The sequence below is a fragment of the Salmo salar genome, chromosome ssa16 (genome assembly GCF_905237065.1).
Source record: "Salmo salar chromosome ssa16, Ssal_v3.1, whole genome shotgun sequence".
In the NCBI taxonomy this organism is placed as follows: Eukaryota; Metazoa; Chordata; class Actinopteri; order Salmoniformes; family Salmonidae; genus Salmo; species Salmo salar.
Genome location: NC_059457.1, coordinates 66,908,597 through 67,177,337, shown reverse-complemented (window position 1 = coordinate 67,177,337; position 268,741 = coordinate 66,908,597). Strand labels below are relative to the sequence as shown.

The following is a 268,741-nucleotide window of genomic DNA, read 5'->3' as shown; positions in this document are numbered from 1 at the left end:
TGGTGGTGTCAAGTGGAACTGGAACTGCGTTGGAGCCGTCAAATTGGTGAGCAGCTGTTCTGGTGTGCTATTATGCTTGCCCGGGTGGAACTGTGCAAATCAAAATATACACTGCTCAAAAAAATAAAGGGAACACTTAAACAACATCCTAGATCTGAATGAAAGAAATAATCTTATTAAATACTTTTTTCTTTACATAGTTGAATGTGCTGACAACAAAATCACACAAAAATAAATCAATGGAAATCCAATTTATCAACCCATGGAGGTCTGGATTTGGAGTCACACTCAGAATTAAAGTGGAAAACCACACTACAGGCTGATCCAACTTTGATGTAATGTCCTTAAAACAAGTCAAAATGAGGCTCAGTAGTGTGTGTGTGTGGCCTCCACGTGCCTGTATGACCTCCCTACAACGCCTGGGCATGCTCCTGATGAGGTGGCGGATGGTCCCCTGAGGGATCTCCTCCCAGGCCTGGACTAAAGCATCCGCCAACTCATGGACAGTCTGTGGCGCAACGTGGCGTTGGTGGATGGAGCGAGACATGATGTCCCAGATGTGCTCAATTGGATTCAGGTCTGGGGAACGGGCAGGCCAGTCCATAGCATCAATGCCTTCCTCTTGCAGGAACTGCTGACACACTCCAGCCACATGAGGTCTAGCATTGTCTTGCATTAGGAGGAACTCAGGGTCAACCGCACCAGCATATGGTCTCACAAGGGGTCTGAGGATCTCATCTCGGTACCTAATGGCAGTCAGGCTACCTCTGGCGAGCACATGGAGGGCTGTGCGCCCCCCAAAGAAATGCCACCCCACACCATGACTGACCCACCGCCGAACCGGTCATGCTGGAGGATGTTGCAGGCAGCAGAACGTTCTCCACGGCGTCTCCAGACTCTGTCACGTGCTCAGTGTGAACCTGCTTTCATCTGTGAAGAGCACAGGGCGCCAGTGGTGAATTTGCCAATCTTGGTGTTCTCTGGCAAATGCCAAACGTCCTGCACGGTGTTGGGCTGTAAGCACAACACCCACCTGTGGACGTCGGGCCCTCATACCACCCTCATGGAGTCTGTTTCTGACCGTTTGAGCAGACACATGCACATTTGTGGCCTGCTGGAGGTCATTTTGCAGGGCTCTGGCAGTGCTCCTCCTGCTCCTCCTTGCACAAAGGCAGAGGTAGCGGTCCTGCTGCTGGGTTGTTGCCCTCCTACGGCCTCCTCCACATCTCCTGATGTACTGGCCTGTCTCCTGGTAGCGCCTCCATGCTCTGGACACTACGCTGACAGACACAGCAAACCTTCTTGCCACAGCTCGCATTGATGTGCCATCCAGGATGAGCTGCACTATGATGATGTGCACAGGATGAGCTGCATTCAAAAGTGACCAAAACATCAGCCAGGAAGCATAGGAACTGAGAAGTGGTCTGTGGTCCCCACCTGCAGAACCACTCCTTTATTGGGGGTGTCTTGCTAATTGCCTATCATTTCCACCTGTTGTCTATTCCATTTGCACAACAGCATGTGAAATTTATTGTCAATCAGTGTTGCTTCCTAAGTGGACAGTTTGATTTCACAGAAGTGTGATTGACTTGGAGTTACATTGTGTTGTTTAAGTGTTCCCTTTTATTTTTTTGAGCAGTATATTTTAGATTCTTCAATGTAGCCACCCTTTGCTTTGATGAAAGCTTTGCACACTTGGCTTTCTCTCAACCAGCTTGACTTGGAATGCTTTTCCAACAGTCTTTGAAGGAGTTCCCACATATGCTGAGCACTCGTTGGCTGTTTTTCTTTCACTGCGCTCCTGGTCAGTCCTTAAATGGGAGACCAGATGCTGCTGGAATTGGTGTTGGAGGGCCAGTAGGAGGCACTCTTTCCTCTGGTCAAAATAAAAAATATCCCAATGCCCCAGGGGACAGTGATTGGGGACATTGCCGTGTGTCGGGTCCTGTCTTTTGGATGGGACATTAAGCGGGTGTCCTGACTCTCTGGGCACTAAAGATCCCATGGCACCTATCGTAGGAGTATTAACTCCGGTGTCCTGGCTAAATTCCAAATCTGGCCCTCATACCACCACGGTCACCTAATCATCCCCAGCTTACAATTGGCCCATTCATCCCCCTCCTCTCCTCTGTAACTATTCCCCAGGCCGTTGCTGTAAATGAGAATGTGTTCTCAGTCCACTTACCTGGTAAAATAAGGGTTAAATGAAAAAAACTCATCCCAAACCACCTCAATTGGGTTGAGGTCAGGTGATTGTGGAGGCCAGGTCATCTGATGCAGCACTCCATCACTCTCCTTGGTCAAATACCCCTTACACAGCCTGGAGCTGTGTTGGGTCATTGTCCTGTTGAAAAACAAATGATAGTCCCACTAAGCACAAACCAGATGTGATAGCGTATCGCTGCAGAATGCTGTGGTAGCCATGCTGGTTAAGTGTGCCTTGAATTCTAAATCAATTGCTGACAGTGTCACGAGCATAGCACCCAAACACCATCACACTACCTCCTCCATGCTTCATGGTGGGAACCACACATGCGGAGATCATCCGTTCACCTGCTCTGCGTCTCACAAAACACGGCGGTTGGAACCAATAATCTCGAATTTGGGCTCATCAGACAAAGGACAGATTTCCACCGGTCTAATGTCCATTGCTTGTGTTTCTTGGCCCAAGCAAGTCTCTTCCTCTCATTGGTGTCCTTTAGTGGTGGTTCTTTGCAGCAATTTGACCATGAATGCCTGATTGACACAGTCTCCTCTGAACAGTTGATGTTGAGATGTGTCTGTTACTTGAACTCTGAAGCATTTATTTGGACTGCAATTTCTGAGGCTGGTAACTCTAATGAACTCTAATCCTCTGTAGCAGAGGTAACTCTGGGTCTTCCTTCCCTGTGGCGGTCCTCATGAGAGCCGGTTTCATCATAGCGCTTGATGGTTTTTCCGACTGTGCTTGTAGAAACTTTGAAAGTTATTGACATTTTCTGCATTGACGTACCTTCATGTCTTTAAGTAGTAATGTACTGTTGTTTCTCTTTGCTTATTTGAGCAGTTCTTCCCATGATAAGGACTTGGTATTGTACCAAATAGGGCTATCTTGTGTATACCAACCCTACCTTGTCACAACACAACTGATTGGCTCAAACACATTAAGAAGGAAAGAAATTCCACAAATTAACTTTTAACAAGGCACACCTGTTAATTGAAATGCATTCCAGGTGACTACCAAATGAAGCTGGTTGAGAGAATGCCATGAATGTGCAAAGCTGTCATCAAGGCAAAGCGTGGCTACTTTGAAGAATCTCAAATTTAAAATATATTTTGATTTGTTTAATAATTTGTTGCAAACTGCATGATTACAAATGTGTTATTTCATAGTTTTGATGTCTTCACTATTATTCTACAATGTAGAAAATAGTAAAAATAAAGAAAAACCCTGGAATGAGTTGGTGTGTCCAAACTTTTGACTGGTACTGTATGTATATTATTTCAAATTTTTAAAGGGTTTTATATGGTGTCAAAGTTCAGGGACAGCATTACCACCGTAATTCGGGAATGATCTACTAACTATTAGGGAATGGAACCAGAGAGGAAGCTTGTGTAACCTTTCTCACACCACTACAGTATTCATTTCAACAGACCCTGTTGAAATGCCCAGTTGATTATGCTAATAGTCTTGTAGAACTGGTATTGACGGTCAATTTGAGGTTGACTCATTGATATGCATGCTCAGAGTGAAAGAGCTGTGAACTCACCTGTGGTGGCTCATGTCTACCACAGCCTTTCCTAGTGTGTTAGTAAGCACCACAGCATTTAAGGCAGCCATTGTTCAAAATGTGTTCATACGTACAGTACAAAGGGAGGGGGTGTAACATGCACAGAAGTGGACCAGGAGGTTGATCTCAGATTCTATTAATGACTGGGATCCTTCCACACAGAGTCCAAACCTAAAGTCACTTTGTCCTGATTGTGACAGTGGAGTGCAGTTTGCACCGTAGGATCCAGAGATGGCATCAGTGAAGCTGGAAGAACGCTGTCAAACACTGGAGCTGAATGTCAACATTCAAGATGAAGAAGAGGAGGGAGAGATTGGGAAATCTGTTTATCATGGTAAGAGCAGGTTCTATCTATCTATACGTTATCTTCACAAGTTAGACCTCCATAAGTTATGACCCAGTCTATTGCTAGGTTGAAATCTGCAGTTCTGACATTGCATATCGTTGATAAACTCCAGACTGCACAGCAAAGCTTGTTGTTCATTGCAACTTCTCACTGTGCATGAAAAGTTGCTCTAATACTTTTCAACTAGGAACATTTGGAATTTGGTAAAAAAAATATTTTACTGGAATTTAAATGGAATTGGCCACAATCCTGGTATGGTATGGGCTCATAGTTGTTTATGCTTATTTTTCCTTACTCACTTTTTATAATAGTTTTATTCCACTGTTGTATTGTACAACCTACTAATATGAAGTATATGTGTATATGTATATCACACAAACTTACTTTTTCATCTGTTTTTCACACAGGAGACAGTGTTGAAACTCAACATCCAGAGAGCAACAGCAGGAAAATCACAGAGCAAAGAGGTCTCACCACTGCCCCCATTTCTATCAAAGCTATATAAATAAAATACACCTAAAAATACACACAGAAGAGAATATGTATTCCTGCACTGACTGTGGGAAGAGCTTCACACCATCACAATCTCTGACAGTTCATCAGAGGGTGCACACTGAAGAGAAAGCATACCCCTGCTCTGACTATGGGCAGAGTTTCTCTAAACTTTTCAACTTTAAAACATACCAGCGTATACACACAGGAAAGAGGACGTACTCCTGCACTGACTGTGGGAAGAGCTTCACACCATCACAATCTCTGACAGTCCATCAGAGGGTGCACACTGAAGAGAAAGCATACCCCTGCTCTGACTATTTCTCTAAACTTTTCAACTTTAAAACATACCAGCGTATACACACAGGAAAGAGGACGTACTCCTGCACTGACTGTGGGAAGAGCTTCAAAACATCAAAAGCTCTGACAGTTCATCAGAAAGTGCACACAGGCGAAAAGCCATACTCTTACTCTGACTGTGGGAAGAGTTTCTCTCAACAGAGCAGCCTTAAAACACACCAGTGTATACACACAGGATTGAAGCCTTACTTCTGCTCTGACTGTGGAAAATGCTTCACAACATCAGCTGAGCTAAAAGTTCATCAGAGAACACACACAGAAGAGAAGCCTTACCAATGCTCTGACAGTGGAAAGAGTTTCTCTCGAGCCACTTAAAAGCACATCAACTATACACACAGGAGAAAAGCCTCACTACTGCTCTGACAGTGGGAAGAGTTTATTTCAACAGAGCAGCTTAAAAACACACCAACAGATACACACAGGAGAGAAGCCTCACTACTGCTCTGACATGCTAAGATTAAAGTCACTCCATCACTTTATTCTCATCTCATGAAAGTGGTAACAGTGAATTGGAGTAAATGAAGAAAGAGTGGCTGGCATCATAAGTGCCAGCCACTTAAAACATAATCCATGACTCATCCTTTTGGGGGGAGGGGTACTCAGGAATAATTTCCAACTCTATATCTGACATTGTACAGGTGTGTTCTTTTTTTAAGCCCATAACCATATATTTTTGTTTCAAAGTAGATTTGTTTAAGACTACCAATAGTCACTCTGTGGCCCTGATTTAGGCCACTGCAGTAAGGGAAGTTGTTTTGGGGGGTATCTTTACCTTGTTTATATTTTTGACAATTTTAACTTTTTACTACATTCTGTACTACATTCCTAAAGAAAATAATGTACTTTTTACTCCATACAATTTCCATGACACCGAAAGTACTCGTTATGTTTTGAAATTTTAGCAGGACAGGAAAATGGTCCAATTCATGCAATTATCAAGATGCATCTCTCCTGCCTCGGATCTGGCGGACTAAACAGATGTGCTTAATTTGTAAATGATGTCTGCGTTGGAGTTATCCGCTGGCTATCAGTAAATAAATAAATAAACTAGAAAGGGGTGCTGTCTGGTGCTTAATATAAGGATTTTGATATGATTTATACATTTTTACATTTACATTTTAGTCATTTAGCAGACGCTCTTATCCAGAGCGACTTACAGTAGTGAATGCATACATTTCATAAATGTTTTTCTCCGGAGGGACTGGTGAAGTGCACCAGTCCCACCTGCAGCGAAGCACCCCCACAACATGATGTTGCCACCCCTGTGCTTCACGGTTGGGATGGTGTTCTTCGGCTTGCAAGCATCCCCCTTTTTCCTCCAAACATAACGATGGTCATTATGGCAATTTTGTTTCATCAGACCAGAGGACATTTCTCCAAAAAGTACAATCTTTGTCCCCATGTGCAGTTGCAAACCGTAGTCTGGCTTTTTTATGGCGGTTTTGGAGCAGTGGCTTCTTCCATTCTGAGCGACCTTTTAGGTTATGTTGATATAGACTCGTTTTACTGTGGATATAAATACTTTTGTACCTCTTTCCGCCAGCATCTTCACAAGGTCCTTTGCTGTTGTTCTGGGATTGATTTGCACTTTTTGCACCAAAGTACGTTCATCTCTAGGAGACAGAATGCGTCTCCTTCCTGAGCGGTATGACGGCTGCGTGGTCCCATGGTGTTTATACTTGCATACTATTGTTTGTACAGATGAACGTGGTACCTTCAGGCGTTTGGAAATGGCTCCCAAGGATGAACTAGACTTGTGGAGGTATACAGTTTTTTTTCTGAGGTCTTGGCTGATTTCTTTTGATTTTCCCATGATGTCAATCAAAGAGTCACTGAGTTTGAAGGTAGGCCTTGAAATACATCCACAGGTAGAACTCCAATTGACTCAAATGATGTCAATTAGCCCATCAGAAGCTTCTAAAGCCATGACATCATTTTTTGAAAATTTCCAAGCTGTTTAAAGGCACAGTCAACTTAGTGTATGTAAACTTCTGACCCACTGGAAATGTGATACAGTGAATTGGAAATAAAATTATCTGTCTGTAAACAATTGGAAAAATTACTTGTGTCATGCACAAAGTAGATGTCCTAGCCGACTTGCCAAAACTATAGTTTGTTAACAAGAAATGTGTGGAGTGGTTGAAAAACGAGTTTTAATGACTCCAACCTAAGTGTATGTAAACTACCGACTTCAACTGTATATTCTATTGGTAAATTTGTCCTTCTGTGCAAGAAATTAATATTGCAAACATACTCTGGGACAGTTGTGGGATGCAATAGATCCCACATTAGTGGGGATTACACGCATAAAAACCACTCGCATAAAAAAAAAGCAATGAGGCTGATGGAATAGATCAGAATGTTTAGTTTAAAATGTTGATAAACGATTAGGCTATTTCTTCACATTATAAGAGCAGCAATGCACACACGGCAGTAGGCTATAAGCGCAAATGTTCCAAATGCAACCAATTAGCAAATGCGATTATGCATGTAATGCTTTTATTATGAAGGTGCATTTTTAAGGTGAGAATCATCTTCCCCAAATTTGAAAGTCGCGCGGTCTATGTATGCCAGTTAGGCTCTACACCGGTGGCAAAGCGGATTAATGTGCTTCATTTTAAGAAGTTATTTGGCCACTTTAGTTGTGATAAAAAACGTATCAAAACATATAGGCCTATGGGCTAGGCTACTTGAGGTGTGTGACTAGGATTTGAAAAAGTCGCAAAAAAAAGTCGTGCGCTGTTTCTTGCCTCGCTGCACACACTGGGAATCATTCACATTGATAGGCTAATAGTCACCCATCAGACTATTCTTGATTTAATGATGTCTTTACATGTACTAAATAATATATGTGTGAAATGAATTTTGATTTAGAATGGACCAATATCATGAACAAGTCTCGGAACATGGGCATGGGGAAAAAATACATGTCATCTATGCACTTAAATAGCGAATGGAGGACACTTTTCCCCGTGGTTCATTTTCATGCTGGCCAGGAATGCTATTCTCCTCTTGTGAAGTGAAGCAATGTGCTTAATATAATGGCCATCAGCAGCATCAGAGCTTGGAGAAGCCTAGTTATGGTGACTAAATGGTAAGGTGGAATTTGACTGCGATCATGATTCGTGACCACCATAGCAGGCCTATCCATGGGCTTATCAACACTAAAGATAATTACATTTTACAAAAACAATGGCATAAATAGCTATTCTCTTGTGGAATCTGAAAGGCCCTAAAATTCCTATCAAACGTTCCAGCTGTCTTGATATTCTAGCAAGAACCCATTTTTATATACACTGAACAAAAATAGAAACACAACATGTAAAGTGTTGGTCCCATGTTTCATGAGCTGAAATAAAAGATCCCAGAAATGTTCCATATGCACTAAAAGCATATTTCTCTCAAATGTTGTGCACAAATTTGTTTACATCCCTGTTAGTGAGCATTTCTCCTTTGCCAAGATAACCCATCCACCTGACAGGTGTGGCATGTCAAGAAGCTGATTAAACAGCATGATCATTACACAGGTGCACCTTGTACTGGAGACAATAAAAGGCCACTCTAAAATGTGCAGTTTTGTCACACAACACAATCCAACAGATATGTTGTGTGACAAGGTGTAAGGTGACGCGGTGGTCCTTCGTGGGCAAATTTTGTCATCAAAGTCTGGCATTCTCTGGATTTCTGGTGCTTTCAAGACAACTGGGAACTCTGAAAAAACAATGTTGAATCATGTGATCTTCAGGTCGGAGCTCTAGAATGAGGCCCGATTTACCGACTTGGAATTCGGAGTTGGATGACCATTCAAAATGTATTTTCCCAGTCAGAGCAACATTTTTTTCAGAGTTCCCAGTTGTCTTGAACTCACTAAAGTCTGAGATTTCCCAGTTTTGAGTTTCCAGTTGTTTTGAAAGTGGCAGAAGTCATGCTGGATTGACAGCATGGCCAATGTTGAATGTTTATCCTAAAAAGAGACCCTTAAACCCAGACTTGGACCACACTTCCACTTCACTGAATAGCTTGCTAGTGATTGCTTTGCAATGCTTGCAGTTAGCCACTTATTCTTTCCAAACCGCTCATTGTTTAATTAGCGATTTCCAACTTGTTGTGTAATGTTTATGTCCAATGGCCGATGAGCACTAATACGTTTTATCTATAATTTCTCTTCATATGACAAGGATTAAAAAGGGTTTGCCAGTAGATTGTCGACTTGATTCATGATGATGGCTGCTAGCTAAGATTTTGAAAGTATGATGTTGACATCTGTCCAATCAAAGCTACTGTAGATATAACAATGACCTTGAGCCTTCTTGGATGGGCACTTCTAATTTAACTCCATGGCAGCATCCAAGGGCCTTGAATTTTCGAGCTCTTCCCGTAGATTTTGCGGTGACGTAGTGTCCCCATGAGTGACAGAACACTGAGCCAATCCAAACTTTTGACTGGTACTGTGTATCTATCTATCTATCTATCTATCTATCTATCTATCTATCTATCTATCTATCTATCTATCTATCTATCTATCTATCTATCTATCTATCTATCTATCTATCTATCTATCTATCTATCTATCTATCTATCTATCTATCTATCTATCTATCTATCTATCTATATAGTGTGTTATACTGTAGCAATGTATTGTATGTATGTATTAATGTTGATTGTTTTCTGTCCAGGGACTACAGATGAAAATTAGCTATCTAGCTAAATCTGGTGCAATGGTATGTTGTACATGATCCCTTACAAATAAACGTAATAATAATAATGCTTTGGTTTTAACAGTCACATTAGAGTCACAAAGATGTTTCGTAAATATCTCTAGTGCTGCTGATAATCCTCTAGCTTTGACCTATTTCTATACCTAAAAAACTACACAGAGCGAGGGCAAATTAATGACAATACAAAAATAAGAATTTTAAAGCCAAAGCTTTTAACAGTGCAGCAAGATAATCTTGGTTAAAGTTCATCTCTAAAATCAATTCTGGATTGTCCTCAACATGAAATCATATTTTTTCCCTGACAGATGACTTCATAAATCACCATCGGCCACCAGTTTCTGATCAAATAAGTCAAATAAGTCCACAGCAAGGAGACAAGTGTGCGACAGACTTCCATGATCATTAGTATGGTTGGAGAAGCAGAAGTAGTTGTAGGGTACTACAGTATATAATGGCATCATCATGTTCTGTCCCCATCTCCTCCAGCTGTTGGGAGCTCAGTACAATGTGGGATATCCCCTCTTTTCCCTCTATTCAACATAGAGTAGCTATGTGGCCATGGTTAAGTCCCAAATGCATCCTATTTCCTATATAGGGCACAACTTTTGACCAGAGCGCTCCAGGGCCCATAGGGTTCTGGTCAAAAGTAATGCACTGTATAGGGAAAAGGGTGCCATTTAGGAAACAACTTTTATCGGGCAACGGTCTGGCGGTCTTTAAAAGCAGAAAGAGTTGAAGCTTTGGGAGCAGAGCTGTAGGATAGCCTTGGACAGGCCAGCAGCACGTTGGACACGCTTCTGTCAATTCCGGAGAGAGAGAGAGAGAGACAAGGGCTCACTTGCCCAGGATTAACTAGGATAGAGAGAGGATTACAGTCTTCTCTCCTTTCTTTCCGTCTCGCTACGTTGTAAAAGCACAGACCTGTTACCAGCGGATCCCATGGGGATTCTCACTCTGCGGCAAAAATTGGTGAACTGTATTATACAGATGACAAATCCTCCTCTGGAGCTAAATATTAAGAGTTGAGGAAGAGGGTCAAAGGGACTGGAAGAAAAGAGACCCCAGAGGTAAGTAGTGAGCACTCAGGAATGTATGTTAAATCTGTTATAGTTGGCACTGAGCCCAGATACAGTAGACTCTCACTCTGACAGTTTTCAGGATTTTTATTGTTTTCCCACCAAGGGGATCCACTGTTTTTAATCTAAGTATTACCACGTATTAGAGTCAATTGACACACCCATCCGTCAATCTAAGTAACATGATGAAAAATCCCCATACTTCGGTTTAAGATGTAACACTACATCACCAGTATTGTTTTTTCTTTCTGTTGAATAGGTGGTGTTGACCGACACAGGGACATGGTAGCACGTAGAATACGGAATTAGAAGAGACTGTGTTTAAGTGTGCCATTGACCTTTGAACCCTGAGCTTATTTCACACTCAGAGTTAAATTACCCTTAGGGCTTTTAACATGTGACAGTGGAGGCTGTTTTTACCTGGGAAGTTAATAACACCAAATTGACATCCATCATAGCAGAACTGATGACTCTGTACTTACTATATATGAAGGTTAGAATCTTATTAATCTGGATTAATGTTATGTTATTGTTATCTAAAATGTGTAAGAAGATTAGATGTTATCATTCAGCTTTTAGATGAACTACTAAGCAAGATTCTTTTTCTTTAGTACATTTTTCTTTGTTCATTTCTCTCTTTCCAAGGTCGGGGTTGGGGTGAATTTCCAGCAGTCAGTGCTGGGTGATCACCATGAGGCAGGCTGTGGAAGCCGAGATGGTTATGTCGTCCCCTAGACCGAGTGACCATGGTCAGTAATAGGAAACAGCCTCTCTCTCAACCTCTAGCTGATGGCAATGTACTTCTCTCCTGTATGTTGTGATAATCCTATGGCTGTTTATCTTTACGATTACGATTTTGTTGGTGTTGTCCTCCAGGCCTAAGGCAGATCCTGTCTGACGTGGTAGAGGAGGCGAAACATTCCATCAATAAGGAAATCAGCGGGGCAGAGCTCCTAAACAGCCTCCTCAACACCCCATGGCTTAAGTCTCTGCTCAAAGTTAGTCTGGGAGTCTAGTTTGTGATATACTCTCATCTGGGGTTTAGAAAAGCTGTATTTCACTTTATCTCTACTTTCTCTCAGTCTCTGCTCCACCCAGTGAGTGGAGGGTGTCTTTGACTTGTGTTTGTCCATACTCTTGTCTTGTTCTGGGTGTAGGTTTAACCTTTTCTCTGTCTTTGCACCACCCAGGTGTATGAGCGTCTGCGGCAGCATCAGAGAGAGCCTCCTGCTCCCTTCCTACCATACACAACCCAGCTCATCCAACAGGTAGGACCTTTCCCTCTACTGCTTTGCCTTCTTCCCTCATTGGCTTGTCAGAAGTGTCAGTGGCGTCAGTCCTGTCCTGTGTCCACTCTGCTGCTGTCTGTGTTCCAACCAGTCTTTCTGCCTCTCTTCTAGATTCTGGCTGACATGAGAACAGTTCGGAACACTTCTGCTGAGGCCAGGGAGCTTTACAGTCTCCTCAGGGGACCACACTTCCAGGTGAGAGATCCTGAGGCAACAAGGGCTCCTATGATCCTAACCTTTGTATCTGTTGTTGCAGTAACTAAGGTCTTCTGGGTTGTGTGAGTTATTTATGTGTGTTGAGTCCGCCTGAATGAATGAATGAATGAATGTACTTAATAGTTGTGCTCTGTCCTAGGCTCTGACGTCAGCCCATGATACGGTGGCCCAGAAGGACTTTGACCCTGTGCTGCCTCCTATCCCTGACAACCTCGCTGACGATGAGGAGGCCATGAGGTTAGTCTGTCTGGTGAAGAACAAGCAGCAGCTGGTGAGTCGTGGATTGGAGACAACTGAACGTTTTTAATGCAAGGTTACAGAAATGTTGTATTTTATGCACACCGAATGCAAAGCATCAACTCCTGAGGACCTGACAGAAGCTGTAAGAAAGGGCAGATGATGCTTTCATAACATGTCATTTGTTTCATTGTTAAATTGTGTGACAGATGATTTCAATCAGAGTAATAGTAGTAGAGATGGTTTTAATACTTCAAAATTCCAGGATGGCTTATGATTAGTCACGATGGGTCAGTTTTGGATACCAAAATATACAATTTCCAGTCACTCAATTTGAACACAAAATGTTTTCCTATAGTTATTAAGCTGTATATACTCGAAGCTCCTACCCATCCACATCTGAAATTGCGACCTCTTTTGGAACCCATTTGGAACAAATCTAAATCCAATCTTGGTGCAGACAGTTTTAGCAGAACCCTGTGTACCCAGATCCCTATTTCAGGGCTATAGAGGTATCTGTGGTCTCAGACAGAGGTAATCTTGTCTAGCCCTGTCTCTCCCCCTGAAAGAGGAGCTCAGGAGGGGGGATCTGCAGTCGCTGGGATACCCTGAGGAAGATGACCTGCCAAAGGCTGATCCACGGTGGGGCCAGAGCGGTGGAGGGCCCCTGGCACGATGTGGGGGCTCTGGGGGACGTAGTGCCCGGGGAGCGACCAGTCATGCCCAGCACAAGGAGAGTCAGCTACCCACCAGCTGAATTGCTATCTTCTGCGGGTCCACCACCCCTGGGCAAGCACCGCGCTCCGCCACATTTTAAGCCAATGAGTAACTGCAGAACGTACCAGACTGATGCACTCTGGAAAGAAGAAGGTCTTAATCGCTCTGCCCCCTCGGTCTGTAGCTCTGTCCTCATTGGTAAGAACTACAGTTGAAAAGACGCTGAAAACAATATGATGCAATACTGTATCTATTGCTGTACACTGCAATACATATCAGTTTAGTACATTATAATACAACACAATGGAACTTCTACTCTAATTCAGGCTAATAGATTACCTTTTTCCAACCTCTCTCTCCTCCCTGCTTCTGGAGATAATGTGATCGAGGAGCTAGACAGCGACGAAGACAGAGGGTCAGCCAACACCCTGTCCCCTCTCCCACACCACGCTCCACCCCTCCAGTCCTGGACTCTCACCCCTCCCTGCATGGCTGCATACCACCTGTCCATGGGTGACCACCATCCCCCTGGAACTCCTCCGCGGTTCCGGAGCTACAGCGTCAGTCCCCGGGTGCGCACGGCTCCCCCCAGCCCCATGCAGCATCGGCGGGTAGATGAGACGCCTCTCAACCCCCCTGTGGAGCTGACTAAGCAGTTGAGCCTGGATGAGTTGAGGTCCACGGTGCAGCAGGCTGCCAGCTCTATGGAGCGCAGCACCAATGATGTCCGGCTGCTGGGGCAGAAGATGGCCGCCGCCACAGAGCGCATGTCTGAGAGTGTCCAGGAGAATGCCCAGGCCCTGACGCTGCTGGCCCAGGTGGTGAGCAGACTGCAGACACTCATCGCTGCCAGCAGGGCGGTAGCAGATACACCGGAACCACACAGAGGAACCAGCAGCAGTAGCCTGCCAGTCAACATATCAGCCAGCGAACAAGAACAAACAGCCAGCAGCTTGAAGACTCAGACATCCCTTTCACACCAGTCCAGAGTATGCTCCCTGTCCTCCTCTTCCTCCTCCTTTTCCACCTCCTCCAGCTCCTTCACTGGCTCTATGGATGGCATATTCACATCCCAGGGGAAGATCTCTCAGCCTCGGTCCCCAGCCTGTAATGGGTCACCCAAGGCCGGGTTGAAGACCAGGGTTCCGCCTATGTCTCCCAAAAAGCATGTTGGTGCTTCCCCCACATCTCAAAAGAAGCATGTGGAACCCCAGCCCCAGCAACCCCACGTCTACAACAGCCTCTCAACACCTCCACCACCTGCCCCGCCCACCCCCAACCACAACAAGACTGGCTGCTGCTCCAGCTCCAGCCAGGGGAAGAAGAAGAAGAAGAGGAAGAAGAGGAAGTGAACCAGCCAGGAGGACAGTGGTGCTCTGGTATCTTCAGGAGATCTTCTATTCCTCTGCTTCAGGGAATGGTCCTCTCCTCAAGATTCCCTCAGAGATCTCGGCTTCAAAAGGCATTTATCCTTTCTTCTGTTATCTTCATCACCTGCATGTCGCCCACCATTCATCCCGCAATTGTTATTTGTTGGCTATGCTCATTGTTGCGTTTCCATCCTCAAGCCGTCCGTCTGTGTTTCATGCAACTCTGTGTTTCCCGAATGTCATCTGTTATTTTCACATGATTTCATTTTGTAATTGTAAATAAAGCATGTCCATTATTCCTTTTTGACTCATGATGTTTTCATCTCATATCACATGACACCCTCCATAACCTGTAATAGGCCAAATGTGTCATTGTTGCTGTTCCACCCCAGTGATAATTCTCTGTTTGCAGTGAGCTCCAAAAGTTTTTGGACAGTGACACACTTTTTGTTGTTTTGACTTCGTACTCCAGCACTTTGGATTTGAAATGATACAATACAAGAGTGCACCTTTAATTTGAGGGTATTTTCATCCATATCGGGTGAATCGTTTAGAAATTACAGCAGTTTTTGCACATTCACTTTTGTGTATTAAAGTAGTAAAGAGTTAAGTATTTGGTCCCATATTCATAGCATGCAATGACTACATCAAGCTTGTGAGTCTACACATTTGTTGGATGCATTTCCTGTTTGTTTTGTTTGTGTTTCATATTATTTTGTGCCCAATAGAAGAATGGTAAATAATGTATTGTGTCATTTGGAGTCACTATCATTGTAAATAAGAATATCATGTTTTTAAACACCTCTACATTAATGTGGATGCTACCATGATTAACGATAATCCTGAATGAATCGTGAATAATGATGAGTGAGAAAGTTAGATGCACAAATGAAAGCTGACAGTCTGCACTTTAACCTCATAATCATTGCATCATTTAAAATCCAAAGTGCTGGAGTACAGAGCCAAAGCAACTAAACATTTGTCAAAGTTCCAACACTTTTGGAGCTCACTGTATGTGTGAGAGCTACAAGGAAATGTTTTAACCCTGGACTCATGTCCCCTCTCTGTATCTCTCTTAGGGAGCCACGATAAAGCGAAATGGGATAACAGGGGAGATCTTTGTGGCACGGGTGATCCATGGTGGACTGGCGGACCGCAGCGGTGAGACCACCTCTCTCTCTCTCTCTCTCTCTCTCTCTCTCTCTCTCTCACACACTCACTCACTCTCTCTCTCGCTCTGCCTTTAATCTGTTTCTTCTTTCTCATTTGTGCCCCACCCCCTCCTCCCCCCTCTCTCTCTCTAGGTCTGCTGCATGCAGGGGACAGGATCACAGAGGTGAATGACTTCTTTGTAGATGGCCTGGAGCCTGAGCAGGTCATTGAGATACTGGTGAGTAGCAGAACACTGCTTGGCTGCCCAAACATGCACCCATTTCACACAGTCAACACAGATGGTGTCTGTAGTATGTCTTCATCCACCTGTGATGTACATGGGTGTTTATCTGTCTTTGGACCCACAGGCCCGGTCTCAAGGCACCCTCATGTTCAACGTGGTTCAACAACCAGATGATAGTGAGTAATGGCATGTTTGCTGACCTACCCTTCCCTGGTAACAGTATCAGACAAGTCATGTAAGCTGATTGAACCATAATGGCACCAAAACCAAAGTCTTTCTCTTGACAATAGGAGGTTACTATTACCAAGAAAACCTATGGCTCAGTTCCTGTCTTCAGTGTTGTAGTAGAGATCTTTTCATTGCATTGTCCTTGTGTCTTGTTGTCTCTTGTATTGTGTCTCCTGGTGTCCCAGCTGTATGTGCGTGCCATGGCAGACTACAGTCTCCAGCAGGGCCCGGCCATCCCCTGCGCCGAGGCAGGTATGGACTTCAGGAAGGGAGACGTGCTGGAGATCGTGGACCAGTCAGACACCCTCTGGTGGCAGGCCAAGAAACTACCCAGCACCTCGGCCTGCGTTGGACTTATCCCCTCCACAAACCTGCTCAGGAGGAAACAGAAAGAGTTCTGGTGATCTCAGCCCCACCAGCCGCACACCTACATCAAACCCTGTGAGTAGAGTTCCCTACTCATCTTTACATCTGGCTTTTCAGCTCTTTTATACCAAATTATAAGCAGCTGGTAACAATTGTTACTGTATATCCAAAACAGTAATACATGCCAATGATCTTATACCTCTTGCTTACCTGAATTGAGCACTGTGAATGAAGATAAGAACTATGATCCTTTTTTATGGTGCCAGTTCTCAATGTGAGGCAGTTATTGTTACACTACATGACCAAAAGTATGTGGACACCTGCTTGTCGAACATCTCATTCCAAAATCATGGGCATTATATGGAGTTGGTCTCCCCTTTGGCGTTCCAATTCATCCCAAAGGTGTTCAATGGGGTTGAGGTCAGGTCTTTGTGCAGGCCAGTCAAGTTCTTCCACACCGATCTTGAACAACAATTTCTGTATGGACCTGGCTTTCTGCAAGGGGGTATTGTCATGGTGAAACAGGAAAGAGCATTCTCCAAACTGTTGTCACAAAGTTGGAAGCACAGAACCATCTAGAATGTCATTGTATACTAGCGTTAAGATTTCCCTTCACTGGAACTAAGGGGCCTAGACCGAATAATGAAAAACAGCCCCAGACCAATATTCCTTCTCCACCAAACTTTACAGTTTTTTACATTTTAGTCATTTAGCAGACACTCTTATCCAGAGTGACTTACAGTAGTGAATGCATACATTTCATGCATTTTTTTTGTACTGGCCCCCCGTGGGAATCGAACCCACAACCCTGGCATTGCACACACCATGCTGGCGTTGCAACCACCATGCTCTACCAACTGAGCCACAGGGGACCTATGCAATGGAGCAGGTAGTGTTCTCCTAGCATTCGCCAAACCCAGATTTGTCCGTCAGAGAACGTGTTTCCACTGCTCCGGAGTTCAATAGCGGGGAGCTTTACAGCCGATGCTTTGCATTGCGCATGGTGACCTTAGGCTTGTGTGCGGCTGCTCAGCCTTGGAAACTAATTTCATGAAGCTCCCGACGAACAATTCTTGTGCTGACATTTCTTCCAGAGACAGTTTGGAACTTGGTAGTGAGTGTTGCAACAGAGGACAGGCGATTTTTACGAGCTACACGCTTCAGCACTAGGGGGTCCCGTTCTGTGAGCTTGTGTGGCCTACCACTTCGCGACTGAGCCGTTGTTTCTCCTAGACGTTTCCACTTCACAATAACAGCACTTACAGTTGACTGGGGCAGCTCTAGCAGGGCAGAAATTTGATGAACTGACTTGTTGGAAAGGTGGCATCCTATGACGGTGCCACGTTGAATGTAACGGAGCTCTTCAGTAAGGCCATTCTACTGCTAATGTTTGTCTATGGAGATTGCATGGCTGTGTGCTCCATTTTATACACCTGTCAGCAACGGGTGTGGCTGAAATAGCCGAATCCACTCATTTGAAGGGGTGTCCACGTACTGTTGTATATATAGTGTATTTCATTTTCGACTTTTCGCTGACCTGTCATACTTGGCTCTTTCAGAGGAAGACCTGATGGCCGTTGATGAAAAGTGTGTTGAAGCTGGTAGGATTTCCCTAATTTCCTCTACAATAAATCATATTGTTTCACTCATTTGTTTACTTCAAGATGACTTTGGTGGATTATTTTGAGTGTCTTTTTTTCTATTTTCTAACAGATGAGGAAGATTTTGAACCTGGTAGGTAAGTCTTTGTTGCAATTAATTAATCATGTAGCCTGTGCTATACAAAATACAGTATTACTCAACTATAACACTGTTTACTTTATCTCAATCATTTCTGAATTCCAATTTGGAATGTGAGAGGAGCTACAATGAGGGGAAAAAGTATTTGATCCCCTGCTTATTTTGTACGTTTGCCCACTGACAAAGAAATTATCAGTCTATCATTTTAATGGTAGGTTTATTTGAACAGTGAGAGACAGAATAACAACAAAAAAATCCAGAAAAACGCATGTCATAAATGTTATAAATTGATTTGCATTTTAATTAGGTAAATAAGTATTTGACCCCCTCTCAATCAGAAAGATTTCTAGCTCCCAGGTGTCTTTTATACAGGTAACGAGCTGAGATTAGGAGCACACTCTTAAAGGGAGTGCTCCTAATCTCAGTTTGTTACCTGTATAAAAGACACCTGTCCACAGAAGCAATCAATCAATCAGATTCCAAACTCTCCACCATGGCCAAGACCAAAGAGCTCTCCAAGGATGTCAGGGACAAGATTGCAGACCTACACAATGCTAGAATGGGCTACAAGACCATCGCCAAGCAGCTTGGTGAGAAGGTGACAACAGTTGGTGCGATTATTAGCAAATGGAAGAAACACAAAACAACTGTCAATCTCCCTCAGCCTGGGGCTCCATGCAAGATCTCACCTCGTGGAGTTGCAATGATCATGAGAACGGTGAGGAATCAGCCCAGAACTACACGGGAGGATTTTGTCAATGATCTCAAGGCAGCTGGGACCATAGTCACCAAGAAAACAATTGGTAACACACTACGCCGTGAAGGACTGAAATCCTGCAGCGCCCGCAAGGTCCCCCTGCTCAAGAAAGCACATATACATGCCTGTCTAAAGTTTGCCAATGAACATCTGAATGATTCAGAGGACAACTGGGTGAAAGTGTTGTGGTCAGATGAGACCAAAATGGAGCTCTTTTGGCATCAACACAACTCGCCGTGTTTGGAGGAGGAGGAATGCTGCCTATGACCCCAAGAACACCATCCCCACCGTCAAACATGGAGGTGGAAACATTATGCTTTGGGGGTGTTTTTCTGCTAAGGGGACAGGACAACTTCACCGCATCAAAGGGACGATGGACGGGGCAATGTACTGTCAAATCTTGGGTGAGAACCTCCTTCCCTCAGCCAGGGCATTGAAAATGGGTCGTGGATGGGTATTCCAGCATGACAATTACCCAAAACACACGGCCAAGGCAACAAAGGAGTGGCTCAAGAAGAAGCACATTAAGGTCCTGGAGTGGCCTAGCCAGTCTCCAGACCTTAATCCCATAGAAAATCTGTGGAGGGAGCTGAAGGTTCGAGTTAACAAACGTCAGCCTCGAAACCTTAATGACTTGGAGAAGATCTGCAAAGAGGAGTGGGACAAAATCCCTCCTGAGATGTGTGCAAACCTGGTGGCCAACTACAAGAAACATCTGACCTCTGTGATTGCCAACAAGGGTTTTGCCACCAAGTACTAAGTCATGTTTTGCAGAGGGGTCAAATACTTATTTCCCTCATTAAAATGCAAATCATTTTATAACATTTTTGACATGCGTTTTTCTGGATTTTTTTGTTCTTATTCTGTCTCTCACTGTTCAAATAAACCTACCATTAAAATTATAGACTGATCATTTCTTTGTCAGTGGGCAAACGTACAAAATCAGCAGGGGATCAAATACTTTTTTCCCTCACTGTAAGAGAAGGCGAACATAACTTGCTCTACTGAGCTCTCCTTTGAGCTCAATTAGAATCAACTCCAACACCATGTCTAGTGAGATACACATTCATCCCATTATCATGCTCTCCCCCTCCCTGTTCTCCCGCTCCTAGAGGAGGATGAGTTCAGCACTAACATCGAGGGGATCTATCTAACTGGGTTCAGACGTAGGCTGCGTCTGTGTCAGCGCCAGTCCCTAAGCACAGGCTCCAGTCAGCATTCCTGCCACACCCGCTGCTCTGGCAGCTGCTACAGTGCCCTCAACAACCCATACAAAGAGGTGGTACGATACCAGTGCAACCCGCAGGACAAGCACCGCCTGGTCGCCCTGGTGGGTAAGACACCAGTCTGGCACTAACCAGCTACACAAATAGATTGGCACAAGATTCAAATATGTATTGACTGTCATGAGTACGTACTAACGTGTAAATGGTTCTGTGGCCAATAATGCAGAGACAGTATGACTCATGTTGTGTCACTGTTTTTGTACATGGGCAGTGTGTCTCTACTTGTATTGACGCAGAACATGTGTGATGACATTACAGAGACCTCACAAGTGTGTTCTTCTCTCTTAGGTCCCTCTGGCATTGGAGTGAACGAACTTCGCAGACAGTTAATCGAAATCAACCCAGTGACCTTTCAAGGGGCAGTGCCTCGTAAGTAAACCACCAAACCTCTGTGAACCTGCCAGTCTATTTGACGTTCTTCCATTGTTGACATGGATACAATCGATGTCTTATTTGATGTCGTCCTATGATGTCTTATATGACGTCTTGTCTTCCTATGATGTCATCTGAAATATTTGTCCTTCTTCCTCCAGACACGACACGAGCCGCTAAGAGCCATGAGGAGTCTGGTAAAGAGTATCACTTCATCAACAGAGAACTGTTTGAGAACATGGTTTACAACAACAAGTAGGTACTCACTGATTAACAGCTTATCACTTTCCTCTCACAAACACATGTTGTTAAATCAACTGTCACAACATGAATGTGACTCGTGGCCTTATGTCCTAACGGGGACAAAGAGGATTAAGTAAGTTAATAACATTGATGTGGACCACCTGATTACAAGCCAGGGTTTTGTGTTGCATTTGTTTTAAACCAGGTTTCTGGAAAACGGGGAGTACAAAGGTCATTTCTATGGCACTAGTCTTGATGCTGTGAAGGATGTTTTGAACAGTGGAAAGATCTGTGTCATCGAAGTCGAGCCTCATGTGAGTCCTGCTGGGGTTCTTCCCCAGTGGGGCTCCATCACTGACTTGGCCCTATTGTGGAGTTAGCTCTGTGTTGACCTCAGTTGCATCTTGGCCAGGTCTTCATTGAAAATGAGAATTAGTTCTCAATTGACCCATGTATGATGACTGTCCCGTTTTAGGCCATCCAGTCAGTGAGGACACATGAGCTCAAGCCTACATCATCTATGTGAAGCCGCCCACCGCAGAACGCATGAAGAAGACCAGAAAGGACGCTCAGATCACTACAAATTACTACGTCAACATCCCTTTCAAAGTAAGCACTCTTATGGTTTTATTATCATTTCTCCGTTTTTTTCATTGACCAGGAAGTCTCTCACGGTTTGAACCTCTTTTTCCAAAGATACCTGGTAATAATATGCCATCCCTATAGTGATCAAATGGTTGAAATACTGACCATCATGCCATAGTTAAGATAGTGACCAACTGTCATGTTATTCTGTTCCCAACAGGAGGAAGACTTCCAGGAGATTGAGGAGGCAGCCAGAAAGATGGAGTCTCACTACTGCCAGTTCTTTGACTATGTGATGGTGAATGACAGGCTGCAAGACTCCTGTGTTCAGCTACTGAGGGCTGTGAGGAGGGCTCAGGACGAGCCACAGTGGGTTCCTGTCAACTGGATACGACCCACAGAGGTGTTTTGATGAGAAATTAGGAGAGGACATAAAAGGATAACAAACAGGGCATCGTAAAAGAGGGAATGGAGAACAACATGGATGAGGAGTGGCTGTCACCTTTGGCTGCTACTTCTGAAGATACCCTCTGCTCTCCAGTGGAATTTGTTTTGGATTGGATTTATTGTTTTTGTTTTGTTTAGTGTGAGTTTGAGAGACTCATACAGATACTGTCCTTGTGTCTGCTTGAAATCTGTTGTTGACTATTTTGCCTATTCAAGGCTATGATGGCGCTGGATTAAACCAAAAATCATGTGTCTGTTTTTCTCTGAAATTGTGTGCATAGTTGGAGATAATGTATTGATGTGCTACATAGGCATGCTATGAGAGGTTGTAGGTTAACCTCTCATCTTTCGTTTACAATTAGAGCAAATAATTGTCCATGCTGAATTTCTGTATTTTCTTAATGTTTTATTTGATTTAATAAAATGAATGTTAATGCCAAAGAACGTATATTCAAGTGCTCTAGATTGGTACAATGTTTCAGTAGGAAGGTGAGCAAGTAAGTGGAGTTGTGTGCTCACCATAGAACACGTTTTCATAATACTGATTGATACCTTCAGTACAGGCTGTAATCCCAGGCTATTATTATACAGAATATTTTTTGTGTAACATAATGGGATATGGAATAATACTAAAATATGTGATGTATATTGTTACCAATTTTAAAAATACAATTTTGTGTGTGAACGCGTTTTTTGAATATGTGTTTGTGTGGCTTTTTGTGTCAACATGTGTAGAAGACAGAAGGCTTTTATTTTGAAAACCGGAAGTTCCTTTTTGTGTTCTCAGCTAAAAATCACTGTAATGGCAAGGCAACGAGTGTAAACAAAGTGGTCGGGTAAACAGCGTGGCAACCAACATGCAGACATTACCAGCCCAAAACGTTTTAACAGCTAGGTAGCTAACTAGCTATCTCTTATCGGGGTTGTTTTAATAGGGTATCCCGCAGAAATGGACACAGGAGGATTCCAGGTATGTACCTAGCTAGTTATTTCAGTTAGCTAATCGTGTAACGGTCGGAATACAAGGTTGCTCTAGCTAGCTAATTTAGCTGACCAGCTAGTTATAATTTTGCTATATCTTAGTTAGCTATAACTATTTATCCATAAATTCGTTATAACTAGTGATTTTTGTCCTATTCCAGTTGCCCGGTGTGTGCAGTTAGTTTTTTAATCAAAATATTTATTTAGGCACAAAGCACGCGACGGAGGGACCTCCCGCCTCTTCCACAGGTACCACTATCATTACCGAGCATGCGCCACTACAACTTACACGACCATCCATATCATAAATCTTAAGAGTATTTTGACTTGTAACTAGCTAGTATGCAGCACATTGGTAGCCTAAAGTCAAAAGACTGCTCTCAGACAGCGGGTTCCCATAGGTCTCTGGTTTCTGCACTCGGCACCCTGCAGAGGGCCCAACAACAACAAATCAGAGAGGCTGTAACAGGGACCTTGCTGCAGAACCATACAGCATTAGGGGCAAAGGTCAACAACACCATGAAGAGGAGTAACTTATGTCACTTCAAAACTGTGGCCTAATATGAGAGGGAAATTAAATATGTTCCTAATAATCATCAACATTGTTCTTACACCAAATTATTACATCAATAAAGGTGTTGTAGTTTGGTCTAGGCTATTTTTGTTGAGGGTCTTCTTCACTTTCACCTCAAGTGGTCAAATCTCTCAAGTCTGAATAGTCTGATCTGATCTATGCCTTGATTGGTTGGTATTCCAGTACCTTGGCAGATGCATACTGCAGATTTGGCCCAGGATTAGGCAGTGCCACCAAGGCTGTGGCACAGGAATATCCTCAGAGCCCTTCCTGATTCTTGGATGGAATGGTGAGAAAACAAATCATGGTAAGTTCTCTCTCTCATACACAGTCCTGGGCCAAGTTTTGGGAAACCGGGCCCTGGTGCTGCTGGATCTTTTCTCTGTATGAGAAGGACTCTCTTTTCTGAGTCCAGGTTGTTGGGTTTTGAAGGATTTTATTGTTGAGATCAATTGGAGAAATGTACTGTTTGTGACTGGGAGTGTTATCTACTTTGAAAGCAAGTTTTGGAGAGAGCTTTGTACAACCACTTGCTTGGTTCCGTTGTTCCTTGGTTCCCCTCTGATCCTATCTCTTGGCATGTATGGATTGAGGGCCTCCCAAGAGTGCAGCGGTCTAAGGCACTGCATTGCAGTGTTAGAGGCGTCACTACGGACCCTGGTTCGTTCTCAGGCTGTGTCACAACTGGCCGTGATTGGGAGTCCCATAGGGCAGCGCACAATTTGCCCAGCGCTGTCTGGGTTAGGGGAGTGTTCAGCCGGGGGGGGAGGCCGTCATTGTAAATAAGAATTTGTTCTTAACTGACTTGCCTAGTTAAATAAAGGTTAAATAAGTGAATATAATGAAGAATATTAAGTAATCATTAAATGTGTTATGTAAGATGTTGGGCAAGCCTCATTCTCTTCTTCCTGGTCCTTTTTAGCGTGGACAGCGTGCCCTGCCCCCCATGTCAAGGTGAGTCTAGCCTCCTTATGCTGTTGTGATACTGTTTCAACTCATTTATCCCAGCAGAACATCTCTCTCACGCTCTCTCTTTCCATTTTTTATGTATGGCATTTGAACAACTGCATGAAGTCAAGATACAGGTGGTGAGTTGCCTTCAGATGAGTGTTGTAATAGATCATTTAACTATTGAATTTAGGTTGGTGCTGCTGGCTTGTATATAGTTTTCTTAACCTGTTTTGTCTCCTATGTAGACGGGATGCCGGTCCCTAAAAGCAAGAGGAAGAGTCAGGTGGATGGTGTTGAAAGCCCAGAGGGTGGGTGGAAAAGGAATAGTTCCAAGGAATAGTTCTCGGGAGCTCCTTCTGTTGAACTGCTGGTGAACAGCGTTGTTCCAGATTTTGGAGGCACTTTGCCTTTAAGTTTCAGGCTATGGGTTAATTATAAAGCTTGCATTCCACTGTCAAATAATCATGTATATACAGTTAAAGTACTAGTAATGACTTGAACCACATAGTAAGTACACCTCAAGTATATAATAAGAGAGTTGTGTTGTTTGTATGTGCAGCAGACTCAGGGATGGAGATGGCCCAGGTGGGGGGTCTGAGCAGTCACAGGTCATCTGAGGTCATCCAGGCCTTGACCCCCGATTCGCAGGAAGCTGTACCACAGAGAAGGAAGAAGAAGAAAAAGGCAGCGACCGTAGGTAAACAACATATCTGACTATAGCTAAACAGCATGCCTGACTATAGCTAAACAGCATGCCTGACTATAGCTAAACAACATATCTGACTATAGCTAAACAACATGCCTGACTATAGCTAAACAGCATGCCTGACTATAGCTAAACAACATATCTGACTATAGCTAAACAACATGCCTGACTATAGGTAAACAACATGCCTGACTATAGCTAAACAACATATCTGACTATAGCTAAACAACATGCCTGACTATAGGTAAACAACATATCTGACTATAGGTAAACAACATATATGACTATAGCTAAACAACATATCTGACTATAGCTAAACAACATATCTGACTATAGGTAAACAACATATCTGACTATAGCTAAACAACATATCTGACTATAGCTAAACAGCATGCCTGACTATAGCTAAACAGCATGCCTGACTATAGCTAAACAACATATCTGACTATAGCTAAACAACATGCCTGACTATAGCTAAACAGCATGCCTGACTATAGCTAAACAACATATCTGACTATAGCTAAACAACATGCCTGACTATAGGTAAACAACATATCTGACTATAGGTAAACAACATATATGACTATAGGTAAACAACATATCTGACTATAGGTAAACAACATATCTGACTATAGCTAAACAACATATCTGACTATAGCTAAACAACATATCTGACTATAGCTAAACAACATATCTGACTATAGCTAAACAACATATCTGACTATAGCTAAACAACATATCTGACTATAGCTAAACAACATATCTGACTATAGCTAAACAACATATCTGACTATAGCTAAACAACATATCTGACTATAGCTAAACAACATGCCTGACTATAGGTAAACAACATGCCTGACTATAGGTAAACAACATGCCTGACTATAGGTAAACAACATATCTGACTATAGCTAAACAACATGCCTGACTATAGGTAAACAACATATATGACTATAGGTAAACAACATATCTGACTATAGCTAAACAACATATCTGACTATAGCTAAACAACATATATGACTATAGGTAAACAGCATGCCTGACTATAGCTAAACAACATATCTGACTATAGCTAAACAACATGCCTGACTATAGGTAAACAACATGCCTGACTATAGCTAAACAACATGCCTGACTATAGGTAAACAACATATCTGACTATAGCTAAACAACATGCCTGACTATAGGTAAACAACATATATGACTATAGGTAAACAACATATCTGACTATAGGTAAACAACATGCCTGACTATAGGTAAACAACATGCCTGACTATAGGTAAACAACATATATGACTATAGGTAAACAACATATATGACTATAGGTAAACAACATATATGACTATAGGTAAACAACATATATGACTATAGGTAAACGACATATCTGACTATAGGTAAACAACATGCCTGACTATAGGTAAACAACATATATGACTATAGGTAAACAACATATATGACTATAGGTAAACAACATATCTGACTATAGGTAAACAACATATCTGACTATAGGTAAACAACATGCCTGACTATAGCTAAACAACATGCCTGACTATAGGTAAACAACATATATGACTATAGGTAAACAACATATATGACTATAGGTAAACAACATGCCTGACTATAGGTAAACAACATATATGACTATAGGTAAACAACATATATGACTATAGGTAAACAACATGCCTGACTATAGCTAAACAACATATCTGACTATAGCTAAACAACATATCTGACTATAGCTAAACAACATATCTGACTATAGCTAAACAGCATGCCTGACTATAGCTAAACAACATGCCTGACTATAGGTAAACAACATATCTGACTATAGGTAAACAACATATCTGACTATAGGTAAACAACATATATGACTATAGGTAAACAACATATATGACTATAGGTAAACAACATATCTGACTATAGGTAAACAACATATCTGACTATAGGTAAACAACATATATGACTATAGGTAAACAACATGCCTGACTATAGGTAAACAACATATCTGACTATAGGTAAACAACATATCTGACTATAGCTAAACAACATGCCTGACTATAGGTAAACAACATATCTGACTATAGGTAAACAACATATATGACTATAGGTAAACAACATGCCTGACTATAGGTAAACAACATATCTGACTATAGGTAAACAACATATCTGACTATAGCTAAACAACATATCTGACTATAGGTAAACAACATATCTGACTATAGGTAAACAACATATATGACTATAGGTAAACAACATATCTGACTATAGGTAAACAACATATCTGACTATAGGTAAACAACATATCTGACTATAGGTAAACAACATATATGACTATAGGTAAACAACATGCCTGACTATAGGTAAACAACATATCTGACTATAGGTAAACAACATATCTGACTATAGCTAAACAACATGCCTGACTATAGGTAAACAACATATATGACTATAGGTAAACAACATATATGACTATAGGTAAACAGCATGCCTGACTATAGGTAAACAGCATGCCTGACTATAGGTAAACAGCATGCCTGACTATAGGTAAACAGCATGCCTGACTATAGGTAAACAGCATGCCTGACTATAGGTAAACAGCATGCCTAACTGTAGGTAAACAACATGCCTGACTATAGGTAAACAACATATCTGACTATAGGTAAACAACATATCTGACTATAGCTAAACAACATATCTGACTATAGGTAAACAACATGCCTGACTATAGGTAAACGACATATATGACTATAGGTAAACAACATGCCTGACTATAGCTAAACAACATATATGACTATAGGTAAACAGCATGCCTGACTATAGGTAAACAACATATCTGACTATAGCTAAACAACATGCCTGACTATAGGTAAACAACATATCTGACTATAGCTAAACAACATATCTGACTATAGCTAAACAGCATGCCTGACTATAGCTAAACAGCATGCCTGACTATAGGTAAACAACATGCCTAACTGTAGGTAAACAACATGCCTAACTATAGGTAAACAACATGCCTGACTATACAGTTGAAGTCGGAAGTTTACATACACCTTAGCCAAATACATTTAAACTCAGCTTTTCACAATTCCTGACATTTAATCCAAGTAAAAATTCCCTGTCTTGGGTGTTAGGATCACCACTTTATTTTAGTGTGAAATGTCAGAATAATAGTAGAGAGAATTATTTATTTCAGCTTTTATTTCTTTCATCACATTCCCAGTGGGTCAGAAGTTTACATACACTCAATTAGTATTTGATAGCATTGCCTTCAAATTGTTTAACTTGGGTCAAACGTTTCGGATAGCCTTCCACAAGCTTCCCACAATAAATAGGGTGAATTATGGCCCATTCCTCCTGACAGAGCTGGTGTAACTGAGTCAGGTTTGTAGGCCTCCTTGCTCGCACACGCATTTTCAGTTCTGCCCACAAATTTTCTATGGGATTGAGGTCAGGGCTTTGTGATGGCCACTCCAATACCTTGACTTTGTTGTCCTTAAGCCATTTTGCCAAAACTTGGAAGTATGCTTGGGGTCATCGTCCATTTGGAAGACCCATTTGCGACCAAGTTTTAACTTCCTGACTGATGTCTTGAGATGTTGCTTCAATATATCCACTTAATTTTCCTCGTCATGATGGCATCTATTTTGTGAAGTGCACCAGTCCCTCCTGCGGCAAAGCACCCCCACAACATGATGCTGCCACCCCCGTGCTTCACAGTTGGGGTGGTGTTCTTCGGCTTGCAAGCATCCCCCTTTTTCCTCCAAACATAACGATGGTCATTATGGCCAAACGGTTCTATTTTTGTTTCATCAGACCAGAGGACATTTCTCCAAAAAGTACAATCTTTGTCCCCATGTGCAGTTGCAACCTGTAGTCTGGCTTTTTTATGGCGGTATTGGAGCAGTGGCTTCTTCCTTGCTGAGTGGCCTTTCAGGTTATGTCGATATAGGACTCGTTTTACTGTGGATATTGATACTTTTGTACCTGTTTCCTCCAGCATCTTCACAAGGTCCTTTGCTGTTGTTCTGGGATTGATTTGCACTTTTCGCACCAAAGTACGTTCATCTCTAGGAGACAGAACGCGTCTCCTTCCTGAGCGGTATGACGGCTGCGTGGTCCCATGGTGTTTATACTTGCATACTATTGTTTGTACAGATGAACGTGGTACCTTCAGGCGTTTGGAAATTGCTCCCAAGGATGAACCAGACTTGTGGAGGTCTACAATTTCTTTTCTAAGGTCTTGGCTGATTTCTTTTGATTTTCCCATGATGTCAAGCAAAGAGTCACTGAGTTTGAAGGTAGGCCTTGAAATACATCCACAGGTACACCTCCAATTGACTCAAATTATGTAAATTAGCCTATCAGAAGCTTCTAAAGCCATGACATAATTTCTGAAAATTTCCACGCTGTTTAAAGGCACAGTCAACTTAGTGTATGTAAACTTCTGACCCACTGGAATTGTGATACAGTGAATTATAAGTGAAATAATCTGTCTGTAAACAATTGTTGGAAAAATGACTTGTCGTGCACAAAGTAGATGTCCTAACCGACTTGCCAAAACTATAGTTTGTTATCAAGACATCTGTGGAGTGGTTGAAAAATGAGTTTTAATGACTCCAACCTAAGTGTATGTAAACTTCTGGCTTCAACTGTAGGTAAACAACACGCTTGACTATAGGTAAACAACAGGCCTGACTATAGGTAAACAACATGCCTCAGGGGAACCATATACCTACTCTTCCTACTTTTAACTCAAACATTATCTTGTTTGCGTATTATTTATTCTATCACTTCTGCATGGTTAAGATTATATTCCACTTATATTCAATATATTCCATTCTGTTTTACCATAACCATTTATAGGCTATATGTCATAGTTGTACTTACTGTATTTGTGAAATGTATTAAGTTACATGTGGAGCGTTGTTCATTCGCTTGTTTGTGTCTCAGACCTGGAGGATGACCAGGCTGACCTGGTGAACGGGGATGGACTGGTCCAGAACACAGCAGAGGCAGGGGAAGAAGTGACCAAAAAACCCAAGAGGAAGAAGTAAGAGACACTATAATATGGCCTATCTATTCTACGGTATCTTAGTCACTTAATGTTTACATATCTGGCATTACTCATCTCATATGTATATACTGTTTTCCATACTATTCTATGGTATCTCATTCACTTAATGTTTACATATCTGGCATTACTCATCTCATATGTATATACTGTTTTCTATACTCTTCTACTGTATCTTAGTCCGTTCCGCTCTGACATCGCTCGTCCATATTAATTCATTCCAACTTAGATTTGTGTGTATTGGGTATATGTTGTGTAATTTGTTAGATATTACTGCACTGTCGGAGCTAGAAGCACAAGCATTTCGCTACACCCGCAATAACATCTGCTAATCACGTATGTGACAAATGAAATGTTATTGATTTATGGTGTAGAGTAAAATGTGTGTGGTATGTTTTGACTTATATGGTTCTATTGTGATATGCTTTATTAATGAGCTCAGTTTCCCTTTCTTTTGTTCTTTCTATTATTTATTTCGCGGTCACTCCCTAGGAAGTCGCAGGTGTCAGAGACGCAGTATGTCAACGAGCTTCATGTAGAGGACGATTACATCATCACAGATGCTCAGCCACCCATCCCCCGGCATTCCCTGTTCTCTGCTCCCCTGGGACAGAGCCAGCCTGTGGGGAAGGTGTTTGTAGAGGGGAGCAGTGAGTGTCCCCCTTCCTTCTGTTATTTTATGTTAGCTGTACATGGTAGAGTTTAAGAGTATAGGTTGGTTTCCAGGACACAGATTAATTAACCTAGTCCTGGACTATGAAGCAATTTCAATGGAAAACCTCCATTGGAAGCTTTACTTGGTCGAGGACTAGTCTTGTTTCTGTGTCTGGAAAAATTGGCCTTATATGAATTCTTTGGACGTCCTTGTGTGTCCTATCTTCTATGTTGGATAATGATGTGTTGTTTTACTTTCAGAGAGGTTTCAAGCGGCCGATCGGTCAGACAGACCGAAGTCCAGCGATCAGGTGGACAACTTCATGGACATCCAGCAGATGTGGACCACCAAAGATGTGTCTGTTAGGGTACATGGTGGTTTCAGGTGTGCATGTGTGTGCAGGTGTCTGTTTGAACGACTGTGTGTGTGTGTGTGTGTGTGTGTGTGTGTGTGTGTGTGTGTGTGTGTGTGTGTGTGTGTGTGTGTATGCTCCCTCTATCTCACGTCTCTGTATTAGAGGTCGGCCAATTATGATTTTTCAAGGCCGATACCGATTATTGGAGGCCCGAAAAAGCCGATACCGATTAATCGTCCGATTTACTATTATGCTTTTTTTAATATATACACACACACACACACAGCTCTGAAGTGACAACGATACTGAAGAGTCTGCTTAGGAGACAAATACTCTCAACTGTTTGAATAATAAAAATAGAGTTTAAGTTACCTGTGATGATTGCTGAAAACAAAAACTGTAATTTCTATATGCAGGAAATCCTATTTTAATAATGGGCATGGTAAGAATTGACTACCAAAGTGCGAGTCATAATTCCCATGCCCCCATCAAAATCTGAAAAGCGGTTCCTTCATTTATTCCATAGGATATTTTTAGATTAACTTAAAATAAGGTCTGTGTTTGGTTTAGGCTTACACCACCTTGCCAATTTTATAACTGTAGATATCCATAGGATATAACTCTGATCAATATAAGCGAAGATCATTTTTTTGTAGAGTTGATTTATGAAAATATGTTGACAAACGTTACCTAGTGAGATTTACACGGGTATCAAAACACCGAGGCGGTTTAAGCACAAAACACAGACCTTATTTGAAGTAGATCAAGACATTCTCTATGGAAGACATGAACGGTAAAATAACGAAGGAACCCCTTTCAAGTTCAGCCGCAAGTTATTACAGGAATTATGACGCGTCGACTATTTCTCTCTAAACCATATACCTTTGACTATTACGAGCCTGCTGCTGCCTACCACCGCTCAGTCAGACTGCTCTATCAAATATCAAATCATAGACTTAACTATAATATAATAAACCTTAGGTCATTAATATGGTCAAATCCGGAAACTATCATCTCGAAAACATTATTCTTTCAGTGACATACGGAACCGTTCCGTATTTTATCTAATGGGTGGCATCCATAAGTCTAAATATTCCTGTTACATCGCACAACCTACAATGTTATTTCATAGTTCCGTAAAATTCTGGCAAATTAGTTCGCAACGAGCCAGATTCTGTATACCCTGATTCTGCGTGCAACGAACGCAAGAGAACTGACACAATTTCACCTGGTTAATATTGCCTGACAACCTGGATTTCTTTTAGCTAAATATGCAGGTTTAAAAATATATACTTCTGTGTATTGATTTTAAGAAAGGCATTGATGTTTATGGTTAGGTACAGTCGTGCAACCATTGTGCTTTTTTTCGCAAATGCGCTTTTGTTAAATCATCCCCCGTTTGGCGAAGTCGGCTGTCTTTGTTAGGAAGAAATAGTCTTCACAGTTCGTAACAAGTCAGGCGGCCCAAACTGCTGCATATACCCTGACTCTGTTTGCAAGAGAAGTGACACATTTTCCCTAGTTAAAAGAAATTCATGTTAGCAGGCAATATTAACTAAATATGCAGGTTTCAAAATATATACTTGTGTATTGATTTTAAGAAAGACATTGATGTTTATGGTTAGGTACACGGAGCAACGTGCGATTATATGCAACGCAGGACAGGCTAGATAAACTAGTAATATCATCAACCATGTGTAGTTAACTAGTGATTATGATTGATTGATTGTTTTTTTTATAAGATAAGTTTAATGCTAGCTAGCAACTTACCATGGCAACGTAAAGCAGGTGGTTAGAGCATTGGGCTAGTTAACGTAAGGTTGTATCCCCAAGCTGACAAGGTAAAAATCTGTTGTTCTGCCCCTGAACAATGCAGTTAACCCACCGTTCCTAGGCCGTCATTGAAAATAAGAATGTGTTCTTTAACTGACTTGCCTAGTTAAATAAAGGTTTAAAAATACAAATCGGTGGCCAAAAATACCGATTGTTATGAAAACTTGAAATCGGCCCTAATTAATCGGCCATTCCGATTAATCGGTCGACCTCTACTCTATCTCTCTAATGTACAGGGGGATTGGGCTGTTCTGCCACGGCTTCCTAGCGGGCTTTGCAGTGTGGAACATCATAGTGATCTATGCCCTGGCAGGGAAACATCTCACTACTCTGCCTAACCTACTGCAGCAGTTCCACAGCTTGGCCTACCCTGCACAGTCTCTCTTCTACCTGCTACTGGCTATAAGCACCGTGTCAGCCTTTGACAGGTAAGGAAGGGAGAGAGAGTGGGGGTCTGTGTGTGGCACACTGGGGTCAGGCCCAAAATAAATGTGGCCATTGTTGTGAAAATATGGGAGGCCTGTGGCTAGAGCTAGGAGGTGTTTGTTTGTGTGTATGTATACAACGCACTGTCGTTCTGTTCCATCAATGGACCCCCTCACAAATATATCTCCTTTCTCTAGCTACAGGCTTGCACATTTTACAACAAACCCCAGTGTGCCCCGTCCCTCCCCAGTGTGTGTGTGTGGAGAGAGACTCATTCTCTTTCCATTTCAGGGTGAATCTGGCTAAAGGCGCCATGGCTATGAGAGAGTTTGTCACCCTGGACCCAGTTGCTCTAGCCTCTTTCTGTGAGTGAAAACATCTTTACAGAATGTTACTCTATTCATTCATTCAGGACAGACAGAGCCAACCTGTATATGATGCCAGCCAGCCCACCAAGCACTTTGTCTCTCTGGCCTTGGCAAATGGTCATTTCACTGAAGTAACTTTTCCTCTCCTCCTGCAGTGTACTTCTCAGCTCTGGTCCTCTCTCTCAGCCAGCAAATGACCAGTGACCGCATCAACCTGTACCCCAGTGCTAACGAGACCTTATGGTGTGCTAACTAACTGTTCTTATTGTCTTGCTATTAACGTGTTAGTTAGTTCTTGTATATTGATTATCCTACCACACAGTGTCACTGTTGGGAGTCGGAGAGAAGAGAACCCCCTTTTTCTTCTGTTCCTCTGACTCCAGCCAAACAAACAAAAAAGCATTGTGACTTTTACAACCCCCTCCCCTCTCCAGGCCTCCTGGGTCAGAGCACCAGATCCTGAACCCGTGGATCATAGTGAATCTGGTAGTGGCTGTGCTGGTAGGAATGGCCTGGATCTTCATCTCCACCAGGCCTGAGATGGACTACACCGAAGGTGAGGCTGAAGTAGTTTTTTTAATTCTGTTTTTGTAGATTTCATTGAACAAACAGCAACTTAATATTCACAATAAACAGAGATGAAAGAAAAAAGACTACTAAAAACAACACCACCTACTCAGGCGTACATAAATTGCGACAGACATTTTTGACATGCTCAGTCCTATATGTTACCACGGTCTCAATACTTATCTATATATATTGTTTAATATGTTTTGTATACACCATACTGAAATTGTATACACCATAGAAATAGAATTACTAGAAGGGACAAAGCACCTCAGACAGACCACAGCAATTTGACTGGATTGTACACGCACTCAGCAACCTTACCGAATGACGCACATGTTAAAGTCCCTTCAGAGATGTGTTTTCATTTTTCATGTGTATAAAAGCTTTGCATGTCAGTTGCCTTTAGAAGTGACATGGGCTGCCAATCTCTCTCTCTCCACTTACCTCCAAACTAGGGTTCCTAATGGCTATGGAGATCGAGTCCTTGAGACCAGAGAAGAAATCAGAAATGTCTACTTGAGGAATAGCTTTTCCATTTTTTTCTTGCACATCTTTTTTTGTACTGTATTTTATCAGCCAACAAAAAATGTACACCTTGTTTGTGGTAATAAGCAGTTTATTTTTGTATGACCCGAATGTGTGCTTGTTTTGTCAAATGTATTGATTACCATTGGAAATAATAAAAATCTTATCCCACTGAGATGCTTCTATATGTCATTTTGGGGACTTTAAACCAAACATACCATTTGCAGTGTATTGACCTGAAACAGCATGGCTGTGTCTTGTTATATAGCACACCATTAAATACAGTACCTTCAGAAAGTGTTCATGAGTCAAACCTGTAACTCGGCCACTCAGGAACATTCACAGTCTTCTTGGTAAGAAACTCCAGTGTAGATTTGGCCTTGTGTTTTTAGGTTATTATCTTGCTGAAAGGTGAATTAATCTCCCAGTGTGGTGGAAAGCAGACTGAAATCAGGTTTTTCTCTAGAATTTTGCCTGTACCCATTCCGTTTATTTTTTTACCTGGAAAAACTCCCCAGTCTTTAATGATTACATGCATACCCATAACATGATGCAGCCACCACTAGGCTTGATAATATGGAGAATGGTACTCAGTAATATGTTATTGGATTTGTCCCAAACATAACACTTTGTATTCAGGACAAAAAGTTAATTGCTTTGCCACATTTTTTGCAGTATTACTTTAGTGCTTTGTTGCAAACAGGATGCATGTTTTGAAATATTTGTATTCTCTAAGGTTTCCTTCTTTTCACTGTCAATTAGGTTAGTATTGTGGAGTGACTACAATGTTGTTGATCCATTCTCAGTTTTCTGTCACGGCCATTAAACTCTGTGACTGTTTTAAAGTCATTATTGGCCTCATGGTGAAATCCCTGAGAGGTTTCCTTCCTCTGGCAACTGAGTTAGTAAGGTCGCCTGTATCTTTGTAGAGACTGGGTGTATTGATACACCATCCAAAGTATAATTAAACACTTATTGCACACTGAGTCCATGCAACTTATGTGACTTAAGCACATTTTTACTCCTGAACTTATTTAGGCTTGCCATAACAAAGGGGTTGAATACTTATTGACTCAAGACATTTCAGCTTTTCATTTTTTATTAATTAGTAAACATTTCAAGAAACACAATTCCACTTTGACATTATAGGCTATTGTGTGTAGGCCAGGGACACAAAAACATCTACATTTAATCAATTTAAATTCAGGCTGTAACACAATTTATTTGGGAAAAAGTCAAGGGGTGTGAATACATTCTGAAGGCTCTGTATACCACACCATGAAACCAGAACATTACCACACCACTAAATCAAATCCTGTAAAATTTGTTGTGCTGGAACTAGGGCTGGAACAATAATCGTATAGTCGTGTAACCGACAATGATGGACAATAACTGATATTTGAAAAAAATATTGTCATAATCGTCTTAACATTCATTGTAGGATGGGGGATTCAACTTTATTCACTTTTATTTGTTTTATTTCACCTTTATTTAACCAGGTAGGCCAGTTGAGAACAAGTTCTCATTTACAACTGCGACCTGGCCAAGATAAAGCAAAGCAGTGCGACAAAAACAATGACACAGAGTTACACATGGGATAAACAAATGTACAGTCAATAACACAATAGAAAAAAATCTGTATATAGTGTGTGCAAATGAAGGAAGGAGGTAGGGCAATAAATAGGCCAATAGTGGCTTAGTAATTACAATTTAGCAATTTACACTGGAGTGATATACATTGGGGGAAAAAAGTATTTAGTCAGCCACCAATTGTGCAAGTTCTCCCACTTAAAAAGATGAGAGAGGCCTGTAATTTTCATCATAGGTACACGTCAACAATGACAGACAAAATGAGAAAAAAAATCCAGAAAATCACATTGTAGGATTTTTTATGAATTTATTTGCAAATTATGGTGGAAAATAAGTATTTGGTCAATAACAAAGTTTATCTCAATACTTTGTTATATACCTTTTGTTGGCAATGACACAGGTCAAACGTTTTCTGTAAGTCTTCACAAGGTTTTCACACACTGTTGCTGGTATTTTAAATACTTTTTTCCCCCACTGTATGTGCAGATGAGGATGTGCAAGTAGAAATACTGGTGTGCAAAAGAGCAGAAAAACAAATATGGTGTTGAGGTAGGTAGTTGGTTGGATGGGCTATTTACAGATGGGCTGTGTACAGCTGCAGCGATCGGTAAACTGCTGACAGTAGATAGTTTACCCAATAGCAGTTCTTCATTATTAAATGAGGGTAAAGTTAGTAATCATTTTATGAACAGAACAGCATGGTAGAAAGAAACCTCCTTTACAAAAGTTCCAAGCAATCAAAACCATTCATTTCTGTGATGCGTTGTATGTGTGAGGTATGTCATACAGTGGTGATTTTAGCAAAATCACTAAGCAACACAACACTAAACAATACATGAGTTGCACTATAACGGTGACAAACGGTGCCCACAAACTGTTAGGGCCTACATAAAGCTGTCCCAACAGCAGAGTCCCAACACCTGCTACACCTGGCTATCAGCGGAGCCTTGTCCAGTGTTGCCAACTCCTCAGTAAGGAAAGTAGCTATTGGCTGTCCTAAAAGTCGCTAAATGACGTCATCGCCTAATTTGCATAATTGGCCATGTGCATGTAATTGTGATGGACGCTGTAGGAGAGAGGAATAACGACATGGGAGAGACAAAAAGTGAGTAAAAAACACCCTGAATATGTTTAGAACTACAAATGAACTTTCTTCTGTCGATTCTTGTTTTTTTTTTATGTCACAATTCCAACCCTCTTCCTTTATCCGGGCTTGGGACCGGCAAAAGTGACCCAAAAGAGACACTCTGGCGGAGTTACTTTGTTTTTTTATTTCATTTTTTTTAAATTATGTTTTTTAGTTTCGTTTTCTTAATTTGGTTTGGTTTTCACCCTTATGGTCCACTTAGGAGCTTACAACAAGTCAGAGTAAAACATGAACATTTTTAACCATTACATTTTTTTGTATACAATCTACATTAACAATCTAAATGGACCTAAAAGAGACAATAGAAAAAACTGGCAATGGCAATGTGAGAAAATTATGGTAACTAGTCTGGCCCTAATTCAGGTTAATTGTTTTTTTAAATGTAAGCCAGGGCGGGATCAGCCAGCGGCGGCTTCCCGCATGCGCGTTGCATTTGCAGTCTGGACGCGGAGGGGTGAACATCTCCTGCTCTAACTGCAGCTGGGAGGGAGTGCTGCGCGAGGACTGGGCCGCCTGTGAGTGCTTTGGGACTGGGGTGGGGCCCACGGCAGCACCCGCTGCTCGTTGAGAAGAGTAAGAATGATACGTGCTTTCATGTCAGAGTTTCCAAAAGTCTCTAATAACACCAGAAAAAGTCGCTAGATTTGTCGCTAGTCGCTTTTTTGAAAATGTGTCGCTAGAGGGGTCTGAATACTCGCTAAATATAGCGACAAAGTCGCTAAGTTGGCAACACTGTGTCTGGCAGCGAAACAGTTAATTCAGCCTCATTTACTGCCTTTTAAAAAAACATAGCTGATAGAGCTGACTTGCTTTAAACAAATGTGGTTTCTACTGACAATTGAGATGTACAAATTATGGCATAAGGGACAACAAGCAGATAAGAGGCAATCCGTAATTTTGATTAATACATTAATGAGTGAGCCAGGACTGATTTAGACAATATAACTATTTGTTAAGCACTTTTGAAATGTACAGCATGGGCCGTTCTTACAGTGTTTTCCCTGTACACCAAGTCAGAACCGTAGGATAAATAAAGGGGGCATATTAGCAGACAATGAAAGCTCTTGCAATATTCGATTATTACATTTCTCAAAACAGGTTATAGGCTACATGTGCACCACCGAGTCAGAACAGTAATGTTAGGCGAAATTAAGAGGTGAAAATAGACCAAATTATTAGGGTGAGGCACATGGGCTACTAAAAGCTTACTTCACAACATACACTTAGTATTACTTGCTTAGCTACAGTATACATATCTTCCTGGCATATTACATCATTTATGCAGCAGCATATAAGACATTTTTGGACTCACCTTGTTGTTGATGTGCTCACTTGAACAGGGAGGTGGCGCGACGGTCCTTCGTGGGCAATTTTGTTATCAAAGGAAGACAAAGAGGCCGGATTTACAATTCCGAGTTGGATTTGGATGACCATTCAAAACGTATTTTCCCAGTCTGAGCTTGTTTATTCCCGACTTCCCAGTTGCAATGCTTGCAGTTAGCCACTGTCACAGATTCCTTGCAAACAAACCACTTATTGTTTAATTTGCGATACGATACGTTTTATCTATAATTTCTCTTCATTACTTCTCTTCATATGACAAGGATTAAAAAGGATTTGCCAGTAGATTGTCAACTTCATTCATCATGATTACTGCTAGCTAAGATTTTGAAAGTAAGATGTTGACATGATCAGTCCAATCAAAGCTACTGTACATATAACGTGATTTGACGTCATTTTATCTGTGGCCAATGACCTTCTTGGAAGGGCACTACTAATGTAATTATATGGCAGGAGCCAAAGGGCTTGAATTCTATGTCTACCGACGGCAGGTAGCCTAATGTTTGGAGTGTTGGGTTAAATGCGGAAGACATGTTTCAGTTGAAGGCATTCAGTTGTACAACTGACTAGGTATTCCCCTTTCCCCTTACTACTTGGTCGTGATGTAGTGTCCCCATGAGTGACAGAACACTGAGCCAATCACGGTGCAATGCTCCTATTTTCTGCTGCCTTGCCCCACCACCACAGAAAGCACTGAGCTAGGTTGAAACACCTGCATTTTGGAGCTGCCTTACTCAAGAAAACAAGAAAGAGACCATGTTTGTATGCGGCTTTATTAAATATGTATATTCTTTTACATTGTGACTCGCACTAATGGCCAAAATAACATGCAAAACAGGCAAGCCCCCCCCCCCAAAAAAATTATGTATTTATTTTTTGTTCATTTCTTTGCTTAAAATGTGGGGCTCAAAACAGGTGGGGCTCTGCAGTTAACTGAATAGAGCGCTCCGCAGGTGACAAAGTAGGTGTTATGGACATGGTTTTCCATGGCCCCAACAATATCACTGCATAATCCACCATAAAGGGCAGCAGCTGCATGAAGAACATGAACAAATAGAAGGAAATGGTGTAACGAGAGCGACAGTTGTCAGAGTTGAAGGGTTCCATGACTCTGCGGGCCACCTGATACATGTGTCCGTAGGAGATGGTCATGATGCAGACAAGGAGCACAGTGATGAAAGTGACGTGGTCAAACCACTTTGTTGGTAGTCCTCTCATGGTTACGGTCGCACATAGCAGGTTTGGAATGGGTCTGCCAAAAGGGGTCTGTCGAGAGTGTAGAATAACCACTCTCACAGTGGCTATATACGTGTGTGGCAGGGTCTACAGGAAATCACAGATTACAAAAAGAAAACCAACCACATCACAGACACCGACATCTCGCTTCCAGACAAACTAAACACCTTCTTTGAGGATAATACAGTTCCACCGTCGCGGCACGCTAACAATGACTGCGGGCTCCCCCCCTCCTTCTCCGTGGCCAACATGAGTAAGACATTTAAACGTGTTAACCCTCGCAAGGCTGCTGGCCCAGACAGCATCCCTAGCCGCATCCTCAGAGCATGCGTGGACCAGCTGGCTGGTGTGGTTACGGATATATTAAATCGCTCTCTATCCCAGTCTGCTGTCCCCACATGCTTCAAGATGGCCACCATTGTTCCTGTACCCAAGAAGGCAAATAAAACTGAACTAAATGACTACCTCTCTGTAGCACTCACTTCTGTCATCATGAAGTGCTTTGAGAGACTAGTCAAGAATCATATCACCTCCACCTTACCTACCACCCTAGACCCACTTCAGTTTGCATACCGCCCCAAAAGGTCCACAGACGATGCAATCACACTGCACAATCCCATCTGAACAAAAGGAATACTTATGTAAGAATGCTGTTCATTAACTACAGCTCAGCATTTAACACCATAGTACCCTCCAAAGCTCATCATTAAGCTGGAGGCCCTGGGCCTCAACCCTGCCCTGCGCAATTGGGTCCAGGACTTTCTGAAGGCCGCCTACAGGTGGTGAAGGTAGGAAACAACATCTCCACTTCGTTGACCCTCAACACTGGGACCCCACAAGGGTGTGTGCTCAGCCCCCTCCTGTACTCCCTGTTCACCCATGACTGCGTGGCCATGCATGCCTCCAACTCAATCATCAAGTTTGCAGACGACACAACAGTAGTGGGCTTGATTACCAACAACAACGAGACAACCTCTCACTCAACGTCAACAAAACAAAGGAGATGATCGTCGACTTCAGGAAAGAGGGAGCACCCCCCTATCCACATCGAACACAGACGGTGTGGTGAAAAAGGCGCAACAGCGCCTCTTCAACCTCAGGAGGCTGAAGAAATTTGGCTTGTCACCTAAAACCCTGACAAACTTTTACAGATGCACAATCGAGAGCATCCTGTCGGGCTGTATCACCACCTGGTACGGCAACTGCACCACCCTCAACGGCAAGGCTCTCTAGAGGGTGGTGCGGTCTGCACAACGCATCAACAGGGGCAAACTACCTGCCCTCCAAGACACATACAGCACCCGATATCACAGGAAGGCCAAAAATATCAAGGACAACAACCACCTGAGCCACTGCCTGTTCACCCCGCTACTATCCAGAAGGCGAGGTCAGCACAGGTGCATCAAAGCTGGGACCGAGAGACTGAAAAACAGCTGTCAAGGCCATCAGACTGTTAAACAGCAATCACTAACTCGGAGAGGCTGCTGCCTACATAGAGACTCATATCACTGGCCACTTAAATAAATGGATCACTAGTCACTTTAAACAATGCCACTTTAATAATGTTAACATATCTTACATTACTCATCTCATATGTATATACTGTACCTTATACCATCTATTGCACCTTGCCTATTCCACTCGGCCATCGCTCATCCATATATTTATATGTACATATTCTTATTCCATCCCTTTAGATTTGTGTGTATTAGGTAGTTGTTGGGGAATTGTTAGATTACTTGTTAGATATTACTGTACTGTTGGAACTAGAAGCACAAGCATTTCGCTACACTGGCATTAACATCTGCTAACCATGTGTATGTGACCAATACAATTTGATTTGATTTACAGTTCCAGAAACCACCCAGATTAGTGCTATGGCCAGACGCAGGCGCCTGGAAGTCATGATGACCAGGTAGCAGAGGCCGTGGCATATGAATATGAAAATCTCCATAGCCATGAGGGCCAGAGTGAACCGAAAGCTCAGGACACCCATATTACTGACTCTGAACTGGACCAAGTGCCAGCCACCAAACACCAGGGTGTGCCTGATCAGCAGGCAGCGCAGCACAGTGGATGACAGAGCGATAGACACCAACAGGTCACTAACAATCAGATTCTTCAGCAGAGTACAGCGAGGCAGCCAGGAGAGGATATCCGAGCTCTTCAGTCCTAACAGCAGGTAACTGTTCAACTTCACAGAGGGGAAGAGCTATGAACAACAAGACCAGGAGGACCAGTGATGTGTCAGTCTGTACGATCTGCCCAAAGAGACACGTCATGGCGAGATGGAGTTGCCTTGGTGAAATTGATGTGCTCAGGTTGTGAGGAGAGAGGACCATGTGAGAGCAGTTGGTAGTATTAAGGTTTACAACTGAGCTGTTGAACTGACAGACTAATTTGGACAGAATCAGTCACTTTGACCAGACCCTCTCATAGATAAAGGAGAGTTTACGGGAGGAGTTGAAAGATTAATAACGTAAGTGTAACGTAGACACAGGAAGCAGGCGCAGTTAGTGAGTTTAATAACAACGCCCGCTACAAACCAAGAGGAGTATCTGACATAGAAACAGAAACAATACTACCTGATGAATGATAAGAGTCTTATATAAAGGCTAAGTAATCAAGGGAGTAAGGAAGTCCATGTGTGACTGATGATGAGACGCAGGTGTGCAGTAATGATGGTTGCCAGGTGTGCATAAAGATGGGTTGCCCTTGCCAGGACCAGTGATGTTGAGCACCAAATTGGGGGAGCAGGAGTGGACGTGACAGTAGGCACGTGGCCTTGAGCCACAGGATTTGGGAACTTCTTAAAACAAATGAATTTGCACCCTGTAGCAGTGTAGTTTAACATTCATAATTACAACCTACCCTGTCAGTTCAATAACTTATTTGAAACGCCTGCTCAAATTCAAAAGGGATTATGTGGCTCAAAATTCAGGGAATTAAAGGTGGCACATGCAAAACCAACACATCAAGATAGTGATCAGTAATCAGATAGTGGCTGTGCTCTGGATATCCAGACTGTTTTGAAAAGTTAAAGTGGATGGCAATATCTTCAGCACCGGATCCTTTATTTGTAGTGAACAACTCCTAACTCTTCATTCTTAATTCCCTAACTACAGCGCGATAGACAGCAACAGGTCATTAACGAGCAGGTTCTTCAGCAGTGTATAGTGAGGCTGCCAGGAGAGGCTATCCAGCTTCACTGAGGAGAAGAGCTGTGGTGAAATTGTTGTGCTCTGGTTGAGAGGAGAAAATAACTTTAAGTCGCTCTGGGTAAGAGCGTCTGCTAAATCGGTGTTTCCCAACTCTGGTCCTCAAGTACCCCCAACAGTACACATTTTTATTGTAGCCCTGGATGAAAAACACCTCATTCAACTCATTGAGGGCTTGATGATTCGTTGACAAGTTGAATCTGGTGTGCTTGTCCAGGGAAAATGTTAACTTTTGGGGATCAGGGTTGGGAAACACGGTGCTAAATGACTAAAATGTCATGTATCACTTTTGCAACACGGTAAATAGCCTATTAACAAATGATCTGTTGGATTCACGTCTCCATCTCAACAAAAATAAAAGTTAAAGAATAGGATTAACCCAGTGGCTCAGATGGAACTATCCAAGTAGTAGATGCAACTCCTTTAAATGTTAATATTTGGTTGTGTTTTCTACCAAACAATTCAATAACTTTTTTTAAAGACATTAAATAGCCTATCTTACAAACTAATGTAAGAGTATTTATTCAACCTTAAAATGAGTCACAGGGCGATGGCCGCATTGAGGTTACTGTAACATCAAATGTCTTATGTAATCATATAAAGCGTGCATGTTCAGGGTCACAGGACTGTGTAAATCTTCACAATTGCTATAATCTGCACAGAATATCAAACGCCATTGATCACTTGCACCATGTACTTTAATGTAATCTCATCAAAAATGCAGGTCATTTTTTGGTTGTGGTATTGGATGAAGCACAGTAACACACTAAGGGCTCTATTCAATCAGATAGGCTTTAGCTGACATTTGTATAGCGGTTGTTTTGGCAGTGTCAGAGGTGGAACTGTGTTTGTGCTGTCAAATCCACAAGCGGCTTCTGGCATTGTTGTCACGACTTCCGCCGAAGTTGGTCCCTCTCCTTGTTCGGGCAGCGGTCGGCGGTCGACGTCACCGACCTTCTAGCCATCGCCGATCCACTTTTTATTTTCCATTGGTTTTGTCTTGTCTTCCATCACACCTGTTTCCAATTTCATCAATTACATGTTGTGTATTTAACCCTCTGTTCCCCCCCCCCCCATGTCTTTGTCTGTAATTGTTTGTTGTAGTGCTTGTGCACGGTATGCTGGTATTTTACCGGTTTATTGTTTGACCCATTTATTGTATTGTTCGGTTGACGATGGGTAATGGTTATTAAATACAACCGTTGTAAATCAGTTTCCGATCTCCCCTGCGCTGGACTTCGCTGCCGCCAGTAGCATCGCATTACAATTATACCTAAAGCAGACATTGCCATTGGCTGCACAGAGTCTCATTAAGAGAAATCCCATGCAACTTTGTTCACAAGTTCCAACACTTGAATGGGAGGAAGCAATGGTGCATTTCAAAAGAATCGGAACAACACCATTTTTTGGGGGCAATGACAAAAGTGAAAATCAAAAACTTGTAGTGTATTTAGGGTTTAAAAAGGCTTCTGAGGTTTGTCATTTCCACTTTGACATTTCAGACATGATTTACCCTTATGAAAAATGTGTCAACCCCTACAAAAATATCCATTATAATCCACATAATTCACATTTCCTGTTGCTGCATGATTATTTTCCTTCTGTAACAAACTGTAAAAAGGGGTTTCCATGGCTGAGCAGCCGCACAAAAGCCTAAGATCACCATGTGCAATGCCAAACGTCGGCTGGAGTGGTGAAAAGCTTGCCACCATTGGACTCTAGAGTAGTGGAAACGCATTCTCTGGTGTGATGAATCACGTTTCACCATTTGGCAGGCTGACGACGGACGAATCTGGGTTTGGCGAAATCCAGGAGAACGCCACCTGCCCCAATGCATAGTGCCAACTGTAAAGTTTGGTGGAGGAGGGATAATGGTCTGGGGCTGTTTTCATGGTTTGTGCTAGGCCCCTTTCTTCCAGTGAAGGGAAATATTCAGACTGTTTTCACACTTACTTTGATCACCTGACAACAGAAAGAGAAAGAAAACAGTTATAAGCTGAACATAACAGTATGCCAGTGGAAGGAAGGACAGTAGCAGGTGCCCCAACTATGGTTTGCGACTTCTATGATTTCCCATTATGTCCAATCCAATTGCAGTAATTCTGTTACTGATTTTTTGTGTAATTCTGTTAACGATTTACAGCCCAGGATTCTTTCATTATTTGAGTGAACAACTCCTAACTGCTCCTACATATGTAGGATTAATTTGAGCCAGTTTGCTACAGCAGGAAAATAATCCTGCAGCAACAGGAAATGTGAATTATTATGTGGATCAGTGGCAACCCGTTATTCAAAATGGGCTTGCCTGTTTTGTATGTTATTTTTGCACATATCAGTTTGCAAACAATGTAAAAAAAAATTCGATCATTGAGTTAATAAAGCCGCATACAAATATGGTCTACTTTTGGTTTTCTTGAGTAAGGCAGTTCCAAAATGCAGGTGTTTCAGCCTAGCACAGTGCTTTCTGTGGTGATGGGGCAAGCCAACAGTAAATATGCAGCTCTGTGCCGTGATTGGCTCAGTGTTCTGTCACTCATAGGGATACTACGTCACCGCCAAGTCTAAGGCTAGAGCTCGAAAATTCAAGCCCCTTGGGTGCTGCCATAGAGTTACATTAGAAGTGCCCATCAAAGTAGGCTCAAGGTCATTGGCCACAGATTAAATGACATAAAATCACGTTATATCTACAGTAGCTTTGATTGGACTGATCATGTCAACATCATACTTTCTAAATCTTAGCTAGCAGTCATCATCATGAATGAAGTTGACAATCTACTGGCAAATCCTTTTTAATCCTTGTCATATGAAGATAGAAAATAAAGAGAAATTATAGATAAACATATCGGTGCTCACCGGCCATTGGACATAAACATTACACAACAAGTTGGAAACCGCAAATTCAACAATGAGTGGCTTAGAAGGAATGAGTGGCTAACTGCAAGCGTTGCAAAGCAATCATTAGCCTGCTATTCAGTGGAGTGGCTGTGTGGTCCCAAGTCTAAGATTAAGAGTCTATTTTCCTAGTTTAAAATTGTTAACATTAAACATTGCTGTCAATGAAACATGATTTGTGCCAAGCTCAAAACTACTTAACTCTGAACTGCAAAATCTGACTTTAGTGAGTTCAAGACAACTGGGAACTCGGGAAAAACAAGCTACGACTGGGAAAATACGTTTTGAACTTTCATCCAACTCGGAATTGTAAATCGGGAACTCTGGTCTCTTTCTAGAGCTACGACCTGAAGATCACTGACGGTATCATGATTCAACCTTTTTTTTCAGTTCCCAGTTGTCTTGAAAGCACCATAAATCCAGAGAATGCTTTGATGACAAAGGTTCATGACAAAATTTGCCCACGAAGGACCACCGCGCCACCTTCCTGTTCAAGTGAGCACAGCACAACAAGGCGAGTTCAAAAATGAATTGTATGCTGCTGCATAAATGATGTAATATGCCAGGGAGATATGTATACTTCAGCTAAAAAAGTAATACTAAGTGTATGTTGTGTAGTAAGCTGTTAGTAGCCTACCCTAATTTTTGGTCTATTTTCACCTCTTAATTTCACCTACTGTTCTGACTTGGTGGTGCACATGTAGCTTATAACCTGTTTTTGAGAAATGTATTGTCTGCTTATATGCCTCCTTTATTTATCCTGCGGTTCTGACTTGGTGTACAGGGAGAACACTGTAAGAACGGCCCATGTTTTGAACTCTGTCGCTGTACATTTCCAAAAGTGCTGAACAAATAGTTATGACTAAAACATTTTTTGCCCCACTGAGATTTACATGCTAAAATCGTTAATGGGCATTTTTGTAAGGGAAAATCAAGTCGGAAATTTAAAAGTGGAAAAAGTACAAACTTCAGAAGACTTTTCAAACCTAGAATACACTACAAGTGTTCTCTTGCAACAGGGTGATGACATTAAGATACTAAAACTGTATCTGCTCTCCTCTATCTGCTCTAGTACTTATGATCTACCGACACTTTTGTCATTGCCCAGAATATAAGTGTGCTGTTATAATTTTTGGGAAATGGATCATTGCTTCCTCCCTTGCCTAGGTCTAAGTAGGCCTGGCTGGGACCAATCACTAAGTTATCTGGATAGGTGAAAATGCAGCTTTCCACTGAATTGATTTTACCAATTGTGCTATGCCAGATCAAGTAGCTTGTAACATTTTGTAGTTAGATTGTATCTGCTTCTGTACGTTCTGATTTATCCATGCGCTCTGAGATGCATTGCTCTGGCCTCACTGACTGTGTGCAGGCTTTGCAGTAGAACACGGAGTTATGATGCTACCGTAGACGTGGTAACTATACCGTATGTATAGTATCGCTTTAGCTACCTGTCTAAACGTTTTTTTTTAGTAACACCAGCAAACATGCTGGACTTTGCGATATTTGCAGTGACTTTCGTCATCTTTCTGGTCGGCGCCGTCCTCTATTTGTATCCAGTAAGTCAATGCCTGTGCTTATATTAGCAACATCGTATATCCACCCATGTCATTACTAGCTAACGTTACTTGTAAAGCTGCTAACTTTGTGCAGTTTTACAGTGACATGACGGTTTAAAAAAAAATCCCTGGACATTTTATGCATCTACATTTAGCACCCAAATGTTTCAGCAGTTTAAGTGAATTGTAGAGAGTACAAATATTTTTTTCAAAGCTCAAGTTTTTAGAGGTTACTGCCATGGACTTAGAATATGTAAACCCCACATAATTGCTTGTCATGTTTAATTTATGTTATGTCTCTCTTGAAACTGAAAGTAACATGCTTGATTCATTTTTTTTTAATTATCAAGTCATCAAGAAGTGCTTCTGGTATTCCAGGTCTCAACCCTACCGAAGAGAAGTGAGTAGACTATGACCAGATATGTTTTACAACTTTCTAAGTACTGTCTCTCTTTAGCACTCAGGTAAGGTCACCACACTTGACCTGAGCCCATATTTATAAAGCCTCTCTGCAGGAGTACTGATCCAGAATCAGATCCCCCTGTCTATTCATCTCCATATAAAAGGCTAAACTGATCCTAGGTCAGCACTCATACACTGAGAAGCTTTCTGAATACGGGCCCTGGTCTGACCTAGATTCATATTGGTTTATTTGTCTCATTCTCTTAATCTAGGGATGGAAATCTGCAAGACATAGTGAACCGAGGCAGTCTGCATGAGTTCCTGGCTAGTCTACATGGACAGTTTGGTCCTGTGGCATCCTTCTGGTTTGGAGGACGCCCTGTGGTCAGCTTGGGTTCAGTGGACCAGCTACGGCAGCACATCAACCCCAACAGGACTAGTGAGTACTGGGGAGGGAGGGAAACTATTGGGAGGAAAGGTAAACAGGTGCTCTGTCCCTACTAACATCAAATCAAAGTGTATTTGTCACGTGCGCCGAATACAACAGGTGTTACAGTGAAATGCTTACTTACAGGCTCTAACCAATAGTGCAAAAAAGGTATTAGGTGAACAATGGGTAAGTAAAGAAATAAAAATGACAGTAAAATATAGTAGCGAGGCTATATACAGTAGCGAGGCTATAAAAGTAGCGAGGCTACATACAGACACCGGTTAGTCAGGCCACTTAAAATTCATGCTTAAAAGATTGCACCATTCTAAGTGGAATGCAGGTATAGATAGACATTGTAACATATTCAGGTGATTTCCGTTATACATGTACAGTGTTGTTTTGAAATAAAGAAACAGTAACATGTTTTCCACTGTGACATCTTCTATCCTTACTTGTAGCGGACTCATTTGAGACAATGCTGAAGTCGTTGCTAGGGTACCAGTCAGGAACGGGTGGAGGGGCCACAGAGGCTGTAATGAGGAAGAAGTTGTATGAGAGTGCTGTCAACAACACCCTGGAGAAAAACTTTCCAATGCTGCTGAAGGTTTGCCTCTTACCCAATGGCTCATTTGGCAGTTTTTAATATTTGGCTGTAGAATACTTTCTTCTGTTTTTGTAAATCCATTAGTATTTGTTTACTCCAAAAACGTTTTGTGCTTACTTCCCTGGAATGTTATAGTTTGGTAGCCTAGTGGTTAGAGCGTTGGGCTGGATCAAATCCCTGAGCTGACAAGGTAAAAATCTGTCGTTCTGCCCCAGAGCAAGGCACTTAACCCACTGTTCCCCGGGCTCCGAAGACGTGGATGTTGATTAAGGCAGCCACCTGCAACTCTCTGATTCAGAGGGGTTGGGTTAAATGCGGAAGATACATTCAGTTGGACAACTGACTAGGTATACCCCTTTCCCATTGACACACACTCTCTCTCTGTCTCCTTCCCTCCCCTTTTGTCCTGTTCTAGCTGGTGGAGGAGTTAGTGGGGAAGTGGCAGTCTTTCCCTAAGGACCAGCACACACCACTCTGTGCCCATCTGCAAGGATTGGCCATGAAGGCTGTCACTCAACTCGCTCTGGGTGACCGTTTCCGGAATGATGCTGAAGTCATCGGCTTCCGAAAGAACCATGAGGCAGTGAGTGAGCAGTCACATTTAAAGTCACCGTTCCTGGTGAAAAGATGCTCATTACGACCGGTGTTGTTTGCAGATTTTCACAGATAATTCCCTTTACTTGTCAGATCTGGTCGGAGATCGGAAAAGGCTATTTGGACGGCTCCATGGAGAAGAGCTCCATCAGAAAGGAGCACTATGAGAGCGGTGAGTGAGAACTAGTTCACTGCTATGGATCATATGTGTTACCTGTACAACTCAGCATACACTTCCTTACTGAATGTATCTGAAATAGAAAAGAGATGTGTATACATTTTCTGTCCTCATGCTAAGTACATTATGTTTGTTTACAGCGCTGGCAGAAATGGAAACAGTGCTGATGTCTGTGGCTAAAGACAGGAAAGGACAAAGGAGCCAGACAGCGTTTGTAGACACTCTTCTCCAGTCCAACCTCACAGAGAGACAGGTGATGCACAGATTCTTTGATTATAAGGAGAACAGACTCATTGAGGCAGAGCATAGAGCCTCCTGTTGCTGTTATTCACATGTAGAGGAGAATAAAACTTCCTTCCTACTTTTGTTTTAATGAACGCTTGTTTTCATTGTTTCTCTTTTGTAGGTGATGGAGGACAGCATGGTATTCACACTGGCAGGTTGTGTCATCACAGCTAATTGTGAGTACTAGTAATAAATAGATTATGCCTATCTACGTCAGAACTTGCGGCTTTTATGGTGTATCCAATCGTCAATTTTTTTCTGAGAGAATAAAATCATACATTTGGTTAGTATTCTGTCAGAAATCTCTCTCACAAAGTGTTGATGTTTCTCTTTGTGGTTGTAATATTTTCCAAGTGTGCATCTGGGCAGTACACTTCCTGTCCACATCAGAGGATGTTCAGGAGAAGCTGCATCAGGAGCTGGAGGATGTTCTGGGCTCTGAGCCTGTTTCTCTGGATAAGATCCCACAGCTCAGGTGACCTTTGACAGCCAAATAACATAAACGATGTGATGCAGTGTAACAGAGGTGTTTCAGATTCACTCTTGCAGGACGTGTACCTTATATGAGACCTGAAGACTGGTGTGAGCTTCCTGAGCTAATGCTTAAGCTAACAGGGGCTAATAGCCTTGTGGCCCACATGACACCTGGGGTCGAACCCTGTTTGGTCACAGCAGAAGGGGCAGGTATCCTCATGGTAGCATGTCTTCAAGGTATGTTTATAGATACATTTTATCAAGCTTATCAAATGCATCTTCTATACTATAGGTACTTCCAGCAGGTTTTGAACGAGACTGTGCGGACAGCCAAACTGACGCCCATCGCAGCCCGGCTCCAGGAAAATGAAGGGAAAGTCGATCAGCACATTATTCCTAAAGAGGTATCTTATTCTCCTCTTCCCGACTTAGTCAATTTATTATACACATCACTGTCACAGTCAGCAGGTGCTTGTTGATTTAAAATGAACCATTTTGGGGGGGTTTTAAGTGAATAATTAAAACACTTTATTCCTATGTTGTTGTTTTTTAGACACTGGTGATTTATGCCCTTGGGGTAGTCCTACAGGATGCAGACACCTGGAGCTGTCCCTACAAGTTTGTTCATATGTATTTTCCTTTTAACCTTTTGCCACTTAAAGAGGCAATTTTTGCTGGATTTTTTTTGGTACCAAGTTTGAATTCCTGCACTTTGTACATCCAGGTTTGACCCAGACCGATTCACAGAAGATTCAGCCAGGAAAAGCTTCTCTCTGCTTGGATTCTCGGGGAACCAGGCCTGTCCTGAGCTGAGGTAACAAGGATGGGAAGGATAGTGGAGAGTGCACTTGAAATTAACCAAGGGGCTAGGGTTTTTCTAGTTGTAATTGCAACTTATTATACAGTTTTACCATGTTTCTTCTACAATATCAAATGAAAGGAGAGGGAGTGTCACTACCAGGCAAAGAAGAATGTGGGCTTGTTACTAACTTTTTATACCACCATTTCTCCACATTTCAGGTTTGCGTACACAGTGGCCACTGTCGTCCTCAGCACTGTAGTGCGCCAACTGAAGCTGTATCAGGTGAAGGGACAGGTGGTAGAGGCCAGATCTGAGCTTGTGTCCACACCTAAAGATGACACATGGATCACTGTGAGCAGAAGAAGCTAACTAACAGTGGACATTTGTCTCAAACTCCATCTGTGGAAGAGGAACTGTGTTAATTGGGAAGGTAATTGTCAGTTAGCTTAGATTCTAGACCGAGTGGAACTGTTAAAAAAAGCTGTAAACATGATGGCGAGCTTTGTAGGGCTACTTGTCAGTCAGCTCTTGAACATGGTTTTGATTAGCTAAAGTCATTGCCAATGGCGACTCGGTCATTTGAGCTACCATCTGAAGTAGCTTTTTGTCCCCCCTATTTCAATATGAGGATCGGTACCTACCTTTTCAAGCTACATGATCATTTATGTATTGTCTTAAACCTTGCCTTAAACCAAATGCTGCACAAGTGATTTTATCTCCACTCTTGGGACTTCTGCACAACATTCCAGCTGAACTGCCTTCCAAAACACGTGGTCCCCACTCCCCCAGATACATGGCATTTTAGACAGTTCATTTTTTAATAAAGTTTACACTACTCGTGTGTTAGGATAGGAATATAATATTTTGACATTTGTTGCAGCCCCCCTGTTGTGAGCATATCCTGCCACTCTCAAGACGTCTAGGCCATTATTGTCAACAAGTGCTCACACTGTATCTGCAGTGTCTCTGGTTCAATCCCCAGCCCTGTTTCCCCTGTATCGCTACATTAGCTTTTATTGTTTAAAATAAAAAGAATATCCATAACTTCTGGATTTATTAACAGCCTTTTTCCAGGTGGTATTGTTTCCTTTCAAAACAGACTCTTTAGGTTTTTAATAATTTACACCAGTCACAATGTAAATTGGCAAGGGATTGAAAGAGCAAAGATCAAGGTATCATATCCACTTAAATTTGTCACAGATTGTCATACACTCTGTCATAGTTGGGATGCCCAACGCACTTCTGCATGAGCGTTGGAGAGGCTGGTATCTGGCATGCATTGATTGCTAAAGATGTGAAAATGGCGGAGTTGCAAATGCTTTTGGAAGAGGAGATTCCAGCTGGACGTAGTGCTTTATTAGATAGTTTTACCAATTTAGAAAGAGTTGCCGAGTATTGCGAAAGCAACTATGTTCAGGTAATGATACTTTTATAACATTATCAATTATATATTCTACGAGTATCATCTTTGACGGTGGGCGAAGTGATGGCTACGAGCTATGCCGATGAGGTGCAGCGACTCAACTGAAAGGCTGCTCCTGTTAGCGCGACCAAGCCAGGCTATAGATAGCTAGCTAACCTTAGTTAGCTACTTCATGCGGAACGTAGCTATGTTTTTCCTAATATGAAAACATTGGTTGCTGTTCTCCAACCGTCATACATGTATCGTCATTTATCAAACGTTTATTTAGTTAGTATTTTTACTAACTTGACTTCGTTAGCTATTTACCTCCAACCAAATAATGCTTGCTAGTTAGCTAGCTGAGCTAGCACGAATTATCTGGGCACAGCTGGTTTCATGATTGACTGTGTCGTGATGGGGTACACAACAAGGTATTCAAGGTAAGGAATTGGATTTAAAATGTTGGGACACGTTCGGATACCAGAAGAGAACTAAATGAACCATAAGTAAACGAATTATGACTATAGCAAACGAGCTAACTAATTCCAACTAGCCACGGTTTCTAGTTAGCTGCGCTGCTATTGCTGTCAAATTCTCCAGTGGTAGGGGTTTGAAATTCCCAATTCGTGTCAACATTAGCTGGCTGTCAACATTGGTCGTGAAGAAAATATATATAATGTGTGACACTTGTAGGCGTTCTTCTCCTGCCAATACTTAGCGTTAGCTAGCTAATGTTATAGCCTTATTTTGTGTGCCAAAACAAGTCACTGCAAATTGGATCGGACATCCTGTATCATCAATGCCGAACTTCTTGTACTACAGACTGTAGAGTGGGAAAATAGGTGTTTCATAGACTACTGGTGGTTCTGGCAGTGGCAGAACAAGCTAAATTGTCCATAACGTTAGTCATGCCATGAAGTACGTTTTTCTAATATAAAGTGAGGTTCTGACACCGAGTGTGAAACATTTGTCAATAGTGCCACTGCCCTGGAACTAGAGGTCTAAACGGGTCCAAAAAGTTGGGCCTGTTCCGAAATGGATCTGGGACTTTCCCACCCTGACTCGATATGCATAAATTCATTTTTAAATATAGAAACCCGTTCTGAACGGACCCGAGTACAACTACACCCATTCCATATAGACCGGTCGAATCCAGGGCCGATCTGATCCGAGTGATGGAAGCGGCAGAAAATCATGTTTTTAAGCGACTTAATTAATTAACTGGTGCTGATAAAGCCAAGAGGGGGGAGAGAGGTGCTGCTATAGCAGGCGGGGGAGGGGCCATACTTTGAGCAAGTGACATGGGGAGGAGGGAGGGAGAGATGAGGCAGCAACATCCAAGCCGACTCGCCCTATAGTAGACTAATAGCTGCCATAGCTAGGTTGTTTATCGTCATATGATTGTAGTACCTGTCTAGGACGGCATCAAACCGGGAGAAGCTAGCTAACGTTAGCTAGCTAGGCTAACTGAGGCTTCAAATCAAATGTTATTTGCCACATGCGCCTAATACAACAGGTATAGTAGAACTTACAGTGAAATGCTTAGTTACAAGCCCTTAACAAACAATGCAGCTTTAAGAAAATACAAAAAAGAGTAAGAGATAAGAATGGCTAACAATTAAAGAGCAGCAGTAAATAACAATAACGGGGCTATGTACAGGGATTACCGGTACAGAGTCAATGTGCGGGGGCACCAGTGTCGAGATAATTGAGGTAATATGTACATGTAGGTAGAGTTATTAAAGTGACTATGCATAGATGGTAAGTTGTCATTTGATTAGCTGTTCAGGAGTCTTATAGCTTGGGGGTGGATGCTGTTTAGAAGCCTCTTGGACTTAGACTTGGCGCTCTGGTACTGCTTGCCGTGCGGTAGCAGAGAGAACAGTCTGACTAGGGTGGCTGGAGTCTTTGACAATTTGTAGGGCCTTCCTCTGACAACGCCTGGTATAGAGGTCCTGGATGACAGGAAGCTTGGCCCCAGTGATGTACTGGGCCGTACACACTACCCTCTGTAGAGCCTAGCAGTCGGAGGCCGAGCAGTTGCCATACCAGGCAGTGATGCAACCTGTCAGGATGCTCTCGATGGTGCGGCTCTAAAACCTTTTGAGGATCTCAGGACCCATGCCAAATATTTTACGTCTCCTGAGGGGGAATAGGTTTTCTCGTGCCCTCTTCACAACTGTCTTGGTGTGCTTGAACCATGTTAGTTTGTTGGTGATGTGGAGGCCAAGGAACTTGAAGCTCTCAACCTGCTCCACTACGGCCCTGTCAATGAGAAGGGGGGCGTGCTCGGTCCTCCTTTTCCTGTAGTCCACAATCATCTCCTTTGTCTTGATCACGTTGAGGAAGAGGTTGTTGTCCTTGCACCTCATGGTCAGGTCTCTTACCTCCTCCCTATAGGCTGTCTCATCGTTGTTGGTAATCAGGCCTACCCCTGTGGTCATCAGCAAACTTAATGATGGTGTTGGAGTCATGCCTGGCCGTGTAGTCATGAGTGAACAGGGAGTACAGGAGGGAACTGAGCACGCACCCCTGAGGGGCCCCCGTGTTGAGGATCAGCGTGGCAGATGTGTTGTTACCTACCCTTTACCACCTGTGGGAGGCCCATCAGGAAGTCCAGGATCCAGTTGCAGAGGGAGGTGTTTAGTCCCAGGGTCCTTAGCTTAGTGATGAGCTTTGAGGGCGCTATTGTGTTGAACACTGATCTGTAGTCATTGAATAGCATTTTCACATAGGTGTTCCTTTTGTCCAGGTGTGAAAGGGCAATGTGGAGTGCAATAGAGATTGCATAATCTGTGGATCTGTTGGTGGGGTATGCAAATTGGAGTGGGTCTAGGGGTTTCTGGGATAATGGTGTTGATGTGAGCCATGACCAGCCTTTCAAAAGAGTGCTACGGGTCGGAGTGCTACGGGTCGGTAGTCATTTATGCAGGTTACCTTAGTGTTCTTGGGCACAGGGACTATGGTGTTCTGCTTGAAACATGTTGGTATTACAGACTCAGACAGGGAGAGGTTGAAAATGTCAGTGAAGACACTTGCCAGTTGGTCAGCACATGCTTGGAGTACACGTCCTGGTAATCTGTCTGGCCCAGCGGCCTTGTGAGTGTTGTCCTGTTTAAAGGTCTTACATCAGCTGCGGAGAGTGTGATGTCCGATGCTGTTCCGGACGACTGTGTGATTATGCTCTCCGCAGCCGATGCAGTGCATGCACTTTCTCATCCTACAGTTACAAATAACTCCATTCAGAATATTAAGTAGCAGCCTGCCTGTTGGCTCTTTGTCGTTGTAACCTTTCCTTCTCCTTTAACTTTTAATTCTGTCAAATCTAATTTTATTGGTCGCGTACACATACACTCTGTTGCCAGTTTATTAGGTACTCCCACCTAGTACTGGGTTGGACCCCCTTTGCATCCAGAACAGCTTGAGTGATTCGGGGAAATGTAAATGTTGCTCAGTTGCTATCAAGGGACCTAACATGTACCAGGAAAACATTCCCTACACCACTGCCACCAGCCTGTACCATTGACACCAGGCAGGATTGGCCGATGGGCTCATGCTGCTTATGCCAAATCCTGACTGCCATCAGCATGACGCAACAGGAACCGGGATTCGTCAGACAAGGCAATGTTTTTCCACTCCTCAATTGTTCAGTGTTGGTGATCGTGTGCCCGCTGGAACTGCTTCTTCTTGTTTTTAGCTGATAGGAGTGGAACCCAGTTTGGTCGTCTGCTGCAATAAACCATCCGTGACAAGGACCGATGAGTTGTGCACTCCAAGACGCCTTTCTGCACCCCACTGTTGTACTGCACCGTTATTTGCTTGATAGTGGACCGCCTGTTAGCTTGCACGATTGTTGCCTCTCGAACTCTCATCAACCAGCTGTTTTTGCCCACAGGACTGCCGCTGACTGTTTGTCGTACCCTTCTCGGGTAAACCCTAGACACTGACGTGCATGAAAAGCCTAGAAGGACAGATGTTTCTGAGATTCTGGAACCGGCCCGCCTGGCACCGACAATCATACCACGCTCAGTTGCTTAGGTCACTTGTTTTGCCCATTCTAAAGTTCAATCGAACAGTAACCGGATGCCTGTGCCTGCATTATATAGCAAGCCATGGCCACGTGACTCACTGTCTGTAGGAGCGAACCATTTTCGTGAACGAGGTGGTTTACCTATTAAACTGGCCACTGTGTATTTTGCAGATGTTATCGCAGGGCAGCGAAATGCTTCTAGCTCCAACAGTGCAGTATACCTAACACAAAATGGTACACATAAATCCCCAAAATGTTCATTAAGAAATATCAGAACGAGTGATTTCAGAGTTTGGTGTATATGTATATAAATAATGTGTAATGGTGTGTATGGACAGTATATGAATAGGAAAGGTGTGTACAGCAGTAGTTAATTAGGGATGCACGATATATCAGTGAATCGGCCGATATTAGCAAAAAATGTCAACATTGGTATCGGCCCGATGTCTAGTTTAATGCGATGTGAAAAACCAATGTCAAAGCTGACGTGCATACCTATATAACGTAGGTAGGTACATGGCGTAATGAAGCCACATAAGATTTTGCGCTGCACGTGTAACACAGCATTCCTAACCTAGCCCTCAATGTCTGCTGTGTGGATCAAGCAGTCATTTGAAAGAGTAAGAACATTTCAGCGAGACAACTTAAAGGTGAAATCCATTAACGGCAAGATAATGGAATTCATTGCCCTTGACAATCAACCGTTCTCTGTTGTGGGTGATGTTGGCTTTCGCGACTGGTTGAGCACCGGTACACACTAACGTTATCAAGTGCGTTATTGTAAAGATGTTGCCCTACTGGAGTTACACAGTAATAGCGTCACTGCTATTAGCTTCACGACATAATATGGAACGCCGTTTGGGTCTTCGCTTGTCAAAAAAGATACACGTCAAATAACACTGTTTAATTCGCTTTTTAATTTGACAAGTCAAATAACACAGTTCTATTATAGAATGTTGCGTGTTCTGAATTTTTACTTGCAAGCCAAGCGTCACCACTACTGTCAGTAGGACTGTCAAAGCTATACAAAAAAGTCTGCAAACAAGCAAAAACTGGTCACGAACAATGTGTTTACAATACCGCGTTGGTAATAAAGCATTTTGTTCGATCGCAATTTCTGGGGTGGGTCGATAGCTAGCTTTAGCTTGGTACCTAGCTAGCACCAATACAACCAGCCTGAAAACAATGACCAGTAGAAACTGCAGTCATGTTCATTATTCATAGCAATGATTTAGGAATCCTTGTAAGTATTAGCTAGGTAGCCACTTGTTGTTTTCCTCTTGAAATTGAACTTCAGTTCATGAAAATAAATAGCTAGCCAGCTACTTAACCCTGTTCCCCAAAGCAAACGTTATAAGCAGCCAGCTAGCTTTATCTGGCTAGTGAGGCTCGACCTGACCGGGTTATGTGTTGTGAAGCTAGCCACAATAAGGATTAGGCACAGTACTGGAATTTGCGGTTTGAAAAGTTAAGTACCTATTTGAAAGTTATGCAGAAGGTTACAATTAGAGTCATGCCATATTTAGACTAGATAATGTTAAACAATGTTGGAATGTGAAGCAATGCAATGTGGTATCAGTCTAGTCGGTGAGACCCACAGAACACAACTGTGAAGAGTTTATGCAAATAACTTAACGCCCCCAGGGGCGGGTAGCCTAGTAGTTAGAGCGTTGGACCGAAAGGTTGCAAGTTCGAATCCCCCAGCTGACAAGGTACAAATCTGTCGTTCTGTCCCTGAACAAGGCAGTTAACCCACTGTTCCTCGGCCGTCATTGTAAATAAGAATTTGTTCTTAACTGACTTGCCTAGTTAAATAAAGGTAAAATAACAAATATTAGCGCTGTAGCTCTTATTGCGGGACTGTGACTGAAATCACCTCCCCAGTCATCCTATTGTTAGTATTGACATTCATTTTGCACTGTACAGCGTTATCTAAGGATTGGGGACTAATGAAGTGGGGTAACAGTCTACTCAATACCCAATATATTTTTTTCCCCAACATCCTCAGAGTTATCAGACTCCAAAACATCCAAGCAGTATTGTTTTTCCTCAGGAATAGTGTTCAATACACATAGTTTGACAATAAATGTGGCTCAATTCAGTTGTTTCAGAGTCCCGCAATAACAGCTACGATGCTAATGTTCTCTGGGTGTCACTGAGTAGACTGATACTCCATGTCATTGAGCCACAATCCATAGGCAACGCTGTACAGTGAAATAAGTATGCCCCCAATGCAATTCTAAAGTATAATACATCCAGTGTGATTGCAACAGATTCTTGTTAAATTAACAAATTGTCATTTGTTGATTACATTTTTTTTTTATTATTATATAACATTCCAACCTCGTTTTTAGCTTGATCTATTCAATGATGGCATAGTTCTACTATTTGTATGCATTTGCATCACTGTCAATGACATACTTTTTATTTTGAAGGAAAACCGCAAAGTCCACTATTGTGGCTAGCTTCACATGGATGGGTCCGACCACCATTAATCAAATAAGAACTGTCTTATAAATTAGGTTTATTTTAGATGATGACGCCTAGCTATATAGTTAGTTAGCTAACCATCGCTACTGAAACAGATTATGTCGTTTTGCTATGTTTTTGGGGAAGAACATTGTTTTGCATCCATGAGCAAGCTAGCTTTTTTTATGAACAGCAGTGTAGGTGTGCGAGACAACTTTACCAGCATCATAGCATACGTATCGATGAATCGTTGTGACATATGAAATACGAGTGATAGTGTAATCCATGTGTAATAACTACGTAAAAAAATAATATTTACGCGTTAAATTATGTGACGTGCAGTCATATTCAGGTGCTGGTTGGTCAAGTTATTTGACACGTAAACAACTTCTCTGATAGAAAACGGCCTACGTGGCATCTATTAGTCAGACATTTATTCTAGTGTCAAAATTGACTAAAAAGTGTAAATAGGATCATTTTGTTCATAAAGTCGGTCTCGTCCACAATGAGTTTTGTAAGTAAGTTTCGACAATGCTCACTTGCCCTCTAACACAGGATACACAGCAGCGGTGATTGCGCTCTATCTAATCCCACCCAGACAGTGAGACAGACTTTCCCGTCAGTGCAGCGGATCTGATTTTGTTTACGTAAGACCACACGTCGCGAATTTTTGTTTTTACTTGAGAAATACCGCACCGAACACCTTAACTAGATGTTAAACTGCGTGACTAAAATGTCAATTAATTACATATTTCTTGAGTTCTTAGAATCATTGACTATTTTGAAGAAGTAATGCTGGCTTTGTGCCTATGGTGTCTCATGGGGGCAAACATCAGTAACTGCCACATCGAACCACACCCCCAAGACTGAAATCTCATTTTTTCCTAATGAGCAGCAGAGAAACACATGCCAGAAGCCATGCATTCAGTCTGTCTTTAACACACCATCCATGGAAGTCAGGGCAGATGGGGGAGGGTAGAGGGTTGTCCTTTGAGAAAAGTAATGTCATTCAGTACATGCTGTCAACAGAAGCCATGCTTTCAGAAAAGCAAGGAAAGGTTCATCTCCAGGAAACTCTGTTTCCCTCTGAAAACATATGGCCTTGGCTTGCCTAGTCATCCTTCAGCCCCTGCAAGATCCTATTTATATGATATTGATGCTCTCCTTTTTTATGCTGCCTGGCTTTGTTGTTTTGTTATTGCCTCTCTACTCTCGTTTCTCTGTTACTGATGTCTATCTGTTTATACTCTCTCGCACTCTCCCTCCTCAGTCACCAGATAAGCACAGAGCATTGGAGGAGACTAAGAACTACACCACCCAGTCCCTGGCCAGCGTAGCCTACCTGATCAATACCTTGGCCAACAATGTCCTGCAGATGCTTGACATTCAGGCCTCCCAGCTCCGCCGTATGGAGTCCTCCATCAACCACATCTCACAGGTACGGCTGCCGGGCAGTGGAACACACTGTATATATACACACACACACACACACATCCATATAGCCTAAGAATACCTGATTCGAAACGATAAGCCTAGTTCAAAAAGCTGTTTTGTTCAAGTCTGTCAAGAAATAGACTTAACTGTATTTCTCCTCCTTGTGTGGCCCCAGACAGTGGACATCCACAAAGAGAAAGTGGCAAGGCGGGAGATTGGCATCCTGACCACCAATAAGAACACCTCTCGCACGCACAAGATCATTGCTCCGGCCAATCCAGAGAGGCCGGTGCGCTACATCCGCAAGCCAATTGACTACAGCCTGCTGGATGACATGGGCCATGGAGTCAAGGTAGGGAGCAGTGGGGCATTGATGGTTACCGACTGGATTCCTGATGATAGTAGTACGTCTTGTTTTTGTACTGGAGTGAGTTATCATCAACCTTTTTGTAGCACTAAGATCATGGACAAACACTGATCTTAGCGCGACAAACGTTTTGGGGGAAACTCCCCCCCTGTTTGGTACAAAGACAGTAGTAGGCCCTTGGGATAAGCACGAGGGCGTGGTGGTAATGGTGTGAGTCACTTTGTCTAGGACAGTGTGTGACTTGTTTGCTGCTTCCCTAACAACATCTGTGGACTGTAGGCCTATAACATTGCTACATGTGTTTCTGTGCATTTTCTCACTATTAGTCACTAATCCTCCTTTCTCTTTCTCTCTCTTTGCATCACTTATTTGCCTTTTTAAAATGAACCTAGTGGTTGCTAAGGTTTAAGGTAAGGATTTCTAACGAAATATAAAACTCTAAAAACACAGTTGGTGTGCGTGTAAGACCAGAGTGTGTTTTGTCTGATCCCAGGTTATGTTGTGTTGCTCTGTTGACTAGTACTTCCCTGTTGTTGTTTTTGTAACCTCTCTCACCGTGTCCTACAGGCCAGTGCTCAGAACATGAAGGCTGGAGCCGCAGGTCTCCCTCGCACCAACCCACCCACACAGAAGCCGCCCAGCCCACCCATGTCAGGGAAGGGAACCATTGGGTATGTAGACGTAGCAGGTACCACAACCCCTGTCCATGCTGCTCATGTCCTCGAGAAAAACATGTTTTCAGTCTCAGCCAACCACGATCAGACATCTAAAACATGTTCATCAATGGACAAGATCTGATCATCCAGGCACCAGGTGTCCCTTTGTACTACAGATTGCTGTAGTGTCCCTCTGCTCCTCCTAAGCCCCGTATGGTGGGCCAGGGACCAGGCTACCCCCTCACCACCCAGCAGCAACCTTCAGTGACATTTAGTTAAGGTCCGGAGCAGACCTCTCTGTGAAAAGGTCAAAGCTAGCCTGTGGCACATTATATGCTGTTTGGTGATCTAATTAATGTGCATACCTAATTTCTTCAATTGTGTGAGGTCATTCCAGTGAATGGGTATCCTCAAATCTGTTTATTGACATGGGCTACTGTTATTGTTGCTCTGTCCTGTTATGTGTCCCTGTCCAGTTTGTATCCCCCTCTACAGACCTGTCCATAACAGTAATGTATGTAATGGTTTATAACATAGTGTTTTATGTCTCTTCTAAAGTTTAAGTGCTGTGTGTGACCTTCAAACATGTCCCCCCCTAAAACGAGACGCATGTCGGTCGTCCATGTCACACTGCCCTAGTCCAGTCTCTGGTGTAGAGGAGGCATCTTTGTCTGTGGTGTTTTGGTTGCTTTTGTCCCCCGCCCCCGTATGTGTGATGTCATGTGACTCCTCCCCCCTCAACTCTAATTCAGGCTGTTCATGCTCTCCATGGCAACAGCGCTCAACGTTCCATCCCTTAAACAAGCACAGGGGGAGAAAAGACTTGGCTGCTCATCCATAGTTTTGAGGCTTTTTATTCCACTGAAGCACATCAATAGACATCACTGTCCTCGGTTGATGTTGTGCTGTGTAAGAACTGAAGCAGCAGCAGCTGTGGATACGACTGATGCATTTAATGCCTTTTCCCACCTACACCCCATTTTGAGTTTGCACTGGTTCTCTTTTATTTATTTTGGTTCCCATGTTTGTCCTCCTTTTCTTGTCCTCCTCCACCCCTCACTTGTGGATGTTAAACTCCTCTCATACCCCTCCCCTCGCAGGCGCCACTCCCCCTATAGGACACTCGAGCCGGTGCGTCCTCCCGTTGTCCCTAACGACTACGTCTCGAGCCCGACGCGCCATGGCAACATGGCGCCCCCACAGCAGAGCCCTGCACGCACTGCGTCTGTTAATCAGAGGAACCGCACGTACAGGTACCCCGCCCCGCATGCTCCCAGCACACCGCTAGCTAAAAACACGTCTAGAACACACTTCGAGCGGCCCTGGACTCACTGAACAGACACGCTTAGATTCAACTGCCCTGTAGTGAAGATCTGCTGCAATAGATGAGACACTGTAGCTACATGCTACTAAATAACTTTTTTCCCCCCAACCCTACCCACATGACTTGTAAAATAATATCACTAGAAAAACTGGTCTGAAACACTTTGAATAGGCACTACACCAAGCACACAGAACGAACATACAGCTCAGATAGGAATGTATTTCTTTATCACCTGCGTAACAGCAGAGGAAATTCAGATCAGATAAGCACAAGCAGCTCTGGGTGTCACTGAGGCTCCTACCAGGCAGTGAGAACAAGATCTTTAGGACTACATGACAGAGTATGTGCCACCAGAGAATACAGCTGATCCCTTTTCTCCGTCAGTCCCTTCTCTATTTCCTTCTGAGCACATTACTACGTTTGAAACTGACGTTAAAACTAATAGTAGCAATGGTTGACCTTGGCTTAAATTAAACAAGACATAGTTCTTTCAGCTCAACCTGTCTATGCGTTGGTCCTTTCTTCCATCCATCCAGTTTCTCACTCATTCCCTGTCTCCAGTCTCCTCCTCTTTTATTCTCGCCTTGATTTTCTTCAGATGCCTCCAGCTTTGTGGCGCCTCTGTCTTTATCACGTCATGTCTCACTAATGGACCACCGCTAAATGTCATGTTGTAATTTGTGACGTTTTATTCATTTCTTTATTGCTGTACATGTCATCTCAAAGCAGAGCTGTTCATTTAAATCCATTCAGTGCTAGGTAGGTGGGGGGCAGGATTTTGGACCAGGAGAGACCCTGGTTTGGTAGGTTGTGCTTGCAGGTCCTCTGATACCAATAGGGCTCTAAGGGCCGGTTTCCTGCACCACAGATTGAACCTAGCGCTGGACAAAAAAAATCACACTACTTTTTAGTCCAGTAGTAGGCTTAATCTGTATCTGGGAAACCGGCCCTACAAAGTGTATATATAACCTCTAATCTAGACGGTAAATGACTTAATGCAAGCGGGTGTTGATTGGGATATGTGATGGGCTGTGTGACATCATTAGCAGTGGCAGCAGTGGAGGCAGCCACCCCAGCAGCAGCAGCCGCAGCAGCAGCAGAGAGAATAGCGGCAGTGGCTCCGTGGGCTTGCCTATCGCCGTGCCCACGCCTGCCCCTCCCCCCTCAGCATTCCCAGGTAAGGTCTGGCCCCATGCCCTGCCCACTGACTAAGCTCCGCCTACTAGCTCTCTAAAGAGCAATACGGTCTGTCAGACTGCTTTAAACTCTCCTTCCTTCCCCCTTGATAGTGTCTGAGCACCTGTCTTTATCTCCCTCTCCTGTCTTTCCTTCTCCTTTCCTCTTTTTTCCACTGCCTTCCTCCCTTTCCCACCTGCTGATGGTACAGGTACCGCCCCTGCCCTTCCCAACCCTGCTAAGCCACCTCCCACTACCACCACTACTCCCGTCCCACCTGATGGCCTCCCTGTACTCTCTCTAGCTCCTAACCCCTCCCCCACCCCCCCACCTGAGGGTCCACCCGTGCCCCCTCCCCCACCCCAGTTCCCCACTGCCGTCACTAGCACCGGCCCTGCTGCTTTCAGCACCCCCGCACAAGGTGAGTGTCCCACCACCACCCCTGCATCACGTCCATCTCTCCCATCATCCCAGGACCTGTATCTGTCTGTGTACCAGCAGGCATGTTGTCACGTGGGCCGGTCGTTCTCCACCCCTGCATCATCAGAATTCCTCCATCACCCTCCCTCCCCACTGTCTGATCTGTCACTCTGTCTTTGCCTTTTTCCTCTGGGTGTCTCTATCTCATTCCCTCCTTAGGGCAACTCTCTCCCATCGCTCCCAGTCACCACCTGCATGCCATCATCACACCTTGTGCATGAGTTAAATTATTCTTGTGTTCTTACAGTAAGTGATGTTGAAAAGGGTCTTTGACTTGAAATCTGCCATGAGGATAAGATGTGTGAATAACAAAAACAGCAAAGTGCTTAAATTGATCCCATGAATTAAGTGCATCATTTGACGGGAACCAGAAGTGATAAGTTCAGCGACATAGCTACACCGTACCAAAATCTCTCTCTGGTTCCCCATGCTGTCTGTACCCCAGGTGCCCCCCAGTTCTTCAGCATGAACCGACCGGTGCAACCACAGAACCCTCCTGCGGTGGGGGGGTCTCTGCCGTACCGACGGCCCGCGTCATTGACGGGCCAGCCCAACTCCAACATGCCCCTGAACCAGCCCCAGCCCAACGGAGGACCCCACTTCAACCAGATCCCAGGTAACAGCCCTGACCAGCAACACGATCACTCCTACCAGAACGCAAATTGTCTTTTGTGTTTAGAGATTGAGTCTGCATTTTAGAGCTTTCTTTCATATATTACTCTCTGGTTTGGATCCTGCAGCGTTTGGGCTCCTGGTCCACCCTGTAACTCATTTGTAGAAACAAAATGTATACCGACCCAAATTATTTCTGTTACTTGGCTGAGAGTTTGGTTAAAAAACATGAAATACTAGCTGACAAAAGTTTTCAGTTCTTGTTGAAGCAAACTGTCATTTTGTGAGTTCCCAGAACCTCACTAGAGTATTGAATTCATACACGAAAACGCCATTTGATTTCAGCAGACAGGCGAACCTATGGGAAGGCACAAAGCGCCTTGGTCTCGGCAGCTTGCTGTCTTTTATTTTTTTTGTGTGAAAGGATTCCTGCTCTTGATTTAACCCTTTTTAATGCCTAGTCTGCCTACTGATCTAACTGGCTTCTATCATGTTCTAAATTCTAATTCCACCACATCTCTCTTTCTGCCTTCCTTCCTCTCCTTTTTTTCCTAATTACAATCTGCTCCTCTTTTTCTTCCCTCTTTCTCCTCTCTCGCTCTTCCTGCTTCTCCTGTGGTGTGGTGTGTCTGTAGCAGGTCCTCTTGTTGCCCCCCCTCCCCCCTCCATGCAGATCACTCCCCAGCTCCCTCTGATGGGCTTTGTGGCTCGGGTACAGGAGACCAGTAAGTGGCTTTTAGCTCCTCTGCCTTGTTGCCTCGTCTTGGCAGTGGCTCCGTCGTGCATGTGTTTATTTTACTCACGACGTGAGTCTATTTTTGTCGATACTTCAAAGCTGAACTATCCATCAACTTCGATTTACCTGTCTGAAATAAACTTCTCGTCTGTGCACGTTGAAATTGTTCTCCTTTCCCCCAGTTTTTCTTTATACACTTTCAGCATGGATACCCAAACAACCACTGCAGCCCTATGCCACATGCATGGGAATGCCAGTGTCAGTTAACATGTAACTAACCAACCAGTGGAATGTAGGCATGGTGATTCTTGACTGTTGTGTGTGTGTGTGTGTGTGTGTGTCCCCAAGTCTCAGACGTGCCCCCTCCCCCACCCCCCGTAGAAGAAGCTGTGTTTGAGGAACCCACCCCGCCCCCTCCACCTCCAGAGGACTATGAGGATGATGAGGAGGAGGAGGAGGAAGAGTCGGCCGTGGTGGAGTACAATGATCCCTACGCAGAGGAGGACCCCCCGTGGGCCCCACGCACCTACATGGAGAAAGGTAGCGAGTGATTCTCTCTTCCACCCTGATCTAACCCCTGCCCTGTCCACTTCTCCTGTTCTTCCCTCTCTTTCTCCCTCATCTCCCTCCCTTGTGCTCTACCCATCTCCCCTGACCTCTTCGTTCCTCCTCTCTCATTGGTGCACAGTGGTGGCGATCTACGACTACGCGGCGGACAAGGAGGACGAGCTGTCCTTCAACGAGGGCGCCATCATCTACGTCATCAAGAAGAACGACGACGGCTGGTACGAAGGAACAATGAGTGGCACCACCGGCCTCTTCCCCGGGAACTACGTTGAGTCTATCATGCACTACGCCGACTGAGGAAGAGGAGAGGTATAGGAAGGTCAAAGACTTTGTTAGGCAGAGCATGATCACATTGTGGAAGTCGACGAGGAGGAGACGAGCGTTCATGAAGAGTATACAATTATCCTCAACCGGTCTACCAGATGAAGTACATTGTACAACGGCCACTTGTAGATATTCCCTGTGTTTTTGAATGATATGAAGACTGTATGGTGGTGGTTTTTGTATGTACTATTAGGGCTTCATTTTGTCTTTACTATTATAAGGAAGGCCACAAGGATTATTGTGATTTAAAAAAATATATTTTTCTCATTTCCTTTTGCCCGTTTGCGCTTATTTTAAAGTTTTTTTTAATTTATTTGGACCATGTATTATATAGGGAGGGATGGTACAGTGGGCAGGGCTGCTGATTTAAGGATAAATATGTGTCAGATGATCCCAATGACGTTCTCTACTCTCAGCCCAAGAGAAGACACTAGAAGAGATGAGAATGCTTTTTCCAATATTTTCTCCTGACATTCCCAGAGCCTTTCTAGACTCATATTTTATTTACAACCAGGAGCTCCTATTGGTTAGTGGGATGAGATGGACTGTTGTGCTTGAACTTTATACGATGTCAAGTTTGGTGACATAACAAAGCTGACAGTCCCTGACAAGACAAGCACATACTTGGTCTACATTTGACAAAACATAGACATTACAGTGGCGGGTAAGACTGGGGGGGGGGGAACGATGAAACTGATGTTTTTAGCTCACCTGAACACCCATTTTGAAACTCTCTTCAGTTTGGATTCAGTAGTTAATGAATTGGTTCTGGCCCCAGGCTAGCTAGGGCAGCTTAGAACACTAGGGCTTAGAGCATGCTCAGTCACTACTGCACTTGCCTCACTTCACAGGCCAGTTCTAGTATCAGGATAGATAGGGAGAGCAGTGTTTCTCAACCTTTGGTCCCTGAGATGGCTAGCTGACACTGATTTGGTCAGCTCTAATTGAAGTGGTCTAAGGGAAGACGTTGGCTTCAACGGCACAAAACAAGTTTGAGAAACACTGAGATAGCCGTCTGGCCCAAAGTAGAAAGAGGAAGGATAACTCAAATTGCAAAATTAGTGAGTCTTAAGTCACTGCCTCACCTTGTAATCAAGAGAGAGAAGAGATTGACTTTGCCTTTTTTGGTAGACAAATACTCTGGCCACTCATTTGCATCAACGATTTCAATATTTTGATTCTTATTGTAGTGGGTCCTCAAAGGGTGGCAGACTGCATGTTTTTGGGGGAAAAGTATTCATTAGTCTCCTTTTCTGCTATATTATTATTCCTGTCTTAATATTTTAGGTATGGTGTGGTTATTGGTTTGGTTTTAAATATTCACCCATATTACCATCGTTGACAGGTGGGGTTTCATGACGCATTTATAGGTGATAAAGGAAGCTTGTGCCATATTGAAGTGTGTGTGCGCGTAGGTGTTTAAGATATCACTTCCATTTGCAATAAAAATAGCCAGTGGGATGGGTTTGAAAATGTAGATCTTTGAGTTGTTTGGAATTGAAAGCACATACATTTGTAGTAAGATAATTAATTGTTACTGAAATAAAATGAAAATATGCTGTATTACTGCCTCAGATGAGGACTAATTAAAATGAGCAGCCATTGATTGCAGAAATTAACCAACAAACTGTAACCGGCACCAAAACCTTTCAATGGTTTCATCATGCATTGAGTGTTTATATGAGGTACAAGTATTATTTCCAATGTGCTTGGCCATGTCTGAGAGCTCTGTGCTCATGTCAGTCAAATCCTTTATTTTTTATTAAAAGTGGGTCTGTTCTTGCATGCCATTTTTCTTAATACTGTAGTGGTGTCTGAAACCCAGTTGGCCCTTCACAAGGCAGCCCTAGAACTGGGGCATGGTCAGCGGAGCACAACTTTTTTGAATATTCAGATGTTATGTAGAATAAACATGCCTCTGACATGTAGCATAAGGACTCATGTCAGCTCTATTCAGGACATTTCTATCTGCAATGTTCCACAACGCTGTGCAACGTTAAATGCACCCCAGATACTACTAAACCAGCCTCATCCAAAGACTAAAGTGTAAGCTAAATCCATGTCAACTTTTATCCCAACGTCTGAAGATCAATGAAGTTATGGGATTTGACTACTCCAGAAGGAGCCATTCATTTAATGTGTAAATGGAGAATATAAGTGTAAGAACAAGTGTTCTATTCCCTCAGCCCAAGATCTCTCTGGATGTCAAGTAAAACAGTCCATAATGCCATTGTGTTGCACAGTAAAAAAGTAACTTTAGAAATAAATATCATATTTGTAAAACCATGAGAACAAAAACCAATAAAACGATTAAGATTTATTGTGGTATTAATCTTCCTTTTTACAGACTACAAACAAGTTACCACGTGCTCCGTTTTCAGACGGACCTGTGGGGTATGAGATTCCTCGTTTCATCGCACTGTACTGGTGACAGCAGATACAAAAATCATTCATTTTCTATGCTAAAGTAAGCATTCTCATTGAGTTTATTTCATCAATCTAGTTATACCTTAACAGTGTAATTAACTGACTCAAGTGTCCGTTTAAACAGTTTCTTTAACAATAATAAACCCCAGAGTAAAGATAGAAAACAATTCCCACAAAATATAGAAAAGCTGAACACATCTTTTTCTTTGAAGAGAAGAGTTGCCCCCAAATGAAAATGGTACTTACTTTACGTAAAGTGAAAAATTCATTAGTTTTATACAACAGTATTGACTTGGAATCATCTTGACAACTCCCACAACTACCAACAGTACAGAAGAGTAAAGGATCTATGAGGGGTGATACCGGAGAGAGAGAAGGGTTAAAAATCTCACTGCAGACAGTGAGTGAAACTATACATGGGTTGTCTGAAGCAGCCAGTCCCCTTTCACTTTAAGGCTCACAGATGAGTGTCTCGACCACAAACTTGTTCTCAAAGTGACGGATCGTCCTGCAGTTCAGGGCTTCACGCTTCTCCCTGCCTGCAAGGTACAGATGAAGGAATATGTATTCAAAATGGGTGTGTAGGCCTATATAAAACATCTGCTATAGCACCTGTTCATTGGCCAGAGTATAATGCTGTGTGTTCTCAGGTCCACCAAGGGCCCGAAGGAATTTCACAAAATGGTCAATACATGACTATTCGGGGTACATCTTAAAAAGTGTGTGTGCAAGTACTGACCCAGTATGGTGTGTGTGTGTGTGTGTCAGCAGTACTAACCTAGTATGGTCTCTCTGCGTTCCAGCTTGTAGGTGTCTCTGCCCTTGCAGAGGCTGTAGATGAAGTATCCCAGCTGGTCAACGTTCTCCAGACGCTCAGTCACCATCATCTGCTCATGGACCAGGTAGGACTGGGGAAGGTAGGTACCAGCCTGGAGGTGGGGGGCAAATCACACACTTAATTAACATTATTTCCTCCAACATTTGCTAGATTTTTTTATTTTTATAATTGAAATACATATAAACATCTCCAGTCGTATGTGTGTGTCTATGTGTTACAGGTACCTTGATGTTGATGAGCAGCTCCAGCAAGTCCTTGGGAGGCATGACGATGGAGGTGTTGAGGGGGATGACGTAGCACTTGTTCAGGCTCAGGTCCAGGTAGGCCGTCAGCCTCTGAGGAGGAGGAAAGGTATTAGATCCAACGCTACAAAAACACCCGGAGGTACTTTACATTCAAACCTCAGACCTCAACACACATGATTACGTTCAACAACTTCAATTCAGCACGTGTTTTATTAACTCAGTATTGAACACTTACCGGTTTCTATAAATAGGTGTTTGACGGCTAATACACTGGTGGAAGGACTTTCCTCTTTGAGCCGTAAATGCATGGAAGCAGCTAGATAGACCGAGCTCTGTGATGTCACATATGCAGTATCTCTCAACAACAATTCAGACCACTGCGTGTGTGTAGGTTTCCATCCAATTAACAGATTCATGTGAATTTTCTAAAATCCACATAAAAACAGGCACATTCCCCCACCAGAGATGCATTTCATCAAATTGACTTGCTGCGGATAAAAGGCTGTGCTTGATGACTTAACACCTTTTGCAGTTAAATTCCCATGTACCAAATAAAAACACACAAGTTAAATGGGTTTCCATCAGATGTTCAGTGTGCCCACTCTGGTATTGCCACATGCGCTCAAGCCAACAGCTCACAGATATATATGGGAGTATAAACCTACATGACGAGATTATGGACAAAAGAGCAAGATTATTTTTGATTTGTCAAAACGGCAGCCAAGCATTGCTGACCATGTCACCAGAATAAGACTCTGGATATTTATGGGAAAGGCGCACCGTGCTCATTACCTTGCACATTCACCACTCTGAAGTTCTTCAAAACGGATTTAATCTGTAGCCTAATAAACTGCATGGTTCCGATGTGATGGTTATTATATCAATATTTGCACATAAAAGCGTTTCCACCGGCATTTCTCACAATTAATTTTACCAACACAAAAGAGCTCACCTTGTCTAGTGTACTTAGGGTTGTCGACATTTGGAAAGTTTACCGACAAATGTTCTGTTTCGGCCTGTCGTGACTTTTTATCCGACATGCACATCAGTCACATAAAAAGGTTGGATGGAAATCTGGTTTGTGTGTGTGTGTGTGTGTGTGTGTGTGTGTGTGTAGCAGTGTTCTCTTCTCACGTTTTTGAAGTCATGGACGATGTCGGCCGGGTCGCTGTCTGAGAACTCGGGCACGGGCACGTTGATTAGCGCCACCTCCTCCAGCACACGGATGCTCTCCTGGACGTGTCTCAGTGCAGAGGGCAAGGCCACCTCGTCCTCGTCCTGAACCATGTAGTCCTGCTCAAGGTAATCCACCCCGCACCAATACACCCTGCGCTCCTGAGGAAGTCAAGGTAACACGACGACAGTGAGGACTTGTCTCTCACACTGACTTGCTCTACCTTACCAACACTGTAAATAGTTAGCTAGCACACTGGGTTGGTTTCCCAGAAATATCTCCTGATTAGGGGTTCATTCAAAAGTCCAAGACTAGGCTTAATCTGTTTCTGGGAAACCAGCCCACAGCGTATGCAAATATGTCCTCTAACCAAGGAAAGGAAGCTTTAACTATACCGAACAAAAATATAAAACACAACATGTAAAGTGTTGGTCCCATGTTTAATGAGCTGAAATAAAAGATCCCAGAAATGTTCCATATACACAAAATCTCCTCTCAAATTGTGTGCACAAATTTGTTTACATCCCTGTTAGCATTAATCCTTTGCCAAGATAATCCATCCACCTGAAAGGCGTGGCATATTCAGAAGCTGATTAAACAGCATTATCATTTCGCAGGTGTTGGGGACAATAAAAGTCCACTCTAAAATGTACAGTTTTGTCACAACACAGTGCCACAGATGTCACAAGTTGAGGGAGAGTACAATTGGCATGTTGACTGCAAGAATGTCCACCACAGCTATTGCCAGAGAATTGAATGTTCATTTCTATACCACAAGCTGCCTCCAACGTTGTTTAAGATAATTTGGCAGTACGTCTAATTGGTATGACAACCGCAGATCACGCGTAACCACGCCAGCCCAGGACCTCCACATCCAGCTTCTTCACCTACGGGATCGTCTGAGACCAGCCACCCGGACAGCTGATGAAACTGAGTAATTCTTCCTGTAGTAAAGCCCTTTTGTGGGGGAAAACTCATTCTGATTGACTGGCCCACCCATGGCTGTGCCCCTGCCCAGTCATGTGAAATCCATAGATTTGGGCCTAATGAATATTTCAATTGACTGATTTCCTGATATGAACTGTAACTCAGTAAAATCATTGAAATGGTTGCGTTTATATTCTTGTTCAGTATATAGTTGAGCCTATGGCATTATAGGGGTCTAACCAACAGTCCCTCACCAGTATGTAGGTCTTGTAAAGGTAAGCCCCTCCCACCACCACACCTGACAGCATGAGAGCCAGTCCCAGGCACCTGTACCAGCACCACACCTTGGACTGCCGACGCACCCGCATGCCATCCTCCAGGTCCTGAGTGTAAGAAGACAAATATAGTGCATGCACATTTGATTTGATCACTTACAATACATTACACCAGGCAACAGATACAGTACATAGGACTATATTAAAATCGCAGAGGATACATAAACAAAAACAATCCTCTATAACATACAGAGTAGAGCCTATAGACAGCCTCTCGCAATACCAGCATGTCTGCCTGTTTGTTCCATTACATAATATTGGTTCATCAACCTTTCTCAATTAACAGTAGGCTGTCAGCCCAGATGAATCATAGCTAGCATTAAGAAAACTGAACTCTATAAATCCTCTTTATTGTTCAAATAAAAATCACTCCAACACAACATAGCCAAACGGTGTTTGATTCAAATAGTGTGACTAAAGCAGCACAATACAGCTGTGGTGTGTTCTGTTGATATCAGTTGGAGTATGGTAGTCGTGATAGAGAGATGCTTATGCAACATACCATTCAAACACACAGCTAAACCTACCTCCCTTTCTCTTGCTCACCAACCCTCCCTCGCTTCTCTGTGACCTTACACCTCCTTTCCATCATCTACTTCTTCAAGACATTCTAACCATTATTCATTTACCGCCTTATCTTTTAGCCCTCTCCATCATCTCTGTTGTTTTGCTCCCTCACTTTAATATTATGGAGCCCAGAGGCACATGTTGTAATTTGGTGGCAGGCCCTTTTCCTGAACTTGCTGAAGTTGTTTATGCAGAGTTGGGGTGGGGTTCGTATTGAAACAAAAGAGTGGATGTCAACAGCTCTAGCTCTCCCTGGAGATCAGATGAGGAAAACAAAACAGATCCCCATGCTCGTACTTTAGTGGAAGAACATATTGTTTTTCCTCCCCATTAGTCTACTGTCGATACAGAGACGTGCTTGAGGTAAACCAAGGTGCATATTTTCATGAATCCAAAATTAGCAACAGATACAGGGGCTATTGAATGACGGCCATGCTTGTCTCACTCTCAAGTCATTTCAGGTTGGCTTATGGCTACAGGTCAGGAATAAGGAGGTGGCTCATGGATGGTCTCTGTGGACTATGCTGTCTGGTCATGTCACAAACCTTCACTACTCTGACACCTTATCCAGGATATTAGCATTTAATCTCACCCGTCTGCTGCATTCCGCTGCAATTATTGCCCAACTCACTCAGATTCTCTACAGTGAATAAATTCTCTATAGACTTGTAATCTCATCTGCATTCTATTTCCAATGGAACCATGTATCCACCCAGACACATTGCATTTGGAAAGTATTCAGACCACTTCCCTTTTTCCACATTTTGTTACGTTACAGCTGTATTCTAAAATAGATTAAATAGTTGTTTTCCCTCATCAATCTACACACAATATCCCACAATGACAAAGCAGTGATTACAGCCTCGAGTCTTCTTGGGTATGACGCTACAAGCTTGGCACACGTATTTGGGAAGTTTCTCCCATTCTTCTCTGCAGATCCTCTCAAGCTCTGTCAGGTTGGAAGGGGAATGTCGCTGCACAGCTATTTTTAGGTCTCTAGAGATGTTCGATTGGTTCCAAGCCCGGGTTTCGGCTGGGCCACTCAAGGACATTCAGAGACTTGTTTTCCGAAGCCACTCCTGCATCGTCTTGGCTGTGTGATTAGGGTCATTGTCCTGTTGGAAGGTCAACCTTCAAATCAAAAGTATTTGTCACATGCGCCAAATACAACCTTACAACCTCAGCAGTAAATAACAATAGCTGGGCTATATACAGGGGGTACCGGTACAGAGTCAATGTGTTAATGTGCGAGGGGGGGGGCACCGGTGTCGAGGTAATTATGTACATATAGGTAGAGTTAAAGTGGCTATGCATTGATAGAGCGTAGCCATTTAATTAGCTGTTCCAGAGTCTTATGGCTTGGGGGTAGAAGCTGTTTAGAAGCTTCTTTGACCTAGACTTGGTGTTCCGGTACCGCTTGCTGTGTGGTAGCAGAGAGAACAGTCTATGACTAGGGTGGCTGGAGTCTGACAATTTTTAGGGCCTTCCTCCGGCACCACCTGGTATAGAGGTCCTGGATGGCAGGAAGCTTGGCCCCAGTGATGTACTGGGCCGTACACACTACCCTCTGTAGTGCCTTGCGGTCAGAGGCCGAGCAGTTGCCATACCAGGCAGTGATACAACCCGTCAGGATGCTCTGTAAAACCTTTTGAGGATCTGGGGACCCATGCCAAACCTTTTCAGTCTCCTGAATAGGTTTTGTCGTGCCCTCTTCAACTGTCTTTGTGTGCTTGGACCACGTTACTACTTTGTTGGTGATGTGGACGTCAAGGAACTCGAAGCTCTCAACCTGCTCCACTACGCCCCTGTCAATGAGAAGGGGGGCGTGCTCGGTCCTCCTTTTCCTGTAGTCCACAATCATCTCCTTTGTCTTGATCACGTTGAGGGAGAAGTTGTTGTCCTTGCACCACAGTGTCAGGTCTCATCGTTGTCGGTGATCAGGCCTACCACAGTTGTGTCATTGGCAAATTTAATGATGGTGTTGGAGTCATGCCTGGCTGTGCAGTCATGAGTGAACAGGGAGTACAGGAGGGGACTGAGCACACACCCGAGGGGCCCCCCCGTGTTGCGAGTTGAGGATCAGCGTGGCGGATGTGTTATTACCGCTGAACCTTTTCCCCAGTCTGAGGTCCTGAGCGCTCTGGAGCAGGTTTTCAACAAGGATCTCTGTACTTTGCTCCGTTCATCTTTCCCCTAAATCCTGACTAGTCTCCCAGTCCCTGCCGCTGAATAACATCCCCACAGCATGATGCTGCTACCACCATGCTTCACCGTAGGGATGGCATTGGCCAGGTGATGAGCGGTGCCTGGTTTCCTACAGATGTGACACTTGGCATTCAGGCCAAAGAGTTCAATCTTGTTTCTCATGGTCAGAGTCCTTTAGGTGCCTTTTGGCCAACTCCAAGCGGGCTGTCATGTGCCTTTTACTGACGAGTGGCTTCCGTCTGGCCACTCTACCATAAAGGCCTAATTGGTGGAGGGCTGCAGAGATGGGAGAACCTTCCAGAAGGACAACCATCTCCACAGAGGAACTCTGGAGCTCTGTCAAACTGCCATTGGCTTCTTGGTCACCCCCTGATCAAGGCCCTTCTCCCCCGATTGCGCAGTTTGGCCAGGTAGCCAGCTCTAGGAAGAGTCTTGGTGGTTCAAAACTTCTTCCATTTAAGAACGATGGAGGATACTGTGGGGACCTTCAATGCTGCAGAAATGTTTTGGAACCCTTCCCCCGACCTGTGCTTCGACACAATCCTGTCTCGGAGCACTACAGAATTCATTTGACCTCATGGCTTGGTTTTTGCTTTGACATGCACTGTCAACTGTGGGACCTTATATAGACAGATGTGCCTTTCCAAATCATGTCCAATCAATTTAATTTACCACAAGTGGACTCAAATCAAGTTGTAGAAACATCTCAAAGACGATCAATGTAAGCAGGAAGCACCCGAGCTCAATGTCAAGTATCATAGCAAAGAGTCTGAATACTTATGTAAATAAGGTATTTATTTTTTGTTGTATTTTACCCCCTTTTTCTCCCTAATTTCATGATATCCAATTGCGATCTTGTCTCATCGCTTCAACTCCCCAACGGGCTCGGGAAAGGAGAAGGTCGAGTCATGTGTCCTCTGAAACATGACCCGCCAAACAGTGCTTCGTAACACCCGCCCTCTTAACCCGAAGGCAGCTGCACCAATGTGTCGGAGTTAACACCATTCACCTGACAACCGAGGTCAGCCTGCAGGTGCCCGGGCCGCTACAAGGAGTCGCTAGAGCGCAATGAGTCAAGTAAAGCCCCCCCGGCCAAACCCTCCCTAACCCGGACGACGCTGGGCCAATTGTGCACCATCCTATGGGACTCCAGGTCACGGCTGGTTGTGACAGCCTGGAATCGAACCTGGGTCTGTAGTGACACCTCAAGCACAGCTATACAGTGGCTTAGAACACTGCGCCACTCAGGAGGCATCAATTTTTATGAACTTTCTAAAAAAAAAAGTTTTGTTTTGTCATTATGGGGTATTGTGTGTTTCGTTTGATGTGTATTTAAAAAAAAAAAAAAATTTTGAATAAGGCTGTAATGTAACAAAATGTAGAAAAGTGAAGGGGTTTAAATACTTTTCGAATGCACTGTACCTTTATTATGGGCAATACCCTGCGCCAACCTTAAACTTATAGGCATGAATCCAGGCGCTTGGGGTGAGTTTGGACTCACAGGCTTCTTATTGCGGATACAGCATCTAATAACAGTTGATAGGTTAACAAAAACGTCTGTACACAGCATGCATTTTGTCAGGAGGAAAGACAACACACCGACCGTACGACATTAATTGTCTTGATATGAATGGACCAAATCAAGTGTATCTATGGCGTCTACATAAACGCATTTAACTTTTATTCTTCATAACCAAGACAGGAAGAACTGTTCGAATGAATAGTAAAGACGACCTGAATGTTCTTCGGGTATTTCATGCCTCCAGGCCTATACTAAATCAACACCGAATCGAAAAGCTAACACGGTCCTGCGAACAACACTCAGTCTGCCGAAAATGATTTGTGTAGCAGCCATTTTTCCGACATCGCCCGTGTCACTGGTTGAATTATCAAGAGCCTAGACATGTTTCTAATCGACGTTACTTTGTTTCAGTTATGGTTCTACGTTGTTTGAACGGTTACAGTTTTGTCATCCACGTTTGTTGCAACAAATATTAACCACATTGGTTTAGCTCAACTCACCCTCTCCTCCGGAATAAGCGCTTCGGCATTGCATGCTTTCTTCAAATCCCTTTGTCCAAAGGACGAGTTAAATGTTACTTTCACCATTTTTTAAATCTAAATGTTATACCAAGCGACGAAATCACCTTCTGCAGGAATGTCTTCGTGCGGCCTCTGATTACAATGACGTCGCAAAAAAACAAAAAAACACAAAACATCCCGAACGGGTCACATGAGTGATTGCAGCCATTTGGCTGCATTCAAGAACCTATACGGTTTTACAAACTTTCTTGAACGTTTTTTTCTCCCCACTGGGGGGCAGTACAATCTCAAAAATATATTTATTGGCAGATAGGCATTTATAGTATGGAATAAAATGTGTTAATTGCACGTGAGGGAAACTCAAAAGAAATCGAAATCATTAATAATATTAGTGTGACGATCGAGCACGCGCGGCTAGACCAGAGCGCGCCTCTGCTCGCCAGTTTGTGGTCCTATAACCCGGAAATTAGTTTCCTCTGCTTCGTTCAGCCATCCCTATGGGAAAAATGTATGGCGAAATAATACAGTTTTGGAATAAACGCAAAAAATAAGGTCTGAAGTTAACACAAATTTAGGCGAGTTTATACATTTTGTTCTATGATATAGTATCAGTCAGTTAACATTACTTTAGCGAATTATGAAGCATTTGTGTTTTTTTAATTTATTTTTTACATAAATTCGTCAAAACTCACATAAAGTGACATTAGCTGATGAAGATGATCTCATGGAATAACATGTTCGAAGCCCGTATTTACCACACTTTATTTTCGGAGTTAATCCAAAAACACCATTCATTTTCTCCATAGGCTTTGTCGAACGAACCATGGCGGATTATAGTCCATACAAAAATACGCCATTACGATTTCTGTCTGTGCAGGTGTCTCATCGCAGGTGCCTGTCCCGTGCAGACCTTCAACACTGGGTTTTCACCGGACTCCGTCTTCTTTTCTTGTTCTCCTCAAGTAGGCTTGCCTAAATTATTTGATTTAATATTTTTTTTGCTTTCTAAAACATTAACCATGTTTTTTTCAGACGTGTCAAAACTTTGGGTTGTTTGCTTAATAGAGAAGCCAGCTGGTTGAAAACGATGCGTGAGGCATCAAATTATGCCTGTTGAATAGACACAATTGGAGAGGAGGGTAAGGTCTATGTTTTTTCATCACCGTTGGTTACTATGAGTGACGGGGAAAATATGTCTGTGATGGAAAACATAAGGAAAGAAAGAGGACAGTTTATATCGATTCGCTGTCTTAACCAGGAAAAACTACAACTGTACAAGCTGAGCGTTGTTGTTATTCATCAGCTAAACGCATTGTCGTGTATGGAGTATGGCAGGTGTTCACATATGACAGCAAATTATAGTGACTAAGTTAGTTGATCTTTCTATTGTGAAATAAAACGGGGGCTAGTCGGGAACTTCTGATTGTCAGAATTCCCATCCCTCTTCAACACCATGGACGTCGTCGACTACAGAAGCGAGTTAAGGATGTCAGCTAGAGAAGTCAAAGCCTTCCTAGACGCGGACATATTCACGGCTGTCGGGGACAGGAATAAGGATGATGTTGAATATAGATTTGTGGATGTCATGCTGTTTGGTGGGGCCCCTTGGGGGTTCACTCTGAGAGGGGGTCTGGAGCACCGAGAACCACTGCTCATAACCAAGGTATGTCTATCTATCTATCTATCTATCTATCTATCTATCTATCTATCTATCTATCTATCTATCTATCTATGATGATGATTAGGATGAAGAAAGACAAATACAGAGAACCATATTGACTTAACTTTAGCCACACTAGTTAACAACAAATGATGTGCACATTAACAACAATAACAAGTACCATAGATCAATCATGCAAATAAAAACAATTTACATTTATTTATTTCTCCACTGTCATGGATGGGTTTCACCTTTCCTGTTTCCCCTGATATGAAAATAAGGCTGTGTGGAGATTAAACACTGGAACATCACTGTAGTTTCCTGATTGGTTAACTGTGTGTGTTTCATCCAACACACATGTTTTCTCAGTCCAGAAATAGTTGGGGCTGTCCCCACACCTTTTATGCCTTTGGTATGTTGCACATTTCCACCTTTAAACTTCTGCCCTGGCCAATGTCTTGAGCACATCTCCACTAGTCACCACTAGTTTTGTTCAGCTGCGGCTGTCTTCCATACTCATCACAGCAGTGCCAGGAACCAGTGAGGAATGTAGAAGTGAAGATAAGGTGTGTTTGGCAGACCAGGATTGGCTCAGTCAGTGCTGCTCTCCAACAGAATGAGGAAACAGTTTGGAAACAGTTTGTTTATCAGTTTCCATTCTCCTCCTCTCTCCTGTACTCCTGTATGTGTAGAGAATAAGTGATGGAATGTGCAACAAGTCTGCTCCAACCGTTCTCAAGTTGCTTATGGTTAAATTTTTTATCAGCTCTCAGGTTGCCACAGTATAATTCTTCCAGTGCAGGCTGGACACAATGGACTCATGGATCCATGGTCACTGGCCACCATCTCTTATAGGGATTGGGTTTACGCCTTATTGCTTGTGTTCTCCAGCTGTTCATCACTTTCAGAAGCTACACATAATAACAATCCATCTTGTTCATTTTAGATTTATATAATGTACAAAATCATACATCTCACAGTACTTTGTGACTTGCTCCATTTGCTTGTCAGTAGTAGGCTAGTCCCCCTCTGAATGTTGAGACGGGGCTGGACAGAGGGGATTTGGAAGGGTGGATATGATGGAACCATTTTTAATGAAGTTGACTCAATGCCAGCATGGCAGGGTTGAAGAGCAGGTCCTGTCAACACAGTCTGTGGATGGAATGTGATATTCTTCTAAACCGAATGAACTATGGAAAGTGAACTGTTATTAAAATATACTTCACTAATGAGAAATTAAGTCTGTAACATGTTATTTTATCCACGTCACTATCAGACAGCATCCCTTGACTAGCCCCTTTTCCCCTGCCAACACTATCTGTGTGCAATTGTTTTCTTATACTCTTCACTTCAGAAATGTTACCAGTGACAAAATCAAAAAATTTGCCCCAGTATGTTATAACTGTTCTGTTAATGATGAATAAACGATAAATACCTTTAATTAAACATTCCTGTTGTGTGATTCAGGTGGAGGAGGGCAGCAAGGCGGCGACGGTCAGCCTGCAGGTGGGAGATGAGATCGTCAACATCAACACAGTTCCCATCAGTGGATCCAGGCAGGAGGCCGTCTGCCTGGTCAAGAGCTCCCACAAGACCCTCGCCCTGGTCGTCAGAAGGTAGGCTATGAGCTGCAACTAAATTGCCCTTACACCCATTTCTATTAAATTGAATATGACAGACATTGAATAAGAGTACAATACAGGATGTCTCAATGGGCACTATTTGCTGGGTACCATCTCTCCCATTGTGCTGAGAAGAAGTGCCCTGTGGTAAAAACGGTATATACATCCCACTTACAGATGTGCATTAATATACTGCTCAAAAAAATAAAGGGAACACTTAAACAACAGATCCTAGATCTGAATGAAATAAATCATCTTATTAAATACTTTTTTCTTTACATAGTTGAATGTGCTGACAACAAAATCACACAAAAATAATCAATGGAAATCCAATTTATCAACCCATGGAGGTCTGGATTTGGAGTCACTCAATATTAAAGTGGAAAACCACACTACAGGCTGATCCAACTTTGATGTAATGTCCTTAAAACAAGTCAAAATGAGGCTCAGTAGTGTGTGTGGCCTCCACGTGCCTGTATGACCTCCCTACAACGCCTGGGCATGCTCCTGATGAGGTGGCGGATGGTCTCCTGAGGGATCTCCTCCCAGACCTGGACTAAAGCATCCGCCAACTCCTGGACAGTCTGTGGTGCAACGTGGCGTTGGTGGATGGAGCGAGACATGATGTCCCAGATGTGCTCAATTGGATTCAGGTCTGGGGAACGGGCGGGCCAGTCCATAGCATCAATGCCTTCATCTTGCAGGAACTGCTGACACACTCCAGCCACATGAGGTCTAGCATTGTCTTGCATTAGGAGGAACCCAGGGCCAACCGCACCAGCATATGGTCTCACAAGGGGTCTGAGGATCTCATCTCGGTACCTAATGGCAGTCAGGCTACCTCTGGCGAGCACATGGAGGGCTGTGCGGCCCCCCAAAGAAATGCCACCCCACACCATGACTGACCCACCACCAAACCGGTCATGCTGGAGGATGTTGCAGGCAGCAGAACGTTCTCCACGTTGTCTCCAGACTCTGTCACGTCTGTCACGTGCTCAGTGTGAACCTGCTTTCATCTGTGAAGAGCACAGGGCGCCAGTGGCAAATTCGCCAATCTTGGTGTTCTCTGGCAAATGCCAAACGTCCTGCACGGTGTTGGGCTGTAAGCACAACCCCCACCTGTGGACGTCGGGCCCTCATACCACCCTCATGGAGTCTGTTTCTGACCGTTTGAGCAGACACATGCACATTTGTGGCCTTCTGGAGGTCATTTTGCAGGGCTCTGGCAGTGCTTCTCCTGCTCCTCCTTGCACAAAGGCAGAGGTAGCTGTCCTGCTGCTGGGTTGTTGCCCTCCTACAGCCTCCTCCACATCTCCTGATGTACTGGCCTGTCTCCTGCTAGCGCCTCCATGCTCTGGACACTACGCTGACAGACACAGCAAACCTTCTTGCCACAGCTCGCATTGATGTGCCATCCTGGATGAGCTGCACTACCTGAGCCACTTGTGTGGGTTGTAGACTCCGTCTCATGCTACCACTAGAGTGAAAGCACCGCCAGCATTCAAAAGTGACCAAAACATCAGCCAGGAAGCATAGGAACTGAGAAGTGGTCTGTGGTCCCCACCTGCAGAACCACTCCTTTATTGGGGGTGTCTTGCTAATTGCCTATAATTTCCACCTGTTGTCTATTCCATTTGCACAACAGCATGTGAAATGTATTATCAATCAGTGCTGCTTCCTAAGTGGACAGTTTGATTTCACAGAAGTGTGATTGACTTGGAGTTACATTGTGTTGTTTAAGTGTTCCCTTTATTTTTTTGAGCAGTGTATATTGTTTTATCTGAAATTGACACACAATACCAAATGCAGCACACAAGAGTTGGGCATATCAGGAAGAATGTTTTTTGTACAAATGACTTTCACTCTGGACTCATGTGTCTGCAAAAAGACACTGTCTTGGAAACGAGGAGTCCTGTGTACTGTAGTCAGTCCATTCAGAAATGGAATTTCAGAACCAGCTGGGGGGTATCATTTCAACCCACTTTGACCTGCTGGGATGATACATAAAGCAACGAAGCTGCAGTTGTAATTGGTGTTGCGGGCAAGCTGCAGTCACACATTGACCTTTGTTGGGGTTTTTTAACAAGTGGGAATATTTTATGTACAGTACCAGTCAAAAGTTTAGACACACCTACTCATTCCAGGGTTTTCCTTTATTTTTGCTATTTTCTACATTGTAGAATAATAGTAAAGACATCAACACTATGACATAACACACATGGAATAATGTAGTAACCAAAAAAGTGTTAAACAAATCTAAGTATATTTGAGATTCTTCAAAGTAGCCAACCTTTGCCTTGATGACAGCTTGGCACACTCTCAACCAGGTTCACGGGGAATGCTTTTCTAACAGTCTTCAAGGAGTTCCTTGTTGGCTGCTTTTCCTTCACTCTGCGATCCAACTCATCCTAAACCATCTCAATTGGGTTGAGGTTTGGGTGATTGTGGAGGCCAGGTCATCTGATGCAGCACTCCATCACTCTCCTTCGTGGTCAAATAGCCCTTACACAGCTTAAAGGTGTGTTTTTTGGTCATTGTCCTGTTGAAAAACAAATGATAGTCCCTCTAAGTGCAAATTAACTATTGATTGGTACTGTATTTGTGAAGATAATGTGTTTGGTCTCAGGGACTATATATTGGTGCAACTCTAACCACAGACATGCATATACAGGACTGTTATTATACTAGACACATGTCATTTATAGAATATTGCTTGGTCATAAAGTACAGTATACCTTAGTTTGAACTGGAAGAGTGGAATGCTAACCGATCATTACTAAACCACGAAGGGCAAGGCCACAGCTTGTTATGGTTACACTAGGACTAGGTACGAACTTCACTTTTTTTACACTCTTTCATCCGTGATATCTACTATGCTTAGTAAAGCAGTGTGAAGTTACTTTTTTTTTTTTTTACAGATATCTACCCAACAGGGACGGGATGCAGTACATGGCTTATATTATGTGAGCAAACTAACCCCTTCACACAACAATGAGAGAAAGCCAGTGTAGAGAACATTGAAGACTGCCCTATAGGGGAAGGAATGCTCTGAACTTTGTGGCGTGTTCATAAAACACATTCTCTGGTAGGTGTGAAAGTGTTAATGCCAGCAAATATCTCCTAGTCAGATCGGATCAGATGATACTCGTGATCGGCAAAAACGGAAGTGTTTTAATATGCCTAAATAGATGTCAAAATACCTATCTCCCTGCACGTTTATAGACCAAACAAGTGTGTCTGTTTCCTCAACTTGCAACAGGAAGAAAAGTTTGCTGTCACTCAGAGAATGAGCATCGGCGGTTCATCTTCTCTACCCTTGGTCCGCTTGATAGCTTTCTAGCTAGCAAACGTCCTCACCATTTGATTTATCATAGTAGCAGGCGAACAGGAGGCAGCAGCAATCTAAATGATCAGACCGAAACATGCGAGGAGAAGTGATCGTATGAAATTATGAAGTGAAGTGAGTGAATGGAGAAGTACAGATTCACTCTATCCAATCAGAGCAGCAGGATCAACATACAGCCCACCCTTCTCTTCACAGACAGGCAAACTATCCAGTTGAGATATTTAGACCACATGGCACCTTGCACTTGATTGAAAGATGTGTGCTGACACCCAAATATCATTTTTTTTTTAGATCACGGATAATTACAAAAAATACTGGGATCATAATCGTATCAGGAAAATTTCCCATATCTGTTACGATACTCATTTTTTCCCGACTACTCGGCACAACCCTACTCTACTATTACAATACTCTACACCAAAACAATTCCAAAACAATACCACATAAAAAATAAGGCATTTTAGCCGAAGTCACAGAATGGCACTTGATGTATGTCAACATTTTTCAGATGGCCATGTATGCATTAATTAATAAATAATACAATCAATTTGACTTTGTCTGACTACATAACTTATTTGAATGGTAAATCTCTTGATAAACTGGGTAAATTAAGATTGAGCTTGTTATGGCTGATTTCATCGGGCTACAGATGACACTCTGTTTCCCTTCCATTTATTGTACTGATCAACAACATTTGCATAGAAGTTATTTTATTAAAGTGCTGTTTAAAAGTCTCTAACCAGTAATGACATCATTCATTAGCAAGAGTGGGGCGCAGTGATGCCAATTTAGCAATTTTGTTGCTAGATTTAGCAACTTTCAGACTACCCTGGCAACTTTTTTTTGTCAAACAGCACCTAGCAACAAATTTAGCTACTTTAAAAAAATGTATTTTGAACTTTTAGTAACTTTTGAAAAGTGACTCAAATGCTAAAATGTACGCATTTTCACCTCTAAATGACACAAACGATTTTCTCTGTCACACACTCAGTCACAACACACGTGCCTGGCTGCAAAAGTGCATTGTGAGTGACGTCAGCAGCAGGCGCTCAGCTCGTGCACAGGCAGCAGCAATTTCAGCAAATTGCAACTCATTGTTGGCTGACTGCAGCAGTAGTACGGGTTCTACGAGCCAAAACCAATGAATATCATTGGTCACGAATGTTTGATCTTGAACAGAACTTACAACATCAATCAACATATCTCAATCAAAATTGTACAGCCAGAAGTACAGAAAAGAGTGGGAGTCTGTACCAGAACAAATGTCAAATCATATTTTTCGCCAAGATGGGCAGTCAATTTGAGTAACGTTATTATGTATTTTACGTAATGACGCAGTTTTACGTTATCACGCAATGATTTCACAACGTCATTTAGCAATTTATAGCAACAAATCAACCTGCCTCTAGTAATTTACCCTGAAAATTAGTTGGCAACACTGGTGGGGCGGCAATCAGAGCCCTATTCTCTCACACACAGTCAATAAACTGAGGCAGAACATATCGTCTTTGGGAGATACATTGATTTAAGCGAATGAATTAAGTGTTGATGGCAATCTGCTTTGAAATCAGCATATTTTATCATTATGGTTTCTCAAACAAAGTACCAGAGAGTAGTGAATTGACGTTAGCTTCAGCTGTAAACTAGAAAGGGAAGCTAGCCTACAAAGCTGGAAGCTACTGGTATCTTCTTGCATTGTAAAGTGTTGTAGCCTGTATGGAGATTGTTTTGTGAACAGTTTCACATTATTCAAGTGTGTTAGCTCCCCACTCATGCTGCATAGAAGTTAACAGCCCAGAACTCAATGTGCAGGTTGTGGAGCAGACACGGTGTGCTCGCGCTATAAAGGCGTCCGCATGCTTCACAGCCGAAACATTCGGTAGAGTTCGTGCTTATATTATGACGACGTTTTGGACTTAAGCGAGTATTTTTTTATTTTTTTAGGCTGTTCAGGCACACAACATTCTTTCTGGAGGCAAGCCGAAGTTCGGAGATGAAGTCTACGCCCCTTCGTTGGCGATTGGTCAACTGTTGGGAATCTTCAATAGTCTTTGTTGTTTTCATGCACATTTTTTTACAGAAAAATACTTAGTTAATGTAAAATTGCGCAACTAAGCTCTCTTTGGGGGAAAGAAAATACATCAAATTAAAGACAGATTCCTTGAGTTAGATTAACTGAATGTATTACTAGCTACGCCGTCTCAAAATGGACAAACAGTACTTAAGGGAGTATGCGAGCACACTCTCGTTCGGTTTGGCTGCGCGGGTAGACAGACTTGATCCGTGAGACACATTTGACTGAAGTACAGAAAATAAACAATTCTAGTACCAAACCGTTTTTCATGCTATAATGTCGAGAAAGTACAGAACTTTTGGTATACCGTGCAACACTAATATCTAGTGCCTTGGAGTGTATATTTACACTAGAAAAGCCAGACTTGTGGTTTTTCTCATGCTCCTCTGGCTGGCTGTCTGGGTTAGTGTCCCAAATGGCAACCTATTCTATAGTGAAATACTTTTCATGAGGGCCTATGGGGCTCTGTTCAAAAGTAGTGCACTGTATAGGGAATAGGGTGCCATTTGGGATGCAACTAGGTTGTATACAGCAGAAATATACTGCCCATCTCATGACTTAGGCAGGGGGGCTGCATGTCCTGTAGAGACTGACTGGGCCTCTCTTCTCATTGGCTGAGGAAGACAATGGACCCATTGTCCAGACTTCTCTCTCTGTCACGGCTGTTATTTCAGGTTAGATAATGACTCTTAAATGGCACAGAGGAGTATCTGGGGAGTAGGGGGCGAGGGTAGGGGCAGAGAGAGCGACATATGCCAAGTTTCGAAACATGGGGGACCTTTAGCCCACTTTACCTCGGCTCTCTGTCATCATCAGACATCACTCTGTCCAGAGACACCCATCGGTTCTGTTTCCCTTATGCTTCTTACACTTTTAAATCCCATTGACAGACCCTTGATCATTCTGACTTTCAGCTCAGACTGCCCCACTACAGGTCAAACACTTCCTCATTATGACTCATTCATTACTCAGGAATGTTACCCTTTCAATGCCAAATGACAAGGTTTTCTGAGGTGACTTGGCAATTGAAGGTAAACATCAATTTAAGCACATCAATTATGTTACTTGCGCACATCTCAAGCACTATAGCGCCATTTGAGGCTGTCCTCTAGTTTATCAGTCGGCCACAAACGTGTGGTACACTAGCTAGCCCATCACACCATTAGAGAAGGGACCACGGAACAAAAGGGGAACCATTTTCCATGTGAGTGCACCCTGTCAATCACACAAAGAGGGCCAGTTAGGGCCATTGTTGGGGAGCCAGGGCCAACCAGCGCTCTGTCCCAGGGGCTTTGTCTGAATTCCAGGGTCCTGGCTGGCTGGTCTAGCTGCCTGGCTGTGTCGTTGGCTGTCCCTGACGTAGATAGACCCAGAGACAGCTGGTGGTGGTGGTAGGGGACCATCACCACTCAACCGGCAGGGCCCCTGTGTGTGTGAAAAGAACTGTGTGTGTGTGTGTGTGTGAATAGACCATGGCCAAACTGCCAACCCGCTGCGTTTTGGCACCACCAGTAACTAGCTAATGACCATATGCTGGTCTAGAAGGCATGCAGAGTATTCTTAGGTGAATTCTTTCTGAACCCCCCTGTGGATTTTAGACTTTAACTCTCTCTCACACACACAGTGAATTGAATGGGGGCCAATGATGGATCAACCCTGATTTGATTTAGGCATCCAATATTGAATTTCCTCAATCAGACATTCACACCTCTGTGTTGTATTCTGCAGTTAATGTAATTTCATCTCTCCGGACTCTGGTCTTCCACACTCCCTGCTGCTAACCAGAACAAACAACTGCAGAAAAGATGGGATAAGTAGAAGAGGCACAACAACATGCCATCTAGTGGACGAAGTTGCTTTTTTTATATGTCATAGAAATATGTATTTATATGCTTTTTTATGTCTTATATGTAATATAAGCCTAGTGAATTCATGTCACTCAAAGTGCTCTATGAAAATCTGTTTTTATATGTAGTCGAATTTCTCTTTGTGGTTTTTGTGTTTTTATAAACATGTTTTTTTTTCTGTTCAAGTGTATTATAGTAGGCCACACTTGAGGCACATACTTGCATTAAAAAAAAAAAAAATTGAACGTGAATCCAATGAAATATGTTAGAGTAGTTTAAACTCATGACATCGTACAAGGTCCCTGCTGACTGGCTCCAGCGTCTTAATGCCTGAATCCTATTACAACCTGTAAAGCCACAGGCATGAACTCACTCAGTTTAGAGAGAGGGCAAAGTAGTAAACACTGTTAAAAAAGGTGGGAATTGACTGATTGTACCAGGTAAAATCTTATGCAAATCCTATATGAACCAGTGTAAAATAATATGCTTTATTTCTGGTGTAGACGCCATAGTTTGTGGAGTATCTGGATAGATCGTCTTTTACTGTATTAAATCTTTTAATGTGTTGTAGATTTAGCCTCCCCCCGCTTGGTGTGGAAAGTGGAACGTTCCATGTTGCCTAGGTGAGTTGACATTGCTAGTTGGGATAGGTTGTCTCACTAGAGCTCATTGTTTTCATCAGTTCTGCTTTGGGAAGGCAGTGTAGTCAAATGAGGACAGCCAGGCTCTGGGGGTGGTTGCTGTTGTATCTCCCTTAATATGCCTGGATTGAGAGGGTAGGAATGGGACTTCACTGAAGACATCATTTCAGGTATGCTTTTCTATGTTATTTACTTTAATGGTAAGAGTTATCTAGAAGTGAGACTCACAGGACAATGAGGACACTGAAACTATCTGCTGTAAAGCTTATCTTTTAGGAGTCTTAGTGTTTCAAAAATAGTCATTTTTGCACAATGACAATTGTCTATATTGCTTTATTATAGCTATGTCACACTAGTTTTGTCCTCCTTCCATGATCAGATTTGAAAACGGGGTTGGTGACAGCCAAAATAAAACAAGCACGTCTTTCCAACTTTTTCCTCAACTTTTTAATTGAATTGGGCTATGTGGTTAAATGATCCTTTAGGACTTATTGTATGGTCAACCTAAACATGTGAGGAGGGAGAAGAAGATCCTATGGTGTCTACTCTGTCAGGCAGGGAGTCTCCCATCCTCAGGCAAAGCCCTGGATTAACACTGAACCATGAACATGATGACAGCGAGGGCCTCTTCTCCCCTCTACCTCCACTCCCACACAAAGACAAACTGTTCTACTCCAGAGTAAGCATTTGCTCTGAGACAGACACTTTACATTTTTGGGGGTGACTTTATCAGATCTGTGTTAGGACTTATTAGGCCATCAGTTTATTGTTCCAGATGTCTTTGTAGAATGAGGGTAAAGAGGACTGACCGTCGTTCCTATGCCACATACTATACCCACTAATTTACAGGCTGGTATCTGAACCCTGTAGGAACAGAATGGCATGTAACGTGGGTGTGGGGCCTGATGCTGAGGTATCCTCTCTGTAACCAGCCGATAAGCCCAGCTGTGATTACGCTGGCACTTTCTATTGTGTTGCTTGTTTCATTCAGCCCCCATTTAAAAACCAGGCAGCGGGGCTCAGTGGGCCGAGCCATAGCAGGGCACACTGCCTGATTCTGTACGGGTTGGTTCTTCTGTCCAGCAAGGTGGTGATTCAACAGTTCTACGTCCTTATTAGAGTCACTGGTTTTTCGCTGGTTTTTCGCTGGTTATCTGAACCAGTCGAAAAATAGCTCTTCTCTTAGAAATGTTTACTGTTATTTTAAACTGGGATTGATTGTGTCTAGGGACTTACAGTGTTTGGTTTACATACATCAACCGCCAACCCCTCGCCATTCTGGAATGTAATGGTGGAGTATCTGTCGATGACACTTGTTCTTCGACTGCAGGACTAAATTATCTCTACTGGGCCTTTTTCTTTTCCCCCTGTATCGAGTTGCTGTGTTTTCCACCGTGACTGATATCATTCAGATAGAGAAGTCAAGTAGTTAGTTATCTTGGCCTTGTCTTTCTGCCGTCAAGGTCATTGCGTTGTTCACTAACGAGAGAGAGAGAGCGTACTATCAGTTGTTTTTCTGTATTCTTCTCTCCATTGTCAGCTGACCTGTGACTCCGTTAATTAAGTGGAGGTCTCGGTCTCGTCACTACGATACAGCACACATCCCACCGCCAACTGTGTGGTGCGCATTGGTTGGTTGCCAATTGCCTGTTTTGTAATGCTGTCGTCAAATCAGCTTTACAGATTCCTCTGGAATTGGAACTGTTTCAAACGGATCTACATGTCCAAGCTAACTGCAATTGGGTGAAACCCTGTTGATTTGTCTCATGCCAGGATTCTGTGTGTGTGTGTGTGTGTGCGCATTGTCAGTCAGCACACACACACAAAATTTTACTTTTTCAACTCCACGTGAGTGGTTAATGGGCCGTGAGCCAATGAGAAAGCCCCATAGACTGATCTACAGCAAGGACACTGGGCATGACAATAACCCTGGCCCCACCCCTCCTGAGGTAAATCCCCACAATCCCCTAGGAAATCTCCTATTATATACAACACTAGGAGCAAACACACTTGTTGGAGCCACACCAAGATGGAGTGTCAGTCAGTTTGTGTGTGTAAAGAGTATGGCAGAAGAGCTCTCTGTCTGTGTTTGAGATCTCTGTGATTGGACTGATGCAGCAGAAGTTATGGATGTGGAGGATTCCTTTGCACAGATAGCTCCTTTGCCAAAGAAGCTCTAAAATCTGACCAGGGTCTGTAGAAGTGCCTTGTCAATCATTGAAGTGTCTCAAAGGAATGCACTGCGTAGAAAGGCTCTGAGGAGAGGAGCAGTCATTTTCAGCCTGCTTTCTCAGTGCTCTCTGAGACGCTGTTATTTGCTGAAAGAGAACTTGACAACAAAAGAGTGCATCTGAAATGCCACAGCGAGATTGATAATTCTTTGGTAAGTTTTCTTTGATTTCTTCTTATTAAGCTCATTGGACTTCCCTCTCTCTCATCCGTCTCCCTAACTAATGCTGTGTCAACTCCACGCCGAGCCACTTAAAATGTAGTTTCAATAAAATCTCTTTCAGTTTGAAATGCTAATTGCCTCCATGTGTATTTACAAAGCTTTCCTCTTGATTTATTTTGTTTTTATCTAAGCCTACAGTCTAGGCTACGCGTTTCACACGTGCTGCCCGCATTGCCTAGATATTCACACCCAATTGGGTCAGTTTCGCTACTGTTTGTTTTCGAATGTCGTTTTCACTGAAACCGGAGGAGGATTTTGTGAAACTAGCCCCGACGTCTCCTCCTCCTCCCCTCTGGGTAGCTGTGGCAGTTCAGCTGTAACCCTGACAATAAGGACTCCTGACTAGAATAGCCATTTGCATTTCTATTGTGAGCTCTGTTGGGGTTCTGTTAGGGCAGCATACCACTCTCAGGACCACTGACTGACTGGAGGAAGGGAGGGAGGGAGTGCGTGCGTGTCGGTGTGCGTGCGTGCCTACATGGTCTGTCTTTGACGCTCTCTTTCTTTATGCTTCTTATTGAGGAGGAGAGCTTCTCAGGTTGCCCTCATCCTCCCTCCCATAAATTAGCTTGACTCCATGAGCCAAGTGCGTGAACTTTTGGAAGATTGCCAACGTTGATGTCCCACTTCAGACTGAGCTCCTTTGGGGCTGACTGCAAAGCAAAATACATCTTCACATTCCTTTGGCCCCATGATGGAATGTAGGAGTCTTGTATCGTAGATCAGAGAGGTTAAGGATTTGAGTGGGTGGCTCTTAGCCTTATGCTTATACAGTATCTGTAGTCCACAATATGTTGCTCTTGTCTTGTCTGGTCCATTCTGGTTGTGCCAACCGGGTGTGGGTCACAGGGTGAAAAAAAAGAAAAACTGGACTGAAAATGCCTTGTTGGACCATACATGGGTTCAAATACTATTTGATATCATTTCACATTCTTTATCTGGGCTTGACTGAGCTCTCCTGGTGCAATGGAACCAATATAATAGTTATAAAAGTGCAAATGCCACCCATCTGGCACTCCAGGCAGGCTAAAGCAAAAATGAAATATTTCAAATAGTATTTGAACCCATGTTTGTGTTGAACAGACGCCAGCTTGCACATAGTGTGAAACCACTGATCTCATCTTTCTAATTGATTCAAAGGCTAAGCCTCCGCCTACACCATGCTGTTTACACTCAAGGGATCTCTCTCTGTCTGTCGCCATACAGCCATATGGCGGTTGGATGACCACCAGACAGACCATGTTAAAGGTCATTTCTATTTTGTCTCAGTGTTGTTCTTCTAAATAACAGATATTTCTCATAGATTACTACTGCAATGGTGGTTTCCTCTTGCGTTTTGAGGACTGATTCATCAAACATACTAGAGTTGACCAAATTAACTACTAATTATTAAGGTCTGTCACCCATGTTACATACCATTCAATGTACAATGAATATAAAGCATAAATCTCTTATTGGCCAGAAGGGGGTGCACTGTTCTCATTGGTCAGTCACTGACAGTATACTGAGGATCTTCAGTACTTTGTAGCTCAGTTGGTAGACCAGTATGAAAAAGTATGTGCTCACTATTGTAAGTCGCTCTGGATAAGAGCGTCTGCTAAATGACAAATGTTAAATGATAGTGACCAGGGATCTGTCTTTTGGATTTTGACAATATTGTATGTGTTCCTCCTCTGCTGCATGCCCAGGAAAATGAAAATGGTGGATATTGACTCACAGACCACCATGCCATCAGAATCAGAAACTGACAAACATGTGGCCAGGAACTTTCTCACCAAGATATTACGAAGTTCTATGAGGTATTGTGGAATAGCAACCTCCTCCAGTACACTAGCTATCCCAAACTGATCCTTCAGTGGTCCCTTGTGACTTTCAATGTTTGAACCCAATCTCACTCTGTTGTTGATGTCACCCATTGCATCCCAGCTTCCAACATTACGTGGCGTATAGTGCTGTAGTTGTCTGTGGTGCTTGTCTATGTGCCAGGTTTGTTCGGCGAAAGCTTCACATTCTATCTCATCTGTCTAGGTCTATATTTCATTGTTTTGGTTCATATCTTCTACACAATGAATGTAAACAACTTTTCCACATCCGATTTATTTATTTTTTTGTAGTAGTTTCTTACTTTTTTTTTTTACTGAATTACATATTTTTGTTACCTCTCTCCGACATGCATTTCAGGAAGAACCGCTTCAAGGGGTGAGACTGAAATGAGAGAGAATTGTTTGTCTGTTACCTTCTGTTTTCAATTAGTTGCATTTCAATAACATGCTTTCCTTAACCTTCTCTCTGTAGGAGGAATGAACCAGTCTCCCGGCCCCATTCATGGCACTCCTCCAAGTTCACAGAAGATCACCCCGAACCCACAGAGAGTCACAACGAGCCTCCACCTGCACCCCCACCTCCACCTGTGTGGCAGGTTAAACATGAAGTCAGGTGAGCTGCTGGAAGAATCTATGACCTCCTTCTCCTAGTGTCAATGTTACTCAGACACTGGCCGTTAGGGTCATCACAGTTACACTCAGAGTTTATGGTTACTCCATCTCCTCAGAGGTAGGGGCAGCTGTTATTCCTACGGGGTTCTCATCTCCTGTCATTGTATACAAACATCTAAAAGTAGGTCCGTTATCAAAGAACAAGAAAACACAGAATAAATGGCTTATAATGCCTAATATAAATCTAATTTAGCTACTGCTAACCAGATTATTAACACAATGTCTTGTTTTATTTCTAGTGCATCCACAAAAGACCTTTCCAGCTGCGGGGACCACGACTCGAATCTACACCAGTTATCCAGCCAGTTCAGCTCCGTGGGGAATATGGAGAGAGTAGAGCGCCCCTCACACCCCTTCCCACCAGGATGCCTCTCCCCCAGCAGGTACCACTGCAGTGCTGAGCCTCTCTCTGGCGGTGGAGGGTCTGGTGGGAAGAGAGAATCGGCCTTCAGTTGCCTCTCCTCTACCAGCCCTCCCCCGGAGCCTGCTCTGGCCCTCGCCGACACTGCCGTGACTGAGGGCAGCATGTTCTATAAGGGGGTCCAGACTCAGACCAGTGAGGATGGAAGGCCGGGTGAGCAACGCCACAGCCGGTACCTCCAGCTGTCCCAGGGGGACGGAGGCTCAGAAAGCCCCAGGACAGTCCCAGAGGAACAGCCTGGCTCCCGCTACTCCAGCTCAGGCTCTGGCAGATCGCACATAGGCCCTGTGTGGCATGTCCCAGAGAGGAGGAGGGTAGCAGCGCCCCCCTCTCCTCCTCCTCCTCCCCTGCGCAGTGACAGCTTTGCTGTCACCAAGGTGTACCCTGCCTACACAGAGGGGCCTGGAGCTCCACCACACGGGCAGATGAAGACCCAGGAACGAGGGGTGGACAGGTTGGCTGAGGCCCCAGAGAACAGCAGCTACAGAGGCCGGGGCAACCATATCTCTCACGATGAGAACGGGGTAGACCCCAGGTGCAGTTACAACCCTCCACCTCGCAAGAAGGACTTCCTCCACCCAAACATAGCAGCAGGAGCACCGGACTACAACCACAACCAGCTCAGCAACCCAAACAAACTGTTCTCGGTGTCTAGCCAGGACGTGAGACGGAGTCAGTCTCCCTTCGCTTGCCTGCCCAACCACCAGCGGCAGTACAGCGACGAAAGCACTTTCTACCTGCAGACCAGATCCGCCCCACATCCACCGAAGCCGCAGAGCGTCGGTAGCTACTACCACAGCCTTCAGGAGCTCCCTACCAACTGCAGTAACAGCAGGAACCACGTGAGGTCCTCCACCACGTCCCTGTCCACCTCGACCATCGACCAGAGCTATGACGGCGGAGGACACATCCGGTACTACTGCATCACAACCAAGCAGCCAGCCCAGCCAGAGACTCGTGTTAGACAGAGCAAATCTGAGGTCTGGAGGGCTGACATGGAGCTAGCTAAGGGCTGCAGCGACAGGGGCTCCACAAGTTCCTCCCACAAGACCAACAAGGTCAAGTATCCTCCTTATCCTCAGCAGTCTTACACCAACAGCAAGGAGCGGAACGGAAATATCCAAACGGCCAATGTTCTGCTTTACGGGCACACAACCTCTAATTCCTTATCCTCATCTGGTAAACCTACCACTGAGGAGAAGGAGAGGAGGAGTGAGGGCCAGAGACCTTCTACAGAGGCCCAGCTTAGAAGTTCTTACACTCCCAGTCCGCCCAAGGACCACAAGGCGGCACCACTGAGAGAAGACCCTTGGGTCTCTCAGGAGAACCACAAGATCTCTTCGCAAAAGACACCCATGCTCCACAGTCTGGCTCAGGAGAGTAGAAGCCTAGTTCAGGAGAGTAGGAGCCCCATGCTTCATTCTCTAGCCCAGGAGAGTAAGAGCCTGGTGGAGAACAATCACCCTGTTACGGCACCACAACCACCACCATCCAACGGCGCGGGAGAAGCCAACCACGCCATACAGGAGGCTTTAACGGACAACACGGCAACGGGCAAACTGGCGAGACGCAGCGACCGATACGCCACCACCCTCCGCAACGAGATCCAGCTAAAGAGGGCCCAGTTGCAGAAAAGCCGGAGTGCTGCCACCCTGACCTGCCCCAGCGAGACGGAGGAGCCAGAGGAAGAGGAGACAGACCCGGGGGGGTGGAAGTCCACCTCCTCCACCTCCTCCGATGGCTCCTTTTCCTCCTCCTACAAGGACCACCTCAAAGAGGCGCAGGCTAGGGTCCTCCAGGCCACGTCCTTTAGGAGGAGAGACCTAGAACCTCCCGGGTCAGGGTCGGAGGCTCCGTTAACCAAACCCAACTCGCACATAGTCTCCCGCATTGGCGGCCGCAAGCGTTTCCCTCTGAACAAGAGGGTCCACTCGTTCTCCGAGCCAGACAAGATCAACAAGCTCGGTGTGGAGGGTGAGGGAGAACATCCCGTTGGAACAGCACGGTCATTTGTAGACCGGCGGAAGTTCTTTGAAATGGCTGCTAAACCTTCCTTCTGCAGACCCAACTCAACCATCCACAAGTCAGGCCAGCAGAGCTCCAGCACCACCTCCAGCACTTTGGAGCACGGAGAGGGCAAAGCCAGAGGGAGAGCCCACTCAGGGGAAACTGAGGAGTGCTGGAGGCCGGGCCTGGCCAGTGAGACCTCCAGTGACCACCACTCAGACCCCCTCAGCCCCGCAGGCAGACAGGCCCTACTGGAGCAGCAGAGGCTGGGGACATTCGCTGAGTACCAGGTCACCTGGGACATGCAGAGGAAGGCTTCAGACACAAAGCCCCAGGGGAGGTACCACTCTGCTGACAACATCCTGGACCAGGGAACAGAGGAGACGTCTGTCTGTGTCCACGAGAGGTCCAGATCGTCTCCCTCACAAGACTTCTACTCACAGGTGAGCGTTTCCATCGAATGGTTCTTAGTGTAGCGGTAGTGAAGTGATCTGCGTGACTTCCTTTGACATTAGCACAGACATGCATGAGTATTTTTTTTTTCTAGATGTCAAAGTCCACGTTGTATTGTCTAAACATTAAACCAGCAGGCCAGAGTGCTGTTTTAACAGGAGGTTATATTGGGCCAGCTATATTAAGGCATTAAACCAGCAGGCCAGAGTGCTGTTTTAACAGGAGGTTATATTGGGCCAGCTATATTAAGGCATTAAACCAGCAGGCCAGAGTGCTGTTTTAACAGGAGGTTATATTGGGCCAGCTATATTAAGGCATTAAACCAGCAGGCCAGAGTGCTGTTTTAACAGGAGGTTATATTGGGCCAGCTATATTAAGGCATTAAACCAGCAGGCCAGAGTGCTGTTTTAACAGGAGGTTATATTGGGCCAGCTATATTAAGGCATTAAACCAGCAGGCCAGAGTGCTGTTTTAACAGGAGGTTATATTGGGCCAGCTATATTAAGGCATTAAACCAGCAGGCCAGAGTGCTGTTTTAACAGGAGGTTATATTGGGCCAGCTATATTAAGGCATTAAACCAGCTGGCCAGAGTGCTGTTTTAACAGGAGGTTATATTGGGCCAGCTATATTAAGGCATTAAACCAGCAGGCCAGAGTGCTGTTTTAACAGGAGGTTATATTGGGCCAGCTATATTAAGGCATTAAACCAGCAGGCCAGAGTGCTGTTTTAACAGGAGGTTATATTGGGCCAGCTATATTAAGGCATTAAACCAGCTGGCCAGAGTGCTGTTTTAACAGGAGGTTATATTGGGCCAGCTATATTAAGGCATTAAACCAGCTGGCCAGAGTGCTGTTTTAACAGGAGGTTATATTGGGCCAGCTATATTAAGGCAATTCCGTGTGTTCTTCATTTTCTTTCAGAAGATCCCTGTGCCATGGAGAGACTCTGTTGAAAACCCGTATCTGGATCACAGACAGGACCAGCAAGGAGGCAGTTACACCACCAGGTGAGCGTTCCACCTTCTTCTTCTTCTCGACTCTGGTTTCTGTTCTCAGATCGGTTATAACCTATCCCCCTGTCGTTGGAACATATTTCAAGGTGATAGTTACCTGTTGGCGGTGCGGTAACCCACATGTACATGCGTGTACTACAGTATATTAGCAATAGCAGTTTGAGTTAGGGCAGGTGGGGAGCATGCCAGTTCAGCCCAGGTGTAGTTATTAGGGGTTGGGAGGTCAAGCTACAGCTAAAAGTGTTAACCAATCCTGTTTCAGGCTATCACCGTCAACTCAGGTCTCAGGTTGTAAACCCACTCGCTGCACCCCGGGTGTTATTACAGAGATTAGTTGATGTTTTTAGTTATTTTTTAGAATTTTTTATGCACAGTATGTGATGAATTTGTGAAAATAAAAATGAATAAATAAATACAGAAAGGGCTCCTCATTTCAGTTGAATATGTACTTAGAGTGAGTGTTTGGTTGTCTTATAGTTTCCTGTTCTGTTTGACAGAGGGCAGAGCGAGAGCAGAGAGCAGCCAGCCCAGCTCGACCACTTCCCACAGCCTCCACAACCGTCTATTCCAAGACTGACCGACACGGAGCCACACAGCAGCAGAGACGTGGCCGCCCCCCTCCCTCACCCCTCCGACCACAGATACAAACGGGACTCTGCGGACCCTGCCCACAACCTCCCCGCTCTCCCCCCGTACCCCTCCAACCACACCCACAGCTCTGTGTCTGAGCAACCACTACCACCTCCAACGCTGGCTCCCAAGCCCCAGAATACAGGCCTTATCATCATGCCACACTGGCCTCTCCTAGGCCTGGAAACCCCCTCAACCACATCCTCCTCCTACGGACCGTCTTCCCAGGAATTCCTGCCTGGCCCTTGCACCCATCAGGCTGAACCATCATCCAGCAGCAGCTGCTCCCCCCATGGCACAGAGCTGGATCCTGCCCCGAACCAAGCCTGCTCCTTGGGCTCCACCCAGCTCCCCTCTCCCTCCCCTGGGAGAACCGCTGGACTGGACACGGAGGAGGGAGCAGCTGATTCAACACTAGAGCCGCCACCCTCCCCCTCTTCCCACTCTCCTTTTTTCTCCTACCAGCCTGCCAGTCTGACGGTTCCCTCAGGTGGGACTAGTTCTCCCTCTCCTCAGTTCGCTCCACAGAGGCTGACGGACCAGCCCCCTGTCTCTCTGTCTATGCAGGATGAAGCCCAGAGCAGGTAAGCGCTAAGCAGATTAACTGGCATTCTTATGCCCGTCTCCTCAGCTCCCCCTCTAACTACTGTACAGCCTTACGTAACTAACTGGGGGATTGTTGTCTTGTGTTGCTTTACTTACAGTACGTAAGCCTTGTCCGAGCCAGAACGGTCCCTAGTTGCAGGAGCCTATCTCCTGATTCTGTAGCGTGATGCAGCTCAATTTCAAGTCTCATTTCTTTATCGTAGTAGCAGCACATTGATAGAGGAGGCTATGGAAGATTATTTGGAATTACATGGTGTGATGTGCCACAGACCAGAATGCAATGGTTTAGTTTTCCTATGATCCATTTCCCAATGATTTGGTTTCAGCTGCTCAGCATTGGGGCACGTGCAGTATTTTTGCCACAGTAGCCAGGACATTAACATTAAGCCTGGAGACAGAAGGCTGTAATTTTATTTGGTCATATGATTGACTGACTGCATGACCTTTCAGTCGACAGCGCCGTTCCATCCCTGTAATTATCATTGACTCAACCTGTCCACTGTCAGACAGTAACATGGACTGTAAGCTTGTATATGGTAGATGTGGTTAATGTGACTCACTCCTGATATAAAATCCTATTTCAGTTTCAGTAAACTGAGCTGTAAAGTAGACTAACGGTTAAAGAATCTGTTCATAACGTTATTTGTGTCATTTTAAGTGACAACATTTCACACATTGTTCTCATAATACATTGGATAACTAAGTTAAGACTAGCTACCGTTGTCTCTCTACAGGCCAGAGAACAGGACGAACGCTGTGATGGAGATGAGCAGTGTAGGGAAGAAGGTCCCTGTGAAGATCGTCCATGTTGAGAGCACCACAGAGAGGGAGAGCCGCCAGTACCTGCTGCACAGCGAGAAAAATAGGGCCCTTGGAGTTTCAGAGGGGCCCGACCTTCCCTCGCCCCTACCGACCAGCCTGCCCTCCCCTGAGCCGCAGCCCTACTCCCTGTTCCGTGCCTACACCCCCTACACACGCCATGGGCCCCAGAGTCCCCCCAGGGACCCAAACCTCACTGTAGCCCCAGAAGAAGGCCTGTCCCCTGGGCAGTCTGAGACCAACGGACCCTCCGGTACCTCCACCATGGGTCCCCAGCAGCCTCAGAAGAGTAACTCGGAGGAGGATGTGAAGAGAGAGGAGCTGGCCAGAGACATCATGGACAAGGATAAGTCCCTGGTGGACATCTTGGACCAGAGTAAGATGAAGACCACCATGGATCTGATGGAGGGAATCTTCCCCCAGGGGGAGCAGATCTTGGATGGGGGGCACCAGAGGAGGAAAGTCTCCCCCAAACAGGGATTGCCGCCCAGGGGCATGGATGACCGGTGAGCTGACTGGGAATGGGATCTGCCAGTCCAGAAATATAACATTTATGAACAAATTAACTGGGCATTTACTGGTAGTCATAACATAATCTAGATAATCACACATCGTTCTGTGTATTTTTGTGTTTTTTACGTTTTTATCAGACTGACTTCCTCTCCCACTTCAGAGGTATTTGTTCAGATGAGTTAAAAAACACATTATGGGGTGTTAATATTTCTTCCCATTGAGAGGATGAGTAGAGGGAAATGTATACATGACAAAAACACACTAGTCCAATTCTAAACAACGATCAACCCATAGACTGTGGCTGTCGTAACACAGATGCCCCCTGTTGGCAATATATTGAATCACAGACTACAACTGAATACAATGGAGGGGCATAAACCTTCCGTTTTACCTGCAATTTTAAACGACCTCTCTGAGATCTTAGAAGTGTAGGAGTTGCTCTGGCCCATCGATATTGAGCGATCACCTCCTGCATTTCACGTGACGTCCTATTGCCTGCTTTCTTCTCAATAGTATTGCACTACATAGGGAATATACAGTACTAATAACCAGAATTAAAAACCGGGTAGTTTGGGTCCTGGATGCTGATTGGCTAAAACAGCATTCCAGATGTGTGTGTGTGTATATCAGATAATAATGACGCATAACGACTTTTATATTTATGTTTGTAACCGGTTTATAATAGCAATAAGGCACCTCTGAAGTATATGGCCAATATACCACGGCTAAGGGCTGTATCCAGGGACTCCGCTTCGTGCTGTGCTTAAGAACAGCCCTTGGTATATTGGCCATATACCACACATCCTTGGGCCTTATTGGTTAAATAACCCTCTGCTTTCTGTCTCTATCCCTTCCAGGAGAGAGGAGGAGGGCATGTCTGCTGCCACAGGGTCCCTGGTGACCAGCTCCTCTTACTACAGTACATCTGCCCCCAAGGCTGAGCTGCTCAACAAGATGAAGGACATGCAGGAGGACGAGCTGGAGGAGCTGGAGCAAGACTCAGAGGACGAACTGGACATCGACCTGGCCAGCAAGAAGGTACAGAGACACAGCGTAGTATACTGACCCTGTAAAACCAGTTTCTCCAACCCTGTTCCTGGAGAACTACCCTCCTGTAGGTTTTTGCTCCAACCCCAGTTGTAACTAACCTGATTCAGCTCATCAACAAGCTAATTATGGAATCGGGTCTGCTAGATTAGGGTTGGCGTGAGAACCTACAGGACGGTGTCTCTCCAGGAACAAGGTTGAAGAGCCCTACTCGAAAACAACACATTTCACTGCACCCATCTGGTGTATGTGACAATGAAACATTATTATTATTTATTATTACTGACTGTTTCATGCCATATCAATCACTGATCGTCAATCCTGCTCCCGGAGAGTCACAGGACTGCAGCTTTTCCCCAAGTTTAGCGTCGTCATTCCCGATTCAACTGATCTTCAACACTTTGATTCGCTGAATGTGGTTCACTGCTGAGGCAAGACGACAACCTGCCGTTCTGCAGCGCTCCAGGATTAAGGAATAGTTCCTCAAGTACTATTCCGTTTGTGAAATGGCTCTCTCCAATGTCATCTCCTTGTCTGTCCCTGTCTTTCTCCCCACAGCAAGAGCTGATTGACAGCCTGGGTAAGAAGCTGCAGGTGCTGCGCGAGGCCAGGGAGAGCCTTCAGGAGGACGTCCACGATAACAACTCTCTGGGGGACGAGGTGGAGGCCATGGTGCAGAAGGTCTGCAAGCCCAACGAGCTGGACAAGTTCAGGATGTTCGTGGGAGATCTGGACAAGGTGGTCAGTTTGCTGCTGTCCCTGTCCGGCCGACTGGCCAGGGTGGAGAACGCTCTCAACAGTCTGGAGGAAGACACCACACCAGAAGAGAAGGTAGGGGCTAGGGTGGAGGTTAAGGCAGGACATAGCTCTCCCCACTCTACTCGTGAGGCAGGATTAGATGGTTAACACTCATCCTCATTAGCTCAGAGCTATAGTGATATTACAAACTAGACTAAAGGGATGTTTGCATTTACCAACTTACAATATTCATGTTCAACATTAATTGATGTGTGTACTGTGCGTTAATCAGGAAGTTGTTCGACTGATTCCATCATAACTGCTTCCCTGCATTTGTTAGTATCCCTCTTACTGATCTGCACCCTCTGTTTGCCCTCCCTCTCTCAGCGCACCCTGTCGGAGAAGAGGAAGTTGTTGATCAGACAGCATGAAGACGCCAAAGAGCTCAAGGAGAACCTTGACCGGCGGGAGCGCCTGGTTTACAGCATCATGGCTGCTCACCTCAGCCACGAGAGCCTGGCAGACTACCAGCACTTTGTCAAGATGAAGTCAGCCCTCATCATCGAGCAGCGCAAGCTGGAAGACAAGATCAAACTGGGAGAGGAGCAGCTGAAATGTCTGCTGGATAGTTTATTGTTGGAGCAAAGGCTGCTGTTCTGACGATGTTTAGTGCAATCCGAATTGCTTGGGACGTCCCTAACCTTAACCCTTACCTAACCGTAACCTTTACCTTTCAACTTCAATAGGGCGACGTCAGAGTTGGGACATTCCAAGGATCTCTTTAGACTTTTCCTTCTGACAATGGCCACACAGAGGTGATGTGGTGTACTGACACAGACTGGCCACTAGAGAGCCTCAGAGGCGCTGTTGGACTTGGAAATGCTGGATTTTCTGTGCGCTTTTTGTTGTAGTTGACTGACTTCTTGAAGCCTGTTACATTTCAGTTCCACAGTACAGACAGGAGCTGTTTTTCTGGGCTGAAGAAACACCCTGTTTCTGGATTTAAACTAGCTCCTTAGAAGAAATTCATTAAGATCGATGAAACTTGCTTTGCTAAATGTGTTTGATTCAGGGATGTTGGTGAGGCCTCTTGGTGAGGGCTACGCTCTCAAATGATTCTCAAGGCGAGGCGGAGCGTCTCTGTTTAATATAATGCGTGATGGAAGATGTTTTTTTAGTAATTTATTGTAGCCTTTTAAATATTTTACAGATGACTTGACATTTCAGGTAAACTCACCTATAAACCTACGTTGTAGTTAATTACAATACAAATGATATATATTCTTATTGTGAAGTATAGGTTTTATAATTAGATCATGAACAGGGTTTTTCCTCAATGGGACAGTGCTGGTTTGGTTCAGAAGTCTAAAAGTTATTTTCAGATTTTTCCAAACAGTACATATCATACTACACACACCACTAAGCTACAACACAGATGTGTATGTTTTCAACCAATCTCGTTCTCAGGCCCCACTCCCCATACATTAGTATGGTATTTCTTGACAATGTTTATTTTTTACTCATGTGTTGGGTCTTTTTAAAAAAAAATTTTTATTCCAAAAGTAGAAAAAGGTAATTAAACATTTTGAAATCCATTGTGAGCAGCAGGTACAGAGGCGAGCCAGGAACCAGAGTGACAGACACCTGCACCTCTACAAAACATGTATGTGTATTTTGAATGGCAGTTTTTTTCTTTTGGAAGAGTTGGGTTAAAAGCGGAAGATGCGATTTGACCAATGAAGGGATCTTAAAATCAAAGATTTGAATTAGCACTTTATCGTCCCAGAATTCCCCTGTTTAGGGACCTATCTCAACCTGACGTTGTGCCTGGGCGTCTGCCACTGTGAACACTAAAGGATTTGTATGTCCATACTTTGTATAACCATACATGCATGCATTGTACTCTCACATCAATTTGAAGACAATAAACAGTATGACTCTGACGCTCTTGGTGTCTGACCTTTATTACCCAACTGGCCAGTGGCCGTAACGACAATGACTAAGCTAAGAAATGGCAGGGGTTTTAAAGTGTGGCCTGATGTAGGATTGGTTAATTAGCACCGCCTTCCCTTTCCTCTTTCTGGTGAATAGCAATAGAAGTCAATCATTCACAGAGATGTTATGACTGTGACTTTATGTAGTACAAGTTGAGGAAGCGTCGGTCTTGTCTTGTTTATAGCGGCACGAATACAGGACGATTGAGGGCCGGTCCGGCACACTGACTGCTGATCTGTAGCTCTCGTCACTACTAACCCGTCAGAACTAAGAGGTAATGTGTTGTTTTGTCAGATATCAGTTTGTATTTCGATTTTCATCACCACATCCTGTGTATTTGATTATCGATCCTGCGTGCTCTGTCAGGCTTTTACGTCATACAGTTAATTTATAAAGGCAATTTTCAGATAAGGCAAACAAATTGCTAGATTTCCATAGTGATACTTAGCTGCTCGAGGTAGCCATGGGGATTGTTGTTTTAATGACATTTGTCAAGGTTCTCTAAAAGTATGCTTTAACCCACTGTCTTGTATTCAATCAATGTGTTCACATGCTATTCTTGGTTACTGCATGTGTCTTTGAACTAATGTTTTCATTTTAACATCAACCTCAGTTATGACATTTTTTAAGTTAACTTTTTATTCTCCCACGTTCAGCATACTCTTACACATGTTGATTGTGTTGTGGCATGCAATAAACCAGACCACAGCCTTTTGAGGTAGTTCAAATGGGGACATAGAGCCTATTGACAACATCTAGTTCATGTGTCCCTGTCCACTGCATTTAATCCCCATTGTAATTTCCCTGTTTGTAGACTTTGTCATGGCACCAGTTGCCATAGCCATTCAGTCATTGTTCTCTCCGTTTTGTCTTTCCTCCTCAAACATGTATTGTGTCACAGGTGTGTTGTTAGCTGCCTGCTCTCACCGCATTCATGTTTTTTTTCCTCTCAGAGGGCAGCAGTTGCTTTGTTTTCCAACCTAGAGACAGCAGGACCGGATCTGGGAAACCGACAACGTATCCAAGCCTCTTCCTTAATATGAGGTGTGAGTCTGGAGCCTGAGTGTGAAAAACAGGATCTTTAAGAAGATCGATCGCTGTTCATTCAGTACGGCAGCTCTCTGAGATGAGCTCAGTTCATCTGATAGGAAGATGTTGTTTGTCTGTAGGCAGACCAAGAGAACTGTCGGTGGATTATCTTGGCTGTCCGTTTTAAGGTGAGGCTCTCCGTGTGTTATGATATGGCATACCTGGTTCACACGGCTCACCCTCAGTTCGTCAGCCTGTGGTTGAGCGCCGTGGGTTGGGTCCTTACCGCGGTGACCCTTGGACTCATCCAGTGGAGGGTCTGGCAGGTGGCCGACTTGACCTTCATCACCTCAGGAGTGGCCTGGGTCGGGATCTGGAGGGTGTGTTTCTATAGCCATACACTCGTGACCTCTGAGTTCAGGGTCATGTATTGTCAGAATATGGCGCTGTCGGACGCCTTCACGCCCCCGGAGGTCGCCACGGCCCAGGTGCTCACTCTAATAGGGCTGTTCGTGGGGTTCTGTGGGAACGCCGCCGCTGTCTACGCACTCAGGAACATCTATTTCGGCCTGGAGAAGCAGACGCCTATCCGCTGTGCGTTCGCAGTGGCTGGTACTCTGTGCTTGTTGTCCGCTGTGTGTTTTCTCATCCCGCTCCTGTGGAACCTGAACTCGGTGGTGACCAATCAAACGATTGCGTTCCCTTCGAACTTCCACATGCCCCCTGCACCTGTGACCCAGAACGCTGGGGCAGGAATCGGGGTCGGGATCATAGGGTCGTTCATGATGATCGTCAGTGGAGTTATCTTCATCTTCTACAGGTTCCCTGTCAAGGTAGGACCCAGAGTGGAGCCGCCTTGTCCAGAGGCGAGACACTTTGATGGGTCAAGTGTTGGGACATTGTCCCCTGGGTCTGTGGGACACGGTAGGGATAGTCTGAATAACTCTCAGGCCAGGGACAATCCTGCCTTCCGCTCTGATGAGCACTTGTGATTTTAGTTTGTTTCTGAAATCAGACATATGAGTTTACCATATTCAATGTTGTATTTGATGTGACATAAAGGAATAGCCGTTTGATGCAACTATATGGTTAGTATGAGAGCCCCCCCCCCCCACATCAATAAGGGATCATAGCTTTCACCTTTGATTCACCTGGTCAGTCTTTCAAGGGAAGAGCAGAAGTTCTTAGTGTTTTGTATACTCAGTGTACACCCATTTGATTCTTGAATAATATAACTTCTAAATGCGTCCTGAGTTTAGTTCGACTGTTATACCCATCAGAACCCCAAATATAAACTTGTTTAACTCCATTGTTCGTAAACAAAGTAATTGTAAGCAAACACTGTATAGCGTCAATGTGGTTAAAACTATAATTCTGGTATCATGGATGCTCAGTCCTCGTATCCATACCTCTGTCTATGAGTTTGAGGATGCTTAAGTTTCTCCAGCCCCGTCCCTCAGCTGTTTACCAAAACGGTGGTGGGGTAACCACTTTGTTATTGTTTGAACTGAAGATTGCCCCTTTAAAATGTCAGATTACACGATCATATATTGATTCGTAACATTCTTATACCTAATGATTGTGCTATAGTTGATAACAAAAAAAGCACCTTTATTTTACAGTCAGAGTATATCAGTGTGTTTGTATTTAGTAGTAATTGGGAGGGTACATAAACACACGTGCTCTCTGTCTTTTGAGGACATGCTTGCAACACACCTGTCTTTAGTCATTGCCTTGCAATAACTCCAAAGGGAGTTTAAAAACTGATTACAGTTAAATGTTTTACATTTCATACTTGTATTGCTGATGCCTTTGAATGTATTTCTTTGTAAATGATGCAAGATTTGTACCGTTTCTGTTTATTTGATCATATTGAAAATGTATTCTTAAACTTTTAAGGGCTCTTGACATCCAGGAACAATATTATACACATACACAATTCAATCAGAAATAGTTGTGATAAATCATGTGATTTAAAAGAGACAATGTTTTAATCAATACAATTTTATCACACACTGTATTTGTTTTGATGTGGAGTAGCAACAGGATTGTTCCTCAGCCTGGTTTTAGACGGCACGGCAAGGACCTCAATTATCCTCTATCCCTGACTGTGCCTTGCAGTCTGCACTCTGTAGAGCTCCCCCACTGACTGGTGAACGCTGGGTAGTTACTGGCTTTTGTCCCAAATGGCACCCTATTCCCTATATAGTGCACTACTTTTGACCAGAGACCAAATGTAGTGCACTATAAAAGGAAAAGGGTGCAATTAGGAACACATCCACTGTCTGCCCCTATTAGACCACATAGACCAGATTGTTTCCTGGTAACGAGGCTTCCGTTAGGGGTTGTAAGGTGTTATCGTGTTAAAGTCAAATATCGGCTCTGGCAGAAACAGTCATAGGTGTTTTGACAGTCGCGGACCCACAAAATCATATAATCCATTTGATTGTGCTACAGAAGAGGAAGGGATTTGATTTTTTTTTTCTCCAAATGTGTTCATTCATTGCTCTTTTTCGAGGATTTTAAAGGTTTTTATTCAGGCTTTTTTACTTGCTTTGACAAAGTTAAGTAATGTCCTTGTTAACTATGGTCCCAAAATGAAGACACCAGTGGCCAAGAAGAAGTGATGTGTATTGTGGAGCCTCTATTTCTCATTTGGGCCCCGTTCATGTGAACAGTGCAGGGGAGGAGGCTGAGACTGGCAGTGGCAGGGCATATGAGTCCTTGACCAGACCTCTCAAAGCAGGAGTAAGGACAATCACAGTGGGGCTTGTTACTCTGGCTGAAAGTCAGAACAGTCAGATCCGGTGGACAGCACACTGTGTTGGGAGGGAACAAAATAGCTTTTTCCATCAGGGGTTTAACACTTTTTTTTTGTTTGCAGAGGAACTCAACTCATTGAGAGGATTGGTTGTGGTCTGGCTAAAGGATGCAGAGGACTTTATAGTGGGCAGGACACACTCTCATTATGGGGATATTAAAGGACCTGACTGTGGGTTTAGTCTCTAGTCCAGGGCTCTCCAACCCTGTTCCTGGAGAGCTACCCTCCTGTAGTTTTTTTTGCTCCAACCCCAGATGTAATTAACCTGGTTCAGCTCATCAACCGGCTAATTATTAGAATCAGGTGTGCTAGATTAGGGTTGGAGTGTGAATCTACGGGACAGTAGCTGTCCAGGAACAGGGTTAACCTGGAGAGCCCTGGTCTAGTCTGTATTTAGCGTAGCGTTACTACAGCCTAACTACGTGGCCTAGTGCGGTTGGCTGACGTAAATCTCAGGCATTAAAGGTAGAAGGTTGAAAGGTGATGACAGGTTTATGGTTTTGTAGATGTTGTGTAACACGTTCTGGATTTCCCACCGTTGTGTAATCACTCGCCCTGGCATTGAAGTTCTCAGTTATTGTCCTCAGGGCATTGACTTCATTGTGTTACCTCCTTATTGCCTCCAGCATCATTTATTTTTTTTTCTTTTCACCTTTATTTAACCAGGTAGGCCAGTTGAGAACAAGTTCTCGTTTACAACTGCGACCTGGCCAAGATAAAGCAAAGCAGTGTGACACAGACAACGGGGAGGCAGGGTAGCCTAGTGGTTAGAGTGTTGGGACAGTAACTGAAAGGTTGTTAGATCGAATCCCCGAGCTGACAAGGTAAAAATCTGTTGTTCTGCCGCTGAACAAGGCAGTTAACCCGCTGTTCCCCCGGTAGGCCGTCATTGTAAAAAATCATTTATTCTTAACTGACTTGCTTAGTTAAATAAAGGTAAAATTAAAAAACAACATGGAATAAACAAACGTACAGTCAATAACACAATAGAAAAGTCTATATACAGTGTGTGCAAATGAAGTAAGATTAGGGAGGTAAGGCAATAAATCGGCCATAGTGGCGAAATATTTAGCAATTTACACTGTAGTGATAGATGTGCAGAAGATGAATGTGCAAGTAGAGATACTGGGGTGCGAAGGAGCAAAATAATAATAATAATAATATGGGAATGAGGTAGTTGGATGGGCTATTTACAGGTGCAGTGATCTGTAAGCTTCTCTGACAGCTGGTGCTTAAAGCTAGTGAGGGAGGTATGAGTTTCCAGCTTCAGTGGCTTTTGCAGTTCATTCCAGTCATTGGCAGCAGAAAACTGGAAGGAAACGTGGTCAAAGGAGGAATTGGCTATGGGGGTGACCAGTGAAATATACCTGCTGGAGCGCGTGCTACGTGTGGGTGCTGCTATGGTGACCAGTGAGCTGAGATAAGGCGGGGCTTTACCTAGCAAAGACTTATAGATGACCTGGAGCCAGTGGGTTTGGAGACGAATATGAAGCGAGGGCCAGCCAACGAGAGCATACAGGTCACAGTGGTGGGTAGTATATGGGGCTTTGGTGACAAAACGGATGGCACTGTGATAGACTGCATCCAATTTGCTGAGTAGAGTGTTGGAGGCTATTTTGTAAATGACATTGCCCAAGTCAAGGATTTGTAGGATAGTCAGTTTTACGAGGGTATGCTTGGCAGCATGAGCGAAGGATTCTTGGTTGCGAAATAGGATGTAAGACCGTACATCCAGTACTATTTTTTTGTAAACGAGTCTGTAACAATACTAAAGTTGTTACATTAAAGTTGATAGTGAAGGAATAGATCGATACAACTCATTGAACTTCATCGATCCAGACCCAAACCCAGAACCTAACCTGTCCTTAACCCGTAACCCAAACCCTAATCATCAATAGTGATAACCCCAACCACCCTGACCCTAATCATTAACCACCAAGCGATAGACATATCCCACAAGGCATTTCACAATCTGCCGAGAAAGGAACATAACTGTATAAGCACTGTACAACAGAGCTGTTGTGGTTTTCTGTGAGATTGAGGTAGGATAGAATGGTTTCGAATGTTCCCTTTCATTGTGTTTCAAAGTGACATGTGACAACAGAGCTGTTTAACATATAGTGGTTGGCTCCATGTGTTTCTCTGATGTAGGACCAACCACTGCCTATGATAGATCAAGCGATTAACATAGGAAGCTATAATGACTTCCATTGTGAGGGGACAACAATGGGATCTTTCAGATGACAACATTGACACGGGAGGCGGTGGGGAGCAGTCCGAGCATTTCAAAGTCCAGGCGGGGTCTCGTAATGTGAAGACCTGAGAGGAACTGTAGCAGAGCACACTCAGAAGCAAGCGCGTGTCCCAAATGGTGCCCTATTCCCTAAATAGTGCAGTCCTTTTGACCAGCTCCCTATGGGTCCTGGTCAAAAGTAATGCACTGCATAGGGAATATGGTCTCATTAGATGAAATTATAGCATTGAAATAGACAGGAAGTATTTTACGGCTGTTGTTTCCGCTTGGCCATGTAGGGAACCCTTGAGAAAGGGATTCATGTCTCAATGGGACTCACCTGGCTAAATAAATAAAGGAGAAATTAAATGTAAAAAATTAAGTTTAAGAACATGACCTGCCTGAGCAAGCTTGAGTGTAATGGGCGATGTCCAGGAAATCTGACATTCCTCACATTACGTATCATTATGATGATGTTCATTAACTACAGCTTAGCACAGGAGCCAAGACCGAAATCAGCGGGAATTAGACTTAAGCTCCGTTTCCACTGGACTTGGTCTGTCACCTCACCTTACTTAAACTCACTTCTTCATCGTTGTCTAGCAACAGTTTGCGCTTATGTTACACAAGCAGGTGTTTTGTGAGCTTAGGAATGAATCACAGTCAGGTTTTTTCTTTATTTAATAATATCAATTTTTTTTTATGTACAGATTTCTCCACACTATGGATATAACTGATATAGGATATGTAGCCTTGTGGCACTATAATATCTGATCAATTCAGAGTCAGAAAACCACTACAGAGCAATATACAATATAATGTATATTGATATATATATCTAATATAATGTATATTGATATATATCTGATATAATGTATGTGGTAAATCAGTAATATTGGCCTCTAACTAGAGAGAATGTATAGTGGAAATTTCAGCAGGAATAAAACAAATACAATCAGATCCTCAAATATCCATGAAGTCATTGTCTTGTCAAGTTGTTGCAAGCAAGTCCGTAAATTTCACCATTTAAAACAAATACTTAGCACATTCTGCACATTCATTATTATTTGCTTTCTACAATATAATGTTCTACTTTTTCTCTTTGTTCTATTTACAGTTTGTATGATTAATTATTTCTATAATACAGTTGTTGATTGAGTAACTGTGTAGGCTAAGACTTTCAAGAAGGGATACATTTTTTATGGCCTTGCTAGTGAGAAATCAGCTCCCATTCGAACTGGCTTCACGTTGTTATTGAACAATAATGATGACAGATGCTGTAAAAAATCATTTGTATTGCGATAAGATATGATATCCAAGACAATCATTGACATTGACATACAGAATAATCAACCTTGGTCAGAATAGTTTACAGTCATTTCACAGACAATATACGGCTTGTCATCAAATTCTCTGGCACCATTGCACACTATCTCTTACACAGTACCAATTGCAGGCACATTGACATATTAGGAAGAAATGGCAGCATTAAAAGCTGGTATCTCTTTGGCTCCATAAAGAATTTCTGTTTGATAAATGTAGGTGATATTTTTGCAAACATGGCATGCACATAACCCTGTTTGAGGGATTGAAATGAGTACCAGCATTGTGTGCAAATTCTGTCTCAGTATATGGAGAAAGATTTGTCCCAGCAAGAGTACTCTAACTATAGCTAATGTAAATAAGCATGAAAAAGCTTTAGATAAGCAGTGTTTTATTCACCATCGATAGAGAAAGGGCAGAGGCTACTGAGAATACTGTTCTCACTTCTCAATAGCTCATCAAACATATTCCATAGACCTCTTCCTATGTGGGGTAGTGGTAGTGTGTACGTGTGTATGTCTTCTCTGTAGCGGTATAGGCATTTGTAAGGTGCAGGGCTCCTCTTGAAGGCACACGCAGGAGGTGACCAGCAGAGAGCCGGCCACCAGGTGTAGAAACCCCGCCGTCCAGCCACAGAACAGGGCGTCCCCAAACTCCCAGCGCGGCACAATGGCCGGCACGGCCTCATCGAAGAACCGCATGACCGTCAGGTGAGCGATGTAAGACACAGGTATGAGACCCAGTATCCCTGCTACCAAGCACAATATCCCTCCCAGCATCTTCATCAATCTCTTCACCCTCAACCCCTCAGGCCCCTGGTTGCAGCTGTTGATCCAGTAGATTCCAGGAATGGCTAGCAGGAGACCCAGGAGGCCCGTGGCCACTGTTACACACATGAGGATCCGGGCTAGTTTGATGTCCGGGGGCAGGCCGAGGAGACTGTCATAGGGTCTGCACTCCAGAATTCCAAGGTCCTGCACCACACACGTCTCCCACAGGCCCAGCTCGTAGCTCTCCGCGGGCAGCAGGTCGGTGGACAGGGTCAGCCAGGTGGACATGATGGTGGTGGCCAGCGAGCAGATCCAGGCACCAATAGAGAAGAAGACCCCGAGGAGTTCCATAGCGCACAACCCCGGATCCATAGTGCTGCCCACTCTGAGTGGCCACTCTCTGGCTCAGCTCTGGCTCCCGAGCTGCCTGCTCCCCCTGTCTCTCTGTGCCACAGTCAGCTGCAGCCAGGGCTCCCGACTGCTTCTCTCTGCTCTTGTCTTTCTGAACTGCAGCCAGTTGAAGCAAGAGGAAGCTACGGCCAGTAGGTTCCTATCGAGTCTCAATTTGTTCAAAAGACTGTACGCCCAATTAGGGTTTACAACTACCAGCATGGGCTGGGAGGGAATAACTTCTTCAAACGATCAGTAGCTCACTCACATGCACGCATCATCTGCAGTTGAGAGGAGGAAAGTAGCGGCTTGCTGACATGTTGCCCTCCCCTTGGAGGCTCGCTTCAGCCGCTGCTTTGCTCAGTGGTCAGGAGAGAGTGACTGAGTGAGAGTCAGATGCATTGAACAACAGCATCATTCAGATCTATGGTGATGCCCATTTCCACACACACAGTGAGGAGGTTGTAGCCTAAATCAGGATGCTTTTAAAATGCAGACAGGATGTTATAAAAATGCGGATTTAATTCACAAAACATACACACACACACACACACACACACACACACACACACACACACACACACAACAAGGGGTGTCGTGAGTATGTGAGGATGGGGGGATAGTGGGGGCATAATGGAGGGAGGCATAATGATTCTCTTCTGGAAGAATTTTGTATTTTTCAAACAAAAAAGAACCTTTCCCTGCAATCTAGAGCCATAATCATAATGCCTAATTCTATGTCAAAAATATTATATTACAGAGTAACAACAAAATATTTTTGTTTTGATTTATTCATCAATAAACGTAACATGCCACAATTTAATCGATTTTACGAAGTTACTGTTCATATATGGAAATGAGTCAATTCAAATGAATTCATTAGGCCCTAATCTATGGATTTCACATGACTGGGCAGGGGCGTAGCCATGGGTGGGCCTGGGAGGGAATAGGCCCCTCCACTTGGAAGCCAGGCCCACCCAATGGGGAGCCAGGCCGAGCCAATCAGAATGAGTTTTCCTCCACAAAAAGGGCTTTATTACAGACAGAAATACTCCTCAGTTTCATCAGCTGTCCGGGGGGCTGGTCTCAGACGATCCAGCAGGTGAAGAAGCAGGATGTGGAGGTCCTGGGCTGGTGTGGTTACACGTGGTCTGTGCTTGTGAGGCCGGTTGGACGTACTGATAAATTCTCTTAAACAACGTTGGAGGCGGTTAATGTGCCACAGAACACACACACACACACACACACACACGGTGCTATTTTCTCTCACTACTAGCTTTGTCTCTTTCGAAACTGTGGGGCCCCATGGAGTGTTTCCAGGGAGATGAGATTAAATAAGAATAAAACAGACTGTGTGTACCTTTTTAAAATAAGGCTGATGGAAATGGGAGAAGACATCAGATTCTTTGGTTGCTATGTCAACCAAAAATACAAAACAAGCTATGCTGCTACTTGGGCATTGACATGTCATCTATAGATTTAGGAGACTCTGAATTGATCAAATACATTCAATAGCCTGTTTATGAAGTGCTATTTTAAAGAAATCAAGTGATTGTTTTGCTATACAGAGGTACTCAAAGTGGTGCATTTATTTGATTTGGAACAATATCCGGTGATACATTCCTTTTTCCTGTATCAGATCTCTGACATAGAGAGCTTGTGACCCAAGTAGGAGGTTGAATATGCAGGCCATGTCGAGGAGAGAAAAACCAACATTTTCAACACACAATAGTACACAAATGACACTCTTTATAGAGGCGGTTTAGTGGTCTGGTGGTCTCAACAGTAGCCAACGCACTGAGATGAATAAACGGATTAAAAGAAACATATTTTTCTTTCAGCCACAAGGTGTCCCCATTTCACGCCTCACAATTCCACCTTCATGCGTCGACAGGTTGAGCAAATGCATTGTGGGAAGCAGAAATCTATGACGTCCTCTTCTCTCTGTTTTCTGAACAGGTTTGGTTGGTGACAACCTAACACAGTATCAAAATGCATTCAATATTGGTGATTATATAGCTAAGAGATATAGATGTCTTTATTTTGAGGAGTCGGGTTGTGTGAACAATGGACGGAGACGGTAAGCATGCATTTCATAGTATGTCTAATAATGCCATAATTAATAAAGGTTGACGCATATCTACCCAAATCTTAACTAGCATTAACGTTAACATTATCGGTCTCATTATATCCATATCTACGTGCTATAACGAACTATATCTAATAGCTACATGAAGGCATATGTCACTGTCACTGATCAATGATTTGTAATTCAGTATTCATGCATTCATGCAAGTAGCTAGCCTACTTTTGTATTCTTGACTGCTCAGTAACGTTACTGTTTTCACTGCCTCTGCATGACGTAGCTACCCCCAGAGAAGAAAAAAAAAATCACAGAATTATAGCGACCATTTATCCAAGTAAGCTGCTAATGTAGTTATGTGCAATAAAATGCTAATAAGAACATAAAATAGGGCCCACTGTCTGCCCTGGACAAATGTCCAAACGGAAGCTAAAACTTGGACACAGTATCACAAGGTCTGTCTGGTGATCCGAATCCCAGGAATAACAATTTCATACATCTCATGGGCATTATTGGCAGCATAGTGTTTCATACAGTGTTGGGAATCAGAGACCTGACTTGGCTGGGTTCGCGGCCTCTTCAACCTCTGTCTGAGTGTGTCTTTTAGAGGGGTTGGGATAAAGCAGAAGTTTATCTCCATTGGACATGTGTGAAGGCTTTCATTAGACAATAAAAACAGGCATGTGTGAAGGCCTTCATTAGACAATAAAAACGGGCATGTGTGAAGACCGTCATTAGACAATAAAAACGGGCATGAGTGAAGACCTTCATTAGACAAAAACAAAATCTTATTTTGTCTCTCTGTCCAGGGGCCAGCAGTACTGGGGCCACTCCCTCAGAGGAGATGAATGGTACTGGGAACCTGATGGACTTCCTGGATGAGCCCTTCCCTGACGTCAGCACCTACGAGGACTTCCACACCATTGACTGGCTCCGGGAGAAGTCGCGCGACACAGATCGCCATAGGAAGGTGAGGGGAGCACACACACACACACACACACACACACACCAGCTCTACACTCTAAGCATTTCCTTCTTCATCCCCAGAGGATATAATTCTTCTTCTTCATCCTCTTCTTCTTCATAATCGTCATCACCGTAGAAAAAGTCTTGATGTCCACCTGATTTATCTTAACCTGACGATCCGTTGAACCTGCCGCTGATGGTTGATTGATGGTTGTTCCAGATCACCATCAAGAGTAAGGAGTCTTACTGGGAGCTGATTAAGAGTCTTCTGGATGCCTGGTCAGGATGGGTGGTGATGCTGCTCATAGGAATGCTCACAGGTAGGAACCGCAGAGGAATCCTGCAAAAAAGGTCTCTTGTGGTATGGCGCACGTGAGATTTGCTTCTGGGTGCCGGGATTCATACTGCACCCACGTGACATGACACGTGGCTCTCTAACAACCAATCAAAAGTCACACAGCCAGAGTTGTGAAATACCACGTCTGGACTGAATCCTTTTGATTAGGCTTTTGCGGTTCCCTTGCTTAGTGTGATCTGTGATCTCGTGCCGCGTGTCCCCCCGTGTAGGTACGCTGGCTGGAGTGATAGACCTGGCTGTGGACTGGATGACCGATCTGAAAGAAGGGGTGTGTCTGTCTGCGTTCTACTACAGCCATGAGCAGTGCTGCTGGACCTCCAACGAGACCACCTTCGACGACAGAGACAAGTGTCCGCAGTGGCAGAAGTGGGCCGAGCTGATGACCGGTCACTCTGAGGTCAGCAGATCTATAACCGTTAACCAGATGTCCTCTTGATTTAAAGCCGCAGTACTGAGTTTGTGTTTTAGTCCGCCGAACGGCAGCCGTCCCGTGGCTTGAGGAAATGTAACCTCTCTCGGTTTCTGAGGTTTAACTTGGTGTTTGTTGTGATAGAGGGTGGGATGATTGTGTATCAGGTCCTTAAACCCATACATTCCACCTGTTCTTGTTTCTCCAGGGTGCCGGGGCGTATGTGTTGAATTACTTCCTGTATGTGTTGTGGGCGCTGTTATTCTCTTTCCTGGCTGTGTCTCTAGTAAGGGTCTTTGCCCCCTACGCCTGTGGGTCAGGTATTCCTGAGGTGAGTGTTTTGAAATGGTAGCGTTCACTAATCGAAAATGACCGTGCTATAGTATTTGAAATACTACGTTTTCATTGGCTGAAAAGAGTGTGCATTCATTTCCGATAACTGCACAGTTGCAAAGGTTATCCCAATGAGGGGACGCTGTGTGTCGTCTTGTGTAGATCAAGACCATCCTGAGTGGGTTCATCATCCGGGGCTACCTGGGGAAGTGGACCCTGCTGATCAAGACGGTGACCCTGGTCCTGGCTGTGTCCTCCGGGCTCAGCTTGGGGAAGGAGGGACCCCTGGTCCACGTGGCCTGCTGCTGTGGTAACCTCTTCTGCTCCCTGTTCTCCAAATACAGCAAGAACGAGGGCAAGCGCAGAGAGGTACGGTAATAGCCCATTACGCTCCCATTTTTGCGGAAATGATACAATTTGGGGACATAAAACAATTTTAAAGTATTTAGTTGTAGTCTGTATGTAACGCGGCTTGTCTTTTGTGCAGGTGTTATCGGCTGCTGCTGCTGCTGGGGTGTCGGTGGCTTTTGGAGCTCCGATTGGAGGAGTTCTCTTCAGCCTGGAGGAGGTGTTGTATACTCAAGTCTATTTATAAATCGCCCGCTGCTGTGTCCATTCAATCAAATGTCATCTCACTTCCAGATATGTTACTGTTATTTTTGTTGTTGATCCATTGCCTTTGACATGCTAAGGTGTTTCAGTTGAACTGCCATCGCTATGTCATCTCTGTCCTCCTCAGGTGAGTTACTACTTCCCTCTGAAGACCCTGTGGCGCTCCTTCTTCGCTGCGTTGGTGGCGGCCTTCACCCTTCGCGCCATCAACCCGTTCGGCAACAGCAGGCTGGTCCTGTTCTACGTGGAGTACCACACCCCCTGGTACATGGCTGAGCTGGTCCCCTTCATTCTGCTGGGGGTGTTCGGGGGCCTCTGGGGAACCCTCTTCATCCGGGGGAACATCGCCTGGTGTAGGAGGAGGAAGACCACTCTGCTGGGGAAGTACCCAGTCCTAGAGGTAACTAAATGTGGCACCCTATTCCCTGGCCTATATAGGGCACTACTTTTGACCAGGGCCCATAGGGTAGTTCTTGCATTGATTTACTTGTTACTAGCACTGATTTAGCAGATAGGCCAAATCACAATCTTCTAAATAGCTTCTATCGTAGTTGAATGCACTAATTGTACTGTTGAAGTCGGAAGTTTACATGCACTTAGGTTGGAGTCATTAAAACTCGTTTTTCAACCACTCCACAAATTTCTTGTTAACAAACTATAGTTTTGGCAAGTCGGTTAGGACATCTACTTTGTCCATGACACAAGTCATTTTTCCAACAATTGTTTACAGACAGATTATTTCACTTATAATTCACTGTATCACAATTCCAGTGGGTCAGAAGTTTACATACACTAAGTTGACTGTGCCTTTAAACAGCTTGGAAAATTCCCGAAAAGTATGTCATGGCTTTAGAAGCTTCTGATAGGCGAATTGACATAATTTGAGTTAATTGGAGGTGTACCTGTGGATGTATTTCAAGGCCTACCTTCAAACTCAGTGCATCTTTGCTTGACATCATGGGAAAATCTAAAGAAATCAGCCAAGACCTCAGAAAATAATTGTAGACCTCCACAAGTCTGGTTCATCCTTGGGAGCAATTTCCAAATGCCTGAAGGTACAACGTTCATCTGTACAAACAATAGTACGCAAGTATAAACACCATGGGACCACGCAGCCGTCATACTGCTCAGGAAGGAGACTCATTCTGTCTCCTAGAGATGAACGTACTTTGGTGTGAAAAGTGCAAATCAATCCCAGAACAACAGCAAAGGACCTTGTGAGGATGCTGGAGGAAACAGGTACAAAAGTATCCATATCCACAGTAAAATGAGTCCTATATCGACATAACCTGAAAGGTCGCTCAGCAAGGAAGAAGCCACTGCTCCAAAACCACCATAAAAAAGCCAGACTGCGGTTTGCAACTGCACATGGGGACAAAGATCATACTTTTTTGAGAAACATTCTCTGGTCTGATGAAATAAAAATAGAACTGTTTGGCCATAATGACCAATGTTATGTTTGGAGGAAAAAGGGGGTGGCTTGTAAGCCGAAGAACACCATCCCAACCGTGAAGCATGGGGGTGGCAGCATCATGTTGTGGGGGTGCTTTGCTGCAGGAGGGACTGGTGCACTTCACAAAATAGATTGCATCATGAGGAATTAAAATTATGTGGATATATTGAAGCAACATCTCAAGACATCAGTCAGGAAGTTAAGGCTTGGTCGCAAATGGGTCTTCCAAATAGACAATGACCCCAAGCATACTTCCAAAGTTGTGGCAAAATGGCTTAAGGACAGCAAAGTCAAAGTATTGGAGTGGCCATCACAAAGCCTTGACCTCAATCCCATAGAATTCTTTCGGCTAAGGTGTATGTAAACCTCCGACTTCAACTGTGGCCAAGTTGGTAGAGCATGGTGTTTGCAACGCCAGCGTTGTGGGTTCGATTCCCACGGGGGGCCAGTACAAAAAAATAAATGCATGAAATGTATGCATTCACTACTGTAAGTCGCTCTGGATAAGAGCGTCTGCTAAATGACAAAAAAAAAATAAAAAAATGTAAAAATAAGAGCAACCGCTAAATTACTCAAATGTAAAGCCAGTTTCTGCTTCTTGCTTGCTTTTTGGGGTCTTTGCTGGTTTACTGTAAAGCACTTTGTGAGAACTGTATGTAAAAAGGGCTTCATTAATAAACGTGATTGATTTGATTAAGGTGATCGTGATAACGGGTATTACCGCAGTCCTGGCGTTCCCTAACCCGTACACGCGGCGCAGCACCAGCGAGCTCATCTCCGAGCTGTTCAATGACTGCGGTGCGCTGGAGTCCTCTCAGCTGTGTGACTACGTTAACAACCCCAACATGAGCCGTCCGGTGGACGACATCCCAGACCGCCCTGCTGGACCCGGGGTCTACAGCGCTCTGTGGCAGCTGGCCCTGGCTCTTATCTTTAAGATTGTAATAACTATCTTCACCTTCGGCATGAAGGTCAGTATGCTGTACGGCATGGCTAGATGGGGGTTATGATAGCTGACGTAAGCACTTATGAAATGTTACTGAACTGCTTATGAATGCATTATGTATGGGTTATGAAGTATGAAAATGTTAGGTCCTTTTATGTAGGTGCCCTTCAAATAAAGTGTTACCAAGTTTTGATCCGAGATATTGTGAGTAGGATAACCGTGCTCTTGGGTGATTGTTGTGTTCAGATCACATCTCAGCCATGTTGTTTTATGTCCTCTGTGTTGTGTTCAGATCACCTCTCAACCATGTTGTTTTATGTCCTCTGTGTTGTGTTCAGATCACCTCTCAACCATGTTGTTTTATGTCCTCTGTGTTGTGTTCAGATCACCTCTCAACCATGTTGTTTTATGTCCTCTGTGTTGTGTTCAGATCACCTCTCAACCATGTTGTTTTATGTCCTCTGTGTTGTGTTCAGATCACCTCTCAACCATGTTGTTTTATGTCCTCTGTGTTGTGTTCAGATCACATCTCAGCCATGTTGTTTTATGTCCTCTGTGTTGTGTTCAGATCACCTCTCAACCATGTTGTTTTATGTCCTCTGTGTTGTGTTCAGATCACCGCTCAACCATGTTGTTTTATGTCCTCTGTGTTGTGTTCAGATCACCTCTCAACCATGTTGTTTTATGTCCTCTGTGTTGTGTTCAGATCACCTCTCAACCATGTTGTTTTATGTCCTCTGTGTTGTGTTCAGATCACCTCTCAACCATGTTGTTTTATGTCCTCTGTGTTGTGTTCAGATCCCATCTGGGCTGTTTATTCCTAGCATGGCTGTGGGGGCCATCGCTGGGCGAATCGTGGGCATCGCTGTGGAGCAGATGGCCTACCATCACCACGACTGGATCATCTTTAAGAACTGGTGTCGTCCCGGAGCCGACTGTGTTACCCCAGGTCTCTACGCTATGGTGGGCGCTGCCGCATGTCTGGGTGAGTTCTCATCAGGGTTGTGTTCATTAGGCACCAAATGGAAGAGAACAAGTTTAAACGGGGAGGGATTACTCTATAAAATAAACACTCAGGTCACCGTTTGTTTTGTCGTTATAGGAGGCGTGACCCGGATGACCGTGTCCCTGGTAGTCATTATGTTTGAGCTGACCGGCGGTCTGGAGTACATCGTCCCCCTCATGGCCGCAGCCGTCACCAGTAAGTGGGTAGCGGACGCCTTTGGGAAGGAGGGTATCTACGAGTCCCACATCCAACTCAACGGCTACCCCTACCTGGACGTCAGGGACGAGTTCACGCACAGGTATTATGGGATACATATTAGGAACCTCACACCTCCCCTAGTCCAACCCTGCAGTAGTCAAGAGTCGCCCCTTCTCGAAGGGCTGGTTTTACCAGACACAAACTAAGCATAGTCCTGAACTAAAAATATATTTCAATGGAGATTCTCCATTGAGCATGCTTTTGCTTCCAGGAGTTGGATTAATCTGTGTCTGAGAAACAGCGCCTACGAATTCCCAATATGTGATCCGTACACAGGACCCTGGCCACGGATGTGATGCGTCCCAGGCGCAGTGAGCCCCCCCTGGCCGTGTTGACCCAGGACAGCACCACGGTGGAGGACGTGGAGACGCTCATCAAGGACACCGACTACAACGGCTTCCCTGTGGTCGTGTCCCGAGAGTCAGAGCGCCTCATCGGCTTCGTCCAGCGCAGGGAACTCACTGTGGCCATCAGTAAGACATTAACCCTGGCTCTCACGCACACATTTTAAATACTTTATTCAAATCCACAAATCACATTACGATCAAGAAGGATTCAAACATTTCGAAGGTCTTGGATGCGTAGACACTTAAGGGTACAAAAAGCACGTTCTCCATACAGCTAGGATGCCCATAACGGCTGAAAGAGAACAGCACCTTGCTAATTGCTTTGCTCAAGTCTTAGGCGGGCCTGCAATCTGAAGGCTGTGTACTGTAAGCCTACAGTATGCCACGTGGCCGAGGCTGCCCAATATCAGTGCTAGCGACATGCGCTCATATCCAAGGCTGTGCATGCATGATATGAGGGGCTTGTATTTAAGAAGCTTTTCAGCGAAGGCCCACTCCATCCAACATACAAATGAGCAACCCACTTCCAAAATGACCTCCTCTCTCTGGCCTCCCTCGACAACATCAGTATCTAGCCTCCTAATAAAGGTTCCTTTTAACAAAATAGTGGGACTGTTACATTAGGTTGTTTTCACCGTGAAATGACAGGCTAAATATTGCAATTTTGTTTGGAGGACGTGAATTGTAAGTTGTGATCAATAGCTACTGTAAGTCCCATATAAAGCCATCAGCATGTGTTTGAGCAATACTGTATTTAATGTGTCAGTTCATTATTATTTGTCGTGTCTGAGGAGCCACAGCTGATATTTCACCCTCTCTCTCCCTCCCTCTCAGAGACTGCCCGTCAGAAGCAGGACGGGGTGGTGAGCAGCTCTGTGGTCTACTTCACGGAGGACAACCCCCAGGTGGCCGAGGCCTGCGACCCCCAGCCCCTGAAGCTGCGGCGCATCCTGAACCTCAGCCCCTTCACCGTCACGGACCACACCCCCATGGAGACCGTGGTGGACATCTTCAGAAAGCTGGGCCTCCGACAGTGTCTGGTCACCAGAAGCGGGTAAGGCTGAGAGAGAGAGAGAGAGGGGGGTGTGTGTGAGGGGTGAGGGTTATGGGGGTGTAGTGATCCAAGCTGGACCTCCGACAGTGTCTGGTCACCAGAAGTGGGTGAGTCTGGCATTATTCAATTAACCAATCAAACATAGTCTTCGTCCACCAGATGAGTTTAGAATGTATTATGTTTTAGTCATCGAGCAGTTGCCCATGAGCGACATCCAGTCCAGGGCCCGGTTTCCTGATAGCGATGGAATTTAGGCTTACGACTGTTTTAACAACGGATCTTTCCTACAACGGCCCGAAAAATTTAACGAATACATTTCCCAAAACACCACCCAGATAGAACGTTCGCTCAATGCGTTGTTGATGCATGTGGCAATAATAATAGGATCGAAAGAAGGACAGCGCTGCTTTCGGATCAGCGTTCTCCCTTTCAAATCTGACCTTAACATTAGAATTATTCCACAACACTGACGACAGATCAGCTCCTATGAGATATTATCACCTATGGCTACAAATATTGAAGTGTCTAATTCTAATGCTTACCCTATAACAATGCACCAAATCAAGTGCAACTTTAGTAACGATGGCTTTGGGAAACAGCTCAGAGATTTAAGTATGCTCCTATGAAGGTTCTAACAATAAAGTCATTAGGCTCATTTTACTTTGGTGTTAGATTTATGAAGACTATAGACTATGTTTAATCATTCCGAGGTTTATTGGATGGTGGAAAGATTTGTATTTTGTTTTGCCCCCCCCCCAGGCGTCTGTTGGGCATCATCACGAAGAAGGATGTCCTCCGTCACATGGCCCAGATGATGAACCAGGACCCAGAATCCATCATGTTTAACTAGTTGCCCGAGAAGAAGAAGCTTTATTATCCCCAGGACCTCTCTGCCCCTCCCCTCCCTTAGACTGTAAATAGTCAAACGCTACTGTAACCTGTAATGAAGAAAAGTCACTTCTCAAATACAGGCCCCCAGTGTTTAGAATGTAGGGATGGAGCAAGAGGGGCATCAGGACTAAGATGGATAAATGCAACAACAACAAAAATGGAAGGATGGATAAAGAGGGGTGTAAGGACAAAGGAGGATAAATGAAGAGGGTGTGAGGACCAGGAAAGAGGGATCAAGCGGGAGGGGTTGGAGGAATAGGGGTGTGAGGACCAAGATGGAGAGATGAAGGAAGAGAGGTGTCAATCATGGCAAGGAGGGAAGCACCTTACGTCTGGGATGATGAGTTGTTTTAGTTTGATGTGCCGCTGACACCATATTTATGTTTTCAGCGACGCTTCAACGCCTACTGTAACTGACTTCAGTCTAAGTTGTCAGTGTTAAGTTGGTGGCCCTTAGAACCCATTGTTCCCAGGGTATATTTTACATGTTGATGTTACTTTGACATTTGCGGTTTCTCAAATGTTTCTCAATATTGAACTGTTATAACATAGTTTTAACACTGGTACTATATGTATTTGCTAGAAGACCGCGTATCATGTCAATTGATTTAGTTTATCCAGGGTATGTTTTTTTATTAATTTTTTGTACAATGTTTTTCTTGTTACTTCATAGTTCTCACTCCATGCTGTCCCTCACCAGTTTCATAGGTTTTGTTTGAATATGCCGAGGGAATGTGTTGTGGAAAATAACTGTGGAAATATTGAACATGCCTCACTTCGGTTCTGTTTGTTTTATTCTACGCTTGTCAGTCCAGACAAGAACCACTGTGGTCGTGTGGATTTAGCCACACTAGGTTCTCTTAGTCATTTCATACTGAAAGATAATTCCATTTTTATTCATATTTTTTTCAAATCCATCCATCCATTGTTACTACTGTATTGAGAAACTATCGATTTGTCATTATCTCAAGCAATTGAACACTACTGTAGTTGTTTATATTTGTTATTACTGTGGCTCAGTTGGCTCAGTTGGTAGAGCATGGTGTTTGCAACGCCAGGGTTGTGGGTTCGTTTCCCACGGGGGACCAGTACGGAGAAAAAAATGTATGAAATGTATGCACTCACTACTGTAAGTCGCTCTGGATAAGAGCGTCTGCTAAATGACTAAAATGTAAATGTAAAATAATATGAGCTGTTTAACATTACTGTAACTTGGACCTGGTACAGGAATGGATATTTGCACTTTTGTTGGTGTTTGTAAATAATGTCTAAGTGATGCACAATATACTATTTGCAATGTACGCAGTTCTGACATTAAATAAAAGGGACGTTGTGTCAACAAGAATTCGATTGTATTTATGTAATTGTATTATATAACATACATACAAAGTTTAAGACATAATTCAATTGTGGGAGGCATATGATACTCATCACATGCTAGTAATATCTTTGTCATATGTGATGTTGAAACACAAGGAACCCTGACGAAAATGAATAATTGAGGGTTGCTATAATAAACTCAGCAAAAAAAGAAACGTCCCTTTTTCAGGACCCTGTATTTCAAAGATAATTCCTAAAAATCCAAGTAACTTCACAGATCTTCATTGTAAAGGGTTTAAACACTGTTTCCCTTGTTCAATGAACCATAAACAATTAATGAACATGCACCTGTGGATCGGTCGTTAAGACACTAACAGCTTACAGACGGTAGGCAATTAAGGTCACAGTTAGGAAAACTTAGGACACTAAAGAGGCCTTTCTACTGACTCTGAAAAACACCAAAAGAAAGATTCCCAGGGCCCCTGCTCATCTGCGTGAACGCGCCTTGGGAATGCTGCAAGGAGGCATGAGGACTGCAAGTGTGGCCAGGGCAATAAATTGCAATGTCCGTACTGTGAGACACCTAAGACAGCGCTACAGGGAGACAGGACGGACAGCTGATCGTCCTCGCAGTGGCAGACCATGTGTAACAACACCTGCACAGGATCAGTACACCCAAACATCACACCTGCGGGACAGGTACAGGATGACAACAACTGCCCAGTTACACCAGGAACGCTCCATCAGTGCTCAGACCGTCCGCAATAGGCTGAGAGAGGCTGGACTGAGGGCTTGTAGCCCTGTTGTAAGGCAGGTCCTCACCAGACATCACCTGCGACGTCACCTATGGGCACAAACCCACGGTCGCTGGACCAGACAGGACTGGAAAAAAGTGCTCTTCACTGACGAGTTGCGGTTTTGTCTCACCAGGGGTGATGGTCGGATTCGCATTTATTGTTGAAGGAATGAGTGTTACACCGAGGCCTGCACTCTGGAGTGGGATCGATTTGGAGGTGGAGGGTCCATCATGGTCTGGGGTGGTGTGTCACAGCTTAATCGGACTGAGCTTGTTGTCATTGCAGGCAATCTCAACGCTGTGCGTTACAGGAAAGACATCCTCCTCCCTCATGTGGTACCCTTCCTGCAGGCTCATCCTGACATGACCCTCCAGCATGACAATGCCACCAGCCATACTGCTCGTTCTGTGCGTGATTTCCTGCAAGACAGGAATGTCAGTGTTCTGCCATGGCCAGCGAAGAGCCCGGATCTCAATCCCATTGAGCACATCTGGGACCTGTTGGATCGGAGTGCGAGGGCTAGGGCCATTCCCCCCAGACATGTCCGGGAACTTGCAGGTGCCTTGGTGGAAGAGTGGGGTAACATCTCACAGCAAGAACTGGCAAATCTGGTGCAGTCCATGAGGAGGAGATGCACTGCAGTACTTAATGCAGCTGGTGGCCACACCAGATACTGACTGTTACTTTTGATTTTGACCCCCCCCCCCTTTATTCAGGGACACATTATTCAATTTCTGTTAGTCACATGTCTGTGGAACTTGTTCAGTTTATGTCTCAGTTGTTGAATCTTGTTATGTTCATACAAATATTTACACATGTTAAGTTTGCTGAAAATAAACGCAGTTGACAGTGAGAGGACGTTTCTTTTTTGCTGAGTTTATTATTTAGAGGTTCTACTGACAAACAGGTCATAGTCACATTTAAAAAAAAAAAAAGGAGGACCAAGTTCTAAGATCAGGTCATCCCATAATAGCCTGCGTTTGACACCTGCGCTGTTTTAAAATTCAAATAGGGTTATTTACACATAGTGTTTAATTATAAAATAAGACTGTGAAACTATTTGAGATACAACACAACACACTGTACAAACTCTTAATTGTCAATGTTACTGTTTTACAATAAAATATTTGAAAGTGAGAGTGAGCTTTCAGTAATAGACAGCAGAGGACACTGTTGGCGTGCAAACAAGCTACAAATGTATGACATTCATTGGAAATTATTACTGTAAACAATGTAACCAAATAGCTACTGTAGCTAGCAGAACCTTTTTTAATTAACTGTTGCTAGCTAGATGATATCATCACACAATGGATCGAGCTAGCTAGCAAGCTACATAACGTTTGCTGTGAGTACTGTACTTGGCTCCACGCATACAGTACGCGCGGGTTCATCGTCTGCTACTAGCTATAATACTACTGCTGGAAGTCCAGTGTCCTGGCTCTTGATTTTTTCAGAACGAATCTGAACTGAGACGAGCGGCTGGATGCAGATTACTGGTAATTGGCTAACTAGCTAGTTAATAATCCCTTGATACATTAGTGACAGGAATTGCTTAATTGTAGTCTAAATTAATTGACCGCTGATATTTGATAGCATTAATTTCAGTGTTTGTTGGTAGCTGCTAGAGACAGTTAGCCAACGGAAGCTAGCTAGCTAGCTGGCTAGCTGGAGGAGACAGTGAGGACATGCTAGCTAGCGGCTAGCTTCATCTAGCTAGCTAACGTTGGCTACGTTTGCGCTCCTTGATTCAGCGTTGATTTATAACTTTAGCTGCATTTAATCAAATGTTAGCTAGCTAACTATTTAACACTAATGTTTTAACTAGCTAGATAGTTATGTGTCTGTATAGCAAATCATTCGTAATATTTCAAGTTAGCTAGCTAGTTATCCATTTTGTTTAGCACAAAAGCTACCTAGCTAGCTATCTCATTTACTAAGCTAGCATGGCTAAACCAATAACACTAGCTAGCAACTTTCACAACATGTGAAGTAGCTAGCTAAGTAGTTCGGTAACTAACGGTAGCTAAGTAAATTCTGTATCAATGCTTCAATAAAAATGGGGCTTTATTGCTGTGTAACGTTAGTGTGTAATTCTCAGTTCAGTAGTCCACCTAAATACTATTGTTATTAACTAGCTACTCATTGTTACACTGACTGTAATTACACTGCTGCTTAGTGTATTACAATGAGGTCTATTGTTTGGAGTACTTGTTATAATAATTCTGTATCCCCTTTGGATTTTAGGTCTACAGGAAAGCGAAGAATTACTGAAGAATGAAGTACAATCATTTCAGCAATCCTCTTCTTCATCCTCAGTCCTCTTGTACACAACCGATCATATTTGTAGTTTGATCTGGAACACGAGTGACCTAAAACCTCTGGACAGTTCCTGACTGGACTCTGTTATCTCTGCATTCTCGACTTCCCCGTGATTTCATCTCCACGGCATATCCTTGAAATAAAGGGTAACATTTTTGGGATAAACATTACACACTTTCTGGGATATAGGAAAGTGTGTAATATATCTGGGATATAGGCCTACACTACACCTGAGATCTTCTCTGTGAGCAGACTAGGCCTATACATTTTTCCTTGTCTCGTGATATTGTGGGGTTATACCTTTGGTGAGACACTATGGAGTGGAATATGGAGTACTGTATGGAGCAGGTTATGCAGAAGGACCTGGGTAGGAGACTACAGGTGGGCCAGGACATCATAGACTCCATCCTGGACAAGGACAAGTCCCAGGACCTGGAGCAGGACCAGACCATGCTGGACAGAATGGTGGATGGTGTCGCTACCAACTGGGTCAACTCTAGCAATTTCAAGGTATGGGATACCATGGGATGGCACTGTCACAGGCAGCCAAAACCTTGCCGCTATAACCATAAGGTGAAAGTGACTGGTGTTACACAAGTGTAGCAAAGAATCTGTCATTCACTGGGACATAATTCAGCAAGGGTGTGTGAGACTGTCACCTGGGGGGAGAATATAACCTACAGGCCCAGTGGCTTCAAACTTCACACACAGACTTGTTGTGCACAATATTAGGTGAATTGCTTTATAGGCCTACTTCATGTCAGTGATGAGCTGACCAGTGGGTTAGCTCCTGATGACCGTTGATGGCAGCTCAGTACTATGGGGCTTTTAATAGCTGGCTGTCATAAAGAACAGTGCAGAATGAGGTGGATGGACTCTAAACCACTTGGTGTCTGTGATCCCTGTGTATCCTAGTACTCTGCTAATTTGAAGGTCTTCTTGACCCCCAGATCCCACCAGAGTAGATCTCACCTTGTCAGTCCTAGATAAGATGTGATTGGGATTCATCAGATGTAGCCTAAGCCTAGCTAGCCTACATGTCCAGCAAACCAAAACATTACATCACCCACCCATTCTTTCACTGTTAGGTCTTCAGCCTCAGCACAGGCACAAACACAAGATGAAGGCTGAGCGGTAAGGAATTCATTCTTCACCAAGGGGACGGTTATCTGTTTGGTGACCTGGAATCCTTTGTGTTTGATCTGTATCCACTAGAGACGGTATCCCCCTAGGGACATTTGTCCTGCAAACTCTAGCTAACTACACAATCACTGCACTGCTGAAAGGCTATAGTATAATATGGGACCCTAATGTTATCAGCAGAGCAGACAGTTCGGCCCAGCTATTCAAACTCCACAAATGTCCAGCCAGACTGTCAGGGGTCAGAGTCTCGAACTGCTTCTTCCATGTAAACATTGAGGTGGCGGAGCGGGACACTATCAACAGTAACGCAGCTTGTTTTTGTCAAGCTCTGATGTTGAGCAATCTCGACTGAGCTCAAGCAAGGGGTTCGCTGCTTTGATTTGTCTGTGCTTTCAGGCTGGAGCTGACCTCTGAACTCTGTGTGTGATGAAGGGAGAAGCTGCCACACACACAACTCTGCTGCCACACACACACACGCACTCACACGCATAGAAAACAGCTTACCTCTCTCGCAGCGAATCAGAACGCTGCACCCTGTGCTGCTCTAGAAACGGTGTTCCCTCCAATCAGAGTGATTACTCCGAGAGAACAGTACAGTAATGGGGACATGGACTCCCACGGCGATAGTGGTGAGCTTATTTTACAAACTCTCATTAGGCTACCCCAGATGAGACCCAGTTTGTCTAGTGTCTATCTACCTGGGTTGGCCCCCACAAGTAGAGGGGAGGAGAATGCCACATATGAATGGCTAAGAATCAATGAATGGGCTAAACCCTTACGTGAAGAAGGATCAGGGTTTAGTTGATTTTTCTCTTTTTGCTTACTTCTGTCATTGCCCTACTAGTAAAGACCACTTAGTTTTTACTATCAGCGCCGGAAGTGCTGTGTTTTTGTTTCAGCATCAGATGGGAGTAGGTTGAAAGCTGTTGATGAAGAAGGAAAGGAAGGCAGGCCTAGTCAAACACTGCAGGACTTTCAGAGGGAGGGGGCACTGCAGCAGGCTCACAGCTCTACACAGCTGTTGACGGACAACCTGTTCTGAAATGGTGTGTTTTTGTGTTCTGTCACTTCTGAATAGTCTTCAGCACCTTTTTTTTTACGTCAATTAAAGCTATTTACACATACACATTTTTGATATGCAGCAGTTGTGAATTTGTAGTTACAACCAGCAATAATGTTGTATGTGCAATGTGAACTTATCCACTAGGGGACATTAGACAGCAGGAAACTGTTGAGAAATGGTTCTCTTTCTACAAATATAAACCCTGAGGTTCCAAAAATTGCACCATAGCCCAAGCAAGAAGCTCAGGTGATGCGAAGGTGTTGATTATGGTGTTAGCAGGGATACTCTCACTACACGTTCATTGAGTGTCCCATACCACCCCAAGACAAGGAAAGATACCTTTCTTAGTGCCAGCCAAGACCTAATCAAATCTCAAAGTGGTTTCTGACATGGTTAATATTTTATTTTCTACTGTAGTCCTACAGCAGCATCAGTAGATTGTTACAATATATATGATTTGTGTTTGAGGGCTTCCTTTGCTTTTAAATATTTAATAAAGAGAACAAAAGCAAGATTTTTCACATTACCCACAATCCTTTGCAACAGAACTTGTATTTCAAATGATTCTTTTTTATGTTATGCATTCTTTCTCAAAATGTCTAACATTTATGCTTTTGTTGAATAGCCTATGTTATTTAGATAAAAATGTTAGTATTTACATTTTTTATTTTGATCTTCATTCTTAGGTGGCTTTGTTGGGAATGGACATACTGACAGCTTTAGTAACAAGACTACAGGAACGGTTTAGGACACAGATTGGAACTGGTAAGCTATCCCTGGCAATTGTATGCATTACAACACATTTTTATGATTCATGGTTTTCTTGAGTCAAAATCAAATCAAATGTTATTGGTCACATACACATGGTTAGCAGATGTTAATGCAAGTGTAGCGAAATGCTTGTGTCCTTGTCACCTTGAGTTGTTGTCACATAATTCATGTCTTTGTCCTTGCCTTCTCCCTCCCGTTAGTTTTGCCGAGTTTGATAGATCGACTAGGCGACTCAAAGGACCAAGTCAGAGACCAGGACCAAGCTCTCCTGCTAAAGATCATGGACCAAGCTGCTAACCCACAGGTAATGTCAGCACGCACTGTAGACTCACCTACGTGTTAGTATAGAAAATAAACCGTTTCATTAGAAAAAAACGGACTATAATAAATGTTTTTATTTGTATTTATTTGCAGTATGTATGGGACCGAATGTTAGGAGGATTCAAACACAAGAACAACAGGACCAGGGAGAGTGTCTGCATTTGCCTTATCGCCACGTTAAATGTGTAAGTTCATAATAGCCAGGAATGGTTTAAACTTACTATTTCATCTGTTTTGTCTTACACATTCTTTGTGTGCTTAAAAAAATAAATGTTCTTCTCCTTACAGATATGGAGCTCAAGGCTTGACCCTCAGCAAAATTGTCCCCCACATATGTAATCTTTTAGGAGACCCTACAAGCCAGGTATAGTTATATTATTTTAGACTATTAAATTATACTGAACAAAAATATAAACAGAACAATTTTAACGATTTTACTGAGTTACAGTTCATGTAAGGAAATCAGTCAATTGAAATAAATTCATTAGGCCCTAATCTATGTATTTCACATGACTGGGCAGGGGTGCAGCCATGGGTGGGCCTGGGAGGCAATAGGCTCACCCACTTGGGAGCCAGGCCCAGCCAATCAGAATGAGTTTTTCCCCACAAAAGGGCTTTATTACTGACAGAAATACTCCTCAGTTTCATCAGCTGTCCTGGTGGCTGGTCTCAGACGATTCCGCAGGTGAAGAAGCCGGATATGGAGTTCCTGGGCTGGTGTGGTTACACGTGGTCTGCGGTTGTGAGGCCGGTTGGACGTACTGCTAAATTCTCTAAAATGATGTTTGAGGCGGCTTATGGTAGAGAAATTGACATTTTAATTCTCAGGCAACAGCTCTGGTGGACATTCCTGCAGTCAGCATGCCAATTGCACGCCTCCCTAAAAACTTGAGACATCTGTGGCATTGTGTTGTGTGACAAAAGTGCACATTTTAGCGTGTCTTTTTATTAACAGGGATGTAAACAAATTTGTGCACACAATTTGAGAGAAATATGCTTTTTGTGCATTTGGAAAAATTCAGGGATATTTTATTTCAGCTCATGGGACCAACACTTTACATGTTGCGTTTATATTTTTGTTTAGTATACATTGTGGTGTTAAACTGGATTTTGGCTTTGACAACAGCATTATTGGTGTTTCAGAACTCTCTGGTGGTTGACCAACAGTGTTACAGATTCCATGTGAGCTCATCAGACTTCAGTAGTTTCCTGATATCTCGTCTGTTTATTCCTTGCAATTAGCCTGTTTTGTAGACTTTTTCAAAAGGCTTTGCTCTGTCTTTCGGTTATCGCGCACTTCAACAGCATTTCCCACCTCCTGTCGGGAACAGGAAGCTGTGTCCATGGACCTCTCTTCCTGTACTGATATAGTGCCAGCCATCTTTTATCATTGTCAGTTTCCTATGCACAACTATATTGACTATTACAGTCAATAAGAGAGGATTTCTGTCTTTTTTACATCTCATTTTATGTTCAATCCAGACAAATGATTATGTTCCCAGAGTTGAGCGGTTAGTGTGCAGACAGATGCGTGAAGCCGTGTGAAATGTCTCCTGTTTTATTTCCCGACACACAGGTGCGAGACGGGGCCATGAACTGTCTTGTTGAAATCTACAGACACGTCGGGGAGAGGGTGCGGATGGACCTGGGGAAAAAAGGACTACCACAGTCAAGGTACCTTCATCCTCTGTTGTGTTTCTGATACCAAGGCTTTCTGTTGGAAGTGCAGTCACCATGACCCAGTTCTCTGGTATCACCAGGGAGCCCGACTGTCTGCTTTTAGGCTTACGCCTCGTCATAAATGTATGATGATGCCTTTAAAACAATATACTGTCTTTTTGTCTTTCCAGGTTGAATGTCATCTTCAGTAAATTTGATGAAGTACAAAGATCGGGGAACATGATCCTGTCCCCTGTCTCAGGTAAGCGCAGTACTTCCTTTGCTCCCACTGTTGTACTTTCCCTCTATCCAACAACACACGGAAACATTCATCCCTTTCCATTGAGCTTTGCTATATTGAAACGTTCTGGTGTAGTGCAAGCAGTGCACCGGGATTATGACTATGCTTATGGAGTTGATGGGGATCTCATATCCAATCTGGGCCCATATCAATAAAGCATCTCCGAGTATGATTGCTGATCTAGGATCAGTTTTGGCTTTTAGATCACAATGCATCAAATTATACACAGCTGCTATCTTTTCCTGCCCAGCACGAAATGCAACTTGTCGTGTATTTGAGGTTTAAAAAGGCTTCTAAAGTCGGTCATCATCCCCTACAAACATGTCTATTAAAGATAATGCACATAGTAATTCACATTTCCTGTTGCTGCAGGATTATTTTCCTGCTGTGAGAAACTGGTCAAATTAAGATAAGACGTATGTACAGGTGGGGACCTGATCCTAGATCACGACTCCTACTCTGAGACGCTTTGTGGATACAGACCCTGGGTTCAGATCACTCAGACCCTGGGTTCAGATCACTCAGACCCTGGGTTCAGATCACTCAGACCCTGGGTTCAGATCACTCAGACCCTGGGTTCAGATCACTCAGACCCTGGGTTCAGATCACTCAGACCCTGGGTTCAGATCACTCAGAGCCTGGGTTCAGATCACTCAGACCCTGGGTTCAGATCACTCAGACCCTGGGTTCAGATCACTCAGACCCTGGGTTCAGATCACTCAGACCCTGGGTTCAGATCACTCAGACCCTGGGTTCAGATCACTCAGACCCTGGGTTCAGATCACTCAGACCCTGGGTTCAGATCACTCAGACCCTGGGTTCAGATCACTCAGACCCTGGGTTCAGATCACTCAGACCCTGGGTTCAGATCACTCAGACCCTGGGTTCAGATCACTCAGACCCTGGGTTCAGATCACTCAGACCCTGGGTTCAGATCACTCAGACCCTGGGTTCAGATCACTCAGACCCTGGGTTCAGATCACTCAGAGCCTGGGTTCAGATCACTCAGACCCTGGGTTCAGATCACTCAGACCCTGGGTTCAGATCACTCAGACCCTGGGTTCAGATCACTCAGACCCTGGGTTCAGATCACTCAGACCCTGGGTTCAGATCACTCAGACCCTGGGTTCAGATCACTCAGAGCCTGGGTTCAGATCACTCAGAGCTGGACAGAAAACCAACAACAGAGAAACCAGTTCTGTGTCCAGGCTCTTCCAGAAGAGAACAGTTAGTATGCATTGAGCAGTCTCTCTGCAGAAATGCAGTGCTGCAGGCAGGGGGTCAGATTCTCCTTTCAGCTGCTCTCTATTGGACATGTTCTTGGTATTCTGTGCACAGAGTAGGGCCTTGCCCTGAGGCAGCAGTATTGTGGCAGGACCGACTGATATCGGAGCTGTGTCTCTTTGTTGCTTCGGCCGTATCGTTTTCGTCTCCTCAGGCCTGTTAAGTCTGGGACATAAAGGGTCTAATTTCTGTGGTCACGAGGCTTCACTTTCATCACCAGAGTTCACCTTGTAGAGATTAGACTAGAGCTGCTGTAATCTCTGCTTTCATTTAGCAGGCTGAACGACTTCATATCAAACCTGAGCAAATTGGCCAAAGCAAGGTGTCATGCTGGTTCTTTTATGGTAATGCCTCATTGACGTCATCGACCGACATCTCATTGGCGTTTTCTAGTCACCTATTGGGCCAAAGAAAGGGGAAAAACCTTTGCTGTCAACACAGTTTTTTTCCCCCCCTGTGCGGCTCGAAGGTTAACCAGGCATAAAGGCAATGCCTTGGCCTTGCCTCTTTACCACACCAGATACTTCAAAGGGCTGCCTCTCCTATGCAGCTGACAGCTCATGAATGTCAACTGTCCAGGCAAGTGGAAAGAACCTCGCTCTCTGCCCAGGAATCCTGTGTCCTATTCATTTGGTACCAACCCGATTGAAACGGGGAGGTATTACTTCTGAATTTGTCCAATGAGAAACACTCGAGATTCTTTTTTTTTTTTTTATGGCGTGCACTAATTAATACTGGATTTGAATCCGGGCTAGCGAAGGGAAGGGGAGAGACCGAGCCTAGGAAGAGGCAGCAACACAAGGGACTCTGCTGCAGGCTCTTATTTTGGAGAAGAGAGTGGTGTCGTTTTGTCGTCCGTGTGGTCACAAGACCTAGCTAGAGGGGAGGGGAAGGAGTAGCCTGGAGTAGCCTGGAGTACGGTAGGTAGACACAATAGAGCAGAGACAGACGGCAGTGTTTGTCCTTGTTGCTCACTGTTACTTAGCTCTGTTAGTGTGTGGAATCAACAGCCCTGCTATGACCACAGGAGAAGGTATGGATCTCTTTTCTCTCTACAAAGGCCTTTTATATCTACTGCGTGGGTAGATTAGCTATAGTCGTGTTTGCCTTGGGATTATTAGCCTATGTTATGACTATGCGTATGGTGTTTACCGGTGGCCTCCGTAGGTAAATGAAAGGAAGCGATGTTGGTGAGAACCGCAGGAGATTTCATACAGGATGTTTGTCTTTCTTTCATTTCTTATAAAGGAAATGGTTTGGGCTATTTATGTTAGTGTGTTTGACATTGTTGAAACATTATACTAAGAGGATGTTAGATACAAGGCAAATTAGGCCTGGCTCATATTCCTCCCCTTTGGAGAACTTGGACACGTGTCTTGGTCAGAAGAAAGAGAGGAGGACTGAATGTTACTTCTGTCTACTTCCTCAGCACTTCCTTGTTGCCAGTAGCCAGTCAATTAAGGTGCCCACTGTGCTCTGCGAATAGCCCTCTGCCCAGTGCACTTGGGACGCACAAATTATGAATTGGGGGCACTGAATGACTGGCATAGGTGCCACTGCTTTCTGTCTGTAGAGTTGAGTTACAGCTAGCTAGTGCTTTCATAGTATTTAGTATTTTTTTGTATTTTATTAGGCTCCAGGCAAACCTGCAGCTAATCGTCCTAGTGTCCACACAAAACATAAAACATGACATAATACAGAACATTATTAGACAATTACACTGAACTACAGAACTACATTAAACAACATATTACATAACATTAATAGACGGGTACAGAAGTAAATAAATTCAAATACATAAAAACATTACAATACATAGCATTAATGGACATGAAGTACATACATTTATATTAAGAATACACTCTTTCATATTGTTATGCCTTAGCAATCCATGCAATAATAAGGGCTACACTGCATTCATTCGTTTTGTTACAGTTTCTTACTGTTACAATTGCAGGTCCTGATCCTAATCTCTCAGAACCAGTTGTTCTGCAAACACTAGCGAGAATCTCACAACGGTAGGAACCACCCGTGTCCTTGGTTCTCCCGTTTTGAAGTCAATACTATTCATAATAATAATAATGTGATTCATAGATTCAACTGAATGCAATTGCACCGAATACGGCAATGGAAATGCTCCAATTCCTCCGGCTAAGGCTTCAACCACAGTTTTTACCCCAGCAACTGTGCCATTCAGCTCTTACATGAGCTACAGATGGAGTTTCCTCCCTGTTAAAGGCTACAATTGAATCCTTCACCTCAGCAACCGTGTTGGAGATTTCTCCAGCTAAACGTTCAATTGAATCCTTCACATTAGCTACATATGTGGACTTTTTAAGAGATCCATCCCTTCACTCTGTTCAATAAATTGAACAGAGTTGTCATTACCATCAGATGGGCTTCATCTACCTCATTCGCCTTGTCTAGTGCATAGAAATGAACTAAACCAAACATTTTCCGTCTTAGTCTACCACCCGTAAAGGCTTAGCTAGTGCGTGGCCTTTGGACTTATTCGTCAAATTAACAAAGTCCCCCTGATTTTGAGTTTCCTCCTGTTCTCATAAACTGGTTTTGCATGTCTATTTTCATTTCCGCACCACACTCACACCCAGTAGCATCCACCAGCCACACACACAATAAGAATACACTTTCGTAAAACTTTGCTCTACTGACTAACATCAATAAGCTGACCAGACTATCATATCATTTGGAGCAGTACATTCTTACTCTACCGAGGTCTTGCTTACAAATGCTTTCTCTGAGCGTGCACTCTTATCTTGATACCAAGGACACATCCTAGCTTTAACTTTGATCCAAATGTGCTTGCGAGGGAGATGCTACAGCTATTTAGGTCAGAGGCGCTGTGGACTGCTGTTTTATTTGTTTAAAAAAAGCGACTTTGTCTGCTTGCTTCAGTGATTTGTTAGAGCGTTGGACTAGTAACCGAAAGGTTGCAAGTTCGAATCCCCGAGCTGACAAGGTACAAATCTGTCGTTCTGCCTCTGAACAAGGCAGTTAACCCACTGTTCCTAGGCCGTCATTGAAAATAAGAATTTGTTCTTAACTGACTTGCCTAGTTAAATAAAGGTAAACATTATTTTTTTTTAAATGGCAGGGAGTTGCATGCTACAGTATCATGGCTCCTATATATTAGGGTGCATTGCCTTGAATTCGTTTTGGGCTTTAGGGACTAAGAAGATACTTTTAGTCGCTTGCCTTGTGGAGTATGAATGTCTGTCAGAGCTGTGTGTTAGTTGATTGAATAGACAGTTTGGAGTAGCAAAAACAAGAAGTGATGCAGACAATTTTCTTCTCTACTTTGAGCCAGGAAAGGTCAACATGCTGTTGACATTAGCGCTCTTGGAACATTGCGTGCTGCTTTGTTTTGGGCCAGCTGTAGCTTTAGTCGGTCTTTCTTTGCCGCACCTGACCATATTACCGGGCAGAAGTCAAAATACCATCAATTCGAGCCTGTAGGACTTGTTTGATCAGTTGTGGTAACCTAGTCCTGACAGTTTACAGTCTAAGGTGACACCAAGAAGTTTTGTTTTCTCAACTTGTTCTATAGCCACATCTTTCATAACCAGATCCAGCCTCGGTCTACAGCAGGCATCTCCGACAGGATGATCTCCAGGCCACCGATGAGTAGCTGGCCAAACAATTCTGAAAGTACATGCAATTTTCATGTGTTCCACTGCAACCTGTCATTTAACAAATCTCGCAAGTATCAGACAGCGCAAGCTCCCAGCTACTATCTAATCAACGCAACATTGACATTTATCCCACCCGTGGTTAGCCACTGTTGGCTTAAAAATTGAAACTTAACACAATATCGGCCAATTAAGGTCCAGCAATATTGCCCATCTGTCTGTGTGGTGCATTTGTCTATCACTTCGTGTGTAGCCAGTTGGTGTGATGACCGTCTTGTGGGTTGACAGAAATGCTTTCCCCAAAACCATCTCAATTAAATCTTATATGCAAAGTAGGCTTACCTGGCAGGAGTATATCACGAGGAACTATATCATTTGTATTTATTATTTGTTATTTTCAAACTTTTACATGAAATGAAAAGCAGCAGTGCAGAACCATCACTAGACTGGCACATGTCACTCGCTAGATGTGCAATTAAAGGGGAAATATGTTTGTTTTCTTCCAGACCTAAAAAAAAAAATTGCCTTCTGATGTGATTAAACCAATGACATTGACTCAGAACATCCAATTCCATTGTTTCTCTATGAACACTTTTGAGGGTGAAAAACAAAAAAAAATCTAAAACCAGGAAGGAACCATTTTATAGAGCCCCCCCTTAAGAGTGGTTTATTAACCATTATTTTACCAGGTATATTGTCAGAAAACAGTCCGCTACTTTCTCTTGTAGAGTAAGGAATGGGGAAGAGTTGCAGGGCAGAGGAAAAGAGAAGAATGTTCCTATTTGAAAGCCAGAAACGTTTTTGTAGCTCGTGATGTTTCATATTTTTCAAGTGGCTCTCATGTTAGAAAAGGTGTGGAGACCCCTGATCTAGAGCTTAAGGAATGATTTGTACTGAAATACTATGCTCTTAGATATATTCAGAACTAGTTTATTGTTGGCCACCCATTCTGAAACTAACTTCAACTCTTTGTTTAGAGTTGCAGTGATTTCACTAGCTTGTTTAAGGCTAGTGGTGAATCATTAGTAAAAATAGAAAACAGTAACAGGCCAAGACAGCTCCCTTGCGGAATTCCACAGTTTACATGTATTAGATTAGAGAGGCTTCCATTCAAAAAACCCTCTGTGTTCTATTAGATTGCCATATCCTTGATCAAAAGTGGAGAGTGTAAAGCCATAACACATACGTTTTAACCGCTAACAGATTATGGTCAATAATGAAATTGGTCTGCTGTTAGAACCAGGAAAGGGTGGTTTACCATTCTTGGGAAGAAGAATGACTTTAGCTTCCCTCTGGGTCTGAGGGAAAAAATGTTTCTCCAAGCTCAGATAGAAGATATGAGAAATAGGAGCTGCAACATATTCCCGCTACCATCCTCAGTAGTTTTCCATCTAAATTGTCAATACCAGGTGGTTTCTCGTTATTAATGGCCAGCAACAATTTGTTCACCTCTTCCACTCTAACTTTATCATTTTTTTTTATGAAAATTTGAATTTACATTGCTTTTCTTTCGTAATAATTGAGATCTAACCAGAGTGAAGAGAGTGCCCGTATGCATGGGATTGGTTATATGCACATGTAGGCCTATTCAACATTCATTAATTCAGGCCACACCGGATGGATTGTTTTGATGCTGGCTTCGTTTCACTCCTATTTGTCTAGTTGATTGTGAGAAATGACTCCTGAAATGTATGCATTTTCTTGCAGAAATTGCGTTCATGTTTGAAACGAATGGGGCTGTTGAATTGTGCTGCTCCTGTGTTGTCCGGTACTTGAGTAGCTCGTTCCCCGGTGAGAAAGTTTCTCTGTGAGAGAATGGCTGGTTTGTGTTCAAGGTATCGGATGGTGAAGAGGAAGAGCTAGCTGTGTGTTGACAGTCGGTGTCCTCAGGAACTGTGGAGAATAAAGAAGCCTTTTCCTCAGAGGTACTGTAGGTTGAATTCCACAGTATCACTTTCAGGTTGAAGCTGTTGTTGCTCTCTTCTCATACAACAACTGGTGCGTTTATCAGGGGGCACTGCCATCTAGTGGATGAATTAGGGAACGTCTGGTTTGCGTGACATTACTGCATTATAAAGTCGGTCTCATGTGCTTATGATTCATTGCTGATTTTGTTGTATTCTTTTAGGATGCACTCATGCATATTGACCTGGAACCATAGGTTATGTGTCTAAAATAGTTGTCTATGTTCTTCGTAGCTTTAACGAGACAGGGGGTTTTGCGTTCAGACCAGTTGTACTGCCCTTGCTCACACAGAGTCCATGGTTTTTCTGCATAGAAAACTATTGGGCGGGGCTCCTAGGTGGGTTTTTTTTTGGATGGAAAAACATTTTCAGTGTAAACTTAAAGGAATAAAAACTAGCAATCACCAAAATAAAAGCTTTAAAACAGCTTCTGAAGTTGTTGGACTGTGACCGAACCATTGGTCACTCCCATGGCCACACCCACCAACTAAGGCCCATTTTTATTTATCCAGAAACAAATGGCTTTATTTACAATGCAAATCCTGAACCTGAACTATACTCTAGCATTTGCATTCAGCCCATCCTTCAGCCGTGAATTTCCCTCCATTTTGCTCTGCTGTCTGTGCTGACAAATTGCACATCTGTTAAGGAAAATGATCTTGAAGACAGATTGAGTGGGATATTCCCTCATGTCTCTCTCATCACTCTCCAGTGATGGCGCTAGGCTCACTGACCTGTTAAGATTGAATTCATGGCTCATCAGTTTCTTTCTGGCTCCTCCCACTCCCAGGCTGGGTGTCCTATCATGGTGATAGAGAGGGTGTGTCCTCTCCTCCTCTCCCCCCCTGTGGGAGGTGGAGCTGTCCATCTACTTTCTCTGTCGTCACTGCTCTACGGGCTGGCTCACTGTGCTCAGTAGGGGGGGACACCTAGAATCACAGCACAGCAAGCGCTTGTGTGTTAGTGGGAGAGAGTGTGAACTGTGCAGCAGGAGGGCAGCCAAAGCCTGAGCCACGGGTGCTCACACACCAGAGAGGGGAGAGTGTAGCCGTCACTGCTAGCTGCCTGCAGCGAGGGAGCTAGCTGGGAGACCTGTGGAGACTGGAGACTATGAGGAGGGGGTCTGGACTGGACTGTCTGTCGACATGCTGAGGAAACTCGTCTGCAGGAAGATCTGTGCCTGTAAGCTCTGCTTCTCTTTCTTCTTGACACGTGGTGGGGGGTGGAGGTAGAGGAGAGACCCGTTGTATTAATATTAATGAGCGCCGTGGAGGAATGTGGGTCAGGTCAAGAGTGTGGGAGGGAGTCACCTGTCACTAAGACGAAGATCGAGAGATTGGGGACAGACAGTTGAAGAGTGACAGACAGGAAGAGGACAGCTGGGTACAGAGTACGCACTATGAAGTCTGAAGGCTCAGACATTCTGAAGACTACCAGTAACAATGTCTGGATTTTATGAGCTACCCTTATCACAACTGGTATTGATGACAGCAGTATGCTCAGAGCTGGGTTTTTATACCAGGCTGGTTTATTAGACGTTCACCTTGTTGTGATATCGACAGTGTACCTCATTTTAATATTGCAATGGGGAGAGGAACAATGTGAGGTAGGCGACACATAACCGATGGGATGTGTTAGTGTGCTTCCCCTGCGTTGTGTGGACCTCTGAATAATGCATGGGGTTGTGTTTCATCCATCGCTGGTCTGGCAGATTACTCTGCTCCCTCCGGGCCGACTGACCGGGACTGACATGTTCAGTTCACCACCGTTTGGGGGGTAGTAGTCACTTCACTTCCACAGCATGAGGGTGCAACCACCGGTTACCGGAATCAGACCGAGACAATTGCCTACAGAATGTACTCTGATGACCCTCTCCCCCCAATGTGTGTGTTTGTGTAAAGGTCATGCCAAAAGGTCATGCAGGCTGCTGCTGAAATGTGTTATTGTTGTAGGAGGTGGTGGGATTGAGCACACGGCGCTGATATAAAACATTCTTTGTTTGTTTAGTACAGTCAGCATTCAAATTGTGCCAGAGTGGAAATAACTTGAATTCTCCGTTTTGCCTTCCCTCCTAGATAAGAACTTTGAAGATGATGATTCGGTGGACGGGGGGCGGTCCTCCTCTTCTAAGGGCCCGTCGTCAGGGAAGAAGACAGTGAGCATGGGGTCGTTCCGTAGGCCCGGCTCTGCTTCCAGCACCAAATCAACAGGTGAGACGCCCCTTCCTGTTCGCACCAGCAGAGAGTGTGTTAGTGATGGAACGACGAGCCATGTGTATTTTTAACGTTGTCAAATGTGATTTTGTTCTTTCTCCTACCACAGTATTCCGTTCATTTCCTTCCTCAAGAATCCTTGTGTGTTTCTGTGTGCGTGCATTTCCTATACTTTTTAGACATGATGACCGGATTATCTAGAAAAGCCTTTATTTGGCAATGGGTAATAACAGGGCTCAGCAGTGCGAGCATTTTACTCACATATGCACATGGAATTTTAATTTAGGAGCACCAGTGCACCTAGAACAATGAACAAATCTAGCTTTAATACCTCAAGTACTTTTCATTGTGCTCCTAAATTTCTTTGTGTGCGCCTACATTTTTCACCATAGGTGCGCACCTGCTCCTTGTTAAAAAAGGTCAACGTAGAGGGGAACAATGACCTCTGTCCAGGATTTGTATGGAAGATAATTCACTGTGGAGCTGTCTAGTGTCTACAACAGAGATAGTGTCTCTATAACCCAGTCACTGTGGAGCTGTCTAGTGTCTACAACAGAGATAGTGTCTCTATAACCCAGTCACTGTGGAGCTGTCTAGTGTCTATCTGTACCCTTGGGACAGTGCAGATGGTGAGGATTATGTGATGATGTAATGGAACCAGAACACAGAGAGAAACAGAATACAGATTGATAGAAACATTGGATAATGACAACTGAGCGTGATATGCCGTGCGTGAACCCCATAAGGCTGCAGCCAATCCAAGATTCATATTTGTGTGAATAATAGCCCACCAGAATAGCTTCCTGGTAAAGTTAACAATTCGACCTTGTGCTCCTCTGCTTATATCAGGGAGAGATGGTCCTAGTGCGGCTGCTGCAGGGGCTGTGGATGAGGAGGACTTCATCCGTGCCTTCGAGGAAGTGCCCGCTATGCAAGTACGTGTTCACTCTCACGACAGTATCAAAAATCATTCCGCGCTATTCTCGCTTGGGCACGTGAAACAGGCCCTATGTTACAAGTCGTATATTAAACCCATTAGGAATGTGCTTCCTCTTCAGTGGTTCTTCTTCTCTCCTCTCAGCTTTTCTCCAACAGGGAAATGGAGGACGCCATGACCAAGATCAGAGAGGTGCTGGCTGACGACAAACGAGACTGGGAGCACAGAGTCACTGCGGTAACGAGACTACCAGCCGATCGTCCCTCACCTCCAGATGACTTCATCACACTGGCTACCTTCCAGTATCCACACTAGCGTACCATTTGACGCAATGTATTGGCCATGCATTCTGAGTGTGGATTTTGGATTGGAGCCACTGACCATTAAGCGGCTGTTTCTATTAAACAGCCACATCTATCATTTGATTGGAAGTGTGACGTTGATTGACGGCTTGATGATCTTCTTCTTCTCTAGTTGAAGAAGATGCGTTCTCTGCTCCTGGCGGGAGCGGTGGAGTTTGACGGTTTCTCCCAGCAGCTGCGTCTCACGGAGGCAGCCTTCAAGATGTCCTCTAAAGACCTGCGCTCTCAGGTGGTCAGAGAGGCCTGTATCACTCTGGGGTAAGGAGAACTCTGGTCCTATTCTCTTACTCACGGTCTCGATTCAAATCAAACACTTTCTATTTAATGTTACCGAAGCCATATTGTTATTACTTTATACAAACTGAAATTACAAAGAATGTCCCACCCCCCCCCCACACTTTATTGTACAGCCCCATCAGTACAAAATAAGATAGTATTCCTAATAACTTGTCTCCGTGTCCATATGGTCCCTCTATCCTGCAGCCACCTGTCCTACATCCTGGGGAACAAGTTTGATCATTGTGCTGAGTCCATCATGCCCACACTCCTAACCCTGGTCTCTAACTCGGCCAAGGTCATGGCCACATCCGGAATCGCTGTCATACGACTCATCATCAGAGTGAGTGAAGTTATTTACATTTGAAATAAGTAGAGTATAATTAGAATGATATATATCATTTTTAGGGGGTAGATCAGCTTTAATAGTGCAGATGGATTGTAGCTTCCATCAATGTAATTGTGTGCATCATTTCCAATCCCCATATTTTTTGGATAAGTATATATATTTTTATATATATACATACATATATATATACATATACATATACATATACACTGCTCAAAAAAATTAAGGGACCACTTAAACAACACATCCTAGATCTGAATGAAAGAAATAATCTTATTAAATACTTTTTTCTTTACATAGTTGAATGTGCTGACAACACATTCACACAAAAATAATCAATGGAAATCCAATTTATCAACCCATGGAGGTCTGGATTTGGAGTCGCACTCAAAATTAAAGTGGAAAACCACACTACAGGCTGATCCAACTGGCGGGCCAGTCCATAGCATCAATGCCTTCCTCTTGCAGGAACTGCTGATACACTCCAGCCACATGAGGTCTAGCATTGTCTTGCATTAGGAGGAACCCAGGGCCAACCGCACCAGCATATGGTCTCACAAGGGGTCTGAGGATCTCATCTCGGTACCTAACGGCAGTCAGGCTACCTCTGGCGAGCACATGGAGGGCTGTGCGGCCCCCCAAAGAAATGCCACCATGACTGACCCACCGCCAAACCGGTCATGCTGGAGGATGTTGCAGGCAGCAGAACGTTCTCCACGGCGTCTCCAGACTCTGTCACGTCTGTCACGTGCTCAGTGTGAACCTGCTTTCATCTGTGAAGAGCACAGGGCGCCAGTGGCGAATTTGCCAATCTTGGTGTTCTCTGGCAAATGCCAAACGTCCTGCACGGTGTTGGGCTGTAAGCACAACCCCCACCTGTGGACGTCGGGCCCTCATACCACCCTCATGGAGTCTGTTTCTGACCGTTTGAGCAGACACATGCACATTTGTGGCCTGCTGGAGGTCATTTTGCAGGGCTCTGGCAGTGCTTCTCCTGCTCCTCCTTGCATAAAGGCGGAGGTAGCGGTCCTGCTGCTGGGTTGTTGCCCTCCTACGGCCTCCTCCACGTCTCCTGATGTACTGGCCTGTCTCCTGGTAGGGCCTCCATGCTCTGGACACTACGCTGACAGACACAGCAAACCTTCTTGCCACAGCTTGCATTGATGTGCCATCCTGGATGAGCTGCACTACCTGAGCCACTTTTGTGGGTTGTAGACTCCGTCTCATGCTACCACTAGAGTGAAAGCACCGCCAGCATTCAAAAGTGACCAAAACATCAGCCAGGAAGCATAGGAACTGAGAAGTGGTCTGTGGTCTCCACCTGCTGAACCACTCCTTTATTGGGGGTGTCTTGCTTATTGCCTATAATTTCCACCTGTTGTCTATTCCATTTGCACAACAGCGTGTGAAATTTATTTTTTGAGCAGTGTATATATATATATATATATATATATATTATATTCATATTTTTAAAAGGTGTGTGTGTGTGTATGTGTGTGTGTGTGTATATATATATATATATATATATATATATATATATATATATATATATATATATATATATATTACTTTTTTAAAATATATTTTCCTTTATTATTTCCCACAAACCCTACCACCCCTCCCCTAATTGGAGTAAACTAATAAACAATAACACTTAGGCTTCTACTTCCAGCTTATACATACTATATACATTTTACAGACACAATCTATTTTACAATAGTTCTATTTGTTTGTTTTTAGTCCTTGCCTTCCTCTAACCTCAACCTCTCCCATCTATTTCTGATGTCCATCCAGTTTGATTTCTCTTTGCCATATATTTGTAACTCTGCTATTTCACCAAAGTTCTGAACCTATATACATTTTACAGACACAGTTTATTTTACATTTGTTATCTTGTTGTTATTAGTCCCACCAGTTGAACTGAATTTAGTTGAATTGAGCTGGGTAGTTCAGTTGAGCGTCAGTCAGACAAAATGGTCGAGTGGCTAGCCTTTCTTTGTTAGGAACACTAACTCACATTTTTCCTACCCGAGGGCTGCAAATGACATTCCACTGCATTCCGATGTGGGCTTTCATTGTTGGTCGTTGCTTGCGATTGTTCTCCAAAGATGCCTCGTGTGTTCCTCACTCAATCTATACTAGAACAGCTAGTAACTGAATGAGTATAAACTGGACCAGTGACGCGAGGATGACTATATTTCTGTCCTCTCTCTGTCATCCAGCATACACACTACCCTCGTCTCATTCCTATCGTGACCAGCAGCTGCCAGTCCAAATCTGTGGCCGTGAGAAGGTAAACAAACAAATTGCCTCAAAGACTTATCCCTAATCACACACTAGCTGAGCGTCTATTTGTTTTCCCTAACAGTCTTCTTGCTCTATTTCCAGGCGCTGTTTTGAGTTCTTGGACCTCTTGCTGCAGGAGTGGCAGACCAGCTCTCTAGAGAGGTACGCTTAAATGGCGGCCACTAGACAGGCCTATGAACTCATACTTAGAATTGTCCCCCCTCCTCAACCACTCAATATTGTATTGCCGTGTTGTAGATAGCTACTGTACTGTAAAACCTTTTTTCTAGCCACTGTCCAGTGAGTTTGTGATGAGCCCGTCCTGGTAACATGAAACTACGTTGTTGTCAGTGAGTGGCTCCTCATCTCAGCAGTTTCCATGGCAATGCCAGGGAGGGATATCTATCCCATAAAAGCACACTGTGCTTAATCATTGTGGTGATACCAAATCTCTGACTGGGATGTCAGGGGAGCTCTCTTGCCGCCTTCTCATTGATTTACTCTGCGTCCCAAATGGCATCGTATTCCCTGTATAGTGCACTGCTTTCGACTAGGCCCCATGGGCACTACTTTTGACCAGAGCCGTCGAAAGCAGTGCACTATATAGGGAATAGGGTTCCATAGGGCTCTGGTCAAATGCAGTGCGATATATAGGGAATAGCGTTGGCATTTGGGACGTAACCGTAGCTTTTTATGCTGTGGTGGTTTTGGTGGAGAGGGGGGTATTGGGATGCTGCATGCAGAGAGTGAAGCTTTGGGTTCCTACTCTTCTTGATCCCTCACAGGAATGTAGCTGTTCTGACAGAGACCATCAGGAAAGGAGTCCATGATGCAGACTCCGAGGCCAGATCAGTGGCCAGGAAGTAAGTCACTCTCACACTATGTCGGACATGCATGAACCATGTTTCTATTTGGAAATATGAGTTCACCAACATCGCATGTCATCACGGTAACAACTTTTCCTCCACATTTGATATTTTATCTGCCAACCTGAAACATTGCCCCGTTGACGACAGGCTGTCTCACTGTTTCTGGGCCTTTGTCCTGTCTGTTGTGTTGTGCAGGTGCTACTGGACGTTCCACGGCCACTTCAGCCGGGAGGCGGAGCAACTGTTCCAGGCTCTAGAGTCGTCCTATCAGAAGGCTCTCCAGTCCCACATAAAGAGTTCTGACAGCATCCTGTCCCTCCCTGCCTCAGACCGCTCCTCCTCCTCCTCACAGGAGAGCCTCAAGTGAGACGCTCCATCCTTTCTATCCTTCTCCTCCTCTCTCTCCGTCTCCTTCTTTCTCTCCATGTCTCTCTTACTTGGCACTCTCTCTGTCTTTCTCTATCATTTTCTGTCTTTCGAGTAGTGCTCTGTCTTTCGTCTTTCGAGTAGTGCTCTGTCTTTCGAGTAGTGCTCTGTCTTTCGAGTAGTGCTCTGTCTTTCTCTATCATTTTCTGTCTTTCGAGTAGTGCTCTGTCTTTCGTCTTTCGAGTAGTGCTCTGTCTTTCGAGTAGTGCTCTGTCTTTCGAGTAGTGCTCTGTCTTTCGAGTAGTGCTCTGTCTCTCGAGTAGTGCTCTGTCTTTCTCGAGTAGCGCTCTGTCTTTCTCGAGTAGCGCTCTGTCTCTTTCTCGAGTAGCGCTCTGTCTCTCTCTCTCTCTCTCTCTCTCTCTCTCTCTCCGTAGTGCTCTGTCTCTCAAGTAGTGCTCTGTGTCTCTCTCTCTCTCTCTCTCTCTCTCTCTCTCTCTCTCTCTCTCTCTCTCTCTCTCTCCTCGTAGTGCTCTGTCTCAGTTTCTCTCTCCCTCTCTGTCTGTGATATGAGAAGTAGTAGTATTGAAGGAGTATTGATCTTAGTCAGTCAGGTTAATCACTATCTATCTCTCTGTCTGTTTCCACAGCCGCCCTCAGTCCGCCAAGAGCTCCATGGGAAACACCGGGACCAGGAGTAAGGACTGACATTACACCACAGACATTACTACCACTGACATTACCACCGCACACATTACCACCACTGACATTACCACCGCTGACATTACTACCGCTGACATTACTACCGCTGACATTACCACCGCACATATTACCACCGCACACATTAATACCGCAGACATTACTACCGCAGACATTACTACCGCAGACATTACCACCGCAGACATTACTACCGCAGACATTACTACCGCAGACATTACTACCGCAGACATTACTACCGCAGACATTACTACCGCAGACATTACTACCACTGACATTACTACCGCAGACATTACCACCGCAGACATTACTACCACTGACATTACTACCGCAGACATTACTACTGCAGACATTACTACCGCACACATTACTACCGCAGACATTACCACCGCAGACATTACCACCGCAGACATTACTACCGCACACATTACTACCGCACACATTACCACCGCAGACATTACCACCGCAGACATTACCACCGCAGACATTACCACCGCAGACATTACCACCGCAGACATTACTACCACAGACATTACTACCACAGACTGGAGAAAATATCTCAGATCTCTTCTATCAGTTAAATGATCCACAGCTCTGGATATAATCAGAGACCAGAAGATATATTTTTCATGAAGATGTCGATCATGATTTTTCAAGCACAGCAACAATGTCCATGACATCTACTGTATGAAATCCATCCAGTATCCCACCACATTGTAAATATAGTGTTGGAACTGACCCTGTGTGTAGCGTCTTACTTTCTGGGGTTCTTCTTATTGTTATTTCCTGTGTGTTTTGGTTCTACCTTGTGTTATTTGTAGTACTACATTGATATTGATCACGGCATTGTTGGGTTTAGAGTTTGCAAGAAAGGCATTTCACTGTACTTGTGCATGTGACATTACGACTTGAAACGGGAGTTTGGTTTATAGCTGTTAACTTTCCCTCTTTTCTCGCCCTCTCTGTCCTCTCTCTTTACGAAATGCGTTCGGGTAGAGAGCTTGGCTTATAACCGTTGTTCCTCTCCATTTCCTCTCCTCCCTCCCTCTCTTCCCTTCACTCCTGTCCCCGAAGCGAAAGCGGCTTCCTCCAGAGGTCCCTCCACCCCGGGCTCTCTCCAGCGTTCCCGTAGCGACGTGGACGTGAACGCTGCCGCCACCGCTAGTGCCAAGACCAGGATGACTCCCGTGCCCGCCTCGCCCGCCCCCTTCAGCGCTGCCTCCGCTCTGCCACCCGGCTCCTACGCCTCTCTAGGTGAGCCAAAAACATATGTTCTGTGTGTGTTTGTGTGTGTGTGTGTGTGTGTGTGTGTGTGTGTGTGTGTGTGTGTGTGTGTGTGTGTTGTGTGTGTGTTCTAATTAAGCAGTAAGGTCCGAGGGGGTGTGGTATATGGCCAGTATACCACGGCTAAGGGCTGTTCTTAGGCACGAGAGCCCGGATACAGCCGTTAGCCGCGGTATAGTGATCATATACCACAAAACCCCCGAGGCGCCGTATTGCTCTTATAAACTGGTTACCGACGTAATTAGAGCAGTGAAAATGAAATGTTTTGTCATTCCCGTCGTATACGGTCTGATGTTCCACAGCTGTCAGCCATTTCCGCATTCAGTGCTTGAACCACCCCGTTTTATAATTCTATTTCTGTGAGCCTCATAGCATCACAGACGCTTTTGCTGACTACGAGGGATATAGGACCATTGCATGGAGATTTAACAACAATTTCAATTTTATTTGTCAAAATATGATGATTAAAATACATCTTAAGGCCTTAACAAAATCTTGTAACCCCCCCCAGTCTTCCATATGGGGATTATCCTCCTAACTTCTGCTAACCTCTCTCCTGGACTCTCCTGCTCTTGTTTTTCCCCTTAGACAACACACCTGGTAACATTAGGCCAGAGGGTAAGATGAGATGGCTAACTGTGTGTTTGTTCTTGATGTGTGGGAGCTGGAAGACTTCATCCAGATTTCTCTGTCCCCTTTTGGTCTGTGTAATATACTGCGCCATGTTTACAGTGGTCGTCTTTGTGGTGTGCTACGTCATTGAATATACGGCGCTCATCTGTGGAACTCTGCATGGACTGTCTGCATGGTAGAACTACGTTGAACCGGGTCATCATAGCCAGAGAGAGGAGACCGAGACATTGATTGTGTCCACAAATAGACCTGTCCAACTCACATGACTGTAAAGGCAGGCAGCATCAGTGTCTGTCGGGTTATTGACCTTTATCGTTGCCTGTCTAACTGTAATTTCATGAATTCATGTTGTGCTGTAATCTCCTTTTCCCCTGAATGAACCATTTGTCCTACCTAGAACAGAATACTGGAATATACTTGTTGTGAATCATGTTTCTGTATTTGTATCTATTGTTGTGAATGAATATGTTGAGATGTTTTTTTTAATTTTTATAGAGGATGAGACATTTGTGACTTGAGATTTCTTGCTTGGACCAGCTTAATAGAGATTTGAGTGCATGTGTCTGTTGAAATGGCTGGCAGCAACCTGCAAGTATAGACCAGCAAGTGTCTCTGTTTATGAATGAAATCTCTGGCTGTAGGTGATGAGGGCTGGTGTGGCCAAGCTGGGTGTGTCTGCATTTGAATGGATCTGTGTCCACGTGAAGTTAAGTCTGTTTTCTCCCTCCCCGACCTCTCTCTCTATCACTGTCTCTCTCTGTCTGTCTCTCTCTCCGTCTGTCTCTCTCTCTCTCTCTCCCTTCCAGGCCGTGTGCGTACCAGGAGAACGAGTTCGGGGAGCGGCGTGGGGGCGAGTCCCTCTGTCACAGACAGTAGGGGGAGGAGTCGAGCCAAAATGGTGTCAGTGTCTCAACGTGAGTATCTTCCCCGACATATGGGCAACACGCCGTAATGAAAAAAGACACGTTGTTTCTCTAGATAGGTGTTTCTTGATCCTGGTCCTGGGGACCCAAAAGGGTGCACATATTTGTTTTTTGCCCTGCGCTACACACCTGATTCCGCTAATAAAGTCATCAAACTTTTAATCAGGTGTGTAGTGCCAGGGCCCCAGGATCAAGAAACACTGATTGCAATTGTTTGACATTTTTTACCACCTTTTCGACATTTGTGTGGGTATGTATTTTCCTCCCTTTATAAATACACCATATTATGACGTGTTGCAGCTGGCAGTCGTTCTGGCTCCCCTGGTCGTCTCCTCAGCCAAACATACGGCAGGATCCCCAGGGCAACTGGAGCGACAACGCCAGCAGACAGGAGGCCTAAAGTCCCCCGCAGCCATGGCTGCAGCCGAGACACCAGTCCAGACAGATCAGGCCTGGGTAAGGACCAGGAAGGACAACACACAGATACACTGAAGACAGAAAACAGCCCCTCTACAGCTGTACTCTTCCTCTCCAACCTCTCTGCTCTCTGAACCACCTCATTTCTTGTCTGTCACTGAATGCAACCTCCTCTCCTCTGTCCTGACTAATTCAACTCCTCCTCTATTCCGCTGGGCTCTCTCTCCGAGTGTGTTGAGCTGTCTGTCTGGCTGTGTGTTATAAAGCTCTCATCTTCCTCCTGCTGCTGCTCTCTCTCTCTCTGTGTGTGTCCCCTCCAACCAACCACCACTATGCTAGCGAGGAGTCGTATCCCCCGGCCCAGCATGAGTCAGGGCTGCAGCAGGGACACCTCTAGGGAGAGCAGCCGGGACACCAGCCCTGCTCGGGGATTCTCTCCTCTGGGTGAGTACGGTATAGTAACATGCCCAGCCCAGAGACCATAGCCACCATGCCCCTCAATGCTTGGTTGCCGGGGGCCTGAATCCTGACTAGCCCTATCTAGAGTAGAACACACAGGCCATCATCAGACCACAAGAAAACCAACCGAAACGAACCTGTTCTGCTTCCGTCTTCTGCATGCCTTTTTACTTGTGTCTTTTACATTTTTCCTTTTCACTCCTGAGTGACAACAACATTTTCCTCAACAACCATTTTTTTACTAATCGTGCCAGAGTCATTGATGACATGGCACGGGATGAGTTGATGCTAAACTTGTGTCCGCGGACAGCTTATAGACTTGCGATCAGAGCCTTTGTGTCCAACGCCGGGACGCCTCTCAACGTTTTTCCCGCTAATGTTTGCATGAAGCCAGTTAGCGTTGCCACATGGTAGGATTCCTCCTGCTCAGGTTGACAGGTCATGTACTGTATGAGTTGAAGAAGATGCTCTATTTAAAGCCGTGTCTAACTTCACGTGTGAGAGAACCTCTCCCGGTCACACTCTATTTGGATAGTCCCGGTTTTCCATCTGTAGTTCTACAGATGGTCATACTATTAACAAGCTATCGGTTGATAAGCAACTGCTTTCTAAGGTTACGGTTAGATCAGAATAAGCGTTAGGCTAAGGGTGACGTTTAGTGTTAGGATAAGTGTAAGGTTAGGATAAGGGTTAGTAGATGGGACTATCCAAGTAAAGTATCACCCCACTCCCTCCCGTGTTCCTCCTCTAGCGTCCAGACGGGTCTCCCGCTCCACCAGTGCTCTCCACTCGGCTGAGTCTGTGGGCCACTCAGGTGACCTGTCCTGCATGTCTCTGTTAGACCAGGCAATGGCATGTCAGTGTTCCATCGTGCAGTTCACCCCGAGCACCCACAGGGGGTGATGGAGAGCTGAGCGTCCTCCTTATTTCAGTTTGGATGCGTCTTATTTTTCAAGTCAATCTGTGTTATTTTGTGTCATTCTGTTTCGTTAAGTACACTTTTGTTTTTATTGGCCCTTATACTGTGCTGTAAAATAAACCGTCAATTCATCATTTTATTATTTTGTGTTATACCCTGTATCTCCTCTTGAGTTTCTCATGACCTGCTGATGAAATTTGCTTCATTTGTTCTTCCCCCGTGACTTTTACACCCCGTTTTGTTAATAGGTCGACCGCTTTTCCTTTGTAATACTGTATTACTGTGCTCCTATAATACTACAATACTATTCTAAAAGTATTGTAATATCTCTGTGTTTCCTCCAGAGCGTCTAGGTCTGGCCCACCAGGCCCGTATCTCAGCCTCTGTCAATGCCATGAGGATCCTCAACACTGGGACCGAGGTGGAGGCAGCCGTAGCCGATGCCCTGTTACTAGGAGATGCCAGGAACAACAAGGTGGATGTTTACCTCGTCACGTGTGACTTAGATTCTCTATCCTCTTTACCGTCTGAGTCATAGCATGCTGATCATAATAGCTTTGATGGCTTTTTCTCTTGGAGCAACATTTCTTGGATTAGCATCTATTTGGACTCTTATTTGCCTCTCGAATGTAGTCTTGTGGCAGCTTGTTTAACAGGAAGTGTCGTTGGTTTCTCTTCACTCGGTGGCATGACTTAGTGAGTATGCTGTATATGTACCTGTAGGACCATTTGACCTCTTAACCCTTGACCCCTCAGCGGCGGCCAGTCAGACGGCGGTACGAGTCCCCGGGCATCTACTCAGACGACGACGCTAACAGCGACGCCAGCAGCGCCTGCTCTGAGCGCTCGTATGGCTCGCGGAACGGCGGCCCGCCCCACTACATGAGACAGACGGAGGACGTGGCCGAGGTGCTGAACCACTGTGCCAGTTCCAACTGGTCTGAGAGGAAGGAGGGGCTGCTGGGACTACAGAGCCTGCTCGTTAGCCAGAGAATTCTCAGGTGGGATAGAGACGATCTATTTTTGTTTTGAGCTTTTGTGATGTCGCGTATTTGAGGCCGTCACTGAGACAACTGTGCTCTAGATACAAATCTGTTCTCTCTGCTACCGCACGGCAAGCGGTACCGGAGCGCCAAGTCTAAGACCAAAAGGCTCCTCAACAGCTTCTACCCCCAAACCATAAGACTGCTGAACAATTCATCAAAATCGCCACTTGACAATTTATATTGACCCCCCCCCCCCCTGTACACTGCTGCTATTTGCTGTTTGTTTATTATCTATGCATAGTCACTTCACCCCCACCTACATGTACAGATTACCTCAACTAGCCTGTACCCCCACACACTGACTCGGTACTGGTGCCCCCTGTATATAGCCTCGCTATTTTTATTGTTACTTGTTATTTTAGCCTACTTGGTAAATATTTTCTTCTTCTTTTACTGCACTGTTGGTTAAGGGCTTGTAAGTAAGCGTTTCACGGTAAAGTCTACACTTGTTGTATTCGGCGCATGTGGCAAATAAAGTTTGATTTGATTTGAAATCTGGCTGAAACCAAAAGGTGCTGTGCGATTGATTGCCTTCCTTTTTTCCCGCTCGTGTGTTGCAGCCGTGTGGAGCTGAAGAGGTTGTGTGAGATCTTCACAAGGATGTTTGCTGACCCACACAGCAAGGTGAGCCCCCAATCGAACCCCCCGTGTCTGATATAACCTTTGTTCTGACGTGAAGCTAATGTACTTACTGTACTAACTAACTGTCTGTTTTTGTGTCGCATGGTGGTCTTTGCGGGGGATTTATAACATCAGCGAGTAAGTGTTTTTGTCCTTCACTTTTTAATAGCAATGCAATCGAATCCAACTATTCAGAAAGTTGATTGGTTAATTATTGATGTTCTGTATGTTGTCCTACTGTAATAGTCCTTAACAGTGAAGTAAATATGTATAGCCTATTATTGACTGACTGGGTGGTCACTGTGTCAGGTGTTCAGTATGTTTCTGGAGACCCTGGTAGACTTCATCACCCTGCACAGAGAGGATGTGCAGGACTGGCTGTTTGTCCTGCTCACCCAGCTGCTGAAGAAGATGGGAGCTGACCTCCTGGGTTCCGTACAGGCCAAGGTCCAGAAGGCTCTGGACGTCACCAGGTCAGAACTAAAGCCCCATCTCTATTACCGTTTTCACACAGGTCATTTTTTTCTTCATCCACTTTTTGCTTTTCAGCACGATTCCACCCACTATGGTGGATGTGTAACCAGGCCAGCTCGGTACAGCTTGGTTTGGCTCTGCTTGGTAGTGTGAAAAGCCCTTAGATGTTGCTTTTGTCTGTTTGTAGATTTTCTAGTGCAGTGTTCCCCAACTGGTGACCCGCGGGATCGAATTTGTCCCACGAGTGGTTTTATTTGTCCCCCCATGTTTTCTGAGCAAAAAAATATTTTTTGCATTTTCATTGCTGGACATACATTTTTTTTTATCAGGTCCAGGTGATTTTAATTTTGGAAATCTGTTCCTAAGTATTTCCACGCATAAAAGAGAGACATGATGATAATATACAAATGAGGTTTGAAATTATTATGTTTTAGTCAAATATTATATCGGTTTGCAGTCAATTTGCCAACTACAAATTATTTGTAATTAGGTACCATGACAATCCACGCAAAAATCGTCCCTTGCCTGAATCTAGTTGATGATCCCTGTTCTAGTGGATCAATCCCTCTCATCTCATGCCTTTTTCTATTTCTTTTCCTCTCTCTTTCCCAGGGACTCATTCCCGTTCGACCAGCAGTTTAACATCCTGATGCGTTTCATCGTGGACCAGACCCAGACCCCCAACCTGAAGGTCAAGGTGGCCATCCTGAGGTACATTGAGTGCCTGGCCCGTCAAATGGACCCCGCGGACTTTGTCAACTCCAGCGAGACACGCCTGGCCGTCTCCCGCATCATCACCTGGACCACGGAACCAAAGAGCTCCGACGTCAGGAAGGTGGGTCGAGTTGGGGTTGTTTGTTTCCATAGCAACAGCGTCAGACACTTGAAAAAAAATTGACTTTGTGTTTCACAGGGACAATGCACATTAATCAGCATTTCTGTAAATGTCCCAGATTTAACCAGCTGGCGAACTGATCAGCCGAAGCTCTAAAAGAACTATTGTTTGCTGGCTTTTTTGCTTGTTTTTATTTTTGTATTTTAAACGGATAATTTCCCCACCCTACCCGTCGGTCGACCCCCAACCCCAGAGCTTCCACCATAGCTGGGCAGGTGAGGAGTTGTCAGGCAGGCCCAGCACCACCGTAGCCTCTCTACCTGGAGAGGGGAACGTGGAGGAGCGGTGCAAGCAGGTAGTAGAGCCCCCCGGCCCATCAGTCAGCTGCACGGTCGGCAGACTGCCTAACATAACCTCCTCAAGCCTGGGCTCTCTGTCTCTAATCCAACTTCGCCTTGCTGGCAGACACAGAGTTGTTTCTGCTTTATAACTGTGAATGTAAATGACAGTGCAGGGGTGGGAATGGGGACTGAAATGGCTCTGAATGAGCCAGAACAGTTGTTTCTGCTTTCAAAGTTTTCTTCATAATGAGTGAATGTTAAAGCGGCAATCAGCAGTTGAAAAGATAACAAGGTGTTGACCCCACCACTGTTTTGCTAAAAATCTGGGAGATTGGGCTGGAGAAATCCACTCTCAAATTCATAGACCGAGCTAGGGATGCAAGGACTAACCATCCATGATATCACAATGATAGTTTTAACTATGTTTTGAGGCTGTACCGTGTTTGTTTTACATTTACTTTGTTTACAAACAATGGAGTTAAATAAGCTAATATCTGGGTACATATAATTAATTTATAAGTCAAAACGTTTATGTTGCAACTGCAGATTGCCCCTTTAAGCGACGGGGTGGGAATGGGCAACACAATGGCTCTGAATGTGCGGTAATATTGCGTTTTTTCTAATAGCCTGTGCTGCTGTTACTTGTTACTCATAGTTCTTGTATATCTGCAGTGACCAGGTTTGGTTGACCAACATGCATGGAATTTCACCCGAGAGCATTGTGATGCTGGTTTTGAACTGGTTTACGAGAACTGACATTGGTTTTAACTCGCCTGACTAACTGAATGCTAGCTGAACCTAAACGAGTGTGTGCTTCTGTATTTCCGTGCGGTGCGTATGGATCATGTGTTTGTCAGTACGTTGACTGATGTGTCTCGTGGTTCCGTAAGAGCAGAATGGGCTTGTCGGATGTTCCCTCTCTTCTCTAAGGGCCAAATATTACCATGAAATGCACTTCGCTGTTGCGTGGTATCGCATATCAATGTTAGTGGGGAAAAAAGTGAACGCCCTCTTTGATGACCTCTAACCATTGACCTCGCTGTGACCCTTTAATCCCCAGGCGGCCCAGGTGGTTCTGATCGCCTTGTTCGAGCTGAACACCCCAGAGTTCACCATGCTGCTGGGGGCCCTGCCCAAGACCTTCCAGGACGGAGCCACTAAACTGCTGCATAGCCACCTCCGGAACTCCAGCAGCACCGGCGTGGTAAGACCTGACTCTGACGTTCACGTGTACTCAACGTCTTAGAGAGGATGAGACTGAGCAGGGCTAAAATGGCTGGATCCCAAATATCTACTCACCATGAGAAGAAGATTAGGGAATTTGTCCAGGAAGGTCCTCTTCTCACTGGCACCGTTAGCCATCAACCTAAACCTTGCTTGCTGTAACATGGACAATTGTAATCTAAACATACAGGGATAGCATCATATGATTAAGCAATAAAGACTGAGGAGGTGTGGTATATGGCCAATATACCACGGCTAAGGGCTGTTCTTAGCGTGCCTGGATACAGCCCTTAGCCGTGGTATATTGGCCATATATCACAAACCCTGAGGTGCCTTATTGCTATTTATAAACTGGTTACCAACGTAATTGGAGCAGTAAAAATAACTGTTTTGTCATACCCGTGGTATACGGTCTGATATACTACGGTTGTCAGCCAATCAGCATTCAGGGCTCGAACCACCCGGGTTTATAATGTACTCTACCTGCTCCGATTCTGTGTGATCCGCAGGCTTCTCCCAGTAGCACCATGGGACGGACTCCTCCCCCACCTCGCCACACCAGCAGTCGCAGCAGCCCACTCACCTCTCCCACCAACTGCTCCCATGGGGGAGGGCTCTCTCCCAGGTAGGTTTGACGTAACCTTTTAATACCTGGTCCCCAACACACCGTAGAAGTTAGTTACATCACTACTAACTTAACTAACAACGACAACAAGTAGTCGTCGTCCCCCCCCCTCCCCGCTCGACTCTGTTCCCTCCTCACATCTCTCTTTTTCTCCCTCGCGCCTCTATCCCCACTTTTTCCCTCCCTCCCTCCCTCCCTCCCTCCCTCCCTCCCTCCCTCCCTCCCTCGCCGTGCTCTGGGCACATTACAGTCGGCTATGGGGTTGGAGTGCCGATGGCCTGTCAAAGTACCCCCCTCCCTTCCCTTCTCCTCTCTCCTCCACCCCTGCTGCCCCCTCCCTGAAGACCCTACGAAGTGCTTTCTCTCCCAGGTACATTGTCACATAGCTGTGTCACCCTTGATTTGTCCCAACCCCAAGGGTCTATTTTGTTTTTCACTTCATTTCTTTTTTTTTTTTCATTCCGCAGCAGCTATCTGTGCTCTCATGTGCCCACATTTCTCATTCCGCAGCAGCTATCTGTGCTCTCATGTGCCCACATTTCTCATTCCGCAGCAGCTATCTGTGCTCTCATGTGCCCACATTTCTCATTCCGCAGCAGCTATCTGTGCTCTCATGTGCCCACATTTCTCATTCCGCAGCAGCTATCTGTGCTCTCATGTGCCCACATTTCGGAGGATTCACCACATTAACACCTTGACTGTTCCACTCTGTCTCTTCAACACATACTGTTCTGCACGGTTGATCTTTTACATGAGGAAACTGCTTGAAATGACATCCTTACGTACTCGGTAAATAAAATGGCATCGTTTCAACCAGTTTTTCCCCCCTGCTTTTGCCCACTGGGCAGACGTCTTGTTCCTGTGGTGGTGTTGTATGTTAGTGTCGTACTTGAATAATAACCCTCCCCTCGCGATGTGACCTGAAGCATGTTGGAGTACGACACAGAGAACCTGAACACCGATCAGATCTATAGCTCCCTGCGAGGCGTCACTGAGGCCATCCAGAACTTCAGCTTCCGCAGTCAGGAGGACCTCATGGAGCCAGGCAGAGGCAAGAGAGAGGACACGGTGAGGGGCTTGGGCAATTCCCTACTATTCTCCACTCACTCACTCACTGCCTCCCCCTCATTGATTTAAAATATTTGGATTGGTGTTAGAATAGACTAGAGGGAGTGTCTTCCCACAGCCCATTCCTTTTAAATCCAGAGGGGGGAGTGAACAAGTGCACTTGTTTGGCAACTGTTCTCTTTGGTGAATATATTTCTTTTCTCTAGAATGGACATGCATACATTTAGTTATTTTTATAAAACTGTACGTTTGTTATGTTACGTTTTGTCAAAAGTCTTGTTTCTCCTCAGCCGGGTGTTGGAACAGCATCACACTCTGGTGTCGACGTGGTGGAGGGGCCCGGGGGTCGCACGGCCCTGGACAACAAGACCTCCCTACTCAACACCCCCTCCCCGCGTTCCTTCTCCGGGCCCCGGGGCCGCGACTACAACCCCTACAACTACACAGACACCATCAGCGCCTACGACAAGGCTGCCCTGAGAGAGACGGTGTACGAGGACGACGTGGAGCAGCTTCGAGAGGGTGAGGCTGTCTCAAGGGTCTGAAATGGCACCCTGTTCCCTATGTAGTGCACTACTTTTGACCACCCTATTCCTTACATAGCGCTGGTCAAAAGTAGTGAGCTGTATAGGGATAGGGTGCCATTTTGGATGGTCATAAAACATTTAAGCAATAAGGCCCAGGTGTCGTATATAACATAAACCACTGAGGGGCGTTATTGCTGTTATAAACTGGTTGTCAGCCAATCAGCATTTAGGGCTTGAACCACCCTGTTTATAATAGGCTATATATTAGCTGTAAGGTAAGACCCCCCCTCTCAACCCTCTTCCTTGCAGGCCGCCAAGAGTGTGGTGGAGAGAACAAGATGCTGCGCACCAAGAACAGTTCCCCTGCGGAGCAGCTGGAACTGGTGATTGATTGAATTCGTTTGACAATAAAAAAAAATCTCTGTGTTTTTACTACTTACTACTGATCTATGTGTAATTCTATGGTCACTGACTAATATCTGTTGTGGTCGTTGAAAGGTGGGTGAGCTGCTGAAGGAGCTGTCTAACCCCAGTGAGAGGCCAGAGGAGAGGAGGGGAGCCCTGGTGGAGCTGCTGAAGATAGCCCGGGAGGACAGCCTGGCAGTGTGGGAGGAACACTTCAAAACCATGCTGCTCCTGCTGCTGGAGACCCTGTCAGACCAAGATGTAAGGACTCTGGAGGATAGGAGAAATGGATGGATGGAGAGACACAAAGTAAACTCCTGTCCTGGGAGCCATGCCACAATCTGATGTTTTAATCCACTGTTTTTCCTTCCACTGTCTCTGAGTGGTTGGTTCTGAGCATGTCGCGTCCTTTTCCCCCAACCTGCAGCACACCATCCGGGCCCTGGCACTACGAGTGCTGAAGGAGATCTTACGTAACCAGCCGGCCCGCTTCAAGAACTATGCAGAACTCACCATCATGAAGACTCTGGAGGCACACAAAGACTCCCACAAAGAGGTAGCTCTCACTGGCTGTCTCTGTCTATGAGGCTCTGCTTTAGAGGACATGCTAAGTCTACACATCTTGAGTTAATAGCTTTCATCTCTGTGATGATGTGTTAGTTTTTTTATGGAGTTAATAGCACATCGAAATAAAATTATGAAAAGACTGTCGGGATCAAATATAGTCTTGCCTGTACCAGTCAAAAGTTTGGACACATCAACTTATTCAAGGGTTTTTCTTAATTTTTTACTATTTTCTACATTGTAGAATAATAGTGAAGACATCAAAACTATGAAATAACACATATGGAATCATGTAGTAACCAAAAAAGTGTTAAACAAATTAAAATATTTTATATTTGAGATTCTTCAACGTAGCCACCCTTTGCCTTGATGACACTCTTGGCATTCTCACAACCAGCTTAATGAGGAATGCTTTTCCAACAGTCTTGAGGGAGTTCCCACATATGCTGAGCTGCTTTTCCTTCACTCTGCGATCCAATTTATTCCAAACCATCTCAATTGGGTTGAGGTCGGGTGATTGTGGAGGCCAGGTCACCTGATGCAGCACTCCATCACTCTCCTTGGTCAAATATCCCTTACACTGTCTGGAGGTGTGTTTTGGGTCATTGTCCTGTTGAAAAACAAATGAATAAGTCCGAATAAGCGGAAACCAGATGGGATGGCGTATCGCTGCAGAATGTTGTTTTAGCCATGCTGATTAAGTGTGCCTTGAATTCTAAATAAATCACCAGCAAAGCATCCCCACACCATCACACCACCTCCTCCATGCTTCACGGTGGGAGCCACACATGTGGAGATCATCCGTTCACCTAGAGATGGTGGTTGGAACCAAAAATCTCACATTTGGACTCATCAGACCAATGGACAGATTTCCACCGATCTAAAGTCCATTGTTTGTGTTACTTGGCCCAAGCAAGTCTTTTCTTCGTATTGGTGTCCTTTAGTAGTGTTTCTTTGCAGAAATTCGACCATGAAGGCCTGATTCACACAGTCTCCTCTGAACAGTTGATGTTCAGATGTGTCTGTTACTTGAACTCTGTGAAGCATTTATTTGGGCTGCAATTTCTGAGGCTGGTAACTCTAATGAACTTGTCCTCTGCAGCAGAGAACTCTGCGTCTTCCTTTCCTGTGGCGGTCCTCATGAGAGCCAGTTTCATCGAAGCGCTTGATTGTTTTTGCGACTGCACATGAAAAAACATTCAAAGTTCTTGAAATGTTCCGCATTGACTGACCTTCGTGTCTTAAAATAATGATGGACTGTCGTTTCTCTTTGCTGAGCTGTTCTTGCCATAATATGGACTTGGTATTTTACCAGATAGGGCTTTCTTCTGTATACCCCAACTACCTTGTCACAACACAACTGATTGGCTCAAGAAATTCCACAAATGAACTTTTAACAAGGCACACCTGTTAATTGAAATGCATTCCAGGTGACTACCTCATGAAGCTTGTTGAGAGAATGCCAATAGTGTGCAAAGCTGTCATCAAGGCAAAGGGTGGATACTTTGAAGAATAACAAATATATATCATATATTTTGATTTGTTTAACACTTTTTTGGTTACTACATGATTCCATGTGTTATTTAATAGTTTTGCTGTCTTCACTATTATTCTACAATGTAGAAAATAGTAAAAAATAAAGAAAAACCCATGAATGAGTAGGTCTGTCCAAACTTTTGACTGGTACTGTACATGTACCCTTCTCTGCCAATAAACCAAAATGAACCCATTCCATGATCAACCATTTCACCCTCCTCACTCTACCCAGGTTGTGCGGGCAGCAGAGGAGTCAGCCTCCACCCTGGCCGGCTCCATCCACCCAGAACAGTGTATCAAGGTGCTGTGTCCCATCGTCCAGACGGCTGACTACCCCATCAACCTGGCTTCCATCAAGATGCAGACCAAGGTGATAGAACGCATCACCAAGGAGTCCCTCCACCAGCTGCTGCCTGACATCATACCAGGACTACTGCAGGTAAAAAGGGCTTTATAGATCAAGTTGAATGATTGGTTAGTCCATTGGTTGATTTATTGATGTGCTTACTGATTGGTTGACGCGGAAGCACTTGAAATGTATCTACTTCAAATAGAAGCACTTGATATTTATCTATTTCCAGTACAGTGTTGATGCTTGGGGTTTAGTTACATAAGATAATGACTTTCTGTCCTTGGGATTATGCCACACTGTCTAGACACTGAGTATATACAAAACATTAAGGACACCTGCTCTTTCCATGATATAGACTGACCAGGTGAAAGCTATGATCCCTTATTGATGTCGCCTGTTGAATCCACTTCAATCAGTGTAGATGAAGGGGAGGAGACAGGTTAAAGAAGGAATGTTAAGCCTTGACATCAAATGTATTTATATAGCCCTTCTTACATCAGCTGACACCTCAAAGTGCTGTACAGAAACCCAGCCTAAAACCCCAAACGGCAAGCAATGCAGGTGTAGAAGCACGGTGGCTAGGAAAAACTCCCTAAAAAGGCCAAAACCTATGAAGAAACCTAGAGAGGAACCAGGCTATGAGGGGTGGCCAGTCCTCTTCTGGCTGTGCCGGGTGGAGATTATAACAGAACATGGCCAAGATGTTCAAATGTTCATAAATGACCAGCATGGTCAAATAATAATAATCACAGTTGTCGAGGGTGCAACAAGTCAGAACCTCAAGAGTAAATGTCAGTTGGCTTTTCATAGCCGACCATTGAGAGTATCTCTACCGCTCCTGCTGTCTTTAGAGAGTTGAAAACAGCAGGTCTGGGACAGGTAGCACGTCCGCTGAACAGGTCAGGGTTCCATAGCCGCAGGCAGAACAGTTGAAACTGGAGCAGCAGCACGGCCAGGTGGACTGGGGACAGCAAGGAGTCATCATGTCACGTAGTCCTGAGGCATGGTCCTAGGGCTCGGCTCAGGTCCTCCGAGAGAAAGAAAGAAAGAGAGAATTAGAGAGAGCATACTTAAATTCACCCAGGACACCGGATAAGACAGGAGAAATACTCCAGATATAACAGACTGACCCTAGCCCCCCGACACATAAACTACTGCAGCATAAATACTGGTGGCTGAGACAGGAGGGGTCAGGAGACACTGTGGCCCCATCCGACGATACCCCCGGACAGGGCCAAACAGGAAGGATATAACCCCACCCACTTTGCCAAAGCACAGCCCCCACACCACTAGAGGGATATCTTCAACCACCAACTTACCATCCTGAGACAAGGCCGAGTATAGCCCACAAAGATCTCCGCCACGGCACAACCCAAGGGGGGGCACCAACCCAGACAGGAAGACCACGTCAGTGACTCAACCCACTCAAGTGACGCACCCCACCTAGGGACGGCATGGAAGAACACCAATAAGCCAGTGACTCAGCCCCTGTAATAGGGTTAGAGGCAGAGAATCCCAGTGGAGAGAGGGGAACCAGCCAGGCAGAGACAGCAAGGGCGGTTCGTTGCTCCAGAGCCTTTCCGTTCACCTTCACACTCCTGGGCCAGACTACACTCAATCATAGGACCCACTGAAGAGATGAGTCTTCAGTAAAAACTTAAAGGTTGAGACCGAGTCTGCATCTCTCACATGGGTAGGCAGACTATTCCATAAAAATGGAGCTCTATAGGAGAAAGCCCTGCCTCCAGCTGTTTGCTTAGAAATTCTAGGGACAATTAGGAGGCCTGCGTCTTGTGACCATAGCGTACGTGTAGGTATGTACGGCAGGACCAAATCGTAAAGATAGGTAGGAACAAGCCCATGTAATGCTTTGTAGGTTAGCAGTAAAACCTTGAAATCAGCCCTTGCCTTAACAGGAAGCCAGTGTAGGGAGGCTAACACTGGAGTAATATGTTCAAATTTTTGGGTTCTAGTCAGGATTCTAGCAGCCGTATTTAGCACTAACTGAAGTTTATTTAGTGCTTTATCCGGGTAGCCGGAAAGTAGAGCATTGCAGTAGTCCAACCTAGAAGTAACAAATGGATTGTGTATGTGTACCATTCAGTTGTGCCATTCAGAGGGTGAATGGGCAAGTCCAAATTTTGGAAGTGCCTTTGAACAGGGTACCAGGTGCCAGGCGTACCGGTTTGTGTCAAGAACTGCAACGCTGCTGGGTTTTTCACACTCAACAGTTTCCCGTGTGTATCAAGAATGGTCCACCACCCAAAGGACATCGAGCCAACTTGGGCCAGCATCCATGTGGAACGCTTTCGACACCTTGTAGAGTCCATGCCCCGACGCAAAAGGGGGGGGGGGGGCTGAAACTCAATATTAGGAAGGTGTTCCTAATGTTTGCTGTACTCAGTGTATGTCTAGTATTGTTCTGATGTCTCTCTCTGTGTACAGGGGTACGACAACACAGAGAGCAGTGTGAGGAAGGCCAGTGTGTTCTGTCTGGTGGCTGTCTACTCTGTCATCGGTGAAGAGCTGAAGCCCTACCTGGCCCAACTCACAGGAAGCAAGGTACACTACCGTCTCATCTCAGCACCCTGTCTGGGTCGGTCTCAAATGGCACCCTGTTCCCTACGTAGTGCACTAGGAAATAGGGTGCCACTTGGGACACAGACAATGTCTTTAATTCCCTTCTCTTTTTTTTCTTCAAGATCTACTGGTTGCAGAATGTTTTTCAATATCTTGAATCGCCATGTTGGGATGTGTTGGTTTCATTCAGCGTCTTTACTATCCCACCAGATGAAGCTGCTGAACTTGTACATAAAGAGAGCCCAGACGTCCACCAGCAACAGCAGCAGCTCCTCAGACATCTCCTCATATTAATGAACATGGCCCTCTGGCTCCATCCATGTGTGTGCAGGTACATACAGTACAGGGTTATGTTCATAGGGCACCAATCGGTGCAAAACAGAATGAAACAGGAAGGGACAACCTGGACTACTGGTCCAATTAGAAACACTAATTTTCTTTTTACCGTTTTCAAATATTTTTCATGGCGTGCCCTAATGAACGTGACTCAGATAGGGAAACAGTTGTGCCTCAATCTTTCTTTCCAGACCTCCTTGTGGTTTTAATGTATTCTAATAAAGGCTGTAGGCTGTTCCTTGTTGGGAAACCCTATGCCTGTTGCAATCAGTATTTTATTTCCTTCTGTTTTGTCGTCTTGTAAATACGTTTATTCCACATTTTATTAAGATACGAATGTGACACTACTTCAGACCTAGTCGAATGAATGTAAAGAGCTTTGAATGAAACCTGAGTCCTTTATAAACCGTCTGAAAGGTTTTAATGTTGATGGAAGCAGAGTGTCGCTCTGCACACAACCGCCTCATTGCCTCTAGTGTTCCTTCTCGCAATGGACAGATAGGCTTATTTGGAAACGTGTTGTTTGGTTATTTGTAAAGGGGCAGTTTAAAAATGGCGATTTCGATAGTAATTGTTCCATAGTATTTGCCGTCTGAAGAATTTGTTCTTAGTGACGATGCTATGTTTTTAAGCCTGTATTTAAAGAATAATCTTTGTGAAGCGGTAGAATTTCTTAGTTAGTGAGAATCTAAAAAATAAAATAAAAAACCGTTCATTTCCATTAGTGGGAGAAGATCATTTGGCTGGCCAATGATTAGTACATGCAGTGAAAAGCTGTGTTGAATAAGCCTCTGTAAACTGCCTATGTGTGTAACACCTGTGTTGACTGTGTGATTTGGGCCCAACAACTGGTGAAGGAATGTTTTCCCCTTTCACAAGGATTACAATCTCACCCTTCATACATTATTACGGAAGGGGAGTTATTGGTTGAGTTGGTGGGGTTTGAGTCTGCTGTTTTTTGTGCTTTAACATTCGGGCACGTTGTAATGAGTCAAAACTACTGGGATCTGAAGTATTCTTGCAAATGTAAAACCGCAATGAAGAGTCCTAGAATTTTCAAATGTGAAATATTTTGTCTAAAATCTAAATATGGGCAGTACCTATTCGTCACATAGTAGAAAGACCTTGACAATCTGACGTTTTAGTCGATAATCTAAGGACATTTTAAGTGCCAGTGCAATTTTCTTTTTTTTTACAATTTAAAGACAGGAAAAAAAAGAGGTAAGAAGTTTTGTCTTTTAAATTGAATCCAGCAATAATTAATTAGTTACAAAAAATCCAACTTACTTGGATGAACTTTTTTGTCAAAGCACTGTAAATGACCATTGTAAGTTAACCAACCTTGTTTGAAATGTATAGATGTCATTTTTATGCTCACCTATGAAATGTTACTGCTGCTTTAGAAATACTAATCATGGCGTTAAACCTAATGTATTTTACTCTCCTTATTCTGAATGTTAAAGGTACAGTTGTTTCGGTTAGAACAAGAATTCAGAGTTTGGGTCAATTCCATTTCAATTCAGAAATTCCAATTCCCAATTTTCCTCAATGCTTGTCAATGGGGATAAAAATGAAATTGGAATTTCAGTTTACTTCCTGATTTGATTGAAATGAATTGAGCCCAACCCTGTTAAAAGTCAAGATAAAGGTGGCGTGTTACTGAGAACACTATCGGGCCTTACTGTTTCTGTAGTACGGTTTCACTACATTGACTGTTAAATGTACTGTAACAGTGCACAATGTTTCTGTTTTCTCAAATGTGAGAACTCATAGCAATTTTATCAGCTATGGCTATGACCAAGTCCAAAATGTTGTCAAATACAAACACAGTATTTCTTTTGTTAGACCTGCCTGTTGCAATTGAATCAAAAATGAAACTTAAAATGAGTGTTTTGTACAGTACTTTTAATCATTGATTCACAAACTTGTTATAAAAAGAGAGTCAGAGAGAGACCTCATTTGCATGCAAGGGAACATGCAAATATTATACCCAGCAACCTCGATGATTAACTAACATTCCCAACTCTGACTTTATGTTGAAGAAACGTTGCTTCTAATCTATGAATGTCTGGTCAGCTTGTATTATATAACACACACACACACACTATTGATATCCATCACAGCTACCAAGCTAGGGCTGATTTAACAGACCAAACATTGTATACTATACTGTAATTGTATGCTGTGTGCACACATTGGCCTGTATCAAAAACCAAACCCTATTATCCTCAAGCCATGTATCTTGAGCGTGTATTTGCTTGTGCCTTGTTTTTTTTTTTTTACAGTATACCTGCAATATTAATCCATACTAATAGCTTCTGAATACTGTTTTGAATTGTTATTTTTGCCCCCATTTTGAAATACTGTATTATATGTCATGAATTAGACAGGAAATGTGTTGCGTCGAAGACCAAGGTTATGTCCCAAGTGGCACCCTATTCCCTACCTAATGCACTACTTTTGACCAGAGCCTTGTGGGACCCGGTCAAAAGTAGTGCCCTATATAGGGCATAAGGTTCCATTTGGGATGCATCCCAAGGCTGCTGTAAATAAAGCCAATAGTTTAATGGCAGTATTTTCCACAGATGTAATATTGGCTTGGCTGTTCTATGCCTTGTGAACCATTTACAATGCATGCTTATTTTGTTTAGCTCCAGTCATTGTTTTATCCCTCCCGTACCTATATTTATATACCGTCTGTTATATTTTCTGTGCATTATGACTGTACATATTTCATGTTTTGTTCACTTCTTTCACCCGTGATAGAATTTGTTGAAATTTAAACTTGAAATAAACCGACTTCAGTCCCTGTCCGAAGCATGTAATCACATATGTTGTATATTTGAAGTATAAACTGAGAGCAGATATACAGCACCTTCACGAGAATGTGGGAGAAAAAAAATCTCCTGCAGGACATGGGAATAGCAGCAGATGGCGCTCTTTGCATTTTCTTGAGAGGAAAAGCATCCTCTGTGTATTTATTTAATATATTTTTTTGAAATAATTTTGGCTGCAAAAGTAGGCTACCACGGTCCTCCACCCTCTCCGCTTCTAACCACTTTCCTTCCATTGAAAATGAATGGGAAGCGGCGTTTCACCGCGCGCACCGCGTGCTAGTGTACACGGCATTAGAGGAGGCAAACTGAAAGTTGAATTGAACAGTTATTAGTTGTCCTGCTGCTCCTATGGTCTCACAGGTGCACTGTAGCCTTCCCCGATCAGAGGTAGGATAGAGGGCACAGGCCATTACACTTAGGATGTGGTGAATCAGCAATGAGACTGCAGACGCTCATTTGTCACTGCAGCATCAGGCTCACCAATAAAGAGTGGAAAAACACTATCGCCACCTGCATCATTAGTGATGAAAAATAAAGTGTTAGTAGGCTAGCCAGCTTTGAAGTGGATTCCCTGTATTGTTTGTTACAATCGGCAGCATATGATTAAATTAACATTGGGGCAAATGTGTAACCATTGAGACATCCAGGTTTTACAAGCTTTAACTAGGCATTCATCTTTGAACTCTTCTGGATCACCCAAGACTCCAAAAGGTCCTTTTCAATTCGAGATCAAAAGCTGAAGGAGAAACGGTGCAGTAGCTACAGTGCGTGGCCTGTCAGGCAGCTACCTAGTCTCCACCGTCCTTAATACCCTAAAACAGTCTCATTAAGGCTGGTATCTCTCTGCGGTGGCCGCGTCTCATCTCCGACACGCAACCACCAAGGTCTGCTCTACTCGGCTCTATTAGTATTCACACGCTGTTGAAAATTAATTTTACTAAAGCCCCCTCCATTTCCACTGCTCCGGCCAACCCCCTTCTGTTTAAAGATCTTTATGGTGTATGATTAGCACACATTTCCCCAAGCATGCAGGGGAGTGGCGGCTGGGTCGGGAGGTCGCCATAATGAAAGAAAACAACTTCATTGTGAGATGACTAGGCCATAAATCATCGGCCATTTTCTATAAATCACGGCAGATGGCAGGGAGCGGTGTGGGGACTCATGGGAGCTCGTATGCCCCTGTGCATGATGGGAATGGTGGTAGCATTACCGCGGCAGCAGACGCTGGCAGACTAAGAGGTCAGTGAGGAGAGGAAGACAGTGAGGTAGAGCAGGCAGTGGGGGAGAGAGGAGAGGTTTCCTTCCTGTTGTGTGTGTGTGTGACTGCACTACCGTACCTGCCTGATGAGCAGCAGGACCCCGGAGGTCTCGGTAACAGCACCTCTCTAGGCTGCCCTCCGTTTAAGGTGTCTAATCTGCCTGTTTAATATGGAAGGGCCCTCATCAGGCCCCTGGCTTAGTCCCCCAGCTGTAGAGAGCAGATCAGCACCAGTGTCAAACTGACACTAGATGTCTGCTGATCTGGGAATCCAGGAGGTGAATTTCTCTGTTTTATTATTCAGGATGATAAGAAACTGAACAAAGTAGGATTCAGGGATTGATGTGATATTCAGTGATTTAAGCAGTCTGAACACACCACATTTCATGTCATTTCAAGCCAGCAGAGAGCCACTTCTAGTTAAAAGGATGTTCCGCAGAAAATAATTCAATCTGATGATAAAACTAAAAAAACTAAAACACCTCACAAACACTCTAATTCAATGCCTGTTGTGATTGTATCCCTTCTGAAGATGTCTGATGTGAAATATACAGCACCAGTCAAAAGTTTGGACACACCTACTCATTCAAGGGTTTTTCTTTATTTTGACTATCTTCTACATTGTAGAATAATAGTGAAGACGTCAAAACTATGAAATAACACATATGGAATCATGTAGTAACCAAAAAAGTGTTAAAAAAATCCAAATCTATTTTATAGTTGAGATTCTTCAAAGTAGCCACCTTTAGCCTTGATGCCAGCTTTGCGGACTCTTGTACATTTTTTTTTTTTTAAATAAGAAAAACTCTTCAATGAGTAGGTGTGTCCAAACTTTTGACTGGTACTGTATATGTTTTTAAAGTAGCGATTTAATTACACTGTAATTACACTATCATCAATCTACTCACTGTATGTACAGTATGTCTTAAAGGCGTTCTGTCAAATTGGTTGGTGACTTAAAGCTGTTCCATGTGTGTCCACTAGAGGGAGCTTAAGGGCTGCTAAATTGAACCAGACTGCTCTAAGTTGACAACACTTCAACCTGTTGAACATGCATTCTACAATGGATCAACACCATTTCATACATAGGCTGTAGAATATGTTTTTTGTTATTCTGTCTGTATAATGTTCTCTCAACTTACGGTAAGCACTTCGAGGTAGATATAAGCTCAGCAAAAAAAGAAACGTCCTCTCACTGTCAAATGCGTTTATTTTCAGCAAACTTAATAGGTGTAAATATTTGTATGAACATAAGATTCAACAACTGAGCCATAAACTGAACAAGTTCCACAGACATGTGGCTAACAGAAATGGAGTAATGTGTCCCTGAACAAAGGGGGGGTCAAAATCGAAATTAACAGTCAGTATCTGGTGTGGCCACCAGCTGCATTAAGTATTGCAGTGCATCTCCTCCTCATGGACTGCACCAGATTTGCCAGTTCTTGCAGTGAGATGTTACCCCACTCTTCCACCAAGACACCTGCAAGTTCCTGGACATTTCTGGGGGGATTGGCCCTAGCCCTCGCACTCTGATCCAACAGGTCCCAAACGTGCTCAATGGGATTGAGACCTGGTCTCTTAGCTGGCATTGGCAGAACACTGACATTCATGTCTTGCAGGAAATCACGCACAGAACGAGCAGTATGGCTGGAGGCATTGTCATGCTGGAGGGTCATGTCAGGATGAGCCTGCAGGAAGGGTACCACATGAGGGAGGAGGATGTCTTCAATGCCTGCAAAAACAACAAGCTCAGTCCGATGATGCTGTGACACACCGCCCCAGACCATGATGGACCCACCACCTCCAAATTGATCCCTCCAGAGTACAGGCCTCGGTGTAATGCTCATTCCTTCGACGATAAATGCGAATCCGACCATCACCTCTGGTGAGACTAAACCGCGACTCGTCAGTGAAGAGCACTTTTTGCCAGTCCTGTCTGGTCCAGCGACAGTGGGTTTGTGTCCATAGGCGACGTTGTTGCCGGTGATGTCTGGTGAAGACCTGCCTTACAACAGGCCTACAAGCCCTCAGGCAGTTGTTGTTGCCATCCTGTACCTGTCCCGCAGGTGTGATGTTCGGATGTACCGATCCTGTGCAGGTGTTGTTACACGTGGTCTGCCATTGCGAGGACGATCAGCTGTCCGTCCTGCCTCCCTGTAGCGCTGTCTTAGGCATCTCACAGTACAGACATTGAAATGTATTGTCCTGGCCACATCTGCAGTCCTCATGCTTCCTTGCAGCATGCCTAAGGCATGTTCACGCAGATGAGCAGGGACCCTGGGCATCTTTCTTTTGGTGTTTTTCAGAGTCAGTAGAAAGGCTTCTTTGGTGTCCTAAGTTTTCCTAACTGTGACCTTAATTGCCTACTGTCTGTAAGCTGTTAGTGTCTTAAAGACCGTTCCACAGGTCCATGTTCATTAATTGTTTATAATTCATGGGAAACAGTGTTTAAATCTTTTACAATGAAGATCTGTGAAGTTATTTGGATTTTTACGAATTATCTTTGAATGACAGGGTCCTGAAAAAGGGACGTTTCTTTTTTTGCTAAGTTTATGTTATGTGTTTGAATGTGTGCGTCTACCGATACGGCCGTGTGTGTGTGTTTGTGTGTTATCATTTAGTTTATGTTATCATTTAGGATCTATATATTCATATAAAAATAATTTGTTTAGTATTTTTCATGCAGAAAACAAGTGATTTTACTTATTCATTATTTATAAAAAAGATTGGTAAAACTGCCAAAATGTATTTTTGCGAAGCAACATAACAATCTTTCTCTCTCTCTCTCTCTCTCTCTCTCTCTCTCTCTCTCTCTCTCTCTCTCTCTCTCTCTCTCTCTCTCTCTCTCTCTCTCTCTCTCTCTCTCTCTCTCTCTCTCTCTCTCTCTCGCTCTCAGAGCAGCACATTATTTTCCTCCTCAGCTCACAGGCTAATTGATCTCTCTCCATATTGTAGCTTCCTCTCTGCGCCATGGGTCGGGGCCAGCAGCACAATGCAAGGCTGTGATTATGGTTTGATTTAACAGCATAATACAAGATGGCTTCCTCTGAGAGAGGGGATTTATGGGCCTGTCTTGGCAATGGGCCCGCCGTTTCTCAGATCTGCTTTTTACTCTGGTGACCCCTCTGACCTAGGGGTCATTAGAACCCCCAGAGCCTCTCCGATTGGCTGGACGGAGGATTCTGGAACGCTTGTTCTCCATCAAACACTGTAGTTACCGTAGCCGCAGCCCGGCAAATCCTACAGACATCTGGTTGAAATTGCCACTTGTGATAATTGTGTTTGTTTTTTGTTTGTTTTCCCCCTCAGTGCTCAGAGGCTACTGAATATTCATGAACGTGATATGAGTGGAAGGAGGATCACATTTTGTTTCAACAATCCTCTAAATGAATGCAAACACATAAATCCTCCCTATGACATCGACATCTGTGGTAAAAATAGAAAGGACAAAAAGGACCATTTTGTTTCATTTAATTTGTAGAATTTCTTATCTCTCCAAGGAAATGTGTATGAATTGATGCTAGTTAAAGTATAAATTCACCTCATGTATTATGCATAGAGTACTACACTATTCTTATCTTCAAGAGAATATCTAAAAAGAAGCACATCGATACAACACAAAACAATTTTTATTTTTTATTTTGTCTCAATACAGTATATCTGTTAGTTGATGGATGTCAACACTGTATTCATTTCAGGATATTGTTTAACTTCAGCCTCAGTCCTATTTAAATACAGGTTTGAAAGTTCCTTAGCCAAAAGACCGAAAAGGAGAAAAAAAACACAGTGTTCCTCCTCAATGTCAATTGGTGCATGTGGGGAATTCTCCACATTCATCTATTCCTCTGGTACTTCACACTTAAAAGGAGTGGAGCCCCATTAGCCTCTTCCCTACTTTCTCTACTACTTTTTTTTTTTGGCTTCTTCTTTTTAGTCCAGCTGGCCCTCCACCAGAGGCTCCGTTTCCCTTGGAGACCCTCGGTTCAAACACTTAGTAAAAAACAGGACAACTGAACTGACTGAGGCAAATGTTTCCAAATCCTTGGCTGCTTGGTCATCTAATGAACATTGCTCTGCTCAAGGGGTTCAAGGACTTGTTCCAGGGGAACGTCTGTGGTTCAGGTCACTCTAGTCTGTGGTATTGGACAGATGGAGGGTCAGATGAATGGTCAGTGTCTAGCTTTGGTATGATGATACTACTGTATATATTTATCGAAAAGAAACAACCGTTGAAAAGGATGTGCTTACTGACAATTGTGCATATTGGAAATACCTACTAAATCGGTATAAAATGAGAACAGCAGTGGAGGCTGCTGAGGGGAGGACGGCTCATAATAATGGCTGGAATGGAGTCAGTGGACTATCATCAACTAACCAATGGAGTGCAGATATGAGCAATTGAGTAATTCCAGATATCAAGACGCTTTGTGCTGTTGAGAATACTATGTTGAATACGTCCCACTGTGCACATGGTTGTATCAACGTTATTTCCACGTCATTTCAATGAAAAAAAAAAAAACGTTGAACCAACATGGAATATACGTTGAATTGACGTCTGTGCCCAGTGAGATTGAAGCAAAGTCCAGGCTATCTTTCTCAAGGTTAGCAATGAGTCCTTATGATAGTGACCGTCATCATATGGGATGTAAGACAATCGCTCTCTGGAGGCCAAGGGCAACGGGTGCGCTTGAAGGTGGACTCGTCCTAACAAGCCAGAGCGGCGCGGGGGCCCTAGCTAGCTGTCAAGGCCCCCAACACCCCAACCAGACATTAATGCAAATTATTGCCTGATTATTTAACTTTAGAGGCTTGATCTGTCCTTTTTATTACAATTATCATCAGTCGGGGGGCTGCGTTCCATCATCACAAAATAAACATCATCGATCATCGTTGTGGTGATTAGCCGGTGACAGGCATCGGGCTCTGGCTGCTTTGCATAACTGGGTTCTAATGCCGGGCAGTCCGGACGAGGAACGAGGGGCGAGGGGTGAGGGGTGGAGAGAGCGAATGTTGTCTGTCTGCAGATGTTGTCTGTCTGCAGAGGCTTTATGTGAGGTTATTACTGTGCTGGTAATCAGACAGAAGAAAAAGGGAGTGGGTTTTCTTTGGCGAGAGAGGTGATGAGAGGATAGGAGAGCAGAGAAGAGGAAAGGGGTTAAGAGAAGAACGGAGAGGAGAGGCGGAGAGGAGACCAGCTCGCTCTCTGTAGCAGCATTGCATCACCATGTCCTCTTGCCCAACTCCAGTCCTGCTTTCCCAGCCAAAGCATGCGCTGCTCAGCCGCTGTAGCCCTGTTAAGTCCTTCCAGCAAGGCTAGAAGGAGCCATACAACATGCCTGGTGCCTCAGCCAAGTTACTTTACATCAGGCTGTCTAATTGCTGTGGAAAATGATGTTGCATTCTCCTGCTTATTGAAAAGGCGTGTTAATAGCCACAGTGATTTATAAACCGAGAAGGACTGCAGGTTTTCTTCAAAAAAAAAGAGGAAAATAATAATGATTTGGAGCCTTTTTACTTGATAGATTTTGGCAGGCGTGAATTATTTTCTCACTGGGAAAACCATTAGCATGTGTTACTGTGGAGTTATTGCATCAGTCTGTAAATCAATGATATCAGTAGCTTAGTCACTGTTAAATCCTTTTCAGAAATAAGATCATTTTCACGGAGACAAACTGTATCTATTTTCAATGGCTACAATAGTTTTAACTCTACTTTAAACAGTATAGTCTTTGCCAGTGGAAGAGCACAATCCCATCACAGAGACGTACTTTCACCCTATGTAGCCAACACAGGACTCCTTTGTTATTTTGGGCCTTAGCTACAGTACATTTTTGTTTTGAAATTCTGGGTTGAGATGAACTTCCCTTCAGGAGAACCTGTCTTCTCAGACCGCAACGAAATGCAATCTTCAAACCAGCTTTTCTTTGTGAAGATGTAGAAATGTATTATTTATGTTTGAACCAAACCACCGTTACGTTGTTGACCTCGTGTGCCATGCAGATCAAAGAGGGATGGTTCTTGTGTGGGTCTTTGCTCTCTGAGTGAACGCTTCAGTGTTTTGGGGAGGTTTGCTCCGTTGCTCCGTTATGGGGTAAGTGGGTATGATTGTTCTGGGAGAGATTGTCTTGACAGCTTCATGGTTAAGATATGCTGTGTCTCAACTGCATTCCCAGTCAAACCTTTGTTACTTCACCTTCTCAAGCCAGCACTAGATGTAGAAACCAATGTACTGCTCAGACTTATACTGTATGGCAGATGTAGGTTATATGGAAGTTATTTTATTGAGGCCTTATGAAACATCCCTTTCAGTATAGATTTATTCATGAAAAAGTAAGAAACATTCAAACAAAGAAGTAAAATCCTCTGTCTTGATTGCAAGTATCTCAAATTAAATGAAAGTTCAACTGATTTTGTATCAGTTCTGCTCATTGAATTAGTTCCATTGCAGGGCCTTGTTACTACTGTGTCCATGCTCATCACAGTCCAGGGACAATCACACCATCAAGGGCATTAGCCCTGGTCTCTCCCCTGCTAGTGATACAACACTATCACCATCCTGGCCCTATAAACATCACCATCCACCGTTAGTCTGTCGATGAGAGAGTGGTAAAACACTGGATACCCTTTTAGTTGAATGGTGAACCTGACAGTAACAGCAAAACCTCCGCTTTTAGCACTTGAAAGGTGTTCATAATTTTAGGTGGGAAAACATCTCTGGCATGAGGCATGACTTGACATCCTGGGTAGAGCAGGGCGAGAGAGGGAGGGAGAGTAGGACCACGGTCAAAGCACCTCTAGCATCTCTAGCCCAGTCCCACTGCAGTCATGCTCAATTAGTGATCAGCTGTTGGACTCTAATATCCAGGCCCTTAGTAGCATTTCAGGAAAGTTCAAGGCTGAGACAACGAGGGAGAGATGGAGTGTGTTAAAACTCTGCAGATAGCAGGGTCTGAGAGAGTCAGGAAGCCAGGGTAGTGGAAGCAGCAGAGGGAGGTCAGGAATGCCACCTTGCTGTTCACAGGACCTCCAGGTCCCCCCTCTCTGGGGCTTCAGGAAGCACTCATTAAAAAAAAACATAGCCTGGCTTCAGGTTCACCACACTGCCCCCTCATCCTCTCCCCTCCTCTCCTCACCTCTCCCCTCCTCTCCTCTCCTTTTTGAACGAATACTAAAGGGGACATTCCATCATCCACATCAACAAATTACTACGCATCAAAATACCACTAATACCTATTTTTGTGTATAAACTTTCAAGGTAATAAGCATCACAATTGTTTTCCAAATGCCTTATTGTGTGGTATTTCTTTAATAAACAGTTCATATTACAAAGTCCCTTAAACAGATGGTAGGCTATTGAAAGACAGATGCTATTTTGCATAGCAACACATCATGAATATGTATGTTATATTAGTTAATGACACTGATGGCCTCGCAACCGATTGGATAAGCCTTCTCAACAGTTTTTGAAATACTGGGATACATATCCGGGATTATAGTGATATACATTATTTAAAATTCTGCTGTAATGTTTGTGATGTAATATTTTGTACAAATTTGCTCTAATGTTTTTTTTTAATCAAAATTAAACCCAACACTGCTTTTGTTGGAAAAGTGTATTATCATATTCTATCACATTTGATTTATAAGAAAAAAAAAATCAGAACTGAAGTACTTATTTCATTTCCATCAAGTGACTAACACGGACAACAACTTCACTTGACGCCCCCTGCATCCTTTAACACTTTCTACCCACCCCTATTGTCTAGGATTTATGATGAATAAGTTCCCCAAAACCGCTGCATTTAAGCTGCAGAGCGGAGAGACTCCTTCTTGACAGACTGTTGTGTAAATAGGTGGGTCCCAGGTGAACGAGTCTGTTTTTGGGCAGTTGATTGTGGGATCATAATGGGCACTGATGGGCCCATTAATAACCTGTCCTTTCTTGCATTCTTGAACTACTCACCACAATTTTAAAAGCCTATTTCTTCCACCAGTCATTTTCTCTGAAATCCATGAAGTGAGGTTAACAAGTACACGCTGCCGGAGAAATGAACTTGTATTGGGGCGCAGAGCTGGTGTTTTCTGTTGAGGAGGAGGTGGGCTTTCTGTATGAGGGTGCCTTCTGCTTAGCCTCTGTTTGGATAGGGGCTGTCTGCCACCAGAGTTCTGCTGAGCTGCTCAGAGCATCACAACTGGGACTTGGTGTTGTTGAACCTGCATCTGGAATCCATTTTCAGTAAATCTTTCAACTTTAAACCATGCCATCTGATATGACATTCCCCACAAAGCTTTACCGCATGACTGTGTGACAGAGGTGCTCGCAGTACACACAAGTTCAAACTCACACACACACACACACACGGCCATACAGTATTGGTAGACGCACACATTCAAACACATATAACATAAACTTAGCAAAAAAAAGAAACGTCCCTTTTTCAGGACCCTGTCTTTCAAAGATAATTCGTAGAAATCCAAATAACTTCACAGATCTTCATTGTAAAGGGCTTAAACACTGTTTCCCATGCTTGTTCACTGAATTAGAAACAATTAATGAACATGCACCTGTGGAACGGCCGTTAAGACACTAACAGCTAACAGGTAGGCAATTAAGGTCACAGTTAGGAAAACTTAGGACACTAAAGAGGCCTTTCTACTGACTCTGAAAAACACCAAAAAAAAGATGCCCAGGGTCCCTGCTCATCTGCGTGAACGTGCCTTAGGCATGCTGCAAGGAGGCATGAGGACTGCAGATGTGGCCAGGGCAATAAATTGCAATGTCCATACTGTGAGACACCGAAGACAGCGCCACAGGGAGACAGGACGGACAGCTGATCGTCCTCGCAGTGGCAGACCACGTGTAACAACACCTGCACAGGATCGGTACATCCGAACATCACACCTGTGGGACAGGTACAGGATGGCAACAACAACTGCCCGAGTTACACCAGGAACGCACAATCACTCCATCAGTGCTCAGACTGTAGGCCTGTTGTAAGGCAGGTCCTCACCAGACATCACCAGCAACAACATCGCCTATGGGCACAAACCCACCATCGCTGGACCAGACAGGACTGGCAAAAAGTGCCCTTCACTGACGAGCCGCGGTTTTGTCTCACCAGGGGTGATAGTTGGATTTGCGTTTATTGTCAAAGGAATGAACGTTACACCGAGGCCTGTACTCTGGAGCAGGATCAATTTGGAGGTGGAGGGTCTGGTGCGGTGTGTCACAGCATCATCGGACTGAGCTTGTTGTCATTGCAGACAATCTCAACACTGTGCGTTACAGGGAAGACATCATCCTCCTTCATGTGGTACCCTTCCTACAGGCTCATCCTGACATGACCCTCCATCATGACAATGCCACCAGCCATACTACTCGTTCTGTGCGTGATTTCCTGCAAGACAGGAATGTCAGTGTTCTGCCATGGCCAGCGAAGAGCCCGGATCTTAATCCCATTGAGCACGTCTGGGACCTGTTGGATCGGAGGGTGAGGGCTAGGACCATTCCCCTCAGAAATGTCTGGGAACTTGCAGGTACCTTGGTGGAAGAGTGGGGTAACATCTCACAGCAAGAACTGGCAAATCTGCTGCAGTCCATGAGGAGGAGATGCACTGCAGTACTTAATGCTTAATGCAGCTGGTGGCTCACCAGATACTGACTGTTACTTTTGATTTTGACCCCCCCTTTGTTCAGGGACACATTATTCCATTTCTGTTAGTCACATGTCTGTGGAACTTGTTCAGTTTATGGCTCAGTTGTTGAATCTTGTTATGTTCATACAAATATTTACACATGTTAAGTTTGCTGAAAATAAACGCAGTTGACAGTGAGAGAACATTTATTTTTTGCTGAGTTTACAAGTTTGCAGCTATTTAAATCTGTTAACTTGGCCATTGTACAACACTTTATCATGAGTAAGACACCAGCTTTTGAAGTGAGTGACTCCCTCTCCCTCACTAACTCAGCCAGGGGGTGTCTTTCTTTCCCACTCCACTCTGTAACCTTTCAGCAGAGGTAGATTATGCAGGAAGCATTGTTAATATTCACCAGGTATAGAGACATGGCCCTTGACATCCTGCTCTTCCTAGCCCTTCTCCTCCTATTGGCTGTGTGGTGGTCCTATTGTAATGAGCAGATCAGAAGTCAGGAAGTCAGTAGGACATCACCATGAGTTAGTAATATATTTTTAATACTCCTTATAAACCACCTCAGAAGGGTTTATGACTTCCAGGTTGCTTCACCGCTCACCTCAGTGCTGCAGGAGAATACTATTCAATGAGATCTTTCTCTCTCTTTGGACTGTCAGCCGTGGGACAATTATTTTCTTGAGGGGAGGGTCAGGGGGCCAGAACTCAATTTGAAATAATTTGTGGACTGCAAATTGACCGTAAGAAGCCCAAACAGATGTGTCACGACTTCCTCCGAAGTTGGTGCCCCTCCTTGTTCGGGCGGCATTCAGCGGTCGACGTCACCGGCTTTCTAGCCGCCACCGATCTATGTTTCATTATCCATTTGTTTTGTCTTGATTGTACACACCTGGTTTCCATTACGTTATTATTTATTCCCTATTTAACCCTCTGGTTCCCACATGGTTTTGTGCGTGTTTGTTCTTTGTTAAGTGGTTGCTTTGTTTGTGTGAGCTGGAGTATTTTCCCTGAGTGGAATTATTTTGTGATATTTCGAGTAAAGTACGTTTTTACTCAGTTCTGTGTCCTGCGCCTGACTCCGTCCTACCCGCTGCACACTGACACCTTGACAAGATGTCCTATTTGACTAAAACAAAATAATTTAAAACCTTGCTTACATTTTGTTTACGAGCACATACATGTATATCTCTATTACGCTTGGGAATACTTTGGAACATATTTCCAAAATTGAAATCACTTGGAGTGGATTTGCTGGTGTTTTTACAGTCTTATGTCCAACAATAAAAAATATTAACTTTTTTTTATTGCTCAGAGAACATGGGGGCCAGTTGTGGAACCCTGCTCTAAAACACTTGTATCTAGTGTTTGACTCCAAGACAGTGCTCACTTTACATTGAACCACCAAAGCTTCATATTTTTTTTTTCTAATGTTGTCTTTATTATATATATATTTTTTTTATTAGTTATACATTTGTTATATTGATTACTGCACTGTTAGGTAGAGCATGCAAGTTAAGCGTTTCACGTTAACTGTGCAGTTGACAAAACACTTATCACTAAAATATACCGTTGAAGTCGGAAGTTTACATACACTTAGGTTGGAGTCATTAAAACTAGTTTTTCAACCACTTCACAAATTTCTTGTTAACACATTACAGTTGTGGCAAGTCGGTTAGGACATCTACTTTGTGCATGACACAAGTAATTTTTCCAACAATTGTTTACAGACAGATTATTTCACTTATAATTCACTGTATCACAATTCCAGTGTGTCAAAGGTTTACATACACTAAGTTGACTGTGCCTTTAAACAGCTTGGAAAATTCTAGAAAATGATGTCATGGCTTTAGAAGCTTCTGATAGGCTAATTGACATAATTTGAGTCAATTGGAGGTGTACCTGTGGATGTATTTCAAGGCCTACCTTCAAACTCAGTGCCTCTTTGCTTGACATCATGGGAAAATCAAAAGAAATCAGCCAAGACCTCAGAAAAGAATTGTAGACCTCCACAAGTCTAGTTCATCCTTGGGAGCAATTTCCAAACGTCTGTACGCAAGTATAAACACCATGGGACCACGCAGCCGTCATACCGCTCAGGTAAGAGACATGTTCTGTCTCCTAGAGATGAACGTACTTTGGTGCGAAAAGTGCAAATCAATCCCAGAACAACAGCAAAGGACCTTGTGAAGATGCTGGAGGAAACAGGTATAAAAGTATCTATATCCACAGTAAAACGAGTCCTTTATCGACATAACCTGAAAGGTCGCTCAGCAAGGAAGAAGCCACTGCTCCAAAACCGCCATAAAAAAAGACGGACTACGGTTTGCAACTGCACATGGTGACAAAGATCGTACTTTTTGGAGGAATGTCCTCTGGTCTGATGAAACAAAAATAGAACTGTTTGGCCATAATGACCGTCGTTACGTTTGGAGGCAAAAGGGGGATGCTTGCAAGCTGAAGAACACCATCCCAACCGTGAAGCACGGGGGTAGCAGCATCATGTTGTGGGGGTGCTTTGCTGCAGGAGGGACTGGTGCACTTCACAAAATAGATGGCATCATGAGGTAGGAAAATGATGTGGATATATTGAAGCAACATCTCAAGACATCAGTCAGGAAGTTAAAGCTTGGTCGCAATTGGGTTTTCCAAATGGACAATGACCCCAAGCATACTTCCAAAGTTGTGGCAAAATGGCTTAAGGACAAAGTCAAGGTATTGGAGTGGCCATCACAAAGCCCTGACCTCAATCCTATAGAAAATTTGTGGGCAAAACTGAAAAAGTGTGTGCGAGCAAGGAGGCCTACAAACCTGACTCAGTTACACTAGCTCTGTCAGGAGGAATGGGCCAAAATTCACCCAACTTATTGTGGGAAGCTTGCGGAAGGCTACCCAAAACATTTGACCCAAGTTAAACAATTTAAAGCAATGCTACCAAATACTAATTGAGTGTGTGTAAACTTCTGACCCACTGGGAATGTGATGAAAGAAATAAAACCTGAAATAAATCATTCTCTCTACTATTATTCTGACATTTCACATTCTTAAAATAAAGTGGTGATCCTAACTGACCTAAGACAGGGAATTTTTACTAGGACTAAATGTCAGGAATTGTGAAAAACTGAGTTTAAATGTATTTGGCTAAGGTGCATGTAAACTTCCGACTTCAACTGTATATTCATGTGCTGTTTTGATTATTCCTGTAATGTGGTTGTTTAACCATCATTGCGATCATATAATAACCAGGGATATCAAGGAGACGTGGTGTCACTTAAAGCCAATGCTAGTTGTTGGGTTGAATGGTGTCTCTGACCGATGGAAAATTCTGATTATGTGAATGATTGAAGTGTTGCTGGTCCAATGATCACCGGATCCACCCTGTCAGTCAAAGAAAATCTACTTTGTCACAAAGGAGATGGTGAAGGAGACTGCATGTCCTCTAGCCCCCCCCCCCCCCCACTTACACTCCCTTGTGCTGCTTATCAAACACTACATTACCCCATTATAGCCCCAGCCGTGCATTATCACACATATTATTACATATTACATGCTAACAAGGCCGAATCTTCCCCACAAATAGCCCCGCAGCCTTAGTTCCTGCTTGTGATGCCATCCTTGATGGATCATGCACATAAATCCCTGATAGGTCATTCATTTTTATTAAAATAATATCATGCACATTTCTCTGAATTCTAGCCGGGCCTCTTTGCCACTGAAAGACAACGTTCATTTATGAATCAATTTGAGTCCCCGTGCGGCCAGTCAAACAGTGAGCAACACTGTCGTCGGGTAGACTGGTTGCCCATGTATAAAATGTGCTGTTCCAACCGAGCAGGCATGGGACAATCCCATTTCGAACATAATCATTTCCCCAATAAGGACCAGCCCAGGCACTGCTACATCCTATATGCAGGGAAAACCATCATCTCCTCCCCTCCCCCTCTCTTCCTCATTGGGAGTGCGTGTGCTGACAACTTTGTGGCTGCTCGCTCTCTCTCTCTCTCTCTCTGTCTCTCTGACAAAAGCCCCTGACACCACTTTGGGAGAGGAGAGCTTTGGTATTGTGCTATATCTAATTAACAACATCCAGGAGATGTAGGAGAGGCACTTCAAGTGTGTTGGCCCGGGTGTGTCTCATGCAGCAAATACTCTTCACTCTGGAAGTTAAATGAGAGCGAGCATCAGCAGAGTGGAGCGGCGGGGTAGGGGCTGGCTGCCCCTCTTGGAAGCTCTCACGGGGGCCTGGTGAGAACGGAGAGACCCTCAGATCTCCGGCAGGCCACTAACAGACATGTGTAGGCCCCTCCGCAGGGGGAAGTGTGTGTGTGTGTGTGTGTGTGTGTGTGTGTGTGTGTGTGTGTGTGTGTGTGTGTGTGTGTGTGTGTGTGTGTGCTGATCTGATGCACCACCGTGGATGGTGATGTTCTGACTAGGGGACACAGGATGAAAGCCTTCTCTGATGAAGGTCTGGGCTGCTGCAGAAGACAAACTAGGTGTTCAGAATTTTTATCAGGCAGGGATGGTTTAGGGAACTGTCACAGCACCATTTTACTGAGGTTAAAATGACAAATCATTACATACATAATCTTTAGCAATTTTTCATTTGTTGAATGATCAAATGCAATTGTTGTTCTATTCAATGACCCAACGGTGGTTGTTTTAGACCCCATGCTGAGCGATGTAAGGACTTAACCCTGTGTGGTAATTAGGGGGGCCTAACTGCCTGCTCCCTGTAAACCAGCCAGCCTGGATCTGCCTACTTGGCCAATTGGTTGATTTTACAGCATGGCGCTTGCAGCTCTTTGCCCTGCTCTCATTGCTTATCCAATCAGTGAAGGGCCTGTTCCAGAGGACAGCAGCGTTATATTAGAACGTCATTAGTACTGTGGTCCTCTTATGGGCCTGTGGCTCAGTACACTGCTCTAGCACTAGTCCCATGTCCCACAGGTTTGACTGGATGGAGATGGTGTATCTCGGGTTAGTCTTTCATCAGACTGTGGATGTTGCCAATGTATCATTTGAGTTGTTCCTGGTCCAGTGGTTACCAGCGGTGGAGACCAGTCCAGACCAGTGCCAGTGTTAGTCGGCATGCAGCTGCTGTGCAAGTCAGTACATCTGCCTATTATCATCCTATTAGATCTACAGAACCAATACATTGAGGTGTTGCTAATTTATGACTTGAGTCTCACTAACCCCTTTACTGATACGATTTCATATCCTCAGGCTATTTTCTCCCTTTCAATTCTCTGAGAGAATAAGGAATTCCAGTGGCGAAAGCTCTCAAAAACCTCAGATCAAACGTATTCTCGGCTGAATTCCCTGTCAGAATTTTATCATTTGTTCCTCAGCGCTAACACTCTGCTTGATGCTTTGTCCCTCCCTGGATATCTATCTCTCTCTCTCTCTCTCTCTCTCTCTCTCTCTCAAACTGGTGTGTGTGTTTTATGTGGTTTCAACAGCCATTTCCTTTGGGCCAATCTGCCACTGGTAATGTTGGACTAAACACAGGCTAACTTTAGCAACTGCTCTGTACGCACTTTGCGGTTTTACAAGTGTGTCCTTTCTCATCTGTTTCTGGAGTGAAACGAGCATTGTGTCCAGGCCAACATTACAAACAGGGGCAAGACGGGGTCAGAAGAACCTATTTCAAAGCCTCCATAATTACCTTGAAAGATGGCCAGTGTCTTATAAATGTCTGATATGATAGGATTCAACGTGGAGGAAAAATGCTTTGTTGGCAGCAAGGAGAGAGAGAACTTGTGTGGCTTCAAAGAAGAAAGTTTTTCTCCTGAATTATTTAAGCAATCAACATTCATATACTTCTAAGATTAAAGGAGAGGTTTTCAAAGAACAGTTCAACTCTCTGATGTACTGGCTACTGTCTATTGTGTCTACTGTCTCTATGTTCAGTTTTGAACCAAGGAGTGGGAAATATAACAGCGTACCGTTTATAGTGTGGGGGGGATTTCTGTACATGGGACTTTTCTTTTCTAGTGAAGTGTAATATGAATTTATAGGCCAATTGAATTCAACCGGCCTGGTATTGTATATTGGAGACCTAAAACAACGCAACCTAATTTCAAACATATTATATTCCATGAGAAAAAACACCCATGGTTTGAAATAACTCACCAGACAGCAATTAAGTAAAAAAAAAAAAAAAGAAAACGATATTGTATTTCATAAAAATGTACAAAAGATATATATATACACATATCCAACAGAGCTGCATGGTAGTGTACAAAAAAAAAATGTTGATTCCTAATACACTATTATATCTTAGTATCCTCGTCATCATCAAGGGCTGTACTGGAGAAAAAGTCATTTGACATTGAAAGGAGGATTCTCTTTCCCTTTTAGATTTTTCCTAATTCATCACCAAGAGTTAATGGCAACGTTATCACCCCCAGAATATGTATCATATCAAGTATTTGCATATTCTTTAGAAATTGCCGCTTAATTCCAGTCACAACTTGTCCCCGACACTGAGACGTCACTGTTCATCTCAATAGTCCAACTCAACAGACAAATAAGACAATGGCTCATATCGAAGACACTGTATGGAAATAGACCTGACATGACTAAATAGATTACAAAACGATTTCTTCTGACTCTATTCAATGATTTAATCATTTTTTCTCCCATATTTCTTTTTGTTGCTGCAACTTCACTGACAGAAAAAAAATCGAATCTGCACAGATGAATGAGTTTCAAATAAAATCTAAAAGAAATAATCAAATCATTTTAGATCAAGTCATTTACACAATTTACATATATGTGTGTCTTTAAATATCTAAATGATAGAAAAATCCCAAATCGGTATCATACAGAAGGACCTGGTTGCATTTCAACGTGACCTGTGTCATATGCTTGTCTTGCATATTCTGCGGCATAGCCAGGCACTTGGTAAACTTGTTTTACTGCTGAACTGTACACTATCTCATGTACAACATTAACATAATTGTGCTGTAGATTACATTATACTTACTTACTCATCTAAGGCAAAATATGGCTTCTCAATAGATATGAAATCGCCATATTAGCTCCATAATGATACTGTACACGATAATACAATAAGTAGCACAAACATAGTGGTGTTTTAGCATGAAGTCTTCAGAATCCCATAGGTCCCTTAGTCTCTGGTGGCCGTCAAAGTTCTCCAATGAGGTGCTTAGTGTTCAATCACATGGTCAGGAGGACCTCTGCAACAAAGTTAACTGGTAGGTTCCCCTCTTGTCATTCACACAGTCAGTTTAAACTCTTGGTGGTAGATAAACTATCGCTCTTAGAGCTTGGGTTACAATAGGTCATTTCTTTTAACACACGTCCTGGGCCAAATACACCAAGGTAGGTACCGTGTGTTTTACCTGTGTCTGCCTTCAGTGTATTCGGGATCATCCTTATGACATCATGTTGAGGAACTTGTTCTCTTCTGCAAGCGCGGTGAGCAGGGAGCTCATATCGCCGATGGCCATGTTGCTGCCCCCTGCAGGGAGGGGCAGGGAGGTCAGGGTGACTGAGTTCCGGGGGGTGGTGAGTCTGGAGGAGGTCTGGGACAGACTCTGGAGGATACTGGGGCTGATGGTGCCTGACATCAGGCTGGAGTGGTCCCCGTCATCCAGCATGGTGTCAAAGTCAATCTGGGGCTCCTCTGCCCCTGTCCCATTGGACGAATCCACCGTACTGGAGACCTGGTTGTTTACTCCCGGTGAGGTCATGGAGGTCTCAGTGCTGTCTGAGGGACATTGTAAAACGTCCACTACTGATGATGTCATCATCTGCATGTTGACGTTCCCGTTTGGCTCAAACACGTGTATCTGTCCTGTGTAGAACATAACATTGTTGTCTGTGTTGTTGCCATTGCTGCAGTGATTGCCAATTGAGTTTTGTCGCTGGATTGTCATTGACCCTGAATGCTGTCTGCTTAGAGACTTACGTTCTGTGGGCGGTCTTGGCTGGATGAGTATTTGACCTCCATTTTGGATGGGATGCTGAACCTGGGACGGTATATTATAGTTCTGTTGATGCGAGATCATCCGCGAAGAGTTCACACCGCTATCCTTAAATGTGACTTGAGACGATTGACTCCCCCCTACCTGCGTCCTCAGCTGGCTGTTCTGCGTGTCTACAGTGTGCACTGTCTGCTGTTGTTTACTGTTTTGGCTCAACATACTCCGAGTGCCACCAACTGCCATACTACTACAGGAGGACCGCTGGTTAGCGTTAGCATCGCTAGGACCGAGACCCTGGTTAAACCCATACTCGAGGCTCACTGGTTCATTGAGGTTAGCATTAGCGGGCTGCTGTTGCTGTAGGCTCTGTTGCTGGACACAGCTCAGCCTGGAGTCAGCCTTCTGCTGCTGTATGTATCTCCCCTGCTGGGCTGCATGAGCCAGGTTGTGGTTAATCTGTGCAATGTGTTGGTTGGAGTTAAGATTCTGCTTCTGGAACGAGACAAAGTTCTGTTTCTGTTGGACCATGGCGAGGTTTGAGTTGCTTCGACCGAACGGCAGATGTTGGGTTGGGTTGTGAAGAGCTTCCACAGTCCCTGAGCTGACCTCGTTCCACTGTACCGGCATGGTGCTCGTCTTACTGAGTGAGGAGGGGAAAGACTGCTGCGGATGGCCTGGGCTTAGGGCACAGGAGAGGCGCATGCTTTGTGGTGCAGACGAAGGGTTCATACTCATATTGGCGTCCACCACGGCCACCCTTCGCTGGTGGTAAAACTGCTGTTGTTGCTGGGGGTTAAGGTTTATTGCGTTTCCATGGAAACCACATTGTGCTTGTCGGTTGTACCCGTTGGCACAGTCTGACTCTCCAGCTCCGCCCTGAGAGGTGATGTAGTGAACGACGTCATCAGGAAGTACCATCATCTCCTCCTCGCTGCTGTTGCGTCTACCACTCATATCGCCGGCCATGGTCTCCATGGCCACGTTCTCAGAGATGCTGGGCGGCCGGGGGCAGTAGGGGTATCGCTGCAGGCTGTCGTCGGAGCGCGGCTGGTGGCTCTGGAGCGCCAGGTGGCGCCGCTCGGCTGCAGGCAGGGCCTGGTTCGGCTGGGAGGCGTGTGGGTGGAGGTTCTGCATGTTGCCCGTGCTGTTGTAGCGCTGCACCTGAGGCTGATGGGACAGCGGGGACAGTGGGTCCAGGGACGGCCGCCGGGGGACGGGGTCGCTAGCCCGACGGGGAATGTTGGACGGAGCTTCGTGGGGCATCATGCTGCGGCCGTTATAGCTTCCCATATCGCCGCTGCAGCGCCTGGGAACCCCACTGGGGACAATGGTGTTGAAGGAGGAGTAACCAGACGACGAGTCTCCCTGGGAAGCATCCCTGTAGAGGGCCAAGGAGGTCTTCAGACTCATCCTCTCCATGTTGGGTAAAGGTGTGGGTGGGGCTCCGCCTGTAGCCGCCGCATATTTCGCCTTGAGGTGGTAGTGCTGGGCGGGGGTGAGGCTGAGGTGACTGGGCAGCCGTCCCCCTCCTCCGCCACCTCCACACTGGCTGGCGTCGCTGGACCTCCGGGACAGGTCTGCAGAGATGGGGTCGTAGGAGCCGGTGGAGCTGATGTTGTGGTGGCGGTGGCCACTGAACGTGGAGGCGTCGCTGGAGCGGCGGCTGGAGTAGCAGGGAGAGATGCCAGAGGAGCGGCGGCTGATGTAGGCAGAGGAGACGGTGCTGGTGGTGCTGTCCCTGCGCTCCATCAGATAGTCCAGCTGGTTCAGGACAGTCACCTTACTGGAACACAGCTCACTGAGGCTGAACGATCCAGGCCCACCACACATATTTCCACTCTCCAGAAGGGACCCTGAAGCGAAGAAGAATTGATTTCACACAGGAGAAATATAGCCTGAATAGATTTCTGAATGTACTGAATACTCAAAAAGGGTAATTCTGAAAACACTGGTTACTTCTTTCTTTTTATGGTCACTCACCGCTTGCTGGTATGGGCGGTAGCTTGGTGTTCTGGACTGGAGGAGCTGGATGATGATTGGCCCACTGGCAGGAGTCCCTCGCCGTCTTCAGTTTCTCCTTCTTCAGGTGTTCTAGTCTGTGGATGTGGCTGGTGCCTAGGTGCTGACGTAGGTGGAGGCCCACCCCGATCCCTGCTGTCCCAGACGAGAGGCCAGAGAAGGAGGACTCCATGAGGGGCCCCGAGGGGTCGTCCAGCCCAGTCAGGTCCCCCATGCTGCCCCCGCCGCTATGGAGGGCCATCTCTACTCCACTGTCATGGTTGGTGGAACTGCCAAGTGGCGATGGCTCGCTGCTACATGACGACTGACCACCAGGGCTGGACTGATACATCTAGAGAGAGAGAGCAAGAGAGAGAGAGAGAGAGAGAGGGAGAGAGCGAGGCAGAGAGAGACAACATGTTTATAAACTATCTAAAAAGGAAAGGGATCACCATCTAACGAAGAGAAAGTAGAACAGTGATAACATAACAACATAAGGAGATGTACAGCGAATCATGCAAAATCTTTTCTCCACAACTTTAATTGTCAATAACGAGTGTTGGTTGGGGTGGCTACAGATTACAGCTCTCTTTAGACTGTCTGTGAATTAGAAATGGGAGAGATGAAAGGACGCTTGAGTACATGCTAGGCCAGCATACGGTGCTATGAATCTGTGGCTCTCTGGGTTGTTGGGCTCCCCAGTCCCTCTTTATAGTGTACAGTATGAGGACTTAAAATTCTGTAATAACTATTATACAAACGTTTGGACTGTGTTCCTTACTGGCTATGGCTTGTCATACAGCAGTAGTACATGATGATGAAATGACGGGAGATATTATGAAAGATATTCTGTAATGAACTGAAGCTCAAACTGAAGCTGTGCTCACCTTAGTAATGTCTGTCCTTAAGGAAATGTCCAAAGAGAAGAGAAATGGAAAGGAAACGTGCAGAGAGTGTTAGATAGAAAGGATAAAAGTTTGTTAGGTAAGATTTGCATGCCATTGTTAGTAGGGGCTCAGACTGAGAAAATAGAAGGGCATTATTTGTATTTAACCAGGTAAGAACAAATTCTTATTTACAATGACAGCCCAGGAACAGTGGGTTAACTGCCTTGTTCAGGGACAGAACGACAGATTTTTACCTTGTCAGCTCGGGGATTCAATCTAGCAACCTTTCGGTTACTGGCTCAACGTTCTAACCACTAGGCTACCTGCCGCCCCTTATCTGATTGCACAAATCTATAAAGTGGCTAAACCATCGATTGGAAGGTCACACATAACCGTATGGTAAACTAAAAACTGTCTGTGTTTGCTGAATTATATCTCCACTTCTACTCCAAATGATCTCTCATCGGATGATAGGCTGTAACACCAAATGATCTCTTACCACAGACTTCTCCGTCTTGATCGACTTAACCTGCAGGTAGTCCTCCATGCCTCTCGAGGTGCTGTCCATCTTCTCCTCCATGCCCCGGCCTGTCTCGTTCTCTCCATTCTCTTTGGGTGGCACGGGTCTGCTGGGCGGCAGGTCGCTGCGCTGTTTCTTGGTGACGTGGGCCTCTGGTCCGTGGACTGTCTTCACGTGCTTCCTGAGAGAGCTGGGGTCCGTGTAGCGCTTCGTACACCCGGGGACTTTACACACGTAGGGTTTCTGTGGATACAAGTGTATTTATTTCACCTTATTTAGAAAGGTTATACTCCGAGAGATAAAATACATTTTACAATAGAGACATGTCACACACACACACACACACTACCGTTCAAAAGTTTGGGGTCACTTAGAAATGTCCTTGTTTTTAAAATAACATCAAATTGATCAGAAAGAGTCGTAGACACGGCTGATTTTTAATGGAATATCTACATAGGCATACATAGGCCCATTATCAGTAACCATCACTCCTGTGTTCCAATGGCACGTTGTGATAACTAATCCAAGTGTATCATTTTAAAAAGCTAATTGATCACCCTTTTGCAATTATGTTGGCACAGCTGAAAACTGTTGTTCTGATTAAAGAAGCAATAAAACCGGCCTTCTTTAGACTAGTTGAGTATCTGGAGCATCAGCATTTGTGGGTTCGATTACAGGCCAGAAACAAAAAACTTTCTTCTGAAACTCATCAGTCTATTCTTGTTCTGAGAAATGAAGGCTATTCCATGCGAAATTGCCAAGAAACTGAAAATCTGGTACAACGCTGTGTACTACTCCCTTCACAGAACAGCGCAAACTGTCTCTAACCAGAATAGAAAGAGGAGTGGGAGGCCCCGGTGCACAACTGAGAAAGAGGACAAGTACATTAGAGTGTCTAGTTTGAGAAACAGATAGTACCCGCAAAACACCAGTCTCAATGTCAACAGTGAAGAGGCGACTCCGGGATGCTGGCCTTCTATGCAGAGTTGCAAAGAAAAAGCCATATCTCAGACTGGCCAATAAAAAGAAAAAATTAAGATGGGAAAATGGGAACTCTGCCCAGAAGGCCAGCATCATGTTGATGCTCCAGATACTCAACTAGTCTAAAGAAGGCCAGTTTTATTGCTTCTTTAATCAGAACAACAGTTTTCAGCTGTGCTAACATTATTGCAAAAGGGTTTTCTAATGATCAATTAGCCTTTTAAAATAATAAACTTGGATTAGCTAACACAACATGCCATTGGAACACAGGAGTGATGGTTGCTGATAATGGGCCCCGGGACGCCTATGTAGATATTCCATAAAAAATCTGCCGTTTCCAGCTACAATAGTCATTTACAACGTTAACAATGTCTACACTGTATTTCTGATCAATTTGGTGTTATTTTAATGACCAAAAAATGTGCTTTTCTTTTAAAAACAAGGACATTTCTAAATGACGGTAGTGTATATTTCATCCGAAGCGATTTACAGTACAGTGAGTGTATACATTTAAATGTGGCCCCAGCGGGATGCAAACCAACAACCCTGGCGTTGTTACCACCACACTCTTACCAAGTGAGCCACACAGGATCCAGAGTGAGATTAATATCATCCAGTTCATATTCTGTTTAATAACATTCAAATACATGCCTGGGAATTAGAATATCCATCCCCTCCTACTTACTCAGATTAGCTGTGACTAGCTGTTGTTGTAAACACGCAATTAGAGCGTATAAATTATGTATGTAAGACCAGTGACTTGTTGGTTCTGCTTACAGCCACAGAATATCACAAAGATTTATGTGGTTTCCAGTAATAAAGTTACAGTTATACTGGTGGGATGGATCCAGTCTTGTTTTTCATCCCGAGGGGTAGTGTGTGTGTGTGTGTGCGTGTGCGTGTGGATCCATGGGATGCTGTGCTCTCCCCCTACACTTCTCTCCTCTATCTCCTGATGGATAGGCGAGTAGGAGGCTTGGAACAGTTCCAGGGTTCATTTTGTATTGGTGATCTGCAGGTGGTCTGGATCTCCATAAGGGATGCCTACGCTTGATTCACACTAATGCACTGTGTGGCTGCCATGCTCATTAGTTCCGTACATCATTATTTACTCACACACACGCCTGCATATATATATATATATGCACACACACACGCATATATACACGCGCACACACACACACACAACACACACACACACACACACACACAACACACACGGCCGTGGTTTAATGCGGCAAGTATAGACGTTCAAGAGCAATCACCGTGCGTGATGAGAAAAAGTCCACACATCTCATTTCAGCCTGAATATGTAAAAGGCTAGCAGACAACAGATTGAAGATACATACGTCAGTTTGTATTTTCTTGATGCCACAATCCTTTGGCCCAGGACCTTACAGTAAGTCACAAAAGGTAGAAGAGTATTGATCCTACGGATGTCTGTCTAAGAGAATATCTAATGGATTTTATAAGTGAGTCTGTCTGAAGTCTTGGCAGGGCAGAATGGAGCTGCAGTGCTGTGCAGTGTGTGCAGTGTGGGAGCTTGACAGCATCCAAAATGGTACCCGATTGCCTGCATAGTACGCTATTTTTTGACCAGGGCCCTGAAAGTACTGCGCTATGAAGGGGATAGGGTGGTGTTTGGGAGGCAGCCCCAGTAGGACCTCATTGAAGTATGTGTGCGCGTGAGCGCACCTCGTTGGAGTGTGTGCGATTCTGATGCTTGGCTCTGTCCGAGGCGTTAGAAAAGGCTTTGTTGCATCCCTCGTGGTCACACACATATGGTTTTTCCCCGGTGTGAGATCGCAGGTGGGTCTTCAGATTCTCCAGGCGAGAATAGGCCTTACAGCAGCCCTCAAACTGCAAGAGAGAGAAAGGAAAACACCAAAGCAGTCAAACACAGGATCTTTGTACAGTGTATTTTACATCTATCCTTGTTTTCCATTCCTGTTTAATTTCTATAAAGATGTCCTTTGCAATTATTGTGTAATGAATGATACTCTTGTGTGGAGGCATATACAGTGCATTCTGAAAGTATTCAGACCCACTTTTTCCACATTCTGTTATGTTACAGCCTTATTCTAAAATTGATTACATTTAAAAAACAATCTCATCAATCTACACACAATACCCCATAATGACAAAGCAAAAACTGGTTTTGGGATTTTTTTTTAGCAAATGTTTCAAAAATAAAAACAGAATACCTTATTTACACAAGTATTCAGACCCTTTGCTATGAGACTCAAAATTGAGCTCAGGTGCATCCTGTTTCCATTGATCATCCTTGAGATGTTTCTACAACTTGATTGGAGTCCACCTGTGGTAAATTCAATTGATTGGACATGATTTGGAAATGCACACACCTGTCTATATAAGTTCCCACGGTTGACAGTGCATGTCAGAGCAAAAACCAAGCCATGAGGTCGAAGGAATTGTCCGTAGAGCTTCGAGGCACAGATCTGGGGAAGGGTACCGAAAAATGTCTGCAGTATTGAAGGTCCCCAAGAACACACAGTGGCCTCCATCAGTCTTAAAAGGAAGAAGTTTGGAACCACCAAGACTCTTCCTAGAGCTGGCTGCCCGGCCAAACTGAGAAATCGGGGGAAGAAAGGCCTTGGTCAGGGAGGTGACCGAGAACCCGATATGTCACTCTGACAGAGCTCCAGAGTTCCTCTGTGGAGATGGGAGAACCTTCCAGAAGGTCAACCATCTCTGCAGCACTCCACCAATCAGGCCTTTATGGTAGAGTGGCCAGACAGAAGCCACTCCTCAGTAAAAGGAACATGACAGCCCGCTTGGAGTTTGGCTGTAATCGCTGCCAAAGGTGCTTCAACAAAGTAGCTGTGCGCCAGAAGAGGAAATAACTGATCCCAGCCATGAAAGCTGCCAGAGCGTGTGGGGACATTGCTTACATCCGCTATGACAGGCTCATTGTCCACCCTCCCTCCCAGAAGCCTGGAGGGGATGAGAGAGCCAAGCCTATGGGTTCGTAGCTTCAACAACGCAGCACACACACACACACACACACACCAATTGATTAATGGACTGCTGAATGTATAATTTTTTCTCTTACTTTGTTTGCTCTTTTCAGTGTTATGTCTATCTCTGTTAAGCTACCCAGGAAAGGGCTGAAAATATCCCATATTAATATGTGTAGCCTTAGAAATAAGGTTCATGAAATCAGTAACTTGCTAACATCAGATAACATTCATATATTAGACATTTCTGAGACTCACTTAGATAATTCATTTGATGATATGTCAGTAGCAATACAAGGATATAACATCTGTAGAAGAGACATAAATGCTTATGGGGGAGGTGTTGCTGTATATATTGAGCCATATCCCTGTCATGCTTAGAGATCTTTTGTCAAGTGTTATTGAAGTGTTGTGGTTGCAGGTTCACTTGGCACATCTAAAGCCTTTTCTTTTGGGGTGTTGCTATAGGCCACCAAGTGCTAACAGCCAGTATCTAAATAATATGTGTGAAATGCTTGATAGTGTATGTGATGTAAACAGAGAGGTCTACTTTCTTGGGGACCTGAATATTGACTGGTATTCATCAAGCTGTCCACTAAAGAGGACGCTTCTTACTGTAACCAGTGCCTGTAATCTGGTTCAGGTTATTAATCAACCTACCAGGATGTTTACAAACATTACAGGAACAAGATCATCCACGTGTATCCATCACATTTTTACTAATGCTGTAGAACTTTGTTCTGAAGCTGTATCCGTACCCATTGGATGCAGTTATCACAATATAGTGGCTATATCCAGGAAAGCCAAAGTTCCAACAGCTGGACCTAAAATAGTGTATAAGAGATCATACAAAAGATTTTGCTGTGACTCTTATGCCGATGATGTTAAAAATATTTGTTGGTCTGATGTGATTAATGAGGAGCATCCAGACGCTGCACTTGATGCATTTATGAAATTGCTTCTTCCAACTATTGATAAACATGCACCTGTTAAGAAACTGACTGTTAGAACTATTAAGGCTCCATGGATTGATGAGGAATTGAAAACCTGTATGGTTGAAAGAGATGGGGCAATAGGAGTGGCTAATAAGTCTGGCTGCACATCTGACTGGCTTACTTACTGCAAATTGAGAAATGATGTGACTAAACTCAAAAAAAGAAGAAGAAACTGTATTATGAAGCCAATATCAATGATATAAAGAATGATGGGAAAAAAACTTGGAGTACTTTAAATGAAATTATGGGCAGAAAGACAAATTCAACTCCATCTTTCATTGAATCAGATGGCTTATTCATCACGAAACCATTTGATGTTGCCAATTATTTTTATGATTATTTCATTGGCAAAGTGGGCAAACGTAGGCAGGAAATGCCATCAGCGAACAGTAAGCAATTGTATTCATGAATAAGAAAACAAATAATGAAAGAAAAGCATTGCAAGTTTGAATTTTGTAAAGTTATGTGGGAAAGGTGGAAAAATTGTTATCGATCAATAATGACAAACCTCCAGGCATTGACAACTTAGATGGAAAGCTACTGAGGATGGTAAGGTTGTGGGAGCTGTACTGTTAGATTTCAGTGCAGTCTTTGATATTATTGACCATAACCTGTTGTTGAAAAAACTTTTGTGTTATGGCTTTTCAACCTCTGCCATTTCGTGGATTCAGAGCTATCTATCTAATATAACTCAAAGGGTTTTCTTTAATGGAAGCTTCTCTAATGTCAAACGTAAAGTGTGGTGTACCGCAGGGCAGCTCTCTAGGCCCTCTACTCTTTTCTATTTTTGCCAATGACCTGCCACTGGTATTAAACAAAGCATGTGTGTCCATGTATGATGATGATTCAACCATATATGCATCAGCAACCACAGCTAATGAAGTCACTGAAACCCTTAACAAAGAGTTGCAGTCTGTTTTGGAATGGGTGGCCAGTAATAAACTGGTCCTGAACATCTCTAAAACTAAGAGCATTGTATTTTGTACAAATCATTCCTTAAGTTTTAGACCTCAGCTGAATCTGGTAATGAATGGTGTGGCTGTTGAACAAGTTGGAGACTAAATTACTTGGCGTTACTTTAGATTGTAAACTGTCTTGGTCAAAACATATAGATTCAATGGTTGTAAAGATGGGGAGAGTTCTGGCCGTAATAAAGAGATGCTCTGCTTTTTTGACACCATGCTCCAAAAAGCAAGTTCTGCAGGCTCTAGTTTTGTCTAATCTTGATTATTGTCCAGTCGTGTGGTCCGGTGCTGCAAGGAAAGACCTAGTTAACCTGCAACTGGACCAGAACAGAGCGGCACGTTTTGATCTTAATTGTAATCAGAGGGCTGATATAAATACTATGCATGCCAGTCTCTCTTGGCTAAGAGTTGAGGAGAGACTGACTGTATCACTTCTTTTAATAAGAAACAATGTGTTGAAAATCCCAAATTGTTTGCATAGTCAACTTACACACAGCTCTGACACACACACTTATCCCACCAGACATGCCACCAGGGGTCTTTTCACAGTCCCCAAATCCAGAAAAAATTCAAGAACGCGTACAGTATTATATAGAGCCCTAATTGCATGGAACTTCCTTCCATCTTATATTGCTCAAATAAACAGCAAACCTGGTTTCAAAAAACAGATAAAGCAACACCTCGCGGCACAACACCTCTCCCCTATTTCACCTAGATAGTTTGTGTGTATGCATTGATATGTAGGCTACGTGTGCCATTTTAATGTATGTATGTAGTTCTGTCCTTGAGCTGTTCTTGTCTATTGATGTGCTGTATTATGTCATTCTGTATCATGTTTCATGTGGACCACAGGAAGAGTCTAATGAAATACCAAAAGTACTGAGTAAAGGGTCTACATAATTATGTAAATGTGTTATTCGAGTTTTACATTTTTTTTATACATTTGCAAAAATGTCAAAATCAGTTGTTGCTTTGTCATTATGGGGTATTGTATGTAGATTGAGGGAAAAAAAACTATTTAATCCATTTTAGAATAAGGCTGTAACGTAACAAAATGTGGAAAAAGTGAAGAGGTCTGAATACTTTCCCGAATGCACTGTTTATAGTCACCAATCCTAACTTCAGAAACAAATCTCCCCTTGACATCAGTGCATGATTTATGTGAAAAGTTAAGGATTTGGCCTGAAGAGAGAAAAGTCTTAGATGTTGTACATGAGCGACTTACAATACAGTACCGTAGAGGATATATCTAGGTCTTACTGTAAGAAGGACCCATTGCCCTTACTGAAACTACAAACATACACCCTACTAACCAGCTTAGGGACATCCTCTATGCGAATGTGTAATGTAATCACACTGTAAGCTTATTTTTATTCCTTTTCAAGAATGATCACGTGAAAAATGGAGAAAAGCCCAAACAGCATTTCTAGATTTGTGTGTGTGTGTGCAAGCTTGCACATATCTGTGTGTGATCCTGTGTGTGTGTGTGTGTGTTGTGTGTGTGTGTGTGTGTACACTCGACACGTGTTTAGAGAGGCAAATGCTCAGCGTAGGCCGAGCCTGGCGACGATCAGTTACTCACGGTACACTTGTGTGGCTTCTCCCCTGTGTGTCTCCTCATGTGAACCACTAGCATGTACTGTGCCTTAAAGGGCTTCTGCTCCCTGGAACACTCATCCCAGCGGCACACAAACTCCTTCTTCTCCCCGTGGATGTGGTCGTTATTGATGTGCTGTAGGGAGACACGCCCGGATGAGACGTGTTAATGCCTTTCTGGATCTCCAGTAACAACCCCCAGCCCCTTACTCCCTAAACACTTGTGTCGATCTAAGGGATTGGATAGGTGTAAAGCAACAGTCACTCAATTGTAGTAATTATTTTAAATCTACATAAGGGGCTAGGTTTTCTTTTTGTGCATGGCCTGTAACTTCTCCAGGTGTTAATAATGTTTACATATTTTGCATTACTCATCTCAAATGTATATACTGTATATTCTATTCTGCCGCTCCGACATTGCTCGTCCAATTATGATATATTCTTAATTCCATTCCTTTACTTTAGATTTGTGTGTATTGTTGTGAAATTTGTTAGATATTACTTGTTAGATATTACTGCACTGTTTGAGCGAGAAACACAAGCATTTCGCTACACTCGCAATAACATCTGCTAAACATGTGTATGTGACCAATAAAATCTGATTTGATGTTTCTCTCCCCACAGAAGTCCCTCTGAGGTTGTCTTTTTTATTAGGTCTCTAGCTGTGTTCTGTTCTGTCTGTCATTGAGTGTATTTGTACTACTTAGAGAACACACTGTCACCAGGAGACAGAGGTTTTCTCTGTGACAGAGGTATATTAGAACAAGTACATTTCAGGTTGTGACAGAGGCAGAGCAGCCATTTGCCTATCAAAGAAATTAGGAGTAACGCCATCAATCAAAATTTGCCGTTAACTTTCCGTTTGTCAGACAGTGAAGAAAAAAGACGTGATTGTGTTGTTGGGACACACAATTTGCAGTGTGGCTCTGTTAGATGAGTTCCACTAGTCTACTTTTTCCACAAGAGGGATTCTACGGTTAGGGAAATTAAAATCAATCGTCAAACAGGCAAATGCTCCTTTGCTCCGCTCTGTTTGTGTCTGAAGGGGCAGCCTCTCAACACTTTAATTTAATGGAATTGCCCCGTGACGGATTTCCAACTCTCTTATCCAAGATTGATCTGGCATCCCACTGGCTGGCGTGCATAGCCTAGGACGAATGGGTCTGGACAGGTATTGTGCACCTCTCTCATTAGGGCTGTAGTGTTTGAGTGCAGGGGCCCAGTGAGTGTGGAGGGATCATCCCTTGATGAACACATCTGCAGAAAAGGACTTAATACCCTGAGAACATCAGGAATGACTAACAACAAGGTAACCAATAGGATGCTTGGGTTTCAACCATGCAGCAACTAAAGTAACTTTTGTCCTTGCAAGAGTATAGCGCTAACAAGCATATATGCATTCACACACACACACACACACACACACACACACACACACACACACACACACTCTTCGGTGACAAGGACCATCATTGTAGTAGCTAAATGCCAACATATTCCTTAGGCTACTCTCTCTACTTGTTGGTTTAATGTCTGGCCCATGATAATTATGCCAAAGACACATGGTGGTTGAGCGTGCGTTGTCTGCTCTCTCAGACAAGCAGCTCTTTGTCCGTAACTGCCTAACCTAAACCATCCTGGCCTATCATTAGGAAGGTGTTTGTGTGTGTGTGCCTATCATTAGGAAGTATCTCGGAGGTTTCACGTTCAGCTGGAGTGTAACTGTCGGTGACTGAGTGAAACAATGAGGACAGATAATGGAGGCCATAGTCTGAGCTCCTCTGTTACAGTGCCCCCCCTTCTCTCTCTCTCTCTCTTCCGCTCTCTCTCTCTTCCTCTCTCTCTTCCACTCTCTCTTCCACTCTCTCTTCCACTCTCTCTTCCACTCTCGGTCTGTCTCTCTCTTCTATCACTCTCTCTCTCTTGCGCTCTTTCTCTCCCCCCTCGCTCTCTCTCTGCCCCCCCCCGCTCTTTCTTTCTCTCTCTGTCTCCCTCTGTCTGTCCCCCTCTCTTTCTGCTTCAGTGACGGCCTGGAATGCCCCTGCTCGACCAAGACTCTACATGCCAAAAAGTCCAATAGAGTAAAACAATCCCAGTCTCATGGAAGCTAAACACTTAGCTAAGCTTACTTATGTGAACAACCAATGAATCATCTGACTCTCGGTATCTATCTGGAGGGAAGCATAATAAAACTGGACCCCAGTTGAAGTCCATTGACAAGCCTCAGTCTTAGGCAGCACTAAAATATGGACTCTTAGTTTGTTAGAGGTTACTGTGGAGACTAAATCAGGGAGGGGTTAAGGGTTTAGTGTTCCTGGCAGGACGGCTTTATGTTGGGCTTCAGAGGTCAGAGGTCAGAGGTTAGGGAGCTCATATAGACCTAGAGGTCTGTGGGATTTATTCTGGACTTATTCCAGCTGCACTGACAGGCAGACCTCCTCTCTCTCACCACACACCCATTAGATAGCGACCTTCCTCTGCTCTTGGCCCAGGTTGATGCTTTTAGGAAACCGGCTCCAGGTTGGTTGTTTTGAAACACGCTGGAACATTTTCTGAGCTAGTTAAAGAAAAAGGAAATGCTTGTCTGATCCCTGTTTCCTGTCCCTGTCCCCTCCTGTCCCCCGTCCCCTCCTTACATGGACCAGTTGTTCCTGCGTGTCGTACTCCTTGGAGCATCCCACCCAGTGGCAGTTTGTCTCATACACCATCTCTGGCTCATGCTTGCATTCATCTTTATCCAAGTCCTCCTTCAGGTCCAGCATCCCACCTAGGTGATCCTGTTAGAGTTAGAAAAGAGAAGAAGACTTTATGATCCATTCTCTCTGACAGTCTAAGAAATGTGTCTTATTTCTTTTAACCCACCACAAGCCATTAACACTCCTGACGAAATTCTACTCAACAACACTTCAACCAGGGATGCAAACTAGTCACCTTTCGGGCGAAAGTCGCCGTTGTTGAATTCGTGTGGATCCGATGAGAAAAGTTTAGTAGGGGAGGAGTGGGGGGGGGGCTTTGGATCACTACTGGCTGTAATCGAACGAGTGATGCGCGTTTGGCGCAATACTGTCTGTATCCAAGGCGCAGCCTATCGTTCACATAACAACAGAATGCAGCGCAGCAGGCGACTGAAGAGAGAAGAGACAACCAACGCGCTTGTTACAGCATCAGCGGAGAGTGGAAAGGCAGCTTGCCGGTTACAGCGGCGCGCGTCCCCTGAACGACAATGAAGAGGTAACGTTAGGTGAGAAGCCTGACCACGGAGATGGGGGTGAGAAGATGTACTTCATGAGCTGTAACCGAAAAACAACTGGCATTTGGAAAGTTTGTGGCGAGGGAGAAAGTGTGGTGGAACAAGTATTGTTAGCATTGTGAAGTATCTTGCTAGCTGGATCGAATTTTTCGTTATCTAGCCAGAGAAATGTTGAGCAACATTAGCCAACTTATCTGATCAAATAATTGAGTTTATGGTGTGAAAATTAGCTTGCTAATAAAGTCAGACAGCTAACGTTTCAACATCAGATGAGCTAACATTCGTGGACCTAACTAATTCGCTTTAGTATTAACTGGTATACGACTCCTTGCCGTTCCTCAAGTTATAACGCCTTAGTTGCTTACTGGCAATCTGTGTGAAATGTTAACTAGCTAACGAACTAACTACTATCTGTGAACTAATGTTTACCCTCTATAGTTTGTGGTTAATTTTCAGAATGAGAGAATTAGGTGAAAATGAGGCGTTGCTTGTTAAACAAGTGGATTCAGGGATCAGGTGTAGCTGGAGCTGGGCCAGGCTTAAGTTGGATGCCACTGTGGTGAAAGGAACACCACACACAGTGGCTAAAAAAGGGGTATGCCAGGTGTACTCTCTGCCTGAAAGAGATCAATTATGCCAACAAAGAGTATCATGCTCTGCTGGCACATTGTAGAACAGATGTCCACAGGCAGAAAGTGTACAATGTAATAATGTGCAGTGTAGGCCAAAGATATTACTTTTGTTGTGTTGAATTTGACAGTAACACGTGTGTGTGAGTGAGGGGGGATTATTAAATGTTTTATGTTATTTTTTTTGCACACGTAGCCTTGTGCACTTGATGATGTCTACTATAGTGGCCACTATAATAGAACAAAAACAGAATAGCTGTTTCATTCTATTTCTACTTTAAGAATTTTTTCCCCCAAGTGCAATATTTAGATGTGTGCGGTCACAAGCGTTCTATTATAAAGGCTGTCATGGCTAACTGCAAAATTAGTGTGTTGTTTTTTCTCAAGACTTAAGTGTCATTTGCAGTAAAGTCTAGGCAACAAATAACATTGGATTTCTTTCTTTACATTTTTTTAGCTGTAAGTTAGGATCACATGAACCACTTTTTATTTTACTCACGAGACTGATCATGTAGATCATATGCTTTGTTTAATTAGTTAAAACCTGCATTTCTCCCTAGCAGGGATTTTTTGCATGTTTCAGTGCAACAAAAAAAAAGTGTCACTTTTTTGGGCCCTCACCAGTTTTCATCCCTGTTCAACTATTAACTGTTACTGATGTGGGGAGGGGACACCATGACATTATCCGAGATAGCCCAGATTGACTTGACTGGAGGAACAGAGTGACTAATGTACATGTAACAGACATCATTTTTTTTCTGTCCAGGCAGGGTTTCGTTGACATGTCTAAGACAGTCCCCAGGCCTGCAGGCTGTGTGCGCGCGTGTGTGTATGTATGTTTGTGTGACGTGCAGCCCATCCCCTGGTCTCCTCTTTCTCTCTCCACAGCTCCGGCCTCCCACCCTTCCCTGCTCCAATGTGCTGACTGCAGCATGTTTATCTCTGCCCCGCGCCACTATCTTCATCAATTCTACTGGCCCCAAGACGACTGTGTACACCGCCATCCCCATGCATCAGGCACAAACCCAAACCTGCCTCTTGAGTCGGAGAGGAGGGCTCCGCAAATTTGTCAAAAGAGAGAGAGAGAGAGAGAGCGAGAGAGAGAGAGAGAGAGAGAAATGCACCTCAGATGACAATAACGTCTGGCCAATATTTCATTGAAATGAAGTGCTGTGGCACAGTTTACAGCAGCCAGGGAGAAAAGAAGAGCCGGAGGAACAAACGAATGGATGCAAAGCTCTTATCACACAGAGTTTTTCTTCTTTCAGCCGTAGCAGAGAAAGAAAGGGGGTCAGGGGACTGGCTGGTTCCCAGGGGTCTGTGTCAGTTCAGGACGGAGGAGTATTTGGGGGGAAATGGCAGAGGAAAGGAAGCAACGGAAACTGTTGTTTTCTTCCCCCCATCATCAGTTGCAGAGGATTGATCATTTTTTAATTGCCCTAAACACATCATTCTCTTTAGATCCTATCAACCCGTACGTCTCACTTACTGTACAGGGCAACAAGGTTCATCATGACAACTGATTTATAAAGTAGTAGATCCTAATCCGATTCTTACCGGAGAGCATGGGGACAGCGGCCTCGGACACTCCACCTCTGTCTTCACCTTTGACCTCTTGGTGATCATGGGATTGACTGTACTGCTCACTGCCAGGTCCCCAGATGTGTTCTGGAGTGGAGGAGCGGAGAGAATAGGAGAGGAGACGAGAGAAGGGGAGAGAATAAAAGAGAAGAAAAGATCGGGGTTAATGCAGGGCTCGAGTCAAATAGACATTCATACATCAGAGGTGAGCCACCACAGAGACTAAACAATTTCGAGTGTTTTGTGATGAGAGGGTGGAGTACAGTATGAAAACATCCCATCCATCTACAGAGTGAGCCCACTGCCTGGGGCTTCAGTGTAAACCTCAGGTGACTCCTGGAGAAACTTTGGAGACGAAAGTAGGCACACCCCACCACCTACACAGTTAATACTTCACAATAAGCTGACACAGGCAGTATCTGGCAGTTGGCTTTAATAGTCATGCTAGACTGTGATTCTGGGATTGCACTAAACCACAGCAAAGTGTTCCTAATCAGAGGAAGACTTTGTTTCTCCTCAGTATCCCTCTGTGTTTACTGTGGTCTGTAACAGAACCGTGGGGTTGGGATCGTGTGTGTTTGGACAATGAGGGTTTAACGTCCCCAATCCCCTTATTCATGGGTATGGAGTTTACCTTACGAAGGGGCATTTCAGTGAATGGTATGATAAGAACCACAGAGAGAACCACAAACCACAGTGGATGTAAACAATGGATGAGGGAAGGAGACAGCAGTACTTATGTTTTAAATCATCTTAAAACAATTTTTCTGAAAATGCAAACAAACAGAAGAAAATTGTACGGCTATAGACGTCATGCTGGTTGGATTTGAGCATCCCACACAATATCAGAACTTCCAGAAGGCCACAGGGCAAGGCTCACATTTGGCGGTTATGGATAATGAGAAGATCTACCTCGTACCAAACAATTTAGGCACAGTTCAGGAAGAAGATGAACAAACTCAAGGAAAAAGTCTTCGCACATCAAAGCTGGTTTGCATACCGCCGTTACCAAAGAAGAAGAGCAGTCTCACCTTTGACTGTGAGCCATTGCTGTGGTTGTGTGAGGAGGGGGGCAGAGAGGAGAGACCCAGGGCAGACTGGCGACTGGAGAAGATGGGTGGGGGCTGGATGAGAGGAGGGGTGTGGCCAAACACACTCAGGCCTCTCTGCTGGGACAGGAGCTGCTGGTAGGCCATGGGGTTGATGTGATGGGGGAAGGTAAAGGACGGACTGGAACACAAGACATTAACGCACATAAGAGATGTGTCTCTTATCTCCAATTGTGACACAAAGTTCTACTTTCAACCCGGGTAGCCTAGAGGTTAAGTGTGTTGGGCCAGTAACTGAAAGGTCACTGGTTCAAATCCCTGAGCTGACTAGGTGAAAAATATATCAATGTGCCCTTGAGTAAGGCACATAACCCTAATTGCTCCTGTGAGTCAAGAGTCTGCTAAATGACTGAAATGTAAGTCACAACTTTTCACCTGAACTCAATGTTAGTCATGTATAAGGCTGGGGGGGGGTCATGAAATTTTGTCAGCCAAGAATAAGGCTTTTACTAAGTTCTGTCAGCCAGTGATTTTCAAGCAAATAACTGTCGGTCTCACGGTAACTGAACATGAATTAACATAAACACATTTAGCATCTCCTGTCTTCCACGAATAGGCTACAAGCCACTGATGTAGACCTTTGGAACATCTACATTTTAAAAAGTCTGTTAAATCCATGAAATGTAGCTTACATTATCACAATAAATCCATTATTTATTTTAGACAGGTCTAAAGAAACTTGATATGAAGAAAAAGTAGAATAGAAAAGTATAATCTGAGTTGTCCTAATGTTAGGCCCTGATCTGGCTATGCCATATGGCTGTGGGCTACACTAGTTCATTTAGCAGACAAGATTTGCTTAGAATTCCATGGCATTATTTTATATTATTTAATAGTATGAAGAATATAATTGAACAAAGCTGAATAAAATAGAAAGGATATTTTCTCCAAAGGATTTGAGGGAGTGCGCACATGTGGCTATTCTGTGCTGAGTGATTAACAAAGAAACATGTACTCCTATATGCTTAATTTAGAGTTATTAATGTAACTTTAGTTGTGGTACAAATGTGTTTGTTTCGATTTTTAATACATTCTAAGGCTGCATGATGCAACTTTTTTATTTATTTCACCTTTATTTAACCAGGTAGGCATGTTGAGAACAAGTTCTCATTTGCAACTGCGACCCGGTCCAAGATAAAGCAAAGCAGTTCAACACATACAACAACACAGAGTTACACATGGAATAAGCAAACATACAATCAATAATACAGTACAAAAATCTATATACAGCATGTGCAAATGAGGTAGGATAAGAGAGGTAAGGCAATAAATAGGCCGTGGTGGCAAAGTAATTACAATATAGCATGATATTGATGATTTGAAAAAAGTTGCGTGAAAGGCATGAGCTCTGCTTTGTTTTTTTACGCAGGATATACACACGTCATCAGTCTCTCATTCACAATTTGACAAGAACTTGATAATGCCTTAAATTTCCCGGCTGCATACTCTTAGTGTGGCCGTAATGCCCCCTAACAAATCCATTCGTTTTTGCGCCCAAAGTGGCCGTTGTGCCGTTGGGCTGAATATAATAATTATAATTCCCTTCTCCCGGCTGCGTGCTGTAGCACCTCTCACTCACATGGCTCTCTGTCAAGTGATCAGGTCTTTCTCACAGGCTACAAGTGAAGACAGACACATCGGGGACATAACTGCGCACGTCCTTATCCAATTCCGAGGCACATATTGAAGATATTGGAAGAACTGTCCACATTTACTTTTCGTCAGCCTAACGAGTAATAATGAACAGCAAAAGCACTAGCCTATGTCAATCTACTATCCCCCATAGTACAAAAGTTGACATATTCTATTCTGTGCAAGAAATATATATTCCATAGTCTTGGACACTAGCATAAAAAAACTGAAAACGTTTAGCTTAAAAAAGGCACTTTATAAGTGCAGCAATGTGCACACTGCAGTAGGCTATACGCGTGAATGTTCCATTAGCAGGAAAACACCATTCCCAAAAGTGACCACAAATGTGATTATGCATGTAATGCTTCTTATCAGAAAGGTGCATTTTTATGGTGAAAATGATCTTCCCCAAACTTGAAACTATGCCAGTTAGGCTCCACACCCCTTGTAAAGCGGATTCATGTGCTTCATTTTATGACGTCTTTTGGCCACTTTAGTTGTGATACAAACTTGATCAAAATATATAGGCCTATGGGCTAGGCCTTATGGGTCTCCCGGTCGCGACACAGCCTGAGATCGAACCCAGGTCTGTAGTGACGCCTCTAGCACTGCAATGCAGTGCCTTAGACCACTGCGCCACTCCAGAGGCATGTATTACTTTATTTGACTTAAATGGAGTCTATATTCATGTTACCAGTATATCAGTTAACCCTATCCAAGCATCTGAAATCAATAGTTTAACAATCATTCGTTACTACATATTGACTAGTTACTGGCTAGGGTACCTGATGCCTCCAACAGAGAGGTGTCCGTAGGAGCTGCTGGCTGCAGAGCTGGAGCGTGACTTGTTGATGTAGGCCACCAGAGAGTTGGGCGAGGTACGGATCATGGTCTGCAGGTCGATGCTGGCGTCCGAGAGAGGCGAGATGGACAGGGCTCGCTTTCTGTTCAGCCTGGGGGTCATTCTGGGACTGGGGAACCGTGACACTGTGGAAAAGAAAAACACAGACACATACAGACCGTTAGTCTGACAACCTCTGAACTTCTCCTCTCAGCTTCTCCTCCTGGCATAATTGCATCTGATTCAAGTATGCGGAGACTTATTGGCGTAGTTGGTCACATTTGTGTTTATGTATTGTTTCTTTGTATTGGGGAAGAATGCTTTTACTGAATTGTCAGTCCTCCAAGGTTTCACCATTGCGATGCATTGATACTACTGTTGGCCAGTAGGGGGCAGTGAGATGTGTTTACTTCGCAATGGTTTATATGCGATCTTGCACTTGTGTGTTCTCATAATTGAGAGAACCATTGAAAGAGAAACTACGTTCTCCTGTTCCATCATTTATCCTGTGTTACAGGTCAGTAAAGTCCAAAAATACATTAAGTACCACAATATAGTTTTGTAACTTACTTGTTGAAGTGAATGTAATGGTATTGAACAACATAGTAATTGTGTAACTGTGTACTAGATAGAAACCGCATGTCATGTGTAAAGTGAAATGATGGCGGTGAATTCCTTTGATTTAGAAAAAAACGAATTGTTAACTCCTGAAAATTTTTTTGTTGTTGAAAAAAACACTCATGACATTATCCTAAGGATTTAGAGAATTTAATGTTGTAACTGTGATGTTTAATAACTTTGTTGTACTGTAAATGTTAGAAAAGTCGCTAGCTTAGAGCTAGCTCCAGTTAGCTGTTTGCTAGCTCCTGTCAGTTGGTTGCTAGCTTCGGTTAGCGCTATGCTAGCTTGTTCAGTAATTAAAAAAAAATGTGCATCAATGTCAGTTGCAATATTCTTGTCTTTCTATTAGCCCTTCTTACACTGGGTGAATGTGTTTTGAGCATGGGTATAAAGTGACTTCTAATGAGTTATGCCTGTCACACCCTGATCTGTTTCACCTGTCCAACCCCCTCCAGGTGTCGCCTATCTTCCCCATTATCCCCTGTGTATTTATACCTGTGTTCTCTGTTTGTTCGTTGCCAGTTCGTCTTGTTTATCAAGTCAACCAGCGTTTTTGTTCTCATCTCCTGCTTTTCCCAGTCTCTTTTTCTCGCCCTCCTGGTTTTGACCCTTGCCTGTCTTGACTCTGAGCCCGCCTGCCTAACCACTCTTCCTGAGCCTGAGCCTGCCTGCCGACCTGTACCATTCCCCCACCTCTGGTTTACTGACCTCTGCCTGCCTTGACCTGTCTATTGCCTGCCCCTGTTGGAATATTAAGCCATTGTCAATTCGTTATGTCTGCATCTGGGTCTTACCTTGATTCCTGATAATACCAGTCTTTAAAGGCTTTCATGTTTTAGAGTCTCCTATGGGGCTATAATGGGCAACAGTCAACTACATAATTATAACCTAAACAGGTGAATTACAGTTAAGAGTAAATGTGTTTGGGGTATAAATGTAAGGAATTTTAGGATGTGAATTGTATTGGAATTGAATATTTTTGTTGTGTGAATTGATGTATTTTTTACATGTTTATAAAATAATATGTCAGGGATTTATGAGACAAATGATTAAATACACTTTAAAGAAAACAAAACAAAAAATGTAAATACAATGAAAAGACAGAAAAATACGATTTGCACTTGAGAGAATGTTGAGTAAGATAATTGAGAGAACCTTTGAAAGAGAAGCCATGTTCTCCTATTTCATCATTTATCCTGTGTTACAGGAACTATTATTTGCTGCACGAGTCCCAAAACTGGGACCTGTAACACATGCATTACATACAGTATTACTATTTTTTATTTAACCTTTATTACCTTTATTTAAGTAGGCAAGTCAGTTAAGAACAAATTCTTATTTATAATGACAGCCTAGGAACAGTGGGTTAACTGCCTTGCTCAGCAGCAGAACGACAGATTTTTACCTTGTCAGCTCAGGGATTTGATCTAGCAACCTTTCGGTTACTGGCTCAATGCTCTAACCACTAGGCTAAAGTTTGGACACATCAACTTATTCAAGGGTTTTTCTTTATTTTTTTACTATTTTCTACATTGTAGAATGATAGTGAAGACATCAAAACTATGAAATAACACATATGGAATCAGGTAGTAACCAAAAAAAGTGTTAAACAAATCAAAATACATTTTAGATTCTTCAGAGTAGTCACCTTTTGCCTTGATGACAGCTTTGCACACTCTTGGCATTATCTCAACCAGCTTCACCTGGAATGCTTTTCCAACAGTCTTGACGGAGTTTCCACATATGCTGAGCACCTGCTGGCTGCTTTTCCTTCACTCTACGGTCAAATTCATCCCAAACCATCTCAATTGGGTAAGGTCGGATGATTGTGGAGGCCAGGTCATCTGATGCAGCACTCCATCACTCTCCTTCTTGGTCAAATAGCCCTTACACAGCCTGGAAGTGTGTTGGGTCATTGTCCTGTTGAAAAACAAATGATCATCCCACTAAGCACAAACCAGATGGGATGGCGTATCGCTGCAGAATGCTGTGGTAGCCATGCTGCTTAAGTGTGCCTTGAATTCTAAATAAATCACAACAGTGTCACCAGCAAAGCACCCCCACGCTTCACGGTGGGAACCACACATGTGGAGCTCATCCGTTCACCTACTCTGCATCTCACAAAGACACAGCGGTTAGAACCAAAAATCTCCCATTTGGAATCATCAGACCAAAGGACAGATTTCCACCGGTTTATGTCCATTGCTCATGTTTCTTGGCTCAAGCAAGTCTCTTCTTCTTATTGGTGTCCTTTAGTAGTGGTTTCTTTGCAGCAATTCGACCATGAAGGCCTGATTCACGCAGTTTCCTCTGAACAGTTGATGTTGAGATGTGTTTGTTACTTGAACTCTGTGAAGCATTTATTTGGGCTGCAATTTATGAGGCTGGTAACTCTAATGAACGTATCGTCTGTAGCAGAGGTAACTCTGGGTCTTCCTTTCCTGTGGCGGTTCTCATGAGAGCCAGTTTCATCATAGCGCTTGATGGTTTTTGCGACTGGACTTGAAGAAACTTTCAAAGTTATTGAAATGTACCATATTGACTGACCTTCATGTCTTAAAGTTATGATGGACTGTCATTTCTCTTTGCTTATTTGAGCTGTTCTTGCCATAATATGGACTTGGTCTTTTACCAAATAGGGCTATCTTCTGTATACCTTGTCACAACACAACTGATTGGCTTAAACGCATTAAGAAGGAAAGAAATTCCACAAATTAACTTTTAACAAGGCACACCTGTTAATTGAAACACATTCCAGGTGACTACCTCATGAAGCTGGTTGAGAGAATGCCAAGTGTGCAAACTGTCATCAAGGCCAAGGGTGGCTACTTTGAAGAATCTCAAAAAATATATATTTTGATTTGTTTAACACTTTTTTGGTTACTACATGATTTCTTATGTGTTATTTCATAGTTTTGATGTCTTCACTATAATTCCACAACGTAGAAAATAGAAAAAAAAAAAAAAAAACCTTGAATGAGTAGGTGTGTACAAACTTCTGACTGGTACTGCACATATATACATACACACATATATATTTATATCCCACACCATGCATGATCTATAATGGCTATCAGTTTAAGTTTTTATGCCATGCATTTAACCTGCTTTCTGTCCTTACTCCTAGCTCCACTATCACTCACTCCAAGCCAAGTCAAAAGCCGAGTGTGTCTCTCTCTCTCTCTCCTTAAGCGAGGGCACCCACTTTACCACTGTGAGATATTAAGAATGTTTTCAAATATTTGTATTTATTTCATACAGGCAAAAATAATTATATCGAGTCAATCTTTCTTTCTCACTATCATTTTGTAATTTCCCCATCCCATCATACCCTGCCCAACTCTGTGCTATTTCTGGAGCGAGAGAGACAGACCTAGAGGAAAGCTCCAGCGCAGCCTAGCATCTAGCCCAGCCTGGGACTGGGTGATGGATGCTAACGCAGCCTCCCTCCGACACCCAAACCCCCTGGAAATAGAGCAGCACTATCAATAAGTGCTCAAGATTGATTCCCAGCTAATACAGTAAACAATTTGTCTGAGGTGATGGAAACCGAGCCTGGCAGAAGATATTGTTGCAGTAAAATAAACTCATCTCTTATCTGGTGCTAGAATTATAGCAGGGGAAGGAAGTAAAGCAGAGGATGGATACGGGAAACTAAAAAAAACTAAAACAACAATCCTCAAACAACTTTCTTTAATGTGCCCTAGTGACACACATTTTCAATGTACACGATCTAAAATTAAAATAAAACAAAATGCGCAAAACAAACGGCTTCTATTCCGTTTGAAAAGATCTTAGCTCTGTTGTCTTTCAAAATTGATGCATCCTAAATGGCAACCTATTTCCTACATAGTGCACCACTTTTGACCAGAGCCTTATGCAGGGAATAGGGTGCTATTTGGGATGCATCCATAGGCCATGGTGACCTCGTTAAGATTCAGTGTAAAGGATAATAAATCTAAGCCTAAATAATGTACTTTAATTAAACAGATAAAAATCTCACTGCGATCGAAAACATTCTGTACTTCACTTTGGTAAATGAGGCCAATTTAGAGAATTGATTTCAACTGAAATGTATGCAAAGTGTTTTTGATCGCTCTTATGTCCATGGTTTATAATGTACATTTTGTCACAGTTTATTTTTGAAAGTCCCTAAGCTACCTGGTCTTACTTTGAAAGATGTAGGATGATAATTACGTAATAACTATCCAATAATTACTTAATGAAAAAGTGCCACTATGTATAATCTACTACCAGCCAGGTACAGCAGTTACTGTAACCAGCTGTTTAAACATATTTTAAGAATAAAAGCCTTAATCTGTATGGGTAATGGCATTTTGTCAAAAAAAAATTTAAAACACCAAATCACAGATGAAATTCATAAAGCTGGTTATCCTCTAATTTCCTATGATATGTAACCGGTGTGTTTCTGGAGTCTGTTGCTCTAGGGGGCCAGTGATGTCAGCAGGGGAGCCAGTCAGCCAGTTGTTCAGGGCTCAGCAGGTGCTAGACATTAGCAGTGGTGTTAGTGGAGCCAGTCCAGAGCAACAGTGCCATTAGGACCTGTGGGGTAATAACCAAAGGCACTGCAACCGGATGTCCATAATGGCTCAATAACATGTGGTGCCAACACCAGGCACTGCACCAGCAGCTCTACACAAACAGTGCATCGGCTGATTAAACTCAGGCTACCAGCACAGAGAATAACATTCTTGCTTCCTGAGCTATTATTCTTAGCAGAAGCTATTGGCTAACTGTCATTTCAAAATTTTCTCTCCAATACAGTCCCATAAGTAACACACGTGGTGCTCAGTTTTAGTGCTTTGGGACTTTTCGAAATGTCCTGGGAGATATTGACCAGGGCTGGGGTCAATTCGAATTGAAGGCATTCAACTTAAATAACAACAATAATTTAAATTAGCATCTATTTTCAATGACTTCTCAATAAACTGATGAGTAGATGCTATTTATTTAAAAAGTATTTTTTTAACTAAAATCACTTTTAAATTCAAATTGACCCCAGCCCTGAAAGGGACTCCACCACTGTCTCTCGGGATATTTCTGCTGTGAGACTTAATATAAATACATTTCTTACATGAGCTGTTAAAGACATTGAGCACACGATCGGGGGAGGGGGTTCGCATTGGAGAATACGTGTTGTAATTTACCGGTAGTTAACTAGTTACTAACTCAGGTTCATCCTAAAAGAAAAGCTGAGGTGAATTTAGCCCTTAGTATTTACATTGCATTACTGGCTCTATAGTTTCAGTGACTGGGACAAGCCATTCAGAAATGGCAGCCTTATTTATCTGTGTTAGCGGCTCACCTCAGGGGAGATGTGTTTATTAATGTGCCACTTCCCCTGATAAATGAGGTAATGGAAAGCCGGGGCTGGCGCTCACCTCACCTCTCCTCGTCCCCCCTCCTCTCGCAGCGCCTCGCCTCCTTTTTCCCCGGTGATTTATGTCAGCAAGCTAGGCACCAGGCAGCGACCGACCGACTGCTAGGCTGTGTGTGTGGACGACCAACTGCTAGGCTGTGTGTGTGGAGTGGACCCCTCCTCCTCCTCCGGAGGCTGGGCTGGCCTTGAGTCCTGAGTGGCCATGTCACTAGGTAAGGCTGGCTATCACATTCACAGCCTGCTCTGGCCAGGCTTCCTGGGCTGAGTTCACTATGAGAGACAGAGGGATGTATCTATCTGGTTTAACTTCACTATGAGAGACAGAGGGATGTATCTATCTGGTTTAACTTCACTATGAGAGACAGAGGGATGTATCTATCTGCTGGGTTTAACTTCACTATGAGAAACAGAGGGATGTATCTATCTGCTGGGTTTAACTTCACTATGAGAAACAGAGGGATGTACTGTATCTATCTGCTGGGTTTAACTTCACTATGAGAGACAGGGGGATGTATCTATCTGCTGGGTTTAACTTCACTATGAGAGACAGGGGGATGTATCTATCTGTGCTGGGTTTAACTTCACTATGAGAGACAGGGGGATGTATCTATCTGTGCTGGGTTTAACTTCACTATGAGAGACAGGGGGATGTATCTATCTGGTTTAACTTCACTATGAGAGACAGAGGGATATATCTATCTGTGCTGGGTTTAACTTCACTATGAGAGACAGGGGGATGTATCTATCTGGTTAACTTCACTATGAGAAACAGGGATGTATCTATCTGCTTTAACTTCACTATGAGAGACAGAGGGATGTATCTATCTGCTTTAACTTCACTATGAGAAACAGAGGGATGTATCTATCTGGTTTAACTTCACTAATAGAAACAGAGGGATGTATCTATCTGTGCTGGGTTTAACTTCACTATGAGAAACAGAGGGATATATCTATCTGTGCTGGGTTTAACTTCACTATGAGAAACAGGGGGATGTATCTATCTGTGCTGGGTTTAACTTCACTATGAGAAACAGGGGGATGTATCTATCTGCTTTAACTTCACTATGAGAAACAGAGGGATGTATCTATCTGCTTTAACTTCACTATGAGAAACAGGGGGATGTATCTATCTGCTTTAACTTCACTATGAGAAACAGGGGGATGTATCTATCTGCTTTAACTTCACTATGAGAAACAGAGGGATGTATCTATCTGCTTTAACTTCACTATGAGAAACAGAGGGATGTATCTATCTGCTTTAACTTCACTATGAGAAACAGAGGGATGTATCTATCTGTGCTGGGTTTAACTTCACTAATAGAAACAGAGGGATGTATCTATCTGTGCTGGGTTTAACTTCACTATGAGAAACAGAGGGATGTATCTATCTGTGCTGGGTTTAACTTCACTATGAGAAACAGAGGGATGTATCTATCTGTGCTGGGTTTAACTTCACTATGAGAAACAGAGGGATGTATCTATCTGTGCTGGGTTTAACTTCACTATGAGAAACAGAGGGATGTATCTATCTGTGCTGGGTTTAACTTCACTATGAGAAACAGAGGGATGTATCTATCTGTGCTGGGTTTAACTTCACTATGAGAAACAGAGGGATGTATCTATCTGTGCTGGGTTTAACTTCACTATGAGAAACAGAGGGATGTATCTATCTGTGCTGGGTTTAACTTCACTATGAGAAACAGAGGGATGTATCTATCTGTGCTGGGTTTAACTTCACTATGAGAAACAGAGGGATGTATCTATCTGTGCTGGGTTTAACTTCACTATGAGAAACAGAGGGATGTATCTATCTGTGCTGGGTTTAACTTCACTATGAGAAACAGAGGGATGTATCTATCTGTGCTGGGTTTAACTTCACTATGAGAAACAGAGGGATGTATCTATCTGTGCTGGGTTTAACTTCACTATGAGAAACAGAGGGATGTATCTATCTGTGCTGGGTTTAACTTCACTATGAGAAACAGAGGGATGTATCTATCTGTGCTGGGTTTAACTTCACTATGAGAAACAGAGGGATGTATCTATCTGTGCTGGGTTTAACTTCACTATGAGAAACAGAGGGATGTATCTATCTGTGCTGGGTTTAACTTCACTATGAGGGGGACTATGATTTCAGTGGTGGAGAAGCTGTATGAGCCAAAGTGGCTGTGGTCTTGCTTCAACTTTTTTCTCCTGGTAGTTAAGGTCCATTGTTTCTCTGTGTAGCATAGATATAACACTACTAACAAGCCAACTGCATCATACAGTACACCGCCTTTGTCTTGGGAGCTGGGCTACAGAGAGGCCTGCACAGTGTATTTCACTGTTTGGGAGTTGTTATGACAGTTTTTATACGCACAGCAGGCTGAGGCCTTTGGCTGCCTGCCCCTGGCTGGCCTGAGCAAGCAGAAGCTTGGCCCAGACACAATGCAACACAACAGCTCATTCAGAACCCGGGCCTGCTGGATGCTGTACAACTCAGAAACTGGAGGACAACGTTTACACTCTCAATGTACACCCAGGTAGACCGACTAGCGTCAGAGCAATAATTGAACTTGTACAGGACGGGTAGCAAAACTCACTGTCTGTGTGTCAAATCAAACCCGACCCTTCACCTGGGGCAGAGGGGCCCGATCTCTCTTTCTCTGAGTGTTTGGAGCGAAGTGTGAGCTGCTTGAGGCGACACCTGTTGGGTGAGTTGTGTGTTTTATCGGCAGAGGAAGCAGTAGTGGTAGCAGCTACTGTAGGAACACCGGTAGCCGCGAGCCTCGTACGGTGACGGATAAGGGCCGCCTGTATCTCCCATTGCCTTAACGTCTGTCGGGATTCCTATAAATGTCACGCAGCAATACAGTAAAAGGCAAGTGAATATCAGTGGGTGTCCTAATCTGAACCCATCTGTTATGATGAACACAGTCATGAACACAGTCAACTCGTTTGATACCCAAGCTTCAGTATAGGGTGCTTTTGATGTCGTGTTCCCTCACACCACACTATAGCCTAATGGGTAACGCTATTGCACGGTAACACTATCCCTGTGTATAATAATGCGTCTCTCCCTAGACACCACTACCCTTTTAAGGTGACAGAGGTAGTTGAGGATGAAAGTAGGCGTTCATTACATTAAACAGACTTCTGGCCCAGGCGCCCTCTGTCTCACCCCTCCTCCCCCTGTCCCCTCCTCCCCTCTGAATGAGCAACCTCCTCCAGTAAATGTCATCTCGGTACAATCAGGTCTGTTGTTTATGGAATGTCCTGGCACAGACTTGAGAGAGGGAAAATACTTACTGAACCTATACTGTGGTTACAGTACCTGAGGGCTTCTGGCCCGCCCTTTGAAGTTGTTTGAAATGAAAAATGTATAAAAAGCCTTTTTTTTAATGTTCTGCTGTCTACAGGTCCATTGATCTGGGGTTTCATCATTCTCCTACGGTGAGGTTGTTGCAATCTCAATGTTGCTTTTAAAAGTTACATACTTTCCAAAAGAAATGCCACCGTGTTATAGTCCTAGAGTACACACTGATGCCAACAGAGGAAGGGGCAGGGGACACAAATAAAATCTTTCCCCTAAAATGAATGTTACAATTCATACCCACACACGTCCAAGGGTGGAAGTCTGGGAACTGGTGGAGTCTGAGAACTCACCACTGTAAATCACCAGGAATTTAGCTCAAAAATACTCGTAAAAATGTTTCCCCTTTTGGGACTGTGTTCCCATGCATTCCACCCCTTCCCACACAGACAGTATCAACCTGTTGTGTGGCTACAACAGATTTACGGTAAAGTGGGGTGGGCCTCTATGTGGTCCCAGTCTAACTCACCTTCCATGGGGGTGATGTAGTTTGGCAGGTGTGCAGCTGCCGCCCCACCCCCCTGCATCAGCAGCTCTCCGTAGGGGTTACGATGGCTGGTCATCAAGTGGTAGTACTCAGCAGGGCTGGCTCCAGTAGGGGGAGGGGGCAACCCAAACAGACCCCGCTCTTTCAAGTGTTCATGTGCCACTGCATGGGGGAGAGGAAGGAGGAGAATGAGCGAGGGAAGACAAGAACATTACAGGGAGAGGAAGGAAGGTTTAGGGGGAATGAGGGATGAATGAGATGGGGAGAGAGAGAGAGAGAATGAGTGAGGGGGGGAGAAAGACATTCCAGATTCCAGCCCCGGTTGGTCTACTTGGTCTCACCACATGCTGCCGGAGCCGTTTGAAAAGGGTTAGGGTTAGGACTGGCGACATGATGGCATTGTCCTAGGGAGACATTATCTGCATCCCAAATGGCACTCTATTCCCTACATAGTGCACTACTTTTGACCAGGGCTCTATATAGAGAATATAGTGCCATTTGGGATGCAGTCATTGATGCAGGACCAGAGGAATGGGAGGGCATGGGAGGGCCAGGCTGGCTGGGCAGTGAGGTTTGTGATGTGCAGTGAGGCGTGTCAGTAGTCCTGCAGATTAAGGAGACAGACAGACAGATTGAGAGAGAGAGACAGAGAGAGAGAAACAAAGTAGTGTTGGGGTTTCTCTCTTTGATAACATGCACGCACACACACACACACACACACACACCCTGAAGGAGCACCCTGAATCCTACGGTGTTAGTCTGTTAACAACTACACCCAGTAAAGCCCTTTTAAAAGTGTCAGGGGCAATAAGAGTGGGATATGGCCTATAGCTGCTGTTGAATAGCAGCACTCTGTCCCAGAGGCTTCCAAAGTCCATCTGTTTCTCCAGGAATTTAGGAGGAAATATCTGCTCTGTTTATGGTTTGGGTCAGGCTCCAGAGGAGCTCTCGTTCTCCCTCTCTCTCTCTCTCTCCCCTCTCTCTCTTGCTCCCCTCGCTCTCTCCCCCTAATGTGTCACCTCTCCCACTGGAAGTGATCTTTCAGACACAATTAGGCCGTGCTGCGCTAAAAGAGAACAGACGTGTGCTTGTACTGACTTCATATAGCAGAACCAGACCTTTATTTTCTCCTTCTCTCTCTCTCCTGGATCACATAACCACTTAAATGGAGGGAGTCACTTTGGATCAGCACAATGAGGAACATGTCTTTTGAAGCAGTCCGATGAAGGCCAGAGCAGAGCTGAGCCGTCCCTGCCGTACAACTGTTCTTTCTTTTTCAATCAAATGAACAGAAAGTCCATAGAAAGAGAATGTGAATGACGAATAGAACACAGCGGACTGGGCCCAAAGGAATCCTGAGGCCTGTCAATGCTAATGTCATGCTAATGTGATGTAGCGCAGAAACGACATTAAGAAAAGAGCAGCAGAACCTCTGCCTGTTTATACCTCTGTTCTATGTGTTGGCCAACGACAAAGAAGAGAATGTCCTGAAACCATTTCATTTCCATTAATAGTATTCCATATTAAATCAGTTTTAATAGAAAACTTGGAATTCAGAACAAAATCCATCCTGAAACAAGGTAGTCCTATTACAAGTCCTAGAAGATATAACAGTTGTTTTTCAAAAGGGTCACGTGGGAACATCAAACGTCAAACTAAACGTCTGCCGTCTCTCAATGAAATCCAAGGCCGTCTCTCCTCTCTCTCTCCGAACCACCTATTTGCGTTCCCTCAACCGAAAATAGCCACCTTCATTTTCTCCCTCTTTCCCATGGCTTTATCACTGCGAGATCTCCAACCCTACACTGCTTATTTAACTTTAAAAGCAAGACCACATTACTGTTGACAGACTGTAAAAGGTGATTTATTTCCTATTCTGGCTCCTCGCCTCCACCCGTTATTTTAATTCAGCTCTGAAAAAGAGTTGTCATCACATCGCTCTGAGGTAAAAAGGGGGAAAGTTGGGGGGAGTTCCATAGGGACTGTTTAGTTTGATCAATTTCCATGGCTTTCCAATAACCCCCTTGGTATATTGAACACGTGGTGAGAAGAGGGAGGTCAGAGCTTCACAAAAAGCAATATGTAGCATGTAAGACTAATTCATGCAACGATGTAGCACCGGCTCTACATGTCTAACCTAATCTGTATGCCCACTCAAACAAATCCTCTGAAGTTAGAATCCTTCAATTCTCCACCAAGCTTTCAGTAATAGATCAATGAAACAATTCCTTCTGTTGGGATCCACATTGTAAGGTGATGCTCATTGCAGTGAATGACCTTGGATGTGCACAATCTAGACATGCAGTTGAACTCACAGTCTGCAGGGCTGAGTCCGCGGGCTGCAGAGATCATGGACAGGGTTGGGCTGCTGTGAATGGAGCGGAGGTAGTGCTCCATGTGAGGGTTGAAGTACGGGTGAGCGGGGCTGAAGGGAGACTCCCCTGTCCCGGCCGCGTGGGGGGACAGACGGATCAGAGAGATGTCTGACATGACCGGGCTGCCACCTAGTCCAGGACTGGAGGAGGGAGAGAGAGAGAGAGAGAGAGAAAGAGAGAGAGAGGGAAAGAGAGAGAGAGGGAGAGAGAGAGAGCGAGAGAGGGAAAGAGAGAGAGGGCGAGAGAGAGGAAGAGAGCAAGAGAGAGAGGGAGAGAGCGAGAGAGAGAGAGAGCGAAAGAGAGAGGAAGAGAGAGAGAGAGGGCGTTATCATCTTAGTTCATGTACACTGTGGTTCATGGCGTATTTTGTCTCTTGTGACAGACGGAAACCTTTGAACGGTTTCTTTTATCCAGAAGTTCTCAAGTTCCTGTGATTTTCTTTAAGTTACAAGGGAAAGAAAAACAGTTACAAATTAAAGTAAAACAATGGGACCCTTTGCTGTATCTCACCTGACCTAAGTCCTTACATGACATAGCCTAACCATTTTCCCATCTGATACTACAGACGGGTGCAGACCGTGCTACACGATGCAGTCAGAGCACTCGTTCACACACACACACACACACACACACACACACACACACACACACACACACACACACACACACACACACACACACACACACACACACACACACACACACACCTGAGACATTTGTATAAACTCTGCAGGCAGGCCAAGTGTGTCAGCCAGCCAGGTCTAAGCCTGAATAATGAATCTAAGGTGAATCTGATATGCTCTGTCTCCTTGCTCTGTGTATATAGACTGGAATGAGATCACGTCTAATATCATGATCCGCGTCCCAGAGGGCACCCTATCCCCTAGTGAACTATAGGCCCTGGTCAAAAGCAGTGCACTACATAGTGAATAGGGTGCCATTTGGGACGCAGTCCATTCCTCATCCTATCAGGGCTTTGATCTGGAAATACGTTAGCGACAGAGGTTTCCTGTGAGATGGGGTCATGGAGCAGACTGTGTGTGTATGTGAGTGGGTGTATGGAATGCAACCATGCAATGTAATGATATTACATCCCTACGGCATTTACCCTAAATTACCTTATCCACAGACAAATACACTGTAACATAAGGTAGGTAGGTAGGTAGGTAGATAGATCTCTCTCTCTGTCTCGCTCTCTCTGTTGCTCTCTCTGTCTCGCTCGTTTTTCAACCACTCCACAAATTTCTTGTTAACAAACTATAGTTTTGGCAAGTTGGTTAGGACATCTACTTCGTGCAAAACGCAAGTAATTTTTCCAACAATTGTTTACAGACAGATTATTTCACTTATAATTCACAGTATCACAATTCCCGTGGGTCAGAAGTTTACATACACTAAGTTGACTGTGCCTTCAAACAGCTTGGAAAATTCCAGAAAATGATGTCTTCACTTTAGAAGCTTCTGATAGGCTAATTGACATAATTTGAGTCAATTGGAGGTGTACCTGTGGATGTATTTCAAGGCCTACCTTCAAACTCACTGCCTCTTTACGTGACATCATGGGAAAATCAAAAGAAATCAGCCAAGACCTCAGAAAAAAAGGTAGATCTCCACAAATCTGGTTCATCCTTGGGAGCAATTTCCAAACACCTGAAGGTACCAAGTTCATCTGTACAAACAATAGAACGCAAGAATAAACACCATGGGACCACGCAGCCGTCATACCGCTTGTCACGTCCTGGCCAGTAAAAGGGGTTATTTGTCATTGTAGTTGGTCAGGGCGTGGCAGGGGGTTCTATGTGAGTTTTGTCAATGACCTCCAATTAGAGAAAGCTGGTTGTTGTTGTCTTTAATTGCAGGCCATGTTTAGTTGTGTTTGTTTTCACAGGGTTTTGTGGGTGGTTGTTTCTAGTATAGTCTATGCACCTTACTGGACTGTTTTTGACATTTGTTTTGTATTGATTAAGTATTTTCTTTAATAAATAAGAGGATGAGCACTTTACCCGCTGCGTTTTGGTCCCCCTTCAATGACGAGTATGTATGACAGAACCACCCACCAAAGAAGGACCAAGCAGCGGAGGAAGGAGCAGCAAGAGAGCTATTTGGAGTCCTGGACATGGGAGGAGATCCTGGATGGTAAAGGACCATGGAGGCAGGCTGGGGAGTACCAGCGCCCAAGGGAGGAGCTGGAGGAAGCTAAGAGGGAACGACGGAGGTATGAGGCATTATATCCTCCATTTCAGGAGGTGAGGAGGCAGCCCCCAAACATTTTTGGGGGGGGGCATACGGGGAGTTGGGCTGAGTCAGGGGGGTGCCCTGACCTAACTTCCCGGGCGTACAGGGGAGAGCCGTGGAGCAAAGAGGAGTCAGTCAAGGAATCAAGCGAGGAGCTTGACGCGAGATTCCGGAGAGAGGTACTGGCGGAAAGGGCACGAAGGAGCACCTGTGCTTACTATGGGGAGCGACGGAGCAAGCAAGCACCATGCTATGCGGAGATACGCCCGGTCCGCTTGGTGAAAGCTCCTCACAGGTGTCATGCTAGAGCCAGCATCGAGCCAGGACCGGTGATGCAAGTTGCAAGCATCAGACCGCCGGTGAGGGTTCATGGCCCAGTGTATCCTGTTCCTGCTCCTCGTACTCTTCCTCCAGTGCGTCTGCCCAGTCCAGTACGTCCTGTTCCTGCTCTCCGCACTAGCCTTGAGGTGCGTGTTACTAGTCTGGCGCCTCCAAAGCCAGCCCCACGCATCAGGCCTTCAGGGCGCCTGCCCAGCCCAGTACGTCCTGTTCCTGCTCCTCGCACTAGCCCTGTGGTGTGTGTTACTAGTCTGGCGCTTTAAAGCCAGCCCCACGCATCAGGCCTCCAGTGCGCCTGCCCAGCCCAGTAGGTCCTGTTCCTGCTCCTCGCACTAGCCCTGTGGTGTGTGTTACTAGTCTGGCGCCTCCTAAGCCAGCCCCACGCATCAGGCCTCCAGTGTGCAGTCCCAGTCCAGAGCTTCCGGCGACAGTTCCCCGTCCAGAGCTTCCGGCGACAGTCCCCCGTCCAGATCTTCCGGCGACAGTCCCCCGTGCAGATCTTCCGGCGACAGTCCCCCGTGCAGAGCTTCCGGCGACAGTCCCCCGTCCAGATCTTCCGGCGACAGTCCCCCGTCCAGATCTTCCGGCGACAGTCCCCCGTCCAGAGCTTCCGGCGACAGTTCCCAGTCCAGAGCTTCCGGCGATGTCCTACAGTCCGGAACCGGCAGAGACGGCCTACAGTCCGGAACCGGCAGAGACGGCCTACAGTCCGGAACCGGCAGAGACGGCCTACAGTCCGGAACCGGCAGAGACGGCCTACAGTCCGGAACCGGCAGAGACGGCCTACAGTCCGGAACCGGCAGAGACGGCCTACAGTCCGGAACCGGCAGAGACGGCCTACAGTCCGGAACCGGCAGAGACGGCCTACAGTCCGGAACCGGCAGAGACGGCCTACAGTCCGGAGCCTGCAGAGACGGCCTACAGTCCGGAGCCTGCAGAGACGCTCCTCAGCCCTGAGCCTCCAGAGACGCTCCTCAGCCCTGAGCCTCCAGCGACGCCCCTCAGCCAGGAGCCTCCAGCGACGCTCCCCAGCCCGGGGCCTCCAGCGACGCCCCCCAGCCCGGGGCCTCCAGCGACGCCCCCCAGCCCGGGGCCTCCAGCGACGCCCCCCAGCCCGGGGCCTCCAGCGACGCCCCCCAGCCCGGGGCCTCCAGCGACGCCCCCCAGCCCGGGGCCTCCAGCGACGCCCCTCAGCCCGGGGCCTCCAGCGACGCCCCTCAGCCCGGGGCCTCCAGCGACGCCCCTCAGCCCGGGGCCTCCAGCGACGCCCCTCAGCCCGGGGCCTCCAGCGACGCCGCGCAGCCCGGGGCCTCCAGCGACGCCGCGCAGCCCGGGGCCTCCAGCGACGCCGCGCAGCCCGGGGCCTCCAGCGATGCCGCGCAGCCCAGAGTCTGCTGAACGGGAGCTACGGCCAGAGCCAGAGCCACCTCCGTGGTGGGAGGATTGGGAAGGGGGGGGGGGTGAAGCACAGGAACTGTCGTTGACGGTGGCCACCCTCCCTTCCCTCCCTTTAGGTTTGGGGTTGTTTTTGTGGGTTTTGTTTTGAGGTGCATTCAGGGTCTGCACCTTTCGGGGGGGGTACTGTCACGTCCTGGCCAGTAAAAGGGGTTATTTGTCATTGTAGTTGGTCAGGGCATGGCAGGGAGTGTTTGTTTTGTGTTGTTGGGTATTGTGGGTTTAGGTTCTAGTTTTCTTATTTCTATGTTTATCTAGCTTTTCTAGTTCTATGTGAGTTTTGTCAATGACCTCCAATTAGAGGCAGCTGGTTGTTGTTGTCTTTAATTGCAGGCCATGTTTAGTTGTGTTTGTTTTCACTGGGTTTTGTGGGTGGTTGTTTCTATATAGTCTATGCACCTTACTTGACTGTTTTCGTCGTTTGTTTTGTATTGATTAAGTGTTTTCTTCAATAAATAAGAGGATGAGCACATTACCCGCTGCGTTTTGGTCCCCCTTCAACGACGAGTATGACCCCGCTCAGGAAGGAGACGCGTTCTGTCTCTTAGAGATGAACGTACTTTGGTGCGAAAAGTGCAAATCAATCCCAGAACAACAGCAAAGCACCTTGTGAAGCTGTTGGAGGAAACAGGAACAAAAGTATATATATCCACAGTAAAACGAGTCCTATATCGACATAACCTGAAAGGCCGCTCAGCAAGAAAGAAGCCACTGCTCCAAAACCGCCATAAAAAAGCCAGACTACAGTTTGCAACTGCACATGGGGACAAAGATCATACTTTTTAGAGAAATGTCCTCTGGTCTGATGGAACAAAAATAGAACTGTTTGGCCATAATGTTTGGAGGAAAAAGGGGGAGGTTAGCAAGCCGAAGAACACCATCCCAACCGTGAAGCACGGGGGTGGCAGCATCATGTTGTGGGGGTGCTTTGCTGCAGGAGGGTCTGGTGCACTTCACAAAATAGATGGCTTCATGAGGAAAGAAAATGATGTGGATATATTGAAGCAACATCTCAAGACATCAGTCAGGAAGTTAAAGCTTGGTCGCAAATGGGTCTTCCAAATAGACAATGACCCCAAGCATACTTCCAAAGTTGTGGAAAATGGCTTAAGGACAACAAAGTCAAGGTATTGGAGTGGAAGGCTACCCGAAACGTTTGACCCAAGTTAAACAATTTAAAGGCAATGCTACCAAATACTAATTGAGTGTATGTAAACTTCTGACCCACTGGGAATGTGATGAAAGAAATAAAAGCTGAAATAAATAATTCTCTCTACTATTATTCTGACATTTCACATTCTTAAAATAAAGTGGTGATTCTAACTGACCTAAGACAGGGAATGTTTACTAGGATTAAATGTCAGGAATTGTGAAAAACCGAGTTTAAATGTATTTGGCTGAGGTGTATGTAAACTTCCGACTTCAACTGTAGATAGATAGATAGACAAAAAGTTCAGCCCTCAACATAAAACCTGCCTCTGCCTCTGGCACTGTAGCTGATTTCAGCATTTGATCTGTCATTGTTCCTTTAACCCCAGACAGGAATGATACTGAAGATAGTCACACTGTGTCTGATATGAGTTCTAACCTGACCCATGGAGAGGAGGAACTCATAACATGTCAATGAGAGGTGTGTGTCCTGCTTGGTTACTGCTAGCTGTACAGACAGATCCTCTGACAGGCTGAAGATCAGAGGATGCAGCAGCACACACCAGGTAGTCTCTTACTACAGACACTGTATGTCTGAACCTCTGGGGGTGGAGCCATGAGTCTGGAAAGCCAGAGTACACACTATGCAGGAGACACCAGACTCATTTTCCTTCAGCACACCAGAAACTAGCACATACTATCTCCATTCAAATATAGGTATACCCTGACTGAAGACTTAAAAATGGTTGAAAACAACTTCATTTCACAAAACCTTATGCTTAAGAGTTTCTCTAGTTACCCAATGAGAAACTATTGAACAGTTTAGTGTCTGAAGCTGGAATCTTTGTCTATTTGCACTCCTTCTGTGAGATGCTTTTTGAATACAGACCCAGGTTGACCTCAATCGCTCAGTTATCCCCAGTACTGTCTGTCTCCAGGGGCCGGTTAGTCTGTGCTTGACCCAAAGTGAGTCCACTCCGTTTCCAGTAAATGCCCCCCAGACGACCAAAGCTTGTCTCAAAGCCAACTTTCTGCCATGGGCCAACTTTCTGCCATGGGCCTTAGCTGACGGATGACCATAAAAGGCTCTCTGTCTGAGGCCTGAGAAGAAACAGATATTCCATTCACAGAAAGCCTTTAGATTACTGGGCAACTTAAAACGTCAACCTGATATTACGGACTGGAACCTGGCTGCAAAATGCTCTTGTCTGCCTATAGCTCAGTCCGTCGCTCTCTGGGCCTTTAGCCACAGACCTTTTCATCTCCCTGAGTCTACCTACCTGTACCATGGGAAGGAGTCTACTAGGTCCAGAGAGCCAAACAGATAAACCACATGGCCAAAAGTATGTGGACACCCCTTCAAATTATTCGGCTATTACAGCCACACCTGTTGCTGACAGGTGTATAAATTCAAGCACATGGCCATGCAATCTCCATAGACAAACATTGGCAATAGAATGGCCTCACTGAAGAGCTCAGTGACTTTCAACGTGGCACCGTCATAGGATGCCACCTTTCCAAAAAGTCAGTTTGTCAAATTTCGCCACTGCTAGAGCTGCCCCGGTCAACTGTAAGTGCTGTTATTGTGAGGTTGAAACGTCTAGGAGCATCAACTGCTCAGTCACAAAGTGTTAGGCCACACAAGCTCACAGAACGGGACTGCCGAGTGCTGAAGAGTGTAACACGTAACAACCATCTGTCCTCGGTTGTAACACTCACTAGCGAGTCCTAAACTGCCTCTGGAAGCAACGTCAGCACAAGAACTGTTCGTCGGGAGATTCATGAAATGGGTTTTCATTGCCGAGCAGCCACACACAAGCCTAAGCTCACCATGTATAATGCCAAGTGTTGGCTGGAGTTGTGTAAAGCTCGACCGCCATTGGACTCTGGAGCAGTGGAAATTAGTTCTCTGGAGTGATGAATCGCGCTTCACCATCTGGCAGTCCGATGGACGAATCTGGGTTTGGTGGATGCCAGGAGAACCTGCACCAATGCATAGTGCCAACTGTAAAGTTTGGTGGAAGAGAAATAATGGGTTGTTTTTCATGGTTCAGGCTAAGCCCCTTAGTTCCAGTGAAGGGAAATCTTCACAGCATACAATGACATTCTAGATGATTCTGTGCTTCCAACTTTGTGGCAACAGTTTGTAGAAGGACCTTTCCTGTTTCAGCATAACAATGCCCCTGTGCACAAAGTGAGGTCCATACAGAAAAGGTTTGTTGAGATCAGTGCGGAAGAACTTGGCTGGCCTGCACAGAACCCTGACCTCAACTCCATCGAACACCTTTGGGACGAATTGGAATGCCGACTGCAAGCCAGGCCTAATCCCCCAACATCAGTACCTTACCTCACTAATGCTCATGGCTGAATGGAAGCAAGTCCTCGCAGCAATGTTCCAACATCTAGAGGAAAGCCTTCCCAGAAGAGTGGAGACAGTTATAGCAGCAAGGAGGGGACCAACTCCATATTAATGCCCATGATTTTGGAATGAGATGTTCAACGAGCAGGTGTCCACATACTTTTGGTCATGTAGTCCATGTAACATTGCGACGGGAAAGAGAAAACGATGGTCGTATTTTATTGCAGCAAAACATTGTGATTGCGTCACGAGTGAAGCAAGACCAATTGTTTGATTTGACGGAGATAACGATCTGATTGATATTTAAAATGCCTCACGGTTATTAACCCTCGCACCACTATTAACTATTAACACATCATCTACATGAACTGACAAGACCTTGTCATAGAATACCCCAGGGTTCACTCGCGGTTCTGGGGGGCCCCCTAAATGTGGAGTATGGAATAATTTTTACATAACAAATTTTTGCTATCGTTCTTTTTTTACATCCGTTATTAGACAGTGGCAACGATGATGATTATGAACACGGTCTTTTGCCTGCTAATGCCTGCAATGCAGTGAAGAAAACGATATGACGACAATAACGTCTAATGTAACTGGCCCCTCTAACAGTACAACTGGCCCCAGCTTGCCCCCCCCCCAGTTGAAATGGTCTAGAACCGCCATTGCCAGGGTTGCCGGGGTTACAGTAAGCTATTTGCATAGGACCTGAGATGTTCGTATATAATAATAGCAAGCACCTACATCAGGCATCTGTCCCTTCACAAGATCATAGACCTGAATAGATGTAACTAATGACTTTTAAATATGAATCACATAAATATTGATCTCTTTAGCCAGCAGTCATGCAAAAACGAGAAATGGTTAGCTTAAACAAAACCCTCTTCCATAAAGAAGAGTATGCCTTTACTTAAAATGATAGGATGTAGAGAGAGCAGCACCCTAAATAAGTAATACAATATTCAAATTTATAAGGCCCTTCAGTGGAATGGTTTCATCATTACTATGCGGAGGCCTGGGCTTCAGATGCGACCGAAGTTTCAAACATACATTGCCTGGCCGTGAAGTGTATCTGGGCCTGGCGCCGGGCGGGTGTGAGATCAAGGAGGCTGTGGAGTTCTCAGTCGCCCTGCTGAGCAGGAGGCACCTCCAGTCCTACCTTGGCTGTTAGCTCGCACAATGCAGGACTAGACCGACGAGTTGCTAGCCTAGCCTTTACAGTCCCAACAGAGAGCGCTAAAGCTGGAGCAGATGTATACTTGTTCTAATTAGTCCACTTAGTGTTCTGTCTGAAACACTTTGGGTAATTGAACATGATTTCATTTACACCTCTCCTCCGCAGACATTACCTAATTCTACTCTACTGTAAGTGTTCAGTTGACGGTGGTTTTATATAGGCTGTCTGGATTTAAAGTGTGCTCAATATGAGATATAATTTGTATAATGAGGTGTGGATAACTATATGTGTGTGTATGCTTTGTGTGTGTGTGTGTGTGTGTGTGTGTGTGTGTGTGGTGCATGTATGGCTGGTGTGTGTGTGTGTTTGTGTGTGCCTGTCTCTGTGTGTCATGTATCTGCGCTGGGCCGCTACGGTGAGCGACACTAGAGATTAATTACAATGTGACGGTGTCTCTTCTGTAGCTACCTCAGGGCTGGAGCTGTGATTTAGATAAATCACATCGTCCACTTCAGGGCTAGAATGAACTGCTGTAGATTTATATGGGCCTGGACTGCAACATGATATGGATGGTTTGGGCTTAAACTTCACATGCAATACTTTCAGCAGTTCCACATATGCAGAAAGAGGGGGAAATTACTTACAACAAACAGTTCATTGGATTAGAGGGTTTGAAACATCGGAATGTTAACATATCACTATTTCCGTGGACACAACCATCCTTTGTTGACTCTGGTCAGCTCAGTATTGCTACCAGTGGCAGTCAGTGCCGTTTATGATGAGGGAGGACGTTTTTCTTTTTTTTTTACACAAAGGTAGGTGCACACAGGTCGAGAGAGTTTAACTACGGTGTAATCATTAGTCCAACAGTTGCAAACGAGAGTTTCTATTGGACAAATTCAGGTATTTATTTTGCTTCCGTTTAAAAAAACGTTTTTCAACAGAATCACCGTAATGAATACACCCCTGATCACGCGTAAACACAGTTCACTTTCATAGCATCCACGTTGTATTCCTTCTCACCTCTATGCTCTCTCCTCCTCTCACCTTTTCCCTTCGTTTGTGGACTTCAATGAACAACACATCAGCTGTATCATCTCTACACACAGCCTACAACGTTGTCCCCATATTAACTAAAGTAACATCTTAGTCAACATAGCTAATAGAACTAATGCGTTAGTAAACCCGATACAAATATGCAGTAACGTTACAGTGTATAGTCACTGTAAGCAGTTTAGCAGTTACACCGGCAGGCCCCGGTGGAAATAAATTCATCAAACCAAAAGCTTACCTTGACTTGGAAGAGTTCCAGTGCTGTGTTGGATAGTCATAGCCAGCCAGCTACCATAGCATCCCTCTATTTGAGCCAGGTGTTTGAGTAGGCTAAATTAGCCAACTGCATTTGCTAAGTAAGTAAAACTGAAAGTGAAAAAAAAAGACGAAATCTCTCTCTCCATTGCTTCTCCTTCATTTTTGAAAAATTAATTTGTTAAAAATTGTTCAACTATTTTCTCTCTCTCTGAGTCAACTAGCCAGCACATTTTATGCACTGCGGTGCTAGCTAGCTGTAGCTTATGCTTTCAGTACTAGATTCATTCTCTGATCCTTTGATTGGGTGGACAACATGTCAGTTCATTCTGCATTCTATGGAAGGGGGTGTATTGAAGTCAGTGTACCAAGAGGAGGACGGAAGCTAGCTGTCCTCTGGCTACACCATGGTGCTACCCTACAGAGTGCTGTTGAGGCTACTGTAGACCTTCATTGCAAAACAGAGTGTTTTAATCAATTATTTGTTGACATGTGAATATATTTAGTATAGTTTTATCTAAAAAGTAACTTTTTAAATGTTTTAAACATTTTATTTTATTAAATTCACTGAGGAGGATGGTCCTCCCTTTCCTCCTCTGAGGAGCCTCCACTGATTGCTACCTACTAGGAATGCTGGCCAACCTGTAGCATTAAAACTACAGCTGACAGGTACAACTGTAGAAACAGTACTGCCGTAATGACATTATAAATAGTCTTGCTTACCTGACACATAGCGATCCACAACGGGAAGAAACTACATGATTAGCCTCTTAAATATGTACCTTCTGGGCTGACAACGACTTTACCAATCAACCAAACAAGTAATCTCTGCAGAGTTGTTCCTGACAGCTCTAAACAAACAGATGGGAAATGGGAATGAGACAGCGATTATAGAGTCGTTAGAACTGAAGTCACAGAGCAACAGAGCCAGAAGCTACAGTGTTAGGATATTAATGGGAATGTTGCACTCACTGGCAGCCTCTGTCAATGACTTGATCTGTTCTTATAGCCCTGGGCTGTTTGGTAGACTTAACGCAATCCTCCTCCTCCTCATAGATAATAATGGGCAGACAGGCACAGTGTTGTTTTTCCCCCTTGGTCTGAGATACTCAGGATGGGAGCAAAAATATCTGTTCGGGCCACAACTTGTGCACTTTGTTTTTGAATGATCATAGTGATAAAGGTAAAAAATGATTCTCTCTGGGAATAATGCATGTTAAAAAGATATCATATTCTCTCTGAATTGTAATCCGTTGGAAAGTACCTAACTATGCTGTAGCTGTGGATATCTCTTACAACAGGTCTTCGAGTGAAAAACTAAACTCGTAAAAAGTTTTGGGAAGTTTCTAGAACAGCCATGATTTGTCATAGTGTCATGAAAGCCGGGACAGTTTGTGTCGACGCACACACTCCATGCGGGTGGTTTATATCATAGCTTCAGTCCAAGCTCCTGCATAGCTACCCGGCACAGCAAAGGAGATTAGTATCCCCATCCCTACTGTTCTCTGTCTCTAGCTGAACCACTGCTTTGAGCCCAGGACTGCTCCTGTCCTCTCACTTGACAGTGATTACAAATCTCTCCTCCATACAGTAGAAAAACCTCAGAAGAAGAGACTCTAAGCTTCTCTTCCTCTTCCCACTTCCTCCCACTGCCGCCGCTTCCTCCCCAATTTATGACAGCTGTGACAAAATAACCAGCCCTCTCATTATGTTATATGCAAACAATGATAAAGGGGACTGTATGGAGATGTCATGTTAGACAATCAAGCAGGGGACCTCTGACACGCAGCCACCAGCGTATAATAAAGTGGGCCTGACTGGCGCGTCTCCTCGACAAATGACACCACACTTAATTTGCTGTGCAATGTTCCTGTAATTAGAGTGAATTTGGCACAGGCACGGGAAAGACAGCTAGATCAAGGTCTTGATGAATTAGGGGTCCACTGTCAAGATCAAATCACATTAATCAAGGTGGCCGTGTGTAGAGACAGGTTTTTCTACCCCCTCTACTTCCCTAGTGCTGTGATAAATAGCCCTGCTGAAGCCAGGCAAACAGTATGTATCACCATCAAATCTACTGAATTGAAATGGAAATTAAGCTGAACACTATTTCCAGAATTCTATTGACTTTTTTGTGTTTTACTACTATCGTTTTTAAGATAAAGATAAAGTCTTTACTATAGCAACGTCAAAAACGTTCTGGTTCAATTTCACTTGTTAAAGGACTGAGATGTTGCTACCAAACCAATCATGGCCACTACTAACCAAGCTAATCATCCAACGGACTGCACAGTAACCTGAAAGTTGAATGAATGTACATGTAACTATCATAGAACCAATTACTACACTGTATTGGAGACCTCTGTACTGTGTGAGAGCATAATGATGTTGTTTTCTTGGGACCAAACCGATTAGGACCACTATAACACAGTAATGAATGTAGAGGACTGTTGTAGGTAGAGGGGAAAAGGTTGTGTGTGTGTGTGTGTGTGTGTGTGTGTGTGTGTCATGTAATTTGTGATGGATCCAGCACTGTATAGCTAACTAATGGAAAGAGGATGTGTATTGGCTGGCCACAGGCTAGTAGGTTGATACTTGGCAAAAAGCAAAGCTGTCCCCCATAATCATCAACTGTTATAGGAAATGAGGGATGTGAGGAAAAATGGTAATTTGTACTTTTTAAAGATAATAATATTTAATCTGTGATATTAAATCTGGGCAACACATTTACTCTCATCCTTCAAAGTTGCCCTTTAAATGGGGCGGCAGCGTAGCCTAGTGGTTAGAGCGTTGGACTAGTAACCGAAAGTTCGAATCCCCGAGCTGACAAGGTACAAATCTGTCGTTCTACCCCTGAACAAGGCAGTTAACCCACTGTTCCTAGGCCGTCATTAAAAATAAGAATTTGTTCTTAACTGACTTGTCTAGTTAAATAAAGCTAAAATAAATTAAATGTTGGCTGAAACAAGGCTATCTAATAGCTAATTGCTATCTATTGTAAACAGCTTGTGTATACAGTAGAAACCAGCCTGAAGAAGACTTACCCATGCATGGCATGTAGGGCGTGTAGGGCGTGTGGTTCATAGTGGTATCTTCCCTCATGGTGACGCATGTCAATCGGGATGGGCGTGTGGAACGTCGGGAATACGTGGTGAGGGGCTGCAGGACAGAGAAGAAGAGGGCGAGACGGAGAGAAAAATAGATCAGACTTAAAAATAAGAGCTGGGCTTTTCAAAAGCTACGTTTCAAAGGCAAAACAGGGCTACAATAAAGCAACATGAATTTCAGAGCAAGCTGAGCAGTTTCGCCTAAAATATTGGCACTATCACACAAGAGGAGTGGAATAAATAAATAATCAAAGTCATCCTAAGAAATCCTACATCTTGAACATAAAAGATCTCCAACTGGGCTTTTGACAAAGACCTGCAGCTAGTCAGTCTTTGAACTAAGGGGGATGATGGACTGCATCAAGGAGAACTGGAGCCCCGACGCTAACCAGGCCTGACAGCATTGGGAAGAGGCTTCTTCTTCTAGCCCCCTGCAACAACACTACCCATCCAAACAGTAACAGCACGGCCCTCGTCAGACGTCTGAGCAGGTGGTAGACAGTAGACACTGTAGACAGCACTGACAGGGTAGTATACTGTACCCAGCTTCTCACTCAGTCTCACTATAGTCTAGTCGAATCAAATTCCTGAAATGCCACAGTATTATTTAGCTGTGAGAGAAATCATTATTCAGGGTTATACAGGATTACAGGCTTAGAGTCAGAGCCCAATGAAACACACATTAAATCAATTCTAGTTTAATTGACTTAAGATATATTAGTACATTTACAAAATATAGTAAATGCTTTGTAATTGAAGCACCTTTCTCAGCAAGGCTGTTGGAAGAGACCTGATGCGCTAACTTTTGTGTAAGACGCTCATATCATTTTAAGGTACTTTTCAATGTCATGTTACTGTATTAGGGTTAGCATGAAACGGGAATGCTTTGAAAACAGCTTTACAGTCTCTTAACCAAAACCAGACCCAGGGACACAGGAATTGTATTATTTATGTCCGGAAACACAAGAGAGCACAGCTGGCCACGCATGGAAAATTGAAAAAAGCAAGAAATGAAATGTCGCTTTTATGAGGCTCAGGTCATTTTTTAGAAAACATTTTGATGTAAGGCATTTCAAGACAAATTTGAGGGCCCCAAAGCAGACGGTCAAGGAGAAGGCCGGTCTCCAACCGAGAACCCCCCCCCCCCATACTAAGACACCGGTCGGTCCAAGATCCAAACCAACAGGAGGCATCCCTCTGCAGGCCGCACCGCGCAGCAGCTGGCCCTAATTTATGTTTTACAAGAAACTCCCTGACTGAGATTGTTTCTCCATCCAGAACCTGTTGAAGTGAACGCTATGCTGCGTCAACTGCAACAGCATTGCTGTGTTTCATAGTAGCGATTTCGAAAGCAACCCTCGATGACTCTGGCCTGAGGGTGATCAAATGGAATTCAGTGAGGACTTTAAGAAGCTAAAGCCCCCCCTCTGTCTCTCTCCTGACCACACCTCTTTAATGGAGAGAGTGCTGGGCAGGCAGGTTACTCCTGAGGAGCTGAACAAGTTCTTTGTATAGAGAGGGCAGAGTTTGTATAAGCTAAGGACACAGAGGTCAGAGGACAATGTGGGCGGAGAGGAGTCAGGCCTAACATATTATACTAGCATTCTGGTAATCTGGGCTGAAATAGGAGCTTTTCTGTCCACCCACCACCACAGAGTGGTTTCTGTAGCGACCACAACTGTTGGCCTGTTTGAAAAGGCTTCGTGGTAGTGGAGCTTCCCATTTTTGGGAAGACTTGGAGCTCTTTCTAAACATCCCTGTATGAAAGCCAGCGAGAGGGGACCTGCTTTACATCACAACCAGCAGTAAAGTACCTCGGACAAACAAACAGTGAGAAGTCAAACCGCTAGGCAGCAGCAGTAGTAAGGTCACGGGATATGTGTCACAAAGACCGTTTCCTTGTTTGCAAATACAGAAGTTACAGAGTTGCACATTTCACTTGACAGGTCATGGATACTGGGCAGCGTCCCATCGAGTCAGAAGGGACTGTTTATAAAGTGCTGAAAGGACAGGGCTGTTGGAAGACTGTTTCTATTTTAGCGTTGTTAGAGGGATCAGACTAGGAAGCAGGAGAGGAGCTTAGAGAAGCGTGAGGAGGCAGGAAACGCTGGTTATTTCTGGCTTACAGCCATCCATCACCGACAGGGCTGTATACAATGAGGAGTAGAAGAAGAGAAGAATGGTGCATCATTCATAAACAGTCCCAGCTTCGTTATTTAGTTCCCCCTCCTTTTAGTAACATCCCACACCACGGAAAGAGAATACTCAGATTGCCAGACGTGAGATCCAACTGTATCAAGGCTCCACTTCACACAACACCATTAAATCAGCTGATATGGTCACAGCTAATATACAGTCTTTGCCGTAAAACAGTCACTCGTTTTCGGGTGTTATTTTCAGAGCTCCAAAAAATGTTTTTCCCCCCTTTTGTTTGAGATGATCAAGGACCTTGTTTTAATTTGCAGATCTAATGGGCCTCCGTTCAGCCGGTACCTACACCCTTCACTGAAGGTATAATCCCATCCGCCCCCGTAAAGTGTTCCAGCGGGGTAAAATGAATGTTAGCAGGGCAGCGCTCTGACAGCCGCGGCAGCGCCATATTTAATTAATTGTATTTTAATTATGTCCCTCATTCACCAGGTACACAATCTTCCTTGGCTTTTCTCGACAGCCTCCTCCTTTTTTTTATCACTGGGCTCAGTCGTACAGATAATAAACTTCTGGTTTAAGGTAATTACTTAATCAGGACAAACCTGTGTGTTAAGCAGCGCTATTAAGCGGTGAGGTGATAAATCAGAGCTGTAGCGATGGTGTGATGCCTCTGGGTGATTACATCCACGGTCTAATCAGTCTCTGGGAGACCTTTGCGGTCGTTAAGTAGCTACATTACACAAACAGCATGCTAACAACACGGTGCTTGTCGCGGGGCCGTGGAGGACGACAGAGGAGGCCCATCGGGATGTTTGTTAATGCCAGCCAGGCAGCCGCCAGCCAGGCAGCCACCAGCACAATGCAGCATGCTCACCTTCTGCACGGTGATGCGTGGCGGTTATTGGTAGGTGGCTCAGGACCTAGCTGACGAATGCTGATATCTTCACCCTCCACTCCCTGTAACGCAGCTCATGGTGGGGTACCGTAAATATTACACTGAAGTTAACAATTCAAATTGACCAGTAATAGGAAGGACGGTGGAGCTTTTGGTGTAGAGCTTTTGGTGTAATTCCTTATAATCACATTTGTATGTTAAAAGCTTTTAAATTGAGAGGCTACTGAGAGCTATTCCGAAAGCCAATCTGAAAATCTAAAGCTGCTTGTTCCCCTGCCATCTCCCAGAGTGCCGTGCAGCACGAGGCCCTGTGTGTAGCAGCAGTTGGCATGGGGTTTTATAGTTAGGACCCCAGGCAGATTATTCTGGAGGTATTTCCTGTTTGAGTGAGGCTAATTTCCCCTGTCATTCTGCTAGTAAGACAGAAAAGCTTTTAATTTCACTGCTGAGGTCTCTCCTTTCAGGATATCCTGTGAGCACATTAAGCCATCCAGATCTGGGATCAGTTTGGACCTGAAACAAGAGGGATGTTATTTTTGCCTGTATAACAGAAAAGCAATAGGACTGTCAACACCTGATGAAAGTATATTCTGACTTAAAGACAGACACAGAAAGGATTCCACTCCGTATAATTGTGGGAATGTCCCTGAGTGGATCTCTGTGTGAAATAGCATGAAGAGTTGGAATGGTTTTTTTAAATCGTTTTTTTCACCATCGAATGTGTTTAGTCCTCCAGGCCAGTCCAGTTCAGGCAATGCAATGTACAGTACGGTCCCATTAGAAGCCAGTGTTTCTGCATGTGTGTGTGTATGTGTGGAAGGGTGTGTGTGTGACTATGAGAAAGTGAGAGGGCCTGCTGCGGTGCTCCACCAGATGTAAAAACAAATGTTATCACCCAAAGACTAATAGATGTGAGGGCCTAAGCACCGGGACATTCCAACACTGCTCCCCCCATGGGGGGATTGGACCCAGTCAGTGAATCAGGTGAACACATGCAGCCTCCTGAACTCTCCAGAGCGCTCGCCTTTTGTTCTCCCCCGCTGCGTGTGAACAATGGACCTGTCTGGGTGATAGAATAAACCCTGCTCAGGGTTGGTCAATCCCCCAACTGGTCCACTGAGTTGACTAGCTCAGGACGCCCATGCTGCCTCTTCTGCCTGCCTCAGGGCTCTCTCAGGGCTGCACTACATACAACGTCCCCCCGAGTGGTGAAGCCTTTTGTTGACATGTGAGAAATGTAATAGCAGGCATCCGTAAGGGATGGAATTAGTGGCTAATATGGACCTTGTGGAATTAAAATAGCAGCTCGCAGTCATTTTCATGTGTGATTTGATTCGAGCAAACTTATATAAAGTAATCCGAGTCTTATGTTTAAAAACAGGCGCCCAGGTCAGATAAAAACATTACTGATGTGTTTTGTCATACTTATGAACAACTGTCAATGTGAGTTTCCATTGTGAAAGATCAATATCCTCCGTTCTCACAGTAAAGTCACTTTTCCGGAATAGGTCAGTGAGTGTTGAGTGGGGCCACATCACGGTGTGGGTGTTGGGAGCCGCTTCGCTCCATCATGTTTAGGTGACCCAGTCCTGGCTACTCTTTGTCTCCTGTCCCTCCTCGACCCCTCAACCCCTCTCTCCCCTATTATCCCCTCCCGTAATTCACCCCCAACCATTATTAATGGTGCATTAACTTGGCCTACACTTTTAATGAGCCTGTTTTGGTTCGCACTCACTCAACCATCCTGCGCAGTCACACAAAGAGGGCTATTATTCTGGTGACAAAACATCGCTACGGTGGAAAACGCCTGTCCCACACACAGGGGAGAAAGATACACAGAGGCCGGTCAGATAGATCCACTGCTACAGACTACGGAGAAGACGGACGGTGATCTGCTGAGGGGATGGGAGTCAGTTAGTTACAGCAGCAACGCTCCTCTGTTTTAGCATGTTGTGTTTAAAACAGCTGTGGAGCATTATTGTTGTTCCTGCCTGCCTGCCTGCCTGCCTGCCTGCCTGCCTGTCTGCTGGAGTTTTGAATGTCAGGTGTGCTTTGCTTTATGGTGTTTTCGGTCAATTAAAACAGAACCCCGGGCATGTTTCCGTGACGAACACTTCAGAGGGGGAATATGACTCAAGCATGAGTCACTCGCACAACAGCTTTAAAGGCCCACTCTGTGGTAAAACGCCAGTAGAAGACCAAGCCCTGCAGTACACTGCATTACTGAACACTACAGTAACTATGCGCTGTGGCTGTAGGACTAAATCGTCTTTTCAATTGAAAAGCAATGACTTAATACGATAAATCAGTCAAGTTACCGTCCTTATTCTAGAACACAATTACATTTCTTCTTTTTTTTGCTAGTCTCTAAAACTAAATAAAGCTCAGACACCAGAGAGTGGAAAGGTAAAAACAAGCGTTCGCCATCTTGAGACAAAGCATATACCCTCAAATAACCACTCCTCTTAAATCACAATACTCTGTGGCATTGTGCAGGCCTGCTGGAGTGGGGCCATTTCCTGCGTCGTGGGGACGGGCCTGTCCGTCATGTTGTCAGACTACAAAGTGAGAGGAATGGCCTTGGAATGCTGACTCACACAAGTTCTGTCCCTGCATTGTGCTCTGTGGGGCGCCGGCCGGGTCCCAGAGGCCCCTAGTGTGCATGGCAGGTACAGATAACGATCTGTGGCCCTGACCCCTCTGACTCTCTGCTCCCAGATCACCCTATAACGCAACTCCCGCTGGTACCCCCGGGGTGGGGCGCGTGATGCCCAAATAATATGAATAAGGTCCAGAGGTCAGCTGGCTGCCCCTCCTAGATCTCCGCTTGGTGCTGTCCTCTGCTCTCCTCTCCTCTCAGCAGAAGAATATCACACCAGTTTACAATTAGAAGGTATGAACGTAACTGAACATAGAATGGAAACATTCCAAGTTCATAACAACAACCTTGATAAGGAACAGGAGAATAAAGAGAATTAATGCCCTCATGGAACGTTTTCAAACAAACAGGACAGAGTAAAGACAATAAACACACAATGTTAATGAGAAACAAAACTCTGTTAAAAACAAACATACTATTTTATTGGCACTAAAAAGAGGCTGGCCTGCACCACACGTCAGCTGTTGCCATCACAACAGTTAATGAGGAACGGCTGTTGTTGTATTAAAGATGACCAATGCCAAAACATTTTTTACTCAAGTATTTTTTTCCCTAACATGTGAAAGTCGCCACAAAAGAGTTTGCATGAACAGAAGAAAAGAAACACAATACAGCCAGGCTTTTTATGGAGAGATGACGGCAGGAGTCTGTGAAGCCTGTAGCCTCACTAGCCTGTGAATCCCAGACCAGTGTTTCTGACTAGGAACAAATATCACTCCCCTGACCCTGCTCCTCCACTGCCTTTCTTTCATCCCCCTTTCTTTCGACGTTGCGACGGGAGCCTGCTCCATTTTTGCTCCAGCTCTGCCTATGTCGCGCTCACCGCTGTCGCTCACACTTCCGCGCTAAGCAGCAGGCCAGGCCACATATTGCAACAGCCAAAGGGGCTCAGCCAGGAGGATATCTCCACTCTAGTCTCAGACCCCTGGCCAAGAACTTCAGTCACATCCCTTGACATGTTCTGTAGTCTGGCTGCAGTAGCAGCTGCTTGTCTCTGTGTGTCAGTAAGCTACATCCCGCCTAGCTTTCCTTTGGTCACACACACTAGACTATTCAAAACCTCTTTAACGTTCTGGCAAATATTGTTGAACAAGCCCTGTGCACACTTGCAACAATACGCCCGTCGTCGGCTGAGGGGCCTGGATGAGGCTGGGGCCAGTCTTTTATTAAGACTGCTGCAGTGACTTGACTCCACCACCCTCTCCAGCCATCCCTCTCTCTCTCCCTCTCTCTCTCTCCCTCTCTCTCTCTCCCTCTCTCTTTCCCTCTCTTACACATCCCCAATAGGACACCCCTGACCCCCGTAATTCAGGGGCTGAATACCAATGGCAGGGGCACAAAAACCCAGGCAAATAGAGCAGTGTGTAATGATAAACTGCTTAGTCTGTGAAAGTCGTTGCCCACACAAAGAGCGAAGAGTACACAGTCAAACACGAAACTCAAACCTCTCATCTAACTGAGTATAAGATTAACCGAGATCTCCAACAACTCACAATCAGATAAGGGATATTTTAACAAGGAATTCAATCAATGGAAAAATCACAGTTTTGAATTTTAGTTTTATTAAGCAGTCAACTAAAACATCGGTAGGCAACCCTGTTCCTGGAGTGTTGCAGGTACTCCAGGATTTTGTTCCAACTAGGCAGCACACCTGACCAACTGAGCTAATTGATCAGTTCAGTGATTGCCTAAATTCAACACACCTGGTCTCCCCGGGTCGGTTAAATCAAAAACATGAAGTCCCGCAGGGTTGCCTAGCCCTGAACTAAAGGTTAGTGCTTTGAGATCACGAGGCAAACAACATGATGGCCATCCATTGCCCATGAGACAAGCTATACAGTATGATAGACTGTATCATTGTGTGGTCATTAAAGTGAGACATTGTTGAAAACCTCTTCCTTCAGTAATTAGAATTAGACCATGTATCCATGACTTGTGAAATTCCTTAATTAGAAAAGGATAAATGAACAACATGATTCGTGACCTTATTCTCGTCTGGGCCTGCTTAGCTAGTTAATTAGTGTGTACACGCTCAAGCTTCGGGTGGAAGACAAAGCATGTTACACCAACAATTCGTTTACAGAAAGACCATTGGCCTACTGAGAGCATCAGAGACTGTAACAACAAACACTACACTCCTTTCATCCATTTGTCGTATACCTTAATTAACATACATACCGTACAGAAAGAACATTAACGACATGTATAATCCCATAGTCAAATAAAAGACACTCAGAATTCTGCTGCTCAGGCTTTAACCTTTCACCGCAGTGGGCTGAATCAGGGTCACCCAGAGAGCTTCTTGGTAGTCTTAAACAAATCTACTTTGAAACAGAAGTATACACCTCACACACATGGTTATGGACTTAAAAAAGAAGACACCTTTATCATGTCAGATATACAGTTGAGTCTGCATCCCAATATTACACTTTATATACATCACAGGAGGCTGAAATATAACAAAACGGTTTGACATAGAAACACTGGATTTTCGTTGTTTAAAAAAAATATCTTTATAATTATGAAATTATAAAAAAATATGAAGAACATTCCACCCATGAGGCCAAAGAGGGCGCTTTTGGTCATTGGCTGCAGTAAAGGGCTACAATGGAGTAGCCTCATCCAAGTTTTCCATATAATACTAGAATCTTGAGCTGCACTCTCAAAAGAAAGAACAGAACAGTGAAGGTTTTTACCGACTGAGACCCTGATTGTGAGTTGTCCTCAGACTCAGCTACTATCAATCTGACCAAGCCTGGGTACTCGGCACTCATAATTACATGGAGTAGAGCTCAGTGATTCCAGCATCATTTGAGAGAGGAAGGAATCCCCTTGATTGTGATATGAGGGGCCAAGCATGGGTCCTGCTGGGGTGGAGAGCTGAGGCTCCCTAAACCCTGCTTGCTGCATCCCACCTGTGTGTGTGTGTGTGTGTGTGTGTGTGTGTGTGTGTGTGTGTGTGTGTGTGTGTGTGTGTGTGTGTGTGTGTGTGTGTGTGCGCGAATGTGTGTGTGCGCGAGCATGCGTGCGTGCGTGTGTGTGCATGACTATGGGGCCAAAGCAGAGAGAGTGCTGCTGTGCAGGACCATCAGTTCTACTCTGGTTACACCCCAGACGCTGGGCCGGCTCTGTACAACTACAACCTCCAACCACTACAAGGTAATAGAGCTGACAGGTTGTCAGATATGATTGAGTTTTGCCTTCAATGACAAATGTGTCATGACACCCACAGCTCAGAGACGAGTCTTTCCAAACTGTGTTCCCGCTGTGTTTTTAGTTGAGTTCTAACCACATGGAGAGGAGATAATATTTAAATGAAAAAGCTAGCGTATGAAGTAAGTTAAATCAGGCAGATTTTGTTGGCCAAATTATTTTGTTAAATATGCGTATCGGTAATTGATCTTGAACTCAAGCCAATGTAGAAAAGGTCCATCCATCCCACCCCTGTTTTTAGCACGCTGTTCAGTGAAATCTGCAGGACTACTTGCCAAGTCATTAGCTAGTGTAAACAGATCAATCTCTCACTATTTAGTCTCCTTTCACCTTCTGACTTTCTACATCCTCCACTTCACCGCCGTCAATGGAAACCCTTTGTGCGACCCAGATGGCACTCTACTACCCTATGGGCCCTGGTCAAAAGTAGTGCACTAAATAGGGAAAATGCTGCCTTTTGGGATGCCCCTCTGCCTCGGTTTGCCCTCCCTGCCACTTCACTCAAGGGCCACTGGGTATTTAGATTTTCTCCATGTCTGTTCTGTTCTCATTGGAATCTCCTTCCCTTCTCGTCTCAGGCCTTTTTCTAGGCAGGCAGGCAGACTGACTGATGATGGGGGATCAGGAGAAGTGGCAGTGATGGGAGGAGGAGAGGAGAGGGAGAGAGGGAGAGAGAGAAACCCCCATTTGGGGGAAGTACAAAGGGTCTCATTGAGAGGCAGGTCTTTCGTCAACCCTGAGGGGAAGAGACGTTCATTCCTGGAGGGGAATATGGTCACCTTTGTTGGGCCTAGTTTTGTCAGTTCCACTGGAGGTTGGTGGGACGTCCCAGCTCTACTGGGGTCTAGCTGTAATTGTGGAGACTGACTGACTTGAAGTTCCAGTACTTGCAAGGGTGTTCTTGTTCTGTGTTTTATGGACTATAGCGCGACTGATTAGCTAAACTATTTGATGATTGCTTTCACATGATCAGTGTACATTATACACGTAAGTGAGAGCGTTGAATTGTATTGAATTGTATGCTCAAGAAATGTATAGTAAATATGCATTTGGATTTGGTCTGGATTCCTACTCCAACTAAGAGCCTTTTATTGGAGTCTTTTTAATTCTCTCTGGTTCTCTCAGAGAGAGAATAAGGCGTGCTAATAGGGGCCCATTGACTTCACTGTGCTTATGAGGGAAAATACGGCTCAATCAGGGAATTGAACCACCTGCACTTGTTTTTAGTCATTAGCAGTTGGCCATGGGCCACTGGTGATGTGTGGACTGGACGTGTTATAGGTTTTACAGTAAAAAAAATACAAGACCTTTTAACAGAGGTGGAACACCTAAGGTTTCACTGTTATAATATTTGATTTCAAATGCATAAATGTACTGTAGCCTGGTATTTTTTGTAATGATTCATAATTAACGGACAAACACACTGCTGTGGTGTTTCATCCTCATTTGAGCTTTGATTTGTGTATTAAACTAAACAGTCTTAATGAGATGTTATTGCTTCATCTCCAGCTGTTTGTCTCCGTAGTTACAAGGCAATTAGTCCGCCTTCTCTTATTTCAAATCCCTTTAAGCGGTGTGATAATAGGTCAACTTTATTGCACTACTACTAAAGCAGTTAAATGTTGCAACTGAAACACAAAAGGGGACAAATTATTATTATTTTGTATAAAAACGGTCCCCCACATTTCTTTGCTACAATATTTATTTTCCTATGAATGGTAATGCCTCAAAAAATGAGTTTGAGGGAACTGAAGTGGCTAGGAGTTGATGATAAATGTCCCCCTCCAAAAAAAGACCTTATTTATTTAATGAAATATCCAATATCCCACCTCATAGCTCATATTTTCCTTTTTGATAACATTACAAAGACAAATTGCCTCATAGAAGCCACATTTTCCTCACTGTATGGGGCTGAATACGCATGGGAAATGCTGGTGTTACCACTAACCAGTCTTAAATCCAAACAGAATCACATGTCATTATGATGGACAACTGAAGCAGGAGGTCTGAATAGATGTGAGGGGGTCTCATTGTTGATCCAAACGGAACCCCCTCCGACTTGCCACCCTGCTCCACACCCACCCATCCAGTCTCCTGTGTCTCTCTCTCTGCCTCTCTGCTTCAGCCCACAGATTTCTCATGTCCTGCCGCCTCCTTCCTTCTATTTTTTGTCAGATTGAGTTAGGAACGGGTCCATGCTGGGATGGGCAATATTTCCACATCAACTCTTTGGGCCTTTTATTATCATTGCTTAAATGAATAAGCATTTCTTATTTGTTCATTTTCATTTTAGAAAAATAATTGGGGGATTTAATCAACGACTTGGGTCAAGCCACAAACTATTCAAAGTACCTAGTTATCAAGTGAATTGAAACTATTTCAGGTCCAGTTAACAAAACGTCTGGAGCCCTAATTCATTACTTGCATTAATGTGATACACATGTCTATATATGTTTAGTCATGAAGGACTTCCTCCCCTCCCTGTACTGTAGAAACCTCAATGTTTGTAGGGCGCATGAAGGTGTGAACGGATCTACTCCACACTTAGCATTGTCAGACTGATCCTACCAGCACCACCAGGCAGAATGACGTGGGAGGACGGGAGCTTGTTTTGGGGGTTTGGCGCAGCCGTGACGGCCCTCACAGAGCCAAGACGCCTGGGAGTCTCCTCTCCTCGTCTCCCCCAGCAGGGTGAGGCTTGCCTGACTGACTAATGAAGGTAGGGAGGGTTCACCTGGAGCCCAGGGATAACTGGCTGCCAGCCAGACTACTCTTGGCAGGGTAATGTCTACAAAACACAACACCAACGAGTGAAGAAAAACAGAGGAAGAGAGAAAGACAAAGCAATATTACACCACAACATAAATACTCTGATGGTGTCTCGCACGGCCCAGTCAGGACTCACCCAAGGCTGTCCTCTTGTCTCCTCCTCTCCTCCCTCTCACTCGCTTCTTCTTCTCCTCCCCTTTACCCGTTTATCATCCCCTCATCATGCAAATGAGCACGGTGTGCAGCAGGGCGAGCACCCGCACACGACAAAAGCGCCTGAAACACAGACTGTTGCTGCAGCCACAGTGATCTGCAATGCTCAATAACTCTTGATGTGTTCTTTTCTGGATGGGTGAGTATCACAGATCAGTACCACATGAGTACATCTGCTGTCCTGTTGCCTGGTGCTCCAGTCCTGACCCTAGCAGTTAACGACCGAACAGGCGGAGCGGGAGCTCTGAGAGGCTCTGTCTGGGGAGAGGCTGAGAGAGGTGTAGCCTCAGCTTGTCTCTTCTTTGAGCAACTGACCCGCCCCACTGCAATGAAGATTCCATGTTCCGGATAAACACACAGAGTCACGGTAAAGTGAACCTCAGTTTACCGTATGAGGTTACGAGCTAATCGGACACTCGCACACGCGTGTTGTGTTTTAATTCTGCAGAGGGCAGATGTGTCTAAGCTGAGGTCCGTTATGAGAACTTTAGTCAGTCTGGTTTGAGCCCAGATGACCCGTCTGCCCCTCGCTAGGGTCCCACGCCCTGATCTGTTTACACAAGGAGTGCACCACGCTAGCTGCCCCGGTCCAGTGTATGTGTGTGAGTGTGTGTGTGTGTGTGTGTGTGTGTGTGTGTGTGTGTGTGTGTGTGTGTGTGTGTGTGTGTGTGTGTGTGTGTGTGTGTGTGTGTGTGTACCGTCTCCCTTCTCACGTGCTCCCCTTCCCCTGTATCTGTTTATTATGGTTTGGGTAATCCACAGGCCCTGTGGCTACACTGTCAGACAGTAAGCTAACAGTGGCAGTCTGGGGCTGGGCTGGGCTGAGGAGTAATTTGAACTGATAAGAACACAACACAACACACGGCAGGGGAAAGCAGTGCTAAATCAGAACCTGCTGGGAATGGTATGCCGCTTCTTGAAGAAGAAGAAGAAGAAGAAGGGAAAAAAGAAGTGGGGGAGTCAGACTCTTAATCCCCTGAAACATCCATATATCGCTCTCTCAACCTCTCTCAACCTCTCTCAATCTCTCTAAACCTCTCTCAATCTCTCTCAACCTCTCTCAAACTCTCTCAATCTCTCTAAACCTCTCTCAAACTCTCTCAACCTCTCTCAACCTCTCTCAATCTCTCTAAACCTCTCTCAATCTCTCTCAACCTCTCTCAACCTCTCTCAATCTCTCTCAAACTCTCTCAATCTCTCTCAACCTCTCTCAACCTCTCTCAACCTCTCTCAACCTCTCTCAACCTCTCTCAATCTCTCTAAACCTCTCTCAACCTCTCTCAATCTCTCTCAACCTCTCTCAATCTCTCTAAACCTCTCTTCCAACACTTGTAAATCTCCAGGAATGTAGCATGTTGTTTTTGGTGCTCAGTGCATGCTAACTCAGTCTGATGGATTTGAGAGATTCATGTCTCTAGACGTTGTTGCCCAAAGCTCACTATTACATTAGACTTTGAACTTGGAAAGAAGTAAACCAATGGGACAAGTATTGCTTGATACCCTTTATTACAGGGACTGTTTAGAAGGTCTAGAAATCTCTTGATTCAGAGTGATAAAGCGGAAAACCAAGCTAACAGCTAACAATACCTAGACTGATAGTTTACTATAGTCACCTTGGTATAGTGATAGTTTAATAACAGAGGTCCCACCTTTTGAAATAATTCACAGTCGTAGCTATTCAATACAGCTGCAGTGGCTATGGTTTTATTTCCATTAGCTGTATCGCTTGAGGTATCTAGGCCATTCATCTTTAAACTTTTAACTCGCTCTAATCACAAGCATATCCCAGCACAACAAGAAACAACTTCTTGAGAGAGAGAGAGAGAGAGAGGATTTTAAGTAGATATTTATCTGGGCAATCAACTGCCCTGCCTGTAAATGGACAACGACAAAAACAAGAAAACACTTCTGTTTTCACTTAGTCTACCTAATCTTCATGGCTAGCCAGTCGTCCAAGTTCAGATAAAAGGGAGAAGGAAGATGGCATCTTGGAAAGCCAACTAGCTAAATGTTTACAAAAAAAGCCACAGAAATGTATTTGTGCAGAAAGAAATCCCATTACCAAGCCCGATTATTCTGTCCTCAGAACAACCGAGTGTTTCCATGTGGAAAGACTTGTACGCTCTATTGAAAGACTACGGCCACTACTACCTGAGAGCACAGTAGCTACAAATGACCTAACTGGAACGAGAGGAAATGCAGTTAAAAATGCGCAACTGTAATTCATTCCACTGACTTCTTCATCAATACATGTTCATATTAGACACCACCGATACAAATCTGTCGTTCTGCCCCTGAACGAGGCAGTTAACCCACTGTTCCTAGGCCATCATTGAAAATAAGAATTTGTTCTTAACTGATTTGCCTAGTTAAATAAAGGTAAAACATTTTTTTTAAACAGTAGGCCTTCCTGTTTCTTTATCCTCTCTCAAATTCACAGTATATGTTACAGTTCACTGTTAATTGCATTTTATATCCGACTTTTTGGGTATAAAATGCCACAAGGCTGTTCAGAATGAGAGATCCCGGTCTGCCTGAGTTGTAAGTAAACCTTAGTTCCCAGTGTCAGGGGCCTCGTTTCTCCAAAGCCCTGTGAACCCTCCCTGAGAAGGCCTCATTTAGACAGACAGAGAGAGAGAGAGAGAGAGAGAGAGAGAGAAAAAAGAAAAGAAAATTCCCTTCTCAGGAAGATTAGTGGCCGTCCTTTTGGACTAGTAGGAAGAGGTGGACTGGGGGATGCAGAGGCTTTTTCTGCTGCATTTTTCTCTGCCAGCGGCCTGACCCCCGAGTGCTCCCTGCCTGTCCCCCAGTAGCTCACGTCCTGCTGCTGCAGAGGGGGCCAGTGGTGGGGGCCGGGGGCTGGGGCCCGTTCATCCTCGATCCAGCCTCAGCCCCCATCAATTATTCCCTGCTGTAGCCAGGCAGCCCCCAGCCCTAGGACCAGACATCAAGGAGGTGATAAAGAAAGCGTCCTTATCGCTAACACACCTCTCTTTAAAACACTATTTACACAGCCCAGACCCATCCTCCATCTCCATCCATCTAGCAGAAGACCCATTGACCAGGGTCTGGGATTCCATTTCTCCTATCCAATCTAAATAATGTTAACGTTAGCTCTAGCCACCTTCATACCGACTAACGCATGATAGGACCTAAGCACTTTAACAGCCAGAAATGTTTAGCCCAGTAAAGATAGCTACAACAGTGCCGTCCGTCGTTGATCATTACCTCTGTTCATTACCTCAAGAATAACATAGGTATAAGTCATCGTCTGTAAGAGGAAACAGGCTCAGAGGAAAATATATCTCATTGTTTTGTCCCTGGTCTCTCCTCTCCCTCTCCGCTTCTTTCCTCTGGCGCAGTGGGACTCTCTGAGCCTGTTTAGGCCTGGCCTGTGGGGGCTGTGGGACTCTGTTTAGGCCTGGCCCTGGGTCCAGGGGGCCAGACTGGGAGGTGCTAAGTACTTGGCATCCTCCCTACGTGCGGCCCGACTCAGCAGAAAGAGCCGGAGCGTTGCAGGGGAGAACCAGGGGGCCGAGAGGCTCTCTCCGCGCCACATCAATCACCCTCTCCAATGACAAACTCACTCTCAGCAAGATGTATGTCACCAGCCACCAAAGCCAGTGAATCAAACATTACCAGCAGAATAGCACCAGCTCTGGTTCCCATGGCCTAGTTTAGAAAGCATGGATAGAGAGGTGAGAAAGGTATTCAAATAGCTTAATCCTTTGAAAACAAAACGTTGCCCTTTCCCGCTTTCTCAACCCCTGTTACAGACCTTCCTATATTTCACCAGCATACAACTTTTTGGGGGGAAATTCAAAGAACAAAATGATATTTATCAACACATATCAATAAGAGTTGAATAACATTATAAGGCAAATATTCACCTCTTCCCGAAAATCTCAGTACAATTTCGACAATGTATGACATCTGTAAATGCCTTCCAAATTATGAAACGGATTTGAAATCATAAAAGTCATGCATAAACCTATAGACCCGGGTCTACCCGGGCCGGCAGCCTTTAGAACCGCTAACCAGACAGATGCGGGCTGTCACAGGAAATACAGGAGCTCATTTCAATTCATTAAAGGTAACCAAAACCCTGTGCACGGCCCAGTGGTGAGGGTTAGCTGTGCTGTGTCCAGGCCCAGCAGTTACCAATGAACACACACATACAGACACACACACACACACACACACACACACGAAAGTGAGCCCAGCCATGCTTCAATAAACAACGTGGGCTGCAGTCCAGAAGTTGAACTCCAGACTTTTTATAGGTCCAGTTAACATCACCTCCCTGGTCCTTCCACCAATATAAAATACAGACTGTGGACAGAAGCAGCCCGAACCCCCCCCCCCCACACACACACACACACGCAGGAATATCATCAACAGGACCAGACAGAGACCAGGCTGGTCGGTCGGTGCACCTGGGCCCCCATTTTAAACAAAAGTGACTCCTACTTGAGTTCAATGTATGCACGCGTCCCCCCCCCATTTCCATAGACCTCTGGGATAGGAGACCAGACCTGAGCTGCCTGCATGTTCACATCAAATAAATGACCGCTCCATGATAAATGGTTCTATTAACAATCCAGATTGTTAAACTCTGATATAAAAGATGGGAGCGCGGAGCGGCCCGTTCATTACACCCCCACCCTTCCGGTCTACACACATAGAGAGCTTGTTTTGTTTTTTATGTGTAAATAACATACGAAAACTCTGCATTAGCCCTGTCCTCTGATAGAGAAGATATTGTTGTGAATAAATAACCCAGACAGGAGAATAAAACGGGGGGGTGTTCTATAATGGAGCTGGTCGGCCATGTCTGGTCCTCTGAGGTGGGCACGACTTAGCTGACAAGAATCCACCAGCCCGTAGTAAACTACACACTGACAATAAAGCCACAGCGCCGGAACAGAGGCACTATATTACAATTGTCTACTTTTCATTCCAAAGCAGGAGGCGATTCTGCTCGGGAATGTGCTTTTAAGTTCAAGGACCTTGTCTCTTTTGGCTGCGCTTCATACTGCATATTCACTTATCTGTGTCTGGCAAACAGGAATAATAATGCATATTATTGAGATAAGTAATTGCCCTGTCTTGGTGTGCTGGCAGATTTTAGACCTATGAAGCTGTAACTCTATCAGCTGGTTCTACCCAGACCGGGTTCTATTGGACTGAGGGTGTGAGTGTCTGGTGTTATTACGATTAAAATATGGACGGTGACATTATTCTAATAGTGATAGGGTAAAGGAGTTATGGGAAGAGAGAGGCCGATGGATGCAGGTTTAAAACCGCAGCTCCACTTTAGATCCGCAGCCGGGGGGGGACACAGAGCAACACAAGCCTGGAACACAGCACCAGGTAGAGACCCAGCAGAACCTGAGCTATTACAGACCAGGGGAAAGCATAGTTATAGCAGGGCAGGGAGGAGACAGAGGGTGGGGTGGCACAGGGGGCCTGCCTTGTTACCTCTCTCCAGGCCCCTTTGAAAGGGAAATCAACCTACTTTAAAGACTCTCTCCTACGGGGCTGAGGGGGCTTATCCACAGAAGACGATTGGCCCAACAGAAGGGCCTCTCTATCGCTCGCTGCGGCCGAGAGTATTTCAACATGTGACCTCAGCGTGTGTGAATTGGCTCCATTGAGGAAGGCATACTGAGATTAAATTAGAGAGGGTGATCACATTAACAGATTAGGATTTTCGGTTCGTAGGCGATCAAACGTTTTCTTAATTGCCAGAAGGCTCAGGTCTGGAACCATATTCCTTCACGCCAAAAGAACCATTGTTCAGACATTCCAAGCTCCATATTAAAAATGCTTATTCATGGCCAGTCATATGATATAAGTAATTGTAGAGTAATAGAAAATGAGTGAGTTAACTGGAAATAAAATGGTAGGTCAATATAATTGAATTAACGATATAGATGTCGACATGAAACAAGTTGTTGAAAACAAAGTCCCACTTGATTCATGTCCCATTTATAGTGTATGTAAAATACGTCCTAGATTGATTTAGCCTAATAAACAATTCATCTTTCATTTCTTAATAATGGCAGGCCACCAAGCCCTTCATTAAATAATACAAATGTCACTAAATCACAAGTAGTATAACCATTTCAAAAGTAGCCGTCAACCTGCATCTCCGTCAACCTGCATTTCTGTCAACCTGCATCTCTGTCAACCTGCATCTCTGTCAACCTGCATCTCTGTCAACCTGCATCTCCGTCAACCTGCATCTCCGTCCGTCAACCTGCATCTCCGTCCGTCAACCTGCATCTCCGTCAACCTGCATCTCCGTCAACCTGCATCTCCGTCAATCTCTAAAGGAAGGGCCATGTTGTCCACGGAGCTTTGCTCTACCAGCCATTTTTAGTAATTTATCAGTGTGATACTCTGGAGGTTAAGCACAAGGTCTTTCAACCTCATTATACTGGCCTTTCATAACACATTCTCTGACATCTTTAAAACATGCATTCTCTGTCTGTCTGTCTCTACTCATCGCGGTGGACACTAGTCTTGAACGTCATTTCAAAGACAAAACTATCCGTGTTATTAGTGTCCTCATACATGTGTATTAATATCAGTGACATCTTGAAATTGGTCTAATTAACGAATTAGCTTTGGCCCTTCTGATAGGTTAAAGAATTAGGATTCACTCTGAATTAAATTAGGAGAAAAACTACTGGATTCTGTAGCAAGAATTCCTAGTAGACGTTTTAAGACATCACAGAATCGCCCTTATAGACGCCTACTATTTGAACTCTTTGTCAACTCAAATTGTCTTTCCATATTCTCACACAAAATCATTCAATTATTGTTGGACTAATGGGCCGTGCTCTTCAAACTCCACAAGGCTATGAAAACAAACTTGAGGTCTATAGAAGTTCTAAAAGAATTGGGCCTGATGTCAATCGTTAGGGACCAAAAAAATGAATGGCCTATTTTTATCTTTGTTCTTCCTTAAACAATTCATGGATATTTCTTTATCATGGCAGGCCACCAAGCCCTTCATTAAAGAGTAAAAATGTCACTAAATCACAAGAAGTTGTATTACCATTTCAAAGGTAGCCGTCAATCTGCATCTCTGTCAATCTCTGAAGGAAGGGCCATGTCGCCCACTGCAATTCTGCTCTACCAGACATTTTTAGTAATTTATCAGTGTGATACTCTGGAGGTAAGAACAAGGTCTTTCAACCTCATTATACTGGCCTTTCATCACACATTCACTGACATCTTTAAAACATGCATTCTCTCTCTGTCTCTCCCGACCGCCCGATGAAAGAGGTACACTGCTACTTTTTATTAATTTCAACAAACACAGCCATTTGACCTTTCCCAGGCCAGCCCCATGTAGTTATACGAACCATTAATCAGAGATTATGCCCCCAAATCGAGCCATGTCACTGTCTTTAGTCTTTATGAACTTCTCCCCGTGACAGACACACATGCACACACTCACCACACACACACACACACACACACACACACACACTGCTATGCTACAGTACCTGTTCAGTATTAATGATGCTCTTTAACAGGCCGCAGCGTTACATTACTGATTCCTATCAGCTCTACTGTAAGTCACCTCTGACTGCTCCAGGTGCTCCAGGAAGAGCCTTATCAGGGACGATTAGAGCCCAGAGCAACTTCTCCCAAGACAGCGTTTTATCTTTGATATGTATATTTCATGTGCATGTTCTCTCTCAAACCTCCTCCTTCCCCCGGCCCTATCGGTCTCTGTAAGACCTTGGCTTGTGTGACAGTCTTACAGTATGAAAGGGAGTAAGGGATGCAGGGACCCTTTTCCTTACAGTAAAACCTGTATCAGCAGGAGAAGTGCTCAAACAAACCTGGAGTGGAGGTGCACAAAAGAATAGAGACGGACCATTATCCTTACAGTAAAACTAAAACGGTTTTTTCCCCCCTTTCTTTAAAGTCATTGAAGAAAAGTGTACAGTACCTCTGGTGACAGCTGAAGGGGAGAGTTTCTTTGGGAGGTCAGTGAAGCCGTTTCCATCCAGACCAGAGCCTTTCTTCTCTGTGGTCGTGGGGGCAGTGGTCTCCATTCTGGACATCAGAAGCTCTGAAGGAAACGACATGAGGTGGCATTGTCATTATCATATCATTATATGACATGTATACAGTAGGCCAATGATCTGTATACAGTAGGCCAATGATCTGTATACAGTAGGCCACATTATACTGTAGGCCAATGATCTGTATACAGTAGGCCACATTATACTGTAGGCCACATCCTCTGAAGAGATCCACTGTTTTTCCCGCAACACGTTTGAAGATAAGGGTGTATTATTCTTAGCAAGCGAGGCTGAACAATCAGTTCAAATAGTGCCGATAAAAAGATCCACAGTTAAATAAGCTTTGATGCCAGCCAGGCTAGGTTACGCTAAACCCCCTTTGGAGACAGCAAACCGTAGCATGAATCACTGGGGCCCTGGAAGAAAGCAGCAACTCAAATGAGATTTCTTTCAGGACAAAACCACTACATGTTTGCACTGCAACCAAAGATAAGCGGCTAGGTTCAACAAAGGTAAACAAGCGGCGCGCTGCCTGCCAAGTCGTTCTTCGTTTAGATGGCTGTTCGAGCACGTTGATGGCTGTTTGAGAGACAGTCAGATTTGCACACTGCAGGCTGGGCTCAGCTCAGTGGTGTATCTAGGTCGTAATGGCTGTCTTATTAATAAGACTCCTGCCAAGACTACGTGTAAGTGGGGTATGTGGGAGGTATGTGTGGGGTATGTGGGGGGTATGTGGAGATGGGGGAGGAGGAGCGGTAAACTGTTGCTCCTCTGAAGTGCTGCGACACATGGTCGTGTCTTCCCCCAGCGGAGACTGGCCGGACGGACGGGAGACAGAGGAGACAGAAGAGCCAGGGCTATGGGACGCTACAGGTGTCAGACACCACACTGACAGATGGAAACCAAGGTAAACAAATGACCAGGGGCACGCTTGATCTCTCCTGTTGGTCACCAGGGACCTCTCCTCTCCACTCCTGTCCTCTCCTCCCCTCTCCTCAACTCCTCTTGTTCTCTCCTCTCCTCGACTCCTCTTGTTCTCTCCTCTCCTCTCCTTGACTCCTTTCCTCCCCTCTCCCCTCAAGTTCTCTCCTCTCCTCTCCTCTCCTCTCCTCTCCTCTCCTCTCCTCTCCTCTCCTCTCCTCTCCTCTCCTCTCCTCTCCTCTCCTCTCTCTTGTTCCATGACACTGATGAGAAGGGCATGTCAATAAGATCCACCGGTAGTTAAAAGGCTTTCACCACTCCGTGACACTAATCCCAACCTCACCTAAATGTGTGAATGGCACATATTATTACTAGGGTGTAATGAATGACCAGAAGGGGGATTGAGCAGCTAAAAACTCTTGCCTGACTGATGTTTACTAATGAAAACCAAAATACACCAAAGGACTGGCTGACTGGGGCATGAATGAATGACACTACACTAGTGCTCTCATCTGCCACATTTACCACCCTCCCCACAAAGCAGCGTCGGTGGAGAAAAAGGGCCCCTGGCCCCCCCCCACACTTGCAAGACTGTCTCAAAGAGAAACCACAGCAGTAAAGACAGTAGACAAAGCTGTCCATCAGGCCTTTACCTCCTGCCAACCCTCCCAGCTTGTTCAAGGGGCAGTAAACGGTGTTTTAACAATGTAGACCTACAAACTCACTGTCTGTCCAGCCTGTTTAACTGTTTCACCCTGTTAACTGTTTGTGACTCAGTCTGTGAAAACAAAATGGGTTCTCAAGAATGGCACAAAAAGTTCAGTTCATGCCAAGTGTGTGTGTTTGTGCATGTGTGTGCGCGTGCATTCGTGTTCCTGAGTGTGTTTTTGTGTGTGCCTTTGTGTCAAGATATGAATGTCTTATCTCTGAGAGTCATGGTTAAATCTGTTGATGGTAGAAACAATAAACCATTCCTTTATTAAAGTTGAAAAGCTAAATAAATAAATGTGAGGGAATAGACTAGTATTATTTTAGTAGCTAGGAGATGGTAATTACCATGATAATAAACCCAGCAGTAGATTTAGATACGCAGCTGTGAGGAATAATGAACCTCTACCTCCTATTGTTAACCGTCATTACCTTTAAAAACGACACACAATGATCAATTTAACCGTGAAAATCTAACAATGCAAAGCGTAACAAAAAGGTTATTTATGACAGAAGAACAACAACTCCTCAAACTACTTTCTCACTCAGCCTCTGTCTTTGTGTTGAAACCCATGCCTGTTTGTTTTAGCACCTCGGTCTTTAACTGAAGTTCCCTCCAATACGGTTCGGCTCTCCTTTCCTTTCAGGAGCGCTGAGAGAAGAAGAAGCTCAAGCATTTTTGTATATCCCATGTGTCTCTAAACCCCACCCTGCTAGATCTACAAAGGTAAAGATTTAATGAGCTCTATTCTGTTCTTACTCTTCAACTATCGTACAGTTAAAGTCGGAAGTTTACATACACCTTAGCCAAATACATATAAACTCAGTTTTTCACAATTCCTGACATTTAATCCTAGTAAAAGTTCCCTTTCTTAGGTCAGTTTGGATCACCACTGTCACAATGTACGCAACTGGTTGAAGGTAAGTCAGGTGCAGGAGAGCAGAGATGAGTGATAACAGGCGCACTTTATTCATGCCCAAGGAAAACAGCGATAACCCCCAAAGTACACAAACGGTACAATAAACAAAACACACGGGTCAAACACGCAATTCCACACATAACAAACAAACAATTCCACACACAGACATGGGGGGAACAGAGGGTAATATACATTTAGCCAGATGAGGGAATGTGAACCAGGTGTGCGGAAAAACAAATGGAAAATGAAAGGTGGATCGGCGATGGCTAGAAGACCGGTGACGTCGACCTCCGAACGCCGCCCGAACAAGGAGAGGGACCGACTTCGGCGGAAGTCGTGACAACCACTTTATTTTAAGAATGTGAAATGTCAGAATAATAGTAGAGAGAATGATTTATTTCAGCTTTTACTTCTTTCATCACATTCCCAGTGGGCCAGAAGTTTACATGCACTCAATTAGTATTTGGTAGCATTGCCTTTAAATTGTTTCACTTGGGTCAAACGTTTCGGGTAGCCTTCCACAAGCTTCCCACAATAAGTTGGGTGAATTTTGTCCCATTCCTCCTGACAGAGCTGGTGTAACTGAGTCAGGTTTGTAGGCCTCCTTGCTCGCACATGCTTTTTCAGTTCTGCCCAGAAATTTTCTATGGGATTGAGGTCAGGGCTTTGTGATGGTGACTCCAATACCTTGACTTTGTTGTCCTTAAGCCATTTTGTCTCAACTTTGGAAGTATGCTTGGGGTCATTTGGAAGACCCATTTGCGACCAAGCTTTAACTTCCTGACTGATGTCTTGAGATGTTGCTTCAATATATTCACATAATTTTCCTTCCTCACAATGCCATCTATTTTGTGAAGTGCACCAGTCCCTCCTGCAGCAAAGCACCCCCACAACATGATGCTGCCACCCCCGTGCTTCACAGTTGGGATGGTGTTCTTCGGCTTGCAAGCATCCCCCTTTTTCCTCCAAACATAACGATGGTCATTATGACCAAACAGTTCTATATTAGTTTCATCAGACCAGAGGACATTTCTCCAAAAAGTACGATCTTTGTCCCCATGTGCAGTTGCAAACCGTAGTCTGGCTTTTTTATGGCGGTTTTGGAACAGTGGCTCCTTCCTTGCTGAGCGGCCTTTCAGGTTATGTCGATATAGGACTCATTTTACTGTGGATATAGATACTTTTGTACCTGTTTCCTCCAACATCTTTACAAGGTCCTTTGCTGTTGTTCTGGGATTGATTTGCACTTTTCGCACCAAAGTACATTAATCTCTAGGAGACAGAACGTGTCTCCTTCCTGAGCGGTATGACGGCTGTGTGGTCCGATGGTGTTCATACTTGCGTACTATTGTTTGTACAGATGAACTTGGTACCTTCAGGCATTTGCAAATTTGCTCCCAAGGATGAACCAGTCTTGTGGAGGTCTCCAACTTCTTTCTGAGGTCTTGGCTGATTTCTTTTGATTTCCCCATGATGTCAAGCAATGAGGCACTGAGTTTGAAGATAGGCCTTGAAATACATGCACAGGTACACCTCCAATTGACTCAAATTATGTCAATTAGCCTATCAGAAGCTTCTAAAGCTATGACATCATTTTCTGGAATTTTCCAAGATGTTTAAAGGCACAGTCAACTTAGTGTATGTAAACTTCTGACCCACTGGAATTGTGATACTGTGAATTATAAGTGAAATAATCTGTTTGTAAACAATTATTGGAAAAATTACTTGTGTCATGCACAAAGTAGATGTCCTAACCGACTTGCCAAAACTATAGTTTGTTAACAAGAAATTTGTGGAGTGGTTGAAAAACGAGTTTTAATGACTCACCTAAGTGTATGTAAACTTCAGACTTCAACTGTATATTTAACATGGCCTCGGTAGTTATGAGTCATTGCAGTATAATAATCGGGAAACTGTCTGAATAAGATAGGAATGGAAAGATGTTCCTCATCCCTAAGAGACTGAGAAGTGATTGAGTACAGTTATCTAGTTAGCCCACTGTACAGTCCACTTCCTGTGTGCAAACTCAAGTAGGCAAAACACAGCTTCAACCCTCATAGCTAAACCAATGGAGACTTTCCTCTTGTTATTCGAATCCTCTTTTCACTAACAAGCTCTTAATTCCAAGAGCAGATATGAACTAAACATTAGCCATGATAGTTAGACCGTTAGACATAGATGTATGAAAAAGAGTCTTGGACAAAAACTATTGTATCATATGGTTAATTATGAGCAACAAAAATTTCTGGGTGTATTAACTGTAGTTCTGAGTTACTCTGACATACATGTATTTTTCTTGTGAGAAACCCAGAATAAAACCTAGGATTCAAAATGGCCTGCCGTGAGAGAAAAGGGTATTCCCAGTGTCTTGAAAAATGAATGTCTCTGCATTCCAGGTGCTGGTTTCCTGCTTTACCAGAGCAGAGTGCAGTTTGGCACATCACAGAGTATTACTTACAGCTTCCCACAAACCATCACCACGCTTAGTTATTACACCGCGAGCTGTCAGCCAAACAAATGACTGTGACTGAACACTGAAAGGTCACAGTAGTGCAGTAAAATCACAGAGCAGAGTCAGGCCCACTACTGAGCCTCTCTCTGAAGGGAGTGAAGCACGGGACTCGGGCACTTTCTTGAATTTATGGTTACGTGTACCCTCTTCTGAAAAATTGTAATCTCGTAAAAGCAGCCCACATACTGTTTATGAATATTAGCACAAGTAGGGAGATCACTTCTGGTGGCGTTTGAATACGAAGATTCTTTATTATTTGGAGTACTGTATGTTTGCAACATAGACTACATGCAGAAAATGTTCAAGTTAAACAGGGTTGTTGTGCCTAACAATGGAGACCAAACAATTTGAATAGGTGAATCATTTCCCTCTCAAAAGGCCCACCAAGGATCTTCTGAGAACACACTCAGAGGAGTGTATTAGTCACTGGATGAGTCTCTAGCCTAGAAACATTTTATTACAACAAGGGCTACCACAGACACAAGAGCAGTGGCGTGTATTCATGGATGCCAAGGGAAGCCAAGCATCCCCAAAACATTTACCATGAAAGAATTTAGAAAAACCCCATAAAATAATGTTTCTTTCGTCTCTCCGTGTTTCATAATATTCCTTCAATTTGCAAGAGGCTGAATGTAATCTCACCGGAGAAAGCATCCGATTGAGCGAAACAGCGCCCCTCTGTCTCTGTATGTGTAGGCCATCTATCTGATGCTGGCTGGTCAAAAAGAGTAGGACATTGTTGCCGCCCGTAGCGTATAATTCAAGGGAAGCCAGCGAGCATTTGGCCTCCCTTGATAAAAGAAATGTAATAATAATAGCCAACCAGCGTTGAGCTAATTTGAGAGAGCTCAAACGTGAATGGTCCTGGCGAAACCCCCAAAAAAGTGGCAAGGGAAGCCAGTTTGGATTTGGCTTCACTCCAATCACATCGAGAGCATACGTCATTGACAGAATCAACTTGAATTGTTGCATCTCGTTGTGTTGTTGTCCGGTGGCTAGCTAGCTAGCTAAAATTGTCCCTTTCTAAATTAGCCATGGATGGAGATAGGGATTTAGACTTATGGTTTTACTTAATTCTCCATACTGGCCAATGATTATAACATTGATTCTGATTCAACCATAAATTCATACATTGTGCCCCTGGCCTGAGAGGATGGAAGTGCAATATGTAGCTAGATGTAGAAGGCTAATGTTAACTAGCTAACACTGCCCATAAAAAGGGAGTTAGGCTAGCGAGCAAGCATTTTAGCCAGGTAGCCTAGGACAACAAAAAATAAATGTGTCTACTGTATGGTAGAGTCATAGATCGTTCCGTCAACATGAAGATGGTATTGGCATTTCTCTACAAGTAGGGTGAGTCAACATGTTTTTTCTATTTGCACACACACACACACACACACACACACACACACACACACACACACACACACAAATCAGAACCATGGACAGCCACATCATATTTAGCTTACGTTGATTGGACTAAATAGGTTTTGGTATATTTTAGATGTCACTGTATTAGACTAAGCATAGGTGATTTGATGGTGTCGAAATATTGAAGTTGAAATGGTGCTGGAATAGTGGCGGCAGCTCATGTTTTCTTTGCAACTTGCGGTAACTTTACGTGGTTTTAAATCAATAGTTGTTTAGGAGTCCGAAAATGCCAAAAACATGAGCTTGCTTGACCATGCTGTAGGTCATCTAACTGTTTGTTACATGCAATATGCTTTGTGGACTTCACCGAAAAGAGGTTGCTCTCCGGTTATGTGATGAAACAAAGGTGTGGTTGAATTTATTCTGCCACTGTCACGTCCTGACCAGTAAAGGGGCTGTTTGTTATTGTAATTTGGTCAGGGCGTGGCAGGGGGTGTTTGTTTAGGGTGTTTCGGGGTTGTTTGGGTTATGTTCTATGTTAGTGTATTTCTATGTTATTTCTAGTTGGTCTATTTCTATGTGGTGTTTATTGGGTTGACCTTCAATTGGAGGCAGCTGCTTCTCGTTGCCTCTGATTGAAGGTCCTATTTATAGGGGTGTTTGTTCTATGGGGGTTTGTGGGTAGTTATTTCCTGGTTTAGTGTTTGTTGCACCTGACGGGACTGTTTGGAGTCGTTTGTTTTGTATACGTGTTTATTTTGTTTTTCCTTCTTCAAATAAAAAAAGAAGATGAGTATACATTTTCCCGCTGCGTTTTGGTCCACTCCTTACGACAATCGTGACAGCCACTGTGTCTTCTTATTGTCTCAGCCTTAGGCCTATATATCACAGTGTCAAGGCATATGAACTAACAGGTTATAGAGCAAACAACACTATTATCACAACACATACAGCAGGTTGTAATTTGGCTTTTTTCACTGGCTTGGCTTCCCCGGTGACTTTACCCACGCACCGCTACCGCATAAGAGCAGACCGGAGCCTGGGAATCCACACTGAATCACCGCTATTCACTATCACACGATACATATCATGATTATTTCACTTCAATTGGTGAAGTGAAACAATAGAGAAACGAAGCATGATTTAGTTAAGAATCCTAAAAGTCACAGTCATCATGCAGAGAATGGCTGAGACTGAGTGGTCCTGAGGGGCAGTGATGCTTTTCTCTCTCTCTCTCTCTCTCTCTCTCTCTCTCTCTCTCTCTCTCTCTCTCTCTCTCTCTCTCTCTCTCTCTCTCTCTCTCTCTCTCTCTCTCTCTCTCTCTCTCTCTCTCTCTCTCTCTCTCTCTCTCTCTCTCTCTCTCTCTCTCTCTCTCTCTCTCGGATCAGAGGAGATTGGTTGGTTGGCTTGTTGTGGACAGACGAAGCAGAGAGGAGGCGAGACGAAGAGAGGAGCCCCGTGGATAAGAACCCATCCCCTGCCTGTAAGTGCAGTATCCTGTGGGTGATCTCTTCAGGTCCTGGCAATGCCGTACAGACGATGAGCTTACGGCTCCAACTCCACTTCAGAGGAGAAATCACCTACTAGAGGATTTAGCCTGTCACCGTGACTCATCCCAAAAATGACTGCTCCTCTCTCGTCTGCTAGAGAGATAGGCCTCTTCAGGCAAAGAGGAGGAGGCGCTCGTCTCTAAACACAGATTCACAGTAGCAAACAGGGCTCGCTCGGCTATGTGTATTGCCCAGAGCAACGAGGGTTACGCCCTGGGCCTTCATATCCCTGAGCAACAGTGAAGTGGCATGTGGGCATTGATTAAGCGCTTGGTATCACCACTATGTCTGTTCATCCAGAGGCCAGATGGTGTGTTAAACTGTGTTACACACCTCATGTTTTACAGCCACAGTTTGGACTCCTTCCGTCGTCTCTGCTGTTGGCAGCTGAGGCTCTAAAAAGGTGAGTAACTGTTCATCACCAAGACGTCACCCTGATCAGCAACGCTCTGATCTCTCCATGTAGCACAACATTAACCTCTTAACCAACCAGTAAGCTCCCGCTCAGAGGAAGTTGTCGCCATGACAGGGAAACACCACAGCCAGAGGGATCTCTTCAAACACCCTTAAGCCATGGCTGTAACCACACTCCAGTCCACCAGCCACAGCTGCCAAACAGCGGCATAACAGAGTGAAACACACACAGCTCACCTTAAAATCCATGCAGTACTAAAGGCTACTGACACAGTGGAAGGCCCAGTGACCCCAGCGAGGCTCTGGTGCTCAGTGTGAAGGCATGAGGGCCCACAGGATGAAGACTGCTACTGCCTCTGACAGTCCTTGGCTGCGTCCAAAGTGAGACCCTACTCCCTATATAGTGCGCTACCCTATGGGCCCTGGTCAAAAGTAGTAAATAGGGAATAGGGCGCCCCTTTAGGATGCAGTCCTTGCCTTCTACAGGGAGGAGCGAGGCCTCAGAGGGCCCACGGAGAGCCCCAACCAGGTCCTGACCCTGCGCCTGATTGTAGGAGCTGGGAGCTGAGTGTGCTGCCTTGTGGGGAGAAGACGGTAAAGGGGATTGATTGCTAAGGGATAACACATGGGCTGGGTGTACACCACATGTAAGACAAGCCCTGTCCTGGGTTCTCTAGTCTGTCAGTAAGGAGTCTGTGGCTTGGCAAGGTTTCAGCTCTTTTCCAATTTCATCACTTGTCGCCCTGATCTAATACAGAACCCCTACAGGCAGGATTTGGGTTGCCTGCTTTGAAGCTATTCAGCGCTGACAAATAAGTTATCACATCTCAAGTTTCTTCCCTTGCCATGGCCAAATCATGAATGCATTTCTTTATGCTAAATCAAAACTACCCCTTACCCTCTGACACCATTCAAATTCCACTGACTCCCTGGCACCAGTCACTGGTTTTAGGCTGCATTTGAAATGGCTGATGTTGTTGATTCTGCTTACTTCTTTTCACTGCACGAGGACATTTTGATTACTGATATCTCTCTCACACACACACACACACACACACACACACACACACACACACACACACACACACACACACACACACACACACACACACACACACACACACACACACACACACACACACTCCCTGTTGCTGTCAAAAGGAGTCAGAAGAGATCATCAGGGTTATAGCGTCCCTTCAGGAATGAATTAACTGGTGAATCAAAGCAGAGCCATGGGAACTAAGAGTCACACTACATTAAAAACAGTACTGAGGACGAGGAGCAGAGGAGGAGAGAGGCCCATGTCCCCTGTGGCCCTCTGGTCCGGACCTTTGATTTCTCGTGTGTGTGTGTGCGTGCGTGCGTGCGTGTGATGTCTCTTGGTCTGTGTGTAATGTCTTGTTATGTGTGTGTGTAATCTGTGATGCCATTGCATGAAACGGAGCTCTGTTTTCATCATGTATAATTGCATTTATGTTAAAACAGATTTTCTGCATATGATATAGTATCTTAGTATGAGGGGCACAACTGGTTGGGATTGATTAATAACAATTAGAATCTAGATTTGCAAAAACAAAGATATGTGTGAGAGAGAGCGAGAGAGAAAGAAATAAAGTAAGAGAAAGAGAAAGAAAGAAAGAAAGAAAGAAAGAGAAAGAAAGAGAGAGAAAGAGAGAAATAGAGTAATATAAATATATATATATATATATATATATATATATATATATATATATACGGAGAGAGAGAGGCTCAGTGAGCCCAGCCTTGCCATTGAGAAGGGTAGACAGGAAAATCTGGATCCCTGTAGAGGAAAGGCTGTGCAACCACTGCACAACAGCAGAACCTGAGACAGAGCTGCATTTCCTGACAAAATGTCAAAAATATAAAACAATTAGAGAGTGTCATTTCCCCAAATTTGAAACCCTTATTCAAGGTTTCAAAGACCTCTCTGATGAGGATAGGCTACCCGTCCTGTTGGGGGAGGACGCAGAGAGCTGTGGGTTGGCAGCGCACTACATTGCTGCCTGCCATAAGATGAGGGACAGTGTCTGACAGACCAATCAACCTGCACATGTCCTCTACTGTATGCTTATTGTTATTGTTGAATGTATGGTTATTTTGACCCTTGGTTATTGTTGTTACTGTTGTCCCGTTGATAATTTTGATTCTTATTATTTTCATATTGTAAATATCCAAGGTAAGCTTTGGCAATATGTACATTGTTACGTCATGCCAATAAAGCAAATTGAATTGAATTGAAATTGAGAGAGCGATAGAGAGAGACAGAGAGCGATAGAGAGAGAGAGAGAGAGAGAAGATAATAGGGGCAGTCTAGCTGTGAGACCAAACTGATTCTGGAGTTGAGAGAGAAAACACAACTCACTGTTTGTTTGATCTAAAGAAATTAAATAAATATGACCTGTAGATATCCACAGTGGTTGAGCTGAAACTCTTAAAAGCTAAAATGTTTATATGTTATTAAGATGGTCTTATAATGCAGATACATCCCAGCTAGCACATTTGATTCCTTGGAAGTTGTGGGAACGTATGTTTTTGGTTTTCCATTGATTCTGGGAATGAAGCCATAAGTTTCCTGACTGGTAAAAGTCTGAGAACAGAAGTGAGAACAGTCTGAGAACAGAAGTGAAAATTTGGCCTGTTCTGGGAAAGTAAATTTTTAGGTTGCAGGGAAGTTCTTAGAACGTTTTACTGTGGTTCCCTGAAAGTTTTCCTGGGAGGTTTTATTCATGTTCTGAGAACGAATATTGTTGGTTATTTGAAGATAATCATTTAACGTTCTTAGAACATATTTCAATAAGACTTAAAAATACTGCTAACTTGAGTTAATTTCTGTCGGAGCTCAAAACTGTTAATTTGCTTAGGTATTAATCATGCAAACACATGTATTTTTTATTGTGGAACGGTTTCAGGGAGATTTGAACCTATAATCTTCAGCTAGCATGCCATGTGTTTTTTTTAACTCATACAGAGCTGGTCATTTTTGTCTATTCAAACAGACCTCATTTCAAAGGAAACAAGCACTTATAAGATCAAGTGTGGCCAATTAGTGGGCGTGGCCAACACTCCTGAACACATTTAACAAGATAGAGGATAGAGAGATTTGTTTACGCTGAGAACGGAAAGTATGTTTTTAAATAATATTCTTAGAATGTTCTTTGAATGATACTAATTTTTTCTTGTGGTTTTAATGGAACGTTTTCTAAATGTTCTGAGACCATGACTTTAAATAGAACCATGACGAAGCCTATAGAAAATGTTATGCTGAATTACTAAAATTGCCACAGAGGAACGTTCTCGGAACAATTTGAGAACATTACTTAAATAGAACCGTAAGGAAACGTGTAAGAAAAGTTATGCTGAAGTACTGAAATTCACACCTAAGAAACATGAATGTTATGCACTAGCTGGGTACCCTGCACCATTCCCAGAAAGTTGTGGGAAGGTTGTATGCAAAATAACCATAGGACAACCACACTCTCAAAAAAATCTAACAAACATATGGTTCTCAGAATGTTATGTGCTGGCTGGGATATTGGCCTCTTTTTCGTTAACATTTTTGCAAATTAAACAAAACTTATATTAGACAAGGCAGTGTAACGAGCAGATAAATAGTTGATGGAGGCTAAGTTAAACAATGGAATTAAACAAAGTTTGATTCATATTCAAATTCCCTCCAAAGATAGCAATTGGTTTGACCTGAGGCAGATGTGATGTGGTGTTGAGAGGAATAGTACAACAAGGTTCACGCCTTTGTCTGAGCCAAAGCTGTAGAAACAGCCAAGCTGGATAACTGTATAATACCATTTAGACGAAGGTGAAAATTCATGGCATTAAAACTGACAGTTTCAAACTTTGCGGTCAGAGTTTTTCCTCTGAATCAGAGGAAAGCATAGTTTACACAACCTGACAAAATCGACTCACTTCACATGATGTAATCCATAAGGACTATGCCATAAGAAATATGTGAGGTGAGCCAGTGTTTTTTAGTGGTTCTAGTGTTGTCCCCTTAGGACAGAGACAGTTAATGCTGCCTTTGTTGATAGAGCCATAGCGCACATGCACACACACACATACACACAGCCTCCAGGGCAGACTGCTGTGGTCAGGGGCCTCTGTGAACAAACCAAAATATTAGTTTTATGGAGGGTATGGCAGCAATTACTACTCTTTGCTGTGTGGGAAGAAAGGAACCTCTGAGATAGATAGATAGATAGAGAGAGAGAGAGAGAGAGAGAGGGGGGGGGGAGTAAGTAAGCATTGTTAGTCTACACCTGTTGTTTACAAAGCATGTGACAAATAACATTTGATTTGATTTGATTTGAGAGAGGGAAGGGAAGGGGTTAGTCATGTGATGTGATTTAGTGTAGTTTGATTGTAAATTCCCACTTCTTAACAGTTGGACATCAGATAACATTTAACATTTGAATAAAATTAACGATAACCGTGTATACTGTAGGTATCTCACAGTAATTTCTCATCTTTTCAAACAGGCAGAAATAAGAATAAGGTAGCATCCAATTCGAAAGCTTGTTTCACTACATGTTAATGCCAACGGTTTAAGCCTTAACCAACATGTTATTTCTAGTGTTTAGCCAGTGGCATTTCCCTTCACCTGCCTGAATGACTTCCTAGGCCAGATAGTTTAATTGGTGCTGTGTTCTTGTTTATGGGGGATAAGATACTTTTCAATCCTCTCAGTGGGGAGTTTGACTCACTTTTCATTCAGGCATCTCCCCTGCTCCTCTCTCTCTCCTGAATACTAGACTCAACTTCTATTCCACTTTTTCAAACACTTAAGAAACCAGGAAGTCCCTCTCTTTTTGTCTGTGTTCTCTGGAGAAGAGAAAAGCCAGCAAAATCAATAAAGGCATTCGTGGAGTGGGCCAGCGGTGTGAAAACGGCTGCAGAATGGCTCTGCTTGGTGAGTGTCTACGTCCCAAATGACACCATATTCCCTATCTAGTGCACTGCTTTTGATCTGGGCTGGATAGGATGCCATTTGAGAGGCTGAGATGAAAGTGGGGGTAGGTTGATGACCGCAGCCCCAAGCCTCAGTCCCCTTTGAATAATGTGAAAGGCCCATCATTTCTTTAAATCTTTTCAACTCTTCGCTGCCTGACTGCTGGAACTCTTCATTCTGCACAATAGCAAATGCACTAAAACGTTTTTCTAATGCAAATGAACTAAACCAACCAACAGGACATTCACATAAAAACACACGTCCCAGGCCAGAACCAACTCCGTTTGGAAACAGAGAGTGGTTACATATTAGAGGAAGGTATTGATTTATTTACAACCTTTTTTAATATTACTAATCTTCGTACATTTTGATTATAATGCTTATCTCTATTAACAACCACCCCTAGCTTATTTTCTCTCAAATAAAAACAAGACTATTAGCAAATGCATATTCAAATGTTGTTTCATGTTTTTGATTGTAATTTATTCACACATTAATAACACACCAGGGAAACATTAACAATGAATATTGAAATGCACAGCAATGTAGATTTTCTGCATTGAGTGTGACTGCTAATGACTCTCAGTAGTAAACACACACATTTTCTGCTAGTTGGATACCTTTCAGATTCAGGGTATTTAGGAAGGGTATCTTTCATTCAAGTAGGCTAAACTCACGAAAGCTCAAGTTAAAGCTGGAATCCTTAATTGAAACAATAACAAAGCGAACATCCAGACTCTGTTTTGGTAAAAAGCTGAGGGATGGGCCTGGAGAAATGTAACCACGCTCAAATTCATATACATAGCTATGGATGCAAGGACTGACCATCCATGATATCAAAATTAGAGTTTGAACCATGTTCTGAGGTTTTACAGCGTTTGTTTACATTTACATTGTTTACAAATATAGGGACTAAATATTATACTAAAACAAGCTTATATTTGGAGTTATGACGGGGTACGACAGTTGAACTAAACTTATATTCTTCAAAAATCTATTGGTATATCATACATTTTTTAAGTAAAAAAATGTATGTAGCAACTAAGGATTCTCGCTAAGCAACAATAGGGCTATGATGTCTCTTGCACAGTTTTGAGCGCATCTACTGACAAATAGATAAAGTTGCAGCGCGGAATTTGTGACATTCCAATGTCAAGTCAGTTAAGTTGAAAGTGGAGACGTTTCCAGTAATTCCGAATGGGCAGTTTTGTCTATATCTATATGATTCATGTTCACAATATTCATAGTTTTTATTTATTCTGTATGGTCAACGTTCCACAGAAAACGCTATTTTAATAGGTTACGTTAAAATACCCTTTTAGGCAATTCAAAGTAACAATTTCAAATTTGCCCCAAAATGAATATTTCAAATTATTGACTAGCCTATTTATAATAAGAATAATATTCTAATAATTAATAAGAAATATGATTTCCAGAGTTCATCATCACATGCATGTCCAGTCCACCTACCTCAGTGGTGATGCCTGTGGTCGGGTCGGTATGGTCTGACCCGGTGCGTCTCCCTCGGTTCTGTTTGCCCACTACTTGTACAAGTTTCAGCAACGCGATCGAAGATTACCGTTAGGTCAAACTTTCTCGGTCAAAAAGCAAGAAGTAACAAACTCCTTCCAATGCAAGAATGAAATCCATAAATTATATTCTAGTAGCCTAAACACGATCAAGACTAACTACAATCCTCTTCCCAACTTCTCATAAAGTTCACCGTAAGAGTTTATGTGTGTCGACTCAACTTTTTACAATCCATCACCGAGAATAAACGAAACAAGTTTTTGAAATCGATCCTCCCTTACTAAGAAAACATTGCACGATATCGAACTTTGTAGCCTAAAGAGGTCTAAAAGGTTTGAGGGTGGTTCGTTCTTCGTCAGAAATGTGGTATTGAGACGCCAGGCTGATATGTTTTCAATCTGGTCCCTCTCATTCTCTCTCTCCCCCTTCTCTCTCTTCTCTCACTCCTCGCTAGCTCTCTGGTGAGTATTTCCATTTGCTGTACCAGATGGGCCGGGCTAGCCAAACCAACTAAGGCTCAAGGTTTAGGGAAAAGTTGTGTAAAGTTTCACCATTGTTTAATATTAGGAGTTTGACCTGCATCCAAGCTCCCCAAAAGGTGTTAGTGTCTCAGCCAATTAAAATAGACATGTTTTAAATATACTTATATTTATATATTTAAAACATATTATACTAGTTTGTATATGTAGGATATTTTATGTGTAGATAGGACTTAAAAATACGAAAATAATTGCATAATAATAACATTACATTTAGATAAATGAATAAACTTGAGTCATTTTGTAAGCTGAAATGTATGCAATTCATTTATCCTCAACAGTAAACAACCAACGTCCTTACCACCCGAATTCCAGCCATTCTTATTACCTCGAAGTGCAGACACTGAAACGTGTGTAGCCCTATTTAACGATTCATTCAATTAATTACATAAATTATAACAAATATGATCAT

General features: G+C 44.1%; 10 protein-coding genes, 1 long non-coding RNA gene, 1 other non-coding gene and 1 pseudogene across 65 annotated transcripts; 9 read left to right on the top strand and 4 right to left on the bottom strand.

The window, feature by feature from the left end:
* Positions 1-15,539: 15,539 nt before the first annotated feature.
* On the top strand, positions 15,540-16,159 carry LOC123723837 (uncharacterized). The gene is made up of 3 exons (XR_006759809.1): positions 15,540-15,752; positions 15,896-15,981; positions 16,112-16,159. It is a non-coding gene; the product is annotated as an uncharacterized lncRNA (long non-coding RNA).
* Positions 16,160-16,170: 11 nt separating this feature from the next.
* LOC106574357 (MAGUK p55 subfamily member 4-like) lies at positions 16,171-22,694 on the top strand (annotated as a pseudogene).
* Positions 22,695-22,778: 84 nt separating this feature from the next.
* Positions 22,779-35,204, top strand: LOC106574250 (transmembrane protein 237B). Of its 4 annotated transcripts, none has more exons than XM_045697610.1 (15): positions 22,785-22,981; positions 23,200-23,241; positions 23,750-23,873; positions 24,489-24,520; positions 24,641-24,654; positions 24,763-24,825; positions 25,080-25,214; positions 30,177-30,276; positions 30,790-30,947; positions 31,213-31,336; positions 33,377-33,568; positions 33,858-33,931; positions 34,090-34,177; positions 34,369-34,490; positions 34,960-35,204. In XM_045697610.1, the coding sequence occupies exons 3-15, from the start codon at positions 23,853-23,855 to the stop codon at positions 35,022-35,024; spliced, it is 1,188 nt and encodes a 395-aa protein (XP_045553566.1). In that variant the 5' UTR covers positions 22,785-22,981; positions 23,200-23,241; positions 23,750-23,852; the 3' UTR covers positions 35,025-35,204. The 4 variants fall into 4 exon arrangements, with proteins under 4 accessions (XP_014005462.2, XP_045553566.1, XP_014005464.2 ...); XM_014149989.2 differs by having other exon boundaries at positions 25,077-25,214; XM_014149987.2 differs by lacking the exon at positions 23,750-23,873 and having other exon boundaries at positions 22,779-22,981; positions 25,077-25,214.
* A 12,565-nt stretch (positions 35,205-47,769) lies between these two features.
* On the top strand, positions 47,770-52,846 carry LOC106574251 (cytochrome P450 20A1). Its single transcript, XM_014149990.2, has 13 exons — positions 47,770-48,012; positions 48,363-48,412; positions 48,687-48,853; positions 49,303-49,448; positions 49,864-50,031; positions 50,136-50,214; positions 50,361-50,473; positions 50,627-50,681; positions 50,860-50,980; positions 51,272-51,383; positions 51,533-51,597; positions 51,704-51,793; positions 52,000-52,846. Exons 1-13 carry the CDS (start codon positions 47,941-47,943, stop codon positions 52,148-52,150), a joined length of 1,389 nt encoding a protein of 462 aa, XP_014005465.2. The 5' UTR covers positions 47,770-47,940; the 3' UTR covers positions 52,151-52,846.
* A 140-nt stretch (positions 52,847-52,986) lies between these two features.
* Positions 52,987-69,678, top strand: LOC106574254 (abl interactor 2). 18 transcript variants are annotated; one of them, XM_014150004.2, is made up of 12 exons: positions 52,987-53,198; positions 60,953-61,120; positions 61,292-61,468; positions 61,876-61,893; positions 62,051-62,154; positions 63,240-63,392; positions 64,510-64,640; positions 64,851-65,060; positions 65,565-65,735; positions 66,370-66,456; positions 66,816-67,007; positions 67,156-69,678. In XM_014150004.2, exons 1-12 carry the CDS (start codon positions 53,028-53,030, stop codon positions 67,329-67,331), a joined length of 1,758 nt encoding a protein of 585 aa, XP_014005479.1. In that variant the 5' UTR covers positions 52,987-53,027; the 3' UTR covers positions 67,332-69,678. The 18 variants fall into 18 exon arrangements, with proteins under 18 accessions (XP_014005479.1, XP_014005478.1, XP_014005480.1 ...); XM_014150003.2 differs by having other exon boundaries at positions 66,367-66,456; XM_014150013.2 differs by lacking the exon at positions 52,987-53,198 and adding an exon at positions 53,319-53,623 and having other exon boundaries at positions 66,367-66,456.
* Positions 69,661-78,363, bottom strand: LOC106574255 (integral membrane protein 2B). Of its 2 annotated transcripts, XM_014150017.2 has the most exons (6): positions 78,099-78,363; positions 73,224-73,352; positions 72,003-72,203; positions 70,848-70,958; positions 70,564-70,714; positions 69,661-70,324 (listed from the first exon to the last, which is right to left on the bottom strand). In XM_014150017.2, the coding sequence occupies exons 1-6, from the start codon at positions 78,183-78,185 to the stop codon at positions 70,236-70,238; spliced, it is 768 nt and encodes a 255-aa protein (XP_014005492.2). In that variant the 5' UTR covers positions 78,186-78,363; the 3' UTR covers positions 69,661-70,235. The 2 variants fall into 2 exon arrangements, with proteins under 2 accessions (XP_014005492.2, XP_014005493.2); XM_014150018.2 differs by lacking the exon at positions 73,224-73,352 and having other exon boundaries at positions 78,099-78,288.
* A 129-nt stretch (positions 78,364-78,492) lies between these two features.
* On the top strand, positions 78,493-104,446 carry LOC106574252 (protein Shroom2). Of its 8 annotated transcripts, none has more exons than XM_014149998.2 (11): positions 89,317-89,479; positions 93,450-93,560; positions 93,943-93,960; positions 94,057-94,197; positions 94,496-97,127; positions 98,059-98,144; positions 98,648-99,364; positions 100,121-100,711; positions 101,576-101,756; positions 102,324-102,596; positions 102,891-104,446. In XM_014149998.2, exons 2-11 carry the CDS (start codon positions 93,454-93,456, stop codon positions 103,161-103,163), a joined length of 5,019 nt encoding a protein of 1,672 aa, XP_014005473.2. In that variant the 5' UTR covers positions 89,317-89,479; positions 93,450-93,453; the 3' UTR covers positions 103,164-104,446. The 8 variants fall into 8 exon arrangements, with proteins under 8 accessions (XP_045553559.1, XP_014005469.2, XP_014005473.2 ...); XM_014149996.2 differs by lacking the exon at positions 89,317-89,479 and adding an exon at positions 91,295-91,692; XM_045697603.1 differs by lacking the exons at positions 89,317-89,479; positions 93,450-93,560; positions 93,943-93,960 and adding exons at positions 78,493-79,782; positions 81,247-81,395 and having other exon boundaries at positions 98,062-98,144.
* Positions 104,447-104,628: 182 nt separating this feature from the next.
* LOC106574257 (claudin-34) lies at positions 104,629-107,545 on the top strand. The gene is made up of 2 exons (XM_014150019.2): positions 104,629-104,772; positions 105,452-107,545. The coding sequence occupies exon 2, from the start codon at positions 105,740-105,742 to the stop codon at positions 106,517-106,519; it is 780 nt and encodes a 259-aa protein (XP_014005494.1). The 5' UTR covers positions 104,629-104,772; positions 105,452-105,739; the 3' UTR covers positions 106,520-107,545.
* Positions 107,546-111,269: 3,724 nt separating this feature from the next.
* LOC106574259 (putative claudin-24) lies at positions 111,270-113,423 on the bottom strand. Its single transcript, XM_014150021.2, has one exon. The coding sequence runs from the start codon at positions 113,044-113,046 to the stop codon at positions 112,363-112,365; it is 684 nt and encodes a 227-aa protein (XP_014005496.1). The 5' UTR covers positions 113,047-113,423; the 3' UTR covers positions 111,270-112,362.
* A 1,541-nt stretch (positions 113,424-114,964) lies between these two features.
* Positions 114,965-125,125, top strand: LOC106574258 (H(+)/Cl(-) exchange transporter 4). The gene is made up of 14 exons (XM_045697602.1): positions 114,965-115,144; positions 115,957-116,117; positions 116,334-116,433; positions 116,681-116,868; positions 117,089-117,211; positions 117,376-117,582; positions 117,701-117,781; positions 117,953-118,225; positions 119,977-120,249; positions 121,023-121,209; positions 121,327-121,528; positions 121,765-121,961; positions 122,670-122,889; positions 123,649-125,125. Exons 1-14 carry the CDS (start codon positions 115,132-115,134, stop codon positions 123,737-123,739), a joined length of 2,316 nt encoding a protein of 771 aa, XP_045553558.1. The 5' UTR covers positions 114,965-115,131; the 3' UTR covers positions 123,740-125,125.
* A 1,934-nt stretch (positions 125,126-127,059) lies between these two features.
* On the top strand, positions 127,060-168,730 carry LOC106574260 (CLIP-associating protein 1-B). Of its 24 annotated transcripts, XM_014150023.2 has the most exons (42): positions 127,061-127,393; positions 128,142-128,726; positions 131,109-131,187; positions 131,394-131,497; positions 131,608-131,699; positions 131,803-131,878; positions 133,091-133,188; positions 133,365-133,435; positions 142,448-142,582; positions 143,435-143,520; positions 143,667-143,759; positions 143,997-144,142; positions 144,368-144,503; positions 146,732-146,802; positions 146,898-146,957; positions 147,581-147,658; positions 147,860-148,027; positions 148,678-148,724; positions 149,819-149,998; positions 150,617-150,646; positions 151,468-151,575; positions 151,885-152,040; positions 152,341-152,445; positions 153,212-153,274; positions 153,724-153,854; positions 154,136-154,380; positions 154,986-155,049; positions 155,182-155,184; positions 155,356-155,519; positions 156,133-156,355; positions 156,609-156,710; positions 157,757-157,900; positions 158,430-158,545; positions 158,796-158,915; positions 159,472-159,613; positions 159,904-160,135; positions 160,450-160,523; positions 160,639-160,806; positions 160,973-161,101; positions 162,878-163,084; positions 165,443-165,559; positions 165,788-168,730. In XM_014150023.2, exons 2-42 carry the CDS (start codon positions 128,532-128,534, stop codon positions 165,869-165,871), a joined length of 4,842 nt encoding a protein of 1,613 aa, XP_014005498.1. In that variant the 5' UTR covers positions 127,061-127,393; positions 128,142-128,531; the 3' UTR covers positions 165,872-168,730. The 24 variants fall into 24 exon arrangements, with proteins under 24 accessions (XP_014005499.1, XP_014005498.1, XP_014005500.1 ...); XM_014150024.2 differs by lacking the exon at positions 155,182-155,184 and having other exon boundaries at positions 127,060-127,393; XM_014150025.2 differs by lacking the exon at positions 150,617-150,646.
* Positions 130,629-130,758, bottom strand: LOC123727951 (U4atac minor spliceosomal RNA). The gene has a single exon (XR_006759913.1). It is a non-coding gene; the product is annotated as a U4atac minor spliceosomal RNA (small nuclear RNA).
* Positions 168,731-185,798: 17,068 nt separating the features above from the next.
* LOC106574262 (zinc finger protein GLI2) lies at positions 185,799-268,253 on the bottom strand. 3 transcript variants are annotated; one of them, XM_014150041.2, is made up of 14 exons: positions 267,731-268,253; positions 252,808-252,930; positions 232,873-232,987; positions 219,747-219,946; positions 217,414-217,593; positions 207,515-207,716; positions 205,020-205,218; positions 203,965-204,075; positions 201,165-201,305; positions 198,515-198,664; positions 193,690-193,854; positions 190,993-191,256; positions 189,589-189,958; positions 185,799-189,461 (listed from the first exon to the last, which is right to left on the bottom strand). In XM_014150041.2, exons 2-14 carry the CDS (start codon positions 252,920-252,922, stop codon positions 187,057-187,059), a joined length of 4,617 nt encoding a protein of 1,538 aa, XP_014005516.2. In that variant the 5' UTR covers positions 252,923-252,930; positions 267,731-268,253; the 3' UTR covers positions 185,799-187,056. The 3 variants fall into 3 exon arrangements, with proteins under 3 accessions (XP_014005516.2, XP_014005517.2, XP_014005518.2); XM_014150042.2 differs by lacking the exon at positions 198,515-198,664; XM_014150043.2 differs by lacking the exons at positions 252,808-252,930; positions 267,731-268,253 and adding an exon at positions 235,961-236,186.
* Positions 268,254-268,741: the final 488 nt, after the last annotated feature.

Coding starts and splice junctions, on each gene's coding strand:
- LOC106574250 (XM_014149987.2), top strand. CDS start 22,961: ATGGACACAGGAGGATTCCAG. Junction 30,277..30,789: donor AAAAAACCCAAGAGGAAGAA/GTAAGAGACACT, acceptor GTCACTCCCTAG/GAAGTCGCAGGTGTCAGAGA. Junction 31,337..33,376: donor AGGGTACATGGTGGTTTCAG/GTGTGCATGTGT, acceptor TCTAATGTACAG/GGGGATTGGGCTGTTCTGCC.
- LOC106574251 (XM_014149990.2), top strand. CDS start 47,941: ATGCTGGACTTTGCGATATTTGCAGTGACTTTCGTCATCTTTCTGGTC. Junction 50,682..50,859: donor TTGTGTCATCACAGCTAATT/GTGAGTACTAGT, acceptor ATATTTTCCAAG/TGTGCATCTGGGCAGTACAC. Junction 51,384..51,532: donor AGCACATTATTCCTAAAGAG/GTATCTTATTCT, acceptor GTTGTTTTTTAG/ACACTGGTGATTTATGCCCT.
- LOC106574254 (XM_014150003.2), top strand. CDS start 53,028: ATGAGCGTTGGAGAGGCTGGTATCTGGCATGCATTGATTGCTAAAGAT. Junction 65,061..65,564: donor TTTCAGCACCCCCGCACAAG/GTGAGTGTCCCA, acceptor TCTGTACCCCAG/GTGCCCCCCAGTTCTTCAGC. Junction 65,736..66,366: donor CCACTTCAACCAGATCCCAG/GTAACAGCCCTG, acceptor GTGTGTCTGTAG/CAGGTCCTCTTGTTGCCCCC.
- LOC106574255 (XM_014150017.2), bottom strand. CDS start 78,185: ATGGTGAAAGTAACATTTAACTCGTCCTTTGGACAAAGGGATTTGAAG. Junction 70,959..72,002: donor TCGTCCATGACTTCAAAAAC/GTGAGAAGAGAA, acceptor CCTCCTCCTCAG/AGGCTGACGGCCTACCTGGA. Junction 70,325..70,563: donor ACGCAGAGAGACCATACTAG/GTTAGTACTGCT, acceptor TGTACCTTGCAG/GCAGGGAGAAGCGTGAAGCC.
- LOC106574252 (XM_014149994.2), top strand. CDS start 79,573: ATGGACGTCGTCGACTACAGAAGCGAGTTAAGGATGTCAGCTAGAGAA. Junction 97,128..98,058: donor CACAAGACTTCTACTCACAG/GTGAGCGTTTCC, acceptor ATTTTCTTTCAG/AAGATCCCTGTGCCATGGAG. Junction 102,597..102,890: donor ACACCACACCAGAAGAGAAG/GTAGGGGCTAGG, acceptor TCCCTCTCTCAG/CGCACCCTGTCGGAGAAGAG.
- LOC106574257 (XM_014150019.2), top strand. CDS start 105,740: ATGGCATACCTGGTTCACACGGCTCACCCTCAGTTCGTCAGCCTGTGG.
- LOC106574259 (XM_014150021.2), bottom strand. CDS start 113,046: ATGGATCCGGGGTTGTGCGCTATGGAACTCCTCGGGGTCTTCTTCTCT.
- LOC106574258 (XM_045697602.1), top strand. Junction 120,250..121,022: donor TCTTCACCTTCGGCATGAAG/GTCAGTATGCTG, acceptor TGTTGTGTTCAG/ATCCCATCTGGGCTGTTTAT. Junction 121,962..122,669: donor GGAACTCACTGTGGCCATCA/GTAAGACATTAA, acceptor CCTCCCTCTCAG/AGACTGCCCGTCAGAAGCAG.
- LOC106574260 (XM_014150023.2), top strand. CDS start 128,532: ATGGAGTGGAATATGGAGTACTGTATGGAGCAGGTTATGCAGAAGGAC. Junction 144,143..144,367: donor GAGGCCTGTATCACTCTGGG/GTAAGGAGAACT, acceptor TCTATCCTGCAG/CCACCTGTCCTACATCCTGG. Junction 163,085..165,442: donor TCATACCAGGACTACTGCAG/GTAAAAAGGGCT, acceptor CTCTGTGTACAG/GGGTACGACAACACAGAGAG.
- LOC106574262 (XM_014150041.2), bottom strand. CDS start 252,922: ATGTCCAGAATGGAGACCACTGCCCCCACGACCACAGAGAAGAAAGGC. Junction 198,665..201,164: donor CGCAGGAACAACTGGTCCAT/GTAAGGAGGGGA, acceptor GTCTCCCTACAG/CACATCAATAACGACCACAT. Junction 191,257..193,689: donor ATCGCACACACTCCAACGAG/GTGCGCTCACGC, acceptor TTGTATCCACAG/AAACCCTACGTGTGTAAAGT.